This window comes from Nipponia nippon, unplaced genomic scaffold (genome assembly GCF_047370975.1).
Source record: "Nipponia nippon isolate SJK-2023a ecotype South Korea unplaced genomic scaffold, ASM4737097v1 scaffold_3, whole genome shotgun sequence".
Classification (NCBI taxonomy): Eukaryota; Metazoa; Chordata; class Aves; order Pelecaniformes; family Threskiornithidae; genus Nipponia; species Nipponia nippon.
The window spans coordinates 28,549,244-28,837,601 of NW_028262347.1; the positions used below are offsets into that span (position 1 = coordinate 28,549,244).

General features: G+C 38.4%; 1 protein-coding gene across 3 annotated transcripts; it reads left to right on the forward strand.

The window, feature by feature from the left end:
* The first annotated feature begins 60,276 nt into the window (after window positions 1-60,276).
* Window positions 60,277-160,096, forward strand: TFEC (transcription factor EC). Of its 3 annotated transcripts, none has more exons than XM_087764876.1 (8): window positions 60,277-60,514; window positions 119,384-119,635; window positions 121,932-122,027; window positions 140,417-140,531; window positions 141,401-141,457; window positions 145,906-145,981; window positions 154,100-154,247; window positions 155,157-160,096. In XM_087764876.1, exons 1-8 carry the CDS (start codon window positions 60,314-60,316, stop codon window positions 155,535-155,537), a joined length of 1,326 nt encoding a protein of 441 aa, XP_087621002.1. In that variant the 5' UTR covers window positions 60,277-60,313; the 3' UTR covers window positions 155,538-160,096. The 3 variants fall into 3 exon arrangements, with proteins under 3 accessions (XP_087621002.1, XP_087621003.1, XP_087621004.1); XM_087764877.1 differs by having other exon boundaries at window positions 141,404-141,457; XM_087764878.1 differs by lacking the exon at window positions 60,277-60,514 and adding an exon at window positions 107,028-107,132.
* Window positions 160,097-288,358: the final 128,262 nt, after the last annotated feature.

The following is a 288,358-nucleotide window of genomic DNA, read 5'->3' on the forward strand; positions in this document are numbered from 1 at the left end:
GAGCCCACACTGGAGCAGGTTTGCTGGCAGGACTTGTGACCCCATGGGGGACACACGCTGGAGCAGTCTGCTCCTGAAGGACTACACCCCATGGAAGGGACCCATGCTGGAGCAGTTCGTGAAGAGCTGCAGCCTGTGGGAAGGACTCACATTGGAGAAGTTCATGGAGCACTGTCTCCTGTGGGAGGGACCCCACGCTGGAGCAGGGGTAGAGTGTGAGGAGTCCTCCCGCTGAGGAGGAAGGAGCAGCAGAGACAATGTGTGATGAACTGACCACAACACCCATTCCCTGTCCTCCTGCACCACTGGAGGGAGGAGGTAGAGAATTCAGGAGTAAAGTTGAGCCTGGGAAGAATGGAGGGGTGGGGGGAAGGTGTTTTAAGATTTGTTTTTATTTCTCATTACCCTACTCTGATTTGATTGGTAACAAATTAAATTCATTTTCCCCAGGTTGAGTCTGTTTTGCCCATGATGGTAACTGGTGAATGATCTCTCCCTGTCCTTATCTCGCCCCACGAGCCTTTTGTTATATTTTCTCTCCCCTATCCAGCTGAGGAGGGGAGTGATAGAGTGGCTTTGGTGGGCACCTGGCATCCAGCCAGGGTCAATCCACCACACCAGTACACAGCCTGAAGAACCAAACATTTTTTTACCCATTGTCATGGCTGATCCCTGTGCAGCAACTAAGCACTACACAGCCACTCACTCACTACCACAGATGTAAGGGGAGAGTTGAAAGGGTAAAATTGAGAAAAACTCATAGGTTGAGATAAACACAGTTTAATAATTAAAAAGAAATTTTAAAAAAATTGTAAGAAGAAAAAAAAACCACAACAAAGAGAAGGGAAAACAAAACCCAAGAAAAACAAATTATGCAAAAGAAAACAATTGCTCACCACCAACCAACTGATGCCCAGCCAGCCCCCAAGGAATGGCAGCCCCTGCCAACCTCCACACTCCAGTTTTTGCTGACCATGATGTCATACGGTATGGCATATCCCTTTGGCCAGTTGGGGTCAGGTGTCCCATCTGTGTCCCCTCCCAACTTCTGTCCCAACACCCCCAGCCTACTCACTGACGGGGTTGTGTGAGGAGCAGAAAAGGCCTTGATGCTGTGTAAGCACTACTCAGCAGTAATCAAAACATCAGTGTATTATCAACATTATTTTCATCACAAATCCAAACATAGCCCCATACAAGATACTATGGAGAAATTTAACTCTATCCCAGCCAAAACCGGTATACCCGTCTAGTAGTTCATCTACCTAGACTGTAACATTCCAACATGCATACAAAACCGCTGTGGGAGATCTTCTCAAGGCCTTGCCACAGTCAAGGTAGATGACTTTCACTGTACTCCCCACATCCACAGATGTAGTCATTTCATCATAGAAGGCATTTGGCACTGGATTTGTTAACGATGGTATACTCTTGGTATATCTGTGCTGGCTATTCGTAGTCACCTTCTTTGCCTTCTTATGCCCACAAATAGCTTCCAAGAGGACATGTTCTGTGATTTTTCCCAGGGACTAAATTGTGGCTGTCCAGATTGCCGTTCCTCAGATCAACAAGTTCTTATGACGAATGCAACATTAGCCTTTCTCCAGTCATCAGGACCTCTCCTGATTTCTACAGTCTTTCAGATACAGTGCAAAGCAGCCTCATGGTGATGCTGGCAAGCATCAGATGCATACCATCTGATCCCATGGATTTGTATGGTTCAATATTTCTTAAAGATACTTGACTCTATTCCCTTCCACTGATGGTAGTTCTCTTCTTGAATTCTTTCCCTAAACACAAAGGCCAGGGAGACCTAGAGGTGAAGACTGAGGCAAAGGCAGCATTGAGTATCTCACCATCCTTTCATGTTCAGGCAATGTTTCTGTATTCTTCTTGGTAGCCTGCCCTTGCTTCTACCTCCTATATACTGCCTTTTTTACACTGGAGCTTAGTCGTGTTCCCTGTTTAAGCAAACTGGTCTCCCGAAACATCTGCTCATTTTCCTGAGTATCAGGATGGACTGTTTCCGTTAAAGACCTGCCAGCTCTCTTGAACTCCTTTTTGCTTTCAGAGACGCCTCCCACAGGATCCTTTCTATCAAAGGATAGGCAAAGCTTGCTCTCCTGAAGACGGGGTCTCTATATTTGCCTTTCTCTTTCCCCTCAAGATCTTGAACTCCACTCTGCTGGTCCCTACAGCCAAGGCTGACATTGATGATCACATTGCTAACCAGTTTTTGTTGTTCAAGATTATGGTTGGCCCACCTAACATCTGTGGTAAGAAGTTGTCCCTGACACTTTTTGGATACCTCCTATATTGTCATCCTCATGTGTTGCCTCTTCAGTGGATGTCAAGGAAGATAAAGTCCCCCATAAGAGCCAGAGTCTGTGACCTAGAGACTTCTTTGAGTTGCTTTAAAAAAGGTTCATCCACTTCCTGACCCTGACCAGGTGGTCTGTAACAAACTCGAACTACAGTGCCACCCTCAGTGGTCTCTCCTCTGACCCTGACTCACAAGTCCTCACCCAGTCTGTTGCCTGTTCCTGAGAAGAGGTTCACACACTCAAACTGCTCCTTCACATAAAAGGCAATGCCTCCTCCTCTTCTCCTCTGCCTGTCTTTTCTGCAGAGCTTGTGTCCACCCATCAGTGAGGTTCTGTCATTCAAGTTGTCCCACCACTTAGCAACTGTTCCAGTGATGTCATAGTTCTGTGTCTGCATGCAGAGCTCTTATTCCTCCCAAGCTGTGTGCAACTGCGTATGGGTAGGAGCTCTTGACCTCTTTAATCCTTCCTGAGGGCTCTCTTGTTCCCACCACCTTGCCTCTTGTGCTATCAATTACTAACCTCTGTTCACTCACTTAACTGCAAACTCTTACACCACTTTACTGAGGTGCATTGCCAAGTTGGCCACTTTCTCCAAATGGATCCCATCTTTTGCCAGCAGTCCTCATTCCTGAAACAGGGACCCATGGTTGTCATAAGAGCCCTTTCAATGTGATTTTGTGTGGATGGGCTATATAGGTATCTATGGGTGTGGTTGGAGAAATAATAATCAGAAAACAGCAGTCTGAAGAAAGGAAAAGTACATGCTGAGAATTAGTGTGTGAAGAAGGTCTTCCAGGGTCTCCACAGACTAGTGGTCTTTTTGAATCCACAAGAACCGATAAACTCAGGACATGAAGAGTTTGCTGAATCTGTACTTGGCCACTAGCTTACACTAGCATCAAAAGTGTGTTGTGTAGCTCAGACCACATCAAGAAGCAGTGGTGGCTGCTGTATGCAGATGAATATTACAGGATTGCATATACAGCTAGTGAAACAAAGGACTGTTGGAGGGACTATTTTCAACACCTACATACAAGCCGCTGAGGCATGAATACGATCCTTTGCTTCTGAGTAAGCAGCTGAGGTTGGCCTTTTAACTGTTGCTCCAACTGGTAACTGTGTATCTATGTTTAAGTGAACTGTATGAGGGAAATGTACTGTGTGATTAGTTATCTGCTATTAATAACAACAGCTTAATTAGTAAAAGGTGCTCTAATAAATATTGGCTGTGACCTGCATCTCCCTCTGACTTGATCCCCTATCAGGGAAAAAGGAATTTACAGCACGGTCATAAAAGCCAAAGTACTGCTTGTGACACCAGCCATGCAGCCAGCTGGTAACTCAGAGGTTGTTCAGTCCTACAAGGCCTTTCCCATTCACATGTAGGATTGAGGAAAATTCCCCTCGAATACCCATGTCCTTCACCTTTGCCTCTTGAGCTCTGTAGGCCCCCTAGATTTGCTGCAGGTCTCCCTTGGTGCCTGTGTGGATAAGCAATGAGAAATGATAGTCTGAAGGCATCATGATCTCCAGCAGTTTCTCCACAATGTCCTGGATCAGGTCCACAGCAAACAGCAAACTTCCCATGACAGCAGCTCGATCCCCTACATAAGGGGATCTCCAGCCATTATCAGCCACCATGTCATCTTGGTGCTAATGAACATTTCAGGCTCCAGAGTCTCCCCAGTGGAGCTTGTGCCCCTTTGTTGACTCTTAGGGCACTGTAAGCTCAGATCTGAAGGCAGAGGAGGACCCATTCTGTTGGTGCCAGAAGTCATAAGCTTCCAGTTTCCCCCACTGTGAGACTCTCCATCCACCATGGATTCAAGCATAGCCTCATGCCATGCTTACTCATTGCATTGTGTGGCTCTGGCTCTTGCCTCTGTAAGGTGTCTGGGAAGACCCTGCGGTCTCCTCTTCCTCCTCCATGATGGTGTGCAGTCAGTCACCTCACCTCACAACCCCTTTGCCTGGCAGCCTCAAAAAACACACCTCCCACAGATGAGGCCACCATTAACCCCAGCCCAGAGACTCCCTGCAACCTGTAACCTGGCCACAACATATCCCCTCCAGACTGCCATCAGGGTCGAGGTCTCCTGTGTGCCAGGGCGCTTTCTCCAGCTGACAGAGACTGTGCCACACAGCACATCACCACCATTGCTGCACAATCCCACATCACCTGGAGCAGTTTTTTTTAAAGCCTTCTCTAAACAAGCTGCCCTACTAACTACCAAACTCTGTTTGCTGCATTCCTATTTAGCAGCTAAATAGGTGTCCCCACCGTGAATGAACAGCAGATTGCTCCCTAATCAGTAGAAAGCTAATGACTAAAGAGGCAGGTGATTTCTAATCATGAACCAGCCTAAAAAAGCCTCAGTCACCCAGACGCTGTTATCTGTGGATGTTCCTCGAAGCTATAAGAAGTAGCAAGCTGAAGAAAAATAATAAACAGAACAAACCCCAAACCAGAATAAGTAAATAAAAGAACAAACCCCAGCTACTGGAAAGAAAAGAGCTACCAACGGGAGGTATATGTGGTGTAACAGCAGTGCTGCTGATAACAGTACCTACTTTTACATCAGGTCATTGCTTGGTAGAAATCTGTCCAATCATCATTGTTGCTTAGGTATAAATGCAGACCACAGGGTAGTCTACGACTTCTTGTATTCCCTCTGAAGACAGATACAGTTGTCTCTCAGTATTAGGCAAGAGCTTTTCATCATTCAATTTTAGATGTATAGGAGTTAAATGTATGAGTCACAGCTAGTCACTCCGAGCTCCCTTTATAGTCTATGGAAAGAAGTAAGTGCTACTAGTGGGTGATTCATCTGGCTTACTTAGGCACCAGTCAGGGTGATGTGATTCATCCTTTAGAGACAGCAATTTCTTTTTATCTTTGGTGTTTATTTAATCACACTCTTTCTTGTCAGATCACCCCTAGCTGTGGTGAGTATTTGCAGCCTTAAGGCCAGAGTAGTTAAACTCATTTTCACAGAATCACAGAATCATGAACCACAGAATCACAGAACAGCTGAGTTTTGAAGGGCCTCTGGACATCTGTTAGAGCCAAGCAAAGGTGGAAGGAGGACTGTATGAAATAACATCTTAACTGGGAGTAACCATTAAAAAAGGTTCCAAGAAATGCTGCTTAGTTTGGCTGTCTCAGATATTATTAGGCATACAACTTTGTCTTAGAGTTTTTCATCAAAAGCAAGACTATTTGTAGAAACTCAGAAGAAGGTAACCTTGAAAGCTCCTTTGGGTTGTAGAAACCCAACCAAATCGTTCAGCCAAATTACTCATAGGACCCAAAGGTAATCTGGGTGCTGAGTCAGTAGTATTTTGATTTACCTAGCTATGGGCATAATGCAAAGGAGTTTAGCTAGCGGGTTTCATCTTACACAGATGACTGGTTTCTTTGGCTCTTCTTCCCCCAATCCATCCTGCTTAACCCCTTCCCCCTGCCAAATTTTTATCAATGCTTGAATCAGTTAATGATGGCAATACTACTCTTGTTTGCCCGTTTATAACACTAAGGAACTGAAGTTGCATTTGACTTTGACAAAGTAATGCAGTAAAATTAAGATTTAATTGCTTTTATGTGAAGCAGAAAACCAAACAAATAACATCATAAGCGTCAGTTAGTCATTTACAATTAATTGTTGGTCTCCAAAGCTTCCCAGCTCATCAGTCTAAGATTTGTAAGGTAATAACTTATTGTTCCCCTCGCCCCCAGCTGCCTTCTTCCTTTTGAAAGCCACAGACTTGTTTCCAGTGAAATGCTGCCCCTTTGCATTCCCTTTCCCTATTAGTTTGAGCTGATCAAACTTGGTGTTGGCAGGAGGCTGCCCAACACCTTCTGGCTCCTAGTTTCAGGGTTTTACCACCTCTCTTCCACTGCTCTGATCCTGCAGTGAACTTTCTTGCCTTCCTAAGCCAGCAGGAAACCTAGACAAAGGTAATATTCTGCCAGTTTACCTGTTTGAATTAGTTCACTCTGCCAGTGTTGGCATCAAGCGATGGGAGGAAACAAGTGACCAGAGGGAACTGTGACACCTTTGACTTAGATAGGTTGAAGCTGTCAAAACAGCATCCTCAGGTTGTAGTTTGAGATACATCTAAATCACCACTGACTCCCCCAAAGCAGTCCCCTTCCTTCTCAACTGTACCCATATGCACATTTCTGTGCCCACTTTGGCGTGGGTATATCACAGCAGCCTCGTTTGTTATGTGGCTCTGAAAACAATTTAATTGGCACAACTCAGCAGGCATCTCAGAAAGCAAAACAGAATGAAAGGGTGAGGCTGATAACTTTGTACAATGGTAAGAAATCCAGCTCTGGCAGTGCTGTTCTCTATTCTAAAAGCATACCAACTATTTCAGTTGAAATTACATACAAATAAAAACTTCGAGATGTGTCTTGCTTAAAAAGCTGAATTTTCTTAAGGGTTCAACTTATGTAAATAAACTTGAGATTGTTACAGCTCACATGGAGAAAAGGGAGGGGTATGAGGGAACCACTGATACAAGAAGTTGCAGTATGAATGGCCCATGTTTTCCATTGCCCAAGATGGCAATCCTAAGAGCTATTTCTATCTCTGGAGGAACCAAATAACTGTATGACATTAGAGAATTTATTTCTGTCATTGATTCATGTATCTTTAAGTAAGTGTTGAATGAAGATGTCTTTCCCATGCCGTGATTTTATTCCATGTATAAATATTTGTGTATTCAATATATAAAACATTTCAGAATTAGACCACTGTATTTTTTATGGTTTCATTAAACCATTCCCAAAATATGTATGTGTTAAAGCAGGAATGTCTTCCAGACGCCTGAAGAATTATTCCTTGTTACATAGAGAAGACATTTTATTACTTATTTTGCTTTGCCCCAAGAGTCAAAGTTAGTTTAGCTTTTGAATGAAGTCCAAAGAAGAAAGTATAGTGCTAACTACAGGTCATGGTTCTGCCATGTAAAACATCCATTGATAAACCTTCTTGACTAAAATAGCTCAATTTTCTGACAAGTTTAGCTCACAGCTGATATCACGTTAATTTAATGAGCAGATGTGCGACTTGCTTCATTCTTTTTCTTTTTCCTTCTTTTGATTTAAAGTAATGTATAGTCATTAATATTGGTGCATTAATTATGACAAAGTAATGTATGACCTTATGGAATCAGGAAAGCATAAAAACAGATGGCTCATAGTAATGCATGAAACACAGATAAAAAAGGATGTAATTTTTGAAGGTCAAAGGAATATCCTAACACTGAGTATTTCTATATCAGCGTAGTGCGCACTCACCTCTTTTGTCTCAGCTGACAAAATGACACGTTCAGTGATTGTTTATGGGAACAGAAACAGGGAAAACAGTGTTTACTGAATGGTACAAGAACTAAGTTAGGAGAGGCCTAGGAATAGGAAACACCTGTGAGAAAGTCAGGAAACAGCAAATTCAATCCTCCTCGCTCCTTCAGAAGCAAGGAAAATGTGACAGTTGTTAAAGTTGAGGCTGTAAATCCTGCAGACTATGAGGCAGTGTCGTCTAGTTCAGGTCTAGTTCCACAGGCTGCTGTGACTGACTGTTATGGTTTTCCATAAATTGCTCATTTATTAGTTTGATGATGAAGTCAAAGAAGGCTCTGACAACTCAGAAATGCAAGTCTTCATTCTTGCTGTGTGTTACAAGCTGAACAGCTTTTAACATAGCTTGATTTGCAGAACTCCAGCCTGAGATCGCCAGGGTAGCAGGCATAAAAATCATCTTTATTTGAAAACTGAAGAAACTAGCTCTCGCTGTTAATTATAGACTCCAATAATGTGGTTAGGCTTGTTTCTATTATGACCAAAATTAAAATGGCTGCTATGTACATTTAACTGTGATTTTTTGTGTGTGTCTGTTAGTGTGGCCTATGTACAGGGGGTGCTATAGGCTAGCATTTGTACAGAATCGGGAAGTATGATGAAATTGTGGGACTATTTGTGCAATATAGATGCAGTGCATCAAACGCGTTGCAGAAGTACCAGGCTAACTGTAGTGTACCAAGGTTAGGAATGTGTATGCAGAGTATCCGTGCCTGGGATTTCTACACGGTCAGGAGTCTAGCCATAACTCTGTGCCTTGCAATCCTTGACAGATGTACAGTACTGCTCACTCTGCCTGGACACATTTTCAGTGCAAAAAGATTAAATGTATCTGGGGAAACACGAACATATGGTAACTTGTTTCCAGCATCAAGCAGATTTGAAAAACAGGACAGGGCTTGTAGATGAGACTCTCATAGACTTGTCAGCACCACAGATACTATGTTGCAGCTGTAGAGTGGTAGAAGCAATGAGAGTATTTCGTATACAATACAGCTTGCCCATTTTTGACAGCGAACATCTCTACTGCACAGATGGAGAGATTTCTTAGCTGTAAACATGACTGTGAAAAGTAACATATTTTCCACGTTGCTTGCAAATATACGCTTTCCAGAGATACTAAGTATTAAAATGGCATGGGGCTCAGAAACAGGAAAACCTAGAGAAGGGGATTGTATCACCGTGAGCCACTGCATAAGCCACGTTGTTCCTTATGCTCATTCAATAGCCAGAGCACTGAGATGAGCTGATTTGTCATGGAAAGAAGTTACCAGTCAGTTCACAGTGGGGCACATTCTGTCCTTTCATTGTGGGAGGTTTGCTTTTTTTCCTGATGATCTAAATGGCATTTGGTTTTACTTTACGAAAGCATCTGATATTCCTGGTGAGAAACAATACTTTTTAAATTAGAGGAATACATATGCTACCAGTGTACTATTTTTTTGTGTTAATTGGACGATGGGAGGGCGGTGTTGAAGTACATCAAAAACATCAGCTTTGTGCAAAACAGAGGACAGAAAGTTACCGGGCTCAACTAAAAAGGGGTTTGCTGCCACCTTATGGGTTTGTGAAGTATTTTTCTCCTAAAAGTAATGCAACACTACTACGACTAGTTCTTAAAATTCTTTTCCTTAATATATAGACGGTCTTGTGAGAGCATAGCCTGTCTCTAGTCTAATTTTTTTGTTTTAGCTTTTAATTGCATTTTAATTAAAAAAAAATCCCTGCCATATTTTTGCCTTATTTAACTGCCTCATTTGGTGGTTTAAAGGTCAGTCTTTTCAGCAGATATTAACACCCCACCCCAAATACACATTTTTATATTTTAGTAATTGCATCTTATATATATATTTTTCTATTTTGTTGTCTATTAATTATTTTGTGGAAATTCTTTTAAGATCTTAAATTACTACTTTTAAAACCCTGTTAACAGTCTGGATAACAGACATTTAACTCTCTACATGCTACACTGCTTTACACTGGTAGGCTTGCCTGTTGATAGCTGAAGAAGTTTCCTTCTACATCTACTGAGGATATACTAGTCTTGTCATGTACTTTGGAGTGCCATACATAGGAAATGCCCTTTTCTCTGGCCATGTAAAATTTTTCCATCTTAAAAGCAAATACTTGTATTAAATAATGATGGTTTTCCATACCTTTTAACATGTAAGTAACTGGTCCAGATGAAATCAGAAGTCAGACAAGCTCAGACTTAAAATTGTGGACTTTGTAATTACAAGGGAAGAAAGGTCAACTACGAGTGGAATTTGAATTCTTGTATTTCTGTAAGCATGCTTCCCATCAACGAAAAAAAAAACCCAAAACATGGTATTGTTTGAAACAGCTATGAGGAAGCGTGGATCTGAACGGGGTAAAGATTTTCTGTTATACAGAAATTTCTGACATTAAAAAGTCCTGCTCTGTCTTAGAATAAACCAGAAACTTTACCAATTTCTTGGAGAAAGAGGTTCCAGAATAGTAAATATGCCTGTGGTTAGTTCATTCAGCTCATAAGGGAAGGAAAGAAATTCTACTTCAGTAAGTTTTCTCATTTGTTTATGCAAACTGAAACAGCTTCTGAACAATAGACCAACTCAGTGTTATCCAAGAGCTTCTTGGTTGTGTCTCTCACCTGGGATGCAAGAAAGCTGGAAAGGAGGGGGAGAACTGCTTCTCTGATATTGCAATTCACACTTTTGTTCTGCCTGGAAATTCCATGGAAGTCAAAATTGGGAACTTACTGAATTTAAATATTGTTTTCATTTCTGCAAAACAACATTCTTTAGTGAGTCAGCATTTTCTGTTAGGCTATTTTCCTTGAAAAGTTCTCACTCAGATTTACTCACAAACAGTTCAGTGATATTGTTGGACTTTTTCTGCAAATCTGAAAGAAAATGGGGCAGATTGGGTTGCAAAAAGTTGAATTGCAGGTAACAATTTTTCACTTAAAAAAATTTCACTTTCACTTAAACCTTAAGCTTTACTTTCTCTGCCTTGAAATGGTTCAGCAGAGCACATTTCAGAAACATTATATAGGTGACAATTTTGATAAAAGAATTCTGAAAAGAATATAAACAATTAAGAAAATGCAAACATCTGGTTTTCCTGTGTTAATAATTCTATCACGTACGTGTTCCCTCTAGTGGCTGACTGTAGGTTAGGGATGGCTACTGGTGGTGCTTGGACCAATGCACGTTGCAGCAGCAATTTCTTCTGAAATATCTTTTGGTACCGAACACCTTAATCCCTGTGCGGACTCCCCACTGAAGCCAGAACCCTAAGCCTTTTCACCCAGCATTTTTACTGTCTTCTTCTTTGCAGCAGGTTGTGCCTGTTGAGTACAGTAGCGGTAGGGAGCAGTGGAGAGTGCTGTCTCTGGGGCAAAGCTGCCAGACTCTCACTGAGTAAGGCCCATCCTAAATACACCCAGAGAGGTGAAAGGATCGTGGACCTCACGCTAGTTATAGAAACATATATTCTTCTATCTAATGCTTTTCCATGTCTTTACCTGGCTAGTCATTTAAAGGAAGGTGCAGTGGGGTGGGTGGTTTGTATGCAGCTATACTTTGGATGTATGAATTGCAGGAATTTTTTTTTTTTTTTCCCCACAGAATTTAAAATTATGTATATCATATGATAAGCCTCATGAATAAAACTGCAAGCCAATATAGGACAATATGTATGTCTCTGTATAGCCCTCACTCCAACAGCCTCTCCTTTTGACTTTAAAGAAATAATTATTGTTCCTGTTCTAGCATGACATGCAGTTATTTACCACAAAGAAAAAAATTTTTATTTGTGACATAATTTATTGTTTGTGATTAAACATTTCCTGGTTAATACATGACCAAAGATAGAATTGCCTGAGTACAAAATGACTAATTCTTCCCTTATAGCTTGGTTCCTTCTTCTCCTAGACTTGGATAACACGTGCATTCAAATAGCAAGCAATCAATGGAGAGTACATAGCCATCTTTTTTAAGAAGAGGTACAGCTGGGGCATATATTAGTCAAGGAACCTATATGGGACATCAAACTTAGAATTTCATTGCTGAAATTAGGTTTTCATCTTTGAGGGAAAAAGTGGGACAAATAGTTTGCCTAAGGCAAGCATATAGTCAGCATGGACTGGTAGGTACTACTGGCAATGCCCAGTTATTGCAGATTGTATTCCCGCCTGTCTTTATTCCTTAGCTAAAGAATCATTAGGAAGTGCTGGGAGAGTGCCCCCCACCCGGGTTCCCCACTGCCTGTCTCCCTCCTGAGGACACAGCCTGTGGTGGTACTCAGCCTGCAATATCTGTATTGAGTGTGTGTGTTCTTACAGATATTTTGGGAGGGACAGAGGCCATCAATACCTTAGTCATCTCCTTGTCTTGGTAATCATATTCTTTTTCTTTTATTTATTTCCGTCTTCCTATTTGCTGTCATTATCATGCATTTCATTTAGCTTTAAAAATAAATGAATCTTTCTCTCCATAGATTGCTAATGAAGTCAGTGTCAAAAAATGTTACATCACCTATGTTAGTTCTCTACATTGAGGACTGTCAGTTGAGGTTATATGTCTAGAGTTTTCTTTCTTCTTAAGTTTAAGAAACACTGTTTTCTAGCGTAAGGACTCTTCCAGGGTGACAGGGACATGCAGTCCTACTGAGTGGTGGATAGGAAGCTCAGACACTCCATCCTACTGAACATGCCACTCCACTGTAAAGGTCTGCAGTAAATTTTCTTAATCCTGAGTGCTTTACAGTAGTTATCTGCAAATACAGATTCAGAAGAAAGAGTTTTAATACCATCTAGTGATTTTGATTTAATTTTGATATAAACCTGTAAATTTAGAAGTTGTTTTTAGTATGATCAGATGACACAATGACTCAGCAGTTAAACTCCAGCATCTGCCGCAACAGCACCTCGTGGGAGTTTCTAACAAGAACTATGTTGTTATCAGTTTATAAATTAGTCATATTGAATAAAGAGGAAGTAACCAGTAAGTAGAGTAGGGAAGCATAGAAAAACTTCCTATAACAAAATAGATAATAGCTAAAATGCCAGTTATATTTCCTTTTTCCTACTTCAGCCTGACTGTCAAGACAACCAAAAATTCTGGAGAAAGAGACAAAGTGGTCAGAAGCTTTGGCTCTTAGAGGATGCTCTAGAATGGCCTATCACAGCAGACTCTATGTAATATTACAGGCTAGAAGGTGTGGTTCATCTCTAAAGGCTTAGGAGATTTTGCTATTGATGCTGAATGAAGGATTGGACACAAAGAATGGATATATTAATTACAAAGAAGAAATTTATTAAGCGCTATTAACACTTACTTATCAGTTTCTGCCATTCACTGTTACTACTCTTCAGCTTCCCATCATAGGTGTTATGGTATGAGGATTTACTTTGCAGTGAAGTTAAACTATGGAAAAGGCAGATTTTTTGAGGGGGATACTTTCCCTTAAAGTTCCTTCACAAGAGTGTGCAAACCTAATGGCATGATGAGGTGCAGCATTTGTATGCGTGGGTGGGGAGCAGGGTATCTAGTCAGGGAATTTCAGGTGAAGCAATATAATGAAACCGTGGGAGTATAGAGAAGGGTAGCGTGGGTGGAAATCAACTAAAATGACAACCTGAGGGTCGATAACCCGCATTTGATCAGATTTTGTTATGTCTAATGTTAAGATGGGAATGTGGCCTTCAGTGAGCTCTCAGCAGGGGTGGAAGGAACCCAGGTGGTTCCCATACACTCGTGGGGAGCAGCCTGGCTCTTCAGTGGCCAGCAGAAGGGCTGCCGTTTTGGCCTGACTGACAGCAGTGCGAAAACTTTGTAAACTGTCAGTGTGTATATTGGTCACTTGCATTTTAATGGCAAAACTCAGAAATAGCAAGCAAACTGGTTATAGCAAAGAATTTAGAAATAAAATGTGAGGAGAGAGTTGCTAATCTTTGTGGTTGTGTACTCTTGGCCTTTGGATTTGGAAATCACTGGTAGGTGTTAGGAATGTCAAAACCCAAATGTTGATCCTTATTTAGGGGAAGAATAGGAGCACTTGAGCAGAGGATTTCCTGGAGAGATATGTTACTTCTTAAGAGCATGCACTAAGAAGCTCAGAAGTTATAAAGCCAGAGGTTCTGAAGAGCACTGAATTACCTGCAGGTGGTGGGCTTCTATATCTCCATATCCAGGAATTTTCTAACGTGATCACGTATTTCTCAGGTATGATTTAGCCCTGATCATACTACATCTGATGTTTCTAAGAAGCCCATGTACTTCAGAAATATCCAGAGTTGACTGAATCTTGAATACGTTGAAGCGCATCTTAAAATTCTAAACAAAGGCAAAAAAAATCCTGAAAATTTTGCCTGGAAAAAAGTTTCATATGGAAAAAGAGAACACGCCCAAGGCAAAACAATATGCATGACAACTTTGGAAAAGACTGCCTCAAACTCAAAAAAAATGGTTTGTAAATCTCCATGAAGTGAACAGTACATTTTCCATTTAGAGATGCCATTTTTGTGTACAGTAAATGCAACATTAATGAAGAAATGAGATTTGACATAAAGAGTTTATTTCCTGAAAGCTTCTGAATCGGTCAGAAAAACATCTAAAACTCATATAGACAAAAAATACATTTTGACACCAAATGCAATAGAAGAAAAATTGGATTCAGAGCCATTTTCAGAGCAGGGCATATGTTTTGTATCCTGAGTGTTAATAATGAAATGCCACATGCTATTTTCTGCATCTAACCATTACACTGCTTGTTAAGTATACTCACAATTTTACTGAAAAATCTATAAAATGTTATTGTCTGCAAAATGTAACACAAATTGTGTATTGATTTGCTGGAACACTTAAAGTGAATAAGGAGAGAAATCATACCCATAATTTAAGATAATGTTGAAATATTTACAAACATTAATTTTTTCTAAATGCAGTTGACCTTGTAAAGAAATAGTCATCAGTTGTACTCTTTTTCATTTAGCTATTGGTATTGAATAGTGTTGTTATTCATTAGACTAAACATGTGTATTTGATTTTTTTATCATATGCAGTGTTAGACACTTGCTAAAAGATACTGTGCTATTTTTCATGGCCTCTTTAGTAGAATTGTGTTAGAGGAACAGCATTTTAGAAATACCTATTGTTTCTAATTTTAAAGTAATATCCTGAAATTTCTCTGAGAGGCTGACAGTAGTCAAAATAGTTACGCTTTTACATTAGTCACAGCTTAACATTTCTGTTTAATAAATGGGAAATGAGTTTTCTGTGAAAAAGAGGAAGCGACTTCGGCTTATATAGCATGACCTTGTATAAGGGGAGACACAGTCGCTCATTTAGAGCTGAAGGAGCACATGTTCTGTGTCTGAAAAGCCAATACAGAAAATACATACAGCAAATCATGTGCCTGCAGCATTACTGAAGGTAACATTTTTCAGAATATTTCTTCAGGAAATAGAAACAAGAAAGCAGATACTACTGATTGAAAGATATTACTTATTTTAAAAAGATCAAAAGACATAAATTCACTGCAGCAAGCTGTGAGAACTAAAATATTTTCTAATTATGTGTTTGTATTACAGTGATGCCCAGAGATGTTCTGAACAGGTTGGGGGTCATTGTATTGGACAAACAGGAAAAAGCATTTCATTGCCATAAAATGCTTTATATCATAGTTTAAAGGGCTAAGGAAATGAGAAAACTGATGTGTTAAGGGAAGGAGTAACCCTAATACCAGTGTGTTTATCTCTTTTATGAAGATGCTATGAAGTTCATTATTATGTGTAAAATTTTGCATGTGGTATACTGGGTACATTGATGTTATTACACGGCTATTGTAGTGTTTCACAAGGTCGGTGCTAAGATGTTTAGACACCCGTCTGGTGTTGGCTGAATCACATTCTTCGATGTATGCTGCTAAAAATCACTCTTACAGCCGTGTGTGCAAGTGCAGTGCTTGTTAGTTGTTGGTGCTGGCTGATGCCTTGGCCTGAGTCAGCTTCTTGTCCGTGCTCCAGCTGTGCATCCCTGTCCGTGCTGGGAAGCGCAAAGGGAAGAGGAACAGGGGAGGGAGCCGTGGCTGTCCCTGTCCTGCTGCCTGGTGCATCCCGCAGCCGGATCAAGGCTGATGGCTTGGTCCTGTTCAAGCTCTGGTGCCCTCCTCGGGGCCATGCTTCTCCAGTTGAGCTTTTCTGCAGGAAAGATTTCCAGCATGTAAAACCCAATGTGTGGAGGTGAAAGGATAGTTTACCGGCCTTGATCCCTCTTCTCTTGGCTTTTTGTTGTACTTTTGATGAAAGACAGAGCAGCAAATCTGGTGTGGGATTTTGAAAGTTGTAGAATCTGGTGTAACTTAATGACTTCATACTCAATTAAACTCTCACACACTGACTTCCTCTCACCTCTCGATTACAAGAAGTAGGTATAAATGGCATTGGACATAAAGTTGCATCATCGTTGGTGATTTTGGTCAGAAGTTTTAGAATGGCACAGTGACAGATCCAGAACTTTATTTTCTATATTTGGAATAGCTGGCCTGGGTGCAAGGTAGTAGGAAAGTAATCTCCTCTCTGACAGACTGTTAGAGGTTTCTCAAGCCAAGAAAAGGGAAGGTAGATGAAAGAGAGAGGAAAAAGAATGGCAGTGTATTCTTTAAAGTCTCTGACATTGAGGAGGTAAACAGGTCCTAATTTTTCCATCCCTTCTTTGGTCAATTCATATTTAAAGCCCATTATAAAAAAAAAGGAAAAAAAAAAAGCCCAACTGATGTTTTACTTGCATTCAGATTCCGCAAATTTGATGGATGCAAGAAGCCTATTCATGTGCTACTGCCCCCAGAGTGTCTGTAGAACTGGATGTCCTATAAAAATAGGTGTGTTCAGCAATTTATCACAAAATGTTGTAATTGCTCTCAAAAATCCAAGATGTTTTTTCTTTCCTAATAGCAGTCACTTTCCTCATATTTTCCAAAGCACTTAGAATTTTTTTTTTCAATTAATAGTCATAATTAATAGAAGAAATCTTGGCTTCTGTATTCATCTGCAGACCATTACCTTTTCATGACATACCTAAGACTTAAAGTAACCATTTTATTATTTTACTCTGCTAAAAATCTATCAGTGATTGTTTCAGTCCATTTATCCTTGAAAGAAAATTTCTTCCAAAATAAACCCACAAAAATGGAAGGATGTTTTGTGTTTACTTACATTTTAAAAGGACAATAAAGGAATACTAAAAAATAATACAATTTTAGAATATGTTTATTTGTATTGCATGAATGCTACCACTGGCATAAGTGGAACTACTCAAGAAGTAAAGCATTATCAAGCGGGAGCAAAGACATCAAAGTCATGCCCTGAATGTATGGAAAATGCACAGTGCCCTATAATTGCTCAGTTGCTGGTAATGGCTCTGTATATATGGAACAATGGGTGTTTAGTTATTTTATCATAGTTTTTAGCAGCACAGGATGACAATGCTGAAATCTCCCACATCTATATTTGGACCATACTTCCTTCTTTCAAATGTCACTACATATTTTTAGATATAAAGAAAGGGGGATCTATATTCTTTCAACATAGTGCAAAACATGTGATGTTTAAACAGAAGACCATGCATGCCCTTTTTAAATTGATCTTAAATGTAGCTATGCTTCTCCAGCGGTTTATTCTGTGAAACGAGTCTTGGAGTCTTGAGTGAGGACTTGGGTCCATAAAAGAAATGTCTGTCTTGCATGCAAGGCCTCGGCCTTCCCATGGAGGAGATGCCACTAAATGTGCACGCCATGGCTCCAGAGGCACAACCTGCACTGAGGTAGTGCTGTGTGTGGTTGTTTTGTGCATGTGAGCCCAGTGTCACCCAAGTTGTGATGTAGATTGGGCACCTGGAACAGTGTAGGCACGTATAGGCAATATATAGGTGTACATGCACAGAATACATATACACATCTACATATGTGTATACAATTGCAGGATGCCTAGCTCCCTATGACTTTGAAAGTAGCCTTGGGTGGAAAGTATCATGAATCCTCTTTTGCTCTTCTCTGCTTACCCTCAATGATCAGGAGCTTCCTCCTCATGGCCTAAGAAGGAAGGAGGGCTATGCATTTACCTGAAAAAACCTGTCGTCTTAGTAGGAGAAGAGGTTAAGGTAGGACTGGATGCTAAACAGCTAATTTAAAAATAAAATTTGCCATAGCTTTAAGAAGCTTTTCTAATGTCATGTGTTTGAATTCCAAAATGGTGTTTTTTCCTTGTTATTATTGTTTGGACTAATTTCTTGTATCTTGGCCACATTTTTATCCGTAGCTTTTTCCATAAGATTGTCTCTATGTCATGTCCAAATGACTCACTATCATTTCGGGATCTTTGTGACTCTTTTCCCTCTAACTTCTGCTGTCTAACACAGAAAGTTTCTCCATTTCCCTTACTTGTCTGAGAATAGGTAAAAAAAAAGATGCCATGTTCTTAATAAGACTAAGGCTGTTGAGTGATAAGGTAATAAAAGGACAAGGTAGAAAAGTGAAAGACACAAAGAGTAGCAATAGCTAGGAGAAAAAAGCGTTTATTATATGCAAAGCTGCTGCCTGACTTACACAATAACAGGGTATCACGATAAACTATGAACATATACACAAGACGAGTTTATCTTATATGTCGTAGATTTTAATGTTACCATTTTGCTTTAGTTTCATTTTACACTTAGTTTTCATAAATATAGATATGAATACTTTCCTTATGTAAAGCATTTAGCCTGGCACTTGCATGTCATTCTCCTTTCTGATGGAATACACGTTTTTCTTTATTCTTTATGCTTTTATGTGTTTTGTTGAATTGTTCTCAAAATTCTCAGAGACTCTGTTTGCTAGGTCCCGAGCATGTTGCATGTGCCTCCTATGCGAGATGGAAATCGACAGTGATTTTTCAATGCTGTGAATGCTCTAACCCCAATAGAATAACTATTTACTGATCAGATATCACTCTCTTGTTAGTAACTGAGAAATCAGCCGTGCCAGTTTTGTTTTATTACTATGTCATGGTTTAATCCCAGCTGGCAACTGAGCACCACATAGTTGCTCACTCACCCTCCTCCTCCTGGTGGGATGGGGGAGAGAATCAGAAGGGTAAAAGCGAGAAAACTCGCAGGTTGAGATAAGAACAGTGTAATAATTGAAATAAAATAAAATTATAATAATGATAATAATGATAATGATGATGATGATAATATTGAAAAGGAAAACAACAACAACAAAAAAAGAACAAAAGCCAGGAAAAACAAGTGATGCAACCGCTCACCACCCACCAACTGATGCCCAGCCCGTCCCGGAGCAGCAATTGCTGCCCCCTGGCCAACTCCCCCCAATTTATATACTGAGCATGACGCCATATGGTATGGCATAGCCCTTTGGACAGTTTGGGTCAGCTGTCCTGGCTGTGCCCCCTCCCAGCTTCTTGTGCACCAGACAGAGCATGGGAAGCTGGAAAGTCCTTGAGTAGTGTAAGCACTACTTAGCAACAACCAAAACATCAGTGTGTTATCACCATTATTCTCATACTAAATCTAAAACACAGCACTATACCAGCTACTAGGAAAAAAATTAACTCTATCTCAGCTGAAACCAGGACACACTAGAGCTTAAGGGCTATGTCTGTGTTTGCGCTAACTTGTGGCTTTTTTCCAGTCTGCCACTTTCACATCATTCTGCCATTTTAGAAATCACTACATTGCTCTTGCGTAAATACTCCCATTGGCTTTTTTGAAATTAATATGAAATTAATATGCCCATAAATTTCTAAGTTTGGAAATGCCCCATTATTTTCTCTAGCCTGACTATCTGGCCTTTTTTCCTTTCTTACTGCATTATTTCTGCTGCCACCCAATGTGTTGATTTATAGTTATTTTTTTTTTTCCCTTCTTCTGAACAGTGCTACTGAAAATAAGAGAGAACTTGACTACTGGCTTTTCAGAAATGACTGAGTTTTCTTCCCACCTAAATACTGTTTTACGGCTATGATTTTTTCTATCTATCTCCTCAAGTTTCTCACCTGCTTATTACACAGCATCAGAGAAAGGTGACAAAGGTGGCCTTTTGTCACTTTTTCAGTGTCCTGGTTCTGGCCAATTCATTGGAAGCTATTTTTATAACTGCAGATACCACAGCGATTCTCCTTCATTTTTTGCTTTTCCCATTCCCACTAAGTTTTAGGAAAAAGGATAAAGACAATAAGCTGACTCAAAAGTGTGTAAGGAATCCCCTGATGAAGGAAAAATGCCCTGTTGGAATGGCTGAGCCAACTTAATGTCTCCTGAAACACATCTGAGGATACAATCCCATGTTGGCAAAATTTCATTTTCAGAGTGTTATGTTGACAAAAAGTGAAACTAGAGTGAAAGCACCGGTCTAAGACATTTGAGGTATAAAGTCTCTGGGGTAAAAAGTTGTGTATATTATTTTTCGTGTGTGGGCACTTGAACATCATGTGAGTGAGAGTGACTCAGAGCTGTCTTGAATTTCCTCAACTGAATAAAATACCATCACATTTACCAGTAATAGGTGCCAGCCCTTTTTGGTAAGCTTAACTTATTTATTCTATGTTGTTAATGTAAATTCTTGCTAGACAGCAAGTGTCGTTTATAGATGAATAATATTGTTTGGAGGTCTGCAGGCCCTGATAATTAGGATAGCTGAGATTAAAAGAAAATCGTCACTATGTTAGAACCATGATGTGCAGCTTCTAAAAAACACTTACTGTTTCTAATAATGAGACATATTTGTCTAATAAAATTAAATAGCCAGGATAATTTTCATGTTATAAATATAAATATAAATACAAAGTTTATAAACTTAACTATACTATACTATTATGTTATATTTATGCATATGCATATACTTTAATATGTAATACAAACATGACATAAATATAAAAATAAAGTAAAAGTAAGTGATTTCTGATTTAGCAAATAGTAGTAAATAGGTAATAGTAAAACCTGAGTTTATGCTAAGGCCTACACATGCTACTACTGAGAAGTGTCTTGTTTTCTGTGAAGGAATTTCTACCACTGGAGCATTTAAAACTTATATGAACATCCATCAGGAATGACATGGGTACATTTTATCTCACAGTAGATCTGCAGAATGGTTGAGGTGATTTCCTGATGATCCTTCAAGTTGTTATTTTCTATGATTTTGTGTAGGAGGCTCTAATGTTGTTTCCTATTTATGCTGGAGTGTTGGGAAATAGTCTGAAGAGCTTGAGGCAAAAATTAAAAAAAAAAGACTGTATATGTAAGAAAAACAGAAAAGGTCAGATGAATGTGCAAAGAAAGCAAGATTTAAAGGCTGCTTACATGGACTTCAAGCAGATTTTTAAGCGGTGAACTTTTCATGTTTCTTTCTACTAATCTGCCATCCCATTTAGGATCTAACAGCAGAAAATCTGGCAGCAATCATGTACATGTGCTCCTCAGTGCATGCTTGGAAAAAATTTGGCCGAGTAAACCCAGTTGCTAAAGAAGGGATGTAGTGCATGTGAATTCCCTCACTTCCTGCAGTTTGCTGGGAGGGTTACTTGCTCGGGTGCTCTGAGCATCCTACCAGACTCAGTTCCGCTGTTTTGCTATAAGCATCACTATTCCCATACGTTAATAACTCATGGGTCAAGTTATAGATGATCAGTAAATTGGCTTCAATATGTATGGATTCTAAGGATTCAAATCAGGAGGTGCTTTGTTTTTTGTTTTAGCTTGTTTTCCTTTCTCCAGCTTTTTGTGGTTCAAGTGTGATGGTGTTCCTTAAAACCGGTGGTACCCCGTCAGTGAAATAGCAATACAAGTTTCCTTTAAGTGGTGCTTTTTGAAGCCCCTCCCTGTCTCAAATTTATTTAGACGTCTATGCTTACTCCCAGCAGATTTCTCAAGTACAGTTTGTTATAGCAGAAGTACTCTCTCTCATTCATAAGGACAAACAGGCCTATCGCTTTGCATCAATATTCACACTTTGCATAAGCCCCTTAGAAGAAGAGTTCCATTTTTAATGGTTTTAATTAGCATTTATGAAAAACCGTGGTTTCACATGATATAAAGCGACAGATTAAATTTGTTAAGTGGATAATAATAAAATGTGAGTTGATTTGTTTCACTGCAGTTTAAAAGTCTTTTGCTCAATGGGGCCTCCATGTTAATTCATTAAGCATGCTTTAGACCTTATGGAGATTTTTTCTGGATTTAATTAACACAGATCAAACTCCCAGGAGGTTTCATGTCCTCCACAACTGTGTGTGATAGAGACAGTAATTTAAAACCTATTTATAGGTCTTTGTGTTCATTTACTTGAAAAAGAGATTAAAAAAACTCTCTGAAATCATTCGAATACAGCAGAAGCTACTGAAGTTCTTTAGAGTAGGAGCCAAATGTATTTAAAAATGATGGAAGGGCAGTGGCTAGGGCCAGGCTTCAGAGATCTGATTAGTTATCCTGGCTGCAACGGTGGCATCTAGTCCCTGCTACCCAAGTCAATTGTATATTTTCTTCACTGATGTTTTAATCCGTGATGCATGAGCAGGCCCTTGAGTAGGGTCCCAAGACCTTGACCCCTCCCTCTCATGGTGTTCATCAGTGGGCTACAAGGTCAAACTATCCATTACTTGCTCTCTGTACCAGGAACTCCTGGCTGAGCTGTGGCCTAGTTTTAAGACATAGGATGAAAAACTGTGGTGTGGTTAGGGCAATCTCCTGGGAAGTTATGGGTTGTAGGTTTTCACCTCAGCAGACTGAGGAGGTCCCCAAAAGCTTGTTTTCACAGTTCTTGGAGCACCGTAGTATTTTCTTAATATAAGAAATCATGGCTAGAGCCTTCTTCGTGCTTCTCTCAATGTGACTACTGCCATGTTTCATTGAAGTCAGTGATTTCTAAGCACATTAGATGTAGTCTGAGAATGCCTCACAGATCAGTTCCTTCCTATCTGTTTTTGATAATGTTTTGGCTGGACTGAGATATCCAGCTTCTACACGAAAGGTGTTTCTCAGGATGGTCTGAATTAGTATCAAAGAGGGAAAAAAAAATCACTTGCTTGCAAAAAATAATGAGAAGTGGAGAGAGAGATGCAGAGAGAGAGAAGTAATCATTGAGGAATACGATGGCAAAGAACATGATAAATACTCCAGCACAAGATTCTGTAAATCGTCTGAGAACCATGGAAGGACATCTTAAACAAGTGTGCTGTTCTTGTTCTGTGCCTGAAATTCTCCTTCTATCACGTGTACCATCAGCCTTCTGCACTGAATAAAACAGGGTCTTGAGGGAAAAAATAACAGCATATGATCTCGCAATTAAATAATATATCCTGTCACATACACAAAGGGTAGAAGAACAGCAGTTGCATACCCTAATTGGCATACAGCATTTAAGTTGCTCTTCCAAGCCACGGACCAGGCTAAATCCTACTGGAAACAGTTGGAACAGAATGAAACTCTGCTGTACTCAGGAAGTGCCATAATATCATGCTTTGAAGTCCTTTAAAGAGATGGGATTTGTTTTGGGATTCAGACACCTGTGTGTCTACCTGTGAGCTAGCTGTCTAAACTCCCTCAAACTCACTGGAGATCTGGTCAATACAGTCAGAGCAGCCTGGAGAGATTCAATTGACCTGGTACTCCAAGGTGAACTGAATTGCTCTTTGATTGCTGCCTTGATATTCACTGACTGTAATGGAAGCTTAGATACCTAACACAGTGAAGATTTCTACATATATATGGACGCAAACAGGCATCTCTTAATCCTCAGCTGAACCTCAGCTGGAGAGAGGCCCCTTGGTATAGATGGTTTTTGAACAGTCACTACCTGAAGTACTTCTGTAGCATTGCATTTTAATCTATATGGTCTGCTGTAAAAGTAGATGAATGCTGTTTTTTTACCTTTTATTTTATGATTGTAATGCTGGCTACTTTATACTCTTCAGAGTTCAGTAGAGATTTTCCAGAAACTAGTAGAATTCTGTGCATGCTAAAAGGCTCGATGATGAGTATTTTATTATTTCACTTTCCCAGCAATTCTCTGAGAGGTGCTGATGTTATGTGATAGTAATCAGCCAGATCTGTATTGCAGTGCTGAGACACGGGATTGCTGTTATTCTGTGTTCCTATTCTTTGATAGTTAGGAAAACCTGGAGCTCTATCTCCTTTGTTGGTTTAGTCAGCAACAAATAGAAAATGTGTGGGCTTGTGTTGGAGGGCTGCTGCTCCCTCAGATAAAACGTCAGCACCGTCCTTCCCAAGTTTGATTTTATATACCTCTCAAGTTAGTTTTAAGTTATTATTATTACACTTATTATTATTATTATTACAATTATTATTATTATTCTATTCAATTGCACTTTGCAGATTTTAGCAGTATTCCTGTGGGATTTTTTTGTGTTGCGCTCCTTAAAATGTGCAATTATGATCCTAAAGGATCATAAGGATTTTCTCTGCCTAGTGCTATGCCTTTCAAAAAAAGCATTTATTTTGTCTTTGAGGACTGCTTTTAGGGACTCCCAGAAGATTACTGGTAATTCCTCTTCACTGCTATTAATTCTTGGGAAAATTTTAATCTCCATCAAAAAAAGAAAAAAAAAGTGTAAAACCAGCATCTTTTAAAGGTGCGCTCCTGGACTGTAATGATTTAATACAGTGTCTGAGGCCTGCCTGCGGTCTAGCAGAACATCTGAATGGTTTGGCAGCTTTTATGTTAGAAAAGAGAATTACATTCAGAAGGAACTCCTAGCAAGGTAACTAACAGAGATGTTAAAATTGAACTTTTAAGGGAAATTTAATTTTTTAAAGCTAAACTAATTTAAATTAATATTTTATCCGGAAATTAAAATTCAAATGCTTCAGCTTCCCCCACCCTTAAATACATACTTAAGAGTGAGAGTGCAAGTAACACAATAACTTTACCAAGTTTATTCTGGACAATGGATGAAGAATCTTCCTGAATCTGGGCTTATTATTTCTATGATAGGAACACGGTCTGTTCTGGAAGAAGTATTACATTTGACAGGAGAAAGAGTGTTGGTTCAGACCATCTATCAGGTTGTGCTAATAGTTTTTCTGAACACTTTATTAAAATCCTTGGCACGGCAAGTTTTTTTTTGTTTTATCTTTCAAGAATATAAGAACTATAAAAAATAAAAAGATATGATAAAACTGTGGAGTTCACAGGGCAAATCACCCAATCCCATCTGAACTCTATATCATAATATACTTTAATGCCTTGTAATACCATGAAATGATACTGTTTTTAACACAAGAGCAGTAAAGATTCAACAAACTAGTTTTGTGTAGTTAGAAGGCTTTATTATAATACACAATTTATGAGTATAGTTGGGAATTTTCATCTTTATGTCAATCTATGCACAACTTTAAACTCATTACAATGTTAGATATTTGGCCTGTGCATGGAGTCTTGAGTTATGGTAATTTGGGTGTTCCTTTTGAGAGTGCAACTTAGTGTTTTCTTGGTTTCTAATTTGTAATTTTTAAGCAGTGAAGTGGTGAGATGGTGGAGGTTCTTGGAAGTAATGTATCCCCTTTTTCCAAACATCCTATATTTTGCAGAGGCCCAGACGTGGCAGGCAATGCTAACCTTTTCCAGGAGAGAAGACCGTATAGTGTTTCCAGTCCTTTTTTGGCTCAGTGGATCAACTGCTTAACAAGCATTATAAATCATGGTGTCACTCCTTCCTTTTGAGGCTCCTTGAGAAGCCTCTGCAATTTCCAAAAATACTTGAGAGTGGAGGGGCAGAACAGCTACTTAGTGCGAAGCTTTTGGTAAGCGAGACTGAATGTCATCCCGTGTAATTTTCATCAAAGAAAGGTTAAGCATTCATTCTAAACTTGTTGTCTAGACTTCCTTTAGAGAAAGAGAGAGAGAAGGTAGAGGTAGAAAAACTCCTCCCAAGGTGAGTAATTTTATCCTCTGAAGTTTTAAAACAGAGATGAAATGAATCATTTTCTATGTCTCCATTAAGGAGCCTAGATGGCGAGCTTAGACCACACATGAACTTTCAGCAAGATGAATGTAGTCTGGAAAAAGATGAGAAGAATAAATAAGGCAGAGCTCAACTCTGTAGAAGAGGATAATGAGTGGGCTTATGTAGTCAATGAACTTTCCCTGCTTTATGGCATCAGGACACTTGAGGCATGGAGAAAGCATATGGTTTTCTAATAGGGACAGGACAAAGAAGAGAAGTTGGGAACGGGGAGGGAAAAATTTATGAGTGCAGCATATGACAAAAAGAAAAGCTGAGGTTTTTACCTTGTCCACCAGACGAACTCTATGGGGTATCAAAGGGGAGTTCCAGTCCAGAGGAACCTCAGAGGACCTTAGACAGTCTGCAGACAGGAAAGAGTAGAAGCAAACAGATGATCTGATATATTTGGCGATATTTCCCCTGCTTGAAGTCTGCAGAAGGGGAACCCCCAGAGAGCTTTAGTCAGCCCACCACGTGAACTTCAGGGAGGAAATGTTCTCCTTTTACATTGTCAAACATCCCTTGTGAGCAAGTTACATTTTGAGCACTCTGAACACTATTTTGCTGCAAAAAAAGTCAGAGAAATTTTGCACTATGTCAATTCAGATACTCTGTCCTAGTTTTGGAGAAAATCCAGCCAATCACAGACCTCCTCAGCTCACAGTTTTGGAGGTATTGGGACGCTTTTGTGAATTTTAGGGTACAGAGGAGGTAAAAGCAAACCTCTGCCCATTATTCAGGGAAACCTTAACTCTGTGGTAACTTACTCTGTGAGTTTGTTAGTCATTATAAAACACAATGAGCATGCAGAACATATAAAAAAGATTAGTTCCCAGAAGCTGATACGCTCTCACAGACTCCCACAGAGTTAGGATGGTTGAGTATTATCTCTGCTTTGCAGACGGGGATGCTCAGACAGGCAGCTCTTCAGGGACTTGAAGGTGACACAGGAAGACAGCAGTAAAACTGTGCTGTAAGCCCTTGTGACTTTTGGCCTAATGCCCTACCCACTTATTGCAATTTCTTTGGCTTAATTTTCTTGAGGTCTAAGTGAAGAAGTACCAAACTAGTTCTACTTCACATAGACCTTTCACAAGACGCTGCCTCCAGCTAGTTGTATGTAGAAGAGGACACACAGCTCCAGCTGGCTGAGTTAAAAAAGGATGAAACAAAAAGAACCAGGGATCTCATCTGGCCTATGTTTAGCCAGGGTATTTGTGATATTGGGGTTCTTCTGTTTGATTTCTGTGCCTAAGCAAGAAGCAATTGGGGCTGCATGTTGCCGTGGGTGGCGGAAACCACCCCATTTGGTGAGACAGGGTGAGCAGAGCAAAAATGACTGCTTTCATTGTCCTTGCGTCATCTTGCCACTCTCATCTCCCTCATGTCAGCGGCCCCATGTCAGCAGGGCATCCCCCGGCTACTGTCCCCCTGGCCCACCCCATGGCAGGGACACAGAAGATGCTGCAGCCCCCAGGCACCCAGTGCGGCCCCCAGCGTGTGGCAGGGGTCTGGCAGCATGGCAGTTCCTCCCCAGGGCCACCTGCTGCCCCTCAGACTGCTCACCTCATAGCTGGAGGCGGCAGGCACAGACTGCCTGGGAGGGGCATTTGTTCCCTGGGGAAAAAGCTCATGGCAAAGTGGGAGTTTGCTCCCCACACCACTGTCATGGTGGGGGCAAGGGCAGGTGGTGGGACTGGAGCCTCCCCAGGCCCGGCCCAGCCTGGCCACAAAATGGCGGCCCTGCCTCAGGGCCGGGGCAGCTCTGAGAGGTCCCCAAGGCACTGAAACCGTCCCAGCCCCCAGGCCTCAGCTCTGCCTGGCCCACATGCAACCCAGCGGCCAAGCAACAGGGCTGTATAAGTGGGAAGGTGTAGAAAAGTTTTAAGACTGTGAAAATTCAGGCTGATTTGTGAGGGATTAGTACCAAACCCTGCGCACAAGCAGCTGCAAATGACAGCAATCGAGAACTTCTCGTGGGCCAGATGCTCAGCTCCCACTGATGTATAAGGGGACCAGAAAGCTGCTGTAATAGGGTCAGTGAAGGTTTTCCCTGGCATGGGGGAGTCCCTTTGTTGCTTACATGTTAATGAAGAGAAAGCAAACAACAGAAAGTTTTGAAAATATTTCACTCTATTCTCTTTTAATCCACTTTTGACTGCTTGGTTTTTGCTTCCCTGAATCCTGTAACGTTGTTTCATCAGCTTTTTGGACAGCACTGATCATCTGGACTACAGAGGCAATTACTTTGAGAGGAACAAGCTGAAAATTAGATGCTTAATTATCTTTCCAAAAACAAACCCTGCACAAACCCTCCAAGATTCCTGTCATAAAAAAAGCAGAAAATGCCTCTCAGCAGCCTTCTCAGCCAGCTCACTTTTAAGACTGCTGCTTAACCACTGTAAAATTCTTTAGAGCCTTGTACGCAAAAGGAAAAAAAAAAAAGACAAAAAAGCCTATTTCTGGTAGCAAATAGCATCTCACTTGAGTTCTGGAAACTGAAATACCTGAGTATCTGTAGCAAATGTGTGGCAACAACAGCACCTGGCTTTGTTTCACCATTTCTTACATTTATTCTTTGTTAGTATTGGCAGAATTATGCCTTTTATTGCCACAGTAAGTCCTGGTGGCTCTGCTGACATGCCATGAAACCACTGGAGGTTGCGGACCCCCAGTCAGTGTTTACCATTGTTGCAGGGATGTGTGTGAGCTGCAGAGTAAAAGGTCACTCCGAGTACTTGCTTTAGTTTTTTCTTTTTTTCCTCTGGGACAGGAGCTGCTCATCTACACAGCACCAATGTTTTACCTGATAACCTGAGAGTCAGAAACATGCTGCTAGAGTGTTTCCAACTGGAGACACACTGGCACCTTTTAGAAATCTTTATTCCAACCCTGAAAGCAAGAGACACGCAGCCCCCCACTGCACTGCTCCACTGTGGCAGCACTTACAGCTGAGTGAGTGCAGAACCCGAAAGCTTCAGAGAGCTTACTGCATTTTCAGAAAAGCCAAAGTATTGCAAGATTAGTTCTAGCTCAGCTTACCTGCTTTGAGTCTAGTATGACAGCTTCGTTTCCAGCCTCCTATGCTTTGTTGCAGGGGCCATTTTGGGGAGGTGGGAAAGACTTAAAATGATATTTGTGATCATTACACATTTTGCTCTCCTGTTATTTTAAAGATCCATTAACGCTCAAATTAACCAAGACTCCTGCTGTTAGCTCAGTCAACTGTGAATGGGTCTGTGCAACTGTTACACATCCTTTGAAAGTAATGGAGTAACAGGAAAAAAGCCTGCTAAGGCTTCCCGTTTGATATAGAAGGATTTTTACTGCAAGGATTTTCCTTTGTTTTAAGGCTTTGATTGCTTAAATATTTTCAGAGAAGAAAGCATACATGATTCTTAATTGCTTCCTAAATTGGCAAGCTGCTATATCTTAAGTAGATAATTAAATTATTGTGTTCTTCTTGAGGATCTGTGTCTTGCCAATCTTCCAGATGAAATGAACTCTGGAGTGAAAGTCATTAATCACGATATCTTAATAACATACACTTCAAAAGAAGTGTATACCCTTTCAGATTTTACTAAGACACCATCAGTGAAAGCAAAACGTAATGTGACATGCTGGGGACATCTAGTGGAGAAAAAGTAAAATGGTAAAAATACACAACAGGAACGTTGCGTGCTGTTACCGGAAAATCAAAATCAGGACTAGCACGACTGAAAAAACGTTCACTCTATTTAAACCCCCAATTAAATGTTTCTGGACAAAAGAAAACGGTTTTCTATTTCTAGAAGAGCCAACTATGCCTTTGTAGTTGCCTTTAAATAATACATTATAATTAATTTAATTTCATTTTGGATTTGGGAGTTTATTTCATGGTTTTTTTGTTTCTATAGTTTTATTTATTTGGCAAGTAAATTGTTTACATTTATTTCAGATTCCTTGCCTGCAATAAAACAAAAATAATACTTATCAAATAATAGCCACCAACTATTTTATTGATTTTGAGATGTTTGGGTGGAAAATGTTAAAAGCAGTATGCACAGCTAGCTCAAATATTCCTTTCTTGCCAGAATTAAAGCTGTCAATGAGTTGATTTGTGCCACTAATATTACCAGTGTTATTACATTTCATGTTTGACATTTTATATATGACTTTACAACTCAACTTGGTTTTGGAGCTGTACTGTTATATTAGGGAGCAAAACGCTTACTTTGACTACCCTCACCACAGATTCAGAATCCTGAGTCCTTGCCAGGAATAATTTAAATCTCCAGGAAGTGCCGTATTGACTTGCGTGGGCTCCAGTGACACCAGTATACCTTGAGACTGGTCAACCAAAGGAGCCTGCAGGTCTTAGAAGCTACTTGGAAGCAGTATCAAAACAATTACTGACCTGCCATTATGACTACAGATGGGCCAAATAATATTTAACGCACACAGTAACGATCTTCCCATCTATCTCACTTCACAAACCACTTGTTGTACTTTAACCCCAGCCAGCATCTAAGCACCACACAGCCACTCACCCTCTCCCTGCTGGTGAGATGGGGGTGAGAACCAGAACAGTAAAAGTAAGAAAACTCGTGGGTTGCAATAAAGACAGTTTAATAGGTAAAGCTAAAGCCGCGCATGCAAGCAAAGCAAACCAAGGAATTCATTCACTACTTCCCATCGGCAGGCAGGTGTTCAGCCATCTCCAGGAAAGCAGGGCTCCATCATGCATAACCGTTACTTGGGAAGACAAACGCCATCAGTCCAAATGTCCCCCCATTTCTTCTTCTTCCCCCAGCTTTATATACTGAGCATGATGTCATATGGTATGGAATAACTCTTTGGCCAGTCTGGGTCAGCTGTCCTGGCTGTGACCCCTCTCTGCTTCTTGTGCGCCTGGGAGAGCACGGGAAGCTGGAAAGTCCTTGACTAGTGTAAGCACTACTTAGCAACAATTTTAGGGGACATGGTTTAGAGGTGGACCAGGCAGTTAGGTTAACAGGTTGGATTCGATGATCTCAAGGTCCTTTCCAACCTTAACGAGTCTATGATTCTATGATTCTATGAACAACTAGAACATCAATGTGTCATCAACATTATTCTCATACTAAATCCAAAACACAGCACTATGCCAGCTACTAAGAAGAAAATTAACTCTATCCCAGCTGAAACCAGGACAATACCCAATTCACTTACAAACAAACCCACACAGGTATGTACAAGCAGGCTTGTAATATGCCAAATCTCTGCTTACGGGAGCAGCCTGAGACTGATTTCAGGAGCCAAAGCCAAAGAGAACCACCTAGTCCCAAGCCAGGCTTCAGACTAGAAAGCATGGGAGGGCAGGTGTTATGATATAATCATAGAATCACAGAATGGTTTGGGTTGGAAGAGACCTTTAAAGATCATCTACTTCCAACTCCCCTGCTGCGGGCAGGGACATAATGCTGGAGTGTAGCTAAATGGAGTTATGCCAAGGCCCTGTAGAGAAGTAGGACACCACTGATATGTGTTGATTTATATTTTTCATTGGTGAAAGACAGTTACATTTTTGGGCCAACAGCAGCAGCGATTTCAGACAGGGACATTGGGCAGTGCCTCTGTAAAGAAGCAGAGAAGTGTAGCTTGTCTAACAACCACCTTAAGGAAGAACTGGGTTACTTTGGATCTGAAACTTGAGAGAACCAGGAAACAGATAGCAGTTCCTCAGAGGTATTGTTCAAGCTATTCTACTCAGTCTATACTATATTATTCTCAGTGCATCAAGAGATCTTTGGATAAAGGAAATGGTGCCACAGCTTTTTATTTTAGCGTAGAGGTTTTGAGATAGTTCTTCAGAATGGCAAAATCTACAATTACTGTTAAAGGAGAAAAGTCAAATAAATGTACATGAGCCCTCCTGAGCCTTCCCCATTGGGAGTTATTATAAAAAGGAGTAATTAGGAAGGCAGGTAGGTTGAGGAAGAGTTATCAGCAAGCAGGGGTAAAATTTGCTGCCTTAATTCCCTAAAACAGTGGCCTTCCTCTCTCCAGATAAACGCCATAATAATTCTCTCTCCCACAAAATGGGTTACACTAGCCAGATTCTCACCAGTCCTGGCTATTGTTTTCCAGAGACTTGTAAGAAAAGTGTGATCAGGCACTATGACTATGGCGTTCTACTGTAAGATCAGCAAATGAAGAGACTCAATATATGAAAATTTTCAGGTATTGGAATCTATGGGACTATGATAAACCATTGCTTTATCTGCTGTTTGTTTACAGGAATTGTCCTCAGAAATCTTCCCTTCTGCATTCTGCATTCTGCATTTTATAAGGGCTGAGGGGATAGTAAAAGCTTCTTCAGAGGAAGAATCAGTAGGGAAAGTCTGATAGTTATTTAAGCAAAATTTTAAGCTTAAGAGAAATGTAAGATTTGCCAAGATTACGCAGCATATAGCTAAATCACACAGTATTGAAGTCTAACTCCTACTCCAGTAAGAACGAGTCCATTGGGGTCTCTAAGTAGCTAAATGAGGCAAACTATATTTTTGGGGTGTTTTTCAGATATTTCACACTGAACAGTTCACATCATAGTTCTGATGAAACTACATTTGAACAGTAAATAATTTGGACCTAGTGGTGTCTGCACAGTGGGTTAGGAAAAAAAAAATCAACCTCTGTTAGACCAAATGGCAGCAGAGATTGTTTCCCTGCTGTAAGCAGGATCAGTTGACCTCTTTAGTAGGAGAATCTGTCCTTCCATTAAATCAAAGGGAACAGAAATCAGTCCTGTAAGCAGGTGGTTGTCTCTGGGTGATGACCAAGGTCAGATTTTCTAACTCTTATATGAGTTACCGGGGAAACTGCCCATGAAATTGGAGACATTGTGAAGGTGGAGGCTAAACAAGCTGTCCAGTCTATAGCACTCCCCTGCTAGCGTTACTGGGACTCAACACTAATGGGTCTTCATGAAAACAGAAAGGCTTAAATTCTCACTCTAGGACTGATGAGATTTTAGACAAGCTTCACAGCACATTCTTCCTTATGGAAGAATGTTATTTAAGTGTTATTGCCCTCTAGACTCAGTTTCAGCATCTGGTGAACCAACTTATTGAGGAGAATGAAGGTATTTGCCCAATGATATATTAATAGCATCTTATTTCTATCTGAGCAAAAGAAAAATACGTTCCCTGGGGTAAGGGTGGGTTGGATCACCTTCAAGACAAGGTACTGACTGCAAAAACTGAAAAATATAAAGTCAGATGATTAGGACTGGTTTATCAAAGTGACACATAGTCTTATAAAGCCACATGTATCATTGGTGGGACCTACAGAGGGTTGGTGCAGACCCCAAGAGCATGCCTGATCCCTTTTAAAACGTTGGACTTGCATGGGAGATCTGTGCCCTGATCAAATATGGTTGTCTTAGGTAATAAAAAAGCCAACATTTTCTGAGCTCATTAATGTGAAGAGTCTTTGCATGGCACTTAGAGTAGCACAACATAAAAATCCAGGTCTGGTAAGTACAGATTTTGACTAAACCTCCAGAAACTTCTCAGTCACAGATCTGTCAAAGCACTGTGCTGATGCAGATTACTGCTAGGGCAGGAAGATAACAAATTCTGTACTTGGGAAAATAAGAAAATCTTGCTTGCCAAGAAAGTTGCTTGTAACTGTTGAAAAAGGGGGTCCTGAAATTTTTGATTCTTTAAAAGATGGGAAGCCTGGCGATATTTTTGCTTAGGCACTAATCTTTTGCCCTCTGTTCTGTTTAAAACACTCCTATTATTTTAGCTGCTTGATTTGAAAAAGCTAGCCATTGTTACTGCAAATTTCTTCATGTTTCTCAAGTCATAAAGTGGTTTTGGAGATGCTGAAAAGTTTTTGGAAGAATAAATGAAACAGCAGTCTATTGAAATCTTGATATAATAGAGTCAAGGTAGGGTAATTAGTACAGGACAATACTGGGGAGATCAACCAGGTAGTGTGTTGGGGATTTTTCAGCCCTGTCGTTCTGTTTATCAACCTTGCTCCTAAAAACCTCCAATGATGTTTTCCAAGTAGCCTATTCAAATACTTAACTATCTTCATCCTTAAAAGGTTCTTATTGGCAGCAAACCTTAATCCTTTTAGTTTTCATCAAATCTGCAGAGGGCATAAAGAACAGTGGGTGTCATACTAGCTATAAACCCCTTTCACTTATTGAAAGAATATTCCCAAGTTTCCTCTAAATGTTTCCTTGGGTTTTTTTTTGGATTAAACCAGAACATTTCTTTTAACATACCTTACAGATCATGTTTTCTAAATCTCTTACATTCTTATTATCTGCTGGGCTGCCTCCCAACGGAGAGGTAATCTCTGCATTACGTTGCAGTGCCCAAAATGGAACACTGCACTCTAGGTGCCATCTCTCCTATGCTGAACAACTCTCATGTCTTGTAGATGATGCTCCTCAAAATACATCCTGGAATGTCCTTTTGCAATAGTATCACATTCTTGACTTAAATTAAATGTCTGATTCACTGAAAGCCCAGAGCCTTTTTTCAGTATTGCTGACTAGTCAGCTATTCCCCTGTTGTACTTATGCTTTTGAATGTTCCTTACTGAGCACTTTACTTAGCTTTTATTGAATTTCATCCTGTTGATTTCAAGCCATGCCTTTTGTTTATTAACATTACTTAAAATTTAAAACCTATTCTGCTGAGCATTTGCAACCGGTTCCAGTTTGAACTTGTCTGTAAATGTTACAAATATGCTCTCTAGTCAGTCACCCAAGGCATTGAGGACCATAGTGAATGCAGCCTACATGGATGTCTGCAGCCTGTCGCTTGATATCTTCTGACAGTCAGACATATGATTTTTGCTAACTACCTTGTGAGTGCTTTCTTTTTCCTGGGTAGTTAAACACCTATTACATGATGTTTATCTATACGTACTCTGTATTTGTGTATTTTGCTAGCAAGAATGATATTTAAAACAGTGTCAGTAGCCTTACTTAAAGTGCAGTGTATACCAAATATCAGATCAAATCTCACCCTTTGTGAGTGCTGAAGCAAAGATGATGCTAACTTTTCAGCCTTTATCTGCTGCTCCCTTTCCTTCCTTGTTAAGCAACAGGCATTCTTTTCCTTGCTGTCTTCCCATTTCTAAAGTATTTTTCTGGTTGCATTTTATGTTTCTTGTTAGATGAAACTCATATTCACTCTGATCTATGCTGCATCTTATTGCTTTATAGTCTCTTTCACATCTATACCTGTAGGTCCCTGTTCCTGCTTTTGTATTTATATTTATATTTTTTTGCTTTCCTTTTTCTTTTCCTGGCCCTTAAAGAGCTTTTGATGGAGCCATATTGGTCTCTTACTATGCTCCATATGTTTCCTTTGCATCATGACAGTCTGCCATTGTATCTTTAATATAGTCCCTTTCAGTAACTGCGAACTCTCTTGCACTCTTTTTTTCCTTAGAATATCTTCCCAAGAGACCCTACCTTCCAGTTCCCTCAGTTTGATGAAGTCTGCTTTTTTGAACTCTATTGTCCTTATTCTGCTGCTCTCATTCCTCCCTTTCTTTAGATTTGTGAACTCTATAGTTTTGTAATCACTTTAACCGAAATTACCTTCTACCTCCAGCTTCTCAACCAGATCCTCCCTATTAGTCAGAATCAGTTCTAAAACAGCTGCAAGCTTCTCAGTACCTTCTTCCATCTTCCTAAAAGAAAGTTGTCCTCAACCTGTCCTGAAAGCCTACTGGACTTTCTTCATCCTGACATTTTCCAGCACATATCTGTGTATAATTCAAGCCTCCCATTACTACAAGTAAGAGAGCACCCTTTGGATGCTTCTATTAGTTGCAAAAAAAAAAAACCAACCCACCCCAAAAAGCACCAAAACCCACTCTTCTATGTCCTTCCGATGAGGTTTTTTCTAGCAGGTCCCTATTATGACATTGCCTTTATTTTTTTTCCTTTTTACCTTTTTCTTGAGATGCTCAGTGCACCTCTCACCTCCTCTGGCAGTTGAGCAAGGATCTACATTTTTGATGTACAGTGTGGCATCTTCTTTTTCCGCAGAGCCTGTCTTTCATAAACAAAGTGTACTCCTTTATCCCAGCAGTTAGAGGAAATAGCATGGAAACATGACCGTTACACAGCAGTCATAGACAGCTGCTTAGTCCAACTGGGACTGTTTCTTTCTCACATTCAATAGCTACCTTAGTTCTAGGGAATCAGAAGACTTCAGAAACTTCCTCAGTTTTGTCATACCCTTATCTGTGATTTTTCACCTGAATAAAAGGTTTTAACAAGTTTGAGGCTTACTAAAGTTGAAAAATCAATTTATTGCGTAAAATACCTTTAACAATTTACACCATACACAATCGTGGTGAGAATTTCTACCTTAAATCTAGAGCTAACTGGTATTAACTGGCCAGAAGATCCTATAATAAACAGAGATTGTAATACAAACACCAGATCTTAGGGGACGGAGACAGGGTAATTTTCCAGCAGAGCAGAGTGGATTTTTTTTTCCCCCCTTTCAAAATTCCAGCCTATTCCTGCCGCAGTAGGCTCTCTTTAGCAGTGAGTAAATTTATTTGCAAAGCTACAGAAATCTTCATAAAATTGGTGTACATCTCTAACCTAGTAGTGGTTATTTGGACTATCTGGGCTATGAGCAAGCCACACCAGTCCACTGACATCATCCTTCCCAACACTGAAAGAGTTTTTTATGTTTTCATGATGGAAAATACAGCCTCTCCCTGTCTGGTAAATAGTTTTAATCCAAACAGCAAATGATGCCAGCTACAGGGCTCCCCTGGGATTATTCCGTGATTGTGGAAACTAATTCAGAATATTTATCATTGTCTCAGAAGTTGTTTCTGGTGTCTTTGATGCACCTGCACTGTAAAAAACACAGAATCACTGAATGGTTGAACTTGAAGGACCTCTGGGGATCAACTAGTCCACCTTCCCTGCTCAGAACAGGGTGAGTTACATTGCCCATGGCCTCATTAAATTGGCTTTTGAATATCTCCAAGGATGGTGACTCCACAACCTTCCCAGGCAACCTGCTCCAGTGTTTGAACAGTAAAAAATATTTAGTGGGCCAGACTGTGGGCCAACTGTCTCTTGGGCTTGTCCCTGGGCACCACTGAGAAGAGTCTGGCTCTATCTTCTTTACTCTCCACCATCAGGCATTTAGTCTTCTCCAGGCTGACCAGTCCCAGCCCTCTCAGCCTCTTCACATAGCTCATGTGCTCCAATCCCTTCACCATCTTCATGGTCTTCTGCTGTACTCCCTCCAGTATGCCTGTGTCCCTCTTGCACTGAAGAGCCCAGGACTGGACTCAGCACTCCAGCTGTGGCCTTCTCAGTGCTGAGAAGATCTCACTCTCTACTTGCAGGCAATGTGATGCTGTTCCTGATATAGCCCAAGAGAGACTGTTAGCCTTCCTTGCTGTAAGGGCTCACTGCTTCATTGTCTACCAGACCCCCAGGGCCTTCTCTGCAAAGCTCCTTTCCTGCCAGTCATCCACCAGCCTGTACTAGTGGATGCGGTTTTTCTCCCCAGGGCTGTTTACCTTTACTTGAGCTTCTTGAGATTCTTGTTAGCCCATTTCTCCAGGTTGCCATGGTCCCTCTGAAAGGCATCACCACCATCTAGTGTATCAACCACTCCTCCCAGTTTTGTATCTTCTTCAGTCTTGCTAAGGGTGCAGCCTGTCCCATCATCTAGGTCATTAATGAAGATGTTAAACCATATGGAACCCAGTATTGAGCCCTGGGGGACACTGCTAATGACTGGCCTCCAGCCAGACTTTGTGCCATTTTGAGTCCAGCATTTCAGACAGTTTTTAGTCCACCTCACTGTGCACTTGTCTAGTCTGAACTTCATCCTTTTGACTATGAGTATGTTGTGGCAGACACTTCTGAAAGCCTTACTGAAGTTGAGATAGGCATCCGCTGTTCTCCCCTTGCTCACCAAGGTAGTCATGTCACTGTAGAAGTCTATCAGGTTGGTCAGACATGATTTCCTCTTTGTAAATCCATGATGACTGCTCCCAGTCACCTTCCTGTATTTAAATTCTTTGTAAATGGCTTCCAGAAGAATTTGCTCCATCAGCTTCACAGGGCTCGAGGTAAGGCTGATGGGTCTGTTTTTCCCTGGATCCTCCTTCTCGCCCTTCTTGAAGCTAGTTGTGACATTTGCTTTCTTCCAAGAAAGATAATCAAGAGTGGCCTCACAGTGACATGCTGTTAAGTCACATGCACTTATTTATGTCCAGTTTTTTAGATGTTCCCTAATCTGATCCTTCTCCAACAAGGGTAACTCTTGCTGCTCCAGAAAAATGCCATAACAAGAGTTGCCAGAGTGCGATGGGGTGACCAGTCTAAAGGTATACAGCCCATTTTCAATTGGAGATGTGTTCACAGAACAGGTTTTTTTTGACTAGAGTTCACTTTAATGTAGGCTGTATTATTTATTTCAGCCTTAATTTTAAAAATCAGACAGAAATACTCCACCATAAAATCCAATCCAGCAATCTTTCTCTTTCTTACGAAAAACATAAGCCCAGTCAAAGTCAAATGCATAAATTATATCCTCTAACAAAGCTTGTTTATTCATATAAAGATAGGAGGAGTCATATTATAATATGAAATTGTCTCCTGAGGAGTATGGTAGAAGAATATTAACTTCATTCTGAATGGGACTGAATAAAACATTGTTCTTTGTGTAGAAACACAGAACAAGACATATTAACAAGAAAGTACTCAATGACCATTCACTGCTCCATACACATACACACGGTATTTTAAAATAAGTAGGGATGTTGTGAATGTAATTCTCCCTACTTATTTGGAATACTGAAAAATATAATTGATATTTACATATCTGTTCCACTTAGAATGCAAGGTAGAAAGTTTTCCTATAAATTTAAGGTTATTTGATTTGAAAAATTTACACCAAGTGTAATGCAAGAGTTGGCTGACAACTTTTTTTTTTTTTTCCTACTGTGCCCTTTTGGGAAACTCTCTGCAGCCCAAGAAATCAGAGTGAATTTTCAAAAAGAATCTTCTAGATCAGAACATCATATCCTAGATCCAGGAATTCCCTTGGTTTGTAGAATATACAGCAGCAGCCAGGAATGCTTAACTGGCTGTGGCTTCATTTTCTCCAGATAACAGAGTGGTTCATACTTCTGGAAAATATCCAGTACAATATTAAACAAATGAGTGAGATAATTCCTCAGCCTCAGTTCTCCCACATGCTTCTGCAGGTGAATAGCTGTCGCTGGGAGCTACAGGTACAGTGAGTACTGCTTCTGTGTCATTGCAGTCCTTTCCATCATTCCCAGAGCCCATGCCTTCCCTGAATAGTCTGGATCCCAGAGTTCTGGAACAGAGATAGCCACAGTGGGAGAGCAAGAATGGAGATTTATAGCAGACTTCCCTCAAGAAGGGTGGATATCTTTTCAGATGCCCGTACGCGGTGCTCCGGTAGCAGCACACTGGCAGTCCCCACAGACAGAGGGTCAGCTCAGGCGTGGGGTGGCCCTTGCTGGACGTGTGCCCACAGAAGGCACAGGAGCACAGGGGAGAGTTCTGCTGGGTAAGGAATTTCCCATCTTGCAGCTATCCCTGGGCTCATGAGTCAGAACACTGAGCTTTTCTCCCCTTAAAAGGCAAGATTTAGTACTTTCTCTCCAAGAGGTCCCTGTCTGCCCTCTCTCCTTACTAGAAAAGCTTGGACCAAAATCAATGAGAGCAGAACCAGGCCCTCCGTGGGTTTAGATAGGTTTGGGTTTACAAAATGTATACTTTGTACACAAAGTATACATTACTGTTTAAAATATATTGATTGAAAAGGAAATACAAGTAATAATGCCGTAATTTTTTATTCAGTAGCAGTCTGAAAAAAACACACTCAGTGGTAATGCAAATACGCCAACCCATACAGCCTTTCTTTCCAGGTATATGCCTTATGTATCAAACGCTAATGCCCTTACAGTATCTTCTAACAATTTGCATATACTGAATCTACTATGTAGAGCAAAAAATATGACTTGCATAATGAATTGCACACACACAAAAAAGAAGGTATGCAAAATAAACATATCAACTAGCTGAATACTAATTACCTATAAGCAAAATCTGGAGGGAGACAGTGTGCAGAACCAATCAGTTATTGCAGTGAACACCTATAACTAATTTCCTCCAGGAAGAAAATTTTCCAGCAGCTTTAGTGAATTTATACCCATTATAGAAATGTTGTAGCTAAATAAATATTATTTTAGTTTAATTGGATTAAAAATTAGAAATGCAAATTCTGGTGCACCATGTCTCTAACTCCTTGTCTCCCTTTTTATGGTAATACCGTTATAATGGTTTAAGCCTATGAAGAAAAAACACTGAAGATTTTAACTAGCAGCTTTGCAGGGGGGCAGAAAGGAGCAAAGAAGATTTAGTGGTGAAAAGAGCAAATAAATAGGTGCTCCAAGATTAAAAAGAGGGTAGAAGTGCATGCTGAGCTGTTGAAAGACCTCTCTGTGTTTAAAGAAAAATATTGTTTGGTTCTTTCACCAGTGCATGATCAAAATAAGAGGTACAAATTAGTTCATGGCTGCTGAAGCTACAAAACATCATGCAGAGAGCTGTCTTTGGGAACGTTTTAATGAGGAGAAGAGGTCATCAGACTGTGACATTGCTTTTCAGAATTCTTCAAGAACAACACAGACTTCCTGTTCCAAATGTGGTAAAGAATAAAACAACCTTAGTAGTAATCGTACAACTTTTGAACCGTGTTCCTTGGAAATACTGTACCGTGCTCATTTTGTAGCTTTAGTTAGCTATCTCAAAGGAACTCTTCCATATTTTCCATGTGCCCTTATTTCAAAAGTACAGTGAAATGGTAGAGCTTCAACAAGGATTATATTTATAAAATAAAGTTTTATTCAGTCTTCTAAAGAGATTTTAATGTTTTCATTGCTCTAGGTGAAATGGTATGCTGCGGCTCTGTTCATTAACATTTAGCATCAGTGCAAAAATCAAGGATTACCACATACAGTTTGAAAGGACATCCAAAATGACTTTGAAATTAAATTCACTACAATCTTAGTTTTGCAGCATTTCAAACGTGATTTTAAAATGTATAAGTTAAGTTAATGACATTCCAGGTCAAATATCCCCATCCCAATAACAAGTCCCACATAGAATGTCATTATTTAAATTTGTGTCATATGGTATATGCTGACTAGGATCGAAGAAGTCCACTGTAAATTTAATAAATAAGATGCATACTACAGTGCAGTTATTGGAAAAAAGCTTCCTTGAGGATATTTAGTGAGACTATTAGCAGAGAGAAGATACTTGTAAATCAAATAATTATTCTAAGTTATGGGTGTTATTAGCAGAAATCTCACAACTGGAATGGCTTCAGGAATGCCAATAATTATAAAAATGTCAGTAACTAGCAGTTGACAGTGTTTTTTAATACTGGTAAACAATTGCTCCTGTGAAAGAAATAGGTATCAAAATCATGATTTCTAAACCTCTTTTTCAAAGGTTTCTAACAGTAAGAAAGAATACAAATGTATGTCAAAGAACGTTCATGAATCAGGTGCTATAGTTCATAATTTGGCTAAAAATTGACTTACTTATCTATTCATTAAAATAGAAAGAGCTGTTTTACAAACCAGCCCTCTTTCTTTTTAGAATAGTTGTAAGAAAATTTCATTTGGAAAAGCATCAGCAGCAATGATACAAAGCTGGTGTAGATGGACTATTGCTCATATCATAGAAATTCTATTGTAATTCTTTCATTGCACATTCTATTAAACTATAATCACTATGTTAAGAGAAGAAAGGATAACATAAACCATACTGTATGCCAACTGTCTCTTCTTTTTCCGTGAAATAAAGGGAGAAAATGAATTTGGTAACTGTCTTCTGTAATCAGAAAGGAAATCTCTGTCATAGTGATTTCACTCAGCTTTTTTCAGGTGTAAAGAGCACTGGTAACTGTCCGCCATCTGAAGTATATAATTCTAACCTGAATATTGAAAATCTACCAAAGAAACATATATATATTTGTTAACAAAGGCATGCTCTCATTGACAAATACCTTTAAGTAATAAATATTTATTTTTACGCCATTAATCTTACAACTTTAAATATTAATGATTATCAGGTCATTGCACCCTGCAACATTCTCCCATGAATCAGTTTACTTAAGCACTTACTTACACTGATTTTATTTTCTGTGGTATAGTTTTCTTTTCTTTCATATGAGATGCTAAAAAGGCATTTGGAAATATTTTAGTTGTCTGTTTCATCTCTTAAAATATCTCAATGCAAATTTTTCCCACAAAGGCTAACAAGTTTGTTGGTTTTCAGTTTAAACCTTTAATCCTGTTTGAATGGATTGATGTCTTTTTCCTTGATTTACCAGATTCTTCTGTCAGTGATTAGGGCCTGGGAGTTTGGGCTAATCTGAGATTTCTCCTCTTCTTGTATTGTCATTCCAGTCCCCATTATTCTTCTCTTTTTTTCCTTTCCAAGAATACCACTGTATTCTATTCAATAACCATTGCTTGCTGAAAGAAGATGTCTTGGATAGCCAATTAGCTGTTATGCATAGAGTTTTTAGCCAGCATGGTAGCAGTATTTGTTACAGGACTGTAAGCAAAGCATTGAAAAGTAAATGTTAAAAAAGAGAGAGGAAGGAAAAGGAGATTCTGAAATTCTGAATTTTGCTTTCAATTATCCCAAACTACATCTACAGGCAGTAATGACAAGTTTAAGTTTTGCGAATCGACATGATAGGAGAAAAGAATCTTTGATGAAGTGGATAAGCTGTGATGTAGAAATCCTGGAGCAGTTTTACTAGTAAGTATGCTTTTATAATTAGAGTATCAATGATTCTCTGTCTAATGCAAAAGTGTTGTCGGGTCATTTGATAGCAAATGCGGGCAGATCTTGGAAACTTTTATATAGCTGTCATAAAAAAAAGACACTACAGAATGTTCCTGAATTAAATGCCATTAAAGCCGATGAATAACTTCACTGACTGCAACAGATTTCTACTAATGTAAATGTGCTGGTTTTGGCTGGGATAGAGTTAATTTTCTTCATAGTAGCTAGTATGGGGCTATGTTTTAGATTTGTGCTGAAAACAGTGTTGATAATACAGGGATGTTTCTGTTATCGCTGAGCAGTGCTTACACAGAGTCAAGGCCTTTTCTGCTTCTCACCCCACCCCACCAGTGAGTAGGCTGGGGGTACACAAGAAGTTGGGAGGGGACACAGCCAGGACAGCTGACCCCAACTGACCAAAGGGATGTTCCATACCATGTGACATCATGCTCGGCCTATAAAGCTGGGGGAGGAAGGAGGAAGTGGGGGACATTCAGAGTGATGGCGTTTGTCTTCCCCAGTAATGGTTATGCGTGATGGAGCCCTGCTTTCCTGGAGATGGCTGAACACCTGCCTGCTGATGGGAAGTAGTGAATGAATTCCTTGGTTTGCTTTGCTTGCGTGCACAGCTTTTGCTTTACCTATTAAACTGTCTTTATTGCAACCCATGAGTTCTCTCCCTTTCACCCTTCTGGTTCTCTCCCCCATCTCACCGGGGAAAAGTGAGCCAATGGCTGTGTGGTATTTCGTTGCCAGCTGGGGTTAAACCGCAGCAGTAAACAAAATCAAAAACTACTCCATGATACATAAAAAGATGTAAGTTTGGAAAAAAAACCCCCACAATTATAGACAGTCATAAAATAAATGGGCATAATTTAGGAAAAAAATGTATATATGTTTCCTGCAATCAGAGTTTAAACTAATAGTCTTCTGTCAAAATCTTTTCTGAGTAAAGAAAACAAACAAAACCGATAACATCCAAACCCATTATTTTAATTTCTTCATCAACATGAAGTGATGTTTTTCATTAAATGGCAAACGTATATCCTGAAAATACATAAAAGTACATAAAATACATAAAGTAAAATATCTGTAAGATTGTATAAACATCATGGTACATGCATGTAACTAACACTATGTATTATTATTATTATTTATTGGTTTGTATTACTATTAGTGATTTGCTATCTATTAATAAGTTTAAGGTTTTCATACATATATTTTGTCTTTTTAATTGAAAGGTATGAACTGTAGTCTGATTCAGTGTCTTCAGAAATATTTGATGTTCTTTCATTTGACAAGTGACTTAAGATGTACTTACATAAGCATTTTGTATAAAAGTTTTAGAAAGATTTGTAAAATTCATATCTTTATATAACTTCTGAAATGTTATCAAATATCAATTGTACAGAAAAATCATTGATAGTTGTATCAAAATTATTTTTGCAGCTTCATTTCATCCAGTTTTGGTTTTCAGTGTTCTTTTTTTTTAGTAAATAAAAGTCTGCAGTGTTTTTGAAACAGACTTATGTGCCATTTTGGACAAAGTATTACAGCAGATCTTGAAAAAGGAAGGTCAATCACTCTAATACAGAAAAGGTTTCTTGGGGACTTTCTGTTCTAGAACACGATGTTTTAAAGACAACATTTTCTATGAAGGTGCCACTCCAAATGTCTACTGCTACTAAAGGAAATGTCTGTTGATACCAAAGTAACTGCACCCATATCTTAATATTGCTGGATTAAACCCAGTATATGCCACACCTTGTTGGATTTTTCCTTAAAATTGTGACTCCCTGAAAACAGACCATTCCACTGAACTACACCTGAGCAGCGCTTAGCAGGCAGATATATACATCTATGTACATTATAGTGCACTGCATAAAATAGCATACTGCGTTATCATGCTGTGCATGCTTTATGATCTTGTCAGGACTTATGAAAGGTATTTTATGAAATTGAGACATACAGAAGGACAGTCAGGGTGCTGTACACTGCTATGGAAGTGATTCGGTGAATGGTTTGTTCATTATGTTAAGAAAGTACCAGTGTTACCATAGGGAGCTGTGAGACATTATGCATTGCTGAGTTATTGTTTGGATAAACATAAACCTAAGATTGAGTTTCATTGCAATTGCCACAGGTTACATGGCAGTTTTAGCACGAGTAGGAAAGCTGAGCCCTGAACCCTAATCAAACTCCAAATGGATTGGTTAGATTCTACTATTGCAAGAAAATACATCCACGGGATCTCTCACTTCATAACCTATTGCAGAGCGCTGCTTTTCTCTGTAAAAAGCTCTTACGTGTCACAGGTTGCAGACCTCTTAGAAGGCAGTGCTTTGTACAGAAATGGGAGACACCATTTCTAAAACGTGTTTCCACAAAGAACCTGTTAGTGACAGGTACCTTGAGACAGGTGAGCAGGGAGGATCCTAAATCACAGCATTCTGTAAAAGGTAGCAGCTGTAATTAATACAGAATAAATCTTAAGACCTCAGTAACTGGTGTTTCTTCTACTGATGTTTATTTATATATATATATTTAAACCTTGATGTTTATTTATAGTACAACAGTGTATGTGTAATCAATCACTTATAGTAGGTCCAAGGTTTCTCGAGTGCCAAGACAGGAGCACTGATCTCCACTTCCATCAGCAGAGAGCAGTTGGGTGGCATTTAGTCTTCTCTAGAGAGTAATTCTGCTTGTCCTCAGGACCCTCTGCGCATTCCTTCCATGCAGCCCTGCGGGTTCATGCTCAAAGACTGAAAGGTGAAAGAGAAGAGGAGAAAATCTTTCAGAAATCTAACAGAAGCAACCTAATAGACAGTCAAAGTGCAGTGAGGCAAGGACAGCACAGTGCTTGAAGGGGCCCTGATACACGAAGGTAAATGGCCTTCTAGTTTGTCATAAGATCCAGTAATTTAGGAGGCCAAACTTCTATTTTGTGGCAGTCATGGGAAAATAAACTGTATCCCAGAAGAAGAACAAGAAGAAAACTGTCTGAGTAAAAAGTAAAAAAACAGTAAAACTGGTAGCTTAAGCATAATAACTATGCATGAGTGGTGGCATTTATTAAAGCCTCATCACTAAGCTTTAAAATCCTGGTCTTAGGACTCACTTAAATGGTTATAACTATTGGTAGGCAGAGGCTTTGATCCTCTTCTCTGGCACTTTGAGTCTCACTCCACAGCTGATTGCTGGTGAGTTGAGAGAGAAGTTCTACCTGGTGCCACGCATATAATATATCAACGTCACCCAGTATGGAAAGTTAGGTGGCATTTGCTTGTATTTCTTTCCAATCTACTGCAGCAGAAGTGTCCTGCCTATATTAAATAAAAGTTTCAGACTTTTTTCTGTTTCTCTTTTTTCTCAGACTTGCAGACACATATACTAGTTTTAAAATTGGGATGTGTGCCCTGCATGTAAACCCTTGTTCACTCTCTAAGCTTTGAATATGAGTAATGAGAAAATGTGTAGTATCCACAATCCCTAAGTCTTTTCAGCTACCTAGGGAGATGCTTTTCTATTCATATGCCATGACTCTTCAGAGTTGAGAAGGCAAAAATGAAGCATGTGTAACAAGAGGAGGGTAAAAACATCAGGTTTTTGTTCCTCTAAAGCAGTTTACTATATTCACAAAATGATATTTATAATCTTGTCCAGGTTAGAGTTTGACACTTTTTGCAGATGTTATAACTTTCTAGCAAGGAAGCTGCAAAATTGCATATATCATTTTTACAACATCATAGATCGGAGGAGAATTATGGGAGATCAAGTGTCCTGAGAAGTGAGCTCTGAATGCAGGGAGTATATATCAGCATTTACTCTAGAACATAACTCAGCACTAGGTCTATCCATCCACCTCCCTCGTCATACCAGCACCTACCATGGGGGAAAAGAGATCTCGAGCGAGCAAGCAAGACATCACAAATAAATATATTTGTCAGGATGGGGCACGCTTAGAGAGTGGTGTTATGCTCAGTGCCTGAAGTTGTTATGTTAGAATACAAATTATCCTGAAACTTACAAGAAGAAATACTTGGTCTGCATCAAAAGTTTTTTAAAAATATCTGTGTATTGTGGTGAACCTGACAGCAGTATCTATTGTTTAGATTGTCTAAAATTGTTAACCATGTGATTGCTTTTGAACTATTAACTGTTCGTGTTGAAATGTTCTCATTCCTGGACATGACCCCAGGCAAATTTCTGTGTTTATGTTTCTGTAGAAAAAGCACCATCATTTATGAGAGCAAGGTTATGGAGAAAATACATTAGGCCAATGTTAAAACCTCTTAGAGCTCTCTATTTGAAAAGCAATTGTGCTACCATGAGGTGGAGATGGTACTTTACATTTGCCCAGCAAGCTACTGAGGATCAGAAAGCTCTTACATATGTAAAAGCCCCCATAAAAATAAAAAAACAAGAACCCCAGATTATTAGATCAATAGTTGTAGATTGCGTATAATCTCTTGGGGTTTGTTAAACTATGGCAACAAAACTCTTGTATCCTTTTGAGCACTGCTCCAGCATATAGTTGCAGAGACTAAGGAACAATTTTTGCGCGGCTGATCTTTTGCCTGCTGGAGGTCACAAAAAGAAGATCAAAGAGATGCTTCCGCTTCGTTTCCAGGACTCCCCTTGGTACAGAGACAGGGAGATGGAGAAGAACATAGAAGCAGGAAAGTCAGTTATTGAAAAGTTGAGAAATGTCAGGAACTTAAAACTGGCCAGCAGGTGTTCACACTGTGTAGTTTAGACTGTCTGCTGCAGGAATTTTTGTGCTCTTCATCTTATTTAATATGTAGCAACTGTGCTTCTGGTAGCAGGTCTGCTTCACACCTTGTTACAGATTTCTGAGTGAAAATGTAAGAATGACAGGATTCTGTCTTGCTCTCAATTTCTGTGGTTGGCTGCTGTCAGGCTGGCCCATGGTCTAGAGCATGATGACCTGTTATTTTTTGCCTATACAAAGGTCACTCTTAATGTATTAGAGTGCAAGGCCTCTTTGGGACATCATGGCATAACTATTCATGTCATTGGCAGCTTTTATCAACTGCATATGCTCATTTATTGAATGTGTTACTTCCTCTTCCCCTCCTCCCTCAATATTTGGCCTTAAAAAGTTTAATACTTTGTGTAAAAATACAACCAGATGTATTCTTCAGAGATGCAGCCCCTAACAAGTAGTGTGATTGTATACACAATTAAGGTATTTTTGTTAGTATTATGCTCTTTTCTGTTTTTCTTAATGCCTCACTCCCTCAAGTTATGCAAATAGAACAGTATCTCACACATTCTCTTTTCCAAAACAAGCTTTTAGCTCTTCTGAGACTGAAAAAAATCTGTAGCATTAAGCAGCTTAACCCCAAACTATGATTTTAAAAAATTTATTTCATGAAATAGTATGGTTTTTTGTACAGTTACTGAACTCAGTGGATTCATAACATTGTTTTAGATATACTTTGGATAAGCAGAGACTGTCAAACTTACCTCATCTGAATTTGTACTCTGTACTGGAAACAGTGTATTTTCATTAGAGGGTCTGTGAAACTTGAACTTGTTCTTCATTCATCTGAAAGACCCTTATTCTAACACAGATCATGGAGAACATTGCATTGCATTGCCTAGGAGGTCCTAAGGCCCATACTGAAGAGACACCCAAGGGGCTGCAGGAGGCCCAGTTTGGCTCAAGAACCAGACTGTCCCTGTCCTCGTGGTGCTGAGGCATCCACACCAACATAAGGGTGACTGCTTCTGGGTGGAAGTGGGAACTCCGGAGGGTACCCCATGTTGTGCCTTTTGATCTTAATGAGATGTTTCTCTGCTAGTGCGTCACTGTGCTTGCAGTGCGGTGGTGTCCATTGTCTGGCTGTGGGAGGGCTGGGAAAGTCGTATGTGGTCAGCCTGGGCAGTGAAGCAGGCCCTGAAGGGATCCAGGATCAGAGTTGCTGGCAATACACCTAGTTTTGATCAGGATACATGTGGACTGTCAGCATAGGTGGACTATCTTGCAAAGTAAGCTCTGGAAAGGAAGATGGAGAGGGCTGTGTGGAGCCTTCCTCACCATCTCTAGGCCATATATAACACCAGGAATTTAATGTAAACTAATCCTGCTGCTTCGCTGAATCAGAGACTTCGTGATGTGGTGCCACAAATCAGGAAAGAGAGGTTACTTCTTCCTTCTGTTTGGGCTGGACAGGACAAATATCAAGTGTATTGATCAAAGTGGGTTTATTTCTTTATTGTTGTTGTTGGAGAGCATTAATTTCTTTTATGGAACTATACAGTTCTTTAAGCATGTATCCTTATAGGCTGTATGCATGGTTTTATATTTTCGAACATAACTAGCTGTATTGATTAGCGAGTCATATAAATGGAAGAAAATAATAAACTAAATTGAAGAGTTACATCATTTATCTCTGGACTCTAGATTGCTGGTAAAATTTGCTTCCTTTAAATAGCCCTGAGGAGCCCCTTCCCAAGGGCTGAACTGCCCAGCACAGTGGGATCATCTTGCCCCTAGCAGCCCTCACATAGAAGAGTTGCCATTGTACTGGTAATTACCAGATCTTCTGGTTCTGGCTCTGTGGGCTGGAAACCTAAATCTCAGCCTATAAACAGATTCCTCCCAAGCTGAAAAGAAACTTTTCAAATCAAACTACATATTCAGTGTCAATATGCTGACTGATCTTTTACAACAGCTATGATATTTTTAAAGAGATACCTATACATAATATTCAGAGTCCCTAACATTTTCATTAACAAAATTGACAGTACTAATCAGCATTTTAATATACTAATTGGCCATGTGCTGTCTTCATTTCCACTTTGAGTGCTGTAAGGCAATGTTTCTCAGCTATGAACTGTGGATTGTTGCTAGTTTGTAAGACATCAGGGAGTGATTCATGAAATTATTGCAAAAACAGCATATATGCAGATGTACAATTGAAGAAAATAGAGAAAATAAGTTAAAAAAGAGAGAATGTTGACATTTTAGCAGGTTTTTCAGCCTAAGAGATTAGATGGTCTTTGATTTAAAAAAACAGAATATACTCTCTTTTTTTTGGTTATTGATTAATATCAAGGACTTAGGGACAAATACTCTAAGGAACTAAAACTCCTGGGAGGTTCTGAACACTGTCTACACTGGCAAGCTTTGTGATAGCTGAGGGCATCCTGAGCTGGTGATCTGAGGTTCTCTATTAATCATATTATAATCTCTGATGTCTGTTATTGTGTTAAAATATTCCTTTGAATAAATTATTGGGATTTTATGTCCTGTAATCCTGAATCTGCCATTGATGCTGAAGGCAGGAAGAGGCCCTGATGGGGAATTTTCAAACCCCCTTGCTGACTGAGGAGCACATGCCCTACTGAAAGGCAGTGGGACTTCTGTTATGGAAATGCTCTCCTTAGAATTACACCATAAGATTATGTTAGCTAATAAATGTAGATTAGATTGTAAACCAGTGGTGGCTCTGATGCATTTTAGCTTGGGCAGAAAATGTGGCTGTATTTACATTAAGTGTGCATGTACACATTCAAAAAACACAACAAAAGTAAAAGAAAATAATATCATAGAATACAAGTGGGTATAGGCTATTCCTTATTAAGATAATGTTAATAAGGCGACAATATCTAGTTGTTATACCTTGAAAAACAGAAAAAATAGCTTTTACCTTGCAAAAGACTTTGTGACTTTATCCTATGTACTCCTTTCCATGTTCAGCCCAAGCTGCCACACCTTTGTCTCTGCAAGGTTGGGGTTAGCCAGTAAAATCCCCTGGAGACTACTGTGCAGGTTTTCAAATACACAAGAACTTTTCAATACCTTTAAGCATTAGTTTAAAAAAAAATTATGAAAACCTGCTATGTATTATAAAATTTTATAACTTGTTAAGAGCTGCCTTCATTGTTTCATGTTACCTCTTCCTTGCATGCTATTTCCTTTGGGTTATGCTGTTACTGCATGTCATTAATAGTGACATGCAGTAGCTATGACAGGAGGACAAAGAAAGATTTCAGTGAGGTTATTAAGTTCTGGTGGGGATGGACACCATTATCCTCAATATAAAAGCCACCCTTACTGAATCTCCCAAAATAAAATAATTTTGGAAGCATTTAAAGATGTCCTCTTGAGCTGAAATACCTTCTGATGTGTTTGCTGTTTGTTGCTAACCATTAATGCCACAAGTCAAGAAACACATTTATTTTTAACCTCTCTGTGCTTTGGTGACTCCTGTGCAACAATTTTTCTGGCCTTTGAAAGCTATGTCAAAGCCAGTTCTCTCCTCTTTTTATGGCACAGAGAACGTGGGAACTGCATGGCTTGCTAAGGATCTTCAGGTTTGAAAAAAAATTCATTCTGGAAGAGAAGCCAAATGATTTTCTTGTCCTACTGGTCACATTAAAGCTTAATGAAATTTATGGCAACTGGGTGCCTGAAGGATTTTCGGTAGCTGTTAGGACATATGAATACCTTTTGTAAGGCTAGTACTGTTCTGATGCAGTGGGGGCTTATGTAGTTGGCTGATTGTTAAAGGTATTGATGATGTACACTGCACAGGAAACAATCCCATCTCCCAAGAAATGCCTTTCTCTGTTTCTTCATAAGAATGTAACATAATTGACCATCGTGGATCACACCAGACATCTTTCTGACTCAGTAGCCAGTCTTCAGAAGTCAGTAGCAGTAGAAGCCTAGATAAGAGTCAAAGGACACCTCCAGAAAGCAATCATTCTCCTCCAGGAAACAATCCCAGCTTCAAGCAATCTGCAGCTCAGGTAATTCCTGAGCCAGAGATATGGCAGCTTTGTAACTTAGAGCCCTTGATGTTTTTCCATTAGTTAACCCAGTGACTTTTCAAACCTATGTAACTTTTTCTTCTCTACGTAATCCTCTGACAAAAAGTACCACAGTTTAGACACAAGTGAAAATGTTTTCCTTTTGTTCTGAGCTTGTCCTGTGGTTGTTTCATCATGGACATGATGGTCCTACTTCTTAACTAATGCAAAGTATGAAGTGTTTTCTCTTCACCTTCTTCACTGCATGCATGTTTTACACATACCTGTATCCTATCTTGCCTGAGGTGTCTCTTCTTCAGGATGGAGAATTTTGTCTGTTTACTTGATCCTCATGAAGAAGTCATGGTATATCTTCAGCCACCTTTGTTGTTCTTTTTAGCACCTTTCCATTTCTGCAGTGTTGTTTTTACACAGATAGACAAGAAGGACACAATATTTGAGGTATGAATACACTGAATTTAATCCATGACATTACCTTGTTTTCTGTGTAGTTTATTTCTAATATTGTGTCTGCTAGTTTGACCGCCACTGACCATTGGATTTGCCATCCTAGAGAATTTTTTAGCTTCAAAACCCTTTCCTAAGAGTTAACAACTGGTTCCATAAGAGCCTCTGCCAATAGTGTATAAAGTTAGAAATGTAATCCCCCAAGTACCTCACAGAATTTTTGCTGACAGTGAATTTCATCTGCCATTTTTTAAATGTTCAGTCAATGTCATGAGACCCTTCAGTTATACTACCTTCAATAACCAGCAAATTTTGTTACTTTCGTCTCTACAGCTTTTAGAGACTATTTCTGAACTTTTGGAGCATCCAGTGATACCACTGGGATTTTGCTAATGGCAAAAAGGATCTAGATAGATTGGAGCATTGGGCAATGATTAATGGGATGAAAATTAACAAGTCCAAATGCTGGATTCTGCACCTGGGACAGAGTAACGCCGGGCACAAGTATAAACTGGGAGAGGAGTGGCTGGAGAGCAGCCCTGAGGAAAGGGATCTGGCGGTGCTGGTCGACAGCAGGCTCAATAGGAGTCAGCAGTGTGCCCCGGCAGCCATGAGGGCAAACCTCATCCTGGGGTGCATCAAACACAGCATAACCACCCGGGCAAAGGAGGTGATTACCCTGCTGTATTCAGCACTGCTGCGGCCTCACCTTGAGTACTGTGTGCAGTTCTGGGCCCCACAATTTAAGGAGGATGTGAAGGCCCTGGAACGCATCCAGAGGAGGGCAACAAAGCTGGTGAAAGGGCTGGAAGGCATGTCCTGTGAGGAGCGGCTGAGGACTTTGGGTTTGTCTACTTTGGAGAAAAGGAGGCTGAGGGGCGACCTCATGGCTCTCTACAGCTTCCTGAGGAGGGGAAGGGGAGAGGGAGGTGCTGAGCTCTTCTCCCTGGTGTCCAGTGACAGGAGGTGTGGGAATGGTTCAAAGCTGTGCCAGGGGAGGTTTAGACTAGACAGTAGGAAGCATTTCTTTACTGAGAGGGTGGTCAAACACTGGAACAGGCTTCCTAGAGAGGTGGTCAATGCCCCAAGCCTGTCAGTGTTTGAGAGGCATTTGGACAATGCCTTTAATAACATGCTTTAGCTTTAGTCAGGCAGTTGGATCAGATGATTGCTGTAGGTCTCTTCCAACTGAAATATTCTATTCTATTCTATTCTATTCTATTCTATTCTATTCTATTCTATTCTATTCTATTCTATTCTATTCTATTCTATTCTATTCATTGAGAAAACTGACCATTTATCCCTACTTTTTGTTTCCTGTTTTTCAGCCTCATATCAGTTCTGGTGAGGAGCTCATATTCTGTCCTGTAGTCCTCTTTAGTCACCTTTGGTGAGGGAACTTTCTAAAAGCCTTTTGGAAGACCCAGTGAACTGTGCAATCTGCCTCCATTTTTCCCATATGCTCAGTGACTGCCTCAAAGAAATTTAAGAGATTTGTAAGGCAGGGTTTTTTCAGCACAAACCTCATCAGCTTTATCTCCTTACATTGTTACAGGTATTGTATGTGTCTAACAGTCTCTCCCTTTTATAACTCTAACAGTTTGTCTGGCATGAACACTGAATCCACACATGCAGTCAGTTTAAGAAAGAACTACCACTAATCTTTCCCTCAGATGAAGCTAGGGCTTTCTCTTCAGCTTCAGAAGGAGGCACATGCTACATGCACACCCACCTCCACTTCTGTAGGTCATCAGCTGGAGGCTTACTGATGCTGCCCTTTATGTCTTTTTACACTTGTGGGTTAGGCTGACCACTTCTACACAAGATCAGCAGGACACACAGCCTTAATGGTGGTATAGGCAGTAATATTTACTTGTCCCGTTCACACGCTGTTAGGCTGACACCCAATGCATTTGAACACATTTCTGATATAGAGTGGAGGTAGGAAGACCTCAGTGAAATCTAGGGCTGATGGTCAGACTCTATGGTCACAACAGACCCAGGCATTACAGACCTTTATAACCAGTAGTTGCTATCTTGTCTCCTGCTTTCATAACAAGAAACCCTAATTGTCACCAGGGTCCTGAATTTTCCTGAACACCTTCAAATGAAATAGCTTTCTTTGGTTCTAGGTTATTTCTCAAACATTACTTTCTAATGCTGTCAATTGTTAAAGAAAGACTGGAAACAGCATAGATGGGCAGCAAAGAAGCTTTTAGTAGGAGCTTTTCTTCAAAAACTTGTTTCTATGTGAATGGTAATCAAGAAAAAAAAAAGTTTGTGCATGAAATCCTGCTACTTCCTTACCTTTGAGACCTGCATTTTCAAAAAGTTGATGGCAGGGGACTGTACGTTTTCTTTTGCTGCTACTCCAGCCTGATCCCTCTGCGGTGGTGACCTCTACACTTATTTTGCCTTTCAATGTCTTAAAATTTAGTTTTCTGTGCAGTCATTCACACTGAACCCTGAAAAGAAGATACATATATATTTATAGCAATAAAAGAGAAAGAATTTCTTGACTGTTAAGGGCTTCTGATATTTTATTAGCCAAGTCTACCTTCACCCTCACACTTGCGGGTCTCCCTGTGGTAGCTCTGAGCTCTGCTGATCTTATAGACAAATGATGGAAGCATCTGACTTAGAGCCTTTTAGAATCAAAGATTGAGAGGGAAAAGACCTGCTAGGTCATTTTGTCCATCCCCTGCCAATACAGGATCATGACCTACTGTACAATAACTTTACTAATGTTTTGCCAAGTCTCAATTTAAACGCATCAAATGATGGGGATTATACCACTTTCTTTGGGACAATATATCCCTGTTGCTTCATATTCTCTATGAAGAATTGTTGTTATATTCTACTCAATATTCTTAATATCACCATAATTACAAGGATAACTTATGTTCTTCTTGTAATAATTGTTTTTTTCTTGCTGTTTATATTTTTCGTATATATCATGTTAAAAGCACTGTATTTGTCACGTAATTCTTTCCAGCTTTCTTCATAACTCAGCTCCTAAGTACCTTATCAATTTTTGCTGTTTAGCTTCATTTAATTTCCTTCCACTTTATTCATCTTTCTGGCATAGGCTGCTCAAGAAGGTATGTATTGTTCATTAGATTATTCTAGGTGTGATTCTCAGATGTTAATGTTCTACATCAGGCTTTTGCCTGAGTCATAATGTGATGTGTCTGGATATGTAATTCCAAATCTCCCAGGTGTCCCCCTTTATAGCTGCATGCAGCTCTCTGACCAGTTCTCATTCTTGTCTTTTATTGCACCAATACACCTTTTACACACTGCTGAAATTCTATTTTAGAGAATCATCCTTTCAGTTCTCAAGTAAGCCTCCTTGTTCATTATCTTCGTCATTTAATATTCTAACTCATCCTACTTATTTCCCTATGTCCTTCTGTAAAATGTAAAACTTTTTTTTTTTCAGAATTTCTGTATCTTATGTTTTACTCAAACTGGAAATAAATAAAAAAAATTTTGCCAGACTTTGAGTTACATAAACTGTATTATATTTTTGAAAATCAATTTAATGTTTTCTGGAGCCGCAAAGACTAAACTGCTATAAATATAAATATACATTTATTGCTTGGCATTGCTACAGATTGGAGTTAAGGTTCTTTGGATAAACTTACTGGATATTTCCAAACCAGTATATATTTACCTTTCATTTAAACATAACCTTCATGCAAAATTCTTATGAGATTTTTTTACTCTTAAATAACTCATACATACTTTTAATATTAACACAACTTTCAAATTTTTTTGTTTCCATTGGAACTCTTTGACTTGTTGGTCTGACTTGAAAATTTTTAAAACCTCAAACTATCAAGAAAAATAAAAATATGAAAAGATATTCCATGATTTTTTTTTGGTGCTACTTCTTGATCAGTTCTGAAGAACGCAGCATGGGAAGAGGCAAATTTTATTTTAAATGACTGCAGAAATTAAGTAGGATTAACTTTGTTTAGTTATTTGTAAGCTATTGTGCAAATCATATAAGTTAAGTTGGATTTCCATTTCAAAATATTAATTTGACTTACTTTTTACATGTTGAATTGCAAAATTGTTGAGATAAATGAAACTTTTATAAATGGAAATATACATGAAGTTTCTGTATGTCTTTTATACAGAACATTTGTATATGTGACTGTCCTCCTCCTCCCCCATTAATATAACTAAGGGGTCATAAGTATGCATTCCTTAATAAACACAGATTCCTTCACTGTCAAAAGTTGCTCCAGGCAAAAAGTTGGCAAGCAAAGAGTTAACAAAAAGGTCAATGAAATGTGAAGAAATCTGGTCCTCAATGTGTACAAAAATAATATTTGTGGGTTTAGATGTCTTTTATGTTTCTATTGCTCAAAAATAGATTTTTTTTTCCGTTGAACATTTTCAGCCTTCCATTGACTGAAATAGAGGACTGCCTTAGGGCATTTTTGAAGGGGAAAACTAAAAGGAAAATTACTAAATTCCTCTGTTCAGAACTGCTGCTCTGCATATCCAGTAAATTTTTTAATACAAAGACATACCAGTCAACGGGGAGTTTTGCTTGCAAAAGGACTGCAAGATTAGGTTCTTAGTATGCAACTGTGGCCACCAAATAGGCATGATAAGACTGCAGTGACCAGGAAGGGGCAGTTACAGCCATCTTCTCAGTTTTCATATTTCAGAACTTTGCAGGTATTCACATTGGAGTAGTTTGGCCAAAACAGGAGAGAGGGCCAGTGAGGGAAGGAAGAGAAATCACTCACACTGCAGAACAGTTAGGAAGCAACACTAGCTAGTCCCATGGTTGAGGCAGCCTGGTGCTCAGATGCAAGAACAAGGTGACCTTCTGGGAACATGGGAAGACTTCAGTTTTTGCTGAGCTTTAGTATGGAGCTGACTACGCATGTACCTGCAAAGCAGGTAATTAATCCAGGCACAATGGATCAAAGGCACAAATGGTACAAAAGGACTAACCGTTTACTCTTTGTGGCTAAGGAGCAACATTAGCAGTTAGGAGATATAGCACATTTCTGTTCTTACTTTATTTTTGAATCAGCACAGATGAGTTAGCTGAACTGTTCCTCAGCTTTCTCTCTTGCTTATATCTATTAAAAGAGGCTGCTGTGAGAAGCAGTGCTGTAGTTTTTGTGATGTATTTACATCAGAGACTCAGCTGACGATGCTCTGAAAGAACAAAGACAGATCCTTGTCCTGACATTTATTCTGGACAGTCAAGCAGTGCTCTATGCAGAATTGCAGGGGTCAACATTACTGAAATAAGTTTTAGAAGTGATGTTTATTTTGTGAGTAAAAAGAAGAGGGGATGTTGGAGTGTTAAAACTTACATTTTTATTCAATTACAGTTATCCCCTCTTTAGTGCATATTAGCCAGTAAGAAATACATTGAAAAAGCCTTGATCAAAAGGAAAAATCTACAAGGCTTTCTTCTTTTCCACTGCTGGTGCTGGCACTACCAAAAATGTTATATGTAATGTTTTAAAATTTTTGTTATGTTCTTGGATATGTATTGACATCTTAGCTCATAACAGCTACTTAATGGCTATTATAGTTTAACAGGTTCATAAAATGTATTTTTAAAAAGACCATAAGCAGGAATTTGCATAACAGGGGAAGGAATTCTGTGTGTCAGAAACATATGACACATTTGAAAAGGTCCTGTTGATATACATTGAAACACTGGCTAAATTAATAAATTCCATTTTATTAGAATAGAATAGAATAGAATAGAATAGAATAGAATAGAATAGAATAGAATAGAATAGAATAGTTCAGTTGGAAGGGACCTACAATGATCATCTAGTCCAACTGCCTGACCACTTCAGGGCTGAAGGAGGTTAGTGTTTTGTTGGGTTTTTTTTTTTGCGTTCAATCTGGAGAGGGACATGAATGGCATCATGAAGGGTTTCTACAGGTAAATCAACAGCAAAATGCAGACTAAGGAAAAAGCAAAATCATGCCTGACCAACCTGATAGGCTTCTACCGCAAGATGACATGCTCAGTAGACAAGGGGAGATCAGTGGATGTTGTTTAGCTTGACTTTAATAAGGCTTTTGAAGCTGTTTCCTATAGCATCATCATAGACAAACTGATGAATTATTGACTAGACAGTAGATGGTGAAGTAAATTGAAAATTGGCTGAATTGCTGAGCTCCAAGTGTTGGGATCAACATGACAAAGACTATCTGGAGACCAGTAACTAGTGGTGTCCCTCAGGGGTCAATACCAGGTCCAATATTGCTTAAAATCTACATTCATAACCTAGATGATGGGGCAGAGTGCAAGTTTGCAGACAACAGAGAATCAGGAGGACTGGTTGCTATACCACATGATTGTGCTGCTCTTCAGAGGGACAATATAGAGAAATGGGGTGACGGGAATCTCAAATGGAAATGCCAAGTTCTGCACCTGGGGAGGAATAACTGCATGTACTAGTGCAGGCTGACGCTGCTGGGAAGCAGCTTTGCAGAGTAGGCCCTGGCGGTCCTGGCGGACCACGAGCCAGCAACGCACCTTTTCAATAAGGAAGTCCAACAGCTTCTTCTTGGGTGCATCAGCAACCTGCAAGTTAAGGTGTGATCCGTCCCCTCTCCTCAGCACTGGGGAGGCTACAGCTGGAGTGCTGGGTCCAGTCCTGGGCTGCCTGGGATGCGAGGGACATGGATGTACTGGAGCCAGTCCAGCAAAGGGCCACAAAGATGCTGAAGGGCTTGGAGCATGTGAGTTAAGTGGAGAGGGTGAGAGGGCTAGCTTTGTTCAGCCTGGAGAAGAGAAGGGTCAGGAGGATCTTCTTCAGGTGTATAAATACCTGAAGCAGGGAGTAAAAAAGGTGGAGCCAGGCTCTTCTGAGTGGTGCCCAATGACAGGCCAAGCGGCAATAGGCACAAACTGAAATGTGGGGAATTTCAATTCCTCAATAAGAAAAAGCTTTTTTTACTGTGAGAGTGGTCAAATGCTGGAATAGGTTGCTTGGGCAGGTTCTCAAATCTTTGTCCTTGGAGATATTAAAAACACAACACGGCCCTGAGCCACGTGCTGTGGCTGACCCTGCTTTGAGCAGGGCAGTTGGACTAGATGATCCCCAGAGGTGCTTTCCAACTTCACCCATGATGGGAGTCTGTGGTTCAGACAGTTCATCGTAATATACTCTGCTGTGGTCATTAGAGATTTTGGAAAAAAATCTTTACTCCTCTTTTTTTTTTTTTTTCCAGAGAAAATCACATCATCAATAAGCAAAAGGCGGCTCACACCATGGTGTACCACTTCCCTCGTTTTGCTTTCTGTTTATCTGATAGTGCTTTCTGCCAGGGCCTGAGCCAAGGAACAGGAGATCTAATGTCTCATGCTGTTCATATTACAAAAAATGCTTACGCTGCAGTGAATTAGTGATGGTGTTCAAGCCTCATTGTGTTTCCTAGAGGCAAAGGCAGTATACACCAGTATAAATGTGCTTTTATTTTAAAGGGTTGAAGGCTGATCCTACAAACCCTTTCTAGCATTAATAATTCTGATACAAAGTTTTCTTCCCTAGAGCTATTCACTCTTGAAAGCGTTACTCTTCACAGGAACCAATCCTTGTGTTGTATGCGGCAGTTTAGAAACTGGACTGTGAAAATATTTCTTCTTCTAAACATAGAATGATAATGTGGATGGATGTTAGCAATGCAGTTCCTCCAGCAAACAGGAATGGTTACTGCATACAGAATCAGTTTTACCTTCATTACTTTTCAAGAGGTTACTTAAATATATATTGTATCTGCTATAGAGCAAGTAGGAAACAGAATGTGGAAAAATGAAGGCTTCTCATATCAATCGTGGTCCCTTTTTTTTTTTTAAACTGGCAGTTGTTCCTATTTTCAAGTGTTTGTTTCTACTTTAATGAGGATACCAACTTTCATCCAGTGAGATGTGTGGGTCACTTTGTTAGCGCACTTGCACACACCAAGGCAATACACCAGCTGGAAATTTTGACTTTTAGCTGAATTATTTTTCCCCAGCAAATGGTTTTCCTTTTGACATATTTTAATGTACTTGCACACTGAGAGGAAGAGTGGGTGAACAGAAAACAGACTGTTTTATTAACCCAGCAGTCACCTTTGAGATTCATACATGTCCACTTTTTTCTCGCCTTTGTACCTAATCCCAAGAGACAGGTACCTGGCTTCCCTTGGAATAACAAAGTCGGTCACAAACCTCCAAACATGATTGTTAACTGAATGCCAACTGTTTCTTCTCATCTTTTTTTTTTTTTTCCAGTAGTATGTTAGGGATTGTGTCCTTATGGGTGCCCTATAACCATAACACTAATTTGGTTTTATATTTAAGGATTTTTTTTTTTTTTTTCAGTAGTAGAGGTACATTGTGCAAGAAATTAAATTGCTGCTTCTATTTTGTGTGTGTGTTTTATAGTGATTTTTTCAGCTCTGCTAATAGTGGAAAGGGAAGAAATAAAGCAATGCTGCAGGCGCTGACTGGACTACAGTTTCAGCTCAGAGGAAAGCTACAGGATCAAGAGTGGACAGACAAGCACCCTCGAGAAGAAGCCCATGCACATTATTCACAGTGTCATATGCCAGTTTCACAGTATCCTGGGTTCAATGGATTTTTTCCAGTGGGAACACACTTTTCATCAGACAAAGCTCCAGCAATCTCAGAGGTACCTATATTATCAACAGATATTTATGAAGCAGATTTCTGAATGCTGTGTTATCTGCAGAAAGCTATTATTAATTGTAACATAATTAGCTCATTTTGAAGTGCACCTAAATGAAATCCAGGAGGGAGGTGAGGGGTGAAGCTGTTGGAATTAACATGTTCTAAAAAATATCTAGGGCTCAAGCAAGCAAATGTTGGGGTATTAACTAACTAGGTCTTGTCCCCATGCTGCCTCAAAACATGCTCCTTGGATCATCAATCTTAGGATTAACTCTCTCATGATCTAGGGCTGACAACTTACACTCCATCTTCCCTTTGGATAGTGGAATGTCTCTGGAGTTTTCTTTCCACGCCATATTTCCAGGCAGCAGACAGGCTGAGGTCCAGCCAGTGGGGAGCGGGAACAGGGCCCAGCGACTCCATGTTTGCTCCCTCGTCCCATGGCGGAGCCGGCAGCTTCTCATGACATGGGGAGAGAGGATGCTGTCTCCTGGTAAATCTGTGTCTGGCAGATGTGTTTTTGGCATCAGCCATTTGGCAATACATTTTTTTTCAGGGGCTGCTCTTGACAGCCTGAGCTGGTCCTGGACTGTGGTCTGGTCTCCCAGCTCCAAGGATGAGCGATGGGGAAGTGGTTTGGTACAGTGGCCATGGTGTCAGGGGCAATATTGCACAGGCTGCCCGCTGCTCGGCCTCAGCAGGGTGTGCACAGGGGTGCAGAGCTGCTGCGCGTCAGCCACGTCATCTTTTGCGAGCTGTGTGTTACAGAATGGGTGCTTAAAAACCAGCACTGAACAGATCAGATGATGCCACCATATTTCTCTCTATTTGAATGAGAAGTAACTGTGGTATTTCAGATACCACATGGTGGCAGCTGTTGATAAAGGCTGATACTAGTTTGGTTTTCATTTTTAAAACTGAGGAATGATTAATTGCAGTGAGTGGAGGAGCCAGGTAGCCATTTCAGAGATGTTACATGAGGAATGTTCTGATAGCTTTGTATCTGATGCAGTGACCCCTTTTTTTTTTTTTTTTCCATTTAGCAGTGAGAAGGAAAACAAAGAGATAAGTAGAGATTCAGCTACTATTCAAACTCTGAATCCAACAATGAATATTTTAAGCTTTTCTTTGACTGCTAGTAAACTTACCCTCCAGTTCTTGCCACTCCCTTTCTCTTCTGGGCTCCCTCCACTCTCCTGTTCTTCCACTGTAGCCTGAGGAAAAGAAGTTTAAGAAAACTAGTAAAGTTTTTATTTATTCCTTACAGCTTTTCTGCCCCTGTGGGCATTTGTCTGCCTGTCTGGCTAATGTACTGTAATGAATCTGCTCTCTGCCATACACACACGTATTGTTCTATCAATCAGTGAGAGGAAATGCTGAGTATGGTGAGCGCTAACAAGCATTCAGAGGGGTCAGTACACCAGTGCACTACAGTGGCATGCTACTTTCCCTACAGGCTGCTTTAATTGGAGGAACATAAATGAGGCGGCGTGTGGCTGGCACCATGTCTTCTTGCCAATCTCCCTGCTTTGGCAAACTGACCCTCTCTGCTTCAACTTTCAGGGCAGCGCTAACCCTCCTCTGGCTCCTGCTGGAAGGCAAGTCTCTCAACCCCTTTGGAGTCTCTGGGTTAACTGGGGCAGAAGGAACTGCTGGAGGAGCTCACTTGCAGAGGCTAGCGGGTGATCAAAGTGTTCTGGAGAGCCTGTGGGGATAGCACTTCTTTGCAAGCTGGAAATCACAAGGAAAAGAGAAGTGGGGAAAGGTGGAGAAAAAGTAAGAAGGAGGCTGCAGAAAAGTAAAGCAAGGAGGGGATAGGAGAGAGAAATGGTGAAAGAAATAGGAGATAGCGAAACTGGAAGGACTGAGGAAAAATGGCGAGAAACCAAATAATAGGAGAGAAAAAAAAATTAAGAAGTAATGACAAAAAAGATGTGGAAAGTCTTATATTACTGGAGAGAAATACTAGAAGTAGGAAAAAAAAGTAGAGACAACTGAAAATATTCTTGTGCAGAAGTCAGGACAGACAGAAAGCAATACCTCCAAAGGTCTTAAAGAGGATCAGGTCACCAGAGGAATTTTTCAAAGGCAGGTTTCAGGTTATAAACAAGAAATCATGCCCAATCCATAATTAAGTAGCAGTGTTTTAAGTTATATTCCTATAGACAGGTTGACCTCTAGACATGACTTCTTTTCACCCATTTGTGGACTGCCAGCATACCATTAAGGACTGACTGTCATTGCTCTGTAGCAAGACTTACGATTGAGTAAATTTTCTACCAGAGGCTTCACAGCAAAGCCAATCTGTCCTTTGTTGGCTCTCTGCAAAGTGAAAAGGGATCCATTGGGAAGAATAGAGGAGTTATAAATCTCTGAGCAGTTATAAAGTCTAAGGTGGGAACTTGGGGTTAACAGCATCTAAGGACAAACCATTATACCTTTCTGAAAGTCTCACATTTTCTTTGCATACACAGTTTTGGTGTTGATAGGTGTAGCACGTTTGCATGGCAGTCAAATGATAAAAAATCTTAAAGCAGTATTTCATTGCCCCAAGCAAGCGCTAATGAGGAATCCATCTTGAGTGAAGATTTACCATAAAATACCATTGAGAACATTGTTTTTGATATCAAGGATTTGGAAAGGTAGCAAGAAAGAGTTAGTTCGGTATTTTAGAAAAGCAGTAGCAAAGGCCTAAGAAAAGGAGTTCAAAGTCTGGGGCCTCATGCTGAGGCCTCTTTTTGTGACACAAAACCTGGATCCAGATTAATTTCTGTGTTGATCAAGGAGAGTCACCTATACTCTCCAGGAAGGCAGGTTAACCTATAGAAATACCAGAGACAGTAAAGGAGCTACCGGATTTTCTCCTGCAGTATTTGTAAGCCCTATAAACTAAGAAACTTTGGCTTTAGGAAACATGTGGATTGGAGATTTTGAAAGAAAATCCAGAGGAAAGTAGGATGTCATTTGCGACTCAGAAAGTGTAACTTCTGCTCTTGAATGAATGCCTGATGAATTGAAGGGCAATGTGTAGTGAGAAATGCCATCCTTCAGTCAGTGGGCAAAGGCCAGGTTCTTACTCTCCGTGTTCACATCCTGCTGCCCTTTTCTCAGGAGTGTTCCAGTATCTTAGTCAAAGTTCAGCTTAGATAATGACTAGGAGCACCCTTTGAAGGAAAATTTATTTTCTTTAGGAATGGCTTTTATCAGGTATTAGTTTTGGTGGAAATTTTAGTGTCTTTTATTCTTCAAGCAATCAATCAAAGCAAGCTAATAATTTAGCATTTCAGGTTGCCACTTATCTGCTTCCCTCTCTGTCCTTTAATGGATACATTTGAGTGGAGGTTAAATCATTTGATTAATATGTATATTCCTTCTCCAGTCCCTCTCTTCTCCATGGCATGCCTCCATTGTCAGTGATAGACTGCGTGTTCGGAAGTTCAGGATTGTGCATGTCCTTTGTGAAGACCATTGGCAACTTTTAGGTGAAAAGAATGATATTATATTGTAGTAATTATCATTGCTAAAAACAGAAATAATCCTTAAAATACAAACATTCAAACCAAGATATATTCCCCGGTGAGACGGTGTTGTGACTGGAAGAACTCTTCTGTTATGGCAGTATTTTAAAAGAGTTAACAGGTTATTCATCATAAATAGCAAAAGAATGGCTGATATGGGACTTGCTTAACAAAGAATGAAAGAAATATAATGTGGCTTATGGAAAATGGATTTTGTCAAACTAACTTTGTACATGTTTTGATCTGATTTCAAGTTCCATTGATAGAGGTAAGATTGTTAATATAATATAGTCAGAATTCTTCAAGGTATTTGATTAGTACCCATGGCAAATTAACTTTCTATGCAATAATTGGATTAATAAACTGAATAACTGACAGATGTGAAAATGGATTTGGAAATGGGGCATCATTGCTGATTTTGACGTAGTCCTTTGGAGTAGCAGAAGAATGAGTTCTTGTTCTTGGCCCAGTGTTACATACATACATTATCAACTACTGAAAACAGTTTACATGTGTAAGTGACTTCTTTGCTGAAGGAGTGGAAAAGAGTGCAGAAAAATGCCACTGGCATAGAATACAGTGGGCTTTTCAAACTGTCAAACTGTGTGCACAACTAAATAATGTGTATTTTGATGAGAAGTACAAAAACTGCACCTCCAGAAAATGAAAAGCTCTCTTAGGCCATAACAAGATGGGGGACTTTATTCTGGGAACCTGTAACTTTGTCAAAGAGTCAGAGACCTTGATCAACTGGAAACGAGCTGCCAGAGCAGCATTGCAGCAAAATAATTAATCAAATTAGTATACCTAAAAATGTAAATAAATAAATAATCCTTGAATAGGACTAGGGATACTGGCTTACTTTTGTATTTGGGCCTGGCCTGACCATTACGGGATGCTGTGTCAATTCAGACCTCCCCAGATCCAGTAGGAAACTGGTAAGAAGGTAAGGCCTAGACAAAGAGTCCAGCAAATTATTAAAGTATAAAAAGATCTAAATTATCATGAAAGATTTGGGGAGGACCATCTGTTTAACTAGTGTAAAATGAAGTTTAAAGGCAGCCTGCAGAAAATCCACCAGCAGCTGTAGAGATACCAAAACTTTGAGAACAGGCTCTCCAATATACACAGCAAAGGTATGCAGGGGACAGTGGCTGGAAGCTGAAGCTGGAGTCCCTGAATAAGAAGCATCTTTTCACCTGATTTCAGGCACCTACAAGGTAGGTATTTGATAAATACTTTCCCATAGCTCCCAGTGAGGCCAGAGTGATGCTTGCCTGCATATACTGGGAAAAGCTTTGCATAAGGGTCTGTCTCTTAACCAGTTTAAAATCCCCACCCTACTATGATCTTCTGTATGAGTGGCTAGGGAGAATAATACTATTGCAGTGGGACACTGAGGAAGCTTGGAGGTAAGCTTCTCACAAACATGTCTATAAATGGCTACATTTATTTTGGAAATAGTTGTTTTAAAGCTGCTGGGGTTTAATTTTAATACTTACTCTTTTAGAACCTTTCTGCAGGCAAATTTTATATTTAAAAACAGAACAGGTCCGGTCCAGACATTGCTAGGAGGGAAGTCATGGCTTTTGCAAAGTATTCTGAAAGTCACAAATATCTGTTATACTTAAAAGTCCTGTGCTGCCTGCCTTATATTTCTCATGTAGGGAGTCTTGTTTACCCAGTGGCTGCTACACTGACATCTTTCCGGCTCCTTTTCTGATGTCCTCTGTTGGTTGCAGTCACTCCCACATTTCATTCAACAATGCAAACACTTCCTAAAGCCGATTTGGTTTTTAGTGGGTAGGCACATAATTTGATAGTTTTTTGACATATTAGGAGACAGTATGAAAGGGAGAACAGAATGGTAGTGTCTTACTACTCCCACAAAAATACATCATTTGAAAGCATGAAGATGCACTATATATCCAAGAAGATCCTTTTTGGATCCAGGTATATACCTCATTTGCCTCTGCAGGCTCTGTAATACCATCTTAGGGCTTTGCTCCAGGCCACAACTCCTGTGTAAACGACATATTAGCAGCACACAGGAACATAAGAATACTTAAGCTAGAATAGATCAGCCATCCATATACCTCAATAATCTGTTTCAGAATGCCTTCCCTGGGATCTCCCATATCTCTGAAACAAGTGTCTAAATCTGAACTAGATATCCCAGTGACTTTTTGTAGGCAGTGGGGCAAGCAGGCCCTTTAAAGATCCAATTTATCTGACTTATCTTAGGTGCTTATTTTCAAGTAAGATGGATTGTACCCTGAAAGTGCCTTTTTTCTCCCTGCTGACTGAAAAAAAGTCTACATAATTAGCTTGAATGTAGGCACCTTCATTTTCTCATACACACAAAGTCAAATGAATTCCACCTCTATGTCTTTTGCTTCAGAGAAAGGATAGAAGTCTCGAAACTTCTTGATTCCACTTTAAAACTAGCTTATGAGCTGATGCTTGAGGGTTAAAATTTAATTTTATGTCAAATTACCACAAGTAAAATAATTGAGGTTATTATGCTTTTTAAGTCTTCCTGAACTGTTTGCTGAAGCAGTTTCTAACAGCACAGTTGTCTTTGTGTTCACTGAATTCACATGGATTTTTTCACGGAAGTAATTTGAAATACGTTACTTTTTCGTTTTATGGACTATAATGTTATTTCTTTTAATGTTGTTGTGGTTTAACCCCAGTCAGCAACTGAGCACCACAGAGCTGCTTGCTCACCCTCCCCCCACCCCACAGTGGAATGAGGGAAAGAATCGGGGGAAAAAAAAGTAAAACCCATGGGTTGAGATAAAGACAGTTTAATAGGACAACAGAGGAAGAGAATATTATTATTATTATTATTATTATTATTATTATTATTATTATTATTATTATTATTGTTATTATTATTGTTATTATTAATAATAATAATAATAACAATAGATTATAAAAGAGTATACAAAACAAGTGATGCACAATGCAATTGCTCACCACCCACCAGTGGATGCCCAGCCCATCCCCGAACAGCAGTCTCTGCCCCCTGGCCAACTCCCCCAGTTTATATACTGAGCATGACGCCATACGGTATGGCATAGCCCTTTGGCCAGTTTGGGTCAGCTGTCTTGGCTGTGGCCCCTCCCAGCTTCTTGTGCACCTGGCAGAGCGTGGGAAGCTGGCAAGTCCTTGACTAGTTTAAGCATTACTTAGCAACAACTAAAACATCAGTGTGTTATCAACATTACTCTCATACTAAATCCAAAACACAGCACTATACCAGCTACTAGGAAGAAAAATAACTCTATCCCAGCTGAAACCAGGACAAATTTAATACTTACATTTATTGGTATCAATAAAATCTTTGTATTTGGTGTCATGAGAAAGTGTATATAGAGAAGAGGAAAGTTGGAAAGGAAGTGAAGGGTTTCAGAAATAAGAGGGAAAAGGGAGATGGGAAGGAGAGCAAAATACGTTTTGGAAGATCTGGAATGAGGAGAAGCAGAATGGAGACCAAAAGATATGGGTAAGTGGGAAATAAATAGAGAGATCTGTGTAGGATCCTCAGGCTCACTCATTATTTTGTAGACTTTTATAATATCTCTTCTTTTCTTCTCCTTTTCAAACTTCACAGATTTCATCTTTTTAACCTTACAGTGTGTAAAGTCCGCAGTCTCCATTCTTCCCCCCATATGCCTCATCATTTTTTGTCATTTTTTTAGACCTTTTTATTTTTGCTATGTCTATTCTTGCACACACCTCTTCACATCTGAGCACAGCTGTTGACCTACTTCTGTGCGATAATTCCAGTAGCATGGAAATCACTAATGTTGCTGCTACTGAGAAAGCAAGTTCAGCAGGTCCATCACCTTCATCAGTTGAAGAAAACATTAAAGCTGGATCACAATTTGATTTTTGACTCAAAATTAGAACCACAGGTAGTAGTTCTCTAAGGACTTGAAGCTGTCTACTGTTAGGATGGATCAGTCTAAAGTGTATTGTGGTTCTTTGTATGAAGGAGGCCAAGAAGTGTGGAAGACAGGTCTAAGAAGAAAAATAGTCATGCTTAATCACAGGATCTCCTGATTTCTTCCCATGTGTTCTCAGTTCAGAACCCTGAGCAGCAGTGAGCTGTCTGTCCACACTTATACATTTAGGTATGTCCAGGACATGTCCAGGCAGTCGTCCTCTCAGCAAGTCTTAGAAGAGTTCTTGGCACAGTTTTGGCCTATGCCAACTGGTGCTCTCCCTCAGTGAGGTTTGGAAGTTACAAGGTCCTGGGACAGTTAATAATTGGCATTTTGCAAATAGTTGTGTTCTTGTAGTTGGTAAAGAATTTACCGACAAAATTACGGGCTCTTCCATGACTTCTGGGCTTAGTGCCCGCACCATTCCCAAGCATATCAATTTTATGAATAAAATTATAGCTTGACAGGGTCCTGTAAAAAATCTCTTTTGACAGCCATGTACTGTTCCGTGTATATTTCAAAATGGGTGGTGCAAATACGTGCAGAACACATTTGCAAGAAGGGATAAGCAATTTTTAATTTTCTTTTTTTCCATGGGGAATATTAAAAGGTCTCAACTGGAATTAACAAAGGTTTTGCAATTGTAAAGTAGAGAACAATAGTACAAACACTGCTGGCCCTACCTTGAAGGTATGCAGGCTTTTCCAGTGTTAATGAAAGGAGGCTCAGTTTCTTGTCACCTGCAACAGAGAAAATGAATCAGCTCCACAGACTTTCAAAGCAGATCAGCATTTTTTGAAATGCTGGCCCAGGATTAAAAGCATAACAGGACTCCCAGCTTCCTATTGACTTCAGTGGAAAGGTAGGAACCGTGATGGGAGTTAGTAGTCCGATATAAGTCTATACTTGACTTGACAGTCATACTATTCCTGAACTGACAAATGGCAGCCAAGCAAGAAGTAGTCAAGCTCAAGGGTCACTAGGGAAAAAAGAGCTTTGAAACAGCAGTGCTAGTCTCTATGACAAGGGCTATAATAATTGAATTTTGAAGAGACCTGACTGTTGAGATATTAAGTATTATACACTGCATTAGTAATTACATAACAGATGATATTAATAATTCTTATGCAAGTGTTTGTTAAACCTGTAATTCAGATTTAATGAATAACCAATGGCCTTTGTTATAAGAAGGAAACCCACACTTCATTTGTGAGATTAATCTTATTTAAAGCAAAAATTCTCTCTCTGAATAGCTGGTGGTATTCAGCCTAAATTAGCATCTGCTGAAGTGAGCAGTTGAGCTTCATCTGACATTTATTAGGACAAATGCATAAAGGCTGTGCTGTGGCAATACTATTTAATTGTCAGGGCAATTAGTTGCCACTTTGGATATCAGAATTGTCACTGAGTTAAAAAAAAAAAATAAGGGAAGAAGCTGTTCGTTGTTATGAAGACCCAGCAGAAATGGTTTCCTTTTTAACTGGAAATTGTGTATGAATTTTATATTGCTCATAAAAGTGAGAATTTGATGGCATAGACCGGACCCAGGCATAACAGGGAAAAAGTAATCATTTTAACAGTGGTTGGTCTACTTCTTCTGACTTCAAACCGACTCTGACTTTTATAAAAAATATGTAAATCACTGGATGCTAGGGGCAAAGTCCCTGTAGTGTTTATGGTTCCCTTACCTCCCTAGAAAAATCAGGATTATTTGTTTTCTTTTCAACTGTGTTAATATATTAAAAATAAAAAACTCTGGTGTCCTCATGCATTATTCTGTGAGCCTTAGTTCATTTGCTCTGCAGTTTGTGTAGATCTCCTTAAGCAAATCAGATGTGCAAGTTGTCCAACAGTTTGACTCTTATCTCTTACTATAAGAGCTTTCTTATTTTGAAAAATATTCATATGGTTATATTCTTCCAATATACAAGTAAACTGGCCATTGCATGAGAGACTCCTCTTCAACTGCCCTCATTTATTGCTCTTTTTGTTCTCAAATGTTTCTAAAGATCTTTGCAATCAATGTTACTTATCTGCCATGTAAAGTTAACATAGCAGAGCCAGAAAAAATCTGGCATAGAAATGGGAGTCCATTTAGCTCAAGGCTCTGATCACAAGTGCGGTGTCTGGAAGCCTATACTCTGGCAGCTTGTACAATGGCTGGCCTTTGGATTAATATAGGAATGCAGAGCTGGAAGTCCCTTAATCTTCACAAAGAATGACAACCATCTCTAAATGGCTGAGTCTCTGTGTTGTGTGATCATCCTGTCCTTTTCCCTTCCTCACCAAAGTGGGATTTATTGGTTTCAAATCTGTCCAGATCAGCTTCTACAGCCTGTCTTTCTCATGTGTTGGTCACTCTGTAGTTGGACAGATCAGAGAAGGTGAAGGTAAAGGGGGAATTTTAAATCAAACTCTAGAAAGAAGATAGTGAGATTTTTATTTTGGATATGCCAGGAACCTCTGGGCTATGTTGTGATCCAGCTGTGTAGAGGGAGAATTTTGCTATCATCTCAGCTGCCATTTACTAACTCTGTAATGGTGGTAACTCATCTCATACATTCATTCAAAACTATTCCCAACCATCCCCAAAAGTTCAATATGTTTTTACTATGAGGCAGATGATCCTGTCTAATTAAGTGGCCTGTCTACTTTCTGAGCAGTGCCAGACAGGGTTATGTTCATTTAAAGCTATGTTATAATCAAATTAGCTTCTGTACATTATTTTCTGAGCAAAGATCTAGGACCTGTGGAGGCCAGCACTTCAAAACTTGGGAAAGTAATACTTTTTCAGAAGCAGGACATTAAAAATGTCTGCTACAAAACCCAGACTGGATCCTTGCAATTTATAGATCAATTGATTTCAGGTTAACTTCTTTTGTTGGAGTGAGAGGCAGAGACTGAAATGAATGAAAACTCCAGATAGCCTCTACTGGTAGTTGAAATCAAACTGAAATATGATTGAAATAGTGTCAAGATGTCATGATTTATCTGTGATTACCTGCAGTCCAGCAAAAAAACAGAGGCTGAAGCCAATCTGATTCAAGAGATCACACACTTTTTCCTTATTTTGAAGGTTTGGAGCTGAACAGACCATTTTCTTGGTACTCTGGAGTGCTGCGATTGGTAGCCCATATGAGTTGAGGTATCTCTGTATCTCCATCATGGTGTTTCTGCTCCTTTTATTGCCAACCCTGTTTCTTCTAAACCCTTGTTGATCTCTGGCATGTTGTGATCTTGACTACACCGTCTTACCTCATGCTGATTGCTGTTACACCCACTTCTATGAATTTTTTTTATTATTGAACTGAAATACAAAGCAGTCTTTAACAACCCTCCTGGGTAATCCTGCTTTACCCATGAAAGTACTACTCTTTCTTTTCTTTCATGGAGTTGTTATCTGTCATAATACTGGGGCCAGATTTTGGAAATATGCAACCACTGATGCTCATTTCCAAATCTCTGGAGCATCTTCTTGTACTATTTTGAAGAAGGGCATTTAGTCATTCTCTGGTATTTCCTGAAGTGCATTTTTCCAGAAATGAAGCACATGGTTATTGTCAACAGAAACCTGTGGCCAATCTTGGGCTTGATTTCTCCACTAGTTGGAAGGAAATAAAAAAAGTTAAATGTGTCACTTCCATCTGTCCTGACTCACAGCTAGTTCTGGATATCTTTAGCTAAACTTCAAATGTCTTGCTATATGAGTTTTTGATAAATAAAACATGATGTAAATCTTTCATATTTGCCTCTGAGAAAAGGATACAAACAGCTCCTTATAAATGAGGTTAAGCAATTTTTGATTTGACAGGGAATTTTAGGGCATTCTCTTTTTGTCTCAGAAGTCAAATGTACTTCCTAAAATGGAAAGCGTCTTCAGTTTAGGGCATTGTATCATACACTGTAGAGGCAGATACTCAAAATGCAGTGAAAATGAAATGATTCATTGCCCATCAAATGCAAATACAAAATAAACTACAAACAACTCAGCGTGGGTAAAGTAACACAAGAATTCTCTTCCACAAATGTAGTTGCCTGCTGTTCAGACCTGTAGTATAGAAACATAGCTTTGGTCCCCATGACACTTTTCACCTATAAACAGGCGTATTTATCCTTTCTCAGGAGACAGCTATTTGAATGCAATAATTTGCATCTGCAGGATTGCTTAAATTTCGCAAAGCTGAGAACCATACAAATTTCGTAATGGAGAAGAGTGGCTTTGGTGCTCTCCAAAGGACAATACCTGTTGTGAATGGCAGCAACTTTTTCTAGTGTCCATAAACCTGAAGAAAGAAAAAGTACTGTTATTCTACAGCCATGATAGTTTTCAAAGCAATGCAACCTGCGGAGGTTGTCAAGAAAGCAAAAAACCCACAATAACCCCCACACCTCTAGCATTCCACATTCCACTTATTTCACCCAGGGCTGCATATTTATTTTGAGATTAATTTGGTACATGTAGTGTACATTTGCCAAGTTTTTTTTCCTATTTAAATCTTCAGTTCCAAAGCTATGTTTTAATCCTATTACTGCTAATTGAGTGAAGTCTGCAGTCTTTTTGAGTTAGGTGAAGTTCAAGTTGTAATTGGTATCAAAGAAAGGCACAATGCAAGAACTGAATATTAATATTTAACTCTTGCCATTTTATTATTTCCACTTGAAAATCACAGCAGTGGTTAAAAGACCTTTTTATGAGTTCATGAGGGTAGTGAATTGGAGACTATGGGATGAGATTTTTCATTCATGCAGCAAGATTAACAAAAATTGCTTTGTAAGAAGTGTAAATGAAATATTATACTGGTGCCCAGTAGTACTGGCTATAGCTACAGGTCTCTCAGTATTCCCATTATGAAATTTTGCCTGTAGGTTAAGTAGCTGCACTGTAAAATTTTGCTTAAGGCTAATGCAGCATACAAGATTCTAACCCAGGAGCTATTTTGTTTCAAATCTCCCATTTAGCCTTTTGCAGATAACTGGAAATTGTGCCAGTTTTGGATGATGGTTTGGATTTGAGTACTTTTTAAATGACTATGATTTTAAAGCAGAACGTCTCATAAGCTATGCACACAATGGTGAATTAATTGCTTATGACTGAAAATAAGGACAAAGACCACCCAGGACAAAGACCACCCCTTTGATTTCAGATCCCTAAACAAGTACATTTGTTTGCCTAAAATAAGTTGTTCAAAGACACAAATGGTTAATTTGTTCAAAGGTCAAAGAAATTAAAAGAAAAACGGCCATTGACTTGGTGGCTTTGGAAATAATTTTTACCCAATTAAAGATTATTTGGAAAACCAGTTAACAAAGAATTTCTGTAAGTAAGTTTTATTTTCTCTATTATTCTGACTTTTTTCATTGAGAATTACAGGCTCCTGCTTTAATCATACCCATAGTGCATATTCACCATTATACCCTTGGGACTGCCATAATCAATGATTTGAGATCAAACTGGATAGAGACCACAACACAGGAATCATTCCGGCAGCATAGTAGTAGCAACTATATTTCTCAGAACTGTACCTTGCTGAAATATCACGAATATCAGGAAAAAAAAAAAAAGGTGCCTGAGAGGAAGAAAAATGATAAGAAGTAATGCTGGAAGTCAGAGTAAACAAGCAAAGAGATCAAAACATAGAAAGGAAGCAAAGAAGAGATGAAAAATTAGGCAGAGAGAAAAACATTGAAAACAGCAGAGCAAAAAGGACATAGCTGGAAATATTGTATCTCCACCATTCACTTTACATTAGATGTGATAAAATGTGATAATTGTTGCTTATTTTTTCTATTAAAATTGTTGTCCATCACATGAACATTGCAGAGAGTCTAAACAAGTCATTTGGCCAAAATGTATAACTAGCAATGGCAGCAAAGCTGATTCCAGAGTGAGATATTTGAGTCTAAACACTTCCTCTGTGCACTGTGATTTCAGATCAATGTACGGATAATCAAAGCTTTGTCTATTTATATGCCAATTTTTCCATTAATATTATAAGTTCATTTACTGCAGAGTGTTGCATTGAAAGGCCTTGCAAGGTTGGTCCAAAACTGGGATCCATACAGGTCTAGTAACTTTGTGAGGTGCATTAATACAACATTTCCTTATGCAGAACAGATCTCAATTGCTTTATAAAACTGGATTGGAACCACATGATAAATATAAGCTTGTAACTTTCACTAGTGCTGTTATGAATCATGGACATATTTCTAAAGAAGAACAGACTCCACACTTTCTTCATATCTAAACCATATATAAACTGTGTCCTGCCTTTTGAATATCAAAAAAGGCAGATTATAGTTACAGGCAAAAGGGTATGAACAATTAAAAATAGGTTGCATTAGGTCTTGAGATAAGCTGTGGTATCTAGCACATAGAGAATTAAAAAAACTTGAACAATTGCTACAACAACCTCCAACTGACTTAGTGAGAATTTTGCCTTGAAAAATGCCTTGAAAATTTTGCCTTGAAAAATTCAGTGGGACTGAATACAAATAAGCAATGTCATCCACTTTGTGCTACTGAAAATGTGGATTTTGTGTCTTAAGTGATAATATTAATAGAGAAAAGACATTTCATACAAAGTGCTTGAAGTATCATCCAGTTCACTCAAACTCCAAACTTAGTCCTGTTTCTAGATTTTTCCCTTAGTAAAAATGCCAACAACATTAGAATACAAACACTCAGTTCATACCTTTTGGGCGTTGGGGCTTATTGCCTCCGGCATCCCTTGCTGTCTATTTATGTTAAACAATTTTCTGGCCCCCGCTGACATTTTGACAACATCATATAAATTTAAAGTTTCACCCCCCACCCCACCCCCCCCCCCCCAGTAATACTGTAAGGAAAGTGTCGCATTTTACAGGTCAAAATTTAAGATGCAGAGACACAAATTCAGCTCCTCATAGTATAAGGCTTAGTTTCTACAAATACCTAAATGGATTCAGCTTTTTAGTCATGTAAATAATAAGTGTCTAATTAAAGTTAGTTGCCCAAGTGTCCCTCTGTAATGAATGGTAAAGAGATAGGCACCTCCAGAGGAATAAAAAAAAAAAAGTTGCCTTTATAAAAAGTCTCTCAGAGGTATCTGACAGTGATTCACTTTCTGGAGGTCCTTTCTCTTGCTATTGTCCAAAAGACAGACTTTTTCTTAACTTAGACTAGAAAACTATCTCTTAGAGATGAATGTCACTTGTCATGAATGCTCAAAATTATCCAGGGACCCATGTTCAGGTAAGAAATTGCACCAGGCTCTTTGAAGTCATTGTGTAGCAGGTAACCACTGAGCCATTCTTCTTGCAACCCAGATGATCTTCCTCCAGAGACTCAGTCCACTTCTCTTACATCCAAGTGAAGCACAAAGTCTTTTCTCCCCTTCAAGTCAGTAATATGTACTTCATTCTTTCACAGCAGGATCAGCACCTATTACAACAAATACTGCTCCACAAATGACTGTGGGATGCTAAAGCTCCTATTTTAGGATAGTGATACAGGCAACTTGATGACCTGCCTGACAGTATGCTCGTCTTAGAGCCTTCTGCTCCTCTGGTTCTGACCACTAGTAGAAGTAGGACAAGATGAACTGGTAAATGTGATGTTTTCCAGTATCTAACACAAAGTATTTCATGTTAGATGCTGTGTGTTAATTATCTGGAGTATTCACAATTTAAAAAAGTTTTCTACAGTAGTTCTGCAATAAAATAAACTTAGCTTCCCTGTGGGCTGGATAAGGATTGTCATCTGCAAACTGAAAGACCTGGGACCAATTCCAAAGCACGCTGAAAACAATTTGACTTTATTGAGCTTTACTTTCAGTCTACAAAAGCAACATTTTTAGAGTTACAAGAAGAATCATTCTGTGTTCAAAAAGAAAAATAACTCTGAAAACATTTTGAAAGCATTCCAGCAAGTGATACTTCCAACAGACTTGGTCTGATCAGACACTCTGCTGATTTGTATTTAAATCATTATTAAAAAAACATGCTATGGAAGGTATTATTTTGAATCATAGGTAATAAAACTTAAGGGGAATCCAGCTCTTTAAAACCCCATGTCTGTGTGAATAAAATTGAACACACGTAAAAGGAAAAAACCCAAACAAATCTACAAAACTTTTCTATATTCTTATTTGAAATCTTTATACCAAGTCAGGCTTCCATGTGTACAGGGCTATTTTAAGCACACTTTCTACCAAAAGAAGTGCTGATGACATTTCAGAAGTGATTCCCTCACTGCTGTGCTACAGTTAATGGGCCACTCTTGTGACAACAGCAGTATTGCTTCTAAAAATGTGATGATCCTCTGCAGATAGAAACCTCTTTCTCTGCATTATGCCCATTGATTCAAAAAACAATACTAAACCACTTCTCTGTGGAACATGGATTTGGAAGAAATGAGGCTTAACTGGACTTTATTCTCAAAAATGACAAAAGAATAAAAAGAGAATCTGCTAGAAGGGGTAGACTCTTACCAATATTTTTTTCTCATTATTTGGTATTGCCTAATATATAAATATACATATTGCCCCCTCCATGCATACATATATCTGCTTAAAATGTCTTCTATATGTACGTGTGAATGTGTGGAAGTGTACCTAAAAGTCAAAAGCTGTGAGGAGTGGCCCATTGTCACTCCATTGTATATGACACTGTAAATATGCATATGAGCAGTCAATTAGGCCCCCAAATGTTTGCTACCTAAGATTCTAATCTCTGGCTATTCCTAATGGATCAACAACAGTTTTGATACAGAAATAAGGATTCCTTCACACATAGCACTTGGTGGTTAAACAAATAAGTAACATATGATTGCTGTTAAGGTGGTTGCGATACAGTATTTACTACATTCACACTTTTATTTTTAAAAAGAAAGCTAGTGCCTAGAATTGACCAACTGGTTATTGTTGCAGAAGATAGATACTCAAAATTAAACTCCTAGGTCAGATGTGCCTAGATCAGGTGCTTAGATGAGGCACATTAAGGTGAGATTCTCAAAAATGCCTACATGAATTAGAAATGCAGTCTCCATGACCTCAGTTAATTAACGAATGCCAAATTATGCAGCAAACAGGTGAATATATAATTTTCATCATTCAACAGTAATACCTAAATCTCTCTGATGTGTCAACAACATTCATGTAGTTAATCTGAACTACTCTACAAATTATTTTTTTCTACTCTTAGTTCTTTCACAGTTGGAAGATGAAAGTGGATTTTCTTTATAGCTCTATAACGTTCCTCTAAATATAAGCATATTATTAGTCTCTTATGCAGTTTCCTTGCTGCCATTGTATGGCTGTATGCAGCCATTCGGTTCATTGGCTTTCTTTGCAGCCCTTAAGTTCATCATGCATGTTAGTTCTTTCAGAAAGTATTTCTGAAATACTCACTGAGAAGGGAGTTTTCCCAGGTGAAGTATTAAATGGTGCTCTTCAAGACTTCAGCAAGTATAATATACATTTTTAATGCAATGTGTTTCAGTAAGCAAGTCACTATAATTTCAATTATTAGATATTAGTCAGCAACTAGATCATACAAGACACTGATGGTATGTTTGAACAAATCCTAATACTTCAGAAACTCAATAGAAAGATTTGAGCTTCCGTTCACCTGCTTGAAAATCCAGTTTAGTGTAGATTGATTCATATCTGATTTTCAAGGTGTTTTTTTTTTTTTTCCCCTCCAGTACTTTTAATATCAGTGTTTTACTGCATCAGATTTTTTCTCCTATACATGCACTTGCCTAAAACCTTTTCTACCTTTTCTGACTGCTATTTGCTCGATATTAAAAACACTGAAGTTATATTCTCAATCATACCTATTCTTACCTTTCAGTTAAGATTAACATTAGAGAGTTTTTCCACAAGAATTCTTCACATTATGAAAAAAATGCAAAGGTTTTTCAAAAGAATAATATTTGCTTAAAGGATGTCATTACTTCTGTATTGTCTCATCTTCATATCATTGTAGATATGTGGTCTTGTAGCTTGTAGCTTTTCTGGGATTTAAGGATACCATGATGACCTCGTAACTTCTCTGAAATCACTCAAGAGTTTTGTATTTTGGGTAAACCCCCCTAAAATTTCTATAAAATCAGATTACATAAATAGATTTGATTTTAGTTTTTGTAAGGAAGTATACTATGGAACTCCAGTTTTTCTTCTGTTATCTCCCATGAGGATAAAGTCTGTGGTGCTTTTTCAGGTTGTGTTGTATTAAATAAATAAGAAACTTTTGAATATGCCTCATACTGAAGCAGTTTTCCAGGAGGCTCAGTTTCAAAGTGGCATCCATCACTTTTCCAAGGCAGCAATATTTGATCATTTTTAGCATAGCTTCTCAAAGAAATGCAGCATTTTTTGACAGCAGTTGCCATCTGTTTGCTCATCATCAACCTTTACTTCCTTCCACCTCAATAGTTCTTGAACCCGCAGGCCAATTTCAACAGAAGTGTCTTGAGGTGTCATGGAAATCCACAAGTGGGTAGAAAATAAAAGCACAGATTTTGCCACAGGAATGGAAAGCTCTTAATGACTCCACAGAGTCATGAGCAAGGGCAGCTGGTGTGTGTGGGCTTTTGGGCTTATGTAGGGCTCTGGCTCAGGACCCCGTGTGCTGCAAGCTCCCTTCCCAGGAGGGGAAGCAGATGTGATCAACCCTTGGAAGGTGCCGTGCAGTGATCCAAAATAGGGTAACTGGGAGTCCTGGGAAAGAAAGCTTTAAGGGAAATATAACAGAAGGCCATAGAAAGCAGCACTGTATCAGTTTCACTATTCATGGACCAGCTTGTTAATATGCGACATTCAAATTATATTATGTACATATAACATTGTCATGAGAAGAAGGACAACTGCTACATTTTATTTATCATATTTCTTCAGTTCACACTCATTTTGAGACTGATCATCTGTGTCTATTTTTGTACTGCAGGTTGTTAAGGTAGTGTAACAAATCAATGCTTTTGACTGGTGTGTTGAATTTTGAACCGTGTTTTTTATTTAGTTGCTATGCTTACAATGTTCCACATGTGAAAACAGACATCCTTTTCCTCTGAAAACTTGAGGTGTCTCATTTACTTCATCAGAGTCCTGTGTAATGCAGAAAGTTCATGGAAAATGTATAATAACAATAATAATAATTATTATTATTATTCCTGTAATTATTCAGGCAAAGTTCCTAATCAATGGCAGTAATGTAAAAGCAGAATGGTAGGCTTTTGCCACTGTTTAATTAAGATATACTGCTTATTTGCTAAGAGAGAGGATCTAAAAATAAGATGCAATTGCCAGGGAAAAAGCTCAATTTCTGAATCGCGTTACTGAAAGAAGAAAGATGCATTAATGTGACTAGTTTCAGAATTATATAATATTCTTGCTGTATTTAGCAGACAGCTAACTTTGGACTGCAGCATTTGAAATTAATTTAAGAAGAAGGTTGGTATAATCCTTAAGGTATCTTACTCGGTTTATTACTGAGAAGATATTTAATTTGTTTCCATTTGTCATGGACTTAAGTGGTTAGGCACCACCATACCACTTTGGAAAAACAGGGGGTTTTAGCCTAATGATGCTCAGTTCATACAAGGTTCAGATACTCAGGCTTAAGTCCACCAGGGCAACATAATTTACATACAGTTGAGAATAACTTGGACTTTTTCTCCAAGCAATTTTGTTGCTATTTGCGCTTTTCTTCAAGTTCAAATCAATTGCTCTTGTAGGGAATCAACCCCTATTTTTCTTCTCTGCTGTATTCCGTACCTAGTGCAAGTTCAGCTTATGTCATGGCTCTTGGATGCCCTTTATTAAAGTGTTCTGATTTAGGAGTTAAATATTAATCTGTAAGCTGTAATAAGCCTATTCACATATGAATTTCTGTTCTTCCTGATTACTCAGGGAGGAAATAATTTTCGTTTCATACTGCTTTATTTATAGAGAAAGGAGTCTAGAAGACTTCCAAACTTAGCTACTGCACATGAGATGGGACTTCTGAAAGACCTCTGCACTGGGCTGCTCCTGTGGAAGTTGTAAGGAATTGCTATTGACCTGAGGAACAGAGCACTTTCAGAAGCCTCAGCCGTGACTGAAAGAGCTCGTAGTCAGAAGTTATTGGATAATTCTGGTTTCTTCAACCAGATCAGTGCCCCAGTGTGCGAAGCATTATACAGACATAGTGAACCACTTCCTTAAGGGTCTTACAGCTAAAAAGGACTTTATTGACAGAAAGCACATCTTAAACTTCTAAAGTCTCAATGTCAAATCCAGCAATACAGAAAAAAGTGGAGACGATAGCACTAATCATTCAATGCAGATACTTAACTTGTATGTTTGTTTAAGTGCTGTTGGCAATGTCTTACTTTTCTACATTAAAAAAGTAGTTGGAGCTATATCCAAAATAAAGAACTGTTCTCTGAAATAAAGAGCTGTTCTCACCTCTGGGGGTCACTTCAAGGAGCAGGGCTGGGGGTTCTGGAAAGTCCTGAAATATTTCTGTAACAATGAAATCTTCCTTGAAAACTAGGAAAGTGCAAAGTACTTTTTATTTGATCCTTCAGCGTAGAAAAGCAATATTTAGAAATGTATAGAAATTACCTGGTGCACCGAGACTGCAAATTCTCCACTGTCTTTCCCCAGGGTGGATTATTTCATCCCTGCTTTACATGCTGTGACGTGGTTCAGGAGAGTGGGGCATCAACCTGTGTGGTCAGATGCCCCTGCAGCTGAGGGTTGTGTGATACTGCCTTAATTTAGCAGCAATGTAAGTAGTCACGCCAGCTGCATTTTTCAAGTGAGAGAGGAGAAACTAGTGGGAGAAAGCAGCCACATGCTGAGCTGTGGATAGTCTTCTGTGAGCAGCTCTCTGAGGTTAGATCCAGAGGAGCAGAGCTCCTCCTAGCCTCCTCTACCCAGTGAAGGTGTTCCTCAGCACAGCTGCTGATAACACAACATATGGTGGCTCCCCCTCGTATGTGATACATTCAGCATTATCAAGGGATTCAGAAATCAGAGGCTAGATTTCCCAAAATCAACTTTGGCAGTTTATGGATTTGGCATAAATTTCTATCTCTTTTAAGGAATAATTATTTGGGAATATTTTAGCCTTTTGAATTTTTAACTTTATAATGTCACAAGCCCAACTCTGCACCATTGACTCAAGGTACTCTTCTGCTTTAGAGTTAGATAACATTCTCCTATTTCTATAAAATATCTTCATTTTCAGATATTAAAAAATCACTGTTCTTTGAAGAGAAATGACTTGATATCTGGTTTACCTGAATTGCATATTAAAGAGACAGAAACCTTATGTTTGGTCTATTTAATGAGGAAAAAGTCAAGTCATGGAGTGTGACAGACCCATATTTTATGCATGGACATAACTATGTAAAAATAAATTACTTCACAGAACTCTTTGTTTTTTAGTTTTGATGCTAATGTAGCTTATGGAACCAAGGTTGAAATTGAACGCTTAATAAGTATGAATTAATGGATGATGACTTTTGCACTACTCCAGTCAACAGGTCAGTCTAAGAAGTGAGGTCAGAGATAGTATTTTGTTTAGACTAATAGAAATATTTTGCACACCATTCACCTGAAGATGGAGCTTGAGTGGTTCTGAATATATATGCAAAGTATAACTCATTTTACAGAACTGTGATTAATAACTTTCTGTTTGGACTTAGTATAGGGAAGGAAGCACCATCTTAAGCTTATTTAGATTCTTGTGGCAGAAAAATGAAATCTATAAACAAACTTACTTTCTTTAATCTTCCTCAACTACCCTATGCTCCTGGGTGTTTTACACATTCTTATATAAGACTCCTGTAATTATTGAACTGTTCTTTTGACCTGGTTGCTTGAAGGATATTGGATTTCTGTTATCTGCAAATGGAGATTAGCAGTCAGATCACCTGAAGTGCTAAAACACTGCTAATTTTTTTAAACAGATTTATTACAAAATCTGTTTTTTCCTTACCTTGGACTTCAGTATTCACCTTTAACTCATTGTAATATCTGTTCAGTGTAATTCGAGGATGACATTCCCTGGGTAAAATTTTGCTAAGCACTCTAATGTTTGCAATACAATGTAATAAACTGGTATCTCTGAAAAATAATTATATAGTTGGATAATTACTTAGGTACCTAATATTATGATTTAAAGTAATAAGAGCATGTTATTTGTGGCTGCTGTTTTCTGTTTTTTTCAGTGACCACTTTGTCAAAGGACCTTTTGTCTGTGCATACTGAATCTCAGAGTGCTCTCTGAGGACCCAGTTTTACCTCTTTTTTTTAGCTTCCAGCTTTTCAGGTAGAGCCATTGATTTCACAGTTCCCAGCCACATGGCAGTGACTATGAGGACCTAAAATTACTGACGATGCCTGCAGTGGAACTACTAAAAAGTAGGGTATACCTAATTGTGAATAGGCTTGGTCCTAATTGTGCTCCTTCTGTGCCCCCAAACTATTGTCCCAAATTCCTAATTTTCTAGGGTTGTAGGAGCAGGAATGTGAGTATCTGTGGCAGCAGAATAACAAACATGGAGTAACAAACCCAGGAAACAGAGGTCTTCTTTCCCATTTTAGGTGAAAATGAAAAGAGTCCTAAGTGTGCATTTTCTGGAATTGGAAGCCCACAAACAGTTACTGAGTTTGCGAACAAGAGCCTAGACTTCGACCTCACAAAACACAAAATTTTTATTTCCCTTTTTTGTATTCTCATTATTACAATTTATTCCTTTTTTTGTTATGAAATTTTGGACATGGAAGTATTCCTAGCATTAACACCAACACAGAAATGCAATATTTTCCTTTTGTTAACTACAAGACTATTTCTAGAGATTGTCTCTTAAAATATAAAATGATATCTACCTCTCAATTTAACAAAGATCCTTTCTGATAAAAATGAAGAGTGGGGAGTGGCAGGGAGAGGAAAAATGAAATATTGTAAAATAATTCTCTTTTCTACATATGCAATAAAAGTACTAGACACTATACTTGTAAATAAAGAGACAAACATGTGGGGAGGAAAACAGGGTTGCTAAGGCCGGTGACCTCCACAAAGAATGAAGAAGACAATTGTAAAACATTATCTATCCAGTTCATAAATCTTCTTCAGCCTCTGTTGTACAAGCCTGAGTGAAAACATTTTGGGCAAAGCTTTAAAAGAACCTGGAGGACTGTACAAAAATGCCAAGAATTGGATTAATTGGCATAATACAAGGTGGCTGGGCACAGTTGGGGAAAGTGTCAGTGTAGGGAGAATCCCCACCAAGTAAGACTGTCTGTGCAATTAGCTATCTGAACTCTAACCTTTCCAGAATAATTAATGAATAACAGAGGGGATCAAGACAAAGACACAAAGTGATTTGGTGGGTGCTAGCAAGTAATACATCAAAGAATGCTGGTAATTGGCCCTGTGGCTTTCATTCTTTGCCCTATTTCTTTCAATTCATTGACTCAAAATAATGGGTTCAGGTTCATTATCAACAGGTTTTAGCTGCAAGAGCACAACACTTCAACAAAGCTATGATTGTAGCAGTGCTGGTGGCTAAGTAAAAAGTTGTAGACTGTAGCACACTCCCTTGAAAGGGAAAGTAGCAGCATAGTCATAGGCTTTGTCTTACGTGAAACAGTTGGTATTCACGAATTTGCTCTGAGTTTTCTAAGACTTGGTGTTCACTGAGGTTACAATGCTGGAATACAGTTGGTATGGGCAGGTATGTATAACTCCACTTCAAACACTATTATAGCAGCAGCATCTATATTCTGTTCCTTCAGCTGTAAGAAATGAAATAGAATTCTTGACATCATATGTCACATGTACATGACATTATTTGCACACTAATGGAGACTGTTTAGAGGCTTTTTTCCCCCTCGTTTTGGTGGCATTGCAGTAAAAGGAAAATTAATGATTTTTAATCTGTAAAAATATCTTCCTGATCTGCAAAATTTTACTCGGGGGTTTGAGGGTTTTTTTGGCCAAAATCAGAAATGGAATCTCCACTGTTCTATTTTGTTTCTAGTGCAAATGCTGTCATAGGATGTTGATTTAGCTGATGAGGAGATATTTAATTAACTAGAATAGCTTTTCATAAAGAATAGAAGTAGCAGAATATTAGAGCAGTCATCTTCAATGAGTGAATGTTGTGTATTTTTGTTCTGCTGTTTCATTTTGCCATGATTGTTTCTCCCTATTTACAGGCTATTGCATATGTTGTTTGTTATTTTATTACCATCACATGAAATACAATTGTATTTACGGTTAAAAACTGTATGGCACTATGGTTAAAAACTGCCCTTTTGCTTTACTATTTGAGAGATTTGAGAAGTAGTTGAAAATTTAGAAGCATGCTTATGAACACAAATGGATGTAAAATTGTTTTTCTTTTAAGTTAAGAGACATTATTTTGCATTTGGGTTCATAGCAAATACACAAAATGCCATAAATGTTTTAAACACCAAATTATGCTCCATATTCTTATAGACAACAATCTAAAAACTTCCCATTACCTCTGACAAGTCTGTTAGGAGGTAGCCGCTGGTGCAACTGTTGGCTGCCTAAGTGTTACAGGTCAGATTCTGATCTCCATTATATCACCGTCTTTTTGAAATAGCTTGAACAAAATTTATGCAGAATTTCATTTCAAGAGGCCTGTATTTTGTAATTGTGAAATCATAAAGTAGAATCTTGAATAATAATAAAATTAGATAAAAAGTTTCTGATACAACTTGTGGTATTTCATTTTGATCTTAGTCATGTTTCTGAGAATAACAATTATGTATGGAATATTCAAATAAAAGTATGATTTACCAGTGTATAAATACAGCTATAAATATGATGCATGACCATTAGCCTCCCCCCCTTTAAATGAACTCATACTTTTTGAAATAATGTTGTTGCCAATCTGTGTGTAGTAGTTCTTTGTTGTTATCTTCTTTCCTGCAGATTAATCCTTTAGAATACATGCCTTATCCATAACTTTGTCCGTGCCATGAGCAAAAGTATTCTGGTTTTGGAAAAGCTTTATTAGCATATATTCTAAATTGAATAGTTGTGTTTGATAAATTCTAGGTAACACTTCTTAGAATGTTTTTAAAATTTTAAATATTTGTAGTAGGACACTGCTTAGCACTGGGTACAGTGCTACAAGCCTAGTGTGATAAAGTTGTTAGTCAGAATGTTTGCTTTCCCCTCTCCCTGGTTCCACTTCATTTTGGTAGAGGTTTCTTGTGTAAATCTCAGTGTGACTTAGACAATATATGAAGCACTTCGAGACAATTTCAAGATTGTTGTTCTTTTAAGTTCAAATTCTAGTTCTGATGGAGGCTTTTCATAGCACTGAGGAAGTCTGTTCACATTGGGACATTGATGCCATAAATATATCATCTTCACAATAATTAACGTTAAAGATGGTGAACAGACAGTAAACTGTGATTTATTTTAGTGTTGCCACTGTTATATGTTTTTAAAATAAATATTTAAAAACTATTTGTATTGTGAAGAGCCATACTCACAGTGCCTTCTGTCACACATATAATTCAAGATTTTGAGTTGTTAAAATACTGATTGATCTTGTCCCAGAGGTTCTCACACTTTTTCAGAAAGTTGCTCCTCTTTTTGTATAATTTTACCTTCAAGTGAATAACAAGACTTTGGGGGAGAAGGAAAATCGTTATTAAAAATACACACAGACTTGATCAAAATAACTTTGATGGCTAGAATGATGAGAACAGTCATTCTCTTCCTTTGACAGGTATTTTTTGGTCTGAGATTTGAGGGCACCAATATTGATTTAGAAAGCTCTGTGGCTCAATTTTAAATGAAATGTAAAACTTTTCCATTTTCTCACCTATCAACCTCCATAAAAGAGCAGCTGGTCTTGCAGGGAAAAGCGCTATTCTCTCTTTGGGTATCACAATGCATTTATGATGTGGGGCTTATCTAAAAAGCTCCCCTTTATGTGACTAGGAAAGAAAGTCTATCTTTATTTAGGGTAGGAGTTCTGACTAGCAGCTGGATACAAGTCTGGATCCCAGGCTGGGATGTGGGATCTGGACCCCCTTGAGGGCATCCTTTCCAGCAGGTACTGCCTGCTTTTCTCCTCTGTCCTGGAAGTGACAATGTAGAAGGCTATTCCCTGCTCTCCCTTTCCTGCAAGCAGCTGCACCCCTGGCCCTGGCATCTGCTCCTTCTCCTCTCCAGAGAAACGGCAGCAAGATGAATGTGCCTGGGCAGTTGCTTGGACCCTTGTTATCCCACAGAAAGTTCCCCACAAACACACAGGGAGTTCATACTTTCTACCCCGATGATCAAAATTACTCTTATACACTGAAAATGGATTAGGTTTGATAGCAGAACTAACCATATACAGGAAAGGCAGAGGAAGAGGAGCTGAGGGACAGTCCTGTCTCTCAAACATGCTCAGTTCCTGTCTTTTAGTGAGAACAGGAACAACTCCAGGCTTTTAAGGACGTTTAGCAGATGAGAATTAGAATATACCCTGTTGCGTTGCATTCTAACAGAAAGTGCATGAAGGCTGCAAAGGAGAGGGGAGTCTTGGTTGCTGAAGGTCAGTTCCTGTTTCAAAGGCAGACCTCCTTTGAAAAGAGGTCTCTCTGCCTGGTGTTCCCATAGGAAGGGGCCCAGCGGCTGGATCCACACTGGCCTGTGGTCAGGGAAGTGCTGAGCTTCTGTTCAAGTCACCGGTCCCCAAAAAAAAGCCATTTCAGCATACCCTTAGGTGTCTTCAACTAAAAACCGGATGCTTTCTAAAGCAGGGTCTTCATTTAGCTGATATTATGTGCTTGAATATCTCAAAGGCTGTAAACAGCAAAATCCAGATTCTTCTTAGACATGACTTTTTTATCTTCATTTGGTGTGGCTTCATTTGGTCTGTTATCCACTGCACAGTGCCTTACCAGGACTATTAGTAAAATATGGGCTAAATGGGTCTGGGGGAGAAAATCATATTTTTTTCAAATCTTTAGGTGCCAGGAAGGGAAAAGCATATGATGGCAGTAATTAGACTCAGGGAGTGCAATCTGTGTTTCTGATTTTTACTCCTAAACTGTGTCATATACCAAATTTATTACCAAGTCTCTCAAAGATGACAATATTTACCAGGACATAGACTTTTGAGATTCTTAGGTGAAAGGTTTATGTAGCAGGGAAATATTAAAATAATGACATTTTAATTTAACTATTTCTCTAACAGTGAAAAAAGGAAATGTTCATAGCTTGGGGCGGCGAAGGAGCTGACCTCTGTTATCAATAATGTTTGTACTCTCTCGCAAAGTGCATTCCTTAAACAAATTGTAATGAATCACCTCTGGATCTCAGGGAAAAGAGTGGCAGGATGCTGGAGGGCACAGGGATGCTGAACAAAGAGTCCTGATCAGCCATTTCTCATGAAAATCAGTGAGTTGGAAGCCACATCAAGGAACACTCGAGGAGAAATTATTAGATACTGTATCTACTAATATGTTGTTGGCCAACGAAGAAGAGAGTGACTAGTCCATCTCTCCTCTCTTCCCTAAGGCCAAGCCTTCCATTTATGTCCCCTTTGCCATCCTGATCTCCTCCATGATGTTTTTTATATCACTTGCCAGAATTTTCTCTGGCTGGAGGTCCAAACAGGTTTTCTCATGAAAAAAAACCCCAACTTCTGTGAATGTTGTCTTGTTTGTGGAGCTTTGAATCCATCTCAGCTTTTCAAGTGCCCCATGGGGAGCTAAGCTGTTCCTGTCTAGAGCAGAGCTCGGGTGAAGGCAAGTGCAGGTCCCATGATATTTTTTTAAGTTTTGCAATGCTGTCAGAATAGCAATGGCATCTTCAGCAGCTTTAAGAGACAGCAGCTCTGTTTCAGTGTCCAAGGTGGACAGTGTCCAAGTGTTTTATCTCTGTCTGATGGTTTTGTCCCTGTATAACTTTTTGCTATATTGGACCTCTTTCTTGCTGGTGAGATCAGAGGCACTATTAATTTCTTTCAGTATTGTTACTAAAAATTGTGAGCTGCTGTTTGAATCTCAGCGCCCTTGCTTTTGGTTTTGTGCAATGTGCCAAAAACTTGATTGTGAGTGTGAAACCTTTCAAAGTATTTTAGTGTCTTTCAAGTAAAGATTAATTAAAACAGGAAAATACTGTGCTAATTGTAGTATAAGATGTAGCTCACCTGTCATTGCTTGTGTACCCCAATTCTTGCCTTTCATGAGGGTTAGATGAATCTTTTACTCTAATGTTACACAGAGAATAATACAGTGTGAGAGAAAATGGGTGTTTCCCCAACAGGACTCGGGCATGTAACTCCCACTTTGAAAGTATTTGACTGTGAAGATTCAAATATGCCCATATTACTTACAGCAGTTATAAAAACTGGATTTAAAAAGACAAAATTGCTTCCCTCAAGGCTTTAGCATATAGGCACTACTTTAGGAAAAAAAAAAAAAGGCTTAGGGATCTTCGTGTGATTTCAAGTTATTCATAATTTGGAGGAAATCGTTGCATTACAAGAGCCTATCCTGATTACAGAAATTTTTAATCTCAATCCACGATAAACATGTCTTCGACACCACATACACCTGAGTTGCCCTTTTAAATACCCAAAACCTTGATCCATATTCAGGGCTTTTTTTCTTGAGTCTTCCTGCTGTGATGAAAGAGTCATCTCATCTCATATTAATTTTGTCTCGGTACATGGAATATTATTATGCTATAGCTTTTGGGGCAGGTTTTCTCGTATATTTCTGAGAATTTTAAAGCTGTTAAAGTAATAGCTAAAATTTCCACCTCACTTCCAAAAAACATGTTTTGTTTGTGAGGGGAAGGTGGTGTTACGCAAACTTTGCCCTGAGCAATTGTCTTTAACAGCCATCGAAAGTCAAATATAGAACCAAATATCTAGTAGCTCCTTAAGAGGCGAACCTTGTCCCCACCCTTCACAGAAAGGGAAGCAGGATCTGTGAAACCCCCGGGTGCTTGCTTCCCTCGGCATTACTGACCTCCAGCCGGCCAGTCACATCTGCCACCCGCAGTATGGGTAAGGATCTAGGGTGAGTACGGGGACAGGCAAGTACCTGTCTCCAGGCATCATTCTGCTTCTCAGTAGTGGGGACAACCAGCTGGCAGGGTCTAACCTTGTTTCAGAGACAGCAGGAGAGGGTGCAAGGCCTCGCAGCAGTGGTGGCAGCCCTGGGGAGAGCCCGAGCGCCCATCCCAGCCTGCTGGGCAGCAGCCCGCTTCCTGACGGGAGTGTGTGAGAGCAGCAACTGCACAACAGGGCTTAATTGTGTAGTCATTAATAATCGATTTTAATGCTCATATTTTAACTGCCATTGAACTTGCAGTGTATTTTTGTGGCAGGAACTGCTTGGTTAAAAAGATATTTTCAATGCCATCTGGATTTGGACCTCATTACAATTAAACTATTATACTTTTATAGCCATAGGATTGCACCATAGCTAACCAGGTTTAAATTAGACCATTAACTTAATAAACTGCTTTCTGAGGATACAAGAAGATTTCATTTCCCTGTTTTATAAAATTAATTTTGTTGTGCTATATAAAACAGTATGTGCTCTTTACTGTTTATTTACACAAAGCTTCTTTTGAGTTCAGTGGAAGATTTGCTGACAAATTCAAAGCAAGACTATTCAAATCATATTTACACCACACCACACGTTTCCATTATGCAGTTTACCCCTTCCCCTCATCCATTTTATATTTAATTATGAAATAATTTTTAGAACTATGGGAACTTTAACAATCATGTAGGTACAGATGCTAAGTCCATGCATATGGATGTATAGACAGCTATATTCATTCACAATTAAACTCTCCACCATAAAAACTTGATTCTAAATATAGACAATTTGTCCCCAAGGGAAAAGAAAATAAAACCCACTGATCTAAGGGAAAAAAAACAATAACACCCTTCTGTGCCCCAAACCTATAATTACTATTTGGTATCTAAAGAATTTAATCATACTTGGTCTTTTTGCTTCCACAGTCATGGACAAATCCTTCAAATTTGGATGTCCAAAAAGTAGATGAATTTTCAAAGCCTGAAAGTGATTTAAGAACATGGTCTACAATAAGATCAGTGGCGACTGGCATTCTTTAGTCACTTTTGTGTTTCTCACAAGAATACCCTGAATGTATAATTTCATATCAAAGTCAATATGCTCCCTGCAATGCTGAGGGGAGCAATTGACTTTTGGAGAGCTATACACAAAGGTATTCTGGTACTACTGCGGCAACTGACAGGACTAAGTACTGATTTAGATGCCTAATTTTAATTCAAGGTAAATTAAAAAAAATCCATACTTATTTATCCCAAGTTGTATTATAAAGCTACTCCTAGTTAGCTCATTTTATCTGGGTCATTCTAGAAGTTTGACAACTGGGCTAAGCCAGTGGTCATTGTGGAGAAGCAAGATCTAACACAGAGCAATCAACCTGCCTGTTTTACACATAATCGGGACACAACTCCCTAATTTAATCCAAAACTTGTATTCTGGAACCAACATGCATTTGTATGGAAGAAACATAGCGAAAAAAAATGGTAACAAGGTTAGATTTGAAGCCATTCCTTTCTCTTCATATTGACTTACTGCATCCTTGCCAACATCAAGAATGCCCAACACTTTTGCTGAGCGGGAGAAGACAAATGTGCCCACCAGTCTTGGGGAATAACACTTGTTTACTAGAGACGCACTTATGTACTCTGCTCCAGGGTAACTGATTGTGTTGGATGAACGTGGGTGTGAGGGTATACACAATTTTAAATGCAAATGTATTTAAGAAAACAAAGGTGTAAATTAGAAGTTTCTAAACCACGTCAGTAAAAGGCAAGGTTGCCCTTGAGCTATGCTTTGCCCTGGTGTGTTTTATTTTAATCCATCACTCTAAGTTGCTTCACCTTTATAGAGTTGTACTGCCAGTGCACAAGATGGTAAATTTTCCCTAGCAGTTGTTTTCCCTGCACCAAAAGTGAAAGGGAACATCTCTGTGAGGATCCTTTTGCACAAAGGCATAGGAGGGGTTGTGTCACTGGGGTGCTACAAAGCCACGTGGAAGCAGTAAGGGGTGAGCAAGTAGGCAGAGGCCCAGGATTTGTTTCACAGTCATTCTGTTACTTTTGGAGGCTTCTTGGGGCTATATCCGTATGTTGCCCGTCTAGATGATAGGTGATGTGTGCTGGGCAATGTTGTGGTCACATCTGCCTATAACTGGCCTTGTTCCAATGAGACAGATTCTGCTGAGTTGTGAAAGCAGGGGAAGCAGCACAGGGCTGCAGGCTGTTGTCAGCACAAGTCTGGGAACTGAGCAAACTCTTTCCCGCAAGTGGTAATTATACCATGGTTCAGTAAAGGAGCGCTTGCAAAACCAGTCACAGCCAAGCGCAAAATAACTCTGCTGATCAAGCAGCCATACCCATTGGGATCTATTAACTTTTCATCTTGGCAGAGACTATATAGGTGTGTTCAAAACCTGTTGGTTTGATGTTTCCTTCAGGAAAAAATCAAGTGTAGGCTAAGGGGAAGCTGCTTCTCAAGTCTCAGGCTACACATGTTGTGGGAAATACTTGTTGTTTTCCTCAGTTTCACATGATGTTTCAAGATCTCCCTTCTTCAGAGGGTGTTCAACCCCCCTGCCCACCTTTGCATAAGTGGAATCCCTCTCTTCACCTCCCTGGGTAGCTGAATGCTGCAAAGGCTTTAGGGGATGAAGCGAGAAATTGCAGCGCAAAACCATTTTCCCCTTTTTGGGTGTTTAATGAATTGTGACTTTGAAATGAAGAGTAAATCTGCTCAACTAAAGCAAATCCAACCAAATTCAGATAAACTTTACTTAAGGTTGCATTAAGTGTCTAAACGGCCACACAGGCTGTATTAGAGAGACTTCATCTGCTCTCATGTCCATGTCCAGAAATTGGATATCTTAGCCTGAGTTACTAATGCCAGGTTGCCTTCATAACAAACAGAGCAGAGGGGAGAACTCAGGAGACCTCTGGGCAGTCCTCAGTTAGCTGTCTATGGGTGGTCAAACAAATCCCCTGCTGGAGATTTCTCTCAAGTAAGAGGATCATCTCAGGTAGAGATGTCTAACTTTGAAGTGACTAAACTTGGGCAAGATGAATCCCATTAGGTAAAAATACATGGCAAGAAATAGGGCTTGCTTGAAGAATTTATCATTTATCTAGGGAAAAAGGGCAAAAGGGTAGCAGAAGGACGGCACAGAGAGGTGGCAGGAATTGGCCAAAGTGACCCAGCCTCTCTGTCATTGCATGGAAATACACCCTCGCTGTCCGGAGACAAAGTTCTTCACCATATATCGCGGATCCATTTTAATCTAGTGTATATTACTAATTTTGCCGTGCTCCTCCGAACTTCCTTGTTAAGCCACAGTCTTAAGCAATAGCTGAAAGCCTGAGGGTGGGGAAGGGGAGAAGGAAAGATGAGAGGAGACTTCTCACACTTCACAGCCTAATCTGAGAAAGGAAGTGCTGAAAGTTTTGCAAGATAATCAGACCCCCCAAAAAAAAAAGTTCAGCCTATTTTGCAGCCAGTTTCAGTGCATGCAGTGAGCCAAACGCAGTTCCACTGCAAACCAGTTCAGCAATGGACTTTACTGCAGCTTCTCTCACTTGTACTGATTTGAAAATGGCCAAATAAACAAGGGAAACTTTATTTTTTCTGATTATTATATAAACTGATGATGACAGTACTGTAAGTGGAAATTCACAATCTATAACGCATGGGTTATGGGTTGGAAATGTGGAAATACATTTCAGATCACTTTGTACTTTTTCTCTTCTTAATTTCCATTGGCTAAATGTAATCAATATGCCTGATAAGCATTAAATGTTCTTCTAGTTTTTTTTTTTTTGCAGAAATGCTATTGTTTTAACTGCATCATAGATAGTATGTGAATGTAAATACAAAGGACCAGTGGACTACGTCGACAGTCTTCAACATTAGATGTGTTCCACACTGGAAAAAAAGGAAGGAAAGCAGAAACAAAATGAAAATAGTTTCAAAACCAGGCAATTCACCACCCAACAGAAACATGGATGAGATGGCAGACTCAAAAGATGAGAATTAGGAATGATTTGTAGAATGAAATAAAAAGAAAGATAATAAAATTTAAAAACATCAGCATTCCAGATGTTTACTTAAACAAAATTTAACCTGTCAATCAAGTAAATTTTGCCTCCCTGTTCTAAAATGAGTCTTCTAATGAAAAACTTCAATGTTCTTTTTCATCTTAACTTTCCTCAATCTTCAGTCTCTGGGCTTGACATCTATTTAAAAAAAAGTCTAAAAATAGGACAGTGAAATGTGATGACTTTGAGCAATAATGGCATGACTCAGACTACTTTTTCTTAGAGTCCACTGTGAACTCAAACTAAGGGTGGCCTCTGTTCAGTTTTAATTGCTGATGTTAGGCTATCTTTCTTGCAGAACTTTGGCAAAGACAGCTCAAATTTTTGTTGTATAAATTATGATGCCATATAAACTTTAATTAAAGGGATCCAGATACTCAGCTACTATATCTCAGGATTTAATGAAACGAGTTATAGCAAGTCATGATCTCAGTCAGTGTGACCAGCATACAAAGATAAGGAGGGTCATTTAAGGATGGTCTCTCACGTGAGATAATTCCAAAACCATATAATTGACAGCACCTGTAGCTCATTCACATTAATATATTTAATGATGACAAAACAAAGCCTTTCTACTGCAGTGTGGGAAATTTTCAAGTTCTGTTTCCATAAATGTTGCAGGACCTTTATGGTGACATAATTCCTACTGCTGGTATCTGGGTGCTTGAGACCCCATTCAGGGAGGGATGTCTTGAAGTGAGTGGTGGTAGGTGTGAGGCTGGTACCACAGTAAGAGGAGCTGTTTCCCAGTCTATTTAGGGAACCACAGGCAACTGGGATTGACTCTGCCATATGTGTGCTTAATGCCTCTGGGGTGTTTTCTGTTCCCTCTCAGAGCAGATGATGTTGGAGTTGCTGCTCAGAGCACCCATGAGCTGTTCAGCAGCTGGAAAGAAAGTTACTCTTTCTTAAAAGAATCTCTGAGAAAAGACACAACCTAAATACTATCTGTCTCCCCTGAGAAGTGAATCATTCTGGAGGTGCCTGAGGATCCCACAGGTAAAGGGAGCATGTGTGTTACCTTAGTGCCTACAGACATTTGATCAGGTCTGCAGCTTCTCGTGCTTTATAGTGAAGTCCTTGAAAAAGATGTCCAACCAATTATAAACACCAACAGGAATTTTAGTTTATCTTTACAGTTACTAACATGATAGCAAGTTGAAATACTCCTACTTTTTAACCAAACTGAATTAATCAAATTTATCTTTTTCTTTGATGCGCACGACTCCTGTTCATTCTGCAAAATGCTCAAAGGGTTAAATTAAAGATGAAATAGAACACAGTAACATGCAGGAGAGCCTCTCCCTCCTTCAAATCATATTTAAATGATAAAAAACCTTTCTACAGGGTTAGATCCAAACTGTAGATTTCCTGTTACATTTAATAATGTAACCTCATACATAATGATAAAACTTAATTCTTGTAAATTTAATTTTTGGAATCACCAAATTATTTATGTCAGAAAATAATTGAAACAATTTATTTTCTGTTTGTTTGAATATTGTTTAAAGTTGACTATTTTTATGCACAAACATTTTTCTATCCATTTTTTTTCACAGGACTTTAAAGATCTTTCATGTTAATTCTATTGACTTCATTACTTTTCTCCACATTGCTATTTCTGAATTCATAGCATTGTAATTAGATTTTATTTTAAATTTTAGCTGAGGAGAAATTATGTTACATTTGTATGTTAGGGAGCTGTGCCAAGAGCGTGTGACAATGAGGAAAATCACGATTTCGTATTTGGAAAATGTCAACAACTTTATTAAATGAAATTAAATAAGATAGCTTCAAAGACATACATATTCAGCAGCTACTGAAAGTCTGGGAATACCATTGCTTTTTTGCTCCTTTTCATCAAACAGGTGCAAGGAAAACTGTCAAGGAAATTAAAAATATCATATAAACATTGTTGTTATTTAAGATTTTTGAACATAACTTTATATGTCTGTGGAATTCATCACTACAGATGGGCAGACTTTGTGCAAGTGAGGAATATTCATAACTGAATGTTATGGAACATTAAAGTAAAACATCTTCAGAGAGCTCCTGTTCAGATCTTCCTATTTCACCAACACTAACTTTCAGCTGGAAGTTGCCAGTCACTAACTTTCAGCTCAGTGAATCCCATCGTTATTTGGATTGTCTATATGGCTGTTCTCGTGATCATATAATTTCCCTTCCTTTTCCTGAATACCTGAAAATAGACACCATTTGAGACAAGAAATAAGTTGGACTACTTTTTCTGATTGTTATGTTAGCTTAAGCTGCCTAAACTGAGCCTGATTTGTCCAAAAACTGTAGAAACTCAAAGCTAAGTGACCAAACCCAGCTCTGAGTAGAGGGGTGTGTGTGTGTATATATATATAAAAATATATATATATATATATTCAATTCATGAGGCAGGATTAAAACACAGATTAAAATGGTGCTTAGGGTATATTTAGGAATCAGTTTTTACTATCTTCCACAAAAATTAAGTATTTAAAAAGGAGCGATCCAACCAGGGCATGGAATAGAGTTGTCTTGTTCTGATGATGGGAACTGACACACACACTGCTCTTCAAATTACACTAATGCATCTAGAAAATGTAATTACAATTGGTGGAAGTGATATTTCAACTACTCCTACAAAGACCAGAATAATATAATGTAATAAGAACTAATAAATTGCTGAACTATTGCAATCCTCATAAAAACTAACTGTGGGATTGAGAGTATGCACAAGAGCTCAACAAAGCCGGGTAGTCACTCTAGGTAGCATCCGAAGGAATTCTCGTCGGTCTGCATCAAACAGTCATGTTTCTCTTTGTGTGGTAAACATCAACACTTGACTCCTCTTTCTGCTGACTTTTCTATTTCCTTAAAGTACTTGTGTCTGTAAAGAACATGAAGCTGCTGCCTGCATCCAGGACAAAAAAGATTCAGAGACTGATCCTAACTTTGTTCTCCTAGAAAGACGTTTGTTCTCTGACTTGAATATCAACCTTATGTTTTGTTGGGTTTTTTTTTAAAGTGTGCATATTTTTGGGTTTACCAGGATTAAACCAAAACAAAATCTAATGAATACTATCATGCAAGTCATGTTACAGGTCACTTGAATCTATGAGAGTTAGCATGCTAATTAATTTAAATTTGACTAAGAAATTCAAAGTGCACTTACTCCCCAGGTGCACGAACAGACGTCTAGGATAGCAGAAACATGTATTTAATGCTAGCTTCGTGTGCCATGTCTGCACATGATCTTTAATGCCTGAGCTAAGATTGTCCCATATCCAGACTTCCCTCTCTAAATTCACATTTAGAAACCTAGATAGAAGTGTTCCTGAGAGCAGCCACTCTCTATGGTATTTTGTAGGCCATATAGCTTTCCATGGTCGTGGTTTTCCATACTTGAAAGAAGCAGTTCATTTGCATTGAATGTCCTAAAGAAAAAGTGGAACATAACTCTAAAAGGACATGAGTTTGAATATTTTGCTTCATCGCATATGTGAAGTGCATTAATCTGCAACTTCAGAAGTGGATGAAAAGCTGAACATGAGCCAGCAATGTGTGCTCGTAGCCCAGAAAACCAACTGTATCCTGGGCTGCATCAAAAGAAGTGTGGCCAGCAGGTCGAGAGAGGTGATTCTGCCCCTCTACTCTGCTCTGGTGAGCCCCCACCTGCAGTACTGTGTCCAGCTCTGGAGTCCTCAGTACAGGAAAGACATGGACCTGTTGGAGCAGGTCCAGAGGAGGGCCACAAAAGTGATTAGAGGGATGGAACACTTCTCCTATGAAGAAAGGCTGAGAGAGTTGGGACTGTTTAGCCTAGAGAAGAGAAGGATCTGGGGAGACCTTATAGCGGTCTTTCAGTACTTAAAGGGGGCTTATAAGAAAGATGGGGACAGACTTTTTAGTATGGCCTGTAGTGATAGAACAAAAGGTAATGGTTTTAAACCAAAAAAGAGTAGATTCAGACTAGATATAAGGAAGAAATTTTTTATGATGAGGTTGGTGAAACACTGTAACAGGTTGCCCAGAGAGGTGGTGGATGCCCCATCACTGGAAATATTCAAGGTCAGGTTGGACAGGGCTCTGAGCAACCTGATCTAATTGAAGATGTCCCTGCTCATTGCAGAGGGGGTTGGACTAGATGACCTTTAAAGGTCACTTCCAACCCAAACCATTCTATGAAGTGATGTTAGGATTGTTATATCCATGTGTCAGCTGGTGTCCTGAGCCATGTATAACACATGCTGAAGACCAACAGTGTGCTTGCATCTTGTGAAACTCCACAATGGAGAATAAAATCTCATTCCCATTGTGGTCTGTTCAGTCTGTTCATTAGGGTTGTTGAAGCAGCCCTTGAAGTTTTTGTGTCTTGTTTTCACTGGTAGGAATTTAAATAATGCTTGACGCACCTCAACGTTTTGACTGCATGAGGAGTTAGTGGCTCTATGTACTTACTTCAGGTGTTTGGGTGTGGTTTATTTAGATATGTCTTATGTTCATTAAAGATGTGTTTTGTGGTTTTCTTAGTTGTGATCATGGACTGATTAGTAGGGCCTGCTCCTCTCCTGCTCTGGGAGAGCTTTTGTTGTCTACAGAGTCCTACTGATGGAAAAGTGGTGAGAGTGAGCAGGGAACCAAGCTCATAATTTGAAGCACACAAAGAAGACAGAGTTTTGTCTCAGTTTGAGGAGAAAGCTAATTTAGAAATATCAGTAATCATAATAGACCTCACATTTTCCTTTCAGGATATAAAAAATACATGTTGAAGCCAATAAGATTAATTGATATAATAAGATGAGAAACTCAAGTGCATGGAGAGTTTTGAGATAAACTGCACGTCTCTTTTTCTGCTTTAAAAGCTCTTTGTGTGTTTGTGCATCTATAGGAAGGCATGTATGAGAAACAGAGAGAAATACATACATACGTATTTGTATATTATATATTATATATATACTGTCTATAAATTACCATTTAAGGTTATCATTTCAGTTACTCATTCTTTACAAAACAGACAGATGGGAAGGAGATATTCTCTTTTATGGTTGAGTAAAGGCCAGCTGTGTTGACCTACCTTACATCTTGGTCATCTCCCGTTGGGGGATCTGTTACCAGCGCCATGGTAGAGCTGGATCTGAAAAGAGGGCCTGTACAGGAAGAATATTTGTGGAAAAGATCAGAATAAGAGACAAACTCACCAATAATAATAGGCACTTTGATTTATAGGCAGCTGTTTATTAGATTTTTTTTTGTATGAATAGAATATTACATAATTATGTCATTGCGATTTAATTCAGTTCACTCAGTTACGAGGGGGAATTCTGATAAGTGTGTAAGAAAGATCCAATTAGCAAAAAAAAAATTCATCTTCTGAATGCTCTAAACCTCTTTCTGTCTGCCTTTGCTCTGTGCTCAGGGACAGAGCTCTCATTTGGAAGGGAGGGTGGAGGGAGAAAGGAGTAGCAGATAGCTTCAAGTTAGGCACTGACTACTCAGCTGTATGATATCTACACCCCTTTATGCATCTGAAATCAGAATTCCCTCATCTAAAAATGAAACCCACCCTTTGCAGGGCAAGTGAGGCTGCCAGAGACAGGCTTTTTCATAAATAGCGGCTTATCAGCTCTCCTTTCTCTAGAAGAATAGGAGCCACACTTAAGTAGGAGTCACTGTGCCTTTGTATGTTTACCATGCCTCCTAGATACATTTACAAACCATATCCCGGTTGATATACTTGTTGCAGGAATTTAAAACTTTACATAACATTTTGGATCTAAACTAGCCCATAAATGGACAACATTTTTTTTTGGGGTCTTGATCTTATTGAGTGCTATTGTTTCAGAATTCCTACACTGAAAGATGCAGGTATGCAAACATGCTGTAGTTTTGAAAAAATGTCTGCATATGTTAACTAGTCCTTAGCCACATCATCCTACTGTGCAAATGCTGCATAAGTTTGTGTGGATTGTAGAGGTAGGCCCTGGTAATCGAATAACTGCTGTTCCAGGTGGAGCTTGAGGTGGGATACAAGTGTTTGCGGTGTCTGTCTGCCTTCTTCCTATATCTGTCTCACTTTCATGAGCAATACAATTCACACACACAATTATTTTTTTCTGTTAGAAAAGTTGAACAGTTGGTGCCAGCCTACATAATGGATGGCTATTATAATGCCTTCTTTTTTTATTAACAAAAGCACTCTGAATATTCATAAAGAGTTGACATTATTTTATTAGCTGTTGCAGGTGTATGAGTAAGCCTACTGAAGAGAGTAACATGCTCTCTGTTGGATATCTCCATGAATGATTCTAAAACATGACTTCCCACAAGCACAGAGGACCATATAGCAAGGCAATTAATAAGCACTGAATGTGTATTCCCAGTCTCTCGTTCCTGCTCTCTTTCTTGTTAGTTCAGAGCTGTATTTATTATTACTTCTTTCATAAATCTGTGAGATCCTAATCAAGCGCTCCAATAGATAGACAGAAAAGGGTGTTTGTCAAATTTCTCAGCCCTTTTGACTTCCTCAGTTTTAACAAAGAGGTTTTTATATATTGGATTTTTACCAGTGTTACAGAGACAAGACTTTCAGAGTTTATTTAAAAATCAGAGTTGCACTCCGGGAGCTCAAAAATTTCCAGTCATGTTCAAAAAGCAGGAAATCTGCCACGTTGTAAAGCTGGTGGTTATACCTATTGGCTGATTGTGCCGCCTGAGCAACCTGTGATGTGGGGCAGAGCCTGAAATTTTTTTTCTGAGTTTGTGAAATGTATAGCATGAGGGGTTTCTGGTATATCACAGGCTCTTAGGAGCAACATGGCAACTGAGTGTCCCTGCAGTGCAGCTGCATGAACGAAGCGGGTTGCAGGTGCTGGACTGCCAACATATCAGGAGGTAGATGTAAGTGGTGATGATGGGCTGGAGCCCCATTTCATTCCTTGCTTGTGCTCTACCACAGCTTCTCTGTGCTGCTATAATGCAATTAATAAATAATAATAACATTTAATGGACACCTTTGGCCTGCTGACCTTTTGAAGTAGTATAAATGGGCGGACAGCTTGTGATGAGAGAGTTAGGATGTGCAAAAATCATCTTGTATTGGGCTCACGGAAGAGCTATTAGAAAGAAAGATCCATAAATCTCTGCTGTAGTGAGCATTAATCAGTCTGGGTACCTGATGCATATAAGCATATGTCCTGGTTTTCCCATAAGCTTCAGAGTTATGCTTTCAAGAATAATAACTGCTTTCTGAATTTTGGCCTCCTGCCCCAAGAGAGTCTTCTGCTCTCAGGCCATATAGGCATTGCTGCCAGCCTCAAATACACCCTAACTCTGTCACATCCTATACTGAAAAAAAAGAGTGCCCATATTCAAAAATGAATAAAAATGACACAGTAAAGACAAATCATCACATTTTTTTTTTCTAAATTCTGTGCTTTGCAATAAAACTCCAGCAGTTGAGGTTTGTGATTCTGTCCATCATTTCCAAGTCCCTATGCTAATTTTTATCCATTGCTTTTCACCTCCACATGGATTAGCAGCTGCCTGTGAACTTACAGCCTGCAGATCCACAGAACATGTTGTAAGAGCCACAAATCGATAGAAAGCAGCTGCTTAGCATCCCTGCATCACCCTACACAGAGCAACACACTCAAGGCACATCACTGGGGGGTGAAGCAGACATGCAGAGGGAGTACAGTGGTGCTGAACATTTGTTATCTCTTCCTTGTCCTTCTTGACCAGGGTTCAATGGTTCCAGAAAACGTAACTGCTGTAATAATGATCCAGCAGGAATAATTTGTGAGAACTAGACCCAAAACATTTTTTTAACGTGTACGCTTCTCATGAACTAAATGACCACATCTCTTATTATGGAAATTAATTGTTCCCATGCCTCTCTGTATGTTGTCTTGCTGTTATGAGTGGCAGGCTTACTTCTAAATTCTCAGTATGACACTGTGACTGAGACTAGGCTTTAAAAAAAAAAAAAATATATATATATACATACATATGCACACACATGCACATGTATAACAGAACTAGGTTTTAATCCCAGTTCTATCTGAACTAGTTTTGTATGAACTCCCAGTTATTTTAGCTGTAAAACTGGTGAATGGCTATTATCCCCCAGGGTACGCAGCCTTTTTGCATGTTAATGGCAGTGAGCATTAGTGAAATATTAGGAGCGGTCAGTGGACTTGCTGGGACCACAAGTCATGGTGTCTAGGTCTGGGGTTAGCTGGGACTCATAGCTGACTACTACTGAAAGGACTGGGAGAGGAGCCGTGTCTTCCTGGGGTAGATTCATAAGCTGTATTTTTTCCTACAGCAGTCTGCAAAAGCCATAAATTAGAACAGCACAGGCAGCTGTGCTCCACACAAGGGTTGGGGTTGAGGTAAGACTGTATATAATTCATTCAGTTCTGGAGTTTTTTCCGTCATGGTGGTTCTGCTACTTGTATAAGCAAAGCTTTTTTAATGCAGGATTTAGGGTTAAATAGGAAACAACGAATAACATTTTCCTGATAAGTGAAGCCAACTTAGAGATTCTTGAAATACTTTTGGGAAGCAGGGTTGACAGAAAGGTATTTTGTGGACGTGCTCCACCATTTCATAACAGACTGGTTCTTAGCTACTAGAACTATCTACACTTCTTATTCATTAAGCCAGATCCCAGTACTTTGTTCCTCAACTCTCACATAGATACAAAAGTAGAGAGGAAAAAATATATATATATATTTATTTTTTTTTGTGTTGAAGACACTGACTTTAAAAAATATAAAAGTGTAACTTGTCATCAGGTGTAAGTGGGCTTGGCTGCCTTTGACTCCACTGCAGTGGCATTGATTGACACAACCTAAAGACCCAAGTCTAAATTTTTTTTATATTTCTCTCATAGTTTTGAAAGCAAACCCACTGTTCGAGTCTTTCTTTTAAAACAAAGAATGCATGTAAAAACGTATCCTCTGTGTTCATCAGACATACTGTTGAATTTGATAGTCCTATCATTTGTAAGCTACATATATTGTTGCTTTAATGCATTCCCTCACTGCTTTGATAAAAGCCTTAAGATGTTGCCGCTAGTCCTTTGATGTTTCCTTCTGATGTTACAGTACCTCTTTTTTTTTCTTCTCTTCCAAAAACTCTGTTTTGCATAAACATGAGCAGGCAAGACATTTCTAGTTAAGGATAGAAACATCAAGTTCTATCACAAAATGAGAAGGTGTATCCAGACTTGTATATACTCTTGTCAAGCCCTTATAGATGAAAAAATGCCCTGCATGGGTGTTTACATTGTAAACATGTTAAAGCAAACATATTTCACTAGTTAAGAAAAAAGAAAAAAAAGCAACCTAGGCTTCAGTGAATTTTCTTGTGATGCAAAAATTCATTTTCTAATTAGCTGTTACAGGAACTCTGGGAGAATAAAGCTTACACTGGTAAAAAACTACTTGCATGTGTAGTCTTGTCCATAAACTACCAGTCTACTAACAGGGATTAATTGGTTCTGAAATTTTAGAAAAAGAGAAAAGCCTGAATTTTTTATATTTAGCTGCAAAGCCATATGTCTTATCTTGAAAAATAAAATTGCGTAGTCTGTTTTTTTACTGAATATAAGTAAGGTAGTAGTAGTAGTAGAAGAGATGTTTCAACTAAGGGTCCCAGTGAAGAGGTGGTGCCATTGTCCCAATGGGACTGAAATAATCCTTGCCCCAAAGATTTTCCAAAATGAAAAAGATATAATAATAGTGATAAATAAATATTATTATTCACATTTATCAAGGAAAATAGATTAAATGTTTTGCTCAAGGCCATATAGGGAAAATGTAGCAAGGGCAGGGACTGAATACACAGAACTCCTGAGTGCCAGTCCACTGTAATTCAAATTACTGGCAAGTGTTGTGGAAAGAGTGATTTTCCTATGAATGGTGTGACTGTTTTGCTGCATTCAGGAAGAACCCAGTGGAGCCACAACATGGTCTGGTGATTAAAGAATATTAACTTAAGCTAAGAAATGCCAGCTTGTCATCTTGCTTCTTCCAAGACATACATGCCCTTTGGCTAGTCAAAATTTTATGATCAATTCTCAGTAATGTAAATAGGCATAAAATATGGCCTCTTTGTCGCACAACCGAAGCGTGGTACAATTCTTAAGGACTTTTTTCATAGCTCACTAATGCAGGATGCCCTTGACTATTACTGATTAAAGCTTCAGTCCGACAAACAATTGTCCATGTGAGTATTTCCCTGAAATCAGTGAAAGCCCTTTGCAGGATAAAATAAGAAAAGTGTAGGTAGTTGCAGGATCAGGGCCTAGAAAGGTATTAGCAAGGATAAAAACATTCTTGTACCAATAAGCAGTGATTAAACAACAGCAAACAATCCCCCCATTTCCACTTCCCCCCAAGGAGATGGAAGTAAGTAGAGACAAAGTAAGCTCCTACTTAGCTAAGGGGAAATTTGGGAATTGGAAATAAGTAGGTTAAATAAAAACTATTTAACTGTGGAATCAAAAACCATGCAAGCACAAAAAGTTCTAAAGGAACAGAAATATGGAAGGAATCAAGTGATTCTTGAGAATTAATATTTATTAAATACATTTATTTCTTCACCCTACCTCAAATCAACTGCCTCTTTTGTGTCCACCTTCTGTCTTCACTGTGCTGTTAAGGCTACTGAGTTGGGACTCGGGAGGATGGAGACATGGCCTTCAACTTCCATTGGTCACTACTAGAGAAGGTCCCAACTCCAAAAGGTCCCTTTTTTTTTTCTAATCTGCAATACTCTATATACTCTATTTTAATACTGATTGATTTTACTGTACAGCTGTAAAACAATCTGGAATTTATGTCATTGATCAAAGTGTGAATGATCTCTATATACAAAGGCTTATATGTAGACTTCTATTTCCTACTGCTATGCAGGCCACTTCTTGCTGTAATCCTCTATTTTCACCTTCTTATTAGCCTTTCTCTTTTGCTTATCCTCCACATATTTTCTTCAGAGACGGTGTCCAGATCTGAAGCCTACAGTAAAAAGACTTAGAATTTTACTGTACAGCAGTCACTGGTACCATGAATCATTTTAACTTCTCTTGCTTCTATGCGAAGACTTTCTTCTGTATCTGTCACATCAAGGGAATCCTAGAGTGTCTTATATCAGACCTCCCAGATGGTGGGCTTTAAAGGTACGTTTAGGAAACTAATATCCACGTTCATCTGTCTTGTAACACACATTTCTTATTATTGAAGTCTAAATCCTAGGACTACTGGACAACCCGGGCACTGAAATTGAGATCTGTATACTGGAACTGAGAGAAGAAATGTTTGCTATGGAGTTTTCTGTGGCTTTTACTGAGGCCTTAGGCAAAAAAATCCCAGGTCCCTCACTTCTCAGTATTTGAAGTATGGTTAGTAACCAACTCAGCTGTTGCCCAGGGCTGGTCCTCCACAAGACACCTTTCCCCTCCCATCCATGGCAGTTTTTGCACAGTGGACACAAACTTTGCACACTTTGACATAAAATCTATTTCAAATAAGTTTCTGTGTACATCCTCTAAACAGTGAAATGGTATTGCTGGTATTGTCTTGCTATCTATGAGGGAGGATAGACTGGGATTTGCTTTAATTAAGCAGTTAACACTTTAAATTATTTGTCTGCCTATTCACTGTCCGGTCCAAAATTTGCCATCCTGAAGAAAACCCTAGCAACAAAAAAACCAGATCTACTTTGTATCCATAAGATGATCAAAAGCCCTGCTGGGAGTGTCACTGTTTCTTATTTTGCTGGTAGTCTTTTGTATGATCCCCAGCTCACGCTGGCAAAGGACTTTCTGGCTGATGTACTCCTGTGGTCTCTTCAGCTTCAGGTGTAACATCAGGACCCTTTGTTCTCTGCAAATATAGAAAGTGAGATAATCAGGATTTTCTGCATCTAAGCTTGTTTTTAGGTTGAACACGTTCTATTTCTTCATTTTATTAAATAGTTAAACATTTCTTGTACATAACCACCCAGGATATTTTCTTGTGCCAAACTGGGAACATCAGTCCTTTATGTTTATTATGGCAGCATTGCTTTGCGCTTCTTACTGCCCGGGGCAGTTATAGACTTGGTGCCTAAGTAACTTATCCACTGGAAAACTGCAATAGGGTCTAAATTTCTTCTTATTATTATGTTCCAGCATTCTCTGGTTGTTATTGTTTTTATCTACTTCTCAGCTTGTGTAATTGCCTTATCTTGGTTTTCCTTTTCTGCTTTTAAGGTTGTTTAGTTTTCATTATGATGGCAGACTCGTCTTTCATTTCCCTCACAGTTTTATTCTGCCTGTTTTCTTGGTGAAGGGCTTGATTTTTGCTTTCAAGTATTCTGGCTAAGAATAGAGGAATACCCAAAATACCTTCTAAGTAGAAACTGAACTCAACATTCTTTCCATTGCTTAGTCTTCTGACAGCTTTTTATTGAGCCCTAATTTTTTCTACTTACATTATCAGCCTAATCTAGCCAGTTGGTCTAACTTTTCTAATTTTTCTTGGTCATAGTGTTTTCCTCTTTCATATTCGTATTAAACTCAGTTCTCGTTTTGCGCCTATTCATCCTGATTCAGCATTTCCAGCTCTTCCCACTACTCTGAACATTGCCTCAAAGCTTTCCAGCAAATAGGAGGATAATGCCATCTGCATATCTCAGGTGACTTAAGTATTTTCCATTGATACCGCTATGCTTAGTTTCTCATTCAAGGTTTATGGAGACCTTTTTGCAGGAGAAAAGGGGGTTGGTGGTATAACTGAAAAGGACCTTTTCACTTACCTTGTCAAATGTAAATTTCAACTCAACTGCACTATAAATGTTTTTGAAGAGAGAAAATCTACAACAATGTAAAGTGTACCTTTGGAAGTGAAAATGAAACTTTAGTAGTCAACACGAAAATCTTGCTTCAGGAATTGAAAATGTGGGTTAAATTTAGCTGGGCTGGAGAATCATGGATTAATGTGACAAGCTAAATTCTTCTGCTGGAGATCCAGCTGTGAGGAGGGACAGCAGGAATTCTGCACTTCAAGAAGTGGGATTTCATAGTCTTTAGGGAAGGATACTCTTGCCCATTGTAGAGAGCACCCTGACTGTAACAGTGAGCTGTGCACTCGTGCAGCTGTGGTGAAAGTAGGAAAGACAAGGCAAACAGCTCAGAGACCAGCACAGCTACAGTCTGAGGCCACATTTACCTAGGAGGCTGTCCTTTCTGTCAGTTTTCTGTAGGAAAGCCTTCCCCAGTCTGACTAGCATTTATGCATCTGTTAATTCAGTGGGATGGTCTTGAGGGCCACCAACATAAAGATAAAATCTGGACTTGACTGAGAAAAATACGGGTGTTACCAAAATGTAACTGTCTTACATTTATGTTCTGCATACAGCTAAGGAAAAGGTGGTGTAAAGTAAATCTCAGTAAATTGTGTTGTTAAACTATTTCGAAACAGTGCTGAATAAACTGGGACTGTGAAGTGGGTTGAGAATAACCCTAGTGTTTGATGCTGAAGATAATTAACTCATTCTAGGTTATAATAATAAACAACTGTAATAGGAGGAGTTCTGCCTCTGTGTTTAGGCTTTGTGGCCTTTTGAACGGCAACGGTGATGACAGACTGACAAAACAATTGAAGAAAAATGCTAACATGGCCATTACATTATGCTGTTGATTTCTTTCAGCATCTATTCTTCAGTTAATAATGAATTTAAGACACAGATAGGAAGTTTCTTTCCTTAAAAGTGCTGTATCATTTCTTCTTCTTTAACTGAAATTCCAGCCAGAGTTAAGGAAATACCCTTATGAACCACTTCTCCTTTCTTTCCCTTGAACCAACTGGATATGCACAAACAGCAACATACATTATTCATGGCCAGATTTGTACTAGTCTTTTCTTGTTTGCCCTGCTGTGTTCGGGTACCTGGGCTCTGGGGCGATGCTGTTTTGTAGAGGTGATAAAACTGATAGAAATCCAGCCACTGCCGGTAGGTAACTATGCTGGCAAACTAATGTTTCTGCACTTTAACTGTGATGAAAATCAGGCTAATCTGTTCTTGCTTTATTTTGCTTGTGTGACAGAATCACAGTTTTATCTGCCATCTTCTTAAGGCAGACCAGAGAGACTACTGTTTGTCTTCTTTCCATAACATGGCCTACTGATTATGCTCATAAATGCTAATTAACTCACTTGATAATTAAATACATTTGTTAATACTAACAAACTCACTCACTAAATCTTAGTGTTAACATTCACAGCACACCACTTTGTTGCAGTACAAACACTGTGACACGTTTTCCTGCTGAAAGTTCTGTGGCAACATACTGAAGACTCTTTAAAATACTGTTATCATTATTAAATATTCTTACTTTCAACTAAAAAAATGAATTTTGGGGACAGAAAGGTTTCACACAGATACATAGCTATGGCAATGATTTTTCTAGGCAATTCTAACAACGTATTTTTAACTTGTACATTCCTTTCCACATTAGGACCGTTGCATTTGAAAGACCTCTTCTGAGGTCTTTATACAGCTTATAATTAATGCTCTTAATAATGACTTACCAGTAGTAATCTTTAATTCCATATTCACACAGAACTCTCATTGAAACGAAGTGGGAGTTTCTCTTGATTAATTCCAGTAAAATCAATCATCTTCTGTTAATTAACATGTTTTTATTTAGTGGATACTGGCTGAAAACTGTTGAATAGTTTGAGCTTACCCTAATATCACTCCTCCAGCTCCTATTCTGTAGTGTCTACTAAGTGCACAAATGTTTCTTGAACCTGAATTGAAATGGAAATGCTGTAAAGTAAAACTCTAACACTGAAGGACATGTGCTTGTTTCTCCTAGGCTGCCTTTTGATTCTGTTTATGATGTTTTTACACAGTTCTTATTCTAATGGTTTCTAAAGGCTGATTTCAGAATTTAAGTAATTATAAAAGGAACTGAATTTTGATCTGTTGTACATTAGAAATGGTATTAATATTTTTTTTTCTTTTGTCTGATTCAGTTACTGCTGAATGTAACATGTTGTGAACTAATATTAGTTTAAATACACGTCAAAAGGCAAGACTGCTTGCTCACTTCAGTACTGAAAGTACCAATTATGCTATTTTTGAGAGATTTGCAGTCAACTGCAGAGTACAGCAAAACATAAGTGTTAGGAGCCTTGCACTCTGTAAGTGTTCTCTTTTCCTCTTTACCAGATATTCGTTGGTGTTAGGCTGAAGAGTATCTTTTCAGACTCAAACATGCAAAACTATAGTTCAGAAAAGACTCCTCAAAATAAATTATACTATTTTAAGTAAAAATTTATATTCATTCTAATTTCTGGTAATATTAGGTGTTTTTTTCACTAACAGCTAGGCTCTTTATTTAACTTTTATTTGTAAGAACAGTGGCAAACAGAAATCCTATGAAATTATTAAAATATTTCAAGGACCACATAGTTACTGCACTGTAAATCCACTGTTACTGCTCTCAGAACATAAGTGGAAGTGTATTGCCAAAAGAATATACTGATTTGTAGCTGGTGTTCAAGTGCTGAAAGTAATGTTTGCTAACCCCATGAACAGCATGCCAACAGCATCCTGAAGCATGAACATGGTCAGACTCATTGCCACTTACAGCCATAAAACATATTTGAACACAAAATGGACCAGGTGGATTTAAAAAAATGCTCTTAACAACTGATATGAAATATTTTTTGTTACTTTTTTCTCATATAGCTATCCTTGATGTGCTATTCCTGTTTTTGATGGAAATGTCACCTACTGCTGTCAGCTAACCCAATCTGCCCCCCTTGTATGAAAGTACGCTTTGTGGCCATATCCTAAGCTGGCTGAAAATGATGTTGCTGCCTTGATTTCACAAAAAATGTGTTGTGAAGTTGAACCTAAGATGCCTACTTTGAAAGCTTCCCCCCTTGCCCTCTATATCATTCTGAAGCTGAGGAAAGCAATAGAAAGCACATTTCTTAGGCTGAAGCTGGTTTTGTCTGTGTCTTTACAGAAGCTATAACCCTTCACAGACTTAAAATAACTTGTCCAACAGATTAGCCTCCCTGATGCGACTACCTCACCAAACCACCTTATGCCACCGGCTTTGTTTCCTCCGTTCTTGCAGTGCATGAGCTAGGGGGTGCATACCTTGGTACAGTTTGTGTTCAAAATGAGGGAGGACTGAAACACACAAAAAGGGGTTAGTAATAAGCAGTGCTGTCATCTGGTGGTGAAATTGTTACCACTTTTAACAAACTGATCACGCTTTTCAATCAACGGGTTTCAGTTTTTGGGGGAAATTAATGTAGTCCCCTTGGCATACAGTCAGGAATCTTCCATATGAGACATAGGCAAACCCAGTGGTTTTATCCAAAATCACTAAACCTTTTGCAATTACTTACTCTATTTGTGAAGAAGAATAGCATGCCAGAGGTAAGTTTACTGTGTTCAGATTTTGCCTTTTTCTTCTTTAGCTTGTGCTGCCAAAACATGACAAAGTTATTGGAAAGCACATTAGAAATTTTATTATTTGTGTGCAAACACTACTTGTCCAATGGAATGCAGAAGTAAAGACAAAAAGACATACTCCTGCCTCAGAAATATCAGTAGACTCAAATGCCAAAGTACTATTTTCTCCTCTTACAATTTTACCATCAGTACTTTTTTCCACATTGTATTTGATGTCCATATCGTTACATACCAGGAAAATACACTTTTCAAATCTATCTTCTAGGATTGTTTTGCTGTCTGTAACTGAACAGGAGGAATATTACTGCCATCATTGAATCTCGAATGGTACAGTGTCTGCTCACCTGGGGAGCCAGAAAAAATGTGTAGCACACAATGAGAAACTTACTACTTCATGCTCCCTCTTCATACTTTTTAAGGCTGACTTCTTGCTGAGTTCTCTTAACCTTTAAAGTGAGATACAAGTGAGAAAATTATAGTTGTCACATGAAAACAATTAGAAATCAAAGAAAAAATCGGCATTTTTTGAATCTTTTTTTGGAGTTTACTAAACTAGCCATCACACCAGTGATCTTTCTTCTTTTGGTGCATTCATTTTGAACTTCAGCCACCTGACTTTCTCATCTACACATAAAGGTAGTACACATACCTACTGGTTCTCTCCAATGTTAGACCTGTGTTCCAGACTTGACCTATGGATAACAAAATAGCCTATATGGATCTTCATAATACAGTCATCTTTTGTGTTTTCTGAGTGCTTTCATCCAAAGTTAAATAGTAAAAAATGCTGACATTAAAATATAAACTTTCATGTCTGCAAGCCATTTCATTACTCCTGATCCTTGTATCAGCCTGTCTTATATGAATCCTATATTTTGGAGTAGATTTCTTTTTGACATATGGTATTTGTCAGAAAAGCTTGAATCTCTGAATGTAACACATCATTATAGTTATGGATTTCCCATGCTGCTATAACCGTAATCTTTATGGATCTGTGTTAGTTGTTGCAGTTGACAAATACAGAACTTTTAAATCTGCTATTTTTTTTCTTCTACAAGGACCGAACAAACTGCACTGGTGGAAGTTCATTAGCAGATGATTTTTAACTAAAAAACAGATGCTTGTACTTTCCATATTCAAAACTGATTTTTCTTGAATATGTGTGTGATACCTTCTTCTCCTTTCAACAGCATCTTATTTGCTGACCTAATTTGAATGACTTCTGGAGATAGAGAAAAGTAGTTAAGTAAAAGTACCAGGACCTAGCTCTTTAAACATAGCTAGCCGTACAAAAAGTTTCTTTCCATTCTTCAAATGCAAGAGTCACATTTGCTGTCATTTAATAACATCAACAATAAAGAGGAACTGGAACGGTAAAGATTTATTGTATTCACAGAGCTCATGAATCAATGAGAGCATGGACAGGGTCACTGTGCAGAGTCAAAGTGAGGATATTAGCCAGGGTTTCATAATTTGATTGTGGTCCATTCTTATGCTTGTGTGGCCTATTAACTGTAGTGGTTGGGTTTATTCACAGTTTAGATTTTCAACTTAAATTCTAACTTAAATCAAAGGGATCGTTTTGTAAAAATACTTCCTGTAGTTTGCTTTGCTTAACTTTATAGGCTGTTTTTATAGTGCAATGTCAAAAACTTCAGTCTTTTCTGCCAGTGAAGACCACAAAGTCATCGAGACTCATTGTTATTTTAAAACATGACAAGCTGGCCTTACGACCTTGGGGATCCTTTCTTCAGAAGTCAAGCTGGTGATGGATAAGGAGCCATCAGAGCGGTGTGTATCTTAACTGCAGGAGTTCAATTAAGAAGCCAAGAGTGTCTCAAGTATACTGGCACAAATGGAAGTGCTTGCTTTGATAATGACTCTGTAGCTGCTCAGTGCAGGTAGCTGGCTTCCCCCAACTCATTTCTGATTGCACAAGGAGGTTAGCACAGAAGAATACCTGAAAGGACTGAGCACCATCAGTGCTCAGTGAGTGCTAGAAAATACCACAATGGGGAAATGTTATCAAAATCCCTGTGTCTGTACGGGAATTTGACAGGAAATGGCTGGCTGTAAGATCTAGGCTCTAATAACCACAGCCTTGAGAGCTCTGCTGCCTTTCTTTCCCTGAGAGAAACGCTCTTCTGCTGCCTGTGCTGTGCAGAGAAAGTTTCCTTACCCACCACTGGTTTCTGCAAAGTCTTTTCTGCACTTCTTTTGCTCCCACAATCATCTTGGATTTCATAATGGTTGGCAGCGTGATGGAGAATTTCCGATTGTTCCCATCCTATGCCACATTTATAATTATCAGCTATTTTTAGACATTGAGATACCAAAATACAGAAGCAGTAGTCATTGTTGAAGACATGGCCTTTGTCAAAGACCTTTAAAATGTTTCTTCGTCAGTCTCTTCACCCTTGAAAGAACATTCACAAGTTCCTCATGAATATGATGTCAAAGGTTAAATAAGATGAAAAACAGTGCATTAGAGTCACATGAGAATTTTTTCTTAACTTGAAAGCTACTATAAGGCACCAACTAAACACAGCTGTGAGTTGCCAGACTGGATGTCTTTTTCTTTGTATTCTCTCTTCATGCATATTAATGGAGAAGGTCTCATCTAGTCAGATCAAAGTTCCAGTAAGAAAAATATTCACATTTAAAAATTAATTACGGTGTTTAGCTTAAGTAATTAATTGACATAATCACACATGCTTTTATAAACTAAACATTAAAGTGAATAGCTACATTATTTGGTGATAGTTTTTAAGATAGAACAGAAGTGTATAATTGCTAAGTTAAATTGAAATTTCATTTTATTATGAAATAATTTCACAAATACACTTTTCTCAAAACTTTTAACAGAAAGAGCAGGACAAACAAACAACTGATGTTCATTTGTAATAGAATTTAAAAAGGATTATTCCATCACTAAAAATGCTTTTTTTCCTAGCCCTTAAAATCCATTTGAAAATCCTCAGAAACAGAGCTAAAATAGTCTGTGTTGTGACTGTGTTTCTTATCTTAAAATGGAATTAGACTTTTTGAGTACTTACAGAACATTTTAATAATTAAAAAGTTCATAATTAGATGCTTATTTTCTGGTACAGTGGCTGAAAAGAACATGAAGCTCCATAACTCAAACAGTTTCAGAGAGGTGTTGTGTTCAGGACTAATGATAAATGATGTGATCTCATCAGGGTGAGAAATATTACTTCAAAAGCTATTAAAAAAACTGGAAGAAATTAACATCCAGCATAAATGGTGAACTGTAGTGAAGTCTACTGAGTTCTGTCCCGTATACTATGACCATATTTAAACATATTATTTTGTAGCAGAAATTCAAACATTTATTAAATTCAGAGTGAATGTTCATCAAAGAAAAAGTTGTTCTTATAATAGCCAGTTTTCAGATCCAAAAATCCATAAAATTTAAACACAGAAAGGGCTATTAGATCACTCATTCTAATTCCTCTAAAATCAAAGGCTTTTGTATTCCAGTTATTTAGTTATTACCCTAGTACTCAGCTTTGAGTCCAAGAATGTGTTTGAAAAAAGTATATCTTCAGTTTGGCTAATGCATCTCTTCCAGAAAGTCATTGACCCTTAGTTTGAAGAAAACAACAGTTAGAGCATTTCCTTTTGAGTATTTCACTGTTTATTCACATAATTTCCAATATGAGCTTGCCTAACATGCTTGTGGCCAGTGGCTCTTGCCACACTTTCTGTGCTAGCTGAAAGACCCTGTCACGTTCAGCATCTCCCACAAATTTCACAAATTCCAATTTGATAACAGGAATAGAGCTGAGTTTCTTTAAACTTTCATTGAAACACTGTTTTCTCAGTCTTCAGTTATTTCCATAGTTCTTTTCTGCATACTTTTTAATTTTTTCGACAGTGTTTTAAAAATGTTTAGGGTAAAAATATTTTTAGGATTCCATTATTGATCTCACGTGAGCCATAATAAAAGCAGAGTAAAGACAGGCTCCTATTCACTACTTCCTTTATGCCATTTTCCCTTGCTATAGCATCACCTGGACACTCCTGCTGAGTTGCTGGTTTGTTAAGACCCCAATTACTTTACAGACTTGTTGCTTGCAGTATTTTCTCCATTCAGTTTTCTCCATTGTTGAATCATGTATTTCTTCCTCCAACACATGCAGATGTGTATTTGGCTGACTGGGAACAAATTTTCTTTCAATGGGATCACTACACTAAAAAATATTCTGTTCAGTCAGTTTTATTTTTCATTAGGCCCAAATCACTGGTGGAAATGTTGAGTAGTATAAGACTGAAGAGCCCCTCTTTCTGATGCTGAGCCTTTGCTGATTACTTTCTTATGCATGTTCGTCAGCCAATTCTTAATCCAGTTAAAACATGGTTTATTGATATTGTGTAGTGCTATATTTTTAATTAGAATATTGAATGACACTAAGTCAAAAGGCACACAAAAGTTGAAGTGTATTATACCTACATCGTTACCTTTGGCAACCTAACTTAAAATCTCATCAAAGAACAGAAGTAGATTTGTTTGACAAGGCTTATTTTGCAGAGAACTATGTTGACTAGCATTAATTATATTCCTATCTTTTAATAATTTATTAATTGAATCCCTTTTCAGTTTTCCTATTATTTCTCCCAGGACTGATGTTGGGCTAAGCAGCCTGGGAGTACAGGTTTCACTTGTTTGCCCTTAGTGGAATACCAATACAAGATGTAAAATAGCTAATTACTGGAATATCACTGACATTGTTCATGCCTCCTTTAGGTCCCCTAAATATGCCCTTTTTCTTACTTTTGGCATGCTAAGTATTCTTTTACTAATGGAAAAAAATCTTATCAGCAAATGTGGAAGTAAAATAGTTTATGTAAATAAAAGGCCATTGTGCAATACATTAGAAATGAAAGTAAAATTAGTGTGAATGTGGGAAAAGATGTTACACAACGCTACCACAGTTTTACAACATGATGATGTGTGCTCAAATTAGAAGGAGCAATTGAAGAAGTTTGAATATGAATCTGTAATTCTGAAAGGCTATTATGTTCTTGTTCTCAGCACTGGTTTGTCAGTGAGATATAAAATAGAAATAGGTACAGTCAGTTACATGTGCATTGGGATCTTTTCTGGATTACAAAATCCATCTCAAAGTGTTCACTTCTATTCTAGCTTTGTTCTGGTGGAATTAAAATATTTGAGTTTGGGCTGGATGCTTTTGTCTCCCTGCATGCTTGATGTTTCTGGTTCTGAATAGGCTTTAGTTTCACCATGATTAAGCAAGCCAAATAATAGACAAAAGCAGCACCTAAGAGGGAGCAAATTATTTACTGTTGAACTTTATGCTGTCCTTCACTCCTTAAACAATCTGAAATAATTAACATTTAAAGTACATGTCCACAGACACTGCAAGAGAATGCCTGGGAGGAGAACCAGTACTTCATCTGCACAAATTTGTGACCTTGTTACAGCTTGCACACACAACAGTCAAAAGAGCCTATATAACTTCAGGAGGACTTGACAGGAAGGACCAGGTCACTGACTATACTGAGAGCTAGAGCAGGTGTGCCAGTAGGAAAACATTAAGTCCTGGGCTGTGTCTGAGGCTTCTCTGAGTCAGGATCTGGATTGTCAGGTCATCACTGTGTGCCTATTTCTGCTAGGGATTCCCAGAAATCAAGCATATCAACAAGCAGGGTCATCCATTTCACAAAAAAATAGGAAGGCAGAGAGACATTTAATAGAAAATGGTCTGCTGAGAGCTAGAAAATATGGTTTATCAAATCACACTCCTAATTTGTGTCAGAGATGAGAACCCAGATTCCATGGAGCCGCCAGCTTCTTAGATGCTCTACCCTGAAAATCATCTCAGGGTCTTCCTTTAAAGCTGTTCTCCTTTAAACAAATGATTAAATATTCATTGACCCAGAGAGAGGAAAAAAGGAAGGTAACCCTATATTCAGACTGTTGTGGCAGTAAAGGATGTGTCAGCATCAACATTGCAGGTCCTTGGTCCAAAGAAACTTTAGTCATTTTATATATAGGAGGACTCCTAGATCAGAGAGATTCAGATACACTCACCTTAAAATTTCACATAGTCTCTGATAAAATGTTCTTACAGATTATGGGAACTCCTCAAAAGATAAGGAATTAGAAAATTAGTCTCCCAAAACTGCTAGAGGATACCATACTTGGATTATTGAGTAGAAGGAAGCTTCTACTCTGAAAAATCTTTTTTTTTTTTTTTTTTTTTTTCTCAGTTTTCTCTGGAAGGACCTTATCTAGTGGATCTAAGATATGCACATGATCAAGGTCTCTAAGCAGCTAAGTGCATGTTGCTCCGAGCTGTTTTACTTGTGGGAATACTTATGTGTAGGAGTGATCTTCCAGTTATTTTGCTTTTTACATTTATTTCACTGAATACCCTAATCTGCTACCATTTTTCCCCCAGACTTAATAAAGATTATCCAGAGTTTCAATATTTAGACTACCAATTCAAATTTCCCTGGCTATTTCTAGATGTATTTTGCTTTCTCAGGTGCTCAGGGTCTTGTCCAGTCAAGTTTTGAAAATCTCCAAGGATGAACATTCCCCAACCTCTCTGGGCAACCTGTGCCAGTGCTTAGCCACTCTTTTTACACTATTAAAAAGAACTTCAAAATCAAGTCAATGTTTAATGTTTGTAATTATGGGAACAGTTATTTAAAAGAGTTTATTTAATTAAAAATTTTCAGAAAACCTAAACTGAGCTTAATAATACTGATATAAGATAATAAAAGTCATCCAGCATCCCAGTGGAGAATAAACCAATCATACTTGGTATTTGACACTTGACTATCAGGTTTCATAGAAGTATTAAGTTTTGAGTTTCCGCTCTTATTTCACATGTGTTACATGGGCAGTTTTAACTGTCATTTCTAATTTTTGAGAGCTTGACTTTGCAATCTTAGTATTCCTTTGGCATAGCGTGACTTTTTTCTCCCATTTATTACACACTAGCAGTACAATTATAAAAATAATAGGTCAACTCTGCTTTGTTTCTACAGAGTGGTTTGACTTTCAAAAGTGCTTTACTTCTTGTTATTAGCATTGACTTCTAAGACTTATTTAGACATATAAAGATGATCAGGGATTGCAACTTTATGTACTTTTTGAAAATCAGGGCATAGATCCCTTTTTAACCTCAATGGTTCTGCTTTGTAATGACTGCAACTGGCAGAGTAAAGGGGATGGAGAGGCTTGCAAAACCATAGCAACAGATCTCATTACCAAAGCTTTGAATTCTTTTCCTGTTTGTGGAAGTTCAGGACAGTATCGACAGGATATAAGCACTGAAATAATATAATACAAAATAAGCATTCCTGATAAACTTGATTTTTGACTTAGTCAGCAGTTAGCTGACTGTCTTTACAGATCCTCCCCCAAACCCAGTGGGATGGCCCTGTGGTGGTTCATTATGAAATCAGGCTGCACAGAGGTTTCAGTCTGCCACTGGCAATCTGAAGTCCAGAGGAAGGAAAAAGCAAGCCGTTGACTTTTCAGCAGTCTTCTTTTGGCAGAACCCACTTCCTTATTAAAATTCCTTATTAAAAACAAACTTTAAAACAAGGCAGTATAGACTTCCGACACTGCAAATTTCTCATGTTTCCCATTTAATTTGAAGATATTTGATATTCTGGATTTCATGCTTCAGGTAGGCCTGTAGAATTTCTAAGACAACAATTTGTTGGTCATTACAGAGTGATCATCAGCTTCATTTAAGAGAAAAAAGTTGCTGGGCTGAAATGCAGTAGATGCATTTGTAGCCTATGCATTGATCCCACTCCCATTTATGCTATGCAAAGAAGCTGTGCCTTCAAAGCTGTTGATTGAAGTGTTCTGCATTGCTGAAAAGAGATCTTCATCAGTTTATGTGGTGCAAGGGTCTGGGTAGTGGTCACTTTGCATGGTTTCGTTCAGTGAGCCTAGAGTCCAGCACAAGCACAAAGTGTCCGTGGGTGCTTCTGAAACAGCAGCAGAAAACAAGGGTGCACAGTAAATTCTTGCTCTGGCCATACAATGGGACATATTTTCTTTCCCTCAGCACATTGCATTTTGCCTAAGATCGATACTCTTGTTAAACTGGCATGCAGTAGATTTCATGTTTGGATTCTAATTTAAGACACTGCTTGCATGTCTGACTTTCAATGTGAGCTTAAGTCTTACTGAGGCTGAAGGAGTAAATAGATGCATACGAATATGAATGATTTGGGATGGTTTTACATGTATCCTTACACATGATAAGTAAGAGCTTAAATTAACCGTGCATTATACACTTTCTAAAACTAACACAAAGATCTCAGTTAAGACAAGTAATATCATGATTTAAGTAAATCCCAAATACACATGCAGTTTTTAAAACCTTGCATGGGATGCATACCTTCCTAACATAAAACGGGAAAAACTAAACTGTGTCTTTAACATTTTATATCAATATTTTGATGGAATATTATTTAATAACTTTAAGGCTGACATCAAAATAATTAATATTATATTCGTTACTGCTTAATCTTTTTTGGCTTAATCTTTTTTATATGACTAGAAAATTAGTTTAAATAAACATAATTAAAATAATGTTAGACATGCCACCATAACATGATTAAAAATAAAGTAGGTACTGCAATATTGTACAAAAATATAACTAATTTAAATGCAAACCCCTGTTATGGGCTATTTAGCTCTGCTTATGTATGTTAGGGGAAATAAAAAGAAGTTTAAATGACTTTTTGTTTTGTTTTTTTTTTTTAGAAAAAAGGGTGGCAAAGCAAGTCTTGCTATTACTTAACAAATATTAATCATGCTTACACAGAGATCACTTGAGAAAAATTTATTGCAAGAAATTTGTGACCAGTCATGCCATAAGAAGAGGAGAAAGCCACAGGGCTGAAATGACAGTAAGGGTTGTGTATGCAGTGCTCCTCTGGTAGTTAAATTGCAGGAATGTGACATTGATCTGAAATGGGAGCTGTTTGAAGTAGCAACTGTCAATCTCTGTAATCAAAGGATGGCCCAAAGTCTTACTCAATTAGCCATTTTGGCATGACCACTCAGTTTATAAAGTCCTACCAACTCAAAAAGTGATCTGTCCTCAAGAGGCACTTCAAGAAGACTGCGTGGTTTGAGGATAGTGAACAGTCATCCAGGACTATAGCTTGGACTCTTTATTTTTTTTTTTTCTTCCCCAAAAGTGTAGCAATGCCTCATTTAACTGACTGTACTTATTACAAGGTGAGTCAAATGTGGATTTAGGTATGAGTGAATGTCTACTGCTGTTGATATTACTTGAAGTTGATTGGATTATGTTTTTCTTTATACATTTATTTACCCTTTCAAGTACAAAACAGTAAATAAACTGTGATTTTAATTTTAGAGTACTATGCTTGTAGATTTGATTGTAATGATCAGTGATTTCAACAGAGATCATTCTTAAATGAGAAGAGAAGAATGTGTAGTATACTTCTGGTCTTTTCTCAGGACCATGTTTATCTTTTCTAATTCTCTTTTTCTTTGATAATTATTCAGAAGGTTTATTTAGCTGGGTTAGGGGAAAATAGTACAGAAATAAGAAATGTGTAAGGATGCAAAACTGAAAAAAATTTAAGGTTAATAATAATTCTGTCCAAGTGTTATTAAAGCTGAATCTATTGTTCTGAAGATTTTAAGTGAACATCTGGACAAATACTGGTGCCAGTAGCTTGAAACTTTAGCAATTATTTCCATTCCTTCACAGGTCCAAACACACTTGGAAAATCAGTCTAGATACCACATACAGCAAAGCCAGAGGCACCAGGTGAAGCAGTACCTGACCCTCGATACCAAGCTGTCCAGCCAGACACTCTCCCTGTCCCACTCCCACACAATCCAGCCCTTGGGAGTGACCTCCATTTTAAGAAACGGACACATGCCTCCTGTTAGTGATATTGGCACACCAGAAAGCCCCGTTACCAAGCTGCTGGCCCTTGGAGGAGAACACGAAAATGCGGTAGGGCCGTGCTGGCGAAAGGAATGGGGAAATGGGCTTTGCGTACATCTACAAAAATGCTACATGACACACTTTATTGGTGGTTAGTGTTGGTAGTGGGCAAGAGATGACTTTCTTTACTTTCATGGGGCCTTTGGTTGCAGTACTTACTCCCTGAATCCTTTTGGATTACGTGGGTGATTCCTTTGAATGCCTGTGAATAGCTTGTTGCATGATCAGGCTTCTAAATTACTGCCAGTTAAAATGTATTGTTGCATCTTTTTATCTATGATGTGTCATATATTGCTGTATGTTTTTTGAATATGTACTTTGCAATGCAAAACTTTTTTTTTTTTCAGATGACAGTTATTTCTGTCTAAAAGTATTATCCTAGATTCATAACAAAGTTAAATACTAATTACCTTAAAGATGTAACTGAAAGAATCGCTCATTCATTTTTCAGTTAGCTGATATATTTATATATGGGTTATCTTGGGTAAATTGGCGTAGATATGCTAATTTTAGTGCCACCATTGTTTTTAATAGAGGTACAGCTGTTATACAATGTCAGATTCTCAGCCAGTGTGAGATGTAGATCATTATGGCCTTTAATACTTCAATAGATTTCATGAGAGACTGTTATTACATAAAAGGGGAATTCCTACAGAAATAAGAAATGGAGATTCTGTTATCGTATCTTGGGCTTTAACAGAACAGAAGAATCTTACAAATACACTGTGATCCATTTGAGCATTTGGACATTATGCAGCTAAGCGTGAGGAAACCGAAAAAAATGAACCCAACACTTCCTGGAGAGCTCATCTGGGGCCCATCCATTCCTTCTGCATCGACAACTGACATTTTATGTCAGGTTTATGGATTACTGGAACCACTAGTCTGCAAAGATTGTTTTAGATGGCCTTTGTGGAGGCCACTGTGGTCACCTCTGTGCTGGCCAGTGCAGTGTGCTGGAACCGTTCTCAGGCACTTTGGGTATTCGACCAGGAACAACCAGTGTCCACCGTAGTACCGCTCTCTGTCCTTGAGAGCAAGACGGCTGCTTGTAAACCACTGTCCTGAACTATGCCTGGTGATGACAAGGAGAGTGATAGTTGGCACAGGCCAAAGTCCTTGTAGGCATCACTCCAATAATTTGAATAATCCCATCCCAGAACCTCAGGGAGATGAAGGGCACAGTGTAATTTCCTAGTGGCAGATGTGCCCTGTGGTTCAGTGTAGGCGGTAGGCATGTTAGTAAATAATACAGAGCCAACACACAGGTTGGTACACTGAACTGTATTCATTCCTATTGTCTAATTGCTGGCATTTCCTGGCGTCCTTTTGGCCCAGACAGCACATTCCCAAATAAGTCTGGGCACCACTCCTCGGACAGCACATGTCTGGTTTTTGGAGAGGGAGAGGAGTGCATGTATGAGCTGTGCTGGGCCATGTGGCCTAAAAGTCTGTGTTGAAAGGTCTCTGGCCTGCATGATACTTTCTTTCATTGCACAGGACCCTCTACATTTCCTTCAGCTACATCCCAAGAGCTGCTTGAAAAGCCTCAGAGCACGAGTCAACTGCTTCTGCAGACAGTAGAGTTAACAGTGACAGGTTCATCATGGGATCTTTCCCAAAGTTATTTTGTGGATGGAACCAGACCAAAATTATCATTGAAAACTCATGCTGTACCTTGTCCAAATCTGTATATGTCTGTATGTCTGCAAAGTATTCACTGTTTCATCCCAAGTAATTAATTAGCTATTCCATCTGCTTCAGTAGCTTTTGATTCAGATTAGAACAAAAGTGGGACCAGAAGGCTGGCTGGAGAAGTATCCAGTGTACTGCCAAACACAACACAAACCTCTGCCTGCTGAATCTTGAGAGCAGTGTGTAACACCAAATCTCGAGTGACTCATGCTCTTGCAGAACCACAGGTTCCTTTCAGCCTTCCTGCACCAATGCAACAATACACTGTGGATATGACACATTTGATGAAGGTGACAGACCACAGTTACAACTTAGCAACACACTCCTGCCATCTGATCTTGGTGTTGCAATAAGGGGTTAAAAAGGGGAATGGGCTGGTGTTTGGGAGGAAAGAAGTAACTTGCTAAACCACAAAAACTGTTTTCACAAGCAGTAAAAATTGTGAATGTTGTGTAAAAGTGCTTGAATTACTTGAATTTTAAGATATAAACTTCTGAAATTCAGTTTTATTGGTGTAATAAACACTCAAGATTATTTCCTCTGTATTTTCAGAATAACATTATTTCCATTATTATTTGTATTTACTCATTTTAAAATATTATTTTATCAGATGGAAGAGGTGATTGAAGACATAATCAATATGGAATCAAGTTTTAATGACGAAGGGATAGGTTGTTCTGAAACTCCTCTACTAATGCAAAGAACTGTAAGTATTTTGTGGAATTTCTTCTTGCTGTTTATAATAGAGAATTTCATTGAGTGATTCAAGCACATGTCACACATCAGAGGCTAAAGCAGTACTATCAGTGAATTATTCTCCCTTCTGTTCAGTTTCTTGTCTTTTTGTCAAGAAATATTATAGGAAAGGGTTCCAATGTAGGGGCACAGCTGTTTTAAGTGGCATGAATAGCATTTGGGGTTCTACTCCAGCACCAGGTCCAGTGCATAACCAATTGGGGGTACTAATTCCCATGCAGGACTATGGATATGAGGAGTCTCTAGACCCTAGAAGGCCTTTTAAAGTCTTGCTTAAAGATCCTTCTACCTCATCTAAAAAAGTCAAAACTTCCCCATGTAACAGTTTCTACAGTACAGTAGTTTCTCCAGTGTCTTATGCTGAAGTAAGGGCGGGCTCTATTTCTTGACTTTCATAAAGGCAAGTGGCACTTAATTGAATAATTTCAAGAATAAAGATGAGAAATGTCACTTTTTCAGATGAAATGCTTTATAGGAATAATTGTAACAAACTGTTATAATTTTGTAATGTCTTTTTGTAAAGAAATGACAGAGGAGTAACAAAGGCTACTTACATTTCCATATATGTTACACATTTGAAGAGGAAGGATGGACCTTTTCTGGATACAACAATGCATAGAGCATTATTATTTGTGAAAATAACATCTATCAATAACTGTAATGCAACACTCTTTATAGAAGGGATGTTCTTTGTTCTCTCAACCCTGATTTATCTTGGGAACCTTTTTGCACGGATTTTGTCCTCAGGGCCTTAAAATGGGTACTAATAAAGGGAATCTTCACTCTAGTGAAGGCAGAAGGATTTTCACAGGTTTTGACAGTCTACAAAGTTCATTTCAGAATACAGAGTCAGGTGCTTGCTCTTAATCACTCACTGGAGGAACATCTTTTTCTGACTACAGAACATCACCGGCTACAAAAATGTATTAGGAGATAAGATCTCTATGCCTCTGCGTTGCCCACTACACTGTCCAGTATTAATGGCAATTAATAGTTCCATGAATTCCTGGCATTTGCATGCCAGATACAGAACTAATACAGTCAGTCTGATTTATACATATCTCAGTACAGAACATAGCAAAGAAATGCTCCCTGGGGAGTGAATTAATATTTTGGCTCAAATTAACATGAGGCAGGGGAGGATCCTTTCAGGTGTGGTACTGTGGGATGCTGATGAGAGGCATGAATTCTGGGTTTTGGATTAGACTCACACTCCCTCAACACCTTTTAAAACTGGATGATGTTAATCTATGCTAATTCCAGCCTCATTAGCCTTTATCTTCAGCCATGAAGGACATATCTCTCTAAAATGTATTGAATACCCTACTCTTGACGAGCAAAGAAATATGCTGTGACTTTTAGGCCTAGCTGGTATCTCACTTGCAAAAACTTGAGACTCCTGCAATGCCTGTAGGCCCGGTAATTGTATTTAGATTTTTGTTTGTGCTGAGGAAATCACCAGGCTGCTAGGTAAGCCAGGGAATAGCGTCTATTTCCAAATCTCTCTGTGCAATACTATGGCAAAATGAAGCCTGCCTTCAACAAGGCATGTGAACTGTGCCAGTGTGGAAGCAATCAAGCAGTGCGTCTGCCTCTTCTGTCTTCTCTTTTGGCAATGTGTACTCCAAAAATACATGAAAGAAATGGGCAGATGGTTTAAGGCATTTAGCTTGTGACTCAGGGTTTTATGGCATCTTTCAGGCAACATCCTAAACATGCTTGCAAAATTTTGGTCATAAGCTGTGCAATAGAGAAAGATAGAGAGGCAGGTAGAAAATAGGTTCTTTAGATCCAGTTTTTCAGCATCACATTAAATATAATGACATTTTGTTTATCTGAGTTAAAAATGTATATATTACAACAGTGTGGACTAGGAGACATGATTAGAAATGAGAGAACATCTAATTCCCATGAGAAGAGGAACTGGGGTTGTGCTGTACTTAAACAGAGATTCTTATTGCTTCTTATGTACTTCGGCACAAGGTGCCTGGCTATGGTGGCTGCCATCAACATAGAGTAAGTGAGATCACAAATGAGACTGAGTTGCCCATGGGCCTGGCTGATTGGGTGTTTGCCTCCTCCTTACATTTCTCCAGTGTAATGCTTAAGTATTTTTAGGGTCGCATCTTAGATTTTTCCTTTCTTGGTGTTGTCTTGAATTTGTCCAAACTGTGCAAAGTAGTCTCTCTAAAATTATGAAAAAATCTGAGTCTCCTGGTTTTCTGAATATGGTATAAGGCTTGGGTTTTTTTCAGCAAAATTTTTTCTTGAACAAGCCAAATTCATGATGTCATTTTCTTTTCTCATTTTTCTCAATAGATAGTGGCTGAGATTAGAGACTTTGCAGTGCTACCTGTTGTGTGTTGCAGTGAATTAATGTTTGCTTTAGTTAGATGCACCCATGTACCATTTTAATGGCACATTAAATGAGGACATTCAATTCTATGAGACCACTCATGTGAATAATTGCTCAGAGGCTCATTGTCTGACCCTGAATTAATGAATTACAGTCATGTATTAGTAGAATCAGAGAAGTGAAAACAAGAACGTCCCTCCATCTCTCATTAAAATTATTACAGCTTCTGAACAGCAGATTGGCTGGCTTTTATTGTGTTTGGCCCCAAATTCATAATTTTATAAAACTCTCTGGTTTTGGGTGGCAACTTAAGAATTGCTCAAAGTAGGGAATTCTCTGGCTGTGTTTGTATTGCTCTTAACAGTACCCTAATGGTAGAAACCTACTTTTTATAATTATTTTTTAGAAGTTGCATTAAAATATGACTAGGTCCTCCCTATAGGCAAGTGGTCTTGATTCTTCTGAAAGTATTTGTAAACTCACTTATATCTTTGTCCAGAAAACACAGCTGAAATCAAATCATAACTATTCTTATGAACTATCACTTGATGAAAATTGTTGCTCACCAGGGAGAGGGTAGGATTTAATAAAGAAACCATGAAGATAACACCAATTTAAAGTCATTGTTTCCTCGTCATAATAATTTAGTCTTATGAAACTCTTTATTAACCGACAGCAACATATTTATCTATATTGTAAGAAATCCGTTTATTCTTTGAGTATCTTATTAGGAGCAACAGGTTTCTTCCTGACCTTATAGGAATCATTAAAAAAAGGAAACAAAGACTATATGAGTGAGTATGAGCTAAATAATGTTATTTATATCAGATATGGTGATAGGCATTTGAAAAGTAAACATTTTTCATTTTTATCAGACTTTCATTCTTATTCAAAATCCTCACAGTCTATTCAACATTCTGTAATGAATTTAAAGTTTATTAACTTCCAAATGTTTAGACCACAGGAAATGTACATGTGCAGGTCTGTTAATGTAAAGCATATATGACACCATCATTAAAAGTATGGGGCAAGTTCTAAAAAGCTGTGGTCTCCATTCCTTTTAATGTCTGGAAAAGGCAAGTTTAAGAAACGTGGTATCAAGGGAAATATGGAGAGCATTAGTCACAGTGAAGAGAGCCAGAAAAGAGCAGAGTTAAAAAATAGGATTTCTGTGCTCTTCAGGGTTGGATATGACAGCGTGTGACCTAGTGAATCTCTACTTGTTACTAAATGTTGTTTTGTCTTGCTAATATATGTATGCAGCCCTAGGGCTCACCAGAAAACCCAGTAATTTAGTAAGCACAACAGTGATCTCTATGAAAACATTTGGCATCTTACTAATACTTTCATTCAGAAATAACTGCTGTAGCCCAGATAATCACTGTACATCTACTGGGATAATATCCTCTACTTGATATGCAGTCCACTAAAACTTACATCAAAAGCATTAGGAGATTGACTGGCTTGGAATGAGAATAAAATGAGAGGATATTAATGTTCTGCAAGGGCACAGGCTTCTCTTGCACTGTGCTGGGTGGGACAGGATGGAAAATAATTTTGTGAACATTTCCAAGGATTCTAAGTTGTGTTTTGTTCTGGTGAAGAAAAAAACAAGAGCTTTCAGAAGTATTCTTGAAGAAGCCGAGGGAGAGAGGCTGTGTAGCAATTAGATGGCTAGTGGTGAGAGCTAAGAAGTAGTGCAGAGTAGTGCTTGGGGCAGAGCACTACCGTAAAACTGGACTTCAAAAAATCCCCTGCAGTGGCCCAACTGGTGATCCGTTGAATCAGGTGGGCTCAACGTTGCTAGAGTAGGAGGTACTGAATGACTAAACAAAATGGAGCAGTTCCTTTCAGATCGCTTGGGAGAAAATGGAAAGCTTCTGCACGGAAAACCTTTTCATTGATTTTTTTTACCATGTCCAGTAGTAAATAGAGCCAAGAAAAAAAATGTTTCTATGCTGATTTATTCATAATGTTTAAGAAATGTTTTTTTAAAATTATTCTCCTGAATGAGCTTGCCAGCAGGCATGTTTCCTGAAAGCAATGGCTTCTAACCAATGGAAAGGACAGATTTTATTATTATATCTGGATAAATGCACCATAAGTGTGTTCTAAAGGATTATTCTTACTCAGGGAATAGAATAGCCTTGGTAGTCCTCGACAAAGCTGGAACAAGTAGCTGTTAAAACAAGTTATTAAAAAAAAAAAATCTGCAAAATATTTTCCAGAATTGTTCTTTCCTTTAAAGGAAAGAAATACTTAAAGATTTGAAACAGCATTGATTCCTTCAACAGCTCCAGCTCTAGCTGCATACTGAAATCACTATGGTGTCGGTGCTTTGAAGTTCACATCACCTCAGAGATTTGGAGCTGTCACAACCAATGAATCTGTTGTTGGGAACTTTGTCTATCTGTGAATCTAACCAAATTTCTTCAGTCCTTCTTTGAATCTGAATTGATATATGTGGTATTTATATACTGGGAAAAGAAGATTAAGAAAAAAAAGTTATTGCTGTTTGTGCCATTTTAATTAAATGGTACTGCACTTCAGTTGAAACTTGGTTTAATTATTAGATAATCAGAGAATAATTACATAACATTAAGACATTATATTGGATAATAATCTATTATTATTTGTTATGATTAGAAGCAACAGCTAAGGGCCAGCAGATCCCACAGATCCCATTGCTAGTCATCTCCTGCTCGGGTGGTGTAAGCAGAAACAGAACAGCACAGATCTGGCTTGTCTGGTACTTCTGGTTTTGAATAAGGGTAGAAAGAAAGAATGAACTACCTGTCATGGTTTGTTCATTTGCTGGGCCATCTCCATACAGCTCTGAAGCCAAGACAGCCACTCTTTTCCTCTGCATGCTAAGGAGCTTCGTGTTGCCCAGCACTGTAACAAGGGAAGGTGTAGATAGATTTTTCTCAGCTTTCACATCTGCTTTGCTCCCTCTCTAAGAACTCAAGTGGCTGTCTGTAAGATAAAGGGGCCTCTAGTGAAATCGTTAAAAGGCCTCTGTAACGGACTGGTTGTAAAGAGTGGGAGACAGAGGAATCACTAACACAGAGGGGAAGAAAAAGCACCTGGGCATGCTGAAAGGCAGGGGTTTTGCTAGCCGTTAGATGCCCAGGCTGAGCCAGTGGGCAAGCCGGGCATGGGGAATGGCAGCAGTGCAGGGAGCGCTGTGCAAAGGCGTTGCCTTGCAATAGGTCACCTCTTGAGGGATCCTGCGAGGCTTCGCTGCTTCACTTGCATTGCTTCATTTCATACATTCACAGCGCACTACTTCAATAAGATTGGGAGCTACAGTCCGCTTCTAGTCCACTTTGGAGTCAATTCCATTGGGATTGCTCCACTTCTGTCACTCTTGCAGGTAAACAGCTTATGGACAAAAACCCTCAGTTGCCCTGTGGCTCACTTGTATTTGTTCATCTCCTTTGGCATGTGAAAAAGTCTTGTGTTGCACAGGCATGGACTAGAGGTTAGATCAGGACAGGACCGGATAGATATTTTCCTTTAATTTTTATGATTCTGTTAGCTACAGCTGGTATAAAGTTCTGATTTAATCTGTTAACTCTGCATTTGATTTTATGGAGACACTATTTACTGATAAAAGCACAGTGCAGTCTGTCAGTGAAATCTCACTGCTATTACAAGGTCTTTGAGGTCACAGTTTCTCATCATGGCATTAATAATTTGTATTTGTATTAATTATTTGTCAAATACTGGTGGTTACCATCTGGATGGATTACAAAAACTGCTGTCTGTCCCATTCCCAGAAATCATACAGAAAAAAGAAATTTGAGTAGGTATCCTCCGAAGTATTTTATTCAATAATTGCTGTGATTATTCAATCATGAAGTAAAACCAGATTTCCATTAGAGTTGCATATAGTACTGCTGATCTGGGCAGCCCCCTGCTGCATAATCATGAGTATTTTTTATTTAGTGAATCCCGATGTCATTTGGCAACCTTTATAAGTTTATAAAATCTACTAAAGTTCAAAACCATTTTAGAGAAAGGGCCAGAGTAAACATTAACAACCTCATTTGCTTAGGTTGGGTAACTTGAAAAGGCTGCATAACATCAATGAAAATGCTTTGTCAATCACATTCTACACTAGATTAGTCTTAAAGTCCAAGGAAGAATCAAAGTTCAGCTAAGTATATAAACTTCTGTCTAGCACTCCCTGGTATCACTTCCAAGTTTAACGAAAAAGAAAAATGAAGGAGAAAGAACAGTCGGTAGCTATTGAGGAAATAATAGACTCCTCAAAAATAAAACTGGTGAGCAAATATTTTCTTTTTCTTCAATAGTATAAAGGTGCTAGATAAGAAATTGTGTCTTTCAGTTGCAGAGAACTAACAGTGAAATGCACAAACTGAGAACTCCTCAGGCCTGTTTGCTGCAGCTGTAGCAGTCTTTTGCTGTCACTGCCACTGCCATTTTGAATGTCATACAGGTGCCAGATGAAAGTTTGTTTTCAGTATTTCATACAATATAGTACTTTGAGGCTGAAATGGGCAGTGTACAGCTCTCTTGCATGCTCTAAGTACTCCAAATAGATTGGGTATGAGTGTTTGCAATTTACTTCATGCTATAGAAAGGGTCTTCATAGCATAGAGAATAGAATACTTTGGGCCAGGAGAAGAGCTGTGGTCCACTTTTACACAGCTGCAGCACTCAAAAGCTATGCAAAATGCCCAAATAGCTCAGCTCTGTCTCTAACACTCTAACAGCACAATGTCTAATAACCCTTCTCTATTTTGGGGGTAGACCTCTCTGGTTGAAGGGAGCCAGAAGACTCAAGCTTCATGCAACTGGAGTAAATTTTTTCATAACTATGAAATGAAGGAAAAGTTCCTTTTTTCCTCTTTGGTTTTCTCTTTCAGAAAGGCAAATAGACATAAATGAAAGTATTATTCTAAAATATACAGTTACTTGTATGTAAGTACCTCTTACACACATGGTCTTCATCTCAGAGCTTAACACATGTTGAACAGAGGCAAGAGAAAAGGATAGATGAAACAAGTTTCTAATTCTCCTAATATGCACTCCTCACTAATTCTAAGCTCCTGTGCAGCAGGATCTGCAAGCAAATACCTGCTGTTTGGGGCCACCAGGCAGATTCTGTCTTATCCTGAAGCCCTAATGCGCAGCCTCTGCTGCATGTCTCATGCTGTTGTCTGTATGCAGCAGTGCAAGATTTAAAGTCCTTAGTAGATGACAGATAATAGATAAGGCTACATTAAGCTCCTTGGGGTCTGTAACGTATAGGTTATGATCATTTCTAGAGCTAAACTTTATGAATTTCTGTTAATGGCATTTACATAGGTTGAATAAAAGACTTGTGAGCTCAGATGGAACAACAGTGGCCACTTTGTACTCCAGGCATAGTCAAGCTTCTTACTGCAAGATAGTGGAAACTAACTTGTGGAAAACATAAAGATTTCTTGAAGGCCATTTTGAGAAATAAACTCCTGAAAGATACAATTGCTTTTCTTAGCACCTCCTTCTCCATCAACCAAGGCCTTCTACGACCTTTACTATATGTGTACAGTAGTTTATGAAATTGTTAACAATGTGTTTATATTTATGCTATAAATAAACACGTGTGAATATATCTGAAATCAACTGCTACAGAAAGAAATTCCAACCAAAACAAAACTGCATGGTACATGTTAATCCATCTGAACACACTAGATCACAGAAATCAGTAAATACCTCACTGTTATTTATTCAGATACTTAGGTGATATGTGAAATGTAAGAGTATATAATATAAAGCATATTAAAGGGGTTGTTTAGCCTGGAGAAGAGGAGGCTGAGGGGAGACCTTATTGCTCTCTACAACTACCTGAAAGGAGGTTGTAGCGAGGTGGGGGTCGGCCTCTTCTCTCAAGTAACAAGGGATAGAATGAGAGGAAACGGCCTCAAGCTGCGCCAGGGGAGGTTTAGGTTAGACATTACGAAAAACTTCTTCACCGAAAGGGTGGTTGAGCATTGGAACAGGCTGCCCAGGGAAGTGGTTGAGTCTCCATCCCTGGAGGTATTTAAAGAATGGATAGATACGGTGCTTGAAGACATGGTATAGATGGACTTGGCAGTGATAGGTTGACGGTTGGACTCGATGATCTTAAGGGTCTTTTCCAACCTTGATGATTCTATGATTCTATATTATATATACATAATACGTAATATAAATACTGGTAATAGAGATGTTAGCATCTACATTTAAGAGAAAAGGCCACATATTCTAATCCTGTAAAAAAATCTGGTTTTCACTTGTTCGTCAGCCTCAATTTTTCACTTTTCTTGGTTTTTTTTTTTTTTGTGCTGATGTTTATTTATTGTTTTTAGAGGAAGAATTTGAATGATTTGGTATATGCATTTACATATGGTAGCCAGAGAAATAGAAGTTGGATGGAACCAGGAACTATTGCATTAGCTGGTGTTACCAGTGAAGTAATCTTAGTAAACCAGCTAACAGAGCTGTCATTTAACTGTCATCTTTGGGTTTCAGACCCTGGAGGTTAGTGGGGCAGTACTCTTGTGATGTTTGATTTCCAGCTGCAAATTGGATGATGACAGTATCACAACATCACTTCACTTTTGGTCTGTGTCTGTTATGTTAGTTTTGTAACCAGAAAAGCCAAGAACAGCTAAAAACATATAATTAAGAGATGATAACTGAAAGAAAAGAACTCTCCTGCAAAAGGTTGATTCTCCAGAAAATTCCTTTGCTTGGTCATATTTGATCAGACATTTATCTAGACAATGGACTTCTATGTATATGATCAGGGCAGGAATGTACTGTAACTGGGAATAAGAACAGAGTTCATTTTTCTCTGATGAATAATGAACCAGCTTGATGATCATTATTTGAAGATAAAAAATGAACCAGTTTTCATGCATAATATATAATATGTAATATAATATATCTGAACATTAAGTCCCTGTCTGAGGAGTGTGTAATTATGAGCCATGTTAAAGATAAATATAGAAGGAGATACAATTTGTTCAAAGGAAAACAAGTCTGAAAAGGGAAGCATTTCCTTTTCTGCTGTTCTCTTCAGATAATAAAAAGAGGAACTGGAATATTTGGGTATTACTTATTACTAAAGACCATCTATTTTCAAATGTAAGTATTTTGTATTGCAATTATAAAAGGACTTAAAACATTTAGCTGTGAATGGGATCTTCTTTTTCTAGACTCTAAAACCAGTATACTACAACTTTTTTGACAGTTGACAGTGTAAACATATCTTTACAAAGAAAAAGGATATCACATCTTATGTTCAACTTTCTCCAAGCAACACAGCAATTGCAAAAGAAAGGCAGAGGTTGAACCCCAGTCTTCTCAGTACAGGGCTTGTATTGACCCACAAGATTATTCATTCTGTCTGCAATACCTTTGAATTAGATGAAAGTCACAATTCACTAAAACGCACATTGAAGATACGAGAATTACCCCAGTTTTCCCCTTGTCAAAAATTGGAAACACCCGGTACACCAAATATTACTCTTTAGAAAATAGATTTTCAATGACTGGGTTATTATACACTTATTGATCAACTCACTATTTGGCCAAATTCAGTGCACATTTTGAAGTTCATGTGCAGACTTCAAAGACTGAAAAATAGTTTTGTTTACCTGTCATGAATACAAAGAGGAAAGGAATGACAAGGGATTAAGTATGTGGTTTTTATGTTTTGTACCGCAGTAACACAAATACTGAACAAACTTTTGCTTGATGTGTAAAATGAACTGCGGACACAGTTCCAAATTTAGATTTCTACATTTGGGATGCATATATGGGATAATAGTACAAAACCTTTGTAAAATCCCTGCTTCAATTTTTTTAATTAAAATGAATAAGCAAGAACTACATTGAAATGGATGGATGCTAATGTATTTTTTGTGGCTGAGAAGGAGAAGTAGCGTCATTTTACAAAACTGTTCTTTGAAGTGATGCTATCAATTAGGTTCATGAGAACATGATTTAAGTGGGATGTATTTAGGGGGGGAAAGAATAAAGTATTGTATTAATATTTCACATGTGAACACTTTATTTTAGATGCAGTCTGAGCAAGTACTAATTTTTACCAAGCACCAAAAGAAATTTTCTCTTGCAGATGTAGTACCTAACCTTTCAGTTTAGGCAGCTACACAGTTTCTTCTTGTGACAAGTAAAGGAGCATACCTTATGCTTCACTGTTATTTGAGTTTGCCAAGTCTGTAGGTGCAGTACAGGCAATCTGATCATATGTAAAAGAGCCAATGATCCTCAGGACAGTCTGTACTGCACATCAGCTGCTCTGCATGTATGCCATATTTCTGTTACTGCAGGAAATATAAGTATGTAGACATACTTGTTACGTCACATGTCTGCAGTTATTAACTCTGAAAAAGAAAGGAAGTTTCTGTTAGCAGGACTATTCCTGCAGCTTGCTTCCCACTTGCCCTCTTTTTTATGGGCTCTTCTGACCTGGGCAGAATGAAGATCTCTGGTAGAGGCAGTCTGGTCCTGACCTCTGTATTTTCTGGGGGCATCTTAACCCATCTGATCATACACTTGGGCTTCCAAATGTGACTGTGAGGAAAGAAGACCCTGGGAGAAATGGTAGCTGGAAATAAGCCTCCACTAACAGGACAGTCCATCCTGCTACCTGTTCCCATGTCCCTCAAGGGAAAGCAGACTAGCTGATGCATTCTTTTGACCTGTCAGGACAGTCCAGATGCCTTTGGTGAAAAGCTTTTGCTATCCTGGTCTTTAGCCATTTTAGGTAACTAGAACATGTAAGGTGTCTGCTCTTTAAAAATGTACATACCCTCCATCACTTCCATGATTAGTGACATCCTTTTGGATGTATAGAGAGCTGTTTGCTACTGGAATTAGTCTTTCTAGCTAGTACTGCAAATCCAGGGTTTGTCAATTGTAGCTTTCTTTTATGAATGCATATTAGTAAAATGCAATATAGATTATATAGAAAGTAACTGAACAGTATTCTTTTCAGGTTAAGGGGAAAGCTAAAGAGATGATAAAGATTTTGTTAAAAGAGAAGATATTAATGAAGTGCTCCAAGAATCAATCCTGAGTCTCAGTTTATTTAATATTTTCATTAGTGACCTTGGTACAAAAAATACGTTTATACTGATGAAATTTACTGAGGAAGCAAAAGTAGAAAGTATTGCCAATACAAAGGAGGATGAGGATATCATAGAGGAAGAATTATATGACTGTGATGACAGAATAGTATAAATGGAAGGAATGTAATAGTACCGAGTGCAAGGTCATTCATTTAAATACTAATAACAGGAATGTCTACAGTAGGCTGAGAGCTCATTAACTGGAGATGACAGAGAAAGATCTGGTTACATTAGTTGCTCAGAGGATGACTATAAGCCATCAAAATGATGGGACTGCAAAAAGGAGACAAATATGATCTTAGGATCCATCATGAGAGAGATTTGCAAGAGACACAAGGAAATATCCACTGTGGAATTCACTGGGTACAAAACTTTTAGAATGCTGTAGACAAATAAAGGTGTCCACTCTTCAGAAAAACTAATTCAAAGAAAGGAAGGCAGAGAGAGGCCTGTTAAGACATATCACAGCATGGGAAGTCTGGCTAAAGAAGCATGGCCTGTACAACTTAACAAACCAAAGGCTTATGGTCACTCACAATAATCACATGGCGTTGTTAAACAGTGAACTATATAAATTAAAGGAACACTAAACCAAAACAAAATTTGTCTAGGAATGGAAATAAAAAGAAAGCTTTTTAAAAATAATTTGCACTCATTCAACTTTCAGAACATACTCCAAATAAAAATATTGGAGATGTGAAACCTAATTGATTTTAGACAGAGCATTTTTTTATGGTTTATGAAACGGATTATGTGGTGATATGTTAAATGAACCCAATATCCAGGAAAAGCTTTCTAGTCCAGACTGGTCATTACCACCTTCAGCAGAATTTTTAAATTAAGGAAAATCTAGCTGACTTCAGAAGAGGGTTGGGCTGTTATTTTCTAGCTGTGCAACACTGACTGTGATAGAGCCATGATCCTTACAGACTTGAATGTTTCTGTAATACAAACAAACACATCATGGAAATATTAGCCAAAATGGAAAAAAAAACTTAAATAGTATGTAATCATGTAAGTGAACTCTGTCATGACATAGAGCTGTCTAGGGACTACAGGTGAGCAGGCACAGATGACCCTTATCCATGTATTTTATTATCATATTAAGAATCCTTCTCTTTTGTTCCTGGAAGATATGGAAATGCTATTTGGTTTAAGTCTTCCTTGAAATTACATGGAATTTACCAATAGCTGCCATGCTATGGGATTTGGAATACCACATTATTTCCCTTAATGAGGCGATGTTTTTCCTAGCTTAGTAATGTTTTCCTTTAAAAAAAAGCATCACTTGGTATTAGAGACTGCAAATTGTGATCACAGCTGTCCATTGCTAGACATTCATGTGCGTAATGAACCCTTAATATTTGCCACACAATCCTGTCTGTATAGCAGTTCAGACCAAAGTATTGAATATAACAAGCTCCTCTGGATGAGGCCTTTGCAGTACTTGTCTTGGACACCGCCAGCAAGCACAAGGTCACAGGCTCTTGCGAGGTGCTGCTGAGCTCAAGCCAGGCACTCGCTCAGGTACTTCAGCTGAAGTTTGCTTTTATAATTGGTCTAAGCTTCAAAGTTGAGCATCTTTCAGGACTGAGCCCCATGAATGGAAATTCTCATGTTCCAGTCTTTGTACACAGGCATTGAAGATCCCATGACACTTTATACAAAAGGAAGAACGTTAACCCCAGTGTCCTTGCCAAATGCTAACTTTGTTAATTACAGTCTGCTTTCTTTAATTCTCCTTGCAGTTTTAATTAGATATGGTATTATTCTCTTCCTGTACCACATTGTCACTGGTTATTCCCACTTAACCATTTGCTGTGTTAAAGGTTGTTAATCTTTTGTCCAAAGCTGGCTGCATTTTAGAAGCAGGAAAAATGGCTAATTATACACTGCTATTTTTACTATGTGTGGGCTCACCCTTTCCAAGCCACTTGCATCTAAATTCTCAGACACACACACATAAATATGTGTATCATGAATGGAAAGGTTGGCAATTATGTGACTTACCAGGACTTCTCAGAGCAATGAAGGTGTGAACCAATATAGCTTATGATACCTGCAGGATAAATAGATTATTTCCTGGGACTTAATGAATTTTCATATCCAAATGTCTGTGTTTCCACATCTCTAAACCAAAAGCAAGAACATGCCTTTGATGCAGTGCAATCAGCTGGAGTTTTAAAATGCTTTGGGATTCATCAGGTTTGACAGTGCTATATAAGATCATCATTGTACACATATCATATAATTACGCCATTCCAAATGAATTGTACTTTTAGTAAGATTGCATTGGATTTTTGTAAGATTATGTCAATGTATATATTTATCTTGTAATGTAGAACTGGAAGCTATTTGAAGCCTCAGTACTGCAAAAACTTTCCCTGCTTACTTGACATTGTAAGAAATAAATTTCATTATGGTGTATGGAGTTTTAGTGCATATCCAAACAACTAGATGCATTTTGACACACAGTTTCTATAATATATTGTAATATATATTTTCATTTTGTAATTTAAAAAAGTTATATCCCAGATGTCTAAATTTCTAAAAGAGCTTCCTGCTTTGACAGATGAAAAAAGTATCTTTCCTCATGTTGTATCAAACTTGGCCAATTTCTATTTTAAGATTGTTCTCAGTGTTTAGTAACATTAGCGAGGAAATTCCTTGGGATTTTCCATGCTTGATATCAATGCAGAGCAAATTCAGGTAGAGAGTTTCAACAAAATAGTTTGATACATTTTTGAGTTTGTATTTTTAAAACTCTCCCATAATCAGAAATGTGAATATTTGTCAAGAAAGATGCAGTCTGGTTGGCTTTGTTTTTCCTATGTCGTTTTGAAAAAATAAGAGTTTGGAAATGTCAACATTAGGAGCACAGTGAGGTTTTGTGAAGGAAGGTACATGTGGGAAGCCTGCAGCAGTCACCCCAGGCTTCCTTTGGAGTCAATAAGAAGAAACAGAGGTGATTCAGTTCACTCTAAGTGTCCAAGACAGGCCAGATTAATCACCTCCTATTTCTTCTCCTGATGCTGAATCCTGACATTGAGAGTTATTCCTCACACACGAATTCATAGCAGATGTTTCTATGTGTTACCATTTCTGTTGGAACACAGCACCTATCAAAGGTAGTCTAATTTACTGGTGCTTTATACTCAACTTTGCCCTACTGTAAGTGTGAAAATGCTGTGCTGGCTGGAGAATGAAGCCAGTGTCAAAGGGAGATCACCAGTGGCTCTGTCCCCAGAGAAGCCACTTACCCATTGTAGTGGCCGTTACAACGTACTTCAGATTTCTGCTAAATGCACAGGAAGAAAGAGGCAGTTGATAGTGCAATTGGCACAACTGCTTTTGCACTCAGCAGAATCACCCAGATAAATGCTGAAGGGAGACAGCACACCTAAGTCTGGAAGGGATATAGGTATGAAGAAAAGAACCATTTTTTGTGTGTCCTTTATACGGCCAGATGAGTAAGCTGTTTATTCTGTTATCCAGTCCTTCAGTGCACTGACTGAGATGATGACAGTCTTAAGGAGGGTCAAACTTACCAATGTCTACTCCCCAAGAGTACCATACCTATGGATTATTAAAAATGGTCATATTTGTCACACCTGTGAATGTTTCAATCAGAAAGACAGATTCTGCAGCCCAGAAATTAGTGCTTTCAGATAGGTAAATGAGTAGAGAATTTTGTAGGCTCTTTGTGACAGTGCTGTTGAATAGGATTATTCTCTGATGTTCAAGTTCTGGAGAAGAATTTAGGGCAGTTAAGATTAGATCGAAGTTTCTCTCTAATGGCATGGCAGAACACTGTTTTTTGACACTCTTAGTGATTAACGCATATATGAATCATTCTAATTAGTAAGGTTATTGGATTGTAGCCATCAGTAGATGAATGACTTGGGTTTGGGTTTCATTTTCATCATCTCCACATGGAGTTATGACTCTGCTTTCCTAATGACTGATAAAAATTGCCAAATGATGAAAGAAAAAATGCTGGAGACCATCTGTGTTAAACAAAGATGATATGGGACATTTGGGAAAATATTTCATGCTTTTCACTGTTCAATGGAAGCATTAGTGCAGCCAGACATAGACCATGGACAGATATTCGCTTGCAGCCCTGGCCGTGTAGGATGACACTACCCCACTGGTTCTGCTGGTGGAAGGTGTATGAACTGTTACCACTCCAGACAATGGCAGCTGAGTTAGATGGAAGTACCTTCATCAACTGTGTGATCAAATTCAGCTGAAATGCCTACCTTTGGCTTTAAGTTGAGTTTGCTCACCCTCTTTTGAACCTCACACACTGAAATTCCAGGTGTGTTGCTATTATTTTTTCATTTCCAGCTAAGCTGGCCATTCATGACCTTTCCTTTTGGATATGGGCCTTGTTGTTTGAATTCACACCTTTGTTGATAGACTCTACACATTTAACTATATTTCGAGGATAAAGACGAATTATTGCTTGAAAATCAGAAGTAATCAATGATGTATCTCATCTCATGTGTTTGTATCAAATTGTGGTTTACAATTCTGATTTTTTCATGAATGGTATTGATAATCTTATAAATTAAAAAGATTACTACCAGTTTCATGCAAGTTATTGAACCATTTCTCGTTTGTTAGATTATTTGAGTATATTCTTTTCAGTGGTTACTATATCCTAGTATTTCACAAAAACAGTAGCCTGAACCACATAACAGCCTTATCAAAAGTCCACTGGAATAAGTGTAGGAGTCACAATAACTCTCAATATTTCATATCAGCACTAAATACGAAAATTCTGTTTTCATATAATTTCAATAAGCCAAATTCATTTACATGAATGTAGGAAGTCATTAAACATATGTTGAGAGCTAATATGAGTTCACTCTTGTAATATAGTTATACTATCCCTGGAACAAAGAAAATGCAACGTTAAAGCTGCAGTGAATTCTGTAATACTTGTCAGTTTACCACTCAGGAATGAAACAAAGGTGCTTAATGTGAGAATGTGCTTAGCATTCAAATCCTGCATATTAAACATAGCTTGTTCTTGAGTAATACTCAAGTGAATTCCAAACATTCTTAAAAAAATATTTTCATTGAGAGATCAAATATGTAAGCAGATTTTAAAAACTGACTTGGTGTTGTGATTTCTAATGGTATTTAAGAATTGTCAGTTCTCCTAAGTAATAAACCTCTACAAATGTCTTCAAAAATGAGCATGTTATTTATGTGTATTCAAAAAGAATCCTGATTACTTCATTTCATTGTGGGTTATACAACTACGAGAATTTAACACAAACTAGGTTGTCAGATAATTTAGTAAAGTCATTAACTAATTTAGTAAAATTATTATTTAAAAATGAAACTTATTTACAATTTCAGATTTCATATAAAAATATAGCAAGCACTGCCATGGAACAATTTCACACTGAGCACATAATTAGGAAAGTGTCTCCATTCAGAATAACTTGTGGTAAAGCTCACAGTCCCTACAAGAAGAGAAATGATCAGAGTCTAAAAAAAGCTGGTTCCCAGCAGGCCTGTGGTTGGTGTCTTGGTGACCTTCCTGAAAAATTCCAAGGTGTTTCTGGATCTATGGGTGCAGAGCTGTAAAAACATGTTTTCTTGTCTATGAAAAGCAATTTTCTTAAATAACTCCTAATTTCCTTTCATGAGTTTCTGTCTCAAGTCAGTAGTTTTCCTCACAGTTTTCCTCACTTTTTTCACCTGCTTTTTTCTCCTTTTTGTTTCTTGGCCAGGTGGGCCCAAACTCAATGTCTGAGTCCAGTATGTTGGCCCCGAAAGAAAAAAAAATTGTCTGCACAAACTTTGTATGCATGATAAAATGAAAATAAATATTGCTCTTATTGCCTTAGAAGGCAATATGAATGCAAATCTTTTTTGTGACCCTGCACTTGGACTCTCTTTATACAGCTGTCTTCACATGAACATACGGTAATATATAAGATAATGATCAATGCTGAAAGGTTGGTTATATAGTCACAGAAACTGAGTAAAGTCTGAACTGTTCTTTACAAAACTTCTACATATTTTACAGTTATTTCAGATATGTAGAATTATTCAAGTAAAAATAATATTTGGGTAATTATCTGGAATCCATAGAAACATACTTTAGCTTTACTTCTCTTTAAGTGCATTCTATGGGTTTATTTAAATAAGGTTATTTACATTTTGGAAGGTAATAAGGATAATGGTATACATGATCATATATGTTATGCATGTTAAAACCATTACGTTATCTGGTCTATCCTGACAACAGCACAGTTTCTTTCCTTAAAGCATATTCTTTGATGTTCTGTCCACTCTAATTTTGACTATTGCATCTAACTGGGTCACTGAATCTTTATACTGCTAAACCAGGCACAGTATGAAGTACCAATTCAGAGTTTAGTGATGTGGTTAAAAAATCACTGGGGAGCAGGTCAAAACCAGCAAGGTTATTTTTACTTTCAACTTAATTCATGTTTGAAGTGCAGTTGTGGTAATCCTGTTATTGGAAAATACTGTACAGAAGTAATTAAAAAACAGGCACTGGGGGCCATATCCTACCATCACTCTGCATCTGAAACCAACACAAACGGCACTTAGAAAGCTGCTTATGGAACAGTGGCAGACTGTGACTCTTCACTTTCAATTTTACTTAATACTACATAACAGCAAACTTTCCCTTTAGACACATACACACAGCTTCTTCTAAAGAACATCAGACGTATTCAAAGAAGTTTGCTCTTTGAATTATGTTTTTATTTAGTCTTTTAAGTCTTTAACTTATTTTAATATTTTTTTTCTTCTTTTTCTTTCCTCCCTCTACCCCTCAAGCTATCTAGCAGCATTTTGGATATATATAACAGTGACCAGGGAATGGCACCAGCTAATATGGGTCTCACAAATGCTTCTTGCCCAGCTAATCTGCCAGTAAAAAGGGAACTCACAGGTAAAAGAACTCTGAGATTTTAGTATTTTATAATTTCAGAAGTGATGGTGTTTGTCTTAAAGGTTTAATAAACCTTACCCATGAAATAGATGCCCATAATTAAATTCCTGAGAATTCTGCAGTTCGTAGTTTCATTTAAGGAAAAGAACAAAGACCAAGGAGAAATGTTTTCATTCTGTTTTCCTCTTTCAGAATTCAGAAACCATGTTTGCCCCCTGTTTTTTATGAACATCATGCTTCTAATAAACCTAAATATTTTAGGAATCATAGTGGATTCTTCCACATGTTGGCTCCTGATCAACGATATAAATAAATTATCATCCATTAAATTTGTTCCAGGGTAGAACAAATGGTTCTTTTAAAACCTTACAATAAGGCTATTCAAGGTAAATCTATATTAGTGGATTAACAACTTTAAAAGTTACATTCAATTAATCCAAAGAATGCTAACAACCATGTACAGTTTATTAGTGTCACTCAGAGGAAACAGTGAGTTTGTTCAGTATCTTACAAATCTGATTAACTCTTGCATTATGGGATATACAAATCCATATTCACATTAGTGTATTGTAAGTTTTATCCTGATGTAAAATACAGCAAATTGGAGAAAAATACCCCTCCGTAGCATTTCTATGTTATTAAATAAAAAATGTGCAATAAAAAAATCTTTAGCAACCTGCCAGACTTGCTCAAAAATTTAGTACTGGTAGAATACACGTTTGCTTATAATCTTGTTCAATAATAAAAAGAGTAATGAAGTAAAAAGACTAGAAGGTTGCTCTTTGTGACAAGAGGCCATTTTGAAAAGGTGAAAGAAGTACTGGAATTGCAACTTAAGGACCGTTTTAATAAATGTTACTTTCTGTCAGAAGCAGATACACGAGCAATGGCAAAGGAGAGACAAAAAAAGGATAACCACAATCTCAGTAAGTATATGTTCATCTTCCATCTCCTTAAATGGAATGTATGAGGAATGCTGAATTAATATACATTATCTACCACATCTCTGGTCTTCTAGATCAGCATCTTACTAGGGTAATCAAGTTGAACTCAGTCTGCAAACACAACCAATCACATAGCTTTCTTCCTTGAAATTAATTTCTGTCTCTGACTTTTGTCTTTCAAAATACTTAGCATATTGTAACGAATTTTTTTCCATATCACCTCCTGCTGCTATGTTTTTATTCTACAGTTGTACATGCATCCTGCACACTTTACTTGATGCTGTCTTTAAGAGTTACAGTGCAAAACAGACAAGAAGGGAGGCAAATGAAAAAAACAACAATGAAAATCCAAAATCTTCACACCTTACTTGCTGAAGCACCTGAGTGAGAGGCTGTATCTCTCTATGGGTGACGGAAAAGAAAAAAAAAATTACAGAGGATATCAGACAACTTCTAAATGCTAGTTAAGCACTTAAAGTTGAAGAAATTGTATGTCACAACAGGAGATCAGGGCAGGATTGGGTGAGACTCATGGTGCTCTGACTCTGCTCTGATACACAAGCCCCCTAACCTCCGTAGGCTGGGATACACTTTTGTTTCCTTTATGGAGAACAACGCAGCCATGTACAGATGTTGGACATTTCAGTTCTACAGGAATAGTCTTTTGTATTTTAGGCTTAGAATATAGTGAAATTCATAGTTCAGTGTCTAAATATTAAACTTATAAAAATAAAAAAAATTTTGGTTTATCTAGAACAGAAAAAAAAAATCATTTTTATTGCTGAAGAAAGATTGCCTATAAAATTAGGCAATTTTTCCCTCTAAGAGTAATTTGAAAAAAAAACCGTGAAGGATTCTTTTTGGAAAGTGTTGAATAAAGCAATTACATTTTCCAGTTCTCCCCTCCACTTTTTCCAGCAGAAATAGTCTGGGAGTTGGACTCGATGATCCTTATGAGTCCCTTCCAACTTGAGATATTCTATGATTCTATGAATTTAAACCTAAATTGGTAATTAGTTAATAGCCACTATTTAGATCTTTGTTCTCTGGCTATTCCGTTAATCTTAGAGGGATTTATGGCTTTACTTGCATGAAATTACGTACCTGGAAGTATTCATGCACTGGTGCAATGTTTTAGCAATCACTGTGGACAACTTTCTGCTACTTGGACTTTCCAGAAGGCATCCTTATTCCTGTCTGTATGCTTTTGTGAATTACAGATAGACCATGTAGGTTTTTAGGCCTGTTGCTAGCACATCTTCCCTGAAGTGCCAGTGCAGCTGCTGCTTGTCTTGTTTGGGTAGGAATGGGGATATTTTGCTGGACTGGGAAAGGTGGTGGGTGGGTGTTGTCTGGAAGTGTGAGAAGGGAAAAGACAGGCACACACATACATTAGGGATGCCAGGGCCTACCTTTGCCTCCGTTGTTTATTTTGGTTCTGAGATCATCCTTCCTGAACACAGAAGACATGTCTGAGAACTGTCCCTTACCACTGGCAACTGAGCTGAAGGTTGTGTGCCAGGATGATAGCATGCAGACATGCAACTTCTCTTCTGGTTTGGCTCTAGGTGTACACTTCAGAACTCAAAGTACCTCTGGAGATAGCTCTACTATCTGATGGCTTGGACATATTGATTACATATAAAGGGTTTACTGGTGCGATTTACTCTTTTATGAGTACCGGTTTTTTACAGATGTTCTGAAAAAGCAATTTTCGAAACTTGTTTTTTACAAACACTTGTGTTTCATGTTGAATTAAGGTCTATGTTTTAAAGAAATGTTCTTGTACCTCCTCATACCAAGGAGGAACTAGAAAAACGTTCCTTTTGAAAAACTGTATCCTCAATGACAACTTGAAAAGGGATTCAGATCTAAAAATGGAACATCTTCTTCTTGTAACAGCAAGAGTTTAAACCATTACTAAATGTTTTTTCGTTTTGTCTTTTTTTTTTTTTCCAAACAGAGTATTAAGGGTATAATGTTTGTTTGCTATATGGTCATCATGTCCATGTAGTTTACAATTTAGTTTTCTGGTTTGGCTTTGGTATAATTTAGTACTTGAAATATTATTGATAGCTCAGGATACCACTGGAACTGCAACAGACATAAATCAGGAAAGTTCTATTGAAACACTTTTCTACACTTCAAAATTTCCCCCCTAATTCACTAACATAATTATTTGGAGTTTATTTTCAGGAAAAAACCACAAAAATAGAAAGAAAAATAATATTGTAAGTGTTCATTTGTAAAGGAAATTTTTTCTTTGCCTTGTTTTATAGCCAATGTTTAGTTGACTACTTTTTGATGAATTTCTCACAGAGCTTTTCCACACTGTAAATGTTAATTAAACAACAGCTATTATGCCATATGACTGTACAGTTAATGCACACTTTTTAACTCTTTTTACCCTGCTATTATTTTGCCAACATAACCAAAATACATCTTTTAAATTGCTCGATTGCTCTGTGCTTTGGTACACTGTTCTCCTACAAGATCCAACACATTCATGCCAATGGGATGCAAGGGGTCACTTAACAGTACACTCAGGAGTAGATTATAACCCTGTCTCCTGAATATGTGACTCATGACTACAAAACCTGAGATGCTTTAATCTGTTGAGTGAAATTCCTGTTTTGAGAGAGAGTAAGGCAAGATAATACATCTCACCAAGGCAGAGCACTTCACCAAGGTAAATAACAACACCTAGGGAGTTCCTTGAGCTAGAATCAGCTACGGAGGAAATAGCTGACTGCCACACAAACCTAAAAGAGCCTCACACAAACAGGAAAAAAAATACCTTTATGTATTGGAGGAAGTAAGAAACTAAAAGTCATCTATGTGGTGGGGCTGAAACTGAAAGCAATAAGTTCGTATGACTGTGAGAAGGTTGAAGTCAGCCTAGGAAGACCCACCAGGCTTCCCTTGACTGCACACTTCTAATTTAACTCTACCAGGCTCTAAGGGCTGGCTTTTTGTACTTATATTCAGAATTAGGACATCAAACTTTAAGTGCACATCTCCATACACGGATGAGGGGATCATGTATTCATGTTCTAGGCTGCCCTGCGTGGGTCAGCTCTGGTCTGACAGAGTATAGTGGCATTAGAATACTGAGCCCAAAGTAAGGTCTTCCAAGAAGAAAGGGATAACAGAAATGGCTCAATGCAATACTAGTGATGTACCAAAGCTGAATCCTGTCCACTCAGTGAGGTTTGGGTTGAGTCAAAGTACAACAAGGAGGGAATGGACAAAAGGGCAAGTTCATGCCAATAGAACAGCACGGCTGGTTTCTGACAGCTAGCAGTACCACAATGGGACTCCTACAACGTTTGTCCTTCTTCCTCCTCAAAACATTTTTTTCTGGTAGAAGGAGAACTTTTTGCCATTTGTACAGGATTTCCACTTTGTCTTTTAGTCTTGTCATAACTAGGCTACCCAGGAGATGGGTATATACAAGAAATCCCCCAAAGCAATATGTCCTTCAGACCTATCCACTAGAAAATGAGATCTCTGCATGAAAAAGCAGCTGGAGAAAAACTAGTGAGAAAGCAGAGGAGAATTCTCTCTAAATGAGTGAAATGGAAAGCAGGAAGGTGACAGACCCTTTGTGCAGAGAAGGGGCACACAATCCAGTCTAGATACCAGTCCAATGCTGATAAAGTGGACTGAGAGCACAGAGAGGGGGAACTAATTTTAAGAGGTTTATCTTGTTTTTTTTTCTTTCTAACTAAACTGCAACTAAACGAAGATGCCATACATAGTTTGTCTTAGGAGAAGCAGAAATTTCAATACAGATTTTTTTTAATTGTTTAAATTTATGTTTTAAAAGTTATTGTAAATACACTTGTGCTGTCCATCATCAAAGGAAAAAAATTTATTGGGGATGAAGTGTTTCTAGTACACAGTGTTTCTAAGTCTCAATGAAGGGATATGGTTGCAGTTATGTCCTCTCTGTGGTTTGCAATGCCGATAACAGTAGATAAGGGATAATGAAGCTGTTAACCATGATCTGTAGCAGGAGTTGTGACAAAATATGAAACGCTGGATGAGTTGTCTTGTGTCCCTGTTGAAGTCATTAGCAAATTCCACTAAGCTGAAAACTCCATTGTGTGGGAGCAGGGTGGAGAAAGGATACATAAACATCAGAAAAAAAAAGGAAGTGTTAGCTCACATTTAGACAATATGTGACTGTTTCATTCTCTAAGACTCTAGGTGTAAATGGGGGAGAAACCTACAGGTAGGGTAAGATACAGAGATGGTACTAATCATGGAGTTTGTCAGAGACAGGTAAGAGACCATGTTCGGCCATCTCTTTGAGGAAGAAATTTTCTGTACATCAACTGACTTGTTTTTAACTAATTGAAATGTTTTATGTTGAAATTCTTCAAGAATATTTCACCATAAAAATAGTATCTGTTCCTTTTTAACAGTTGAGAGAAGAAGAAGGTATAATATTAATTACCGAATCAAGGAGCTTGGCACACTCATCCCCAAGTCTAATGATCCGTGAGTTCAACAGTCTTTCCTATAATAATGTTTATAGTTTAAATACAGAGAAAAAAAAAAAAAGACAGTTGCATATACTGGCTATAGGATTGAATAATGGGATATGAAGTCTTCCAAGCCAGGTCAGTGGCTCAGATCAGGCTGTCAAAGTAACAAACCTTTGACAGATTTTTGGTGCCTGTTGGGAAAACTTATGTGAAAGGATAATAAAATGAAAACAATTCCAGGGTGTTTAAGAGACTGCCACATCAGGGAGAAAAACAAAAACCAAACAAAACCAAAAAAAAGAAAAAAAGATGAGCCAAACAACAGAAAGCCCAGCTCTCTGTCCCTGGGAGCAATTTTGTGGTGTCTCTGGAGAAGGAAGGAGTGATGCTTTCAGCCCTTGCCATGGGCCCTCTAGTGGGATAAAACAAAATGCATGTTGTCACTGTCTGCCCTTTGCTTAAGAAAAAAAAAATCAGCTTAAGAGTCTGTAGACTGAGCATTTTTCAAAAGTCCTCCACTCAGTGCAGGGAAAACAAGAGTCTTAAAATGCAAGGATAAAAATAATAATTGCTATAATTGCTATAATAATAGCATTTTATACTAATGCATATGCTTACAGTAACACAAAATGCATATTGCTTAAACTATACCTGCATTCCCTTAAAGCTTATATTTGTCATCAATATGAAAAAAGCTGCCTCGGTAGGAAAGCCTATTGCAGGATTAGCAATAACAATTCAGTGTGATACTTAATGCTGAACTTTAGCCTCAGATTTCTCATGACACTCAGGGAAGCCTTAAGACCATGTACTAGCATGATTGTGACTTGCATAAAATTGATTATACAGATTTTGTCTTTATCATTTGCATGTCAATACAGACCTGCATGATACTTCAAACGAAAATATCTATTGATGTTTCAGCCTTTTTTTTTTTCCTTAGGACTGAGAAACTTTTGATTATATTAAGAATTTCTGTAACAATATAAAGCTGTGTGAGACTTACATAAATACAAGGTTGGCATAACAAGCCACTTGGAGTGAAATCACCAGAGAGAAAGTTAACACACCACATCCATTTTAGAGAATTCACGAACTCAGCTCCTTCTACAGCATCCACCCAAGATTAGATAAATGGGCATGCTCTTGCTATTAATATAGAATTAGGTGTTACAGCTAAGTGAAAAAAAGAAGTGCTTTAAGTAACTAAATAAAGTTTTGGCCACATGTGATCCGTTGCAAACACAGACTGGTAGAAAAGTTTTAATTTTGCTGGTGCATCTTTCAGTATTCAAGACCATTTGGGCAAATAATTGAAAGATTTCTCAGAAAAACAGTGGATGGCACTGTTGGTTTGCAGCTATAAAGCAATAATGGAAGCAAGTTATACTGCAATTAGAAATGGGCATGAGGTACAAATTCCAGCTGCAATTTTTGATTGCCTACAGAGGTGTTTCAGTTACATGTTTTTGTCTGGATTCAGGCTTAGTTTATGAACTGATTCAAAACATTAATACTTAGAGCAATCACTTAAGCTCTTCTTAAAATGAATAATCTGGACCTGTAATTTTGCTGCAGTAAGTGAATGATGGATTCACAGATTTTGGTGTTGTTGCCTTATGAAAAAGTTTCAGGTATAGATCCTGAAGACATCGCCTTTTCTTGTTTTAGTCTGCAAACCCATGACTGAGTTCAACAGTGTGACAGCCCCAGAGTGGCTTGTGTTTACAAAAGCACAAGGTGAACTTAAGTGGCTCACGTTCTGAGGACTGCTGTCTTCAAAAGGCTGGTAATCAGTACTCCTTCTGAAAAAAAGCCTATTTAAAAGCTTTCAAGTTGGTGTTAAGAAAAAAGAGGCATCAAAAAGTACAGGATGCTTTTGAAAAACTAGGTTATAACATAACTTTGCTATAGCTTGGTGCCAGGTTAAAGTAATCCAAAGAAGTGTAAACACTTTTTTTTTTTTTTACATTTGTAGGTGCAAATACATTAATTTGATCATGTTGTTTTGTTGGCTGAGCAGATCAAAATTATTATTTCTTTCTGGTATGGTCCTGTGTTGCCAAATCATAACTCAGTGTCCTTAGCCTCTTTCAGTTCTTGCTTTTTCCTTCATAACACCTTACTGTGCCCCCAATCTGCCCTCTTCTTTGAAAGAAAGAGATGTATCATCTCTTACAATACTTTATCTGTAATATTTTATCACACATAGCATTTTCACCTCGTATATTGATTTTAGAAGATTCTTCTTATAGTGGGAACATAGCTGGAAAAGGAAAAACCTTACTGATGCTTGGACTAATGACAGTGAAGCAAATCAGCCTTTGCATTGAAGAGCAAATACTACTATAACTAAGCCATTGTGGTTAGCATGCCTGTCCCAGATGGCTTGCTTCAAGAAGATTGCATTCAGACTCAGGAACAGAAAAGGACATTTTTGATGCTATTTGGAAACCTTTTATGATTTATATTTCTTAGAAGTGGTGTGTGGGGTTTTTATTTCACTTTTGTTTTGTTAGTTATATAGTGAACTTGTTTGGCTCCTGCAGAGCTTCCACAGGGACTTTCTTTTGACTGGCTTAAACCCCTCTTCTTTACACTTTTTTTTTTTTTTTTAATTTAATGATGAAAAGTGTGGATTACATTGCTTAAATGAATGGGTGTTTTAAGTTCACTTCATCAGCGTTAGAAAATGGAGATAAGTTGCAAAGAACTTTGACTCTTTTGTTTGATTTTCAATGCTTAGATATCTAAGTGGTAGATGATTCAGAAATGCAAAACAGTTATACAGAATAATTCAAGAACACAATAAAAAAAGGCCCACAATACCCAGTCATATTTTGCTGAAAAACTCATAACCTGCTCCTTTGAATATACCTACCTTTCCATTCATGGGCCCTTTGTGTTCAGCCTTTCAGAACCCAGTTTTATGTGGTTAACAGGACTTCACGTTGTGATAGTCTGGAAATGCCTACACAAGAACTATTTTCTGGTAGCTGAACAAGGATTGCCAGAAATACTAAGAAAAAAAAATCTTTCCTTTAAGAATTCTAGTCGTTTGACAGAACCAAGATGTTAAGGGAACCACTGAGGATTTGGGCAGAAGTAGTGGGTTGCTCTCTCTCTCTCTCTGCATCTGCCTGTGCCTGACCTTCTGTCTGTTGTCTGTGGACAGACCTGCTAACACCCAGCACGGCCACATTTCTTGTAAAGGAAAAGCTTGTGTACACTCATGCTATTATAAAATGGAAACTTGCCGCCCCTTTCAGGAGAATACACCTTGTAATTGTGCAGGTCATCAAAACAAGTACAAAGTCCTTCAAAGTATTTCTTTGAGCAAGCATAGTTTAAAGCTAATTTCTCAGAAATAGGGAAAGAAATGGTCTACAAACATAGTTTCAGCTTCACAAATGTATTTGTTATTAGTAACTGCTCTGTGGCTGGCAAACTCTGTGACTATCATCCTCTCCCAAACTCTGGTTTTGTTAATTAGTTTTAATCTTAGATAATCAGATGCTCTCGTCCTTCCTACAGGAGTTTAACTTGTGTAAACTAGTGAAGCTCCTTTGACTTCAACAAAGTCACGTTAATGGAAATGAGCTGAAGATCAATCTCATGGCTATGTTTCTTTTCTCCGAAATGAGAAACTCTCCTAGGTGAGAGTTACATGTTTTGGTGTGGACATTTGAGATTTGTGGAGAGATTCAACTGGTAAAGTCAGGAGGAGCTGGGATTCAGAGACTAATAAAACAGAATGTCTTTTTTACTCATTTGCTACTTTTCCAGGCAAATCATGTTAAGTGTGGTAGACCTCTGTTAACTAAACTAGATAACACATGTGTAGCTTGCTAAAAATTTCAAATTATTGTACCATATGCAAACAGAGAGGCAAAGACAATCCTCCTTTGCAGAGGTCATCGCTGATGACCAGACCTGCAAAACTTCTTAGTGCTCTCAACTGACTTGTTTCACGTGTAGAGTTTCCCATGTGTTTCAATACTTACAGGATGGAGCCTTACATAGATACAATAAAAATGAAGAATAAGAAAAAAAAAAAAAGAATTAATAGACAGTGAAAAAGTAAAATGAAAGAAAGAATTCCTGCTGTCTCCAAAGACTAGTTGATCTATATCGAACTTCGTAGGTTCCAAACAGTTATGAATGCAACTATTTTGTCTGTTTTAATAAAGCAATTTCCAATAAAATGACTAACAACTGCCAGCGGCTGCACAGTTTTTAAAGGTTCTAATGGAATTTTAGGAACGGAATTTGTCATTTCAAATTTTACCCGTATTATATATTGAGCAAGCACAATGTATAAATCTCTAAAAAGCAAACCCCACAATTTCCTAGTGCCACTTTTATCATTTTTCAGATAACTTTATTTGCACCCAATTTAGAATTCAGGATTTTCAGAGAAAAAACAGAAAACCAATAACTGATCAGAGAATTTCTGAATTCTTCTTATGCACTTGCTGTGCTTGGATTTAATTCACCATCAAATGCTGAGGTGTTTTTTTCTTCCCATCATAGATGAATCTGCTTGCCTGCCTGCTAATCAGAGCTAGATGCGTCGCAGGCTATTGCTATGCAGGCACCGCCCCTGTGCTATTCTTGCCGTTTGCCTTCATCCTCACTAGTTATATTGCTACTCTTCCAACCCTGCACATCTGCAGGGTTTCTCCATAGCACTGTCCTGTGACTGCTGTATGGCTCTCTGGGCTAAAATGGATGGAGTGTGTCTGCGATGCAGAACCACCACAGACATCTTTCTTTGGTATTTTTTTTGTGCTCCTGGTGTAGAGAGACATGGAGTGAAAGACATTTACTTCTAAGGTCACCAGCTGATCCTTTGCTGTGTTGCCTTCAGACATTGGAAAATTTAACTTCAATATTCCTCGTTTAATGAGACACCAACCAGTATATGTACCTATGAGTAGAGATGTAGAAGGTATGTGGGATATAGGCACACACACAGATACACACACACACACAAAATAACAGTCTCTTAAATGATAATAGTAACCACAACATTTTCATTCTAGATCTCCACGACAGTTTTGCCTCTCAGATTTGTAAATATTACCACAAAAGAGATCTATCCATATGTATCTCATGCGGAAGCTGACCAGATCCATCTCTCTGGCAGTTTGAATCCAGGAATTAGCCCTCCAGTGAAGATTTATTTCAACCTATGAGAAAAAATATCATTACCGTATATGTAAAAATTCAAACTATTAAGGCAACATGAATTAAAAGTAAGCAATATCACAAAGGTTGTCAATTATGTGTAACATGAATGAATTTAATCACAAAAATATTCCAAATACAGTCATGATTATATGAGTTATTCATACGTCAATTAGAAAAATTAACCAAAAATATTTTTCTGAATTTGATTTTGGATTCATAACATTTTATAACTGACATGAAATTGTTTGTGAAATCACTATGAAATATTTGCCAAATATGTGATATATGCATATTTTTCTCTTACTGTTACATGTCTTAATTATTCCCATTTTGCCAGCTATGGATTATTTTCTAATTTCATAGTGCTACATTTTTATGTTCAGACCATCAGTCCAAAACTGGCTTAGTTTTGTCTTAATTACATGCTAGGAGGAGCTGACCCCCCTTGCCTAGGCAGATAGTGTTTCTCTAGAGTTTATGATATAGGTTTTCTTATTGCTGTAGCGCTTTTCAAATTTGTCATGAAAATGTCCTAAATCAGTCGTTTTCACTTGAAATTAAACAAAACCCTTCTGTAATTCTGAGCTATATATAGCACATATAGCTCATATCTGAGATGGCAGTGGGGATTCCCAGTTTGAAAAGTTGTTGTCCTCCTAAATTTAGGTGCTTCTATTTATTCAGGAGTGCTCTGGTGTAGACAGACAGGCACCTCGCTGCCTTTCAAATTCCACTGCAATTCAGGCATAAATAGGGACCTCTCAGTATTTTACCTAACTTTCCAAAGAGGTCTGAAGAAAACAAGATTATAATGTGGTGATGGCAGTCAAAGATTTGTCCAGAAAATAAACATCATGTGTACTAAACACTTCCTTAACCTTTACATTGTGAACATAGGTATCCCACATGTGAGGAGAAAGTCGTCTCCTAGGAGGGAGTCTATGGGATGCTGGCAGAAAAATGTTCCGTCCTCCCACCTGGGCAAGAAGTACAGGGAGAGGAAGGAGGAGGCACAGGGACTGCCAAGAGATGATTCAGCTGTCCTGAGGCAGACAGGTTCTTCTCTTGGCTCCCACTCTCACCTCTGCTTTAGTTTTTTTGACCAGGGATGGTCTAAATGAGAATACATACCCACTTCAGTAAGCAGCCTCTGATGTTTTGGCTTTGTAGACATCAGGGTCAGAGACAATAATTATTTTCTCTCTGAGCTCCTCTCCTAATCCCAAAAGCTGTGCATTCATGGCCCACATCACTGAGACGAGGGGACGTCCCAATGTGCTGGAGCCCCACAGTTCCTGTGCTGCCCAGAGAGGACAGAGATGTGAATTCAAGCCCTCTCTGATCAAAAAGCTGGTTCTCTCAAATCTCTAGCAAGTGATCTAAATTCTAGGATATGGTTAAACACTGTGATGTTCTATCACAAGTAATTTTTCATGTTCTTCTGAGCATCTTTAAAGCTATCAATCAGCTCTGTCAGGTTTTACTCCTAGTACAGTGCATCAGGAAAGGCCAGGCAGTCTGGGTCCCCAGATCCTGTACCTGCCTGGCTTTTGCCCTATACATTCAGTAGAAAGACAACTGCCTCCGTGGAATTCTCTAAGGCTGCTTAGCCTTGGGGTAAGGGTGCAAGGTTCCTTAGGCACTTACTCTGAGAGGCTGAATGTAAAGCATAGACACTTCTGCAATAAATCCACTCCAGATCACAGTTTTACTCACCGTAGGTGAGCATGCGAGTAGGAGCAAGTCTCATTAAGTAAAGCAACCAAGGAGTAATGGAAAGTGAAGATTGACTGGAGTATAATTTATATTTCTTTTTGACTCTATAAATGCAAGTGTATCAGTATATGTATTTAGAATAGGTAGTTAAAAAAAATGCACTAAGGTGGTTACTTGTCACTCACAACCTCAGATTGTTATTGGTTTAAACAGCTTTTTCCTTCTCAGGTTGCTTTATAGCATCAGAACCTTTGCCAATCTTCTGCTCAGTCTAAGACATCTTATCATGAAGTGGATAGTTTGGATAAACCCTTCTGTTTGTATATATAATGCAGCAGGCCCATCCTGTATCATAAAATACCGAACTTTATAAGAAATTAAATATTTTTAACAAATTTCATTCTTGTTCCAAGGCCTCCAAGACCTTACATAAAGGAATACATGGAAAGTCAATAAAGCGGTACATGAAAGTCTTTGAACAGATGCATTTGAACAAGTGTTTTGTTGTTAGTAAGACTGCTTGTAAGTTGGAAGTTAAACCATGATTTCCTGAATGATGGACGTGTTTAATCTTACTTTTTTGTAAGGCTTTTATTTTGACTTGAGGTCTGCATGTAGCTGTAGATTTTAACTTGGTTTATATTGTTTCAAGATTTTTGAATGGGATTTTTGTCATTCCATAGCCATTATGGCTACCAAAGTGTGATTTGTCTGGTCTGTCATCAATGAGGAGTGGCATTCAGCACAGACCATTTTTTTCTCAACAAACGTAAAAGCAACCTCATTAGTAAGTCAGGTAAAAGGAGTAGTATATTCAAAATGATCTTTAAAAATTTAGGCTTAAGTCCTCAGTAATGTATATTTCCTAGTTCATTAATGCAGAAATACTGCACATAGATTTTAATCTTAGAGTTAATAATAAAAGCAATTTTCACTAAAAATATAAAAACTGTAATGGTAGAATCATGATATTGCATTTAGCTCTCCCACAAAAAGTCACTTTATTACTTTCTTTTGACACTTATTTTCATTCTGGGATTAATTTTACTATATAAGGGCTTCTTAACTATTCTATTAAAATTTCCATTCAGAAGCAATAATATCTAAGAGTGAATAATAGTCATGTAAATCATTATTTCATATTAATGTAAAAGATTTTGTAAGTTCTTATGAATTCTGCTGACATGCACAATTGTGAAAAGGTTATCTCTACATTCTGCAGTGATATGCGCTGGAACAAAGGAACTATTTTAAAAGCATCAGTGGAGTACATCAAGTGGCTACAAAAAGAACAACAGAGAGCCAGAGAATTAGAACACAGGCAGAAGAAATTAGAGCATGCTAACAGAAGACTTCTACTCCGAATTCAGGTTTGTATAAGAGCGTCGCCAGGAACTACAAAGCTTTCTAAGTACTTATCCCTCATCAAATTTTATTAATCTATATCATTTTTTCCCCAAATGGCGTTTATTAAAAATGAATTGGCTTTCCCTATTTATTGCTGTGTATATTGGGGAGGAGGTATTTTTTAGATTTCTAGCAAATTCCTTTGATAATTAGACCTTATATAAAGGAATACATAGAAAGTTAATGAAGTATTTGTACAAACAGTTTCCTTATGTATGTATTAGAGCCAGAGCAAGACAAAAAAAGGAAGCAAAAAAGTATGTCCCTGCAGCCAAAAACTGATGCTGGACACAAAATTCCCTTCAGTATTTTCATTTTCCCTTTGTAACCATTTCACGTTACACTTTCTTGGGTATAGGGTGCGATGTTATACCTGCTTGTGACATGAAGCAGCAGAATATGGCCCTGCATGGCTTGAAATGCAAGATTTGAATACAGACACGTATGAAGACGAGACAGATAGACATAAAATCAATCATCTTATATATGGTGATTTACACATAAATCTGTATATCATAAGCAACATCAAGTAAAGTATCTTCTGTTTCTCTGGATAGCAGTGGTTAACAAAATAGAAAGTTACAACGTTTTTCTGTCACCTTTATTGGGTTCAGTATGCAATGGTTTTAGAGAGGCTGTCCTACCTCATGTTCCCATAGGACAGTTGCTTAACAACAGGAGGGGAAATAAAAACACTTGAGTAGCAAATTTTCATAGATTAACAATTTCACATTTTAAAATGTAGTCTCACAACTGGACAAAAGGTATAATTAATTTGCATGTACAATCCGTATACTTATTGCAATAGTTCTGAAGACACTGTTTTGTCTTTTAAAGTCATTATCTAATTGGTTTTTTTTTTTAAATGTTAGGAACTAGAGATCCAGGCACGTGCACATGGCCTTCCAGTCATGTCTTCACTTAGTGCTGTTGATTTAGCTGCCCAGGTCATCAAGCAACAGTCTTATCCAGAGGAGAACTCTGTAGACTACTCTCAACAAATGCCTCTGGCACATGGACCAAATTCAGATGTTTGCGATGGATCTACAGCCTTTTCTGATCCACTTTCACACTTCACGGATTTGTCCTTCAGTGCAGCTTTAAAAGAAGAACAACGGCTAGAGGAAATTTTACTGGATGACACTGTGTCACCATTTGGAACAGACCCACTCTTGTCCTCCACATCTCCAGCCGCATCAAAAGAGAGCAGCAGGAGAAGCAGCTTTAGCACAGATGATGGAGATGATTTATAAAAGCAGAAAGGGCCTCATACTTCTCTAAACCACTTGCTAAAAGACTGAGTTGAATGTAAGCATGGCGTTTGTGCTTATTTTAAATACCAATAAGGAGAGCCACTGTGAAGAGAAGTTACTACATGACAAGCATTTAAATCAACCTTTACTTCACAGGAAAATGAGATGGACATGAACTCAACTCACTTTGCCCCAAATTCACACCCTCTGTTCACAGCTGACATTTGCACAACTCTTTCTTCACTGGGATGTTTTTACTATCGTTCCATGACTTTTTACAGTGCTATGAAAATGGTTACCACAAAAGGAATACCCATGTTACAAAAGTATATTCCAACTCTCTCTTCAATTTGCATTCACTATTCTCTGCTATAAACATGATTTTTAGTCATTTTTTAATTTCTCTTTTTTATATAACTAAAAATTCTACAAAACATGAAACAACAGGGAACTATTTAAGCTGGGAACTATAGAGATGTTACAGGTTTTAAAATAAAAAAAACCAGACAGTAATGCTTTCGCACAAGTGGAGTGAGCATGAAATTTAAACTCTGTAGGCTTCTCTTTAAAAGGAGAAAATCCATTAAGCTTTTCATGGAATTCCATTTTTTAAAAATTTCATTTGTATAAAAAGAACAGGCTTTTCATATATGTTTTAATGATACAGAAGAAAAATGGAAAGTAACATAATGACAGAGACTCAAACGAATTCAGGCAGAGATATGACGTTTCAGCAGAAAGACTGTATGGATATAGAAGACTCAATAAAGATACTCTGTGTTACAATTAGCACAATTTAAAACAAGCACTACCAGTAACAGTGCTATGTCAGCTTCTTATTCCAAGAATATTGAAACCGTGTCCTTTTTTGTGTGGAAGAGATCAGAATTCAGGGACACAACAGTGTGCTTCTGGACAATGCTTTCAGTGTCCTTTGGCAGTACAGTAAGGTTTTTCCAAAGGGACTCTATCCATACGCATACCTTTGATCCATTTGGAAATGGAGGGAAATGGCAAGATTCACATTGCATACACTTGAAACAAAGAGAATTTCATTTCAAATTTGGCTTCGGATTCACTACAGAAGAGCTGAAAAGGAAGACTTTTCAAACCGAAGGGGACATTCAGAAGTGTTGATGTGATGCACTGCTTCTCATAACTAGCTTCCTAGGAGAGGGCATTCAGAAAACATGTTTTGATGACTCAGTAAAGTCTTGGCAGTTAGAGGGCAGGTAGAAGGCATATCATTTCTATATATAGTGAAATTCTGGAGAGTGATGTATGTTCCCGGGGGACATTAAGTGCAATCATTGTAATTGTAATATTAATACATGGGAAAATAAGCTGGCACAGGTTCTTCATAGCTCTTCCTCTACCAGAGCCAAAATATCATATTAGAGAGTTCTCTGATGATTCAAAATATGTTTCAAAAGTGTGTATTAATTTTGCTGTCACTGAGCCTGCCTCACACCCCAGAAGTGTCACAGGATTGGAAATAGTACAAAGAGATTAAAATGGATTGTTGTTTGTGTTAATGTTTGAAATGTATTTAAACATATTATTCAAGAACAGAGCAATTGTTTCTTCCTGTTGCCTCTTCTGTTATTGGTACCTGGGTCCTCCTCACAGTCCTTGTGAGCTTTGTGTTCCTCCAGGGACATAGCCCATTCCTGACCAACTCAGAGTGTGTCACAGTAGTTTCTTAATTGGAAAGTTAGCAGTGGGATAATAAATTACGGATGGCTATGGAAGACGATGGAGTATCCAATTTCACAAGAATACTTATGTTTTTAGGAAACTTAAGGATTTTTATGAGCCAATGCAAACTACTTGGATGTAAGCTGAACAGAGCAGAACTGATCTTCTTGTTGCATATGTGTGGGGTCCCAGACAGCCCAGCACACACCTGACCCTCAGAAGAGGCTAAGATATGCTTCTACTGCATGGTTAAAAATAATAACAACAACAAACAGTCTTCTGGTCATTTTCTTTTATTTTTTAGCACAGAAGAAAGGAATGGAAAGACAAATGAGTATTAACCAAAGGCAATTGAGCATAGAACTGATCAGCATTTTAATTGGAGTGCTTCTATAAATTAAACTCATTAGAAGAGGAACCCCTTTGTCATAGTTTTGCCAAAGACTAGCTAATATTGACATTTGAATACAAAACGTGATGAATTAAAAGTAACACTTATGCCCACATTATGTCTAGTGTAGGATGCATATTGTCCATTTCAGCTGATGAGAGGAGGGCATACTTAGTTGATATCAAATGCCATTTGTCTTTGTACTGCAGTTTCTAATACGTTAGTTTTAAATACACCAGTGTGGATTGCTCACAATGGAGGAAAAGAAATTAAATATGAATATATTACATGATTTTCCCATTGAACTTTTACATGGGAGTTAGACCATACTTCTAAACTATATTGACTTTAAATAACATCCTGAATTTCATCACTTTTATAAGCACTGTTCTAAAAAAACATTATAGCGTATCCATTAAATTTTTTAATGTTGATTTTCATTCTTCTGACAATTGCTTCAGTCTAAAGCACCAGATTTTTTTTTCTCTTCCTGCATGAGAAACTTAACAGAAGATAGTGAATGCTTCTTTTGCAATATACTGTATTGCATCTATCATTAAACATATTCAAGCTCTGTTCATTCACACAAAATTCCCAACCTCCTTTCCCAAAACACTAAATGTATCCGTACCTGTAGGTGTGTATTATGGCAATGTTGTTTCACTACCATTACGGTTTTTCTAGTAGGAAGTCATCATAATTAATGTTTTAGCTAATAACTATATCCTGTATTACAGCATCACTCTTGAAATTAAGTGGTGATACAGGATGCAAGAAACTGTAATCTAGGACATTCGAGGGATAAATAGATGGTACTGAAGGCATTTAGAAGATGTGTGTGCTGGTAACCATATCCCAGACTTTCTGGAATAAGCACTCCCTCTCCCACCCCAGGTTTGGTGAGGCTGCTGTGTAGCTGAGAGGACTTAGAGCAGAGCAGAGCATGGTCCTACCGGCTTGCACAGAGGAAAATGATTTCATGACTACAGGGACAAATCCTGACATCCTTCCTCAGGCAGAATTTCTTTGCTGTCCATGCGAGTTTTATTGGACTAAAACATGGTGCAAGCGAAATACACATTTAGCTATTTCCTACAGAGATCTGTTTAATGAAATCTCATGAAAGAGATGCATAACATGTCTGTGGCTCCAGGCCTAGAAAAGAATTTAAGGACTTACAGAGTTTGACCTCAAGCAGGGCAGGGGGTGAGGGAAACTGGCTATTTTTGTCAAGATGTATTAAATGGGGAGATCTTGCTTCCTTTCAGTAGCAGCTGTTCAAAGCTGGTGGACATATTCATACAGAATACACAACACAGTGGACTGATAATTACACAAAAGGAAAGGGAGATGAAATATTAACATCCTGTTTAATTCATGAAATGGATATAGATACTATACCAAGAACAGAAACCTAAATTATTTTGTTGCGCATGGCGTGGATAGTCTGAAAACCTACAGAAACAGTTTTAACAAACAGCAACACAGTTGCTTTATACAGTAAAATAACTAAATATAATTCAGTCATTTAATCTTAATAAGAACATTGTTATTATAATACCTTTTGACTTTAATAGGGCTGTATATATGAATGGAGGATATAAAATTATTGTAATTTAAAATTATGTTAAGTCTCTTAGATAAGTAAAGGCATTTACATTACTATTATGAGACTGTAGAATATTTTTATAATAATTGCTATTTTTCATTGTTAACCGTATCGTATCTTGTTTTCTAAGTCAATGTATGCAGACAGAATGTACTTTATTACGCAGTGTACATGCAATCGTTTTAAAATTACATTTTATACATGCTGATATTTTATGTTTATTATATGAATACAATTAAAGGACTGAAATTAAAACATCTCTTTATATGTCCCTTGTGAAACTTCGCTATCCGGTCCTTCAAAGAATGCCATCACAAGACAATATAATAACATCCGCTAAGAACATCTGAGATACCTAACAGACAAAACACTTCACAACTGCTAAACATTTAGTCCATTATGATACATCATGATCCAGTAGCCTCCCATTAATAAAAATAATTGATACATTCTTTAATATGGTCTCCTGCCATCTGCTTATTCCTGCTGCTAAGGCTTTGATTTATGGAAAGTGTTTTCAGAATGTTGCAAAATTGCTAGCAGGCATGATGATATCAGTTAAATCACTAAGAAGCTCTACAAAAACCTTTTAATGTACTAGATGTTCCCCAGACAATCTAGGATAAACAGAATATTGTATTTTAAGATGTAAAACATTTTTTTAAAGCTGATAATTATGTAGCATTTGGAGCTAAAAGATACTCTTACTTAATGAATCAAGTAAGGATTCGGATAGCATTTTGAATTCCTAATATCAAAAGTGCTGCTTTCTTTAGAAGATATTTGGTGCTTTCTGTGCATGAAATGATGCAAAAGTTGTTGAGTAGTAATATATATTTCAGCTATAGTTTTGTAATAGTTCATTGTTTCATGTAAAATAGTGCTCATTGTTTGTGTACATCAGATAAACACTCTATTTGTAATAAAGATGTTCTCCAGGCTCTTTATTTCATCAAATTGTCAAGACACCCCTATCAGTATTAAAACAGAATATTATTTTAAATATTATTTAAAGTTCAGTGATTAGCCATGGAAAGAAGCTTTGCTTTTTTACATATTTATTATGCACTTAGGATTTCATCATAAAAGGTACTCCGCTCCTTTGTGAGGGACTGAGAACCCTCAGTTCACTTTGAAGAAAGGCAATGCTCAGCCTGTTGCAGACTCAGACACTTAATGATTAAATAAACAGCATCAGAAAATAAAATCAAAAGTTATTTCAGAGATTAGAAAAGCAGTATGTGATACACTGCTTGATTAAAAGTAGCGATATTTGCAATTGACAGACAAACAGATTTAATGTCAGCATCATTTGTACTGACAACCAATGGGAGATTAGAGGAAAATGTATGAAGTTGTGATAATAATCAGACCAAAAGTCTAATTATAAAGGAGGCTGCAGCAGTGAAGTATGTTAAGGCTTATTGGTTAAATCGCTGGTACCCATCAAGTTAAATATATATCAGTTTCATTAATTGGCAACCACAAGACAAGTGTTCTATATTCAGGGTGGTGATGATTTTGATATAATCCACCACATTGTGGTTAAGTATATGATTCATGTAATAAGAAAAAGGTGCCTCCAGGCTATTGTTCCTAGCATGGATTAAAATTTACATATTGCTTCTCCTTATGTCAAAACATCTGGTGCCTGCAAATGCTAACATTTTGTTAAAAAGTTTCACAAGATAGGAAAAGTGGATTGGAAACATTGCATGTGAATCATTCAAGCATTATAATGGAATAAGAGGCTGAGTTATGAACTGGCAGATTGAACAATAGTATAGTCAAAGAGATTCATATGCTTATGAGTTTGATAGACAACACTTTGTATAAGAAGGGGAAATGCCCCAAATCATAAGAAATAACCTGTGGTTTTTTTCAAAAGTCATTGAGATATATGATCTTGGTTACTTTCCAAACTGCATTTTTAGCCCAAATAAGATCCCTGTACCTAAGTATGTGTACTTAGTGTTAAGATCATGGCTAATACATTCATTTCATTCATGCACTTTAGTATGTTGGCATCCCTATGTGCCAGGTAGTTTCCTCAGAAAATTTCATGACTCTTATTTTTACTCTTCTATTTTACAGCAGTATAGCAGGGTACAGCAGGGTAGATCTCAAAAGATTTGGATGGACAGTTATCCAAATCATCTTACTTCCTTGGAAAACCTAGCAGCTCTTGCATCAGCACCTAGACCCTAGACTTAAGATTTTTTTCCCTTTGATTTCTAGGTGGGACTTAAGATGTTAATTTTCACTTATTAAAAAAAAAAATTTTTTTGGTGCTAGGTTATCCAGAGAGCTACATCACAGGTTGCTGCCATTAGCAGATACATTAATGTTGGAAACTTCCCTCTGTGTGAAAGGAGGCAATAAACAGTGTTTTCTGTGAAATGCCTTGATTCAAGTGATACTATATCTATTAATTTTCTGGAATCAAAACATAAACATTCCTACATGGGTGTTGTGTTTGCAAAAGAGGATCCATTCAGAAAGTAATGCCTCCCCCAAAGTGCTTTTGCATTTTAAAAACTTACTCCTTGGATTAGAAATTTACTTTCTCATTTAAGTCTCTGGAGTTCAAGCCTGTAACATTTATGTGCCCTAAGTCACCCCCTGATGATACCCCAGGGATGTCCCAGGACAGCGTGTCTGTGCAATGCAGATGGCTGTGACAGCAATCACTCTTTTCTGCAACCAGTCCCACTGCCGGTAGAGTCAAATGAACAAAGCCTCTGGTGGTGAGCCCTGTCCTCTCATCAGTTCAGGGAGGAACACCTCTCCCCAGCCTCACTTTCCACCTGGATTTCTTCCTCAGAGCTGGCACGTCTCCTAATCGTTCTGTCTCAAATCCAGAGCGGGGTCACCTTGCAACCCTGCTAACAGGTTCAAAATCTGTAAGTACAAAACTGACGTTACACAATCTGATTGCCCATGATAGCAAGCAAGGATTTGGCAATGGGCTTGAGCTCCTCTGCAGACCTCCCAGGCTTCCTCCTACTGAGCCTGAGCAGGGCTTGAACAAGAGGGTAGCCAAAGCCCAGCACAGGCCAAGAGCTCTCCCTTCTACAAAGCCAGTGAGAACCTTGGTTTTCTGAATGGTGGTTGACAGGAGTTTTTGGTTGGGTTTTTTTAAGCATTTTACATAAACATGCGTTTGTACATTATAGGTACTTGTAATGGACTTGCCTGCAGTTACCAAGTAACTCCAAATTATTTGTTTAATATACAGAATTTGGAAAAAATCTATTAGCTAAGTATTTTACATAGTCTCCCAGGAGTAGGCCGAGTTAAAGGAAATGTGTCTTTTTAAAACATAAGATGGTACCATTAAAAATTATTAATATAATGTCTTGTTACCATTAAAAATTATTAATATAATGTCTTTTTATCAGTTGATCTGTGGCATGGGCATCTTTCCTCATCATTAGGCGATGGAACCCAAGAAAAAATCCTGCATTGCTACAGACCCATCAGGAAAGTAAAGTGAATACCCAAAGTCATTGCAGAAATACCATGCCATTGTTTCCACTGGAAAGCAGTTTCTACTGCAGGACAGCTAATATACGGAGCCAGCTTGCTTTAAAAACAAACTGACACAAAGCAATTTAGTCTCACTGCAAAGTAAGGTAAGCACGGTCAACTGTAAGCATGGACCAGAGAACTGACTTCTGCAATAAACACTCCAGGGCCATTGTCTCCACTTGGGAATTTACACTCTAAATTACACTAAATTTGACTTGCTTTTTTGCAGTGGGTAGAGTATCCTTTGGGCAGGTGAAAGCAAAGCCTGAGACAGCTGAGGTTAAGGAGCATGGAAAACAAAAGAAGGTACATTCTTAATCCCAAAATAGCACAAATGGTATCTGGTGTACCCAAAGGAAGACCTCTGCTCACAGGCAAACGTCAGCCTGAAAAGCAGGCAGGGGAGTATTGGGCTGGGCTCTGGCAGAGCCTGTCCCTTCCCAGAGGAAAAGAAACGACCTTATTTCAGGGTATTTGCAGCTTCCAGTGGGGTAAGTTACCTCTCCTCACCCACCTCTCTCACATCATTCTCTCCTTTTTCAAACTGTCCCAAATTCTGGAGGATAAAACACAAATATTCTTCCCTCCTGTCCTTACTGCTTTTCCTCCTTCAGAGGCTGGTGCAAGTGTGAGGAGCATCAGCTCCTCCCGCTTGTCAGAGACCAGCTGCAGTCTCAGCTGAACCTGGCAGATCAGTCAGTGGTTTAACAGGTTAGTAGCTGTGAAACAATACCAATGCACTGCTGGTGACAAATAGTTATATAATTATTTAAAAGGCCAGAAATGGTTTTCTACATATCTTGATCCTCAATATTACCAAATGTGGGAATAAAATAAACTTATTTGCCCTTTAAGCCTTGCCATTGCAGAAGAACTAACTTAGTTTTGATGCTCAGTGTACTGAAATCCACTAATAAATAGATGTTTGGTTCCCTTAGGCCCCTGAAATCCCAAACTGAATGGTTGTTTGCTCCAGGCACTTTCAGTGTTACCAGGAGGTGCACATGGCTTGCTCTTGATAACCTTGTTGGTGGGAGCAGACTTTACATCAAGGGTCTGTTGGCTTTACTGGGGACTTTCTTCTAAATAAGGGGTTTTATGGTTAAGCTTACAAAATTATCTTTTTGACAGGCCAACAAAAATATGCTTATTACTGCAGCTATCAGCCTCATGTTCTATTTTGCCAGTGTAGCAAGGCAGAGAAATAAATACATTTCACATGAAAATATTTGCAAAAATGTGCCTACTAGGTCTTTCCCCTTCAAAGCCCGTTTTCTGAAGGAGATGTCTGGAGTCTCAATACAGGCCATGTATTATTTTGTTTTGGGGAACTAAATTCTTAAGTGAACTGAGAGCAAGTGAATTGAGACCGTTCTCAGGCTGTTTCCGTGAGACTGCAGCTTTGTTATTATTCTTTCTGTCCTTGCGTAACTGTATTTTTAAAGCGCTTGTGCTAGACCATGGTACCAGCCAGAGAATTAAAAGCACAGAGACAGTGATCTGATTGACAGCTATTGTCCAAATCAGTTTCATATATGTACTCTGAAATATGGACACGGATTCTGTGTACTGAAATAATTAAGATCCTCAGCGTCCTCCTCAAATTCAATTCTATCATGTGGAGCAAAGATGTTGCTCAGAGAGTGACACAAGGAACTGATCCTGTAGAAAACATTGCAGTGATATTGCACTTTCCCAAGCTTAGAGACCTGTGTTTCTTTCCTCCTTTATGAAGTAACTCCATAAACATTGCTTTTCTATTCCATTATTGGAGCACATCTGTTAGCAAGAGGCTGTGGAAGTCTTATTCCTATTTAGCACAAGGTCCTATGGTATCTTCCTCGTCTAGGAAGTATAGGGATACTTAGGTCGGTATTATAAATAATAATACTTGTATGTGGTGCATGATTCTAATGATGTAATTCAGTTTCAGATTTTTACTGCCATTCATAAACTGCTTCAGCAGACTTCTTGTAATTTATGATATCAATAGAGCCCCTTAAATTACATCCTAGATTCTGCCATGTATTGCCCTATGAAGGGAAATGGCTTTGTATCCAATATCACTGTAAGAGGAGTGCTAAAGGGAGAATGAACCACAAGTCAAGTGCCCTTTATTGACAGCGAATATTGCCTTCACAGTGTGCAATATGTGAGAACTGAACACTTGAAAAAAACTGGTGTAATCCTCAACTTAACTGTTTGCTTTGAAACTATGTGGAGTTTCCTAGCGCTGGTTTGAAATAAGCTTGTCAAGGTCACAAGAAAGGTGAGGTCATCTTTCACTGTGCTGTACTTTTTGGACCCACAGCTTCTAACTCTGAGAACATCAGGGCCAAAATAGCTGCTGCAAAATTTTGGCATTGTCCAGGCTGACTCAAGAGCTTCTTTCTCTTGTCAGGGGCTGGCTGCTATGCCAGGACCTGCTGGGGGAGAGCAGTGCTCCCTGGATGAAAAGATTGGTCCTGAAGGGTAGTTGCCCAGGGGTAGTGATGGCATTTGTACGGGAGCCAAATACTCTTGGCTGCAGCATGAATCTGCACCGGAGTTTTGAATATTTCCAGTTGTGACCCAGGTAGAAGTTGTCTCTTCTGCCTTGTTAGGCAAGGGGATATATCCCAATGCACCCATTAGGAGGTGGATCACAGTATGGTAGACTATTGCTTCCACAGCTTTTTTTTTCTCTTTATTCATCTTCCTCCTATAAAACCCTCTAAGGAGGTCAAGAACTGCAGGTGGTGAGGGGGTGGAAAGGGGACTCTTCAAAACTAAGCAGAGAGAACTGGCCAATTTAGCACTGAGTTATTTTAATTCAGGTGCTTTCTTCCTCTGCAATGTGTAAACTTCCCTTGAGCAGAGGAGTCCTGGGGGCAGTGGCTGGAGGGGATCCATCACTGTCTTGGCTCCATCAAAGCCCTTCTGGGGACAAGGAGGCAGTGTGGAGGCACTGAACATCGCTAGAGGACTGCTCGTGTAGTTTCCCATCACATGAATTCTTTTATTCCTGCCTAGGGAATGATCTACTACTGCTAAAAATCAACATAAAATAAAGTTGTATAGAAGCTGTACTTGCAGAATGAGCTAAACTTCTGATTTCACAACATTAAATTCAATTGTTTGCTGTGTTTCAGCAACAAAAGCCATTTGTATTACACATTTAAGCTGGATTCAGAAGAAATACTATGACCAGTATACTGGCCAAAATATTTGAAATGTTAATAGGATTTTTAGTAGTTTATTTTTAATACCTGCAGATACCTCTGATTTTTCAAAGTATTTAAATTGAGTTTGACCTTGATTGTTACCTCTGAAGGAAGGTAACTTTAGAGCTATTCTCTTGCAGAAGGTGCAAAAAACAAGCTTAGCTGGTTTTATATATGTAGGGAAACTCTTGTAGTTTTCAAAGCAGTTCAGCTGAGATTAGGGGAGCATAGTCAGATTTATTTTGTCTAAACAACAGAGGAGACTTGAAGAAAAGACTTGTTCTGAACATCCCACAAGTTTAAAAATACTTGGTCTTGGACTTAACTTTGAATATTAAATATATTGATACCTGAAGAGCAGGAAATGCAGTGGGGACAAACAAGACACAGCACGTGAAAATATCTTGGCTTTTTAGATAGTCCCCTAATCTTATTGTAGCTGTACCTAACTATTTATATAGGACAACATACCAACTCATAGGAATGTTATCAAGACTACTTTTTATTGTGTTTACTGTATTTATTTCTTTCTTTTCTTTTTTTTTTTGGTGCAACTTAGTTCTAGTGGCACTGTGTAATTTCCATCAACAAAAGAAATGAAATGTATAGAGTAGAAAACAGATCCTGTTTTAAAACACTCAGACCTGTCAGGTGTCCATTAATCTATATATATATTCCATGTAGGAAGTAGAAAGCAATATGAGTTTTCACATCCTTTGTATTTAATATTTACCTGTGGGCATGTATAAAATAATTCTAATAAATCCACAGCTACTTAGAATTTACAGAAGGGGACTAATGCTGGTAGTTGATCCTAAACTGACACAAACCAGATATTCTCTTAATGTTACTCCAAGGAATTTTAAACTGACTCTGTTAAAGCCAAGGTTATTTGCCTTGGGGATGCCTAATGGAAGGGTTATTATAACACTGTCCACAAATAGGTGTCTTGAGAGAGCCAGGGCCATAATACTTCATTGACAGCTAATAGATTGTGCTATTGCTGTATCATAGTGATCTTTGAGGCCAAAGGTCATACCTCTTCCTTAATATTTAAATAAAGATACTTGACTAGAGCAGAAAACAGCTTATTGCCAGTGATGGCTGCTGCTCAATTTACAAGAACCTTTACAAAGTCATGCTAATTCCCGGCCTCCTTAGAATGCACGATAACCTTTCATAAATCCATCTTTTCCAGATGTCCTTGGAAATGACAGTTATAAAACTACAAATGATTTGTAATGCAAAATGGGACTGACAGACTTGGAGATTAGTTCTCAATGTACTAAAATGACTAAAGACTATAGCTAACAAAAGACTTAAAATGCATCAATAAGTATCTGCCAAAACAGCTTATGAGTATCTTAAACATGCTCAGTAACGGCTGGAAAATAAGAAATAGTCATGATTGTAATATGACAAGTGGCCATTTTTCCTCTAAGGGTCTCAGAGCAGAACTTTGTTTCTGTGGGTTGATCTGGAAGGCAGATTTTGAATTGCCCATGCTTCAAATACAGCATTTTATTTGTCTGCATCATCCCCTTTATGAACAGGACTGTTTATGAACCAAACAGAATTGTTTATGTGATCAACTTCTACTTAGACTTATGATCATCACAGTTCAAATGGATTCTAAAGCGTATTTAAATTTAGAAAGTGCTACAGAAAATACATTTCGTTAAAATAATAAATACTCATTCCACATTTAACGAAAATATCCTCTTCAAGATTTTGAAAGTATATATGATCAAGGTTTCTAAGTTTCACTAGAAAATATGCACTATAATTTGTATTTAAAAATAATTTCTTTTTATGCCACTCCAGGGGATGCTTTATAATTCAGAATAAAATATGAATTTTTAATTTTTAAATTTTAATTTTTAATTTTTATACCTGTATAAGCAATCTATGAATTCTTCAATATTTCCAAATATTTCCAATATTTCCAAAAGTCTAGAGAAATCAAAAGAAATAACAGATGTTGACAGGGTTCCCTAGAAATACAGTCTTCTAGCTAAGGCAAAAAATGCTTTCTAATACTAAAATAAATTAAGAGGAGCACACCACAAGGCATATCTGCACCCTCGCACTCAGAAATCCCTGCAGGGACTGCCTGGCAGGTAAAGCATTAGGGTGATGGCAACAGCTCATAGAACCAGGAGGACCTGGTGTGGGAGAGCATCCTGCATTAAGGCTTGTATTCACCACTCCTCTCTTCTTTGATTTTCTCTCCTACTTTCAATGTACTTGCTTTCACTTTTGTTCTCAGATCCTTTGTCTAAAAGACTTTAACCCTGGGAAATGTTATTTTTGGAACTTGGAAGCATTCATTGAGTTAATGAAGTATTTGATGAAATAAAAAATAAATGTTATCCATCATGCTAAGGAAGTATATTATTTTGAAATGGTCATTTTGTTCATCTTTTCATACTTTTAAAGCTACCTGGGAAAATGATAATATATATCAGAACCAATCACATAGCTTAATTGATCAAAAATGTGTTCCTAGCTTTTGTTCATTTGGGAATTATTTCATAGTCCTGGTTTCTGTGGAAGTATTTGTAATTCCCAAGTTTCACATGGATTATCGAAACATATTTCAGCCTATTGTTCACACACATTTTACCTCACCTGTACAGCATTTCTTTCATGGCAGTGATTGTTTGCCAAAATATTGTGGTGTTCTTCCTGCTCTCAGATTGAATTAGTGAAAGTTATTAATCAATCACTCCCTGGTTTATGAACAAAAAGCTATTCATGTAGATATTAAGGAATGGCGCTAATAAAGAAACCCATTTGAAAAAAATAACTCTTCAGACTGATCTAATGTTTTGTGAGCCATGATCTTATTTTCCTCTTAGCTCTATTTTGTTTATTTTCATTAAAAAGTCTATATTTGTATTCTGGAGCTCAGACACCAGCTCCATGATGTTCTTTGTCACGATAAGTCAACAAAGTAAGGGAATAAAACCATGGTGCTCACTGCACCCCTGTGCAGTAATAAGTTTGCCACATCTTTTGCTTTTATGGGATATGTTGACCCAAACTGGGAAGTCTTAATCAGCTGTCACTATTCATTCATTCTTACTCAATGTCCTTTCTCTACTTTCTCTGGGACCTTTCAGCTTGCCTCCACACATCATTTATTCCCTCCCCAGCAGGCTGGGGCACCTCTGGGCTTGGCACCCAGCACAGGGCTTCGCAACGAGGTGCGCAGGGCCTCCACCTCAAACTCACCATAACAAGACAAGGGGGAATTAAGCACCTCAGGGTAGGGAACTAGGGACCAACTGACCAACATGAGAGGAACCTGCCAGAAAAAGGGCAGAACTTCTGCTGTTTCCTGTGTGCCTGAGTGATGCACTTTATTTTGTTCTTCTTGCGGCCATTAAGTTTTCCTGGGCATGAGGAACTAGTGGCATTTATATGAAAATTCAGAAAAAGATTTAACCACTAAGCCCTCCTCAGCAAGAGTGACTCGGGCAATCACCCAAGGATAAGAGACCTGGCTTTGAAATACTTGTTTTGCCTTGTCTGATGTCAGGCTCAGCACTTTTTCCATCCATGTCACTGATGAGCACTTTAAATAAGGCATCAATCTCTTCCCAGCTGACTTTGGGGTTTTGTGGGGTTTTTTTTGGTTTGGTTTGGTTTTGATTTTGGTTTTTTAATAGGACATGAAATTGTTTCAATCAGGAGAGAGTATTAAAAAAACTCAGCTGTAGATAATAGTCTAGTGGTAGGAGCAGCCTAGCTTCTTTGACAACGAAAGACCTCGGATCAGGCTCCTCTTTCAGATCAAGTGGCATTAGGGTTCAGACATGCCATAAGAACCCCCAGAGCACTGCTCTTTGAATTACTGTGTACGGTCTTGTTGTCTTGAGTGTGCCTAATGCAGCTTAGATATGCACTAAAGGTATATGCTAAATTGGCACTGGTGGGTTAAGTGGAGGAGGGGGGAATACATGGAGGTTGCTAGATGCATTTTGACAGGATCTGATGCTCTGAATGACTGAGAATCTCCAGGACTTTGGTAGTTTTGTGTATGTTCATGAAAAGAGACTGTGAGCATAGCCATAACCTTGTTTGCAAAGCAGCTACAGCAATGTGAAATACAACCACAACCAAGTCGTTGGTTGTCACCCTTCAGGTTTCATAACCGGGCCCTCTGATGGTTGACTCCAGTGCAAGGAAAAACAGGTTCACTTGAGTCAAGCTCTGAAGATGCTGTAGTGAACAGCAATAGCCTCAAAAATAGAGCAGCTACAGCTATCTTGCAAGCAAATGTCTCACTGCTATGGTGCAATCACGGTGCACGTACAGACCTGTACAGGGGGACAGATGAACAGTGGTTTGTGAATGCCACAAAATGTTGCCCAGATGTTTAAAGAGAAATGTAGGTGCCCAGTAAGACTAACATAAATTCAGTGATTACTGAGATATCCTTTCACATTTACACTGGAATATTTGTGTCTGATGGTTTGTAATAGTGATAAAAAGGATAAAAATGTTTCCTAGGTGTTTTCCCTGATAATTCAAGTAATGATGATGTATGTAGTTAACCTAATTCCCAACAAAAGGTATACTCCTAAACATATTCCTCTCCTGTGAGGGATATAAGGACAGAGTTTGTTTGCCTGTACAGACATTTAAGAAAAGTATACTCAAAAAGCAGAGAAAAGACTTCTCTGACATTTTAAGTTTACAAAGTCCTATCTGTTTATATTATCAGAAAATGAAAAATAAAAAGTGAGAAAAAATTAGAGCATTCTGTAATTTGGGATCCCTTGACTCCAGAAAACAATCTCTGAACTTGCCAGATCTATTCAGGAGATTAAAAGAAAAGGGATGGAGTATTGGATGGCTACATATGAAATGGTTTTACTCTGCCAACCTGTCCTAAACCAATAATTCAATTTCAACAAGAAAATTGAAACCATGTGTCTCTCTTTATAGGAATGATTGGTAAATTACATTTGATTAACCATTTTCTTCCTATTCATTCCTAATATGGTATGCTTCTTCAATTTTTTTACCTTTTTGCAGGACTAGCAATGAATCTTGTCATATTTAAAAGATCAGCACATATTTTATGCACAAAGATCGCAGTGCCAAATACATTTCTGCAGCAGACCACCTCCAGCAATCGTCTAAATAATGTTTAGAGAGGAGTCCACCTACAGGGGAAAAGTAGCCCAGACACCTATCTGATCGGAGATGAAGAGGCAAAGATGATGAAGTTATTCACTAAAGCAGACCCCATAGTTCTTCCGCCATCAGCAATATATTCAAGGAATTGATTGATAAGGCTTGTTTTCATGCAATAAATGTCTGAAGGATGAGGAAGGAAAAATGAGGATGCACCATGTAAGAGTAAATGTGATCAGAGCACAAAAGCAGGTGGCTGACAGGAGATAATACAGCAATAACTTGTACCGTTAACTTGTCTTTTGTCTTCCAAAAAGAAAAAGAAAACAGGTAGTAAAAAAAAAAAAAAAAAAAAAGTAAATTCAGAAAGAAGGAATCAAGCTTTTTCTCCCTTTTTTTAGTAATGTCATTGCTTACTTAAACTGCTGTGTACTTATTCCTTTCCCCAGTGATGTCCTATTGTCACGTAGAAAACAAAGCTATATGAACAAATTTTATGCTATTAGAGTCTATTGAAAAAGATAAATGCTCTCACTGCAAATTCCAAAGTGCCAGCTGTCCAATCCATGGGCTTGCTGAAATACAGACAAGTAACAAACAGGTTTCCTCAGCAAAGTGCTGAGAACTGTTGGTAAAATTTCTGAAAGAACTGTGAATAACCTGTGTGATGAATGGGGTCGAGAAATCTCATCATCTTCATATATCTGAGGAGAGCTTAATTAATTCAAATGAAGAAATTAAAGGTGTATGAAGGGGATTAAGGCAAAAGCTGAAAATAAAAATAGATCTGCAAAATATTAGATCTCTCCTAGCCTCAAAAGAGATCAATTAAATCTTTACAAGAGAAAAGGCACTGAAAAGGTCTCCTGTGGGGCCAGCAAAAGTCTGAAGTGTAATATTTTGGAAATGCCATAATTTAAGGAGAATACAATGTGTTATTTTTATATGCTGCAGAACCCCACAACTCCATCTCCCTCTCCTGTTAAAAATGCTACCCAACTAGTTTAATACTCACAACTCTTTGACACAGTGTCCTGGATTTTAACACTTTCTGCCTATTTTATTTTCTATGGCTGCAGCAGTTCCAGAAGTCAGTCACCCCAGTGCTACTATTCTCCATAAATCAGAGAGGAGTGATTGATTCCTTTATAAATTATGTGTACCACACAGGAGACTGGCTGGTAAACACTGCGATAGTAAACAGACCTTCTCTTTATACATACATTTTTGAGAATCCTGCACAGAGAGTTTAAATTTCTGGTGAACTGCTTGCTCCATCTCTAATTAGCATTAACACTAAAAACACTATTCACTATTCATATTTGCTCATCTCCTTATCTTAGATTAACCACTGTTTAATATGTGGTTAAAATTATTCTGCACATCATCAACTGATCTATGTGAAACAGCACAGAGAACAAAAGAAGCTTAATCTTCCATGAAGCTTCAGTCAAGTGAAACTGTACATAATCCAGAGACAGTTTCTTTTTGATAACCTGCACTTAATACACACTGCATGTCTCCCCTCTCTCTGCCCCTGCATATTTTGAGTCTGCTTATTAAAATAAAAAATAGCCCTGATCTTTTCTTTTTTTTTTTTTTGCTAGATTTCACACACTTTGGGCCTAATTGTGCAAACTCTTTGCACTGGGCACGATGGTTGAGCTGTCCCATGGACACGACTCTGTGCTAACAGCCGTGATACCAATGGGACCACTTGCAGGAACATTATATCCAGGAAGAAAGGCGACTTTGTGAGATGAGGCTTTGAATAGTGATTGTAGCTGGAAATGACTTGAGACAAATAGTTGCCGTTTGGGCTGCTAAGATGAAATAGAAATAAAAAAAATAAACAAGATCCTTCCCATAAACAAGTAAAGTCAGAGGACATTAATATTCCGAATTGTTAAGGTGTGACAGCAGAGGGTAGGCTCTTGTTAGTGAGTAAGAACATAAATTGCGGCACTGAATCCTGTGCTTTTCCAAATTACTCACCTAAGTAAGTAAAAGAGGGCTCAACAAACAGTCGCAGTAAAACAAAACCAATATTCTGTACCTTGAAATATTTTATAGTTAAAGAAAAAAGTCACCCGAGAGTTTAATTTTTAATATCGTGTCCCCCAGCGCGCTGCTGCATAACAGGATAAATTAAAGCCTGAAACTGTGCGAAAGGCGGTTTTGCCCACCCAGCCGAGCCGTCCCCCTGGCCGGAGCAAGACGCCGGCGGGCATCCCCGCAGAGAAGCGCAGCGCTTTCCTCGGCGGCCCGGGGGCGAGCGGCGGGCGGTGCGGGGCGGTGCGGTGCGGGGCCGTGCGGGGCGGTGCGGTGCGGTGCGGGGCCGTGCGGGGCCGTGCGGTGCGGGGCGGTGCGGTGCGGGGCCGTGCGGGGCCGTGCGGGGCGGTGCGGTGCGGGGCGGGGGGGAGCGGCGAGCGGCGGGGCGCGGGGCGCGGGGAGCGGCGGCGGGCGGTGCGGGGCGAGGACAATGAGGCCCTGCCCGGGCAGGGCGCGGTGCTCCCGCCACTAGAGGTCTCTCTCGTTACAGCTTTCCCGCTTCCCGCGCTCGTTAATTATTTTACTCAAAGGAACAATTCTGCCTTTTAGATTGGAACGCCTGACTTTAAGTGGTGTGCTAGCGAAAGATATAATGCCTCCTTAGCTTGTTCTCCTGCTGATGAGTAGATGTTGGGTTGACTGAATGAATCATCCTGGATATTTTAATACACAATGGATACACTTTAGCAAAGAAGTTTGAGCTTTCACCTTGGCTTACAAAAGGTTGAAAATTTGACCAGATAAAACAATATGCTATGGCAAAAAGTGTCTTACTATTGAGAAACAGACAGCATGATACTTCAAACTCTCCTGAGGACAGCTAGGACCTGGTATATACTTAATCCCATAATTGCAAACGTGAACCCTTTTACGTTCATTTCTATTTCTTTTGGAAAAAAAGAAAAAGGCATATTTTCCCATATGAGTTGACAGTAAAGTTCTAGTGTATAACTACTTCCACTTTATCATGCATTTTTATTTTAATAAAAAATGGGATATTAACTGTGGTAGTCATCTTTTTTTACTGTAACCTTATTACGAAAAAAAAATCAAACTTCTTTGTTTACCATGTTCTCACTGTTTTAAATTCTTGTAGGATGTTGCTTCCCTTGTACTTGCTACACAGATGAAACACAACATCATCCAACTTACGTAAAGTTACGTTCTTCTGATTAAAAGGAAATGGATTCTGGTTTTTCTGATTAAAAGGACATGAAGAAAACTGAATGAAATGCAAACAGAATCCTATCCCCATAAACAAGGCAAAACATGTTCAAAGAAAGTACGGCAAAGCACATTCATATCAGCTAGAAAGCTATATAAGTATCCATGGGATAGAAAGAATTTTCCAGTTTCCAAGAACGGTGGTGGAAGAAAGATGGAGAGCATCTTCTTAGCACAGGGAGTTGCATGTAGGAGGTAAAGAAGAGCATACTGCAGCAAATCAAGGAAGGCAGAATAAGATGTAGGCACTGTGCAACAGCAGGGGAAACAAAGGGGTTTGAATTCGTAGCAGTAGGGTGATACAACCTGGCCAAAATTAGGAGGTGAAAAAAAGCCAGAAAGTTATGGAAAAAGATACTGTAGCAAAAATTACTGTGAATTGAGCAAGAAGGCACTGTAAGAAAATATTATGGGGCAATAATCACACCATTCAGGCTGTGCTGAAAGAATTCAAGCTGAAGTCTGTTTCCTACTAACAAACTGTGAAGTGGAGTTACAACGCGAATACATACTCCCACAATATCTTATTGGGATCCGTAAAAGGATAGTGTAGGTCCAGATTCTGATTTCACTTCCGCTACTTCGACTGCAGTACAGCTGGAAATCTCAGTGGAATTACTGCTTATTTACAGTCCTGTGAGATCACACTCTGTATCTTAAAAAGCAAAGATGTTCTTGGTATTCCTTTTATGATTTCAAATTACTTGTTCAGTAACAAAAAATCTTTCTCCTAAAGATTTTAAAGGGCTTGATTTCCCATTTCCATCTCCCTCGCTGTTCCCACCTTTCCAGAGCGGGTGCAGAATGCTACCTTCCTAGTTTTGCCTCTTGGCACTCAGTTTGCCTAAGCACATAAAGCTATGCAGGTGCTAGGTAGTAGAAAATCATGCAGTCGTAATTCTTAGTATAATTATGTTGTTTAAATGTTTAATAGACCAAACTTTGGACCATGATACTCCTACTACATGGCTTACGCAGAGCCAGACACCCTGACTACGCTAAGGTAGGCTGATACGTATTGTGAGACTGTTGGCCTACTTTAATGAAGCTGCTGGCACCAGATGAGACAGCGTTGTTTTGCCTCTGCAGAGGGGAAGGGCAATTGTGCAGCCACCAACTTGTGTGTTTAAATTCTATTGTTCAAATGAAGAAAGCAGTAGGTTTTTGAAGCCAGAGAGGACAATGCTGAGGGTAAAACCAGTAGCCTGTAGGAGAGTGAGATCACTAAACTCAGAGCCTTCCTGCAAGCAGTGAGCAACTTTGTGACTCAGTGTGGAGAGGAAAGTCCCTCCTTCGCTGACTAGTGCAAATGCTGGGAGGCTGAGAAGGCTGCACAGTCCTCTGAGCCCACTAGCTGCAAATGTCTTTCCATTATGTAGGAGGAAGGTGAGGGTGAGAAACCTTCATCCTCTCCTTCTGCATGAGGCCATTTTTGTTTTGAAATCCTGGTAGACGTTCAATGCAGTTAATTTCTCCATCCTTTACAGTAGTTCCACATGGATCGTAGTAGCCTGAGGGCTGTCATTACTGCTAGGGTTTACAGAAGGGGAAAGAAAGACCAGATTCATTATTCATTTGTACTGAAGGGAGAGGGAATGAATCCAGAGAGACAGAGTGGTCATATGCAGAACCCATTTTTCCCGATTCACAGTGTGTCCATTGGGCTATGCTGCCTTTGGCATGCGTCAGGGGTAAGAAATGCATTAAGTACAAGTGTCTGCCCAATAAGCTGTGTAACTCCTACCCATCTCCTGGGGCAGAGCAGCCCCAGTACTGCTTTGGAGTAGGGACTGCAAAGTGACAGCTAAGGCTGAGAGCCCTTGCCTTGCCTGTTTGGGGAAACATCCCAGCCTAGTAAGTGATGGGGAAGGGCTGCCACATCCTTAGCCGGTGCTGGATGCAGCTGTAATGGTGATACAGAGAGAGCAGCATTTTCTTCAGCTCATGACCCAGAGTATGTGCCCCTTAGTTTCTCCCGTAAATCCATTGCTGCTAACTGCTGCATTAAATAGACCCATGACCCCAATATTTTTAGTTCATCTTTTCCTGGACTCTGGCTTGGCTATTACTATAAATTAGGAAAATGAGAAAGGATTGTATTATCTCTGGAAGTGTCCTTGTTCCGCAGACCCCTCACCTGGTGTCAGTAGTAGCTACAGCTTTCAATTAGCCTACTCCTGTGATTTGCAGGGGGGTTTTTTGGTGTTGTTTTTTTTTTTTTTTACATTCACATACAACAAAAAATACATGGTCAACGTGGGAGGGTTATAGGTGATGTTCTGTAGCAGCAGTGCTAGCCAAATCATTATGTTACTTTTTTGGGGAAGATTTTTCTCTGCATATTAGACCCCACAATAGCTTTGGTGGAGATTTCTGGGGAAGGTCACAATTGTCAGAAAATCCAGTGGCCAAGGATGGCTTCTGAGGAGAAGGTTATTTTACCCATAGTAGGAGGAAGGACCCCTCCCAAGATGCTGTGGAGAATATGTGTGCTCTGGAGACATGTATTCATCTTGTGAAATAAAAGAGGGGAGGGAAGTTTGCAAATTAAAAATCTCAAAAGAGAATAATATTGGGTAGGGAAAAACATCTTTATATTTTGATGTGGATAAATTAATTCCAGGGGCTTCAGTTTGCATGTGCTGCTCTTTGGTAGAGCTTGGTGCTTTCTGATCCAAGCTGGTAGCCTACTCACTGCTGTAGAGTTGCTCACTGGTAGAGTTGCTCATCTTGGCACTGGTTTGGAGGGATCAGGTCAGATATCCATCAGTGATTTTCATATTGAAACGTGGGTTAAGCTTTACAATTGCCAGCCTAGAAAAGGGAAAAGCCTATGTGTAAAGTAACTCCTTTGCTTGGGAAACACTAACTGTAATAGTTCATATGTAACCACCAAAGGTCCAGGATCCAATATCCATGGAGAGCTTGAGAGACGGAGAGACAGAGTCTATTTTCCTCCCATTTGCTGAAAGTATTTTTTTCATCGCCATTCATTGTTAATGGAAGCTCCCCATTCTGCCTATGCAAACCCGAATATTGCCTTCTGGTCACATAGTTACAGATTTTGCAGCAGATTATAAGGCTTTTCAACTTCGTCTGTAACCCTCGTTCACCAGGACATATCAACTATCAGTCAGTTTACGTATAGATCTGCATAAGTAGTAAGAGAATAATATTATAGCTGAGACCCACTGTGAATCTAAGGAAACAAAATTCTGATGATAATATTAATTCTGACTTAAAGGAAATATTTGGAGATGGCTTCTTTCCCTGTATGAATGGTACTATGGAGACTCCTTAGCCATCACATTTGCATTGTTTTCATGTTTGGGATATTACCAGTCTGTTGGGTTGGCATTAAATTTCTGTTTATGTGGAAAAAGAATCAGACAAAAACAACCTCTGAATTACCATAGAAACATCTCTCTTAAACTTGATTTCAACTCAAAAAAAAGTATAAAGAATACCAGCATACTTATTTAAAGTGTGGATATATGTCTGCACATTTGTTGGGACTGAGCTTTCAAAAAACTCTTTGTCAGTAGCCATCTGATACATAAATGGCTTTGTTTACAGCAAAATGCTGGCATAAATAAACAGGAATATTGAACCAGAACAATTGCCTTTAGCAGCCAGTGCTGTAAATCATACACAAGCTGTCATCATGAGTTGAAACACGTCTGCATATTTAGTACCATGTTTAGCTTGCCTAATCAGAACAATATGTAAACCGTTAGTGCAGAAGAGAGCTTGCCAAGCCAAAAATTATTTACAAGTTGCATTTTGTGTTTCTGGAAATTTTCAACAAAGAGGAGAGGAGAGGAGAGGAGAGGAGAGGAGAGGAGAGGAGAGGAGAGGAGAGGAGAGGAGAGGAGAGGAGAGGAGAGGAGAGGAGAGGAGAGGAGAGGAGAGGAGAGGAGAGGAGAGGAAAGGAAAGGAAAGGAAAGGAAAGGAAAGGAAAGGAAAGGAAAGGAAAGGAAAGGAAAGGAAAGGAAAGGAAAGGAAAGGAAAGGAAAGGAAAGGAAAGGAAAGGAAAGGAAAGGAAAAGGAAAGGAAAGGAAAGGAAAGGAAAGGAAAGGAAAGGAAAGGAAAGGAAAGGAAAGGAAAGGAAAGGAAAGGAAAGGAAAGGAAAGGAAAGGAAAGGAAAGGAAAGGAAAGGAAAGGAAAGGAAAGGAAAGGAAAGGAAAGGAAAGGAAAGGAAAGGAAAGGAAAGGAAAGGAAAGGAAAGGAAAGGAAAGGAAAGGAAAGGAAAGGAAAGGAAAGGAAAGGAAAGGAAAGGAAAGGAAAGGAAAGGAAAGGAAAGGAAAGGAAAGGAAAGGAAAGGAAAGGAAAGGAAAGGAAAGGAAAGGAAAGGAAAGGAAAGGAAAGGAAAGGAAAGGAAAGGAAAGGAAAGGAAAGGAAAGGAAAGGAAAGGAAAGGAAAGGAAAGGAAAGAGAAGGAAAGGAAAGGAAAGGAAAGGAAAGGAAAGGAAAGGAAAGGAAAGGAAAGGAAAGGAAAGGAAAGGAAAGGAAAGGAAAGGAAAGGAAAGGAAAGGAAAGGAAAGGAAAGGAAAGGAAAGGAAAGGAAAGGAAAGGAAAGGAAAGGAAAGGAAAGGAAAGGAAAGGAAAGGAAAGGAAAGGAAAGGAAAGGAAAGGAAAGGAAAGGAAAGGAAAGGAAAGGAAAGGAAAGGAAAGGAAAGGAAAGGAAAGGAAAGGAAAGGAAAGGAAAGGAAAGGAAAGGAAAGGAAAGGAAAGGAAAGGAAAGGAAAGGAAAGAGTGTGTTGTTAAATAAATAAAAATACATTGGTTTTAGTAATCAAGCAAACACAGAATGTTTTCCTTGACAATGCAATAGTGTGGGCCAAATCCCCAGTTGATATAAATCAGAACAGTCAGTGAAGCTGTATAGATTTATACCAGCTATAATTCTGCCTGTTAAATTTTTACTTTCTGTTAAATTCAGAGGAATATAAACAAATAATTTAAAGCCACATGCATTTTTCAGCTTAGGAGGAGCAGCATGCATTCCTCTGTATAGCCACCCAGGTCAACCAGAGGAAAGTAGCATTTGGCTTTCGGATTGGTTTGCCTGGTGTTGGATCTTGGAGAGAAGTGCAAGGAAGGGATATGAAACTTTCCCGCTGTCATCAGCTGGCACAAGAACCAGGCATTCATCACTATACAAAATAATATGATCAAGTACACAATTTCCAATGTTATGCAACCTGAAGAAAATTTCAATAACCTCTCTCATTTTCATGATAAATCTTCATCTATTTTTACGGACTATAAAGAACATAGAATTGTAACACAGATTCCTGCCTTGAGTATTTGCTGTTTACAAATCAGATTTTCTTTTGTTTCTGGGCATGCTATTCCAGCAGAGAATCCTTTGTAAATGCCTAATTGCTTTGTAGGCCACACACTATTTGATCTTGGTGGTCTATGAAGAACAATAAAAGTAGACTTACAATAGCCTTCTTTAAATCATGCTTGGCACTTGACCATGAACATGCATGTACTCTGAGGTTTCCATTTATTAAAAATCCAGCACTTTTTATTGAGCAAATTAATGGTTTAAAATCACAATGAAATACCACTATTACAGCTGATCTTACCTAGAAAAATATGGCACTAAACCTAACGAGAATGAACTGTTCTCTCTCCATTTTACATACGCTGCCGACATCCATATGTGGCGTTACAAAAACTGTCTTTGGCCTTTTTAGAAAAATCTTAATGTGTATTTAAATGAAAACATAAGTGGGCTACAATCCTCTGAAGTACTTTATTCAATTAACTCTTTTTTTTCTTTCCTCAGTAGAAAGATTTGAATTATTTTATATTGTTTTGCTCCCTGAAAGTCTCTAGTGTGATTACTATGATGATGCCATTTGTGCCACTCTGGGTACATTTATGTCGTATTTTTCATTTATAACTCCTTGATTCAGATTTTTATGATGAAACCATTAGGAGTCCAGTCCTGTAAAAAAGACTTAGACCCCGATCCTGGAAAAACACATATACATATGCTTAACTTGACTGCTGAGAGTAGTCCTGGTAGCGAAGTTAAGCATGGCTGTAAATGCAGTACTGTGGCTTTCTCTCTTTCAGTAGCCCTGCTAGCTGCAATGAGACAACCCAGCGCACAAAACTAAGGTTGGGCATATTGTGTAGGTCCAAGGCTGAAGTTTTCACTGGGATGAAACTATAGAATCTTAGTTCAAATGCAGCTGATCTTAAGAAAAAAATGGAAGCAAATTGTTTCAGCTGTTATTATGTCACATAAATGAAAGACATAGGAGTCATGTGATATTAGATGCCTTTTTTAGCTTATGAAACTTAAAAAAATATTTTTAAATTAAATTTTGCAGGCCATTAGTCTTTAAAAGGCAGAGAAGTGTTGAGGGCTATTTTGAAAATGCCAGATAACTAATATTTTTTCTAACTGGTCATTCATACACACATGCACCCACAACCTAATTTTAAAAATGATAAATTTCATAACTGCTTGCAGATTGTTCTGTATATGCAGCAGCCAAATAGACATGAAATGCTGAAACAGATTTAATGGAGCAGTTGTAGTCTATTGGGGTTAAAAAATCTCCTGTCTACAAGAATTTAAATATGCTTTTAAATAATAGCCCATAATAATTCAAAGAACTTCTATGCTGTATAGAAGAAATAGAATAGTTGATAATAGAAAGTCAGCCAAGTTATCATAAAGATATTTGGAGAACCCTGTAGCATGGGGGTACACAGGGTAGTGAATGATGCCACGGACAGCAGTGGCCTGTACTCACCCAGGCTGTCCGCTTGGCTTGCAGAGAGGCGATTCAGCAGCCAGATTTTGAGCCTTTTGCTCACATTCCTCTGTGGTTATTCATTCACACAATGAGTCCTATTAAAACCAAAGGGACTCCTTGGGAGAATAGTGTTTCTTGCTTGTGGGCAATGGGTTCTTGATTTGACTCCAAGAAAATGAATTGTAGCAACATTGCACTGCCCAGCTGTGGCAAGGTGTTTTGGCAAATTGGCATATAGTTTTGGCAAATGAGACATGCTGAAAGGCACCCACTCCAGTACACCACTTCCAAATTAGCACATGATTTGTCATCTCTATTTACCGAACAAATGTAGCAAACAGAGGGTCAAAATCCTTGCCAGTGTTTTGAGGTGCGTTTTTTGTACGTTAAAAGTCCCATTTGCTCATATTTTCTCCTCCTTGGTATATTATGCTATTTAAAGACATCTGTGAGCTTCTATGTATTTTCTACACTCATACAATCAAGTCCTGAGCTTGCTAATGAACACTCGCACAAACATCTCCTTAATTACAAAGGCACTAGTCACATCAGTAAAGTTATTCATGGGTTTAAACTCATGAAGAACTGTGCCTGTAGGATTAGTGCCTTCATTTCATTTCCTTTTTTTTTTGTTTGTTTAATATTTAAAATTGATTTAAGTAGTTTTTGTCATTATGATTAAATACAGGTGAAGAGAAGCATTTTTGGATACTTATCTTCCTTTCATCTTTATTAAAGTTTTTCCTTTATTGAACTGGAAAAATATTAAACTTTTCACCTTAGACAGCAGGTTGAAGTATGACAGTGTAATCCAGATGGGAAACACAGGAAGACTTGGATAAAAGAAAATGAACTGCAAAGGGGCTCAAGCTGACGAAGTTGACAATGCTGTAATACTACCTTCGACTCAGTCTCGAGCTGTTTGTTTTTGCAATGAACACAAGTTTCCATTATAGCATTTGCCTGTATGAAAAACTATGGCAAGATTTTGGTTTCCATGGTGACCCTTCTCTTTTTCATACATATTTATCATTAAAAAGCAGGAAGCCCACCTTTTTCTATCTGAGAATGTTACTTTTAGCACTTAATAATTGAAGCCAAAGCTGATTTATTTTTTATGTCAGGGTGTCTTACACACATTCCTCTATCAGGGAAAACTCCCGCAGTACTACAGTCATTTGTTTTAAGTAGTTTATTCCATACATTACTTCAGGAAAACATTTCCAGGTTTTAAAACTGGAGAGCGGCCTGCCTTTTCTCCCCCCAGTTTCAATTGGCACCACAGGGTATCAGGGCTAAGCTTTCAAACTATTTCAGAGCACACACTGCTCTACACACAAAGCTTTCAGCTTCATTAATATGACATGCAAGAGACGCAACATTTCTGGTTCTTGCCAGTGACCAGAGAATACTAGGAAGAGTAAAATATTTTTTCAAATTAACCTTTTTAGAAACTGAAATGCTCCATCTTTACCTGGCTGGAAATCTTTTACATTTACACAGCTGCATTGCTATTTTTCCCTCCTCCACAACAGAGCTGAAACTAATAAATAAGCTAGGATGGCCACTGTGTCAGTTTTCCTGTTCTTCGAATCCATACTTCAGCTGGCAATTTGCTAACATTTCTCCAGTGAAAAAAGTTAGAAATTCAATCCAAAACAGTTTTTCCATTCTTAGGTTCCCAAGCTGATGCCTTTTATTAGCAGAGCTTTGTATGGTGGAGAAAAGATACCCTGGTGAAATATGTTGTCTAATTAGTTTTGAATCTAAAAGCACCAAGGATATGTGACATAATTAAATATACAAATGCTATTTGAACCTAAACAATTCTTATCAAAATTGAGGTAACATCAGAATGATACATTCAGAAATGTATTAAGAGGCAATAAGCAAGGTCTGTACGCTGTATATACTATCTGCAGTGGGTCAGTCACCTTAAGTGCCTTAGTGTGGCCTTAGTATTTACAGTATTCTGCATGTTTCCCAGTGTTTCCCAGCATAACTGAAGAAAGGATCTTGTAAATCCTTTACAAACTGGTGCCGTAAATCCAAGCTGAGATGTTTGGCCAGACTGGTGGAATAGACTGTGATTTGGGATACAGTTACCATGCAGTTATGGTGATGAGTATGGTATAAAAATGCAAGCATTTTTTAACGTAATGGCTGGGAGTCATTACAGCATTACTCAAGTCAATGAGTATTGTGAGTACAATGCGACTGCAAATGAGTATCAGAAAAATGAGGCTAAAAAATCTTTAGGAAGAGTTGTTACATGTGAAAAATCACGGGTACTTCTGTCACTGTTTTCTTTCCAGCTTAAATTCAGACTACCCTGTCTGGCCAGCAGAACTGAGCTGAGCAATGACTTAGGTACCACCAACGTAAGAGCTGCCATGCTGTGCACAGGGAGGGCTCCTCACTGTGATGGGAAGGGGCACAGCGAGCACAGCAGGTTCTCCAGCCAAGGGCCCATTTCACCACCTCACATCAAGTCCTTTAGACCTCTGGGGATGGGAGATACTTGTGGATGAGAAGAAAGTAGCAATGCGATGCTGACATGTCTGCACTGCACGGATAGAACCGTGCTACCTTCACAGAAGTGAAGGGAGATGAGACACCTTTGCTTTTCTCCTCAAACATCTCCTTCCAGGTGTAGGGTGCTGGGGGGAGCTGCTCTCTGTGAGTTGCCTCTGTGAGGACCCTCTCCCCTGATGGTGCAGCTCCTCTGAGAGATTGTGGTTTCCCCTTGTTTGAGGGACCAGATATTCTGATTTAAGAAATTTTTTTGTTTGTGTTTTTTCCTTATTTTTTGGGGCAGTGAGCAGAATTTGTATACTGCTGTGCATTTAGGCATAAAGAAATAACAATAAACAGTTTACATTACAGTAAATAGACAGCTAGGTAGCTAAATACATGCACATGCATATATATGTACTTCCCACCTACATTAGTGGTAATGTATTGGTGGGAAATGAAGCCGTAAGAAATATCAATAAACTTACTAATACAGGACAGGCCAAACGTAGGATTTTATATATACATAAATATATATGTATAAAAACTGTAGAATTTGTACATGTATTTTTATGTGAAGTCAGCAGCTGAAGGTTTTCGAAAGCAATATCTAGGTTAAATTTTATAAAACATTTTTGAACTAGCCAATGTTCTTAGTTTAACTGCCTCCATCCTTTGTTTTCATATAACCCAATAAAGAAAATTTTTTTCCTTTCTGGTAACTTGGTTGCTCACACCACATGCAGCTGGTTCAGCCTAGGCCTTGGTCTTTTCTTCTGGATTTATTTATCTTCCATTGTAGAGCAGAGGTGGTCTTTCATATATGCACTAATAATGTTTACATTTCTAAAATGGAACACAGACTTTCTCTTGAGGTAAAAGATCACAAGGTCAGGGAAACTCAGAGATTAGATCTTCTGCCTAAGCAGACTGCAACGTAGTAAAATTTTGGAGATCTTGATTGGTAATGCTAATACCCTGTTTCAGAGCCAGAGGCCAAGGCCTTTTGTGAACTAGCATTTCTGTTAAAATTGCCTTCTAAAATTTCTTTTAATTGCCACTCACACCAGTGAAACCTCAACCAACCTAACTAGCAATTGGGAGCATTAGCGTATTTCAGCTTAGTGCTATAGCCTCAGCATGATCCAGCCCTGGTAGAGCGGGATGCCAACCCACCAGCTGCCCACTCACACCTCCTACCCACTGCTAATGGAAGTGCATTGATGGCAATGAAAGAACAAGAAATGTCAATAAACTCACTGGTAGTATAAGCAGGTCAAACACATGATGGTGATTTTTAGTAGAACAAATGCACCTATCAACCACCGCAAAATGAAGAAAGTAAAAGTCAACATCTTGGAGACTGGGCTGTTTGGGTAGCAACGTCCCTAAACAATTAAGTCTGATATGCTGCAGAAAAATCTCTAGAGGTAGGTTAACTCATGAGTTTTGAATTAATTGGTGGTTACATTTAATTCATTCATTGAAATTAAATTAGTAAAAATACTTGGGATAACGTTCAAGCACATTTTCCTAGGAAGTTTTTTGCCCTGCATAAACACTGAGCATCGTCTCCATGATGCACATGTTGTTTCCACAAGCCATCCAAGTATACGTCTTGTTTTCCTCTCAGCCCCCATAGTGTGCTTTGGGATGGAAACTTGTAGGCCTTGCTCAGCCCAGTTTAGATTTTGTCCTGTGACTAAGTCAGGAAGTTGAGTTTAGCTTTCTCTGTTGGACTCTGTTGTACTCTTGTATCTGTAATAATTTAAGACTATAACAGAGGCAAAGTAAATGGGAGAGGTAGCATCTGTTATTAGAGAATCTAAGATGGCTGAAAGATACAGAGGATAGTTTCTGCTACTTTTACTTGCTTTCTTTCAAAAAAACCCCGATGGAAATATAAAAAAAAAATCAGCAGAAAAAGATTTGCCTAAATTATCAGCTTTTTGACTGAAGTATTTTGACATTTTTGATCTGAAATACTGTTTCTAGTTTGTCAGCCGGAAACAAATGTTTGTTTTGGACAATATCAATCTGCTTCATATTTTGAGTACCTCATGGGAACAGTAGTTCTCAGACTCTTACACCCTCCTTGCTCCCTTGGTTTTGCTTCACAGTCAGACTACTACTCTCATGGGCAGCAGTGGCCACTCCCTAGTAATGAATTACTACAATGCTCAAGGGAGAGAATATGTAAATTCCCCTACTTGCAAAAAGCCCCTGTTGCTGGGCTTTGTGTAGGAATTTTTGTTGCAATGCTGAGAAAGGAAAATATTTCCTTTCCTGTGGTTAAGTCTGCAAAACTACTTGCCCGTTCCCCTGCAACTTCCCTCTCCCTCTTTGCAGAAAGATCCTTCTTTGTCTTGCAAGGTGCTGTGTGTTTTGTGTGGTCCCTGTATATCCCTGAAGTCTAAAAGCACCTTTCTTTTGTACTGAAACACATGTAAGGGATACTGTGTGTGGATGTTCCAGCTGTATAACTCTCTACAGAACACAAACATGTCATCCAAAGGTGCAGCCATTTATTGGCTAAACAGGAGAAAGTGGCTTCTGTAAATGGCGAATGAAATGGGGACTATTAACCTTCCTGGAACCAAGTCTGTGGGTACAGAATGTGTGCAGCCCACCGGAGATGAGAAAGATAGGATGGATGCCTGAGCAGAATTAGAGGCATTTATTTAGTTGCAACCATGATGAAAATGAAGCCAAAATCAGACACTGCAAACCCAGACAACTTCAGGTTAGAGTTCTGATTCCAGTCAGTTTCTAAAAATAACATGAAAGCTGTGGTGAAAACTGATAAAAGCTTGGAAATACCAAGCTACAGCTGGTCACCGGGCTTGATTCACTGCGCTATTAAAGCCCCTTTAAACATCTTTGGCAGGGCAAAGGGTCTTTAAAGTGAGTGTGAATTATATGGCTAAATACTTGCAGCTGATTTATCATAATTGTGTTGCTGTATAAGGTTATGGAAATATATGTTGTCTAGTCCTATTTTCCTGAGCTGTGCAGGTCTAAGGAACTCACGTTTGCAGGATAGCTGCAGCTGGAATACACAGAATGCAGTGTGGTGTGGGTGCCTCAAGCTCGAAACAAAAGCTCATGCTTCTCAGTATAGGAGGTTGTAATATACCATCAAGATTTAAATGTAATGTATCAACATTTAAATTAAATTACTTGTATTAAGTAAAAATTAAAAATGTTAGTAACAAATTTAGACCGCATTCTATGTAGGTTTCTGTATCTAGTTACAATAATTGTACATGTATAAGTAAAATTCAAGACATACATCATACTCTTCAGAGAGCTCTTTTTTAAAGATGGTAAAAGCCTGAAGTTCACTCTGTAAATACCATCTAATTAAATGATTTCACCTTAGTTTTAACACCATTATGCAAAATGCCCAGACAATGTTTTTCTCTGGGTTCCACCTAATCCAGCTGAATCTGTTTTAAATAGCTATAATTGGTGATTTTCTAGATCAAGGGTCTTACTCAGATCAATGACAGTAGCTTGTGTATATTGATTACTAACCATGCCTATGAAAATATCATTTGTTACCTCGGGAATGATAGTGGAATGAACAAGCTAACTCCAAATTGGAAGGGGATCAATGTGTTGCATGTAGATAAAAAGAAGCATGTTACCTGAGAGAGCATCAATTTTTCATGGACTGTGGACAAAACACGAAAGAAAAAGGAATTCACTAGGTCAGACACTTAATTACTGAGGTCCTGTATTATTTTCTTCTAGCAAGAGAGTGAACCAAGTTCATTTTTCAGTCACAGAGAAGGAGGTAATTCTCTAAACCATGCTGAAATATATGGGGCATATCCATTAGAAGTGATACCACATGCTGTGGTATTACAATCATACTTAATGGTTTAGAAACAGAGACTAGTGTATCATCTTATAATAAGTACTCCTGGGCAGACATGCTAAGCCACCCAGGGGTGAACAGCTTATGCACATAAACATCCCACATGTGCTCAGGCCTCCAGGAGAAGCTCATTTCTCCCCTTTTCCTCAGACATATGAAATGAGGAGTAAAGTATATCATATTCAAAAAGTACACCAAATTCAAAAGTATATCATATTGGAATCATATTCGCAAACATGCTTCCTTGCAAGCACATATTTCAGAATGTTTCTTCCTTTACTCCGGGCTTGACACCGAGGGGGATTGGCAGATCATGGTAGATCAGCTTTTTTGCTGTAAATGTGAAATAGAAGAAAGGTTCAGTCCACAGCTCAGCAGCACTTACTGCATTTTCAGGGAGGATGGGATGTTCTACAAGGGAAAAGGACGTGAAGAACAAAGTACGTGCTGTGCGGAGCTGCCCTGCTGAAACGCAGAGCAACCCAGAGGCAGAGGAAATGGGTTTGTGAAGCAGAGGAGCTGCAGGTGTCCTGGAGCCATGATGGAGGATCCCCTGTCTCTGCAGATGGGTCCATGCAGCCAGCTGGCTCTAGGCAGTCACTGGGAAAGCCCACTGCTTGCTCTGTGGCGAAGCGGAGAGGAGGGAGAAGAGACCTCCTTTACCTCGGGAATGATTGCATGGAAACATCCCAAAGGCAAATTCTGTAGTGTTTTGGGACTGTGGCCTTTTGACTGTCTTGGTTGTCCTTTCTGGTATGCAGATGGCAAACATCCATGTGTTAAGCTATGCTACTAGACTCAGGAGAAGGGAGTTCTTCCTTTTTTTGTGGTACTAATGTGAGTACTAGTCTACAGGGACTTAGCTTATCCCCGAAAATCACAATTCCCTAATGCACTCCACACCTATGTAGAATGATAGAATCATAGAATCGTTAAGGTTGGAAAAGACCCTTAAGATCATCGAGTCCAACTGTTAACCTATCACTGTCAAGTCCACCACTAAACCATGTCCTCAAGCACCACGTCTACCTGTCTTTTAAATACCTCCAGGGATGGAGACTCAACCACTTCCCTGGGCAGTGGGATCTGTAGGAAGTTACTCAAGTCTAAAGTAACACAATTTTTCTGTGGTGCTTTAATGTTGAGGAAAAAGCAGTGAAGAAGAGTGGTGAACTGAAAAAGAGTCTAAATTGTTAGCCTGTTTTTCATTACTTTTCTACCTGATCTCCACCCTATGAAATTTTCATAGCATTTCTTTCACATTGCGGTGTTGTGAAATGTATGGAATATGCTGGCAAAGGTCGGTTTTCTGATTTTAGCATAAGTATTGAATTTTTTTCCCCTCCAAATAGAAAGGGAGCAGGGAAGGGAAGGGAAGGGAAGGGAAGGGAAGGGAAGGGAAGGGAAGGGAAGGGAAGGGAAGGGAAGGGAAGGGAAGGGAAGGGAAGGGAAGGGAAGGGAAGGGAAGGGAAGGGTAGGGAAGGGAAGGGAAGGGAAGGGAAGGGAAGGGAAGGGAAGGGAAGGGAAGGGAAGGGAAGGGAAGGGAAGGGAAGGGAAGGGAAGGGAAGGGAAGGGAAGGGAAGGGAAGGGAAGGGAAGGGAAGGGAAGGGAAGGGAAGGGAAGGGAAGGGAAGGGAAGGGAAGGGAAGGGAAAAGCTTTCCAGAGTGAAATTAGAAATATTGACTGTTCTCTGAGTCAAAGGTACAAGATAAAAAAGAAAATCTTTTATTAATTCCATGTTTTTATTTGCTCCTGTGATTTTGGGACCCTGCTTGTGGTATTTTAATTCATTTTGGAATTTTACAATAATCAGTGAAATTATAGGTGTTATTAAAATCAGGAGAAATTAATTGTTTTCAGTCATATTAGCTTGAAGGATTTCCACTCTATGAGCTGACATAATCCTAAACAGCCTGAACCTCTTCTCAGATTTGCTTTTGACAGTGACAGAGGAAATACAGAAAACAAATGAATACAGGTTTTCTACTTTATTAAGGAAGAGCACCATGCAGCCACAGAGTTCGCAGGTTATTCACTACCACTTCAAATAAACATTCTTCCACAGCATTACTCCCCTAAAATGTTTTTGGATGGATGAAGCAAGTCAACTACATTCATCCACTGATAGAAAAGCATGAGAAGCTGAAAACACAAGCACTACTGTGGATCCGAGAATTTATAGCTTAAAGTAAACAAGTTAGCTCCAATGTTAATCTTTATTTGTTTTTAAAAATTGAAGAAGGTCATAAAAGCAACTCAAAAAGAAGAATTTGGCATCTGGGCATATTGAAGGAGTGAAATCCTCGTCAGAAAATAAAGAAGTGTTGATATTAGTAAGCTAAACTGGATTCATGCTGTTTTCTGCTTCTTCCACTGTTGTTTTTCCTTTGCTTCTGAACATTAGACAAATGCTAGCTTTCTGCTTTGTTTCAAGCAAGATGATTAAATGTAGACACTGGTTAGCTTGCAAAAAAGGAAAGATTGTCTCAGAGAATTAGCACCCTTATTATATGGTTCAGATTTTAAATCAAAATTAACAAATAAGACTGTCACGCTATTGTATATGAACCATAGGGCAATTTTTACATGTATAAACACTGATTAGCATTTCACTTCAATTTGTTAATTTAATTAGGCATTTTCAGAAATTTTAAATATTGTTTGACTAGAACTCCTGTATTTAAAGCTTTTATATGAAGGTCACATGGGCAAATCTTGTTTTGCCAGGTGGACTGTCTACAGTGTACGGAGTCTTGATAAAAACCAGCTGCAATTGCCTGATACTGGTTAAGACTCAAAAATCAGACTGTGCAAACAAATATATCTTGGCGCTAGATACTCGCCACATCTGCCAACAATTAGTTATATATCAGGACTAGAAAGGGGCACAGAATAAACAAGATCTGATTTCAGAATAAGCAAATAAACAAGGAGCTCTGCATCATTATTCATCAAGTGGATGTGGAATTACCAAAGTTGTAGGCTTAGGTTCAGAGCTGTCAATCCTTGAGGTTTAGCTAAAAGTATTAGGTAACAAAAGATCTGATTGACAAATACTTTGCAGATGCTCTGGGAGCATGTTATCCCACCTGCTTGCCTGCTCAAGAGTGCCACCCAAACACTAAGCCAGGGTGCTTCTGGGGGACAGATGCTAGGGGCGAACTGGCAGCAGGCAGCAGAAAGAGCCATTTCTGAAGAACTTCTTATCGTGATTGTTAGGGTTTCTACAAATAGTGGTGTCGTTATGCCACTGGTGTCATGAGATATCCGTCTGTTCAGAATTAGGCAAGAATCTAAAACAAATGAATACTAACATTTTGGACTGAAAGGTAGTTTTTAAACCAAGTGTTTTATGAGGATTGAAGGAGGGAGGGAAGCTGAGACTCAGTAAAAATACTGAGGTTTCCTGGCTTGCAAAGTTAAGTTGCTGTGTAAAGAAACCATGAATCCTGACTCTCATCTTGCAGGCAAACTGTTCCAAGTTTTGAAGATCTTCCAAAACATTTTGACCTGTTTCTGGAGAGCATGAAAATGAAACATTGTTGAGTTTCTGTAACAAAGAAGTATTTAGTGACAATAAAATTGACAAATAATAGGCCACGTTTACTTTACTATCTAGACAAAGCAAGGCTTTCTGGTATCATGTTTCACTTGAAAGATTGTATTCAATTAAAATCAAAGCAGGAAAGGAATTTTATTACCTGCATGTAACGTGGGATATGATATAATGACCTTCATTCAAACTCCCAATCATTAAAACTCTCTAACTGGTGACCAGGGAGGACTTCAAATTCAGGTCCAATAGCTGCAAAATATGAATAAAAGCTATAGCTTAATTGAATCAGTGATTCTAAATCTTAATACACAAGTGGCATGAGAAAATCAAGCGCATGGAAAAATAAGTTTTCACTCTAATGTATTACATTTTATTTTGAATAATTCTTCTGCTGAGTTGTGCTGGGTGAAAGATAGTAAGACACTGCACACTGTCAGGTCTCTCTGATACCCCAATTTTATTCTCTCTAATGAACCCTTTGATGGTTGGCAACAGCAATAACTTGCCAACAACAAAGAAAGAGCTACTGGTCTCTTGCGCAACGCAATTTCTATAGTGGACCAGGTCCAGAGCTCAATTACACCAGAGCAAATCAAGAGTAAATATCCTTCTGAGACCTGATCTGAATGGCATATGAGAAAAGGCATTTTTGTGTCTACGGAATGGGAAATAATGACCATGTTTTTTTCTCATTACTAGATTGATAATGGTCATATAATCACACATTCAAGGACCCTGATCGCATATTCCACTGAAATCAGCTTCAAGATTTCCACTGATTCTGGCCAGCTTTCAGTCAGGCTTGCAGACAGCAAACAGGCGGGGGTGAATAGGGTATAAGTTATTTTTCGTAAGCTTTGGGGAAATCAATTTTATTCAGAGTATCTCTGAATTAGGACACAAGCCTTAAAGGGGCCTCAAAAATAATTTCCTGTCCTTTTGTATAATGTCAGAGTCAACGCAGAAGCCTATAATGACCCATTTAGATTTTATGGGATAACCAGGTTTAAGGGTTGCAATCATTTTGTTTTCTCCTGGATCAGAAAGAAGAACATGTCCTGGTCAGTAATACTGCAGTCATGTCCAAAAGGAAAATGAAGACCTTTCCTCAGAAACACAAGTTTCAGAGAGGGGGAGAAGATATGTTGCCTCCACATCTCAGGTCGCTATGTTCAAAGTTCAGAGCTTACAAGGAGATGAAACAGATGAAAACCTGAATTCTGAGCTTACCTCACACTGCCTTAAAAGTCACATACATACAAGGGAATATTTTGTCTGAGTTAATTAAAAAACACTCTTTTCATCTTATTAACTATATTTAACAAACTCGGTTGAAAGTTGCTTAAAAAATCAGAAATTGGAAAGGAGCTCATTAAAAAATGAATTAGCATTTCATTGATTTGAGTTTAATATGATTGTATTTATACAGTACGGAAAAATTACCACTTTATTAGAAGTCATTTGTATACTTAACTGCTGTACGAATTCACCTTTTATGTAGTGGAATAGTATTTATATCAACTGTTAAGTATTGTAAGGTAATTAGCCCTGCTCTGTTCTGCTTCTAAACAATGAGTTACTAGAAACATGTGATATGATACAAGTCTTATGATTCATGGCCCAAAAAACTCCATGATTCTATTGGGATATGTCTCTGTAGTGGCTTATCCTTATTCCAGGGAAATTATTACTTTAACAAAAAATCTTACAAACCTAATGTTGATCTGACAGGACGCAAAGCCTTCTTTTTCTCTCTAACCAGTCAAAGAATCTGGAAACCATCTGCAAGAAGTCAGGCGTGGTGTTTCTGCTAGGGAAGACACTGTGGCTGAGCGACGGTGCACTCAGAAGCTGTCCCAACACCTGATGCCCCAGGGAAGTTCTTTGCTGACTTTCATGTCCTAAAATACAGTACAGTAGGAAAAAAGAAGAGTATAAACATATATTGCATATATCTAGAGGATATGTAATCAGCTTTGTGTTCCGATTCTTCCTGATGCTTGCAGATGCAGGGGAGTATTTTTAAACTACATTTCAGAGTCACCAGCTCTCCTCTTATTCGAAAATTCAAGTGGTGCTAGAGCAAAGTGCACCAGCCTGATGTAAAAGTGCCTTTTAGAGGGGAGCCAGGATTCTCCCTTGAGTCCTACTGTCCTTCATCTCAGGGCCACAAGATCTTTCTGTACATTCGAAGTGAAGAAGGAAAGAAGGGAGAGAGGAAGGGAGTAAGGGATGAAAGGAGGGAAGGAAGGTGGAAGAGAAAGAGGGAGGGAAGGAAAGAAAAAGAAAACATTTTACAATACTTTTGCTCTTTGTCTGAACTACTGGGAAAAGATAAAACAGATTCAGCACATTCTCTTCTGGGATTGTCTGTCTAAAAATCTGTATCATTATGAATGACACAAGTAAAAACCAATTGCTACTACAAAGATGTTGCATGCTTTTGCCTTTGAACAATATTTCGGTAGCTTAAAGGGATATTCCCCTTCATGTCTATGGTTAGGGACCTTGAAAAGTGCTCAGCAGTGACTCTTAATCTTAGGTGAAGTTCATGCAGAAGAGCATACTTCCCAAATAATCTTCCAAAAATATGTTTTAGTCTTAATTTACAAGTGCTTGAGATACTAGAAGCTGACCTCTGTGCCCATGCACTTTTTGTTTCCCTTAAAATGTAATCTAAACATTGCCAGATTTCATTTGCACCGTGTTAATTTTATCATGTGCCTACTTTATAAAGAAATGTGATTGGAAATGGTAACTCATTCCCACAAGCCATGCAAAAAATTAAATTTTTAAAAGCTTTCAATCCTTAGCAACGTTTAGCCAGTTTCAGAAAGACAGTTTACAGGGGAAACCCCAGTCTGTTACTTCTCATCTGAGCCAACATTTCCTTTTTCTTTCCAAGACCTATATTTTTAAAAGCAGCTAGAAGCATGATGAGCTGCAACTGCTATCATATTCTGCACCCAGCAAAGTTTGATGGTGTTTTAAATGGTGTTTTTGTCCCAGTCTTGCATGAAGAAGAGAAAGCACCAGGGATATTATCTGACTAGATGACAAGTCTCCCTCCTAGATTCTGTAAAACTTCTATCAGTCTGACTAGGCACCTATGGCTCCTATGCCTCTGAGCATCCATTTTAGTTATTTAAAAAGAGGTAAAGATCCCCAATTTCTCTTAGCTTTTTTTCTCAGTCTTGAATCTGTTGATAAGTTTGTGTGTGAATTATTCAGCTATGGATGCATACTTGTGTAAAATAATGGGTTCATTAATGTCCACTTTGTTCTAAAAAAACCCCTTTATTTCCGTTATTATTGTGAATGAATTCACAGGATCTTTCATGATCCTTTAAGAGCTCAGTTTCCTGGGCTTGCAAGCCTCTGTTTGTAAGATGAGAGCTTTATTTCTGAAGGGGAAAGCAGGATCTCTCAGATAACTATTGCCACATTCCTGGAGGAGTCTGTGACTATCAGGATGGGCATTTAGCTTTGAATTTTGTCTTAGGATGGAGAGAGACAGCATGCAAAGAAGATCACCAGTTGTGTTCACCTAGAGCTGCCTTTCCAAAAAATGGGGTGCTGCCTTCTGCAGCAAGAGACCCTTCATGGAGACACCCTGTCATTTTCTGCCTGGCTCTTAAGGGTTAGAATGGCAAAGCCTATGGAGTAATTGCGTGCCCCAATCTATGGCAGTTTCAAACACGAGGTTTAACACGAGGTTCAAATTTCTGGTAATAATAAATGGGATGCGTGTATATATATAATACTGTAAAGAACTCATTAGCCATCCATGGTGAGTATTCTGAGGATGAAGATTAACTAAGTCAAAGGCATATTCCTTCAGTAGTGAGATATGCTACTGAAGAAGCAAATGCTTGTGTCTTTCTATGAGTTTCTCTCTTAGTAACACTATCAGGCACAACAAGAAGAAAAAAATCTCTGTGTAAAGAATGAACAGCTTTCTCCCTGCCCTTCCTTCACTGTCCAAACCATTTTTTCCTGTTTAAATATGGAAAAGCAAAGCTCTGAATACATTATAAAAGAAGGTATTGAAAGAAGATTAATAAAATGTATGTCATCTTTTGCATTCATGGCTTCTATTACAGAGGGACCTGGAAAGACTGTAGTGCACACCTCTGTCATCTCTTCCCTAGACATAAAATAGTAAGGAAGGCATAGATTAGAACTGAACATGCTTCGATTCTTGTCACTCGCATACAAATGTATGTGGATGACATAGCACTGCTTAGAGTAAATCTGTTACAGAGATAACTCTCCTGTCTCATACTGATTTCAGTTCTACTTGTTACTGGTTTAGTGATAATAGATGTGTGTTAAATGGAAATAAGTCAAGGTCATGGTTTTGGGGCACCAGTGAAATTCATCAGCCTGAGTCCATCTTCCAATATCTTCTCTGACTTGTACTAAAACTTTTTTTTTCAGATGACTTCTATGAAGAATTCTTATAGTGTTCCAGCAGTATACTCCTGTATGATATTCAAAGCCCCTTAATAGGGAAATTATAGTACCTGTCAAATTGATGTTCAAACACTACTGTGCTTCTGTGGGATAGTTTTCATTTGCTTTATTATTTTTTGTTTCCAAAGGGAAAGACATATTTGTATCAAGTTGAGCTAAAGATATTTATTATCACAGTATGTTAAGTAAAACAGCCAGAGCATATAAAGAATGATTATTGGCTGAATATTTTGCAATCAATTTACAGTCTCAGAATGAAACATCCTTTTTTCTCTTTTCAATTCTTTGTAAAGCCATTTGTAATAACCTTGTTTTCTGAAAAGCATATGCTGACAATTACTAGTGTGATAATGTACTATTAACGTAACTAAGCTCAAAACCAGTCACATGTTTAGCTCTTTCTTCAGTTGTGGGCTGCTTTGTTTAGGACATGGGTGGGAGCTGACTGCTGCACCTGTGCAAAACTGGCTCTCTGAAGATGCCCACTTGTCTTTGGAAACCTCACAGCTCTTTCAGCTTGGCTGAGCTGGAGGTAAAGATCTTTGCCAGTTGATGTTTGGGCAGTGAAATGATTGTGTTTCACCAAGATGTGTTTAAGAAGTAGCAATGGTGGATATTCCAGCTTCACTGCTTAAGTCAAAATGTTCCTGGTTCTGAATTTGCTTTGCTTGTTCTGGACCTGTCACCTCCTATATGATGGATTTGGGGCTCAGGAGGTTTCATTCTGCTCTTCGGTCTCATTAGCCGAAGTATGGAGTCATTTGACTAACCTGGAACTTTATTTTCTAGATACATACTATTTAATTCTGTTTAATTATTTTATTCTTATAAAAGACATTAACAAGACTGCACATTTGGAAATTATACAAAATTAAGAGGTGTTACAAGTACCTGTGAGGACAGAAAAATAATAGGGGGCTGTGGAGGTTGGTAATATGCAGCGAAAATAAGTTCACATAGGTGAGAATCAAAGCAGAAAAATGCAAAATAACATTATGAGATGAAGATATTATGAAAGAGAGATATTCACCAGGAGGATAATACTTGAAAAGTTGCTGGGTCACAAGAACCTACTGTGAGATAGTACAGAAAACTGGTTGAACTTACAATGTGGCACAATGGAAAAAAAAATCCAAAGCATAGTTATTGCAGTGAAACTGTTTTTGATAGAAGAAAATCCTTATTTGCCCTTTTGCGTCTGCAGAATATCTTGAGGCAAAGTCACTGTCTCTTGTCAAGTATTTTGTTCTATCCCAATTAAAACCTCAGATTTTCCATAAAAGAGGAACTTTTTAGTACTCTACATAAGGAAAGAAATAAAACACGTATCATTGTTCTTCCTGCCAGCATGTACGGCTACTGCTCTTCTGAGACTTTTTAACTGCTTTGTTTGCTTATGCAATAAAGGTCTTATCAAGGATTGCTTGAAGATAAAAGTGCTGGTTTATCACTTTCTAAAGTCCAGCCTGAATCAGCATAAAGCAGATTGTTTTAACCTTATTATCTTTGTGTTCTGAATGTAAGGTGCAATATACAGCTGGCCCAGCATGATTCCTCTATAGTCTCTGTATAGTATCCAACAAATCTTAGAAATGACCTTATAGTATGGATCTGTTAATTTGATTTTTTCCTTTTTTTTTTTTTTTTTTTTAAATCCTAACAGGGAAAAAGGTCTTGCCAACTGATTTAGTTCTGCCAGATCTGATCTGATTTACACCTGCAATCAGACGAGATATTTTCCTGACAGAAGAAAAAGTGAATACTTCCCTTCAACATGATTCATTTGGGCCTGCAATGGAGAAGTAGAAATTGGGTTAGCAATAAAAAATGTCAAGCTGTTTCAAATACTGGAGTCTATGAAAGTAATGATCAAAATGAGGTCACTGAATTATCTGATTCTGAAAACAATTTTATTTGTCTGCATGCACTGGAGTTTGAGGGTCATAGATACTGAGATGAGAGCAGGAATGAATATGCCTGGAGACCACGAGAAGCACTTGAATTTGTAGCTGCTGTGATCTTTGATTTTGGAATATTCTCCTTGAAAGTGATACTTCAAGGATTGGCATCAGAACTTCTAACCAAAATGATTGATTGTTTCTTTGACAAAATTCTGTTTATTTCTCCTCCCACAGGCATTACTTCTGAGAATTTCTTTATGGGTCCTGTCAAGAATGCAGTTATTTGTGAGACATCCATTGGTGCTGTGTACTCCAGTTTGAACACTCTCTGAGCAATGCTTTTACTAGAGTATTAAATAGTTTGAAAAGCACTGTGAAAAAAATTGAATGTGAATTAAACACTCAAAACCCCACATTTTCAGTCTTTTAATTCTTCATCAGTGCAAGTGAAAATATCTGTCACAGCTGTCATGACTCGTACACCATTATTTTTAAAACGCTGTGTGACTTCTGACATTGTGGCACTTTTGTGCTGCTATGAGTGGGTAGACAGAAAAGAAATTTAACCACCTGTACTGAGTTTTAGCTGTTAACTTTTGATGAGCCACTTTCCTCCTGCATCCTGAATGCAGGAACAACCGAGAAATCTCACCGAGTGCTTTTGAGTTGTCCATAGTCCCACAACATGGCGAAACACAGCTGTTCTCATCGGAGCAGTTCCTGTGTGCAGGGACAGTCTTCTTCAAAGGAGAAGAGGCTGGGGCAAGCGTTCCTAATATCATAGCCCCAGGTTTTCAACTCACTGCTGAAAGACAGGGAAGCATGTGTTATGTACAGAGCCGCTGTGTATCTTCTCTGAATATGTCACCTTTTAAAATACAAAAGTGCTTGCTGTACATTAAGGAAAATACCTTGAGAAAGCACACACGCTCACTGAATCAGCTCTTCCTGACTGTTTATGTTTTGGATCCTGCTTGTGTTCCTCCGCACAGCTGCAAATGATGCACGTTAGCAAATCAGACCTTCAGAAAGTGAGTTGAAGGCAGTAATGATGCATGAATGAGCCAGTGACATGAACTTTCGTAGTTACCATAGGTTAGTGAATATGTAGGAATTTGTTACCTTTTGGTAACTTGTTTGTAAGTCTAGAAACTTCATCTTTCATTTGAACTATTTGAATTTAAAGGCATTCCTCTGATCTCCGTATTATTATCTAAAACTAAGAGCAGAACTGGGGTCCTGATGCCTATTAAATGTAGAACGTATTTGTTTTTGTTTTCTTTCCTCATGGGGACTGTAATGAGGTATTACTTATTCTTCAGATGAGTCAGTGCGGACAGGTGATCATTTCTCTGGACCAATAAATTACCTAATCTAGGGCCCAATTTGAAGCCAACTAAAAGGTTAAATCTGATTTTGATTTCTTTTTCTTTTATTAGTATAACTTTAATGACTCTAGTGGAGTGGTTCCTAATTTAAATGAGAAAGGAATGAAGCCAAGAGTTCTGTTAGAGGAAATGGATTTGAATCACCTGGTGTTGTTAACCACTTTCTCTATTCTGAGGACCCTGCCTTCACTGACTTCTAAACTGCTTGGCTTCAGTTCTTCTTTCAACAGTCACGGCTTTGAGAAGAAAGACTGATCCAGACCTGCTTGCCAGGCTCCCTCAACTTTCATGGAATTGATTTGCATTATCACATACCAGAACAGAAAAACAGGTAAATTGAATGTGTTATTAAATGAGCAAGGCATGAATTTTACAACATTATTGCTAGGCTACTTGCAGGTCACCTCCAAAGGACAGGAACAAGCACTTTAAGAAGGAGCACATGAAGTACAGTGATTATCTTACTGAATATAAAGCCTTTTACTACAACACATTCTTCCTTTTTATTTAATTTTCAGTGTGTTAAACAGCCTTAATTCCAGTGGAGGTGACCTGCTGCTGGCAAAATGGTGAAACCACTGTGTTTGGATATGAAAATTCAGATTTTAGATTGAAGAAAGAATCACTTCCATCAATACTAAAAACCATAGTCACTGAAGGTGTTGGTATCTTATAAAATCACGTCTGATACTTTTGTGATGGAAAACATTTTACATCCATCTTCTTAGAATTCTCTTTAAAATTTCTTTATTAAATTATGTAATAATGTGAACATATTCAGATTAGAATAAACTGTTTATGTGTGAAGATTTGTATACTGATAAACAACAACCTAATTCTTCAATGAATGAAATTCAAAGCGTAGTCACCTTGGGAAAGCAGTGATGATAAGAAAAAACTGATGGAAACTCCTCTCCATTACTCCTTCCATTCTCGCAAACCTGATCCTAGGTGCAAATATAAAACTATTATCAATGTCAGTCTCAAATTAAGTATTTGAAAAAGTTGGTGATACCTGTGTTTTGGCACCTGAATTGAGTTCCTAGCCAAAAAAATCAGTGAAGCCTATTAGACACTCTACCCACGCTGCAACCTGCATTTGGGGAGCTGAACCATTCTTTTGAATTCATTGACTGTGATAGCAGATATCTACCAAGCTCATGTAAGATCATCTTTCTGTGAAGACCATAATTTCAGTATCTTCATCCAGAAGATGAATCCCACTGAACCCCACACTGGGGTTAAAATTCAGTTGACTAAACAGATGGTGCCTCTTATCCTTATAAGCAACATTTCTCATCAGCAACCACTGGTCTAGTGATCTAGAAAACAACTCCAGTGCAACTTTTACCAGCCTTGAATGTTTCAGATAATCCAGGGCATTTCAAACAGCAGTAGACACGTGCATGGTTGCAACTGTAATAAGTCTTACCAAAGACATACCTACATCAGGGGGAGAGACATATAGACTTATACAGGAAACAAATACACTCATGTAGTCGCAGCTTCAATTGAAAAACACAAAACACTTTTCACTTGGTCATTTACAGATGGTTTCCAGGCTCACTTTAGACCTGGCTATACCTTGGGCCTGGTGTTTGCATAATGTGGCAATACAGAGAATATAATTTCTCTGCCCTCTCTCAGGCACACCAGCATGCAATAAAAATATTGACCAGGCTTTTTAAATTCCAAAGGCTGTTAGAAGCCTTTAGCATTTACAGACCAAGAATATAGTACATTACTGTAATCTACTTTCTGATACTGAGATTTCTGCTCATGATACATAGGCTTCCCAACAACTCTGAAAAATTAGGGCTGAAACTTTATCAAACAGCTTGTGTATTTTTCTTATTTTATATGCTGATTAGCTTCATATTATGCTGTGTGAAATCTGCCACATCATATTAAGGGGATATGCTAAAAGTGGTGTACACCTGCAGTCTTTCTGTTCATACACATATGCTGTAGGAATCAATGGTATCCCCTTCAAGATTCCTAAAATTTTTAATCTATGGTCTGTGGATCTGACCTAGCTGCTTCTTTGCCAGGCAGAAGAGTCTAAAAATTCAGCTGGCTGGAAATTCATACCCCATTCAAGCAGGAATCCTGAAAGGATCCTTCCTCCTCTAAATATACCTAGTAAGTGGTCTTATGAAAAAGGAAGAATTCATTCTTTCATTTCCTTCATTGAAAAAGAAAGAATTCCCTAAAGTGGCCTTAAGATTGTATGTCGCTTCAACCCTCGTAAGGAGTCCATAGACAAAACTATAGGCCAGCTACAACCTCTAATCAAAGAAAACCTGTACGTGAAATAACAAAACAAAAAAGGGCAAACTATACCTGCCTATAGGTATAGTTACAGCAATTCAGCCCCAAGTTATATCAGGTTGGGTTTGGCACAGCATCCTTAAGGGGGGTTTTCCAGAGATTTTAAATGATGTTAAATCAGAAACCTTCCTGAAGGTTTTCTACTGCTTGCGTGGGATCTCCATACAGAATTCTATGAAAGATAAAATAAAAAAAAAAGGAAAAAAGGGAAAAATATGATTACAGAAAATTAAAAAAAAACCCCATTTTTAATAAGCAGAGATTTCAGAGGAAGAATTCATTTGGAGAAAAGAACCAAAATACTTTAAAGTTTACTAGGTTTTATAAAATTAGTTTCCTTTCTGTTCTACATACAGTGGAAAACATAGTAAGTGTGCATTCGTTCTAATTAGTATTGTTTGTCACTGAGGGTTATTTTTAGACAAAATATATTATTCAAAAAAACTATCCCAAATGTCAGTTTCTGACAAATAAACATCCTTCTCCAATCATTAAATGTGAACGTGCAGATGATAGTACCCAATAATAATAGACATCTACTTTTTTATGTTTTCACGATACTTTGTACACTCAGCATATGATATATGAATTACTATTGCTGTTAATAATCCTCACAAAGGTGTTCAGGTGTTGCCTCTTAGCGTATACTTATTTATTGTATTCACAATTTGATAAAATTGTTTAAAAATAGATCTAGATACTGAAGACATAAAATGAAACTTTCATTTAATAAAGTTTCATCTGATATGGCAATATTAAAAAAAGATGGTAAAAAATTATAATCATGTATCTATCAAGTGGAGTTAGCCAAGAGAATATCACCAGTTATCACAAAGTAAGTTTGAAAAACCAAAATCCTATCACTTTCATTTGTTATCCTAAGCTTTATCTTTGGAATGAATTATTTCTTCTGTTTTCTATTTGTGTCCAGATTTTTAAGCACTAGAAGAATTAAAATTTTGTTTTCCCCCAATGAACTATAGCCATCCTTTATACTACATATTTTGAACTCTTAAATATTCTGTATTTTGATTGGATTGCCATTCCACTTTTGTCTGAAAGGTTATTGAGGCTGTCAACAAGAAAAGGACTAGAATTACCAGCCAATCAAATTACAGAATACTTAAAAGGTCAAAGTAGTACAGCACACTAACATAATTCACAGAATATATGAGGCATTAAAATCCTAATACCTCATTCTCGTAACAAAGGTTGTAATGAGAGCAAGAAATGGCACAACATGAATTCATTCACGTGACAGAGATTATAACAAGAACCTGAAATGCAATAAACTTAACCCATTCTTGCTGCTAAGCTAAGACTGTAACTTAAGTTTGTTTCAAGCTATCTTGAAAATTACTTGGAAGCTAAACATTCAGTATGATACTGGGTAGTAAGTTTTGTTTATACATCACCTCAAATTAATTGTTAATCATAATTTTCAATTTGTTGTCTATGGTATATCATGTGAAAAAAACCAAACCCAACCTAACCCAACCCAGAAATTATTACTGGGCTATCTTTTAAATTTTGTTTGTTTGTTCAGCAAGGAATTTCTTGATATCACAAGTTGTGAAATGTTACATCTGTTTCTATTGTGCTAGTAGTAAGCTGAAGCTGCGCTGTCTGACTAGCTACCCTATACAATAGCAACACAGAAATGCCACTCACAAACATAGACATGGCAGATTTTTTGTAGAGTAAAATTCATGTGTTGCAAGGTTTCACAGGAACGAGGCTTGCTTTTATAGGAGTCTTTAGTACCTGTGTCACTGCAGTTATTAGAACATGTAAAATCTTAACAAGTCTTTCTTTCCTGATAGAACATTCAGCTTTAGATCACAAATCTTGTCAAGGCAAAGAAGGCTGGCAATGACAAACAGCCCAGCCCTTAACTTTCCAGCATTTTGGGGAGGGGAGTGTTACGGTAAAAAATGTGTTTTTATTTTAAATTTGTTTTCCTCAGTGAAATGCGTAGCATAATCCTTTAAGTAGTACTATCTATGGGGAGGAAATAAAAACAGATTTAACCTGCAGACCTTTGGTTAACTTCTTCCTAAACTAAATATAAAATGTTACCTCATCTTCCTTGGATTAAAAGGGGAGAGGGGGAACTCCCCCCATCGCCACACATTTCCTTATTGAGAATCTCTTCTATATAAAAAGAAGAGTCTGCATATAAAAGACAATCCAGAGACATCTTTGAAGGTTCTCTTTCAAAGCATCTCTACTTCCCTGAGCGTCTGGGGATTTCTGTTATTAATTGAAGTTAATTTTCTAGGATATCAGTTTGCCATGCACGTGGGAAAGATTGATAGCCTCTTCGATTCTCAAGAGTGTTGAAAATGACACTGTTCCATCACCGGGTGTCTTCACTTTTATCATCACAAATCAAATTATAAACATCGGGGCAACCTTGCTGGAATCTGGCTTCGGGAGATTTCCATAAGATTAATTAGGCGGCCAAAGCAAAGATGGTAAAATCTGAGGGGGGGGGGAGGCCGGGGGAAAGGGGGGAGAGAGGCACCATTCATTCCTTGTAGAATGGGAAGTCAATTCAACAATGGGTAATTAGCGTGGGCCATGGATTCTCAAAGGCACTGAGGACACTGGACTCTTTCTCTCACTCTGATGTTTAGTGCGGTATTGTGGACCCCTCATTTAATTAGTGCACTTTGATACCCACAGGAGCTTGAAGCTCCAGGGCATACTAAACACAGACTGACACCAGCAAGCTTCTGCCTCCTTCCAGTCTAATTAGAGACACAATGAGCTGCAAAGACAATGTTTTACTCCAAGATTTCTTCTGCAGATACCTCTGGCAGGAAACAATCGTTTATTTTGTGTCTATATTGGTATTCAGATTAAATTGTTAGCATGCAAAAGATGAGCTAAGGGCACATATCTATTAAAAATGCTTAGCAGAGTTCAGAAACGATGGAAGCAATTTGTGGAAAAAAAATGTATTTTCCCCTTTGGAATTTTTTTTTGTTCTCTTATCTAATTAGAAGTAAATGGTTTGAGTAAGAAAACCAAAATAGACTGGACTCCAAAGCATCTCTTATGAAACAATTTTTCCCCCTTTGCATAAATGATTTCTACCTCTCAGAAAAGAGAATTTTTAACTTAACTGTTTGCAAGAGTAGAAGGGGAAAAAAAGAAATAAGCCAACGAGTACTTCTGTTCCAATTGTCTGTTGAAATGAACACCCGTCTGCTTGAAGAGGTCATTGTGCACAGAAATTGTTACTCAGATTTATAGCTCTTTAAAGAAGTAACCCCAAAAAGTTTATGGCAGTGATTGTGTGTATGTGTGGTGTGTGGGTATATATATATTTATAAAGTTACTTTTGATGGACAGTTCTATGCTGATTGGAAGAATATAAATATCCCAAGGGAAACTGCGTATTGAAAATTAATCTCAGCATACACAAAACACTTGTATGTGCTGCTTAACAATAGGTTGGAGAACCACTACTCCTAAAAATGCAACATCTATATTTATAGTATCATTATTTTCCTCTTTCTCAGGTAATTAAAGAGAAACAGACTAACATGTATCACTATGTTGACTCTTAAGACTAGAATGGTGCTCCACTGGTTAAATTATGGTGATCTGGACAAATCTACAATATAATAAGTGGTTATAAGAGGAAAGGGAATGGAAGTGAAAAAATAGGGAAAGAAAACCTAAAAAAAAAAAATATTTCTATTCAAATTTTAGGGCAAAATCTATGAACCTACCCAACTCTAGGCAGGTTGGGCTGAGGAGAAGCCAGGGAAGCAGTCTTAGCCTGTTTCATGAGGTCAGGTGTAAGACCCTTGCTGCTGCTCTTACCCATGCTTACTTCGGTGACGCCTTGGAGGCTCCTCCTGCTGCCTGGGGATCACAGGAGGATTACGGAGGTCTTGCTACCCTCCTGTACTCCTCTGCAAAGTCTGTTCCAATGAAGAGAGTCTTCACCAGCCTCACAAGCTGTAATTCTTCAGATATGAGCATGTCATAAATTCTAGCAGGAGAAAAAAGCAGGCTCCAGCCCTGACCTAAAAATTCCTGGCCAAATCTGGACAGATTTCTGCTTAGAATAACCAGAGCATCGAACGGAGATTTTGCCTCAGTTGGAACTTCCATCTCAAACTCAGAGGCTATGTCTATTCTAGTAAGCTAAATGTAAGGAACCCAATTACTATAAAACAGGTGCAGGTATGTTTTTAGAAGTCTGAACCACCAATATATTTGATTAGCAAAACTTATAATGCTTTCTACCTTTTATAGATATTTAACTGAAATGCTTCAATCAAGTTTGTGGTGACTCAATATTGGATGCTGAGGCAAGCTGCAAACCATATATCAAAGTGGAATACATAGAAATATTCCAGGAAAAGAGTGAAGTACGCCCGGTTTTATGGTAGTAACTGCTATAGTAGGTCCAGGTCACAGGCTTCAGTTGTGACTTGCCATCACCCATGGCATTGACTGTTAGCAGAGTCTCATGTACACTTTTTTGCCTTTGCCATCTAGTGCTTTTCCAGATATCTCCAGACACAATCTGGGGAAGAACCCAGGTCAGGGTCCACTCACAAAAGATAATATGAACGAGTTTACAACATGTCTAGCTTCTTCTCTATGGCACAGTCCTCCAACACAATCCCAACAGTCTTTGTACTCTCCAAACTCCCACACGTTCTCATCCCACATATTAAGGTGTGCAAACTCATCAGTGGTCTTGGGCCAAAAACCCACCAGTCAGGGAGGCTGCAGAGGAACCCTCATATTATTTCATTAATTTTGAACAGAGGAAAACACTCCCCAGATAATCATCGTGTCTTATGGCTATGGCATTTGGTGACCCCAGAGGAGATCCAGAAGCTATGTAGTGGAAGTGGAGTCGGGGGGACCACTTGACCCAAGGACCTGAGGCTGGGCCCCGCTCCATGCTGTTTTCTCTTTCTGACAGAGCGACAGAGAGGACAGGACATGAGCTGTCCATTACAAGGGTTGTGAAAAATTATTCCTGTTCCTAGTGAGGATTGCTGTCTCTGTCACTTGACATACCTTTTCTTATATGGAAACAATCAGATAGGATTGTTGTTGGACAGAGTTTAAGTGCATGTTACTTCTCATTTAACAGTTTTGCAACAGCCACATGTTATGTTCAGGACCTCCTTGCCTGTTTACAGTTGTGCGAGGGAGTTCTCAAAGGATGTCACCAAAGATATGACCACATGAAAGTGTTAATTTTCCTTTGAGATATCATTTCCATTTTCTTCTTTACTTACAATCCACTCTGGTACTCCTGCCCCTGGAGAACTTACAGCAGACAAGGTTGAGGAGCTCTGGCACTGGGGGTGTGACTGATGAGCTTTGAGCCTTCCTTGAGGAAGCTAAACTGTGCTACTTCCAGTTGCCCAGCTCATAGATCAGGGTTTCACCAAAGACCAGAGACGGTGGGGTCACAGAAAGGCTCTGAAGTGTGAAACAGGTAGTAAAGGGCAAATGAATTTCCCTTTTCACCGTGCCCAGCATGAAGTGGGGCCAACAGCCAAGGGCAGTAAATCCTTCTGTCCTTTAGAGCTCATCTTTCAGAGCCCCAAATACGGACATGGGGCTATTAGGCAACATCTAGATTTGGTTGGTTTTTTTCAAATGAGATTAAATTTTACCACTCTGCTTCCATCTTTGAACAGAGAAAGAAATAATAGTGACTATATGCAGTGGATGTCTTCTAGTAATAATCCTTTACTGTAGCTAGACTTACTTTAAAAGCATGATCTGTTCTCCCCAAGGCTACTTATTCCCTATCTGAAACATTAAAGTAACTGCTGAATAATTAGCTGTTGATACCTTGGAAATTAATGTTTAAAATGTGGAGAAAAAAAAAAAAAACATTTTCTTCAAGAGAAAAAATCAAGCTTTAAGTTGAAAGAAACTGCATATTCCTTTCAAATGTCCCCCACTTCCCAAGAAAACAAAGCAGACAATATTATTATTATTTACCATATATACCAAGTTTTTTGTTCCTTTTGGTGCATTTCTGAAAGCTATAAGGCAATTAATTAGGCAAGGACTAGGATTTCAATGTATTATTGTCCATATGCTGTTTTTTGACATGATAGCATGTGCCTGGTATATAAAAACTACAACAGGTGCAGGGGGACTAGAAGAGAATGGAGCACGTGAGCAATAATTAGGTTTTAAATATTTAATATTGTTGAGAAATGATTAGGTTTTCAAAAATGGACATAGGTAGTAGTCAACAATGAAACCCAAGAAGCTTTCTCAGGTGCGCATGGGCCTTTCAGCCATTCATTCCTGCGTAATTAAAGCTGTCATTCTGAATACACCTGTCTGAAAGTAAATCAATGGAATCTTGTCTTACTGAGTATGCACAGCTTCAGAGCCTTTGCTGTTATTGGTTTGCACAGTCACAGGAAAATTAAAACAACATATTTTAGTCAGAATCTGTAAAATCACCTCAAATTTCTGGTGCTGCTTGTTGGGAATAGAGTAAATTATGGTGTGGGGACTGGAATAAGTAGCTGTGGTTGGAAGCTGGAACTTCATAAACTGGCTTTCTCACTAGAGAAAATATTCATGTAACTACATCCTTTGTGTCTGTTAGTAAAAGCCAGCTCTGAAAACTCCAGGTCCTAAGCAGACAGCTATCCCAGGAGCAGGATGCTGGGTATTCCAACAACTTGGGTTTGCCAGCAGTAGCTGGAGTTGTGGGAGGGAAAAGACCTTCTGATCTCTTTGCACCGCCATGTCTCTTTGGCAGGGGTTTCCTTGATATATAGTTGTCCAATATGACTAACTAGGCTAGGATCATTTTCAAGATTTGATCAAAGATGACTGTGGGCCAAAATCCAGGACCCTCTTAATTACATAAACTTGCTATTAAAAATGTTGTAAATCATCTCTGAAAAAAGACTGACTGACCTGTGCTATGGGGCTGCTGCATTATTTTAAGTAATAGTAAGTCAATATCCAAAGAGCAGTACCGGCAAGACGAACCAAAGAAATAAGAGGAAAAGGCTCTCATGCTCTTCTTGCTTCTTCCTTATTGTCTCCCTGATTTCCATTTGACTATTTTCTCTGCCACCCATCTTTCTGTTCCTTTTGTTTAGAAATTCATCTCATTCCCTCTTGAATTCAATGATGCTTTTTGCTTCAGGGGCCCTTTATAGTAATTTATTCCATACACTTCTAATCCTTCTGTGTAAAATAGTTTTGCCTTAGCATTTCTTTGCTTGTTCCCAACTTAGATCATGTCTTCTAGCTTCTGTGGTCTTGCAAGTGTAAAGAGCTTTCTTGGATCAATTTTATCAGTCCCCTTCATAATTTTTAAAACTTCAATTGGGTTACATGAAGTCTCTTCTTTTCCACTGAGAATATGCTCAACTTTCTCAGTCTTTCCTCATAACTTAAATCGTTGATATCTGGTATCATTTGTATAATTGCTCTACACTGCTCCCCTGAAGAGCAATTAAACCTTTACAAAGACATAGTGGCCAACACTGTATAAATTACTCAAGGTAAGGGTCTGAAAAGCAAAAATTATTCTTAAATAAGAATAATTCTGATTCTCTTGATTTAGATGGAAATTCCTCTAGCATCACTATTCAAATTCCAATTCAATTTGCTATATTTTTAATTTCAGCTACATAATTGAATGAAAAATGATTAAAAATTATTTCCTATGTATAATAGGTAAAATGAAGGGGGAGAAACAGTTTGCTGCTATAAAGAAGATATAGGAAGGAAAAGGAAGGGCCAAATTAGAGAACAAAAAAGTTATGACCCAATTGCACATGACACGACAGGCTCATATGCCCTTCCCAATCCTTCTAGGGGTCACAGACTCCCAAATGCAGTTCTAGGGGGAAAAAAAAAAAAAAAAAAAAGTGCTGAAATTACAAAACCGCAGAAAGAGGAGACTTCCAGAGCTTGGCACTGTCTTTATCCTACCCAAGTTGTCCAGTGCATTTCACCTTAGGTATAGAGACAAATACTTGTGCTGAAACCTGGCTTTAGCCACCGCACTGACTCAAACTCCTTTCTCTTAGTAAGCAAGAGCAATACCTTTTCCAGTAAGCACATTTTTTTTCTCTCTTTATCTGTGAGGCTTAGACTTGCTTGCAGCCATCCTTATTTTACTGTGCTGAGTACATCTCCTGTGACAGAGGCCGAATCTTTCAGACAGCACAGTGGCACACTTACATGTTTCTTATTTGTTGAATATAATTATAAGAATCTTTCATGAACTAACCACACATGCTACAATGTTGTCCCAAAGTAGGAGGTACATTTTAAAAAGCTCATTCCCACTTTTTTCCTGAGTTAAAATTATTCAAAGCTTTTTAAAACACCTCTGCTAATCATAATTTTATAGAATATAAAATAAAATACTTATTTTTCGAAGCACTTCATTAACCCACATTTCTTTAGAACACTGAAGAGGCTGGATGGCCTTAGAGGACTGCACTCAAACATTTTATGCATTCATAAGCTCTTTATTGTTTTCATATTTATGGGAGATAAAGAAAACTATCTTTAAATGTCCTCCTTAGGTGCCTGGAAAATGTTTCTGTACAAATAGTAAGCCATTGACCAGCTAACAGTGTAGTACTCTGTATATTGCTGTTGTCCTAACAGTTCAACTGGTTCATTGAGATACTGTTTTACATAATGACCTGAACAAGCGTTGATGTCTTGTGTCACTCCCAAATACGGAATGCTTTTTTATTAACTTCAGGATTGTGTTCTTGTATTCTTACCAACTAACAGACCAGATTTTATGCTGCAGTAAATCAGCTTATCTCCAGGAACGTGGAAAGGTATTTGTCATATAAAACCATTGAGCATCTTTGCCACTAAATAAACCGTATCTTGTCTAGAAATATCTGTACAGAAACTACTCAAGTCAGAGGGATGGGTGCTCTGCCCTCTAGTAGAATCTGGGCTAGGATCTGTAGGCTCCTTTACACAATCCTGTGAAGAAAGTGTTCTGGTGATCCTCCCAGAGAAATAAAAGGCTGTGTAATGGAAGAATTCCCCAGAGAAGAGTGAGAAGCTTTGCAAAACAATTCCCTATGTAGTCCTCAACATTTCCCAAATGAATTGTTTCACTTAAAAATAGGAGAGATTCACTAAAACAAAGCTGTTTTCAGGAAACTGAGATCTTTACAATAGGATGATGTTGTTACTATTTCTGTATCAGCCACACTCTTAAATAGTTACTATTAGTTTGTCACCCTACACTTGCCATTATAAATGTCTCAAAGTTATCATTCAAACCAATCTTTCCTCTTTTATGCCACTGATGCCTACCAACAGAGATGATACTCTCTTACAGCATAGTTTACATATATGCATCTATTCTGTCACAGTTAACTGTAACTGTATTCCTGGCAGAAAAGTCAGGGTAAGAAAAAGTGCACGTAAAAAAGTGTGTTTTCCAATGTGTCTCCATTTGCTGGGCTGTTCTTCTTCACTGTCATCACTGTTGTCCACTCACCATTCTGCAATTTGTTGTGCTCTGTCAGCCAAGGTTTACCACAAGCTCTGCAGAGTCTCGTTCATGCCGTGCATTTCCTTTTGCTTGTCATTCACTTTAACTCTGTCTCTTTACATATCTCACTTATCTCTTTTTCCTCTTCCTCTTCTTCCTCTCTACAGGCTGTTCTCAGCTTGCTTCCATTGACCTCCTTGCTGCTTCTCATTTTCTGCATTTAAAACTAACCATGTTTCATTGATAAATCTCTTACACTCATTTATCCTCTTGAGGACTTCTGCTTCTCTTCCCAGCTCCTCCACATTCAACTTAAGATTCTTAATTGTTAAACATCCATCACATATACAGTCCTCTCTAAGTCCCTCATTGTTCACAGCTGAATGCAAACCACAACTCCAGCGACTGATGGCAGTACTATATTCACTTCAGAACACCCTGTTTTTCATACAAAAGCGGACATAAAGATAAACTAATGGACACTTCCTTCTGGCACAATACAACAATTTTATAGAAAATCATGCAAGTAAGAGAAAGCCATATGAGTCTGGTGGTGATAACGAATTTGGAGTGAGTGGCACAATATGAAGAAAGGAAGATACACTGTCCATTTGTAAGTGAAATTCTTTGTTGGGTGCACAGCCCAGTTTAAGAATGTCCAAGTTAGCACTCAGATATAGAAAGAGCCTTTCCATAAAGCTCTGTAATGAATGAAACAATGAAGGTTTTAAATTCCATGCACCTACATAAGCAACTCAAACCCAACTACATTCCCTATGAAATCCTGTTGAGAGGAAACTGTTGGAAATCATGACCAGGTTCAAGAGGAGAAAGTTCAATTATAAGATTTGTGAATATTTTCTATAATTTGATGTATCTGAATTTTGGAATGTCCAAAGTTGGACAAGTTGGGGTTTTTTCCTAGAGTCCTGTGCTGACATAAATCATCACTTATAGGAATAGCTTTAGTTATATGTGACAATGCCAAGATAGATTGATGAGATTTATCCATTAAGCCTTACTCCTTACTTTCCTGGAAGACCTAATGGTATCATAGCAGTGTGTGAAGATGTATTGTTAAGACACGTGCTAATAAGGGGAATTACTGGGTTCTGCTTGCATGCACCTGGAATACAGAGTCAGCTCTTCTATTATTGTTTCCAAAGGTGTTGTTCTAATAGTCCCTGTTGGCTGGAACACAGAAACTTTAACATAGTTGGGTCTACTCTGACCTAGGAAAATCTCCATCTGGCTAGTTACTAAAACTTTACTGCCCTTTCACAGTAGCTCACAGGAATAGCCTAGGAGGGAATATCTGTTCGGTGAAATTTTCCTCCCCAAATCTAATACTCTTTTTTCATTGTCCTTAATGTAATCTTTTTCTACTATAGCTGTTTTCTCTTTTGACACAAAAAATTAGACCTGACACAGTACTTGAAGTAATTTTATAAGCCGTATATATTTTACCACTAATTTGTAAATTGTATCTTAATATTTTCTTACTTTGTGCTTTTCACTAGTTGGTTCTGTCATATTTTTATCAATAATCTGAAGACTTACTCCTACCAAGTACTGCAAGTTGTTCTTTCAGATGGGTACTGAGTTGCATCTGCTAATGGCCCAGAGTTAATACTACTTACTAATGATGCATATTGGAATTGTGCCAAGAAGCCTTGGTAAGGGTGAACCCAGTTGTGATGGACAACTGATGTTGTGGTAACCCCTGCCCATTAAAGAAAGAATTAGTAGAGGAGAAAAGAGAAAAAACGGGGCTTCCAGAATAAAAGAGCAAAGTTTCGCAATGTAAAAAAAGATGGTAACAGGGATAGGCAAGAAGTTGTCTCAGCATTCACCTTGTCCTCTAGATTATTCACAGCTGTACTGAACAATGCTGGTTCTAGTTCTGATCTCTGAAGTGCCACTAATGAATAGCCTCATTCCACTAAAAACTCAAAATTTATTCCTACTCTTGCCTTCCCATTTTGAAAGCAGTTTTTAATCCATGGCAGTACTGTATTTCTAACCCTGTGGTTATCAAGTTTCTTAACTGACTCTTATGAGGTACTTTATCCAAAGGCTTTTGAGAATCAAATGTCAATTTGTTTTACTTGTTCAAATTTTAAGAGAGTGTTTAGAATTTTTAATGTTTTTATTACAATTTAGATGGTTTCATTATGTTGCAGGCAAACTGAACTGCCTTATAGAGAGATTTTTTTTAAAATTAGAAATATATAATTGCTATTAATTATTTATATTTATTGTGGCACATTACAATGACAGAATGCCCTTTATCCCTTCAGCATATTTCTCATTCTCTGATATTTGCCTAGGACTAAATCATGAAACATTGTTAAAAATAACTGAAATGGTGGTGAGAAGTCATATGAAAACTCAACCAATGACAGTGTCAGCCTCTTGGTCTGCCAACACCTAGGAAATAAATGCAATATACTGATAGAAGAGACTAATATGGCAGATGTTACTGGGCTACCCACAGCCTTTAAAATACATACTGTCTGGTGTATGTTGCTAAGACACGACATCTTATCCAAAGAAAGGAAATTTATATTACTAAAGTCGCTCTGGAACAATGAAGCTGTTGACATGAAGAATAAGAAGGACAAACTCTTGTGGAAAATAATTTGCTTTCTGTGCTATTTATTTTTAGAGTAATTTCTTCCCCGTGCAACTTGTCCAACAAAAGTGCCCTGGAGTATTTAAACAAAAAGTTTGGTCATGAGGGCTTTTTTTATTGTTATTCTTTTGAATGAATATGCTGTGCTTATTGATCTGTTGTCAGAGGAAGAAAAGCATCTCAGATTCATGCAGTCAAGAAAAATTTTAGAGTGTTTCAGTTCAGGTAATTAAGGTTTCTGGAAGAGAGAAATATAAATGTTACCCTTTCAGGCTGAGAGGGTTTATATACACAGTAGTCATCCATACTTTTTCCTATGAATTAGGAGTCCTGGCACTCCTGATAGTTAGAATGATAGATAGATAGATAGATAGATAGATAGATAGACAGACAGACAGACAGATAGATCGATCGATCGATCGATCGGCTTGACTTTTTAATTTCTGTTGATTCTTTCTTTTTCTTTCTTTCTTCTCACTCCTTTTTTCTTCCACTCTTTCTTCTTCACTTTCCTCCCTTCCTTTCTCACTTTCTTTCCTTCTCTCTGGCTCTCTCTTCCCTTTTCTCTCTTTCTCCTTTCCCTTCTTTCCTCCTTCACAGAGACTATACTTGAGGTTTAATGTAGTTTTTCTTATATTACCAATTCAAAATATTAAAAAACAAACAAAACTATTTCAAAGAAAGTTTAGGGAAAGGCCTTTTTCACTATGCTTTAAGACCTAGAATTTACAGTGAAATCTCCCCCCGCTGCCTTTCCAACCCCCCTGTAATTTTTCCGCTTTCAGACCATTCCACTCTTCTTGGAGGAGATATTTCACAAGATCCATGTCAAATATTAGAAATACTTTGCTTCTTCATTTAACATCCTTTTTTTCATTTGCTGAGCTTTCCTGCTGGCATGAAAAACTAGAGTTAATTGTGTGGTAAGATGTCACTTATGTTAAGGCATAACATTTTTGAGAGGCCAGGTTTTTAAAGGTATTTAAGTATCTAAATATATCAGTAGACCATAATTTCCAAAATTATAAAAACAGCACCTAAACTTCTCATTATTTAGATGCCTCTGAAAATACTGCCCAATGCTTCTAATTAAAGTATCAGAACCATCATAGGCTTTTGAACATCCACTTGGGTTATTCCTTTCTCCTAACTCTTCTTCTTGGTCAGGCTAGCACTGCACAATAACTATCTACTATGCAAGTTCCTGTTCTCCTATGAGGTCTATCTCTGTAGCCCAGCATGGATTTTTAGGTATATAAGAACATACACTTTTTTAATAAGGCAGCTTGTCAGTTCTGGTTCCAACATGACTGTGCGAGAGAAGCCTGTCCTCTATAAATACAACATTTGCACATTTGAATTTTCAGAAAATTTGTATTATTATATTAAACTTACTTAATGGGTGGCAAGAACTGAATTTTGATTTGAGAAATCTTTTCTTATTTACATTATAGGCTATTTATATTACAGTAATGCTGGGTCTTTTTTGCTTGGTCATTGTACATATGTGCCACAAGATATATGTTCTCATGATGTTATGCTCTAAAATGACAAAACAGGACAGGGTGTAAGAGGTAGAAGAATCATCATCCCTATTTCACTAAAAATAGAGTCCTTGGACACATTCAACAGTTTTCCAAGGTCAAGCAGAGTAAATCATGCTAAGCACTGATCTCAGGACTCTACTGTTGGTTATGCTTAATATGTTAGTAGCCTTTCCCTCATTACTCCTTGGATTTTTTGAAACAGATCAGCTGCTGAGAAAGCAGAGTCCAGAACCACCATGAGAACCTCTGTACTGTAAGGCCCTATGTCATGCTGTACCATAAACACAGCACAACACCAAGGAATCGTTAACAAATTTAGCCCTTTAGGTGTGAACAACTTCGGTGTTGGACCTGTTTGAGGTCTGGCTGATTAATATGCTTTTTGGCATGACAAATAACTTTTCCAAGATAAAATGGAACATTATTTTAAGCTTGCTTATGCTCAGAGCCTCTTGATCAGGCGCAAAAGCTCCTTTTTCGCCTTTGCTTGATACGTATACTCACTTCATGCACTGAGAAACCCATTGATTTCAGTGAGAGCTGTGTACCTCAACATAAGGCTCAGGAGAAGGGCCTAAGTTGTCACCAGGATGTGTATCCATGCTTGGCTCTTTTGATTTGAAAGAGCCTTACAATGCTTGAATTGGTCAAATTGCTCCAGAATCAGGGACCATAGGACTCTGACTTGGAGTGTGAAGTATCCTCCTGTATTGCAGGGACAGTGGCTTTAAAAAGAGCTAAACAGAGATTCTGCACCTGACACAGAGCCACAAAGTCCCAGAGAAACTCTCTTTTGGAGAAAGTAGAGGGCTGTAAATAAGCCATTTGCAAGCTAGGGACTGTGACTTTATTATTGTGCTCAGGAGCTTAACAAAAATTCAGTTGCTTTTATTAATATACAGTGTGATCCAGAATTAAAGCACCACCACCCAGTACAGGTTTCATCCAGGAGATTCTGGGGCCTGCTGTCTTGGGTAATGCTCTGAAATTTTGAAATTGTCTCTGTGAATCTGCATCCCATTTACAAAAATGACCGAAGGTGAATAGGCATTTAGCACACACTCATTTTTAGGGAAAAGAGGGTTGCTCTGAATAACACAGAAGAGAAAACCTTACAGCAACTTGGGGAACAATCACCTGTCATCTCAGAACAGGGTATGTAATAGACAATCTGCTTCAAGCCCTCTGTCACTTCCCCTGAATTTAAATTCAAAGAGAAAATATAACAATGTTATTCCTTTTTGCTGCATAAAGACTTCTTTCTACTCATAACAAAAATAAGAAAAGATGGTTATTACACATATTACTTTGGCAATTTTAATCTACACTTTCCATTTTTTCTTCCATATCTAGAGGGCTATTGTATGTCCAGTGGTTTCAACTTAACATATAATGCAAGAAACATACATCGTGCCAAAATCATTTAGTTTTTATTACAACTTTTTCCTTCCAATTTTCTACTTATAATGAGTGCATAAAAGACCCCTTTTCACCCTATTGTTTTTAGTCTAAAAGCCACTTTATTCTTAATAAAAGGAATAATAAGTGCCAGTTGTAAAATACTCTGTCAATCACTCCAGCACTTACAATTGTGTAACACCTTTCTTTAGGACCTCTTAGAGTGCTTTAGAAAAGATAAAAAAAACAAATAAAATAAAATTACAATTACATTTAAATGCAGAATTAAACTAATCAGTTTTAGATCACTTGAATTTTGTTACTAAAGGTTGAAAAGAGACAATGTGCCTCTGAACACCCTGCAAGTAGCTGAAAGCTGCAGTAGCCTTGTCCATGCTGATCTTTGAATGAGCTATTTCAGAAGACCCTCATTAAAAACAGCCTGAATTGTAGAAGAAAACATCTTCTTTTGCCCTGATTCCCTATAGCTGATATTCTTCATCTTACATTATATCCATTTTCCTGTTTTTCTGCTGCATATTGTTTCCTCTGTGTGCACTGGTGGTGGTGGGAGAATTATTTTTTGAGATAAAAAGGTAAAATTTGGATCCTTCAATAAATCCCATATTCAGGTTAATTGAAAGGGGTGAGGAGTGAAAACTAGGTGGGATGAAAGCTCAGTATGCTGGGGCCAATGCTTAGCTTGCGTATTATGGATAATTAATATAGATTTTGTTATGACTGTGGTTTATATATTCAGTAAAACAAAAAATGAGCCAGAACAGACATTATCCAGTGATCGAAAATGCTGTCTCCCTTTACAGTTAAACATGTTTGAGACACCTAAATTAGATACCTATAGGAAGCGTTCCCATGTCTTTTCAAAAGGATCAGTGCAGCTGGTTTTCTTAAAGTTCATACTGTGGGTCCTCAGAAAGGCATGTCACTGGTTCATGATGTGACTACCCTTTTTTGCAGTTATTTTTGGTAGCGGAGGTCTCATTACAAGGAGATCATAATCCATGGGTTTATGAAACTATTTGTTAAAGGTAATGGGAAGGTGACTAAGCATAGTCATACATGTGACAAAACTACTGTGCTTTTTTGTTTTATTTTGTTTTTACTAGCAGACAAATCAGCTTCTTGGTATATGCTGCTTTCTTCTCTAAGGGCTCTTTCAAATTATAAAGAAGCGACGATCATCTTAATTTAATGGTAAGAAACCTGGTGAAACAGATTATACCCATTTTCTTTCTCATGCCTTAAAGTTCAGCAAGTCTGAGGGGAATTTTTCAGTGCTCTTTTGATGAACCACATAAAACACTGAGAAAGGCTATTAAAGCTCATGCACTGTTGGAACAGAAGGAAGCCATCTAGTCAAATCCCATAAGCCAGCCCATGCAATGCCTGTTGTATGCATGATCACCTGCAGTAACCATAAATAAATAGGGAGATGCTGACAAGAGCTGACAGTATTTGGGGGAGGAGTAAATGCAAACTGATCCCAACCTAGTACCAATAAAAAATTAAACAGAGGCAAAGGGAGTGGAGTCCAGCTGACTTGGGCCTCATGCCATCTGAGATGTCCCAGGACTTCCTGTCTGACTTCCACTGTTCAAAATGGCACAGGTATTCCCTAGGTCCTGGGGAGAATTTGCCGGCCTCATAAGAATGTCTCAAGACACCTCAAAAAGCAGCTGATCCCTATATTTAGGCAATGGAATGGTGCTATTGACTGATGGGAGTTTCCACCTGTAGATATCTGCATTACATAGCTCTGTCTATGTATCTTGATGTCACTTTGGGAGCTTAATTCAGTTGCATAAACAGAGATGTCTGGTGCCATTTGAGGATCCTTTTGGTGTGTGAGACATCCAGAGAGGGCTGGTATATGTTACATGGTAGATCTACGCCTTTCTGGAGCTAGCTGGTGGAGGCCAGGTAGGTTACCTTAGGCAGTTTCAGATGGCACTAGAGGCCTATATTTATGCAACTGAAAGAAGTCCTACATCTCTGTTGATTATGATGGCAACCTAGAAACCTAACTTTCATGCCGTAGGCACTGAAAGATGGTTTAGGTGTCCTAGTCTCAAAAAGAATAAGACTCCCAGTAGCAAAGACAGCGCTATCAGGGAGAGAGGGCAGTGTGCTGGAGGTACAGACATGCACAGCCTTCTGAACCACAGGATGTGACCCACCCTGTGTCGCTGACAGGGCCTCCTTCAACAGCTTCTCCTCTCCTCAGCTGCACAGTCTCATTCCCACGTCATAACCTCTGCTATGCCAGTACAACCAGTTGTGGGGCTCTGAAGTAAATCAGAAAGGGAACTGATCCATTTCTGGTGGGTAATTTTTCACTGGGACCAGGTCCCTGACTGTTCTCCATGCAGCTGTACAAACAGTGGTGCCAGCGCAGGGAAGGGGAGGAGGGAGTGAACGAGTGGTGGACAGCGGGAACCAAGTCTAAGTAGGCTTAAGCAGCCCTGCCGCTGCATGTGTAACCACAGCCTCGGTGGCTCTCTGATCATGCCTCTGCTCTAAATGATTTCCTTTTGAAACTTTCCTTTTGCCTGTTTACCTACTGAGGCAGATCAGTCACTTGGCACCTGTGTGTGCTTCCTGCATTTCTGCTTCTGTTTTTTCTTATGGTCAGTGACTGAGCAGTACCATTACTCTGGCAGCAATAAAAAATTGTCACTGGAATACCCCCAAAAAAAGAGCCAGTTGGTGCTCCTATTTGGCATATGTTGGGGATTTGCTGTTGTTCTTTACCATCTTTTCTTTCTTTCAGGCAATTGGTGTTTAAGATAGCTATTGCATGGGGAATGCACAGTCTCCCCATTGTAAGGTTTGAGCACGGGGATGAAAACAACTTCTATCTTCCATGTAAATGGGCTCATCCTGTCATCAGTACATTTTCATTATTTTCTTTGTCTTCTAAAAGTGACTAATTGTCCATACAGACATAGTTAGCCTGTAGGAAGATGCAAATTAATTTATGACTCATTGCAGTAGAGCTCTTGAAAACATATACAGGACTCTCAGAGCAGGAGTCACTGAGTTTTAAACACGTGCTTAAAAGTTAGCACTCACTTAATTCCTTTGGAAACAGGACATTAGTGAAAAACACTAATGCCCACTGTTTATCCAGCACTAGTGCAGCAAAATTTTAATTCTTTCAGATCTTGCCTATACAAAATGCGATATCAAAACTTGCATCAAAACTTAATGAACTACAGTAGATTAGGAAGCAAAATTTCCCGCAGAAATAGTGTTTATTTTTAAAGTGAGGGAATTAAATGCTCTACAACCTCTTTAAACCAGAAAAAGTTTAAAAGATCCACTCTTTAAGAACAGTTTTTTAAGATTGCAACATTCTTCTAAATTAATGCTTACTATTCCAAAAATACTTTAGAACTTTCAATGTACACATCTTAAAAGTGTTCAGTGTGCAAGCTAATAGTCTGCTAATGTTTAAATAATACATTTCTCTATGTATAGAAATCTTCAGGTTTGACTCTGTATGAAACAAAGAAGGTAAAAGCTGATGAGAAAAGTCAGCCAGTGGAGAAGATAAGTAATGACTTCAAAAAGAAAAAATATGTGATACAGAAATAAAAAAACCCAAACTCAAACCCCAAATGCTAGGATACTTATTACAACAAAGAGGCAACATAATACTTTAAAGATGCATCTGCACTGTTTTTAACATAGAGACGTAAAAGATTATTTTCTTTAAAAAAATACTGTATCATATTTGTAATTCTATACAACTTCACAGTATTAAGTAAAATTTTTAAAACTTAAACCATGCCATTTTTATTAATGGTCCATTTTAAAACCACCAAACATTTTGATGTCAATTACTAAAACAAGGTTTAACGCTGTCAAAAAGCATTACTGCTAAAAACAGTCATCTTCTCGGTGTTTTCATCTGCAAAGCATTACAGTTTATAAAACAATTTTAACTTGGAATACGTAAGTCTCTATATGAAGGTTTCCATATGTTAAAAATTTTATTTGTGTGTTTGATTTTAAATTGCTTTGAAAAACAGACAGTTGAGGTTTATAGAAAGGAATCTTTCTTTTAGGAAATAAATGTCTCAAAAGTACAGGGCACCAGCAGTAAAAACATTCTTACCACAAATCAGAAACACATTGAGATGTGTTTGTCGAGTACACCTTCTGAAACCAGAATTTGTTTCTATTTGCTGGAAATTGAAAAATCTGTTGTATCTTGGCATGCTTGTTTGGCCCTGTCCCAGGCTATTCATGCAGCAGTGGCATTATTGTGCAATAAGGCTTTCAGGACTTGTAAAGCTTTCAAGTTTCTCTTCCATTTAATTTCTAAAATGCAATGTATCTGCCAATGGTCTGCATAGAACCAGCCGACACTGTTGTTTTATGAAGTGAAAAGCAAAAGTGTGTATTCCATGATATTTTATTTTTAATAAAATGTGAGGTATTTTTAAGAAATGAAGACAATTAATCAGCGTCTCAGCTTCTGCATGGCACCTAGCCAGAAGCCACCAAGCAGACAGCTGAAGTTTAGAGATTGTTTTTGCAAGGCTAATTTAAGGTGAACTTAGATGGATTCAAGATTTATAAGCACTACAAAGTCTTGACTGGAGCAAAGTTCAACTAAGTAATCCACAGCTCACTCTGCAGACAAAGTGCTGCAGCCGAAACTTCCCTGTGATTTAGTCTACAGTCAATGAGAATTTTCAAAACAGGCAGAAGGAGTGAGTTTCACTGTTTCACTTCAAAGGTCTCCTAATAACTGAGAGGATTATACTCTTTTAACCAGTTAAGAAGGTTAGATGATTTTGAGTGAGTAGCTTTACATCCATCGATAATTCTAAGTTGAACGTTTAAAGATATCGTATGCATGTACATCCTTTAACTCCTTCAGGGTTGCAGCACAAAAATGCACCTGTTTTGTAACCACATCCAAACTGCTAAATAAATGACAGCTGTTTTTAAATTGCTTTACTGAGTGAAGTTATTGGTAAGAAGATTAATTAAAATTCTTTACGGAAACATTTAGTAGAATTAAGATCCTTTAAACTGCTTCTAAGAGACTTCCTTCTTTCCCTGCTAAATAAATATATAATGCCCATTTAAGATCATTCTAATGTGAGCTGTGCAGACTTTGATGTTAGTACCTTTTACTGCTAGCATGCTAATGCCATATGTATATTTCATCAAATTAGAAAGAAGTTTCAAATGCTCAGTTCCAGTGACAAAGGTACTGCTGAAGTAAAAAAGCTGAGGATTGTCAAACTAAAATGAAAAAGGTACATGCAGGAAATGGCTATAAATTTCTTCTTTTTACAGGGGAAGACAGGAAATTATACATCATAATAGTAAAAGAACTATCCTTTATCATATCAAGTGGTTCTTCTTAAGTTCTTTTTGCTCACGTTTACCATTATTAGTGCAGTCAGAGAGCCTGGTTAATAAAGAATTACTTCTGCATTATATGATTGTACCTCAAATCTTCTGCAAAGAAGTCAGGGCAACACATGTGCTGTGAATTCTTAAAGAATGGCTGACAATTTATTGTGAGTTTTACATAGCCTATATTAGCATTAGCATTAGCCCATAGAACTATCCCTAAAATAATTTTTAAAAAAACTCTAAAAAGACAGAGAGGGAATGAAGAAATGAAGAAAAGGCCATATAGGACTGCATACACTGTATCAAAAATCCCATTAATATTATTATTAACAATAAAAATAACCACCATTGTATTAATGTAATGCCTAGGAGTGATAATACTTTTTGAATAAAATATCAGAGACAATTGGGAAAGGTAATTACAATTTTGATTGATAGAAGGACCACCCGTATCTTCTATCTACCTGGCAAGATGTAATACAAATGGACTTAATTTCTCAAATGGAAAGTTGAAGGGGTGGGAAACGAATCAAATTTGATATGATGATTTTTAGAAATGACTGAAAACAGGAAACATTTTCTCTTGGAATGTTTTAGACACAATTGCATCCTGCTTTGTCAACATCAGCAACTTTCTTAATAATATCACATACATCAAATACAGAAAAACACTTCTGAAAAATGGGAACTATGCTTTTAAAAGTCAGAATATTAAAAATATTTGATGGAATATATCACCAGCTTCCTTTCTTAGCCATCAAAAAGAATGGAAAGATGTTGATTTTTTTGCTTGTTTTGTACATATAAGCTTTCAGGGCACTGAATATCTTATTGATGTGTGTTAGTGAAAAGCCAATAGATATTTGACTGAGAATTATGATCACACAGTAATTCAAATAAAAAGAACATAATGGCATTAGAAACTCACCCTTGCATTACTTTAAGCACTGAAAGCTATCCTTCAGCTTCTATACAAATTATATACTGGGAAGGTGAAAAAAAAGTTTTCATGTTCCTGCTTAGAAAAGGTAATTTTGTACTGTGCCATGGCTCTAAAAACAGGATCGGAGCTACATATTTGAAAAAGCTTTGACAGCAATTGCATACAAGATGTTTCCAAGTATTTATATTAAATATCTTCTTGCAATTAGACCTAGTGAATCATAGAATCATTTAGGTTGGAAAAGACCTTTAAGGTCATCTAGTCCAACCGTTAACCTAACACTGCCAAGTCCACCACTAAACCATGTCCCCAAGCACCACATCTACAAGTCTTTTAAACACCTCCAGGGATGGGGATTCAACCACTTCCCTGGGCAGCCAGTTCCAGGCTTAACAACCCCTTGAAGAAATTTTTCCTAATATCCAATCTAAAACTCACTTGGCACAACTTGAGGCCATTTCCTCTTGTCTTATCGCTTGTTACTTGGAGAAGAGACACCCGCCTCGCTACAGCCTGCTTTTAGGTAGTTCTAGAGAGTGAGAAGGTCTCCCCTCAGCCTCCTTTTCTCCAGGCTAAACAACCCCAGTTCCCTCAGCCGCTCCTCATAAGGCTTGTGCTCTAGACCTTTCATCAACTTCATTGCCCTTCTTTGGACACGCTCCAGCACCTCAGCGTCTTTCTTGTAGTGAGGGGTCCAAAACTGAACACAGTACTTGAGGTGCGGCCTCACCAGTGCTGAGTGCAAGAGGACAATCACTTCTGTACTCCTGGTGGCCACACTATACAAGCCAGGATGCCATTGCCCTTCTTGGCCACCTAGGCACAATGCCAGCTCATATTCAGCCACCTGTCAACCAACACATCCAGGTCCTTTTCTGCCAGGCAGCTCTCCAGCCACTCTTCCCCAAGCCTGTAGCGTTGCATGGGGTTGTTGTGACCCAAGTGCAGGACCCAGCACTTAGCCTTGTTAAATATCATACAATTGGCCTCGGCCCATCAATCCAGCTTGTCCAGATCCCTCTGTAGAGCCTTCCTTCCATCAAGCAGATCAACACTCCCACCCAACTTGGTGTGATCTGCAAACTGAGTTTGTCAAAACAAACTGAGGGTGCACTTGATCTCCTCATCCAGATCATTGATAAAGATATTAAACAGGACCAGCCCCAGTACTGAGCCCTGGGGAACACCACTTTTGACCAGCCACCAGCTGGATATAACTCCATTCACGAAGTCATGCTCCCTCACTGATTGTATGAATCTTGCATTTTTGGCTTCTTTGTCTCCCTACCTAAGGTGCCTTTGTGGATTTTGCCCCTTAATCTTTCACTGCTCCCAAGTTTTCCATAGTTTCCTGAAGTATTGCTGAAATAAATATATTAAAGATTGTGAGACACAATGGGCTGCAGCCTAAGTATTATGGGTAAGCAGTAGCCCTGGATGATTTCTGTTGAACTAATAGATGATGCAATTCAGCGGTATTAGGGAGATTTTTGCCTGGTCTAATTCTTTGCAGGACTGACCCCTTTTCATTTTCCAGTGTCTCTGTTGTGCATTGAAGCCTAGTGTATGTTCCTTGGGACCTGCCTTTTGGGGGATACATTTCACTCTGGAGAGGTTGCTCATATTTTAAATGTTTTGATAATTAGATGTATCTCCTTCCAGAACCTTTAATGAGAATTTGAGATTTTGTTTTCCTTAATGATGTGCACAAAAATAAACCTACAGAACTGAGCTGCTAGCCCGGTAAATGGAGTAAGGGAGGGAAATAACAAAAAAGACAAATAAAATTGGCTGGGTGAACAAATCTGGAAGTGGTGACTTAATACACATACCTTAGTGCATCATAAGCGCCATTGGATGTATTTGTTTCATTTCATTATTTTCCACATGGTTATTTATGTGTTTTTCAGTTTTACCAGGAGAAAACCAGCACTTTATGTATTGAGAAACCAGCTACAAAGGCTGGGTCAGTTGTTGGTCTGTGCTGAAGGATCTCTTCTGCACAGGATGCACAATGGGATGTGACTCCTCAAGGGTGCACTTCAATCACTCCTAGAGAGGGGAGTTTTAGGCTGGGTGAATGGGAGTCCCTGTGAGCAGCACTCATACATTTTGCCCATCAGAAGAGTGGGTAATGTGGTTTTTCATCTGAGATTTCTTAGGCATTCTAAAACGTTGCTTTTTTTATCAGTAGGTGGTTCAGCCTGCTTGATATTGCAGTTGCTTCGTTAACCAATGCCTGCCTGCATCACACAAGTGCTGCGGGTTTTGTATTATTAACGCAGTCCTGCACGGTGCTAAGCAAGACAGCCGGTGGGAATTGGTAATGCTGGGCACTTCATGAGACGTGCTCAGCACCTTCCAGTACTGAGCTCTAAATAACGGCCTGGAATTAAAGCAGCATATTAAATTTCACAGTCGTCTTCATAATCAGGTAGGGGGAAAGGTCATGATATATCCACCAATGCCTCGACACTAGCAAAGCTCCATCTATATGTATTAAAAGCAACAAAATGTAGTTTAAGAAATGTACTTTAAAAAATTGATCTAAGGACTGTAAAATCATTCAAAAAGTCTTTTAATATGCATTCTTTTGCAAAAGTGGTTCTATAAAACATAGATAGCTAAGAACAGAACGTATATAATAATTTATCTATGGCATGTTAATCTGAAATGAGAAAGTTTGTCATCTTTTTAGTGCAAATGAAACAGACAATCTTAATCTAAGGGAGATGAATATTTCAATCTTTTCACAAGAAATTGAGATTGTACTGTGGTATCTAGTCAGTGATAACTTCAACACTCTGAATAATGTTCATAAAAATATTTTTATATTTAGAATGAACAGGTAGGCAAATAATCAATTACAGGCATACAGTATGCACACTTCCCTGGTATTAATGTTATGTTTAAAATTTTCTGACAGAACAGTAGCAGGATTTTTTTCAGGTAACTAGGATATTTTCAGGTAATTTCTGTGATGAAAATTCTGCAGTCCTTATGTAGGCAAAACTCTCACTGAAACAAATAAATGTGTTTTTAAAGGAAGATGTTCCCAGTGTTTTAAATATAACTATATAACTTTATCCTCTTAAACCACCTCACTGCTTCTAGGAGATGGGCAGTGCTCTGTTATATAGACCCAGTCTGGAGCAAGGAGCCCTCATGTATGATCCAGCTGCTGACTGGGATCAGGAGTGGACTGAGTCATGGAGGAATTTGGCCCAATGTATGTAATGACAATACGATCCTGATCAGCCACGTGTGTACTCATTTGAAGTTGCTGACTACACTGCTGAAATGCAGTATAGTATTTTGAGCTCTTAAGCTCTTTTCCAAATTTAATACCAGATATTAGTCCTACTGAAATGAATGGGGAATGAGAAAAAGTATCAAGTTACCCTTTTGGAAAAACAGATCTCAATTCCTTTTACAATGTTCACCACCTTTTTTCACAGTGAACCATAAAAAAAAGGAAAACATTAACAAGGAGCTATAAGGTTTTTCCACCAAAAATAAAATTGGTGAGTGCCCTAGAATCAGTATATATGAAAACCTTTGAAATATTATTAATGTTTTTCTCTCTAGCCTTTATCTCTTTCACCTGTCTGAAGCACTGTGGCTGCATTACATCAGCTGATACTGAGTGCGCCTAGAAGGTACATTGATGCTTGGGACAGCTCAGTATTTCATACCTGTCCATCTCTAAAACAATCCACAAATATTTAAAACAGAAAGAAAACCCACTGCTGCCATTCAGCAAGAAGTCTATTACGAATCCCTAGGTGGCATGGAAAGCATTTAGACTCATTTCATTCACATGTCAGGTAAAGACTTTCATTTAGAAGTGAGATGAATGCTGAATAATGGATCTTTTGAATAATGTAATTAAGAATTCATTAAAGCAGCCCTTAAAATAAAATCTCCAAAATGCAATGCATGTATATTTCCCCCCTCTAATGTACTAGAGAATCAAATGAATGAAAGGCACATAATATAATACTCATGTTTACAAAATTTTCACATTTAAATTAGATGAACTCTCAATATAATACAACATATAATTTTTAATGGCTTCTGAGTAGGAACAATTAGGATCCTTGAAAGAGATTGGTGTCCTTATTAGGAGGAAAATGAATGCATCCAGACTAGTGAAAATCTCTCTAAGTCTGCCTTTTGCAGTATGTGTTTACTTGAAAATCTTGACTCCACTGAAGTCTATGAAAACTGACATTGATGTTTTTGTTTCCCTCAACATTTATACAACTGTTCTGAGTAAGCAAGAATAAAAAAAAAAGAAGCTCATATAGACTTGTGCCCCAGCTTTCTGATTTCCAGCAAAGCAGCTTTCTCCTGTGAAATGTCCTCCAAGACTTTCTCTGTTTGCCACTTATCCCACCCAGTCACTGAGGAGATTTTGTCTGAATTGCATATCGAACAGGAAAGAGCAGAGTGTGCTCTCAAGCTGCTATTCAAACAGGCACTGCGTTATACACCCAGAATCCATCTAGGGACTGCCTAACTCGGAAAAAACAGTGATCTGAATGCTCTGGGAGTGTATTCCCCACTCTTTTCAGTGGGAAATCTGGGATGAGAATTGCGGAGGGCAGGACCATCCCTGCCCAAGACAGACTCCTTCCTGCATCATCCTCCCTTCGGTCCATGAGCAGGACAATATTCAGCATCAGGATTTTGAAGCAAAGCCTTGTTTTTTTTTCACACGCAGCTTGAATTTGAAGGTGAACTTGGACTATTAGAGGGTAAAGACTTGATCCAATTTGTGCACATGGATATGTGCAGAGGGACAGGACTGGTTTCATGGGCCTTGACCTCTGGCATTCAAGAATAGGAGTATCAAGGTAAAGATAGATTTTTAAGGATTTAATGATGACAGAAGCCCTTGATTATGCATAAGTGACTAAAATCAGGCTGGAAGTTAAATGTCTGACTAAGAATCTAAGCACACAAGACATTTATGTCACTGTTGAATGGCTTAGACTACATGCCTAACTTTTACACAGCCAGGGTTAGTTAAGAGGAATTTCATTTAAGTTTGCCTTCAAACAAGAGAAAAAAAGGTGATGAGTGGATTGGAGAAGCTGTTATGTTGACAGGAACAGGAGTACCCCAAGATAAAATGGGGAAGGATAACTGCCTTGACTACACTTAAGCTTATCTAATGCAAATGCCCTTCTGCTACTCAAGTCACTTTTCAGTTTTTGAAGAAAACGTAGTTTATAGAAAGCAGGATCAGGTAGGGCCAAGAGGACTTAATTCTCCTGTTCTTTGTTACAGATACTCAGCAAAACATTAGAGGTCCTCAACAACTCAGAGAATATTGACCTGCATTTTTAAGAGTGAAGTATTACAGCCCAACAAATGTTTTCACCTATTCTCACGCCCAGTTTTGAAAATCTGTCTCTACTGTACCACAATAAGAATATAATCACAGTTCTACATGGATGTTGATGGTGACAGTCCTTTATCTTACTCCTTTTTCTCTTTACAGAAACATACACAGAGATGTGGGAGGCAAGTCCATCCTGCCGTCAGTACTTGTAGTGATGCTGAATGAAAACCCTGCCATTTCAGCAACCTCTGACTCTTTTATCCACCAAATTTCTCAGACTTGAGAAGTCCCTATATAGACATGAAACAAGCTCTCAATACAGAGGTCACCCAGGTAATACATACAGGGAAAAGAACAGAACAGACTTCATTTCAACAGCCCACAACCACACGCTTGTTTTTAAAGAGCCAAACTTGGCAAACAGTGATTTTATCACACTTGTTGCTGAAAAAAACTGAGAGCTTTCAAGTACACAAAGCTTTTTCTGGGCCTTCAGAAAAAAATCCCTCAAAATAAGACCAACATCAGTTGACATTATTACTAAACTGCTTTACCATATATGTCAATATGTGCTTCCTTGTGGTTTTTGAAAGGCTCAGTCAGTTGTTTACAAGGAAGATGGTTGTCAGTCTCACAAGATGCAGGTCAATGGAAATTCTCAGTCACTGTACTGGTGTGTGAAGCCTCCTGAATCTGCCTTTCCTCCATACCTTTAAGTTTCTGTCATGTATCAGCTGACTCTCTTTAGCACTGACCCCCAAATTTAACATGATCTATTTTATCTACTTTGCAAGAGACTAGACTTATGGAAATGACAATTACAACTCAGCAGATTTGTGGAAATTTCCAGCAGTCACTTTTAAACTATTTTAACTCAGTAGCTTGCAATTATCAGACCATATTCAGCTTTTCTGCCTGCACAGTCAGTCACTGAACTTCTCTTTGCTCCTGCTGCTTTCCTAGTGGAGCATGCAAGCATACTGCAATGCTAAATTCGCTACATTTCATAAAGCATCTTATGAAATTATTCTGAGAGAAGATACTACAGGAGTGGAAAGTGTTCTCATTGCAATGTCAGTTTTGGTGGGCAGAACAATTGTGCACTGAGAAATTTGAGGGGAGGAGCAGAAGTGTCAGAAGGAACGTAGACAGCTGCCAACACAACCACTTCCAAATTGCTCTTCTAAGTAAGACAAAGCAGGTCATTTCTTTAAATCATTGCTCTCACAGAGAAGCGTCTGCCATTGCTAGGTAAGAACCTTAAGGTTATTACATTGCTACATGGGAACCTACGGAGCCTTCATCTCAGTCCACATGGGCCTAATGCATGATTCTGCCCTGAAGGGGAGAGTCCATCATTTCATTAGGAACTTAGAAAAAAGGCCGTATTCGATGGCAGTCCCCCGATGTCACTTGTAGTTAATCAATTGCCATATGTGCCAATCAGGCTAGGTTGAGCTACAGGCAACTCTTTATTTATGACTAAGAGACTGGGAATAACCTATGCAGCTGGGAAGCCAAGCAGACCCAAGGATTTTCCACAAGCTGGCAGTCAAGGAGGCAATTTATTGAGGGAGAAACCCCAGAGCAAGAAATTAAAAAAAAATAAAATAAGGCAGTGATATGTTTTACATTACAGAATTTCTCTTGGTATGGGTATCAGCTTCTGAATATTTCAGCAACATTGCATCTCATCTCTCATCTACATATCCATTGAGAAGTGTTTGGTAGAAATTGCCCTTTGTTCTGCAGCACAGAATTAAACTGACTTGCAACTCATTGCCATACTTGGGCCCTGAAAACTGAATATGTTTTGTGATGATTTTAGAATGGTCTAATCTTTACTCTTGTCAAACTAAACTGCAGGATTATCATATGAAACTTTTTCAAATGTCCAGATCAATCACACATGACAATCACTCTTTTATTCTACCCAATAGGGACAATCTGTTTTATGCATTTTTGAGGGTAAAAGGGTTATTTAGCAATTGAATTCTATGATTTGTGACACTTGTTTTGAATTACACATCATCTTGTCCTGGGAAACCACTAAAAATAAGATGTAGTGCTGTCTCCTTCAGAGGCTTCTACTTTTGTCTTCCTCTCGTGCATGTATATCTATGTATATATTTATGTTTACACATACATACCTATATAAAGGAATATATTCTTGCCTGTTTACTTATCTAAGCAATAGGAATTACACAACACATTTGACATTGGCTTGATGTTGTGATAGAGAGTAAGTTAGAGCTAAGTGCCAATATCCAGAATTCCAACCATTCACTTCAGCGGTTATATCAGCACACTGTCAACTGCAAAAATGTATGGTGAGTGCTACTTGTATTTTAAACTGTTCTTGCTTTAGAAATATGGATGACAGTTCCCACCATTAAATTAACAGGGCTCTGCATAGACACCAAGTTCTCCATGCACTGAGGACTAAATCTTTAACTTTTAGGTTATACTTTATAATACAGTTATTATGAAAAAAATACTATAGTAATGGTGGGAACAGTTCCCTAAGTTTCTAAAGACCATTTTAATTCCCCAGTAGCCCAGATTCTTCTTCCACAACTCTGTAGCCTGTGTTAAGAGACAGGAGACTGCCCTGCCTGGCCAAGTCATGGCTTGAACTCTTCTGAAAAGAGAATGAGGACTGAGGATATTTATATATTATGTATTATGGAATTAGTTACTGTATACATACCATGCTTTAAAGAATAATCTGCATGTTGTTTGACAGGCTGCTAGATTTCTATTTTTTTCTTTATTAAATATATTCTATGACTCACCAAAGCAATGAAACCTGTACCTTGTTTTACGCAGTTAAAAAGGCATCTTCAACATTTTTACAGTTTAGAAATCACTAAATAACGGTACATTGAAAGCTTCAGACCAACATATCACTTAAGTATGAACTGCTCGTTAGCCATGTGAACAGTCCCATCATGGGAATAAACTATTCCAATATTATTGTCTCTGTAAGTGCTACTGGTTTATTGTGACAAAGCCTCATGAATCACAATAGAGATTGTGGAACTTTTGCTGGATAATTAACACCTCCCTAAAAACATCTCAGCTACATTTAGGGCCATTTTGCTCTTATTCAGACAATATACTTTTAGAATATGGAGTGTGGTCCATTGCAATGAGGTCCTTAAAGAACAAATGAAAAAATATTTAAATATTTGCTGTAGGTAATATGACGAGTATTGCCAAGCAGACAAAATGGTTATCCCTAGACAAGGGGCTGAAAACCTTAACAATCTTACGAAACACTGTTTTCTCCTGATTTTTTTTCCCATAGCCTCATTTTCTACCCCTTCTTCATTTCTCAGTTGTTGAAAGAAAAATACAAAAGAAATGTTCATATAGATAACCAGTAGGATGCCAGAAAGGGCCTTTTTCAGTCAGAAATGGTGTAGTACCCTCTGGATAATCAATTGTCCCTGCAACACTTTAGGATTTTTCATGCACTGAGATGCAAACTGAGCAATTTCTTCATTTTTTTCCCCCTGTATAGTTTGTTAATACTGGAAAGGCAATTGGACAGTGGGGCCTCCTCATTCTTGGCTCTATTTCAAAAGCAACTTGAAATGCCCTGACAGCAGTTCTTCTCACAAAGTAACGTTAAGGTTGTGACACGGACCAACAAAAGGCTGACACACTGTCGTTAGCTTACCCTGTTGTGCTTAGGTAATGGTGGAGCCTCAGATCTGTGTGTGATGTTAGAATTATATGTTCTTCAATAACAAGGCGCCAGAGGATGAATTGAATGTAGAATGTCGTCTTTAACTTTGAATTTCTAAGTTTAGGCTAGCTTCTTTCTTTAATATTAAAGACTGACTTTTCATTAATTATACAAAACCATTGATAATAAACATATTAGTTCCCCAGAGATGTGTAATTTAAGTGTAATATTTTCAAAATGAATATGTTCTGCAAAAATGCAGCAATAAAGTCACTGAAGTGTTCTTTTACACAGTTACCCTGATGTATTAAAAATCCTGGCCATAAGCTGGCATCCACAATCAAATTTCCCACCTGTCCAGCAGTGTTCAAAACTGGGATTTTGTTCTAAATACATTTCTGGTTTTAACTAACGAAAACACCACTATAAATTGTTTCCCTTATAAATTTCATGGGACAGTTAATCCAGATCTGGAATTTTGGGGCTGAGTTTCACCACAGCCATGGTAAAATAATAAAAATAATTAGATGGAGTACAGCACAAGTAATACACTCATATTTTTGTAAAATTGGCTAATATCAATCACTGTGTAAACCACTCCTGCCTGTTAATGCTTAGCAGTTTCCAGTGTCTGTAAAAAGAGAACTCACATGTTTCTTTGTAAAGCCAAAGAAAAATTGGCTCCTCAAAGATAACAAATTCAGTATTTTTACACTCTCCAGTTACTTTAAATCAAAGTATTAACTGTGCTTCTCTTCTTACATTGACTGTGTTAGTGTGTGAAGGTTTTCTTTTTTCCCCAAAAATCTTTAACTCTGTTATTTTTTATGTAATTATATAAACATGCTCAAGAAATGCAATTTTGCAAGCTTTTAGCTGAACTGGTTGTTTTGAGACTAGGATCACATATAGACTTAAATTTTCTGTATCGGATAATGATAGCTAAACATAGCACACCAGCGTGTTGTTTTTCAAAAAGGGGAAGGATGCCATTCGTTTCACTGCCTGGTCTTAGGTGATTTAATAGTCATTAGAGGTGCTGTGTCTGGGAAGAAAAAGCTCAGATCTTTCAGAATCACTTTCTTGGAACCTTCCTTTCTTCTTGTGTTAACGTTACATTATGTGAATGAGGTACAAGCTTTAATTCCTGGAGTAGGTACTCATTGTTCAGAAAATTTGCAGGCAGAACAAGTAAAATTTGCTTTGTGAGCTCCCTGTGGGAACCAAACGACAAGCTCTGTCTTCTCCACAAGAGGAAATAGCTGGCATGGTATTATCCAGTTCCTGAGACAACATTTTTCACCCTTTCCTTTTATCTCTTTACCCCTTCCTCAGAAATCTTGCCCAATATATAGCAAGCATCTTTCATCTTTGACTCTTGATCCTAAAGCAATTGAGAATAAATGCTGTTAAAAAGAATATCACAGAGTATCCTGCAGGATTCGGTCCTTTAAGATAGGGTCATCCTGGGGGAGATGAGGGAATTGTCCTTTTCTCAGGAAAAGAAGAAGTTAGGTTGGAATTTGACAAATATTGACATCTGCATCTGTGCAAGTCCTCTTTGGCTTCCTTTTTAGTCAGTGGAGAGAAACTGGCACTTCTGGGCTGAAATTAATGTCATCCTTGGGTAAAGGTCTCAAGTAAGAGAAATGAATTCTCCCCTTCCATTGCCCCTTGGGACAAGTTCAGATTAATTCAGATCCCACCTAAAGTTAGGTTGATAACTTCCACCCTTGAAGTTATATAGTCTGCCCTAAAATCACCAGCGTTAAGTAGGGACTTCTGAAGTTATCAGAGATGCAAACTTTGCAAGAATTATTTTTTTTGCGTATAAATAACCTGGTTACATAAATTGTACCCTTTAACAGTACCAGTATTAAAAAATAGTTCCTCACATAACTTGGCCCCCTCAGATAACTGAGACAAAATCAAATATGGATGCGGTGGCTAATCAGAAGTACAGGGGTTATTAAGGTATATGAAGCGTAGCACAGAGGTTTAGGAAAAAGGACTTGTTGGGAAAAAGAAAAAAAAAAAAGAAATATGGTCTCCATCATATTCATTGTTGCTTATAATCACTTCTGCTGAAGCACAGTCTTGCTTGTTTGTTTTAGAAATAACCCCTGGTTCGTGCATAAGAAAATATATTAAGTATTCTAAAAATGATTCCTTTTCTTCTCTGTGTAGCAGAGAGTCAGGGGTCAAATTCTCAGCTGCTGTAATCCCCATTGGAGTTATTCTCATTCATTATTGAAATGGGCTAGATCCTGGGCTCACGTAAGTTGGTGCAGCCGTATTGAAGTCAGGAGAAATGTGTTGATTTTTTAGTAGATGAAAACCTGGCCCTTGAAATGCAGTAATTTTGACTGACTGCTCCAGGCCAAATTATTTTCAGTATTTAGCAATGTCTGGCATTTTCTTTACGAGTCTATCTTATCACCAGTCAGCGTACCTAAAAAGAAAAATCCCTGCGGTAGTGTTATAACAGTGAGTGGCAGAACAACAGCCTCAGTGTCTGCTTTCACTCTTTGTCCAAAACTATTTATATAGTAGTCTGTCTGAGGACAATGTTTTACCATACAAAACATCTCTTCTGTTGTTTGGTAACAGCAGCAGTGTCCCTGGCACATTTTTGTTTTAACCTTTTTTAACATTAAGAGGTACTATAGTGCGCAGATCATCTCAGTGGAATAATGCACTGGTGCAGAGGAGCACTAAATCAAATGATAAATTGAGTGTAACATCGATTATGTTAGCTATGCATAGAAATATATACATTTGATGGTCATTATGACACATGAATGTTCAAGACGAAAAGTGAAAAATACATTTCAAGTTCTGTATATGTGAAAAATTGACAATGATCTGTAATTTGCGTCTAGCATTAAATTCTATAAATCTGCTGGTGTTTTCAGCATTGAAAGCCTGATTCTAAATGGAAAGGTCATTATCATTATTAAGTTTTATAAGAAAATCAGTACGTGTACTAGTATCTATTTAATAACTGAGACATCATGAATGTCAGACTTAACACACTTTGCTGGGTGCTAATAACTCTTTAAGTGTACCCTTGACTCGAGTCGAAGGCAGTATTGGAATTTTTATATTATCTGAACTGCCTGGTAGCATTTAAAAGTACTTCCATAATAGCCAGGTAAAAATATAGTGACTTCACAAAACTTTACCTAATTTTGCTCCTGTTTCAAAGGTTAAGCTAAACTCCTTGCTCCCCCCTTGTATAAGAACCGGATGCGCAGGCAGCTGAGTCACAACGGACCTGTCCTACTTAACTATTCCCTCATTTTTACTGGAGCATATTGTGCTTCCTGAGAAAAGCATGTGTCAGCAATGACAACAAAATGAAGCCTTTTGTACCCAAAATAAGTGCCTGACAAAACAATATTTGCATCAGTGTCAAAATTGCTTTTTGAAATGTCTTGGTGGAATGGTGCTATCTAAATATAAAATACGTATTTATTCAGCATTTTTTAAACTTTTGTAATTCCTGCATTATATTATCTCTAATTCAAGTCCAGTGATAAGTTGATACAGCTTGTTTCTTTTTCTATTATATATTTAAATTAAAAATTGGAAGATGTAGTTTCTATTAATGAGTTTTGTAGGGGTCTTTTAGTATTATGTCCCTAGGCAAGTTCCTTACTTGATATGAAGTCCTCATAAGAGGTGCTTGTGCACTTGATTAATTCATAAATGTTGTTGAGGGCTGCATATTTGCACAATTCTTGTTAAATCACGGAAGTCTGCTATTTCTCTGTACAATGTATTGCCAAATGTGATGCCCATATTATGCACCTAATCACACAACTCTACAAGTCCCGTATTTTCCAAGTATTCTCATCTATGCAACATTCATCTCCTATGGTAAAGGACAAGGTCCCTTGGCAACATTTATATCAGTTTTGAAGGAAAATAGGCAGACAAAGAGAATATTCAGTTTGCTGAAAAAATAAGATCAACAAAAACAAACGAAAGTTTTGTATCACTGAAGAGAGCTTTTAGCAGCTAATACTAATTCAATATTGATATACATTAGACATCACAATACAAATGTATTGATATCTGTAGATGTTTACTCAGACTTTGGGATGGGAGGTAAGGCTAGTTATAAATGTCTATGAAGGTTGCAATGCTCTTTCCTGACTGATAAAATGTAAAAGTCTACTGGAAGAAAGACCACTGAATACAAATCCAGAGGCTTCTTCCTCCTAATTTGTGTAGACTAGGAGCAGTGTTTTTTTAATGAAGCCAAGAGCACTGACCACTTGCCAATATCAGTTGAGAATTCACCAATATTTGAGGGCTACAGTTAACAAAATGTTTTGCCAGGTTGTTCAGGGAAGGGAACAGAAACAGGCAAAACCACAGCTATAATACACTCCCCTGAAAGCCACACTGTTGTTGGCTACATATTGCCGTATAAAACTGGACTTTATTTCTGTGCAAACAAGATGACAGTTGTTAACAAATTGTTTTGCTAAACACACCATTCATTTGAAAGACACATCTTGTTCCATATTGTTACTGTTGATACTATAGCAGGAGCTCTTTTGTCCTATGTGTGTACAAAAGCATAAAAATACATAGACAATCTTTTTCTTCAAGGCAGTAAACCTTCAATTTTCTTTTCATTCAGGAGACATAAGAAATTATCTGGGTCTCTAATCTTGTGGCCAATGACCTTTACCTCAGAGGAGGATACCTGAAGTTCTCACTTCTCATCTGCAAAACACATCCACTTTATGTAAATATGGTTTTTTTTGAAAAATGAATAAATGATTCTTAAGGCACAAAGAGAAAGCGAAGTTGCTGGGCTGATTACTAGTTTCCAATGTTTCTTTTTTTTTTTTTTTTTTTGGCCATTCACTTATTTTTATGTTATTATGGGACAGGGAATTCAAGAATATATGGCAGCATCCCAGCAGTATTTAAATGAAAGACAGAAGCTTAGCATGGCCAAGACTTCGAGTCATTTTGTAGCAATGGGTCAGACCACCCTGGAAGTATATTTCCAGATTATGCCATTTGTCTCTCTCTTCTTTTGTGGTTAAAATGTTTAATTTTGAGTTTTGTTTTAATCTGGGCTCAGTTTCTTTTCCTGATCTAAATAAGCACAGGAGAATTTCACAAAATGTAGGTTTCTTTCTACTTCACTTTTCAGCCACTTGTCAAACAATAAGATGCTCAATGTGGTCAGCTTGGTTGTAAACTGTGCTAAAAAAAGAAAAAAGTCCAGGTACTGACAGCACTAAACTAAAAAAAACTGCATTAGATACTTTACTTTGAAGAGCTAAAACATAAGCAAGATCAGTTAAAAAGTAAAAAAAAAAAAATTTAAAAAAAGAAGCCATAACTGATAAAGGAAATTGAAGTAGGTCCAACTCCTTGTGTCAGAAAATGTGAAAGCCAACTAAATTGTAGAGGCTACATTCAGGTATAGTCTTAAGGATGGGCCTAACTTCAAGCTCGTGAACAGCTGTATTAACTCAGGTGAGACCGCTCAATTGCTTGGAGACTTGTGTGTGAATAAGGTACTTCACCGAATCAAGGCCATTGTGCAAGAAGAATACAGTGTCAGTGTATAACAACCATGCTCCCCGGGAAGGAACTTTTTTGTGTGAAAAAGAAGTGGTGTTATAGAGGCTGCATATGATCGAGCTGCACAGTGTTCTTTGTTTCAACCCACGAGGGTGCTGTCTTTTCCCATATTATTATTATTGCATGCTCTGCAGTAATTTAACATCTCAGAAAGCTAATAGTTCTCCTTAAATTGTAGCCTGCATACCATTACTGATAGTTACAGTAGAGTGCAAAGTCTATTTGCACACTACACTTCCTATAGTGGGGTTTTTTGCAAATCAAAGAACATCAGTGGGAAAACACTTTATGCCCAGTGTCTCAGAAGTACTGGATCAAGTTCAACCTCTGAGGTACGCAAAGGAAAAATCTCTCTGCAATTTATGGGTGATGCTTCTGCTTATATCAGTAATGAGATACCAAATATAGTCTATTGCATAAATAGCACCACAGATGCTTCAAAAAGGGGCAGAGCACAGTCTCTATTGCATCTGCTTTGTGTTACCTCAATAACATAAAGAAACTTAAAGCACCTTTGTGTAGGAGTAGTAGTACACAGTGAGGTGTATCTGGCACTACATTGACAGCTTTACACCCCCATCAGAAAATAGAGTTTAATAGGGGAAAGTGTTGGTTTTGGCTGGGGTAGAGTTAATTTTCTTCATAGTAGCTAGTACGGGGCTATGTTTTGGATTTGTGCTGAAAACAGTGTTGATAATACAGGGATGTTTTAGTTATTGCTGAGCAGTGCTTAAACAGAGTCAACTCCTTTTCTGCTTCTCACACCACCCCACTAGCGAGTAGGCTGGGATTGTGCAAGAAGTTAGGAGGGGACACAGCCGCGACAGCTGACCCCAGCTACCAAAGGAGTATTCCATACCATATGATATCATGCTCAGCAATAAACTAGGGGGAAGGTTGGCCAGGGGGCCGCTCCTTGGGGACTGGCTGGGCATCAGTGGGTTGGTAGTGAGCAATTGCTTTCATTTGCATCACTTGTCTTTTCTTGGGTTTTATTTCTCTCTGTTATTTTCTTTTTCATTACATCATTATTATTATTATTATTATTATTATTATTATTATTATTATTATTATTATTATTATTATTATTATTATTATTATATTTCAATTATGAAACTGTTCTTATCTCAACCCATGAGTTTTCTCACTTTTACCCTTCCAGTTCTCTTCTCCCCATCCTACTGGGGGTCAGGGGAGAGAATGAGCAGCTGTCTGGTGCTTAGTTGCTGGCTGGGGTTAAACCGTGCCAGTCCTTTTTAGCGCCCAATGTGGGGCCGTAGGATTTGAGATAATAAAGATTGACCAGAGTATATTAGAAGGGATTTATATCTGTTAACAGTTGCAGGTCACAATATTGATTCATATGTTCTTGATATTAGTTTATCTAATCTGCACCATGCTCTTTATTACTGTTCGTGTTAAAGATTGTTGTTGGCTTTTGCAGTTTGCTGTGTTCTGTAGTGACCAGTGATGTTTTGCCTAGGACATAGTTCGTGCAGTAGCACTTGGGCCAGTCTGGACAGGACAAGATGTGAAAAACATGCTTTACACCTCAGCCAGGGATCATGGCTCCACCTGGACCGTCTAGCAGAAAACACCTGGAGAGACTCGAGGTCGAGCTCTAGAGTTTTGGAGCCAGGTATATAGGGGATCTGAAGCCCATTACACTCCAACTGAAAAAAAAATATTAGCAGCATATGAAGGAATTTGAGCTGCTTCAGAAGTAGTTAGTACTGAAGCACAGCTCCTTTTGGCACCTTGATTGCCTGTGCTCGGTTGGATGTTCAAAGGGAGGGTCCCATCTACACATCACGCAACTGATGCTACATGGACTAAGTGGGTTGCACTGATAACGCAACAGGCTTGAATGGGAAACCCTGACTGCCCAGGAATTCTGGAAGTGATCATGGACTGACCAGAGGGTCAAAACTTCGGACTGTTACCAGAGGAGGTGACTCATGCTGAAGAGGCCCCTCTCTATAATAAATTACCAGAAAATAAAAAGCAATATGCCCTGTTTACAGATGGATCCTGTGTACTGTGGGAAAATGTCGGAGGTGGAAGGCTGCTGTGTGGAGTCCTACATGACAAGTCACAGAAACTGCTGAAGGAGAAGGTGAATTGATTCAGTTTGCAGAGGTGAAAGCCATTCAGCTGGCTTTAGATATTGCTGAATGAGAAAAATGGCCAGTACTTTATCTCTGTACTGACTTGTGGATGGTGGCAAATGCTCTGTGGGGGTGGCTATAGCAATGGAAGCAGACAAGCTGCCAGCACAGTGGTAAACCCATCTGGGCTTCTGAATTATGACAAGATATTGCTGCCCAGGTAGAGAACCTGATTGTAAAAGTACGTCACGTAGATGCTCACATACCCAAGAGTCATGCCACCGAGGAACACTGAAACAACCAGCAAGTGGACCAGGCTGCTAGAATTGAAGTGGCTCAGGTGGATCTGGATTGGGAACATAAGGGTGAGCTATTTATAGCTTGATGAGCCCATAACACATCAGGACATTTAGGAAGGGATGCAACATACAAATGGGCTTGTGATCGCGGGGTGGACTTGACTATTGATACCATTGCACAGGTTATCCATGAATATCAAACGTGCACCATAATCAAACAAGCTGAGTGGCTAAAGCCTTTTTGGTATAGAGGACGATGGCTGAAATATCAATATGGGGAAGCCTGTCAGATTGATTATATCACACTACCACGAACCCACCATGGCAAGCACCACATGCTTACAATGGTGGAAGCAACTACTGGATGGCTGGAAACATACCCTGTGACCCATGCCACTACCCAGAATACTATCTTGGGCCTTGAAAAGCAAGTTTTATGGTGACAGCGCACCCCTGAAAGAACTGAATCAGACAACGGGACTCATTTCCGAAAAAAACTCATAAACACCTGGGCCAAGGAGCATGGCATTAACTGGGTATCTTACATCTTCTATCATGCACCAGCCTCTGGGAAAACGGAATAAGAGAATGGACTGTTAAAAACTACACTGAGGGCAACAGGTGTTGGGACATTCAGGCAATGGAATAGACATTTAGCAGAAGCCACTTGGCTAGTTAACACTAGAGGATCTGCCAGCTGACCTCGTCCTTCCCCATCAAAACCCCCGCACACTGTGGAAGGAGATAAGATCCCCATAGTACATATATGAGGAACTTGTTGGGAAAAACAGGCTGGGTTATTCCTTCCTCAAGAAAGGGTAAACCTATTCAAGGGATTGTAATTGCTCGAGAACCTGGATGCACTTGGTGGGTAATGCAGAAGAATGAGGGAGTCCAATGTGTAACTCAAGGTGATTTAATCCTGGGTGAAAATAATCCATGAGTTGAGTTGCATGTTATGGGAATTACTGGAGCAGGAACCCCTTGTTGCTAGCCAGGCTAGGAGCAAGGGGAGGAGTTCATTACAATGTTAAATCCTATTACCTGGCCCAAAGGGACCAGGGGTGGAGATTGTAATGGATATACCTTTAAATTGTTGTAACCCATCATTTGAACTGCATGTTATAGGAATTACTATAGCAGGAACCACTTGAACCAATGGAGGACAAGCCTTACAAGAAGCAGTGCAAGTGCAGCAGTGTCCTGACCTGAGCTGGCTTTGGTGTCCAATAACTCCACACAACACACCACCTCTCCTGTCCTGAGTGACCACCATAACAGATGGTGCCCAAAGTCATGGACTAAATGAACTCGATGGACATTTTGTGGACATTTGTGGACATTTATGGACGTTCTACAGACATTTCACAGGTGTGATCCATAGACTAAGGGAATGATATCTGTGTATTACATCAAAGGATGGGAAAGGTGGTGGTGGTCAATGAGGATGTATTGGATAGTGTGGGACCTGAGAATAACAAAAATGGTATGGAATAAGGAGTGAAGAAGGTGCTGGAGACTGGCTGGGCATCAGTTGGTTGGTGGTGAGCAATTGTTTTCATTTGCATCACTTGTCTTTTCTTGGGTTTTATTTCTCTCTCTTTGTTATTTTCCTTTTCATTACATTTTTTTAAAATGTCAATTAGTAAACTGTTCTTAGCTCAACACATGAATTTTCTCACTTTTACTCTTCCAATTCTCTTTCTCCCATCCTGCTGGGGGTGGGGAGTGAGTAAGTGGCTTTGTGGTCCTTAGTTGCCGACGGGGGTTAAACCACGATAGGCAAATAAGCAAAGATGCTGTTTTACTGCTTTAGGGCTTTAGTGCTTTATTGCTACTTCTTAGAGCTACTGTAGTACAATTTAGTTGTGTGCATGTGTCCCTCCTTGCATGTGTGGAAAGCTATACTATGGTCTAAAGGGAGCTTACAGGTTGTTGTAGACACAATACTCTGTGATTCCAGAGTGCTCCAGTTATGTCTCCAAGCAGCACAGCAAGGACACTTGCTTTGGTTCTTCTGCTAATACCATCTGACACAGTGCCCTGGGGGGGGCCTGCTGGGAGGCTGGGTATTGCCGAACTCTTAAATGGTCAAGCTTCGGTTTTACATGTCACCGTATGGATGGAAGATTAAGCAAAACGTAACAAGGCTTGCACTTAGAAAAATAAAAAGGAGCTGACATCCTGCTTAACCGCTTTCACAGAGATCCAACAGAGAATTGAGCACAAATTAGAAACTTCTAGGGCAAAAGCAAAACTATGGTCTTTACATTGACAGAATCAAGCCATGATCCTGCCCCAAATTTCCATCAAAACAGAAAAGTGTGAGAATGTAACACTGAATGATTATTCACATTACCATATAGGCCTGACTTGAACACCAAGCAATCAAGATTGATGGTCAGGAGAAGGCTTCAGTGGCTGTTCAAATTAGTTGTACAGGTGCTGTAATCTGGGATCAGCATACAAAGAGCCGTACTTCAAATACTATGAGCTATGTTTCTATAGAGCTTTGGAATTTACTACATGGTCTAGATACAACTGGTATTAAAAAAAAAAATCTCATGTCTTAAGTTTCAGTGGTCCTCCAGCCTATATTCCAGGTTAATTTGTTGGATGTATACTGAACATCTTAACAGTCCTGAAATTTCCTTGAAAAAAAGTCACATCTTAACTCCTCTGGTTAATTATGCTGCCATAGCTAAACTGTTCTGGTACCTGTGTTTAAGGTGCATCCAGGTTATTAATTTAGTGTGCTGTTGAGAGTTTTCCTCATTCCACTTTGTTTTGTGCTTATACCTGGAGACTTGCAGTAGGCACTGGAGACATTGCTGGTAGACTCTGAGCAGTTTCGCTCTTGGTGGAACCACTGCTGAAGCCATGCCCAGGCGCAGCCCTCTGACATGCCCCATTGCAATGCGAACACAAGACCCTTCAGCATTCAGCTCCCTGCACATGCACAATGTGTGCCTGGGCCAGGCACATACCGTGAACAGTCGCTGCTGTAAAGGTATCATGCAGGCATACGGTCCTAGAGCCAGAACACCTCTTGGTAAATCAAAGCCTAGACCTCTCCTCTCTGCCCTACACCATACAACAAGATAAGCATGTCCTTAAAGCCAGTTCAGGTTCCTCAGCACTTCAGTTTGCAGTGTAGACAGTGTGGTTGAGTATGGGAATGGACAGACAATTACCATCATTGCTGTTATATCACCTCTGCCTGCAATTATCTAGTGCTTCCTTTTGGGAGGAGCAAAAGGGGAATCACATACCCCTTCCAGTTGCCCTTTCCTAGTTTGCCAGACTATACAAACTTGCTGGTAATCAGAGGTGAGTCTACCTTTGCTCATTCTCACTGGCTAGCCCCTGATGGTTAAGACACTGGGGTTTAGCCTCAAACTCTGTCAATATTTTCTATATGACTGAGCAAGACAATGTGGCTATGTTAACATCAGCAAATAGTGTGGAGCAAAAGGAGCAGACCTCTAGAGTAAAACAGTTGATTCTGAAGACCTAAATTCTTCACTATACACACTTGTGTATTTTTTGCTTCAGATTAGCCCTAGTTTGGTCATATAGATTGACTGCTCTTTTGTGGCTGGAGAACTTTATGTGTGCTCCTGGATGCATCTTGCGGTACCGTATAAAGCTATATAGTCTTCGAAGGTACCTCACATGAATGGTAGTAGCCAGAATTTTGCTCTGTAGAAACTTTACTATCATTGCTGACACTGATCTTGATAAGAACCATTGGGTTAGGCAGTCTGTAAATGCACAGAAACTTATCCCTTCATCCACGGCTCTGAGCATCACAGGCAATGGCAGGATCAGCATGAGCGGATGACCAGCACTTGGATTAGTTCGAAGATTATGAATTGGAGACTTTGGCAATGCAAATGACAGCAGATAAATAAAACAGTAATCTCAAAATCTTTCTTCTCTTAGACAAAATCTCCAGTTATCTCAGATCATTTGTTTTCACAACTCTGAAAACTGGAAAAAATAAAACTGAGGGAGTGGATGTTAAGCCAAATATTTAGAGAAGTGTCTTGGAGCTTCCCATGTATATTTTCCTCTCCCACCAAAAGTTCCCTGTTTTAGCCAGCTTTTGGCAACTCTCAGTTACCAGTACAGGATTACAAAAAATTTAATCCAATGTGAGTGATAACCCATCTCAAAATACACAGTTTTCTCAAAAAATAGTGGAGATGGGAACGTCCATATATCTGTATGTCTCAGAGTATAACCAGTCAGTCTATTACAGAATAAGATTAATTAGATAAACTTTGAATTTGTCCAGGAGAGCATTTAATTCTGAAGATGAAGCAAGAGAGACAAAAATGCAACGGGAAAATTCTTGGCTCTCCTAAAGTCAATGGGAGCTTTCAGAGGAGCCAGGACTTCATCCTGTATGTTTTGTTTTTCTTCAGATGTCAGTTACCTGCATACAACATAAATACGATGTGGTCAGAGAAGTGTACAGTGAATGGCTGAAACAGTTAACAAAATCAATAAATGTGGGGAAAGTAGATGAAAACATAAACCAGACTGAGATATTTTTTCCAGACCAAGATTTTTAAGTCTTCTGTATTTTGTCATTTGTTAAACCACAAATAGTTATAAACAGAGCTGCAGTTCAGAGAGTCTTTGTTTCTAACATAAACAAGGTATAGGGCATAGCTCTGTATGTCAGCCAAACATGACTATAAGTTACAAAAATGATATATATGTATAAAAGAAGTGTCAGACCCTAATTGAAAAATTGTATTTGGATATGAATAAATATAAGGAACACACTTAACTCCAGAAAGGCAGTAAGTATTTAACAGAAAATAACCCGGATTAAATTAATGCATGCATTATACTGTATCTGTGGAATTAATTTAATTCAGCATACTGAAACTCATAAACTGGAGAAGTTTCCATCATTTAGGTATCACTATTCATACCGGTGTGTCTGTCCTAGTTGAGAAAGCTTGTATTTATAAAACCTATACGGAACATACACAACTTTTAATTTAACTAGATCTAGGAGCAGAATAGCAGTCTGTATCATGCTGGATTAAATATACAGCAGAATTTCTTTTTTTAACCGACAAGCTTTGCACATTCATTAATAGGAATAATATTTTTCATCTAAAATGGCTGTGTTTCTTAATAACCAGGCCATATCATAAAACCCCAAATCTGTAAAGTACTCATTTATATACTGATTTTTTCACTTAATTTATTTTTTCTTAAAATAATATTTTCTGAACATCATGGACACTTACTTTCAAATCATTACTTTAAATTCTTTTACATTTTGTTATTTAGAACTAAAAAGAAATAAAACTCTCAGAGAATTATGTTAGCCCTCAAGTGTTTTGGTGTTGCAGGCTCATTTAGCTGCATACTGGGTCACAGCAGTCACTGTGGTAAACAATGTTCCAAACTTCCAAAGCCTGCAGAGGTCAGTATAGCAACATCAACAAGAAATTATATAGCTTCACTGAATAGATTAGCAGTCACAAATATTTATTGCTAAAACGCAAAAACTACATGTCGTTCTGGCTGTTACCATAACTGTGGGACTACTATGGCATGTGATGGTTACTCCTGCAAATCTCATATAATATCGCAGATGCTAAAAGTTTTAAAGAAATGTTTTTGCATTTGCATTTGTTAATTATAAAAGAGTTAAATGTATTTTTCTCGAGAATGTTTGAGAAAAGTTGGATGGGCATTATGGAAATCTTAAGTACACTCTTCGGAAGCTGTCTTCTCTGTGTTGCCCTGTCAATGACCTCCGCTGTGACATTGAAGGAATACCCTCCGTGTGGGTGAGAAGTAATTTGCTTCAACAGCTCTTCTGCCCCAGACAAGTATAAAAAGGAGATTGTAAACATATACCCCGCATTTGCTTTGGCGCTGATGGAGCTGGCACCACCAAAGTCATTTGGAGCAGAACTTTTAGATGTTTGTGACAAACTAGACCAGGACAAATGATCCAAACAGTAATGTTAAGCTCCAAGCTCAGTGCAATGAAATCTCCAAAACTGAAGGGAAGTGATAGATAAATACAGCTAATCAAGCCCTTGAACAATACCATATTAATTTTATTTACCCTCTTGGCCAGCTTTTCATGACCTGCCTGCTCATGGCACTAAAAAGCAGTTACACTAGTTTTTCACTGCACAATGTCAATCATATATTAAAGATTAAGCAGATGTTCAGACATTACCTTGGGGTCCACAGAGAAAGATTTAGAGAGACACCAATTGGGCTTAGACATAAATGATTTGCTTCCTTCAAAGCACTCCACTTAGGTAGGCAAAAGTAGATACATGATACCCACACCACAAAATTCCCCCTTCCAAAAAAAGCTGTTTATAAATAAAAAATTTTTCTTTCAGAAGTCTACAAAAGTTCAGGGCAAGCTTTTTGTCTCATCAATACGTAGCACGTATTCTTGTCTGAGCCGTCCACCATAACATTAGTTTTGCAAGGCGGACACTAAGATGTTGAAAGTAGTTGTGCATTCATTTTTTTCCTTTCCATGTGAACATTCATATAATGCAGGTCTTCATATCTTTACACTTTTGCAGTTTCTCAAAAGAAAACGTACATGGCCTAAAACTGAGTAACTTTAGCAAAAACATCTGAAACAGAGAAACCATCCTGAATACGAGTGATGGGTCAGATGCTTTGCTGCTTCTATTTGTGCACCTCTACTTGAACTTAAAGAAAATTGCACACAGATCTGTGGCAGTGGGAGGATTACATTTGAACTTTCTTGGCCTTAAGAGACCCACTCTGAAGTGCATGTTTCTCTCTCTATGCATATATAAAATTACATAGAAATTAAATACAGTTTATGCCTGCCTAAGTCCAAGGTGGCAAAGTAAAATGATAAATGACAGAACGTGTCTAATTTCACTTACTCTCTGCAAATCTACGTTGTTGTACTAGTAAAGATTCATGAAATTAGTAGTGCTTACACACGTTAGTTGCCCTCAGGTTTTAGTTATAATGTTCTCCTACATAAGAAAGCCATGGGTTTGGGTATCCAAAGTATCAGGAAGATTTAATGTAGCCTCATCAGCTCCCAATCAAAAACTATCCCTGAGAGGCTGATAAGAGGCAGTTGTAAGAAATTTAATGGGTGGGAGGAAGGCCACAGAGAAAAAGTTTAAATGTATATTAAATCCCAACTTCTACTGAAATGGCTTGTTGCCCATAGCGGCACTAGCATGATACTGAATCAAGTACCTGCTTCATGCGGTTCCTGCAAAACTGAGTCTAAGGATTTCTTTCTCTGCCACACTCATAATTATCTTTCTGAGAAAGACAAAGAAATACAGTTCATAACCTGTCTCTTGATATTGTAAGTATTGACATGGAGTGTTTCCCCTATATATTTTCAAAAGAATTGTATTTTGCTGCTTAAAAGAGGAGAGAGGAATGTGTAAACTCTATGTTAATGCTTTAAAAAAAAACTCCTCTCAGTTTTTGACTTAAATCAACGTATTCAAATAGCAGAGGAAGCTTAAATAGACCACTCCACAGACTTTTATTTTTGAAGATTATGTGTGCTCAAGTGAAAACCAAAAAATTTTCTAAAATAATCATAAACTAGCTTCTTCTTTGACATTCTGTTCATGCATGGTGGATCTCAGACGAACTGAAACAACAGCATAGATAAAGAAATTTTGGTCTGAACCTGGAATAAAGTACAATGACTTGAAATTCAAACAAGAAAGGTAAAGGTGAACATGCTAGAGCTGGTAATATAGATCTTATCTTCACAACCTTGCTTCTTATTCATTTATTTCCCTCTGTACAGAATGGATGCAGAGTGGAGATGAAGGAGATCATCTGAGCAAAAGTGCTTCGTCCTCACTTTGCACAGACATGCATGACTGTTCCTAGTTCTAATTAATTAAACTCAGTCCTGTAAAACAAATGACACTTAAAACATTTGTGACTTCAGTAGGTTCAGAGTAACTGTAGAAGAGAACATCAAAGCCTTATTTCCCTATTCATCATCAACACTCTATTTCTCACACCATCAATGGCTTACATCAAACATCAGTGGACTGATAATTCCTGTCAGAGTTTGTTTTTCAGGTCTTTTTCATTCCCTAAACATTATCAGTAATACTGTAATTTTTAAGTCAATCTTCCAGTTGTCCCTTATCCTGAGCTCTGAAGCTTGGGATTCATGGGGAGGGGACAGAATCCTCTAGAAAATCTACAACCCCAGGAGTGAATCTGTATTTCACTTAGAGCAAAGTATATTTGCTGAGTCAACAATGAAAGACTGAACCGTTGGTAATGCAAGGCTGGGATGGATACACTCAAATGTTTTCAAGAAATAGTAGATCTACCCTAACATACCAGTGGCTGCCCACTACTGAAAAAAATACCATATTCAGCCTGTCCTCAGGGAGTCTGTAGCAGAAATCCCGCTGGCTTCAGAAGAAGCAGAATAGGATAAGAGCACACTTTCTCCAGTTCTCTGGAGACACCTTTGGCAAAAGACAAAACCAAACTCAGCATGTAGCCATACTTCTTTCTAATACTTGCCAAAATAATCTCCTCTTCCCACACCTCCCCGCTTTTAAGAGAAGCCTTGAGAATCTGCCAACAAAACAAAGTGACAAGAACAGCCAATGGAGGCAATAGATGTTGTTAATATAATCAACAGCCAAATATACTCAGTACTTCTCAGTCTCTACACAAAACCAGTGTGTGAACCCCATGGACATTTGGCTAACTAGAACTCTTTAATAAAATCAAATACTTGTGCGACAGGTACATGCAGCTGTATGTGTAGCACCCTGGGCCACACAGCAGAAATCATCATACTCTCTATACTATAGAAAAGGTGAACATTTCCTGCACTATGCAGAAGATGATATCCTCATTATGTATAATTAGAAAACTTATTTTCCCCCTGCTGCCCTAATTTGTTTTTTTTTTTTTTTCTTCATTTTTAAAATTCTCCATTGGCTTTAATTAGCTTCTCTCCGATATCACTAACCAGGTGAAATTAGAACACTTTTTAAGTTTAAAAAATGCAGTTGGATTTTTTCCAAACTTTTTTTTTTAAGTTGAGCTTTATTCCCTGAGGCCAAATCCTCCCTGCTCTTACTCATGAGAGTAGTTCTGTGCACTTATGTGAGGAAGCTTTTCAGAGGAAGGCAGGTTGTGGCCCTAACGGGATGTACCAAAGCTTTTCTAAATATAGATGTAAGATATATGAGACAAATCCTCATTGAGGGAAATCAGCAGTGTTCTTCTTAAGTCAATGAAGCTAAAGCCATTTAGAGGCACTAAAGATTTTTCCTTGTGTTTTCAGACTTCACACATCTTCACCAAATATTTGTCACATGTGAAATGCTCCATTTTTGCTAATGACTTTTCTATTCCTTCCTTTAAAAACTCATCATTATATAATCAATACCAGTGACTCAGTCCTCGCTGCTATGACAGGAGCAAATTTTACCTAAGAGAAATCATTTGTGTGGTCTACATGACATGACGTATCCTTAAGTGTTTCATTGTTAATTAAGAAATTAAGAAACAAGCCATTTAAGAAATATGATAAAAGATATCATTAGCTGCAAAATAATACAGCTCTGAGCTTTAAAATGTTCTACTGGAGCTCTGGAGCTGGAGACAGTCATGTCCTTGTGATATTTCAGTGACAATTTCTATTTTAAGTGTCAAAAACAACTCTGCTATCTGGAGCAAGTAGTGTAGTATTCTCTCCTTTTAATATTCTAATCGTGAGGTGTAAAGTGAAATGGTTGCACAGTGTAATGGTGGTAAAGAAGCTGAGTGTCAATGAGACGGGAAAGGTGACAGACATGGAATGAGTCCCCAAGGTGCTCTCCAAGTGCATTGGATAAAGATTCCCCTGGGAAATTTTTCTCATTAGTTCTCAGACACAGTTCAGTAATTCAATAGCACCAGGTTACCATTAGTCACAAGACCAAAATATGTTACTTTCCATGCTTTAGCTCCTTGATTTGTATATGTCATTTTACGAGACAAAATTATGAGATTGTCTGTCATTCAAAGTAAGTTCGTAGGTTGTTTACATACCTGAGGATGATCCATGACAAGAAGACTCTGACAATCCTATTATAAAAGAGCATACAAATTAAACAGAAAACAGACACTTTTTGATATTTGAAACTGCATTAATGAATGATTGCATTGTACAAACATGAGAGAGACATTGCAGATTGATTTTCTACACTAGTATCTGAAAAATTAATTATAATTTGAGAGGCAAACCTAAAATTATCAACAAGTAAAAAATGAAAAAAAACCCCATCCTAGATTGTTTCTTTGGATATTGCCAGGTTAAAATAATTTTTCTGTGCTTGAAGATGAAATGTGTATGTATTCAGTTAATATGATGGGGAAAAGTAGCTAAAAAGTTTGATGGTTAGCTAATTTTATGTGTAATTACTCTGTGAAAATGTTAAACTGAATAGGTTATTCTCAACATTTTTTTCTTCTATGAAATAAAAAATGTACTTACTTCTATGCTATCAAAGTTAACTGCACTCCCACTCAGCACTCGAAGGGATAATGGCTGGAGGTGTTGTCTCTCTCATTACCCACCAGGGTGGAAAGGAAGGAGTATCTATCCATCCCCAATGGTCATTTAAAACCTTGTCGTTATATTAAAAAGGTAGTGATGACAAAATCCAGAAAACATGAAAATTAGACACACAAACATAACAAGTTATTATATGTTTTACCTGTGCAGAGGATTAGTTTATCTTTTTATGTATCTGTGCATGTGCTCCAGAACGTTCCAATTTAGTTTTCACTCCTGATTAATGTATTTAGCACTCATCACTGCACCTTACACTCATATTTAAGAGACAGAAACTACAGATAATTACTCTGCCTGAAGTAGTTCAAGAAAATACAGACATTTTAGTTTTTTTAAAAAAAGGGATGCATTCTCTGTAAGCTTTTTCATTTTATTTTGTTTTGTTTTATGGAGTGTGGGGCTGCTGGGTTTCCCCCCCCCCCCCCCCGCCTTATGAACAATATACAACATTTAATATGAGAAACAAAAAAACGTTTGCATATAATTGTCTGTCTTGAACAAAAAATATTGAAATCTTTCAGTCAATAGGTGCTTCATTTTCAACCCGTCAGCATGGTGAGAGCTTGATCTTTTATTGCAGTCAGATCAAAATCATGCACCTGAGGTGTCTCATTTAGCCTACAAAATCAACTTATTAGTAGAATTCCTTAACAAGAGGAATTATATCCCCAACAAAATTATGTCTCGTGCAGTAAATAGGTCTCACTGTTTTACGACTAGATTCCGATATGCTTATCGTTGTACTGCAAAAAGGCCATATGTTAAGTGCTGTGGTATCTGTGCCAAATAAATCATCGAGAGCCAGTTCCTGTTAATCTTACTCACGTATCTTATTGCACTGAAGTTGGATGTTTTACTCCCATGATTAAGATGAGAATGGTTCTCCAGAATGCCAGTTTTCTGGAAGTGTGAACTCACTTGGTTCATGTATATTATTTTCTTCAAAGCTGTGCACTGCAGTCTCCAAATGAAGCTCTTTTAATTGAAAATGTTTCCATAACTCTTTAACACTAAGCTATCTCCAAACTAATGATCAGGCTCCAAATAAATATGCCAAATACTTATGGTATTATTTATGTGCTATACACAAGCTCATCATTGACTTATGAATTGTAAATATTTATAAGTGGCTCATATTAAAGTAGTTGTCAACTGCAGCCACAGTACTTCACCTTCTGTCACTCCCAGGTATCAAGGGGGCTGATTCAATCACTCTCTTGTCAGGCTACCTTTCTTCTCCTGAATACCCAAATCCCTAAACACAACAAAATATAAATGAATGAAAAGTGCTAATGATGCATCGTTACCAAGAGGTATCAAGTTTTTTAAGGTCCTTTGCTGACTAAATTTTAAATTAGCACAATTATTCAGAGCGTTCCCCAAGGCACCATTCATTATGCTTAGCTGCTGAGCTGAGGCACACTGCAAACGAAATATATATTACTGTCCACATGTCTGTCTGCTTTCCTGGAGTAGGAACACATGTAACGTCTACTTGAAATGGCAAAACTCAGAATTCATCATATAAAATGTTTTTGTGTATTGAAAGACATACAAGTGTGCGTATATTTTAGCACTGATGATATTACTGCATTTTTATTAGTGCTCTGTTACCTAAAATGTATTTATTATCTTCAAATATCCTGAATAACATGAACAGGCACTTAGAGATTGAGTATTTTATTTAAAATATTGGTTTTTTTACTTCCTAACACAGCAATTTTAATTTCGAGTGAAATGCAAAGACTGCTGAAGCCGGGAACTAGAACGTCTCTAATACTGCCTAAGCCTTCCAGAAGCTTACCCTGCACAGTGGATTCATTTTTCCTTTGGCTCTGTCATGAGCAAACAGGTCTGAGTGGACACTACCCTGCTAAATTGGGCAGCCTGAATACCAGATCTTTTAGAATTCCCAATAGTAATGACCTGTATTAAATCTACCACGTATGTCAAAATTTGTCAAAATTTGCTTTTTTCATGCAGTAAATGAAGAGTCTGAAGCCCTTGCTCATTAGGATATTTAACAGTTCTCTGAAGGATAAGAAAGGTAACACTGACGTGACGGATCCTTCTTGGATTGTCCACAAAGTAGATCAATTTGATGCACGCGGCAATATGCATGGTGCTATTCCTTGTAAAACACTGGTTGTTTTTTTTAGAAGCAAAACAAAACAACCAGTCCTTATACTCACATTACAAGTTAATAAGAAAAGAGGAAAAAGGTGTGCCTGCTTACATGGCAAGCGACATACACAAGGGCTCACCAAACTACATAGTTGACAGCTCTTCCAGTAAAATGCAGTGCCCATTTGTCCTCACGCAGATGAAAATAGGTATATTCGTAAGAGAAAATTATTTCTGGATGTATCTAGCTGTGAAGTCCTGAGCTGCCTTTTTAGCCCAATGACATCACCACACACAAGTCGGGCCCCACGGCACAGATGTGCTTTCATGTGCAGTGATATCACTTTCACTAAAACACTAAAGGCATGACTTTCAAGCAGTTTTAAAATTCAGATCAGTTCTGCTCATATTTAATCTAGACATGTTGGTTTAACACCAAGCCAAGCCAGACCTTTTAATGTTCAGTGGCCATGATATAAAATTCTTCACTGTGTTGCACCAATAAATTCAGAAGTGCGCTGTAATTTGCTACAGTCACAGTGACTGTTGTGAAATTTAAGCAAGTGTTTAAAGCAACCCTTCTTTTTGTGTCTTACGACAGTACTTCAGCTCTTTGGACAACTTTTTTTTTTTTTTTTTCCCCGAAACAATTAACTGTGAGGACAGAATAATTTACTCCTGCTGGGTTTGGTCAGGTTGAGATTAGATTAGATTAAAGGTAGTCTGCAAAACGTGATCGGACTCTTCCTGAGTTAGAAACAGTTTCACTGTGGAGTTATTTAGGAGTTGTTTAAAACAAACAATGGAAAGAAAGTGCCACTTGACACTGACAGCAAGTATCTCTGTTCATTTTGCATTGTCAATAGCTCCAGTGGTAGCACTATTCTTTTGACAGCTAAAAGCAGATGTGTGGGTTAAGTATGGGAGCAATTCAAATGTCCATAGTAAACTGCAGGGGGGCAGAGAGAGCTCAGAGAGCAGCAGCTTTAAAGTAATTGACTAATACAGTAAGGATATTAAAGTCATTTAGTGCCAAAAGGGAACACACTGATCCTTGACCCTGAGCCACTTTGGAGTAATCTAGTATTCAATCCAGCGTGTAATGACTGCCAGGCCTGTCAATCCTCCGGGCTCTCCAGTCAAATGCCTGTGGCTACTATTGGCTTATGGTAAAAGGACAAAAATGCAAGGAAATGCCTCTCAATCAGGCTATGATGTGATAATGTTATTGCTCCAATGTATTCTATATTGTCCCTGCATAGTTTAATCTGTTGAGATCCATGTCAAAAATTGCCCTTGTTCCCCAGAGGTCTTTACTCAACCTTTTAGTAATACAAGTGGATTTGAAAGGAGAGGGGTAACTCACTTGATGAATTGTTTCCAGTTAATATAAAAAATAAGAGGTCAACTGTGGCTTAAAGGCTAACCGTGGAAGGTATAAATTAGAATAAGCGTGCTCGTAATCTGATTAGTAAAGCCTTGCTCTTCATTTACCCCAGTGGGTAAAATATTTTACAATAAATAATATTGACACAGAAATTTATTTACATGAGTGACAAAATTCCTACAAAGTTTAGATGCTAAGAGGACTTTCGGCTGGGAAGCAATAAGAACAAAAGGCTCACTTGCTTCTGTCACTTCTTGTCCTTAAAAATTCTGCAACTACTGGGAATCTTGTATTTTAAATTAGGCACCTCACATTTGAAAAATATAATTATTGCTACAGGCTGAGTAGTCCACTTGAGCTTGAAAGAAGGAAATTGCCATTTTTTGTTATTTTGATTTTGCTAATTAAAACAGGGAAAACTGACCCACATAGATTCTCTAAAGTTAAAAAGTCAAAATGGGATAATAATTATGCAAATTTCAATGCATTGCTGTAAAAAGGATCTTTATATTTCATTATACAATCTCCACTATTTCCCAACCCTGCTTTCCATGTGCTGTACATAAACTTCGGGAAGGGAGAAGCTCAGGTGAGAGTGATGCTTCCATTATTTTTAGAGAACCGGGAGGTTATATAACAGACACTTTGCCTAATTTTGTTCTGTGTGATTCCACAAAGCTCTCCACAGAGATGATGCAGTACAAAAAGGAAAGAAAGAGAGAACATCTCCTGAGAAATATCTTGCTTATAACTTTGAAATAACTTCAGTGTCAAAAACAAATTACTTTCTCCAAAATTCTGCCTGTCCTCTCTCAGTTCAGTGCCCCAAAGTCATTATTCAATGTAAGGTTCTATTTATAAAACCATTTTCTAGCCTGTACATACTCTTCACACTTGAAAAATTATGGTTTTGTGGACAGTTTTAAGGGGTGAATCAGAGAAAGACAAAAATTGTCCTTTTGTGCTCACTGAATTCCCCGGCCATGAGGGTGGAAGCACATGCAATGCAAACTGTGATCCCATCAGGAGATGGTTGGCTGTGTTCCAGTGGATATCTTCACAGCAGTTTTATCACAAGCTGATGTTTTCACAGGAAAAAAAAGAAAGAAAGTCTACAAGCAAGCTAACCTGAAGCAGGACATGACAAAAGTGTCATGTTATTGCCCTGTAACAGAGTAATTATTGAGCATCCGTGCCATGTAAATGGCTATACCCTACAATTTGGCAAAGCAGGCTCTTTGCAGTGTCCCACAGGAAGAAGTTCCCTCTTTGCTTGGGAAGTTCTTGGTATGGTGGTGACAGACCAAGAACTGTGCTCACCACTACCCATGTTCTCTCTGAGCACTCGCTCACATCACTTTTCCTCCCAGACTGCGATGTCTTTTCCCCCTTAAGTGATGGTACTTACATCACCGTGGGCACTCAAGGAATACTTCATCTGGGGTAAATTCAGTGGGGTGATTTAAATGAAATACTCTCCTTTACACGTCCAAGAGGAGGGTGCAGCATGAATCCGCACAGACTTGTGCCCACCTCAGCAGTGCAGGCAGTGCAACAGCAGTACCTACCAGCTGGGCTGGAAGATGCTTGAACCAATGCTCACTCACCCTCTAGGAGGGAAGGGAGTGTATGGTCACCATTACCCATCTGGGACTCAGGGGCCTCATCCTTTGTGGGTTCAGCTTCCTCCTGCTGTGTCAGTGGCAGTTGCAGCACACAACACAAGGAACAGATTATTTCGGGACAGAAGAAACAGAAGAGACCTAAGCCTCCCCTGACGCAAATGCAGGACAGTCTTTTGTGACATGACACACTCACTGCCAGGCAGCTGTCTCCTTCTTTCTGCCCTCTTCCCCTCTACTGCACCTGTAAGAGCTGGTACCTTTGACCTTCTCCCATCCTTGCCAGGAGTGACATTTTCCCCTTCTTCATTACTACTGGGGGAGAAGAGATGGGGGACATCTGCCACAGCTTCTCAGCCTGAGTGAAGATTGAGAAGATCTGCTCCCTTTGCAGTGTTTGATGAGGCAATCTAGGTAGCAGCAATCAAATTTTCTTGGTCCCTCCCTTCTTTTGCCCTCCAAAAGACCTGTGCCTGGTTTCAACATGAAAGTGTGTTCAACATGAAAGTGTGGGAAACTCGTTTGTGAAGTTGTGTGAATAGGGAAAGAAACACTTATCAGAAGAAATGCCGAGGACCTTTGCTCTAACATTAACAGGGTAAATGTAGCCAGGTATGAAACTCCTCTTTTTGAAGAGACCTGTGTTCTGTGGGTATTTTCACTGGCAACTCACCATCACGACCTCAATCCATTGACCATTTCTTTGTCACTCAAGGGGCCTGGAGTGCCTGGGAGGTGCTCAGAATGATGATCTTTAGAGCAATGATATTTCATGAGGTATGCTTTTAAATTACAAGAAGAAGGGGGAAAAACTTTTAGAAAATGCAAGAAAATTCCTGCTGTTCCTTAACCTACTTGAAACCAGAAATGCCTTAGAGCTAATAGGTCAGGCATTGCTGAGACGCCCACAAACTGTTTCAAAATGCAGGTATCTCAGCTCTAATACATCGTCCTTTGTGTCTGTTCCAGGATGATCGTGTTTTTATTTAAATTCCAGACTTTAAGTGCAAGTCTAAAAGCCACCTGGACCCCTAAGGGTCTGGATGTTTTTTAAGTGAATCTGTAGTCATACCCCCTGTTGTCTCCCTCTTATTAAATTAGTGTCGTTTTGCAGCCTATGAGAAGAAGAAAACTTATCTTTTGCACTCCCCTTTTAGGAGCATTTGAAACCATTAGTACCATTTTGTAAAGAGATTTTGAGATGACAGTGCAATCTTTTCAAAGCAGGCCTTCAAACACACACACATACACACACAAATGCATGCATGCACGTATTCCACTTTTATGACTTTGGAATAAAAATGCAAATGAATTTATTAGCTTAAGCATGGCACCAAATAGAAATTTATGCACATACGTTTAAAAAACAGACCCGTTGAAAATAAAGCAGTTGCAGCCTATTAATTTTCCTCTTTGACAGTTTTTAAAATTCCCCTAAAAAAATGCAACAGCATGAATACTGTCAATATATCACAACAGCCACATTAGGTTTTGTGATATACATCATAATATAAAGAGCACTATTAGAGCACAACCTGGGAGCCATTAAATCATTCTAAATCACTGTTACATTCCATTAGTGTCAATGGTGAAACCACATAATAGGCTTTATTACAAACTTCACCTTGGTAGGCCATTGTCTCTAATAACCACTTCTCTATGATGTGGTATCATACCCAGAAATCCAGGGAGATAATAAAGGCTCCCTTATTTCTTTTTTATTGGATGGGTAAAGTTAAATTTAGCTGTAAGTAAAAAAAAAATCTTGAAGCTTTGTTCACTAACTGTGAGTTGCTGCTATTTGGACAAAAAAAAAATTAGGCAGACTTGGGAGAACAGTTTGAAATAAATTTGAATCCTGGTAAATGCTTGAGGCCAAGGTAAGATAGGCAGTCCCAGCAATTACGATGTCATTTTTGAAATGCAGCTTAGTGCATTTATGCCCTTCTTTACACTTTTGTTCAGATACAAAGCATTGATTATAGAAACATTATAGGAATTAAATGTGTGTTCTCATCTCTTCAACACCTATATATGCAGTATCCATTAGGAAAGGAAGAAAAGGACAGAGGAAAGAAAGAAAGAAAGAAGGAAAGAAAGAAAGAAAGAAAGAGAGAAAGAAAGAGAGAGAGAAAGAAAGAAAGAAAGAAAGAAAGAAGGAAAGAAAGAAGGAAAGAAAGAGAGAAAGAAAGAGAGAGAGAAAGAAAGAAAGAAAGAAGGAAAGAAAGAAAGAAGGAAGGAAGGAAGGAAGGAAAGAAAGAAAGAAAGAAAGAAAGAAAGAAAGAAAGAAAGAAAGAAAGAAAGAAAGAAAGAAAGAAAGAAAGAAGGAAAGAAAGAAGGAAAGAAAGAGGGAAGGAGGAAAGAAGGAAGGAATGAAGGAAAGAAAGAAAGAAGGAAGGGAGGAAGGAAGGAAAGAAAGAAAGAAGAAAGAAAGAAAGAGAAAGAAAGAAAGAAAGAAAGAAAGAAAGAAAGAAAGAAAGAAAGAAAAAGAGAAAGAAGGAAGAAAAGAAAGAAAGAAAGAAGAAAAAAAGAATGAAAAAAGAAAGAGAGAAAGAAAGAAGGAAGGAAAGAAGGAAAGAAAGAGAAAGAAAGAAAAAAGACAGAAAGTGAAAGAGAGAGAGAGAGAGAGAGAGAGAGAAAGAAAGAAAAAAAGAAAGAAAGAAAGAAAGAAAGAAACAGTAAGAAAGAGAGAAAGTCTGTGCCTGCAAGTGTTTTCTTCCTTCCTGAATTTTTAGAAATGTTTCAGGAGAAATTAGTGTACATGATTAGGGATCTTTTTTCCACCTTACAGGGCTAAACCTTGCTCACGATAATACTCATGATAACACAGATCAGCTCAACAGACTGTAACATGGTCATTTGGGATTAGCACAAAGAACCTCCCTGTTTCGGGGCACTGGGGGTACTCAGTGCTGCCTGGGTGCAGGTCTGTAAGCAGCTGTGGAGGAATCTTGCCCCTTTGAAACTCATTAGACTTTGGTTTTAACTGGAGCAAGGACTTCAAGCTCAAGTTTTGAAAATTATTTCACACAGGCGCCTTGTATTTCCTGTAAAAACATTGATGAATTTTGATGAAGTCTCCATCATCACAACATTTCAGCTTAGTTGTCTTGCAGAAGCAGACTTGTGACTTCAGTTTGCACAACACTGCAGCCTCCCACCATCATTATTCAGATATCAGTGTATCTGAAAACATTTCTTATGGTGACGCCTAATGTATAGTGCCTGTCTTTATAATTCTTTCATGTGAGTTCAGTACAAGAGTTGGAGTAACTGGAAAGTAGATGTGAAGAGACAGGTGAATACACCAGCCTCATACTGCAGCTGAGTTAATGAACTGTATCCCCTTGTCCACCTGACTGAGTTCTAGGGGCTGATGGCATTTTATCCTTAAATTTTCCTGCAGGGGCTGATTAGGGATGGGTGTAAATAAGAACTGGTCCTTACATCACAAAAAGTAAAAGTCAAAGGCTTTTACAAAGTCAAAAGTCCCTTCAGATTGGATCAGTTGTTATCAGAAAGAAAATATCCCCCCTCCAATGAAGTAACCTGCAATAAAATGAAATAAAATAATCAGCAATATCCTCTGTTAACCCCATAAAATGAAAACATTTTTCTTTATTCCACCTATTCTAGAATTTAACCAATTCCTCTGATCAAATCCTCCTTTGTCTGTTATTTCATTCCTTTCCTTTCCTGCATCCTGGGTTTTTCTGCATCTCACTCAAATGCTCCTGTTTAAAAGGATGACCCAGTTCAGCGTTCTCTGGTATGTCCCATATCTTTGTGGCATTTTTGCACTTACCTTTTCCTTCTAAATGGCAATTTTATGTAGCAGCTGATAGAGATTGCAAGTTCCTTGCATATATTGGGAACAACAGTCAAGGTTTGTGTTGTGTTTCCTTACACTCATTCCTGTTACATGTCAGATCACTGCTTTCAACATCAATTTTAATTTCCACTAGATCATTCTAACTTTCTTATTGGAATAATATCTTACTATGCATGAAATACTGTTTTAGAAGTGTGAATCTGGTTTCTTCGTCTACGTAGTATGAATTTACCAATCTCCCAGGCAAACTGTACTGAGAGCTACAGAAATCCCGTATCTCCAGTGTGTAAGATCTGAAGTTAGAATGTAAAACTCACTCTGAACTTGGAATATCCCCAAAGGCAGCCAGATCAGTTGCTGGAAACAAATGAAAAACTGTGTGAGGAAGGGGAACTATAAAAGGATAAAAAGGTATGTCAAAGGAGACAAAAATGACAATAATTCTGGGTGGCACAGAATGATTAAATACAGATTTACTAATAAACTGTGGTGACTGGACTTGCATTCATTTACTTCATTTAGGGTAGCCTGAGTCCAAGGTCACATTCTTCAGCTATGAATGAAGTCAGATGTTGTTGGAAGAGGGACAGAAAGGTGGGGAAAGGAAGTGAAAGATGTCAGCAGACAAGGGAGCTAGGAAATACAGTTAGTCTTTTAGATAGTTTTATCAAAGTCTAAGCCTCCTTCAATATTACTTGTTTACAGTTTGGCATGCCATACACCAGCCTTGTCCTCAAAGCCAGCATTGTATATCCTGCCCTTCTTACTGGTGTTTCTCAGAACTTGAAAAATGCCAGTGGTTTGTTCCATTGTCTAAAATGAACCATAAGAAAGGGTTAACAAGACAGTCATGTGAACAATAATGAATTAAACAAAAAAATATGGGAAACAGAACTTTGCCTATCAGGCTTTCTAGGGGCTTGCAACAGAGAAGGTATGAACCTTGTTTTAATTTATCCACACCTGAAGAAAACATTTTAGCTAAAATATCACCTTTGACCTTGTTTTCTATTTCCAGCGTACATTGTAACTTTTTTTACTGTAACTGTTTGCAATGTCATTGGTGTTGACAAAGATGTGAGCAATTTCTGATGCTGTTTGAACAAGATAATCTGTGAAAGCTTGAGCTCCTCCTTGAGCTCCTTACTTTTTTATTCTAGCTTTTCTTTCTCTCTCTTTTTTTTTTTTTTCTTTTGAAACTAATATGGTCTAGGCAGTTAAATATCTAGAAAAGCTAATTTTGGGGTGTATGCAACATGTAAACCCAACACAAGGGCAATAGCGGCAGTGTGCTTAGCCTTGGCTTCAATTTTCCTATGGTGTTAGCTTGGCACCTGAGGCAACTTTCCCCTCTTCAGAAGTGTGAATATCATGTATTAGTATCAAACTTAAAATAAATTCATTATTAATTTTAAGAAAGAGCTGACTTAATACTTTAGATGATTAACATGGAGCACTAGCTATAGCTTGTTACCATGCACAGCACCAGCTTATACACCGTATTTAAACAAGAAGCCAAATAAGGAGAAAAGATTTAATTTTCTACATTCTTTTTTTTTTTTTTTTTTCCTTCAATGCTGTGGTGCAACCTGGTCCTGCAGACAGTTTCTTTCATTCCTGGCATTAAATGGTGGAATGATTAGCAGATTTGCCCTCTTCAGGTCAGCACATAACCCCCTTCCTTTTCCCCTCCCTCCTCCAAAATGTTGCCATTGATAAGTGTGTCTGACATGGAAATATTAGTCCCCACTCAGTATATGCAGGGGTGGCAAAGAATGATGACAAAACATCTGCAAGATGTGTGTGCTTCCAGGAAGAGGATTATCGATGCTGAGTATCTCATGCTATTGCACCTAGTGACAAAATACTGCTTATGCTCTGACTGAGCAACATAAACTTTTATTAGCATCCTTACTCCTATGCTCTTCTGTTTTTCTGGTAGTTTGTGATGCAAAGGATACAACTTCTGGTTCAAATAGAGTCATGATGTCTTCTCTCATAATTTCTATCTTCTCTCCGCTCTCTTACAGAGCGTTGCTCAAAGAATAGCCCATAGTCTGCAGACATGTCTTTAATTCAAGTTAAAATAATTGCCAAATGCCATTTAAGTCAGCAAAACAGGCTGGACTAAAATGGATCCAGGACTGAAGCAGCACACAATAAAACTATTTGTATCCTTTTCCTTGGACCTCACTAACCATTCAGCCAGCAGGGCTGAGGATCCTTGCTCCTGTTTCTTATTTGCAGTTGCTAAAAAAAACATCACCTGCTATCTGTTCTGTATCTAAGATGCTGGCCTGGCAGACTAAGGAATTAAAAAAGGAAATGTCTCTTTGGAAATTAGTGCATGATACTATGTCTGTACAGCACAGCCCGGGAAAAGAAGCAGTAAGATTTTAGTGATGGATCTTTTTTACGGAAATATTTGAGAGCTTGGTGTGTTATGAAATATATGCAAGCATTTGGTGCTGCATGGTTTATAACGCCCTGCAGCAAGTTGTAAGTCTTATCAGCATCTGGGAAGATCACAACTTTCCGTTTGGGTTTTGATTAATCAAATATATTATGAAATCTTTGCTATGCCTGATTTTTTTAGAGAGTCTATTTTTGATATTAATGTGTCTCTACAGATTAGATACAAATCAGTTGTTTCATGAAAATAATTCTCTTATCTTTTTTCTCTTGTACAAAAAGTTATGTTTTTTAAAATAAGAACCATCAGATAAATATTTAAACACAGATTTCCTTCATGTGGGTGTCTCTTCCATGCTATTTCACTTATAAGTCTTTGTACAAATGAGGCACTTTGAAATGTAGGACGTTTAAGAGTCTCTAACTTTTGAAACAATCACTAGAGGCCTGCAGACTGCTTCCTAGGAGGAGACAGCCAATTGTATTTCATTCAGCATCTTTATGGCTGTGTGTTAGAAGCCTGAGTGTTAAACTACGAATCTCATCCTATTAACCCAGTCATATAACCTTGAGCTATCCAGACTTGCAGATGACAACACACAGTACCTCTATCATGTATATCAGCCATGGTGTGAGGATTTTATCAGGTACAATTAATGTTTGAAAGTACCTGCATTAAACAGACAAGTATGTATAGTTTGACTCAAAAGCATCTACAGTAAATTTTCCGGCTTCAGAATAATAACATCAGTCACTTCTACCACTGTATTAAGGGTCTGTTGGTAATTACATTATAATCCTCTTTCATCCCTTTGGATAGGGCTAATGAACTTTTTTTTTTTACTTCGCTAAACTGGAGAAAATTGATGTTTTAATGTTATAAATGTGCATATCAAAAAAGACTATCAAAATGAGTGGTCTCAAGTATTTTTCTGCTCTCTCTTGCTATTCATGATAGCTCAATAGTTTATTTGTTAAAAAAAAAAAGATTTGTGGACAAATTGACTCTTTAGGTAAAAATGGACGTTAAAGATTATTTAGTTTTTTAACTTGAAGAGGGACACAGCTTTCCTCCTCAGAAAGCAGATTTACTACACAAGTCCAATCTTTTTCAAGCAAAATGGCAAAGATCTTTACAACACAGGCTAGAGGTCCAATCCTGCCAGCTGCTGAGCAGGGTGAGCTCCAGCTGAAGCTGTCTGGCAGGGACCCAGCACCTTCCAGGATCAAGTCCATAACGCATAACCACACCAGCTACTTTGATACCAGCGACCTTAAACGTTTCGGTCTATGGTGTCAATGATCCATGAACTAGGACAGATTTACTGTACACAAGTGACAGTGGCGGTTTAAGAAGAATAAGTAAGGAAGTTGTGTCAGCCTTCACTTTGACTCTCCTTGCTCACAATGTATACCTTAAGCCCTGTGTTTACCTATGTACCACAGGTTCTGGGTTCTTCTGTTGAGATCTCTTCTGTTTCTCTGTGTATAATCTAGCTTTGCAAAATTTCTTCCTGGCAAGTAATAATTTTGCTGAGTAAAAAATCAGTAGTTTAGTAAGCATAGTAATTGTAGTGGCAAATTTAAAAAAATCACTATTACACTCCCCGCTATGTGAATATTTGTGAGGTACATTTAGGACATACATGTGCCCTGAGGCTTCTGCATCAGTTGTGTGTATGTCCCACATCTGTGCACACACAGAGGAGATGAGCAACGCAGGGAGAGTGGTTGGATGCCCCTGATTCTTGGTCTGCAAGCCCGGCATGTGGCCTGGAAAACATTAGACCTACTGCTCTCTTCTTGTGCTCCATTCTTTTTCGTGTCCTGCCTCTTAAAAGTTACTTTTGTTTGGTTTTTTTTTTAATTCTAACTCTTGGAGCATGGTACACAGCAGCCATTTTCATTGCCTTTCTGTGAACAGAGAGCTTCCTATGCAAATGGAAATTTTTCCTGCTTTGCTCCCACCATGCTGGGGTCTCCTTGCTTCCCAGGGGACATGGGAGGGGTTCAAGTGGGCTTTCATGCCTGGGAACCCGTGGTCACTTCTATGCAGAGCTTGAATTCAGCAACATTTCTCTGTTGGGACTGCCTGCCGCTCTGGGCTCACTCCTACCTAGTGCTGAGAGCCCCAGTGGGAGTTTGGGAGGGGGAACTGCTCAATGCAAAACACATCTGCCCTCCTCCACATCCCGTTCCTGAGTCTCCCCCTTACCACTATCCTGCTTTTTCTCACCCTCTCCCATACACGTAAATACTGCACACACACACACGCATATATACAGAGACATGCAGTGCCATGTAAATGAGCGGATAGCCTGAAGGTAAATGACTGCTCTTAGAACATTTTTTAAGATATTGTTAATGGTTTCCAGTGTATATATTGTAAACCCATGTTCATGCAGGCAACAAATGTACAAATGCATATTCCTTTTCTGCACTCTGAAAGAAAAGCAGATAATTTTATGAGACAGAGCTGGCAGACAGACAAACAGCCCCAATTTAAAAATACATAAGATGATGAATAGAATTTCAGATACAAACCATAGTTTATCTTGTTAATTCTTACTGTGTCTGAGTAGTGATGAAAGGAACAGTGCCAGAACTCAAGGATATGATGAATAAGAAAGAGCAAAATGACAACCAAAGGCCCTGGTGACCAGAAAACAAGCTACAGTTTGTCCCTCAGAGAGAGACAGTGATGGGTTGAACTTGCCATTAGAGGGAAGATTAAGTGTCCTTGGTTCCTCAGTTAGTTAATTATACACTCAAATCTTCCCAGTATATCACATAAGCCAGGCGTTTTGCTTTTGAATATGTGTATACTGACTACTTGGATTACTTATTGGTTATTTCTCTTGACAACTCAAACCTGAACATTAAATCCCATTGGCAACAACTATCTGTCAAGAGCAAAAAAAATAAGATTTGTGTATTTAGTTTTCATTATAGAAGTGCTTGTAGTTGAAAAAATATGTACCTGTCAAGTTTTCGACATCTCGCTGGGGATGCAAGCAATGCTGTTGTGATTTCAAAACCTGGCTGACAAATTCACGTTCCAGTAGTAAAGACAAATCAAGGTTTTTTTTCCTTTTTTTCTTTTTTTTTCTTTTTGCTTTTTTCACCGCTTTGACAGTCATACATAACAATTTGAGACCTAAGTGGCACTTTGATGCACTATTCCATTATTAAGTGGTATAGTCACTATAGAATAGATGACGGGCCTGTACTCAAGGCATTGTGAATTAAACAGCTTTCAACAATGGGGGAAATTGAATGGCCTAAAGAATTCTGAAACATAAAAAAATAATGATTAAAAATGTGGTTCAGAATCAGCAAGGCATATAATTTAAAATAATGTCAGGTACTGAAATTCAAACTAAAGAAAACAAAGTATATTTTAGACGAATCTTTAAAGTTCAGAGAAAACATTAAATAATTAGCAAACATCACTAAACCCACAATTATGAATTTTAAATATGACTCTTTGATGAATCTTAGAAAATTACCATGACATAAAAAATCCTACCTAAATTTTAAGATACGAAGACATAAAGACATTGTGACAGTACTTTGACAATATATTAATTGACTAGTTTTGTACTGGCATTTCCTTGTGCCTAAAGGTAGAGTTTTCAACTAAAGTAACATTGACTTAAAGTACTTAAATTAATTCTTTTGTCAATAACTCTACAGCTAATCAATATACCTGGAATTAAACAACAGGTTTTGGCCAGAAGGCATACTAATCCCCGGTCTCTTTTTGTTACAATTCATTAATTATTCAGCCACTCCCAATAAAATGACTTCCCTGTTTGAAGCAGAAAGTTTGATACACCAAACAGCCCACACTGGAAAGTAGAATAAGGAAAACCAAAGAAATGTTTCCAAAATGACTCTTTTACTGAGAAAATAAAAATTCAAAAGCTGCGTTGATAACAATTCATGCTATATTTTTAGTTAATAAAATGTAAGTAGATATTTTTTCCTATTAAGATAAAAAAAAAAATGTAATACTTGTTATACCCCAGAGCATAATTGGTCATATATTATCTTTTGTTTTTAAGATTATTAAAGGCTAAGAAATTACTTTTCAAACATTGATCCAGTGAGATTACTGGGAAAAAAAGACACCAAGCAATGAAAATTCTATTAATCCACAAAGTTCTAAAATATTTGCTACAATACTTATCTCTCTGCAGTTCTGACAACTATATCAAACTGATCTCTATCTCCGAATAGGATGTGGATTACAATTTCAGTGCTTAGTACTCCAAATCTTTTTTTTTTTTTTCCCTTATTCTGCACTAGAAAGACAAAATTAAATTATTCCTTTATCCATTTCAACTGGTAATCCTACAAAGCATGTAAAGCTGTGTTGGGAATGTAGTGTACTTTATAAGATGGCACAGGGTATGGCTCATGTCTGCAGTCAAAAAGAAGAAAACAAAAAAAACAAACTTGATTTGGGTGTGATATGTTAAAAGATAAAGCTGATTTGAGCAAGTTACTAAAAAAGATTTCATCAATATCCTACTTTTTCATTCCGAGGCACTAAGGGAGCAAAAAAGAAATGTAATTATGAGAAATAAAATAAGGATTTTCTTAGTTACAATTCCTGGCCCTTCACTGATTGCAGTAAATTATAAATTATGCAGTCAATGTAGGCCAACAAAAGAAGACATCTTCAAATCTCAGTCAAAGGTAATTACTTAAGTCGGCTGAATGTTCCCTTTTCATAGAGTGTGATCTCTCTTTGACAGCTCACACTGACAGATGACCTTCGCAGCGACGTTCTTATCCTTCGGATCATGAGCAGTGTGCCTCTCTCCCTGAATATCTCTATATATTTGTGACACTAAGCTTTCAAATACAGCTATTGACAAATCAGAACATCAGTCTAAGTGCTGGTCTTCCTATCACTCACAATAAAGTAGCTATCACTTGTGGTGTTGTAGAGCAAGCACATCTCTGAAAAATGAGTTCTCACCAAGTGCTAATTTGACACAGCTCGCTTGCCTTCCCATAATTGCTCTGTCATTGTCAGTTGGCAGTTCGGGCTCATTCCTGGAAGCTGTGCCGTACAATTGGATACAATTACTCCCATTTACCACCACTATTATGCCACTGATGTTGCCCAGTCCGCATATTGACATGCCTCATTAAACCTGGATGCAGGCCATTAATGAACATTGTTAGCATTTCTCTTAAACTTTTTGCCTCTAATAAACAGTCAGTGTTCCATGAAGGAGCACTGCCATCCTTGTGATATGATATTTATTATCTTATGGGGGAAGGGGACTCTGCAAATGGAAACTATCCAGATGCTGTGAGAGAGATATATGGTTAGATCAGTGGAGAATAGCCCTGATCAGGAGGACCTTTTCCATCAGGGGCATCCTACCATTAACCAAGTGACCTCTCCTATCCAAGAGAAGACAGGAAGGATAAACATGATAACCTCGGGGCAGCCCAGTCGCTGCAGGTTTCTCAAGGTTGCCCCGGCTCCCGTGGCTCCCCTCAGCCCCCTCCTACCCCCAGGTGGTGCTGTGGGACGCGGCAAAGAGCATTTTGCCCTGGGTCCTCAATCCATTATGTCCAGCCACTCCGACGTGCATTTTTATTCAGAGATAATTATGTGTTGATCAGAGAAGTCAGCGGCTGTCACCCATATGGCAGGCACACCTGCAGTGTGACATAGGTGGTAACGATGGCATGCTCTTGAGCTGTCATGACAGGGACAGGGACTTTATTATGTATATGTCACCATTTCTCTTAGGGAAATTATCCTTTTCCGCACAATGACAATAATGAACCTTACAACACTTTCATAAACCCTGTTTCCAGGCCCTTTCCTTGACCTTCATTAAAACTCTGCCTAGCAAATTCAGTGCTTTATGAACAAAATGCAAACTTTCCAAGTAAATGTAAGTGAGCTTTTGGAGTTTCTTTTTAACTGCTTTACACCATGTGGCCACTTGGACAGTCAATGACCCTGCAGAGCACATCCTGCTCCTTCAGCAGGACAATGACCATGTATAGAAAAACTAGGACAAGGACTAACTAGCTTTTAAGTGCTAGAAATCTATCTGAATCTTAGAGTTTTGCACTGAAAAAACAGTCTCATAGGAGAAATTCTGTCTCTTTGAGTGTTAAAGGAAACCTTTCTGTCCAATATAGAATAGAATAGAACAGAACAGAACAGAACAGAACAGAACAGAACAAAGTAGAGTAGAGTAGAGTAGAGTAGAGTAGAGTAGAGTAGAGTAGAGTAGAGTAGAGTAGAGTAGAATAGAATAGAATATTTCAGTTGGAAGGGACCGACAATGATCACCTAGTCCAACTGCCTAACCACTTCAGGGCTGACCAAAAGCTAAAGCATATTAATAAGGACCTTGTCCAAACGCCTCTTAAACACTGACAGGCTTGGGGCATCGATCACCTCTCTAGGAAGCCTGTTCCAGTGTAATATAATATAGAATTATATTATTCTAGAATTACTCTCCCTCTCTTCTTGGCTTTCTTTGCTTTGTTCTTTACATACTTCCTTCTGCTGTTTGGTTCATGGCACAACAGAAAGTCTCTGTGGAACTGTGGAACTGAAACCAAAGAACAGACAGAAAGGCATTTTGTATCCAGAGAGAAGGAAGAAGAAAGAAAGGGAACTGAGCTTATGCTATTTCTCTCAGGCATCTGCAAAAGCCCTATCTGCGTATCAAAAGGGGAAACTGAAAATCTCCCATAATAGCGTATATTATTTAGGTGGGTTGGTTTTTTGTTGTTGTTTTTTCTTTTTTTTTTTTATGCAGACCATTCTAATGACAGTGTTCTCAGTTAAAAAGTAAATATTGAGGCATTAGAAAAATATAAAGCAAAATGGTGTTGTCAGTGTCTTTTTTACAGCTAGCTTTTTTTTAAAGCCTCAAAAGTTTGTATATGCAGTTTAAGTTGTCATTCTTCACCTTTAGGTTATCTTTCATACAAATATTCATGTGTGAGTGCATGTATGTAATATGCCTGCTTGCTGTGGTTGTGCTTAACATATTTCTCCCATTTTGGTATATACAAATCTGCTTTCTGCGACATTATTTCAACAGCAATAGAGTACTTCAGAGTAGAAGTAATTTCTTACATGTGAATGCTGTTTATCTGTCTAGAGAGAATTGAGGGACCAGGGAATTTAGCTTTAAATTTACATTTTAACTTTAAATGGCTTTAGCAAAAGTTGCTAGCAGAAAAAACGTAAAATTTGGGACAGTTGCAAACTTACAAACTTTCTTAGTCTCTTTTAAATGTAAATATTGCACTGTTGAAAGTGCTTGTGGGACATGTATATGAATTCTGGAATAACATGCCCTTTGGTTCAGCTGTGGTCTAAATAACCATGTAGAATGCAGAAGTGTATCAAAATATCTGAACACTTTAACTGAATAAGCCCATTATAGATATAAGATACTTAGTATCTTACTATATTCTTCACATTGATTTGAATAATTTTCTCCATGATGACCTCAAGTTACTTTGACAAATATTAAGGCTAGGAGATGAATTTGAAGTTCTCAGCTATATTTCTAAGGAGCTACAGTTTATTTCATCAGTTAACCATCACAATTACAAATATTAATATCATGATGCTACATTTAAAAATAGAAACATACAATACCTCATCAGCCACTAAAGTCCCTAAGCTTCCTGTTGGTGTTCTGGTCAATATTTTAAGAGGCTGTAGAAGTATTGCATTCTCAGTGGAGACAAGCAAATAAATGGAGTATCACAGGCAACTGAAAATTCATTAAAATATAGGTCATCCAAAAATAATTATCAGAGCTGAAACTGCTCAGGATGTGAACGTTAACTGTTTTGAGAAACAGAAAAGGACTTCTTAAACAAGAGTGGTCGAACCTCTGTTCACATCCAGAAATAGCATCACAAATAGTCTAGTGCTATCTAGCAGTGGACTGGCCAATGTATATACATAACTGCCAAATGAGTCTATACAAGCTCTCCCATCTTCCATTCAAACATTAATTGGAACCCATTTAATTAATTTGAAATAATCAGATTGCAGAACAGAATAATATAGTTGCTGAAAGGATGATTTGCACATCAGGTTAAGGTAGTACACATAGCTTCTTGAGTATCTTATATATGGATGCAATATTAAAAATAGGCAGTGAAGCAGTAATTAACACAACTTTTTTCCAATCTTTTTTTGAGATAGAAGTATAATATTTGCTGTCTGGGAGGTGAGGGCTTTTGTCTTGTGATGATGTAAATCTGCCTTTTCTGAATCTGATCACTGATCTTCAGTCTCCATGAGGGGAAAAAAACCCCACAACTATCTAGGGTGAGGTAAAGTTGAAAGATAATGAAAAAGAAATGAAATCCTTTATTATCCTGCTCTTCCTATATGAATAGGAATGTATGACATGACAAGAACCATATGGGTCACAGAGTCCCGTTCTTCATATAGCAGACCATGACACAATAAATATTCCAAGAGCACTTCTGCTTTCACCTTTCCTGTGAGCCACACAGCACCCATAGAATCATAGAATCATAGAATCATAGAATGCTTTGGGATGGAAGGGATCTTTAAAGGTCATCTAGTCCATCCCCCCTGCAATAGGCAGGGACATCTACAACTAGATCAGATTGCTCAGAGCCCCATCCAGCCTGGCCTTGAATGTTTCCAAGGATGGGGCATCTACCACCTCTCTGGGCAACCCATTCCAATGTTTCACCACCCTCATTGTAAAAAATTTCTTCCTTATATCTAGTCTGAATCTACCGTCTTTTAGTTTAAAACCATTACCCCTTGTCCTATCACAACAGGCCCTGATAAAGAGTCTGTACCCATCTTTCTTGTAAGCCCCCTTTAAGTATTGAAAGGCTGCAATAAGGTCTTCCCGCAGCCTTCTCTTCTCCAGGCTGAACAACCCCAGTTCTTTCAGCCTTTCCTCATAGCAGAGGTGTTCCAGCCCTCTGAGCATTTCTGTGGCCCTCCTCTGGACCTGCTCCAACAGCTCCATGTCCTTCCTGTACTGAGGACCCCAGAGCTGGACGTAGTATTGCAGGTGGGGTCTCACCAGAGCAGAGTAGAGGGGCAGAATCACCTCCCTCAACCTGCTGGCCACACTTCTTTTAATGCAGCCCAGGATACAGTTGGCTTTCTGGGTTGCGAGAGCACGTTGCTGGCTCATGTCCAGCTTTTCGTCTATCAGTATCCCCAAGTCCTTCTCCTCAGGGCTGCTCTCAATCCCTTCATCCCCCAGCCTGTATTGACAATGGGGATTGCCCTGACCCAGGCACAGGACCTTGCACTTGGCCTTCATCAGAAGCAAGCCTTGCACTTGGCCTTCATCAGAAAATCACAGAATTTGTGTAATTACAGCTATACACATCCTGGTTTTGCTTCTTCTACTCCTGCAGATCCAGCAGAAATTTATTCCTAAAAGAAGGTTTACCAGAACATGCTCTACAGCACATGTTTACTTCCTTTGGTAAAACAAACATGTGACAAACATCACTCATGTTTTAGTTCTCCACAAGGTGGTTGAATGCTATGGTGATGAGCCCAGCATAATGTTCAGGATAGGATAGGATAGGATAGGATAGGATAGGATAGGATAGGATAGGATAGGAGGTTTATATACAAGGATTTGGGTGAAGCCAGTGGGAGCAGTTCTGAGGAGACTGGATTGGAATGAAGGTGACAGGTGAGCGAAAACCTGGCTAAATGAAAGATTTTCAGCATGCGTGCAGAGAGCTTCTACACAGAAAAAAATGGACTGCATTTGCACTGTCAGGGGAAGGTATCAGATAATGGGTGATCAGGCAAAGATATGTATACGGAAATGGGCCTGGCTGAGGGCATCCAGTAATGCAGAGAAAGGATTTGGGAGTCAGACGGACTGGAGTGGCAGCTCTTGAGAGGGGATGGCTCAGAAGAGCTAGCTGCTGTTTGGTGGAAAGAATGAATATATGAGGAAAAGAAAATGGCTGTGTGCAAGCAAGTATAGATTGGGTGACAGTAACTTGTGAGTAGGAGTGTATGCAATTTGTGAAAGGAAGAAGGGGAAGAGAAGAACGCAGGGAAAGATAAAATCGTGAAGGAAGAACAGTGGAAGTAAAAAGAAAAGTTTTGATCCGCCTTCCTTGTTATTTTAAAGTAGATTCTCTTTCTCCATTATGCAAGAGAGAAACTGATGGAAGAAGACAATTTTCTTCTTTTTCCTTCATCATCCCACTCCAGCATATATCTATGTGTCCCCAGATATTATGGTAATGAGCATACTATAAAAACTGAAGTAGATAGGTCGACAAGTATTGTCCCAGATTTTGGCTTTGAAATCTAGGTAGCTTTCAGGAGAATCATGGCATATTAGGGAACGTTTGCAACCCTACCACTTAGATGAGGCACCATCTGCCATGCTTCACAAATAGGATTGACTTCAAAATCCCACTCTGCCTTTACTGAGTGCTACTACTGAGAGTGTCAGAGTACAATGTGGCAATACAGAAAGTAAATAATCTGCAGAAAAAAATAGTATTAATTGAGAAAATGAAACTTGAAATATGCATTTACATAGCTCTCTATGAGTAGAAGCAAACAGTATCTGTCAATCTTTACTCACCTTTTGAAACTTCAGGTGGCAAACAGTTATTCCATAAAACGTGTGGGGTGAATGTTACCTTATGGAGAGAAATTTTTCTCAAAGAAATAAATGCTTTTTTGTTCTGGCTTTCATATGTATGTCATGCGATAGATTTCATGTTGCTCAAAGTTAGTGATCCACGACACCTTCATTTAGAAACCCAAGGCTATTACTTGTGTTAAATAAATAATATTTGTATATCAGGATATTAGTGTGCATGTATTGTATATTTGTATATTGTAAATGCATTTGTATTTTTGGCATGTGGGATCATGTTGGTAAATTTCTGCTACTACAATGTAGACACCCTCTGTATAAGTAACCAGAGGCCACCAGGAGGATCAACAGGCCTGTGTGCACATAAATCCACAGCATCCCTCTGCAATGATGGGCACCTATGGTTGTTCTGTCAAAGAATGAAATGGATCTCACTTTGTCACAAGAGATGATGGAAGTGTAAGAAGCATTATACTCAATAAGTCTTTAATGTAAAATCTGGGAATGGGCCACATTCTCAGTTGCAGCATTTTGGTACTTTTCCTATGTAGTGTCTTTATAGTCTTGGTCTAGATTTTAGTTGTTCAGTAGTTATAGTTTTAATTTATGTCATTGATGGCAAGACTTGAGGGTCTTGACTTTTCAAAAGCCAGAGCTTTTGGGGAAAAAAACCACAACCCAACATATCAGGGTTTTTTTTTTAAGCATGAACAAATTGTTTATATTTCCCTTCTTTTCCTTTTTTTCCCTTCTTAGAAATAGGGCAAAAATTTTAGCCAAGATATATTGGAGGAGATACATGAGGGAAACATTCTGTCCAAATTCAGTAAACTTGTCAATTGTTTCAATACTTTAAAAGAATGGTCATGTATTTATAGTTTGACACTACAATAAGTCTTTTATTAATCTGGATCTTTAATATGATATGAGAAAAAAATGTGCTGTAACAGTCACATGAAGGAATTACTTTACAAATTCAAATAATTTGATCAAAGAATAATATCAGCAGTAAATTAAGGTCCTAATTTTACAAGCTGTTACCCACAAATGTAGGTCATCCTAATGGCATTAGGCTTTTGGGGAGCCACAGGAGTATGATCTATAAAGAATCAGATCCTTAGCCAGGACAAATTGGCAGAGCAGTATTCGTTTGGACTGACTGATTAGTCAGACCAGAAAGTGAAAAACCAAAAGAGCTGATGAAGTTTCCAAGTGTGATTCTGTGCAGTACTGCTTCATTGGAAGCATGTCTTCGTCATGAAATAGAGCCACATGTAGGGATGCTTGAGGTAAGAGGGATCTGGATGGAAGGTCCATAGGAGGATGTGCAATGTTGTGCTGGTTTCCAGCTTCATGCCAGATGTGGGCTGGCAGGATTTATGTGACTGTAGTCACCCTGCATCCAACCCTGAGCTGGCTCACTTCCAGCCAGCACCAAGGAGCAACGCCCCATACTTTCCCAGTCTTCTGGCCTCTCTCTGGCAGGAGAGTTGGAGGGTCTGTACACTCTAGGAGGCTGGTGGTTCCTCTGTACATGAAGCTCACTGCGGCTTCACTGCCTCAGAGACAAAGCTAGCTGGATTCCACAGGAATCTTTCTGTTCACCTCCCTGTGCTTCACTCACCTTTAGTGACTAGGTAGGAATTGTTCTGCATTTTCCTTCTATAGTAAAAAAAAAATAAATCCCCGAATAATTTAGTTTTAATGGCATGACAATCTGATCTCTGTGATGCTTTACTACTTTGAAGGATTTTACCATGTATTTTTCATATCTGTACAAATATATATGTGTATATATTCACATGTAGAGTTAGAAGTCTGAGTTGTTAATGTATTTTATGAATTATTTCATTTACAATTTAGCTTATTCATGTATTTATTTTCAAGCAGAATTCAGAAACTTAATTAAAAAGGCTATAATTTTATTGCAATGGTGGATTGTTCTGCAACAAATACCTGTAACCACCACCAATACCTGTTTAAAATACTCAACCTAAAGAAATGGACTCATGCATTTGTGTTCCCAAGTAAAATATTTTTTTTTTGCAAAAGTTAGCAATAATACTGTATTATTTATTACATGTGTGCTGTCATACTTGAGGACACAGTAACCCTCTGGATATATTACAAATTAAATGAACTCTGCTGAAGAAAAAATAAAAAAGCAAATGGAGAGACTTGGAGCCTGAAGCCATGAGATGTTCATCAGCAGAGTCTGAGTCAACAGTTTCTTAGTTAACTTTCAGAAGCATAGTGTCGTCCTCAGTGTATGTACCCCACTGATCTTAAACAGAGCCCCTATTCATGACCAAAATAACTGCACAGGGCAGTGGAGTTTCTGTTGTATTTGGATTTCAAGACGGGAATGCTGCTATCTGATAATAAATACAAGAGAAGTTCTTTGTTTCTACAGAGACTGCAAATTATGAAGGGCTCTGTTACTGATCTGCTCAGTGTTATTGTTTAGAGACCTAAAATGTACATTGACTAGTCTTTAATGGCTTCTGTATTTACATTTCCCTGCAGAGATTCATTTAGTTGGCAATGTTGAATACATTTGTGCCTGATGTTGCATAATTTTTGTTTTCCTGAAACATACCACCCTGCTCATTTTTGTAAAACAAGTGCTTGTTGTCTGAGGCCATAAGTCACTTGAACAAAACATTTGCTTTACAACATCAGCCCAAACGGGTTTCACCATACTCAGAGACAGTACACAGTGAAGGATGGCGGATTGGGCTTTCCACCAGTCTTACAGCCCCAAATGCTTTTCAGTAACCAGAGACCTGAGCCTGTTCTCACTGGACTCAATTATGTATTGTAGAAAAGGTAAGTAAACAAAACTTAGGCCTATAGTTAAACCAGTTATTCCTGCAAATGACCCAATGACTCTGATGAAGACACAGCCTCCAGTCTTTGTATGGATGGCGGAGAGCATGGATAAGAGTCTCCTTCTAACTTCAGCTGAGTGATTAGACTCTCAAAGCACAGTCATCTACAACCTGTTTAGATGGTGATTTAAGAATTTCTCCAATTTTCCCAGCCTCCTGCTGCCTCTCCAGAAAGACATAGGACTCCTATTAGACTTGTTCCACACCTGCTAACTCCACACAGATGTTCCAGATGAACTATAACACCTATCTAGAATCCCTCTACAGCTGAGCTAGCCACCCAAGCATCCATTCATGATCAGAGGAAAGAAACAGGTACTTTTATGCTATCATCCATTGCCCTGTTATATATGCCTACCCTAGGACAGCAAAGCAGTACTGTGAGAGAATCTTACTTTCCATTGACTCCACTGAGAGGGATTTGGTTGGCTTGTTCTGGTGGCAGCAATATCTGGACAGATGAGTCCCACACTCCATTTCTAATACTCTCCTGAAAGGTATTACCATTACTGAGAATACCTACACCATAGTCAGCACTCTTGTTTCTGGAAATCTTGGTTTCTGTTAGGTCATGCCGCCTTTTAGGTTGCGAAAATGGTGGTGGTAATACTGATCTCAAGCCTAAACTCTGTGCTGTTATAATCAGAGCACTTTCAAAATTCTAATTTAATAACTATCACAGCAATTCTCTGACACAGAACACTACATGTGTGCAAGGGGCTACAGTGCATTCCATTAAGTTTTGAAAATGTGATACATGCCAAAGTGTCTGTGTTTTTTTGTACATTGATCTGTAGCAGGAAAAGAAAGAATTCTTTCTTGTCTAGCCCACCAAATGCTACTACTGTATTTTTATAGCAATAACTGTACTATAAATGAGGGTTTCATACCTCTGCACTTGTAAGCAGGCAATGACCAGTGCTCTGATTTGACAAACCAGATAACAGAGGTGTCACACAAGATCTCACAATTTGGAGCAGCTCCTAAATTTCTCATATGATAGACTGAAATGTAAACCACTTCATAATGCTTTTCAAAAACATCTGCCAGTTATATGTGTTTGACTAAGCTGTCTTTAAGTACTGTTTCAGACTTAGATCAACATTCCCCTTGTGGGGCAGAAATTTCAGCACCTCATTGCTATCTTCAGAACAGCTGCAAACCACAGAACAAATGTACATTGTTTCCTCCTCTAGAGAGCCATCTGCCTGATGGATAATAGCTCGTGTCTGCTACTTCTCTGAGTCTGGTGGCCAAAATGTATGCCATGGGTTGGAAGATATTATCTTCATACCCTAGTGACAAGGCAGACAGAAGAAATAAATGTACTCATAATTAGACCATATCTAAATTTGTACATATAAAGAGCTAGAACAAGGCTTTCCTGGTAGCTCTGGTTCTGGTAACTCACTGATTTTAAAATTTTATTTTAATGACATTTTAATCTTGTTTTGGTAATTATGTTTTTGTGGATGTGAGGCTCCCACTCAAGACACTTTTTTTGCCTGTAGAAGTTACCAGGAAGTTCCGTCACTGCTGTCCTGAACATCTCTCACCTATGTCTCTATTTCTTGCATACATTTGTTCAACCTTTTGTTAATTGTTAAATTGTTCAGATTAAGGTTTGTGTTTCTGTCAGTCTCATAGCACTTACTTAATGTATCTAAACTGCGAAACATCAGAACTTCTCCAATATAAGCAATGTATCATGTGTTTATTTTTGTGTATTAAAGTACATGGCAATGAGCTCATTTTTCCAAAATAATATGAGCATTAACAACAACAAATGGCATGCTCTCATAATGCTTTAATTCACTCTTGTTCTTTTTTTTCAGTTTGGATTTTTCAGTCCAATACTTATTGTGACACTAAAAGTGTTTAGTGCTGTGTCTCAGGATGGGAGCTGTATTATTTTAATAATACTCTTAAGTACTTTATCATGAAATCACTGTAGACTGAAGAGCTTTTGAATAAAGAATTTTCTCTTTGTGAAACAGTTAGAAAAATAAAGATTGTTGTTGTAGGTAGAGTTTTGTGATGTTCCCATAATATAAGTACAGAATACTAATATTACTGATGGTGTTGCCAAACTGAAATGTAAAGAAAGTCACCTTTCTTCTCCATAAATTGCTTGCATAAAAAAACACTCTGAACATGTTTTTTACAAATACTCTGCTACTCCAAAAATGTTTCAGGTTTCTAGGTGCCAGGTACAGGGCACTTCATGCCAGAGAGATTTTTAAACTGGTGTCTTATAGAGAGTGATTAGTTACATCTTTTTAATGACGAATTAATGAGCAGTAAAAGCATTGTAATTCCGATATGTACAGAACCTTGCATTTAAAGGCAGAGGTTCAGTAAGAGTTGTTCTGCGACCTTTGTGGTGCCAGTAAAGGTTGGGTTCAGTGCAGGCAAAGTCCAATCAGTCTTTCAAGGTTAACTACACATGCCAGGCTGGGAAATGAAACAATTACTAACAAATTTTATAGGTATATTCTGTCAAATTTAAAAGGCAATCAGAAGTCTAAATGAAAATTATGCCTGAGGAAAGCATAAAAAAAAAAAAAAAGAAAAAAGAAAGAAAGAAAGAAGGAAAGAAATGAGGAAGGTTTTTTTTTATTCTTTCAGTCTTCATTCTGCACTAGGCACTGAAAATATTGGTGGAACTAAAAAAGGCATGCAGGAGACACCCCACACTGTTGGAGGGAAAAACCCACAATGGAAAGGGTAGGAGTGCTCAGAAAGGATGACATCAGTAATCATCTGGGCAACACTGGCATAGTGAGTGTGAATGATTCATTATACTGTAATTAACTTTTAATTAACTTTACCCTGCTTTCCTTATTTTAGAAAATTAAATAAACTTCATTTTATGGTACCCACTAAACCAATGAGCAGAAGCTAGAGTTCTGCTCTAATTAAACTAAGCAATATGGCAAAACTGTGTGTAAAGCATAATGAAGAAATGTTTCTTTGTAACTGGAGCTGTTTCTTACATTTTGTAACACTTTGACTGATATTTTTTCAAATATTTCTCATTGGCTGCAATACACTGAAGTCCCACAAAATATTTTTTCACAGTCTTGCATTTTTCAGGACAAACAGCAAAGGTGTTTCTTATATAAATAAATGATTTCCCAAAATCACAAGGTCTATTCATTTTTCATTCCTCTCTAGCCCATGTAATTGTAAACACCCTCAAAGAAATAACAACCAGAACAGGAAGTTGAAAAGAGTAGATCTAAAGTTGCTGTGTTTAAAAGGTTTGGGTAGGGAGTAAAACAATCTGACATTGCTGTTAGCAAATTAAGGAAAATTATATTTCTGCCTGTTTGTCGCCTGATTCTCAGTCAATGAATTTCACCCAGTGGATCCTTTGGGATCTTTCAAAACTGTGGTTTTCCATCTGGTGGCAAAATGATCTAGATTCTTAGGTTGAAATCTTGTCATATTGGAGTCAGCGGAATTTTGCCATTGATTTCAACTCTAGGTGAGTGGGGATACAAGCTATTGAAACAGATTGAAACATGATCTTTTCCCACTTTAAAAAAAATCTCCTTAATTAGAAATCAATTTTGTTTCACTGAATGTATTCAGTTTTGAAAATGTCACTGAATGACTGCGTATAGGATGGAGTGCCCAAAGAGAAGAAGTTGAGACTAGCCTGTAGCCTGCAGCAAGGGCATTAGAACTCAGCTTTGGCTTTCCCAAAAGAGCTCCCCATCTCTAAGCTTGTGAGTATTTTTGAAAACTTTTTTTTTTTCTGCCTCAGATTCTTGAATAAATGAAAATGAAAATAAAAATAAATTCTTAGGAATAAGAGAATTCTTTTTTCAAGCCAGCTCTACCATCTACATTTCTACAGACTGTTATGTGAATCTACCTTGCTGTATGTTAAGTAAATATCTAGCTGTCTAGCTACACTTGCGAAAGTGAAAACTTTGTTATATCTGTTTTGCAACTGATGACGGGAGAAAGCCCTTTCCTTTTCTTATTGATTTTCCTAATCCACCAGTGTGCAGGATTCCTTGTTGGTCCAGTTGCCTAAAAAAAATCAGCACTGCAGTATGCCTGGATTCCTTCTATGCTCTTCCCATCTGCATGCTATACTGGTCCCCTCTGCAGGCATAATTTTAATGAAATTATATAGCCTGTTTCATATGCCTGGGCAAAGCAGATAATCTTCTGATCACAGATCCAACTAAGACAGAAGTAGAAGGAGTATAAGGGAAGAAGAGAATATTAAAAATGGGGGAAGGAAGGCAAATTAGTAAAGTCAGAACAATTCAGAGGAAGAAAATGGCATTTGAAACAGGCAATGGGAACAGGAGGAAAACATACTTATTTCTGTGGAGTATGAGCTGACCCATAAGAGAAGAGGCTATTCAAATAGCAGGTGGAACACAGACACAGGGGAGAGAAAGATAAATTCTTGCTGATGGCAAAGTCCTTGGTTTTCATTTCATTTGCAAGGAAAAAGATGGCAATGATATGTGAAAGAAAAGGAAAAAGTTGTTGGTGATGTGCTGCTTATTTTTTCAACATCTTCACTGGCTATCAGCTACTTGAAGAAGGGAAAATCACACAATTCAACAGGTGAAATAAAAAAGTTCAGTCTGACATCTGTATTATTACTGTTCAGTTATGATATTTGCAATAAGATAAAAAAGCAAATGCACTTTAGTAACATGCTTTTTATTTGCAACTTTAAAAAATTAATGAAAACTGTTATCCCTTTCTACATGATTACTTATATAGTCTTTCTTCTCCCTAGGGATGTCAGGCTTGAATTTCTATTTATCAGCTCCACACTTCTTTCTGTATTACTCTGATGTATAGATTAACCTGTCAGACCTAACCCAAAGGCCTTGACCTCTACTCTCCTTTAGGTACTTCTTCAGGATTTTCTTCTGCAATGGCATCTACACAAAATCCATGGTGGAGAGGTTCTGGTGCAGTTAGGGAGAGCTAATTTTAATTAATTAATCAATTAATTAATGCTTTGGAACATTCAAGTTCTATAATGGCTCCCTAAGTAACCTCATTATCTTATTTTCATTACCCTCCTCTTGTCTATTCCCTTTTTTCTTTTTGTGTCAGATTTGCTTGCTGCATCTTGTTTTAAATTAGATTCTTCAGGGCAGGGACACTGTCAGACCTGGTTTGTACAGTAGCAGGCATGTTTGGGCCTCATCCTAACTGGAGCTTTTGGACACAACTGTAATTAATTATCATTTACAGCTGAGCCTTAGTGATGTTAAATGCCTTGTTCAAGGTGTCAAAGCAAGTCAGCAGCACAGTTGCAAATGAAACCCAGATGGCATCTTTCTCTGCGCTAACCACAAGACCACTGCTTGTTCTGTGGGACTGTTACACTGAAATAAATGTGCAAAGATATTACAAAATTTTCCCAAGAAGAAGGATGATATTTTTGATTTCCCCAGGCTTCTCAGAGAAAAAGGCCTCAGATACCTTTTATGTTGAAATACAGATCTTCTTTTTTAGTCTATAATTTCAGAAGCCTCCGGTTGCCATAAAATGACTTCTTGCTTATTCTCAATAAAATCTCTGTGTTTTATTCTATCCAAACAAATTTCAGTACAGAGTAGAGCTGCAAAAGATTTAGAAGATTAGGGAGAATGTAATATAATGATTGGGCCCTGAAGAGGGGACTAGCAGTTGCTGGGTAGGTATATTGTACTGTTGGGGTATCACAGGTAAGAGTGGTTTCTCTTAGATACATCTTTGCAATATTTGAGATCATAACCACTCATGCTGGACATGCCTGATTCAGGAACTGATTCTTATCTGTTAGTAGTTTAGTTCTTCTACACCTTCAAGAGCTTAAAACTATGTAAACTGATAAATATTCAGCACAAGATAGAAATCCTCCATACTTTAGCTCTGAATTCACTGAGATACGTAGCTGAATCAATTAAACTGTAGTCTTTCCAAATCATGGGCTACCAGCTGCCATGATCAGAGCTTTTTTATTGTTTCTGCTGTCAACAACAAGCTTGAGACAGTGACATTGCTATAGTGTTCTTATTAATTAGTTGACAGGAGACGTAGTTACCAAAGGCTTATCAACAAACAAGAATATACAAGAAAATGACTGTTGCTAATGTGCAGCTGCATGAGTGAGTGTCATGTAGTGTGCTTTTTCAAAGATGGGGCAGAAATGTTCTCTGGTCAAACCAGCTCTGGAAAAGAAACATTATTTAAAACAATGCTTTCAAGCCAAGTTCAGGAAAACCGTAAAGGCTTTATGAGAATACCTAAGTATGAGTGGATCTTAGATTTTAAAATAATAAAGAGCCTATCCAAATACAAGATATCAAATGCTTGTATAAACCAGTCTGAGGCATCTGAATAAAATTAATTGTGAAGCTAAACTTCAGATGCAGAAATTATACCTAATGCTTACAATGGCACTGAAAGAAATATATACATTCAAATTTGTAGTTTAAAACAAAACAAACAAAACAAAACAAAACAAAACAAAACAAAACCTTGATCAGTAATTTGCAGATATCTAAACTCACCAGGTATCTCTTTTAAGGTTTTGAAGTTCCCTAGATACCAGTGTTTCTCCAGCATGTATTCCCAGAGCCACTCTGCCCTGCACAGCTGCAATGCTCCTGCCTCCTCCCTAAGTGTTAGTCTGCCTTATTCAGCGTGGCATATTCCAGTGCTAACATACACGAAAGTTAGATATCTGAGGTATCTAAGACAGGTATCTAAGGCTGTGGCTAGTCCAAAATGGGAGTGCATTTTTGAAGATAACTCACAGTTATCCCCACACAGTGCACTTTGGTTGGCATCATGGGGTGGCTGTGGAGCACGTGAGCTGCATTCCATTCAAATGAAAATAAATCAGAATGCGTGCTGTGGGAGTGCATCTAGATTTAAACATCTGAAGTTGGATGAAATTAATGGTTTGTAAACTACAGTTTACTCTTGCCTTATCAGCCTGGAATATGCACATTTGCGTCTTCCCCACTTGAATGCTTAAATCTGCCAAGAATCCCTTTTTGAGCCTAATCTGACTCTCCTAATATTCTCTGACATGCTCAGGCTGCTAACAAAATTAACTTTTTCAAACACAACTGCTACTGACTGTATCTTACATATTAAGAAAACTATTTCCGCTTTTTTTTTTTGTTTGGGGTTTGGTTGTTTGGGTTTTTTTGTTTTTTTGGTTTTTTTTTCCCATGATAGCTGAGGGAACAGATTTCAGAAACCAGAGTTCCCACTTCTATGTTTTAGCTAACTAATTACAGGAATAATGTTCTTCTAGGCAGGTTCTCCTTCTGAAACTCGAAGGAATTCACCCTGGCTGTGTCATGGCAATGAATACATTCTTAGTTCCAAACATAATGAATTTCCACTGAAAAAATCATGTCTGTCCAATACTTAGCCTTACTGAACAGACTCCACAGCTTGACATGACTTTTTAACTTAAGTGCTAGAAACCATCAACTCTCATTGCTTTCTCAGTATTGCCTCTCTCTTTTTGCTCTTATTTCACAGGGCCATTTCATATATGAAATTCTTTTGTTTTTCTAGTTCATTAGATAATATTTCTACTTACAGAACCTCAAACACAAGCCAACTTTAACTCAGTTTTTTATGCCCTCTTTTTCTTTAACAGATCACAGCCTTTTCCTAATACTCAGCTAAATACCTTCAGCCTTATTTTCAGGTCAGTTTTCTTTATCCTACGTATTCCTTTAAGTTGTGAATACCTACATCCCTTCTTTATAATCTTTCTTTGAAGGTATTTATAGACTGTTATCATGTCCTGCATTAATCTTCCCTATTCTCAACTATATAAATGTAGACTTCTCATCTCTTCACTTACATCTTTTTGTCCAGTGTAATGCTCTTGCTGCCATTGTTTGCAATATTTATTTACATTTCACATGTAGATTTGTTTACTTTTACATGAAAAATTTCCCTGAAACTTCCTCTTGTGGTGGGTTGACCCTGGCTCGACACCAGGTGCCCACCAAGCCACTGTATCACTCCCCCTCCTCAGCTGGATAGGGGAGAGAAAATATAACAAAAGGCTCATGGGTCAAGATAAGGATAGGGAGAGATCACTCACCAATTACTGTCATGGCCAAAACAGACTCAATTCAGGAAAATTAATTTAATTTATTGCCAATCAAATTAGAGCAAGGTAATGAGAAATAAAAACTAAATCTTAAAGCACCTTCCCCCCACCCCTCCTTGCTTCCCAAGCTCAGCTTCACTCCTGGTTTTCTCTACCTCCTCCCCCCAGGTGGCACAGGGGGATGAGGAATTGGGGTTGTGGTCAGTTCATCACACGTTGTCTCTGCTGCTCCATCCTCCTCAGTGGGAGGACTCCTCACACTCTTCCCCTGCTCCAGCGTGGGGTCCCTCCCATGAGACACAGTCCTCCATGAACTTCTCCAATGTGAGTCCTTCCCATGGGCTGCGGTTCTTCACAAACTGCTCCAGTGTCAGTCACTTCCGTGGGGTGTAGTCCTTCAGGAACAGACTGCTCCAGCGTGGGTCCCCTGCGGGGTCACAAGTCCTGCCAGCAAACCTGCTCCAGTGTGGGCTCCTCTCTCCATGGGTCCACAGGTCCTGCCAGGAGCCTGCTCCAGTGCTGGCTTCCCACGGGGTCACAGCCTCCTTTGAGCATCCACCTGCTCCAGTGTGGGGTCCTTCATGGGGCTGCAGGTGGATATCTGCTCCACCATTAACCTCCATGGGCTGCAGGGGGACAGCCTGCCTCACCATGGTCCTTACCATGGGCTGCAGGGGAATCTCTGCTCTGGCACCTGGAGCACCTCCTCGCCTCCTTCTTCACTGACCTTGGTGTCTGCAGAGTTGTTCCTCTCACATATTCTCACTCCTCTCTCCCCTGCTGTTGTTGTGCAGTTTTTTCCCCCTTCTTAAATATGTTATCCCAGAGGCACTACCACCCTCGCTGATGGGCTCTGCCTTGGCCAGTGGCAGGTCTGTCTTGGAGCCAGCTGGCATTGGCTCTATTGGACATGGGAGAAAGCTTCTAGCAGCTTCTTATGGAAGCCACCCCTGTAGCTCTCCCACTACCAAAACCTTGCCACACAAGCTCAATACACCTTTCAAACTTTTTTAAAAAATTTAAATACTTTCAAATTTCAGTACAGCTAACGCTCCATCTTTCAGGCTAATATTTGTCTGAAAGACCACAGAGAGTAGAAAAACCTAGATAATATACATATATGATACTCCTTCCAATCCTTAAGTGGTTTCCAAAATGTTACAAACAGGTAAATCTGTCCATAGATTACGGTAATTTGATTCTAGTATTTTTTTACCTGGTTTTCTGAGGAGTGGGTGTTATCCCATCAGGTTCCACATGCTGCACTCCTTTGTCTGTCTGCTCCTCTCCAGTAATTCTTTAATCTGCTGGCAATTTCAGTTTCAGCCACATTTGAGAAAGGAGTAGAATCATGAGAAGTATGTGATTTCTATATGATTGATGAAAATGAGTGATTGGGTAGAAAAGATGGAGAGAGTTACTAACACTGTCTTTATGGAGAAGAGAGCATTACAGTAAGAAAGCACAGTTTTATTAGACACCAGAGAATCTAGTCTGCAGTGGTGGTTTCTCTCTCACACAGATTCCCTAGTATTGAATAAGGCAAAACCCATAAATGAAGTTTTTCCAATGCCTAATTTTCTTAATGGCAGCTCTTCCCTGTGGATTCTCTATGGTGTAATAAGGCATGAGTTTATGCTTCAATCTTAGTATAATTCAGTTAAGAATTATCAATCAACCACAAGACACAAATCCATTTGCAACCAACCTACCTATTAATTCTTGTGATGCTTGTTATGTATATTTGTCACCCTTGTTCTTTCTTAGATTTGCTACGTTTCAGATACCTGTCATCTACTCTTTTTTTGTAGTTTCCTCTGATTGATGACTATATTCACTCTCCCCTCAAATGAAACTTTGCTTCATATTGGCCCTACATTTTCTGTGTTGTGCTGACATTTGGAACAGACTTCAACCGTTGACTCAATCACATTCTATCACTTGCTCCTTCCATTGAGCGTGGCATTGTGCACCCATCCCATACCTGTCCTTTATGAAGTGATTTCCTAAGTCCATATTTGGTGCCTGAATTCAGAGTTAGACACTACAAATAATATCCACAACTGCAGGACTACTGAGGAAGAGGAGGACCACAAAACAGGAAGGGACCAAATCTAAGCCAGCTAAAAGGAAATATGGTTGTGTCTGGAGTGCCTCCCCCCTCACAGCTTAGGCACTGAATCTAGAGCTTATGTGATATTGGCAGTCACAGCCTGTAGTTCTCCTTCTGCCTCAAAGTACAGTTTTCCATTGGGTATCAAACTTATACAGCAATTTCTTGTGAGAGCAGGACTGCAGATGGTAGTGCAGCCATTAGCCTTTTATGTAAACCTCCTTGTGCCTATAACATCATTTAATGCTCCGCTGATCTCAGCTCCCCTCCACTGTCCTTATTTTTCATAGAAAATGTCTATGGTCACTGTGCATTTTGTTATGCTCAAATATTTTCAAGGGCTGCTCTGAATTAGGCCAACATGGAGTTTGGCAGACTCTGATTTATTATTTATTCATTAATTTTGAATTTTAGATCAGCATTATGGACCAACATATCTAGTCCACCCAAGCTGACAACAGTTGTGCACATGGACAATTATAATAGTTGAGGTATAAACATGAATTTTCTGACTAACACCTAGCAGTCTAATCATTTTCAGAAGTAACAATTTTTAATAGTTCTCACTTTGTGTGTAAATGTCTAAATTCTTCATAAATTGCACTTCAGGTGCTTGCCTGTTTTTTTGGATTTACGTGCTTCAGAAACCTGATACTTCTGTCACACTTGTCTTTCTTTTATTGCCAAGAGCCAGTAACTTGCTTTTGAATAGGTGCCATACTGCCCCAACATATCTGTATTCCAGTACCTAGCCATCTCCTTGGGAAGTTGACAGATACCAGGTTACAAGCAGAATCAGAGCATATCTGCAGTATTGGATCCAAAAGGACATTCTTCCCTGTATTTTAAAAAATCCCACTCATGGGTTTCCTGAATTTCAAATTGAAATAGAAGGTCAAGCAAATTGTAAACCAGCATCAATATTTTGTCTGAACACAGAAACACAGAATCAATATTTTGAAAATCCTCTTGGCAGAAATATAAGTACTTTGATATTGCAACAGTGGTGGCAAGGGAGAAGCATTTGTTGGCATGCCACCTTTAACTTTGAAAACATCTGTAACATCTGCATAATGGACAAGACCACTCTCTTTAATCCGTTTAAAAATTTGCCTTTGGTGCCCAAGTACAATTAGCGAATCTTCTGTACTTTCCATGACTGAGATAACAAAGTTGTCATTAGAAATAAGATGGATTCCAGTAGTGACCACAGTGATGCTGCCTGGCACTCCTAGATAATGCTCTCCCCTGAGGAGCCTTACCCTAGTAATTACTTTCTTCTCTCTTTTGTCAACCTATTTGAAATCTATCACTTTTAATGAGTATTTATCTCCAAGTCAGTAAATCTGTATTAGGTAGCACTTTGTGTAATGTCTTATTCCAGTCTATTATCCATGGTACTCCATCCTATCTATGCAGGCTTCATTCCTATGATTTGCTCCATGTTGACTCAACCCTTTGTTCATGCAGAGCCCCTTGGACTCCAGCACCATTCCATATGGACCTAAGACTCCATCTGCATGGATAAATGGTGAGATCTGGGTCAGTAATTACAGCATGGAAAGTGATTAGATTTTTTTTAAGCATTGACTATTTTTAATAAGCTTACTTTTAATTATTCATTGCAATCTCCCTAAATATTCACATATTGATTCCCTTGCATGCCTGAATATTATACCTAGAATCTATGCAAAATTAATCGGCCAGTATTTTCCCAGTTCTTCCTTCTTGCCGTATAGGGTTATTTTCAGTCTCTGAATCCCTAGCTTGATGAACATTATCTGCAAAAGTTCAAAAAGTCCTTTGGATATTTCCTTAAAATATTCAGGTGCACCATTTCTAAACATCCAGATGCATCTTACTTAATTTTGTCTAATAGTATTTAGGAAGCAGAGAAATTATTACAGGACACATTAAGAGAGAGACCATTACCAAAAGTTGACAAGTTAGTGAACTGCAACTTGCAGGGTCAAGTACTGGCCCTACAATTAGAATCTGCATATTTTTACCAGTATTAACAAAGCTTATGACTGGTTTTATCCTTTCAAATTATCTAGCCCCAGTTAGGACGGGCCTCGTTGTGCTTAGTACAATACAGATGAGGAAACAACCCTTCTCAACAGGCTCAAACTCATCCCAAAAGTCGGCATGTGGCCAATTTGTTAATTTGGCAGAGATATCAGGTAGGGAAGTTTTACAGCCAAGAAAAGGCTCCTTAGAAAAAAAGCCCTTACTGAACCAAGGCTGAAATTTTGGGACAATGACCTTTTGATTTATTGACAAGGACTATTTTAGCAGCTTCTGACATAAGTGGAGCTCACTTCTGGTTTCAGTCAACAAGAAGCGTGCTCCAGGAAGGTAGTCATCTCTGGTGGTGACAAATGGAATACGGGAAGGAATACTGCAAAAGTCACTGTAAGACACGTACGTTCCTCTCTGCAAGGGACGGCCAGCCAAAGATCATAACCCCTGCAGATCAACAGCAGACAGCACAATGACCTTCAGTGTGAGGAAAAGACAAACATGGGGGCAAAGGTTTTTCATCTCTAATTGCTTAGTGCGTATTTGGGAAAAGTCCATATAAGGACGATCATCTGTCTTCTCTGCTTTCCCATAGTCCACACATGGATACAATTGTATTCACGCAGCAGGTTGCAAGACTGAGCCTGTAAATATATTTAGTAAGTTACAGGCAGACATAAACTAAAACCATGTGTATTTGCTTTTAAGGCAATCAGCTTCAGTAGTGTTGTCAGCACCTCTGAGAGCCCGCCCCAGGTGTAGACGACCTTATTCTCCATAAACACATTCAGTGAAATAATTCTGATGTTATCCATTTATGAGGATGTTAAGAGGTA

Bases quoted from the DNA above. Each gene is read 5' to 3' on its own strand.
- TFEC (XM_087764876.1), top strand. From the start codon at position 60,314: ATGCTGCAGGCGCTGACTGGACTACAGTTTCAGCTCAGAGGAAAGCTA. The intron at 60,515-119,383 runs GTACCTATATTA...ATTCCTTCACAG, and splicing joins AAGCTCCAGCAATCTCAGAG to GTCCAAACACACTTGGAAAA. The intron at 141,458-145,905 runs GTAAGTATATGT...CCTTTTTAACAG, and splicing joins AAAGGATAACCACAATCTCA to TTGAGAGAAGAAGAAGGTAT.